Source organism: Lepidochelys kempii, chromosome 25, assembly GCF_965140265.1.
Source record: "Lepidochelys kempii isolate rLepKem1 chromosome 25, rLepKem1.hap2, whole genome shotgun sequence".
Taxonomy (NCBI): Eukaryota; Metazoa; Chordata; order Testudines; family Cheloniidae; genus Lepidochelys; species Lepidochelys kempii.
The window spans coordinates 17,039,105-17,255,809 of record NC_133280.1 but is presented as its reverse complement, the minus strand read 5'-3'; the positions used below and the strand labels follow the sequence as shown (position 1 = coordinate 17,255,809).

The 216,705-nt window shown below is 45.1% G+C and overlaps 10 protein-coding genes and 1 long non-coding RNA gene across 30 annotated transcripts; 5 read left to right on the top strand and 6 right to left on the bottom strand.

Moving 5' to 3' along the window:
• Positions 1–2,360: 2,360 nt before the first annotated feature.
• On the bottom strand, positions 2,361–21,953 carry CALR3 (calreticulin 3). Its single transcript, XM_073324578.1, has 9 exons — positions 21,766–21,953; positions 19,507–19,608; positions 13,558–13,761; positions 11,981–12,075; positions 8,525–8,734; positions 7,419–7,532; positions 7,191–7,334; positions 3,601–3,693; positions 2,361–2,528 (listed from the first exon to the last, which is right to left on the bottom strand). Exons 1-9 carry the CDS (start codon positions 21,854–21,856, stop codon positions 2,361–2,363), a joined length of 1,221 nt encoding a protein of 406 aa, XP_073180679.1. The 5' UTR covers positions 21,857–21,953.
• A 262-nt stretch (positions 21,954–22,215) lies between these two features.
• Positions 22,216–35,213, top strand: C25H19orf44 (chromosome 25 C19orf44 homolog). 6 transcript variants are annotated; one of them, XM_073324577.1, is made up of 9 exons: positions 22,216–22,550; positions 23,653–23,698; positions 24,077–24,753; positions 25,052–25,412; positions 27,415–27,491; positions 27,902–28,397; positions 29,652–29,747; positions 29,865–30,031; positions 32,014–35,213. In XM_073324577.1, the coding sequence occupies exons 1-9, from the start codon at positions 22,497–22,499 to the stop codon at positions 32,089–32,091; spliced, it is 2,052 nt and encodes a 683-aa protein (XP_073180678.1). In that variant the 5' UTR covers positions 22,216–22,496; the 3' UTR covers positions 32,092–35,213. The 6 variants fall into 6 exon arrangements, with proteins under 6 accessions (XP_073180678.1, XP_073180673.1, XP_073180675.1 ...); XM_073324574.1 differs by lacking the exon at positions 22,216–22,550 and adding an exon at positions 22,607–23,021 and having other exon boundaries at positions 23,653–23,737; positions 24,082–24,753; XM_073324572.1 differs by lacking the exon at positions 23,653–23,698 and having other exon boundaries at positions 22,218–22,550; positions 24,082–24,753.
• On the bottom strand, positions 32,728–49,819 carry CHERP (calcium homeostasis endoplasmic reticulum protein). 6 transcript variants are annotated; one of them, XR_012156232.1, is made up of 19 exons: positions 49,675–49,818; positions 49,265–49,438; positions 48,080–48,261; positions 47,226–47,363; positions 46,296–46,447; positions 45,789–45,900; positions 45,532–45,621; positions 44,652–44,886; positions 44,272–44,450; positions 43,323–43,722; positions 41,724–41,962; positions 40,791–40,924; positions 40,432–40,518; positions 39,973–40,122; positions 39,230–39,346; positions 38,622–38,716; positions 35,772–35,957; positions 33,309–33,833; positions 32,728–32,982 (listed from the first exon to the last, which is right to left on the bottom strand). XR_012156232.1 is itself a non-coding variant. In XM_073324567.1 (18 exons), exons 1-18 carry the CDS (start codon positions 49,697–49,699, stop codon positions 33,796–33,798), a joined length of 2,730 nt encoding a protein of 909 aa, XP_073180668.1. In that variant the 5' UTR covers positions 49,700–49,819; the 3' UTR covers positions 32,728–33,795. The 6 variants fall into 6 exon arrangements, 5 of the variants coding, with proteins under 5 accessions (XP_073180668.1, XP_073180667.1, XP_073180670.1 ...); XM_073324567.1 differs by having other exon boundaries at positions 32,728–33,833; positions 43,323–43,719; positions 49,675–49,819; XM_073324566.1 differs by having other exon boundaries at positions 32,728–33,833.
• A 2,959-nt stretch (positions 49,820–52,778) lies between these two features.
• Positions 52,779–63,985, bottom strand: SLC35E1 (solute carrier family 35 member E1). 2 transcript variants are annotated; one of them, XM_073324059.1, is made up of 6 exons: positions 63,207–63,985; positions 62,301–62,371; positions 61,766–61,903; positions 60,899–61,024; positions 60,177–60,422; positions 52,779–59,294 (listed from the first exon to the last, which is right to left on the bottom strand). In XM_073324059.1, the coding sequence occupies exons 1-6, from the start codon at positions 63,589–63,591 to the stop codon at positions 59,061–59,063; spliced, it is 1,200 nt and encodes a 399-aa protein (XP_073180160.1). In that variant the 5' UTR covers positions 63,592–63,985; the 3' UTR covers positions 52,779–59,060. The 2 variants fall into 2 exon arrangements, with proteins under 2 accessions (XP_073180160.1, XP_073180162.1); XM_073324061.1 differs by having other exon boundaries at positions 63,276–63,985.
• LOC140903181 (uncharacterized) lies at positions 63,697–101,058 on the top strand. Of its 5 annotated transcripts, none has more exons than XM_073324063.1 (4): positions 63,704–63,981; positions 64,485–70,718; positions 76,184–80,732; positions 100,700–101,058. In XM_073324063.1, the coding sequence occupies exon 3, from the start codon at positions 76,318–76,320 to the stop codon at positions 77,275–77,277; it is 960 nt and encodes a 319-aa protein (XP_073180164.1). In that variant the 5' UTR covers positions 63,704–63,981; positions 64,485–70,718; positions 76,184–76,317; the 3' UTR covers positions 77,278–80,732; positions 100,700–101,058. The 5 variants fall into 5 exon arrangements, 3 of the variants coding, with proteins under 3 accessions (XP_073180164.1, XP_073180165.1, XP_073180163.1); XM_073324062.1 differs by having other exon boundaries at positions 63,711–63,981; positions 70,305–70,718; XM_073324064.1 differs by lacking the exon at positions 64,485–70,718.
• MED26 (mediator complex subunit 26) lies at positions 64,086–124,780 on the bottom strand. Of its 5 annotated transcripts, XM_073324055.1 has the most exons (4): positions 117,035–117,389; positions 73,351–73,425; positions 69,846–71,445; positions 64,086–65,694 (listed from the first exon to the last, which is right to left on the bottom strand). In XM_073324055.1, the coding sequence occupies exons 1-4, from the start codon at positions 117,107–117,109 to the stop codon at positions 65,645–65,647; spliced, it is 1,800 nt and encodes a 599-aa protein (XP_073180156.1). In that variant the 5' UTR covers positions 117,110–117,389; the 3' UTR covers positions 64,086–65,644. The 5 variants fall into 5 exon arrangements, with proteins under 5 accessions (XP_073180156.1, XP_073180159.1, XP_073180155.1 ...); XM_073324058.1 differs by lacking the exons at positions 64,086–65,694; positions 117,035–117,389 and adding an exon at positions 124,758–124,780 and having other exon boundaries at positions 68,893–71,445; XM_073324054.1 differs by lacking the exon at positions 64,086–65,694 and having other exon boundaries at positions 68,893–71,445.
• SMIM7 (small integral membrane protein 7) lies at positions 119,910–127,082 on the bottom strand. Its single transcript, XM_073324065.1, has 5 exons — positions 126,982–127,082; positions 126,822–126,863; positions 126,322–126,374; positions 124,701–124,791; positions 119,910–124,058 (listed from the first exon to the last, which is right to left on the bottom strand). Exons 1-5 carry the CDS (start codon positions 127,005–127,007, stop codon positions 124,043–124,045), a joined length of 228 nt encoding a protein of 75 aa, XP_073180166.1. The 5' UTR covers positions 127,008–127,082; the 3' UTR covers positions 119,910–124,042.
• A 12,862-nt stretch (positions 127,083–139,944) lies between these two features.
• On the top strand, positions 139,945–159,574 carry TMEM38A (transmembrane protein 38A). Its single transcript, XM_073323994.1, has 6 exons — positions 139,945–140,241; positions 154,469–154,625; positions 155,175–155,359; positions 156,049–156,136; positions 156,252–156,369; positions 157,236–159,574. The coding sequence occupies exons 1-6, from the start codon at positions 140,118–140,120 to the stop codon at positions 157,440–157,442; spliced, it is 879 nt and encodes a 292-aa protein (XP_073180095.1). The 5' UTR covers positions 139,945–140,117; the 3' UTR covers positions 157,443–159,574.
• Positions 159,575–165,274: 5,700 nt separating this feature from the next.
• Positions 165,275–180,998, bottom strand: LOC140903150 (uncharacterized). The gene is made up of 3 exons (XR_012156163.1): positions 180,756–180,998; positions 168,446–168,557; positions 165,275–166,009 (listed from the first exon to the last, which is right to left on the bottom strand). It is a non-coding gene; the product is annotated as an uncharacterized lncRNA (long non-coding RNA).
• On the top strand, positions 166,554–178,551 carry LOC140903149 (tetraspanin-33-like). Its single transcript, XM_073323995.1, has 8 exons — positions 166,554–167,096; positions 167,444–167,501; positions 169,203–169,327; positions 172,811–172,885; positions 173,421–173,516; positions 174,103–174,243; positions 174,910–175,071; positions 175,774–178,551. The coding sequence occupies exons 1-8, from the start codon at positions 167,040–167,042 to the stop codon at positions 175,867–175,869; spliced, it is 810 nt and encodes a 269-aa protein (XP_073180096.1). The 5' UTR covers positions 166,554–167,039; the 3' UTR covers positions 175,870–178,551.
• Positions 180,999–183,264: 2,266 nt separating the features above from the next.
• Positions 183,265–204,087, top strand: NWD1 (NACHT and WD repeat domain containing 1). The gene is made up of 18 exons (XM_073324694.1): positions 183,265–183,348; positions 184,033–184,149; positions 185,898–186,246; positions 186,516–187,794; positions 188,301–188,504; positions 188,745–188,904; positions 189,302–189,419; positions 189,930–190,094; positions 190,653–190,850; positions 193,345–193,467; positions 194,856–195,055; positions 196,382–196,654; positions 197,490–197,580; positions 198,141–198,295; positions 199,131–199,407; positions 199,742–200,298; positions 201,111–201,216; positions 203,313–204,087. Exons 1-18 carry the CDS (start codon positions 183,265–183,267, stop codon positions 203,597–203,599), a joined length of 4,743 nt encoding a protein of 1,580 aa, XP_073180795.1. The 3' UTR covers positions 203,600–204,087.
• Positions 204,088–216,705: the final 12,618 nt, after the last annotated feature.

The following is a 216,705-nucleotide window of genomic DNA, read 5'->3' as shown; positions in this document are numbered from 1 at the left end:
TGTCCATTCCTCAGTCACCTCATCATAGTCCCTTGGCCAGCTAGACCTAGTCCCCTACTCTGCTCTCCTTATCGAAATCAGTCATCCCCCACACCCCGCTTCTCAATCCTAGTCTTCTTGCTCAGCCAGATCATCTTCTATCACTAGGCTCCACATCTGATCTGTCTTCCTGCAACCCACTCTCACTCCCATGCTTCTTTGCTGGTTCCAGGTTCAATCTGTCTGCATTCCTTCCCCATTGGTTCCCAGGTTCATTGCCTCACCAGTCCCCCTTCAAGCTCCTTGTCCAAATCTACCATCCTCTGTTATTTTCTGTACCTCTCATCAGTCCAGTACTGCTCTTGTCACTGCTGTATTAGAACCAGGCAACTTTCTCCTTCATGGTGCTTCGGCACAAGCAGGTGGAGCATTGAGTAAACAGAAGAGAATCTCTCTGTTCCTGTGTCATAGCAGCCTACAACAGTCAGGAGCAGCAATTATAGAAGTCCTGCTCAACCCTGGGCTGGAGCATGCTCAATAGTACTGGAATGTTTGGATAATAAGTCTCTACTGAGTAAGTCTAAGATTTTGCAAAGATTTATAACTTGGCTACGTGTAGCAATTTTTTCCATAGAAACAGCAAAAGACAGATCCTGCTATGTTTGCCTGGTTATTGGGGTGTTTTCAGTAGGACGGTATAGGTTTAACTTGACAGGAGTCTGTCAAGAAAAACAAGCAGAGAGGAAAAGAATGGCTCAAGATACTATTCAGCTCTTATATAGAACTTTTCATCAATAGATTTCAAAGTACTTTATAAAGGTCAGTATTATTATCCCCATTTTACAAATGGGGAAAACTGAGGCACAGAGCAGTGACATGGCTTGCCGAAGGTTACTCAGAGGCTAGTAGCAGAGCCAAGAAGAGAATCCTGCTCTATACATGAAGCAATATTGCCTTTACTTAGTCACTCCTCAGCAAACACTTGAGGGCTGTTAAGAGAATGTCAGAACCACTGGCTCCGAGGACCCTGGCTTGATTGCTAGCTGAGCCTAACATTACTGGTTTTGACCAGAAGAGTCAAAGTCTAGAAATGCAGGAGAATAAAATGCCTATAACTGGGCTTAAAAGGGTCACTCTTCAGGAGAAGGTTGTTCAGGAGAGCTAGGACTGAGACAAAGGAACCACTTTGAAGAAGTTAAACCTGCCTAGGTTACCATCAGGCAATAGTAAGCCTTTAAGTTAGACAGATTTGCATGTAGACTTTTTGCAATTTTAAAATTCTTTTCTCCTAAAAGGTTTGTTCTTTCAACAAAATAAATACATTTTTTTGCTTTAAGAAAGGTGTTTCGTCATTGTATATCACTGGTCACAGACTCCAAAAGGGAAGAGCTGCAGGCTGAACTCAGTTGGACCTCCAGGGGAAGAACAGTACATACACAGGGTTCTATAGCCCAAGGCCTGGTCTAGGAGTAGAAGAATTGTGAAATTCCACACCCAGAAGACATGAGGCCTGGCATGTCCAAAGGTGCACATAGAGATACTACAAAGGGGCCAGGGAAGCAGCTAGCCCTATAACTATGACAAGCATAATTACTACGGAAGTACTTCAAGTCTTCTTTAAGCCTTTGTAAAATGTTATGTAGAAACATACAGCATTCCTGATCTGTGAAATACCTTTGAAAAAAGTAATTTTTGAAAAATCTTTTGTGATGGAGACAAGGTGGGTGCGGTAATATTTTTGATTGGACCAACTTCTGTTGGTGAGAGAGACAAGCTTTCAAGCTCTGTGTAACCTTGAAAGCTTGTCTCTCTCACCAACAGAAGTTGGTCCAATTAAAAATATTGCCTCACCCCCCTTGACTCTCTAATATCCTGGGACCGACATGGCTACAACCCTGGATACAAATTTTGTGATGAAGGGAGAATTTAACAAACACAATTTGCAAATATTTTACATTAATATTAATGAAAGTATCAAAACAGTTTAGCTCCAAAGAGGTTCGTTACAAGACTTTTCACTGCAGAGGAACATACTGTATGCCAACAGCATCAAGAGAAATATAATGGCCCTTCTTTTAGAGGTAATTTACCAAATCCTAACTCAAATACAAAATATGTAATTTAATATATTTTAGTAAGGTTTTTTTATTGAATTATTTCAATTCCATGTTCTATTTACAGAAAACATGTTTTCTTAATGTCTTCCTGTGCTAAAATATATATATTTAAATCTCATAAAAATGAATAGTTCTAGCAAAGTTTTATTAGAGGAAGTTTTAAATATTTTCAGTTAGTTATTAAGAAAACATCTGAACCTCTATACAACAAATTAGAGAAAAGCCAAACTTTAAATATTTCTTTGAAGTCTTTTAAAATAAGAATTAAAGCTCCTCCTTCTTCAGAGTTATCCTGTTTGATTTATCCTTTCCAGATTCTTTTGGCTTTTCTACCTTCTTGTTAAACCTTTCCTTAAAACGCTTTTCTTCTTTTGCCCTTTCCCTTTTCTTTTCTTCTTCAGTCTGTTTTATGTTCATTTTCTTTTCAGGGTCCTGAAGAAATAATGAAAAGGTCAGTTCACAGTAAATATCATTTTGGGTCCAGTTCTGCCAGCTCTCTGTGTACTGAATTTACACTGAAGTCAATAGGAGGGAGTTTGCCAATAGAGGAATTGCAAGGGCCTTTATTTAGAATTGGCATCTAAACTTACTTACAGAATCATCTTTCCAAACTACGCACATAGATTATACTTTAGCAGCAAATGGTTGTTGAACTATTGGTTGACGTCTTAAAATGGAAGATCTGCTACAAGAATACAGGGGGTCAGATTCTGTCCCTGGCCCCTATACAGCCCTCCAGCAGCAACAGGGGCTTCAACAGCCAGAGGGAAAACTGTCCCCAGGGCAGAAGTTGCATAGGGCTGACATGCTCTATGCTGCCACCATAGCGGGCATGCTGGAAGCAGGAATAAATGTGTGGAGGAGTGACTGTAGTGTTCAGCATTATGGCTTTTCTAGGCTGCAGAGCAATCCATTTGCAGCCATAGGGAGGCTGATGTAAGGATGCACTGGCCACGGGAGGTGGCAGAATCTGGACATTTATTCCAGAAATAACAAACCTTAAATTATTAATAACTTAGGGATAAAATCTGACCTCAGTACAACCCTATAAAAGTCAATGGGATTGCAGGAGTTTACATGAATAATCTAATTATTATTTTGTAATTATTGAATCATAGATTACATGCCTGGCACTATTCTAAAAAAAAATATCCAAGTAAGTTCCTTGGGGCTTTAAGCAACCTTTGTGGTCTCTTGACCCTAGGCTGCTCCAAGGGCCAGAGAGGCTCCTAGCAACAAACTATTGGTGTTACTTTATTGCAGCAATGCTGTCTTGATTATCTGCAGCACTATGTGCTCTGTGACCCTTTCCCCAGCATATTCACTTCACCAGGGCTTTTGAGGGGGTCCACAGGAGGCACCCTTATGGCTGTCTTCCACAGTGTCTGCAGCAGGGGAATCCTTGCCTTGACTAGATACAGAGATTTTTAGGACCCCTTTGTACTATTCCAGCCCTTTTACCTGCAAAAAGGGGCCTGGGTGGGAGGAACAGCTCATCCATTACCTTTGTTTCACCCCAGGTGTCGTCTCCAAAGTCTTCTGCATATTGTTCATCATCTGTGATCAAGAAGTTATCAAAAATTGTTCCAGCTCTCACCTGCAATGGAAAACAAAATCACATTTTTATTTATGTTCCCTATTCATAATTTTAATTTCATTCCTTTTTATTGGTTGTTACTTAATCAGGATGATATTACTGAATATTTTCCTGTACTCAGGGCCCCCCATGTATTCCTCAAAGTCGCTGCAGAATTTGCTAAGGAATTCACCCTTGTTACAGAATCCAAAACCTTGTCTTCACTTGTTTAAACAAAATTTGTTGGTTTAGACAGCAATTCTATTTAGAGCTGGCAAGCGATTAAAAAAAATCAATCAAGATTAACAGCGTGATTAGTCGCGATTAAACAACAATAGAATACCATTTATTTTAAATATTTTTGGATGTTTACTACATTTTCAAATATATTAATTTCAATTACAACACAGAATACAAAGTGTATAGTGCTCACTTAATTTTTTTATTACAAATATTTGTACTGTAAAAAACCAAAAAATTAATTTACCTCATACAAGTACTGTAGTGCAATCTCTTTATCATGAAAGTTGAACTTACAAATGTAGAATTATGTACAAAAAAACTGCATTAAAAAGTAACACAATGTAAAACTTTAGAGCCTACAAGTCCATTCAGTCCTACTTCTTGATCAGCCAATCATTCAGACAAACAAGGTTGGTTACAATTTGCAGGACATAATACTGCTTGCTTCTTGTTTATGTCACCTGAAAGTGAGAACAGGCGTTCACATGGCACTGTTGTAGCTGGCGTTGCAAGATATTTACGTGCCAGATCTGCTAAAGATTCATATGTCCCTTCATGCTTCAACCACCTTTCCAGAGGACATGCTTCCATGCTGATGATGGGTTCTGCTTGATAACGATCCAAAGTAGTGCAGACTGACGCATGTTCATTTTCATCAAGTCAGATACCACCAGCAGAAGGTTCATTTTCTTTTTTGGTGGTTTGGGTTCTGTAGTTTCCCCATCAGAGTGTTCTCTTTTAAGACTTCTAAAAGCATACGCCACACCTCGTCCCTCTCAGATTTTGGACTGCACTTCAGATTCTTAAGCCTTGGGTCAAGTACTGTAGCTATTTTTAGAAATCTCACATTGATACCTTCATTGCATTTTGTCAAATCTGCTGTGAAAGTGTTTTTAAAGTGATCATGTGCTGCGTCATCATCCAAGGCTGCTATAACATGAAATATATCCAGGATGTGGGTAAAACAGAGCAGGAGACATACAATTCCTCCCCCAAGGAGTACAGTCACAAATTTAATTTATCCATTTTTTTTAAAACAAACATCATCAGCACGTCCTCTGGAATGGTGGCTGAAGCATGAAGGAGCATACGAATGTTTAGCATATCTGGCATGTAAATACCTTGCAATGCCAGCTACAAAAGTGCCATGCGAATGCCTGTTCTCACTTTCAGGTGACATGGTAAATAAGAAGCTGGCAGCAGTATCTCACATCAATGTAAACAAACTTGTCTGTCTTAGTGATTGACAGAATAAGAAGTAGAACTGAGTGGACTTGTAGGATCTAAAGTTTTACACTGTTTTGTTTTTGAGTGCAGTTATGTAACCAAAAAAAATCTGCATTTGTAAGTTACACTTTCATGATAAAGAGATTGCACTTCAGTACTTGTATGAGGTGAATTGCAAAATAGTTCATTTTGATTATCATTTTTACAGTGCATATATTTGTAATGAAAAATATAAAGTGAGCACTGTGCACTTTGTATTCTGTGTTGTAATTGAAAATAATATTGAAAATGTAGAAAAACATTCAAAAATATTTAATACATTTCAATTGGTATTCTAAGGTTATAAGTGTGATTAATTGTGATTAATTTGAGTTAATTGCATGAGTTAACTGTGATTGACAGCCCTAATTCTATTACTTGACTTGTCCACAATAGCTTAAGCCATGTTCAAGCATAGTTGTTAAAGTGGATTAATTATACCGTCTATGTAGAAGAGGTCCTCCTTGCTCCTGCCCTCCCCCTCTAGACTTTGCTTCTCAAATCTTTTGTATATGAATATCCTAATTTTCAAATGTACATTGCAAATAGAGCACATGCAGCTTCTACTGTGTTCAGCAGGAATTGAGGTTGCTTAATACCTCTGAAAATCAGGGCAATAATTTATACACCTCACCTATCTTTGTTGTTTATCCTTCTCTTCTCCCTGCACTGTTTACATTAACTTTTTTTAAATGAATATAGTAAACAAAAAAAGCCTATATATTGTTTCTGCCTTGACATCTGTATAAAAAAGGTACTATATTCAATCAATTTTTTTTTAAATCAGACAATCTACTTAGAAAAAGTTCTCATATACAAAAATGACTTGGCTGAGACGGTGCAGTCACTGAAATACATAGTATAGCTATATAAATAAACAAACTCAATTATGTTAAAATGCTTCCACTCTGTCTTTCTCTTAATCAGTTTAAAATAACTTGTAGATCTGGTATTATACTTGTATAAAAATTAAATGAAGTGAATAAACAGCTGAGAAACAGAATGCTTAAAGTTAACTCAGACAAAAATGTTTTTAAGCAATGTCATGAACTGATAGCAAACTATCACTTTGATAGAGGTGAAAAAAACACCCAGAAAATCAGAACAAGTACTTTGGATTGTGTAAGGCAAGGGGCTCAGTGATCAGTAGGAATTCCAATGGAAATTATATTTCAGGGGTGGCTGAACTGCAGTTTGCGAGACCTATGTGGCTCTTTTACAGTTAAAGTGCAGCTTGCGGAGATCTACCCCTTCCTCTCCCCCTACCAGACAGGGTGGGGCGGAAGGGCCCTCAGGGCGTCTGTCTTGCTGTGGGGTGGTGGGGCTAGGAGCTTCTTCCCAATGGGGAGGGGCGTCTCAGGGCTTCAGCCCTGTGGGAGATGCCTGCCAGGGCTTAAGACCCCACTCCCCAAAGGGCTAAAGCCCTTAGGCCCACCACCCCACTGCAGGGCAGAAGCCCCGAGTCCTGGTAAACACATCCGATTCTCGAACTTCTGAAGATTATCGTATGCAGCTCAGAGGGTCAGTAAGTTTGGCCACCCCTGTTGTATTTAAAAGAATGGAGCTCTTGAATAAAATATTGAACTGTTTTTAACAAAAATATTCTGATTTCTTTTACCACTATCTATAGGTTTAAAAGATATTTGTGACCAACTATGCTCCCAGGCTAAAACCAAGTTATAAATCCTCAAAATTAGTTTTAATACAAAAAGCTTAATAAAACTTTTGCTTGGTGAATGTGTAAACACATACTTCATAAGTGTTTATAAAATTATAAATTGAGAAGAACAGTTTATGTCCCTCATTTGTTAGTACATCTGGAGATAATTATGATTTAAACAAATGGCTAAAAATACCTATTGAAATGAGGGCATGTTGAAAATATAGGCATGATCTAACTCCCAACTCACTAGATGATGTGTATATGCAAGGGCAGAACATACTGTTGCATAGTTAAGGATAGGAAGCTCTTTCATTTCCAGTTTCTGTAATAATTAAAAACAACTCACCTGCCAAAGGTCTAGTCCAATGATGCTAATGTTTTCATAGCTATAGATATTGAAGTCTGGTGAGTAGTTTGGGTTTTCAATCTGTGGACAGGGCCAAACTCCTTTATAATTTGGGTTATCAATCTTCCTTGGTTTCCATTCACCCTGTAACAAACCACATGTTCTGAATATTATCACCAAAAGAATAGTCAACTGGAACATGTTATGCATAAATAGAATGATTTATACTCTGTATAATGGATTCTTGATCAGAGGAGGTTGCCATTCTCCATTTGTTGCATTATCCCAATCTTCAGGTTTCTCAGCAGTAGTATCCAGAATGTATTCAGGTTCATCCCAATCCTTTAAAAATATCCAGAGGATAAAGGAAGTAAAATTATCTGGGCTTTATATTCGTACCATGAGGCAAGATGCCATATTGGTTCCCCAACCAATTCAGCTGTGAAAGATTTTTTTTATCATATAATTTTAATAAACAGATCTTTTCAGGAAAAGGAAACCCTCACATACTGACCAATTCAGTATGTATCAAGGTGCTCTTTGCATAATCTGGACAAAAAGGGAAAACTAGAAAATGAATATTAAAATTTATATTTAGAACCTTGATTTATTGTTAAAGCTTGGGGTGGCCTAGTGTAGTGTTAGGCAATGCCAAATCAGAGATTTGGATTCAATCTCTTGTCCTGGTCATTTGTGTCCTGAATTGTCAGAAGTTGGGCTTGCTGGAAGGGGCTTTTGATTAAATCCTAACCTCATTATGCATGTTTACCCAATCAGAACCTATGAAGATTGCTCATATAAGCAGGCTAACAGAGGGTTAATTGTTTGGGGCTGTAATTAACATGATAAGGCAACTCACTGTAGGTCTAATCCAAAACACATTAAAGGCAATCTGATCCTCTCCTCATATAAGCAACCCTCATCATCTTGTCATGTAATTTTTCAAATGACAAGAAAATTTCAGTTACTAATATAGTGTATATATCTAAGGAATGGATGGGGCACTTTCTGTTAGCCTTGATAACAGGCCAACTTTGGTACAGAGATGTGCAGCAGTGGAGCTGGGTATCTCCAAATTTAGGGTCCTTGCAAAGCACTTCTGAGTTAAATAATCGTATTTTCATGACATGCAGCTGCTATGCACAGAGAACACCTTGGCCCAGAGAAGTTTCTCCAGGTTCAATTTCACTGTGTACTGGAAGTAGCTCTACCTGATGATATGAATAATAGTAACAAATCTGTGTTCAATTATAATGAAATAATTAGATATTTCTGACATTTATGTGCTTCCTCAAAAATGCAGGACAGAGGAATATTCAGGAAAAAGAAACCACCTCAGGCTTGACATCATTGGGATCAGCAATTTGGGGTACATCATCCCAATCCTTGGGTTTCTTTGCTGTAGGATCATTTATTTTCCTTGGTGGCAAGAAATCCCAATCATCTTCTAAGGTGCCGGATTCAAGTATTTCATTATCAATTTTTACTTCATAAGTCTGATCTGGTCTTAAAATCAGTGTATACAAATGAGTGAATCCATCAACCTATAAATTTTAAAGAAAGGAAGTTAACTGTTTTCTGAGCCATTTAGAAGTATCACTAAAACATGTAGGTTTTAGAACCAGTTTTGCATCAGAATCACACTACTGCAGAAAATCCATTATAAACAGGCTCAAACAAAAAAAATTCGCAAGGACTTTTATACTGGCTAAACATGAAAAGTTATTTATACAAAAAGCAATCTACTTTGCCAGCAATCTTGTATGTTTCCTCTGCTATTTTTGAACATATATATGTTTGAATAACAGCTTTCTCCCTTTTTAGCCATTTTCTCATGCTTAGACTTGCAGTAAAGACATAACACTTTGTGAATGGCATCTTAAATCTTGCCTTTGAAATGCCTGTCGTCATAAATTTGGCATTAAGAGTTGTTTGCAGGATTATGCAAGATAAAAAAGTTTAAGTCAAATATGTCTGATCATTTTGAAAAAGCAGCAAGAGAAAAAGGTAACTGAGTCTACATTTTAAATGTGAAACATCTGAACTTTTTCCCCTTTGTGAAAGTCTCTGTCTTGACTCTAAACTAAATGGCATGAAGGGGCAGGAGGGAAAGCTTTGAACTGTTACTGACTTACTCTTCTGTGTGGCAGTCAGAGCAGCATTGATGGAGTCCAAAGTAAGCACTGTCTATCCCGGCTTGGCCATAGGAAGAGTTATAATATAGAGAGCATAAGGTGGATAGTGATGGAAAGGGTATATAAAACAACCACAATCCAAAAATACCTTACTAATTTATGACAGGTTTCAGAGTAACAGCCGTGTTAGTCTGTATTCGCAAAAGGAAAAGGAGTACTTGTGGCACCTTAGAGACTAGCCAATTTATTTGAGCATGAGCTTTCGTGAGCTACAGTTCACTTCATCGGATGCATACCGTGGAAATTGCAGAAGATATTATATACACACAGAGAATATGAAACAATACCTCCTCCCACCCCACTGTCCTGCTGGTAATAGCTTATCTAAAGTGATCATCAAGTTGGACCATTTCCAGCACAAATCCAGGTTTTCTCACCCTCCGCCCCCCCCCCCCCCCCCAATTCACTCTCCTGCTGGTAATAGCCCATCCAAAGTGACAACTCTCTTCACAATGTGCATTATAATCAAGGTGGGCCATTTCCTGCACAAATCCAGGTTCTCTCACCCCCCCCCCCCTTCCCGGGACACACACACACAAACTCACTCTCCTGCTGGCAATAGCTCATCCAAACTGACCACTCTCCAAGTTTAAATCCAAGTATAACCAGAACGTCTGGGGGGGGGGGGGGGAGGGGGTAGGAAAAAACAAGGGGAAATAGGCTACCTTGCATAATGACTTAGCCACTCCCAGTCTCTATTTAAGCCTAAATTAATAGTATCCAATTTGCAAATGAATTCCAATTTCCACGGTATGCATTCGATGAAGTGAGCTGTAGCTCACAAAAGCTCATGCTCAAATAAATTGGTTAGTCTCTAAGGTGCCACAAGTACTCCTTTTCTTTTTACTAATTTATATCCCAGACAAAAACAAAGATGTACTTTCAACCTTAGCTCTTATCAGTAAGTTAAGGGTGAAAAACATTACAGGGATGTTGTAACTATACCAAAAGAAAGCATTACAAATCCAGGAAATTCAGTTAAGGTTACACTTAGAAATTCAAACGTTAAACTAAGAAATGCACAATATAAGGTTCTAAAGCAACCTGAAGTCTGCCCTGTAGTGATGCCATGTGATAACCATACAACAAGAGTAAATCATTTTAATGTTTGTAGTCCAAAATTAGATTAAATTAATTTTTTTAAGACTTTAGATTTTTTTTTCCCTCCCAATATAAAAGTCAGTGGTTCTCAATCTTTCCAGACTACTGTACCCCTTTCAGGAGTCTGATTTGTCCTGCATACCCCAAGTTTCACCTCACTTAAAAGCTACAGGGGGCCCTGCGAAGCTAAAATACATGCTTCAGCCTCCGCTGGAGCTTGGGTTGAAGAATATAATTTAGCTTTGCAGGGCTGCCTGTGGCATTGCCCTGCTTGCCACCCCCTAATGCCAGCCCTGCACTTGCAACCCCCCTAAGCCCCATCCTATGACCCTGCTGGGGAGGGGGGTCACAATCCCCCAGGTTGCGAAACATTGATCTAGATGAGTTGGTGTACCCCTTGGAAGACCTCTGTGTACTCCCAGGGGTAAGTGCACCTGTCATAAATATAAAGGGAAGGGTAAACACCTTTAAAATCCCTCCTGGCCAGAGGAAAAACCCTTTCGCCTGTAAAGGGTTAAGAAGCTAGGGTAACCTCGCTGGCACCTGACCAAAATGACCAATGAGGAGACAAGATCCTTTCAAAAGCTGGAAGGGGGAAGAAACAAAGGCTCTCTCCGTCTGTGTGATGCTTTTGCAGGTTCAGAACAGGAATGGAGTCTTAGAACTTAGTAAGTAATCTAGCGAGATATGCGTTAGAGAGAACAGGAATCTACATTCCATTCAGCACAGCTTATTTTCTCAGTCATTTAAAGAAAACAGAATCTAACGCATATCTCGCTAGATTACTTGCTAAGTTCTAAGACTCCATTCCTGTTCTGAACCAGCAAAAGCATCACACAGACAGAGAGAGCCTTTGTTTCTCTCCCCTTCCAGCTTTTGAATGGATCTTGTCTCCTCATTGGTCATTGTGGTCAGGTGCCAGCGAGGTTATCCTAGCTTCTTAACCCTTTACAGGCTAAAGGGTTTTTCCTCTGGCCAGGAGGGATTTTAAAGGTGTTTACCCTTCCCTTTATATTCATGACAGCACACCTGGTTGAGACCCACTGATATAAGTGATGTAAGCTTGGAGGAGCATATGCTGTATTTTTCAAACACAAGAATGAGGTTGAAGCCCTGCTTTAAATGCAAAATGGAACTCAAACTTAACTAAAGGAGTACCTGTGGCACCTTAGAGACTAACCAATTAATTTGAGCATAAGCTTTCGTGAGCTACAGCTGTAGCTCACGAAAGCTTATGCTCAAATTAATTGGTTAGTCTCTAAGGTGCCACAAGTACTCCTTTTCTTTTTGCGAATACAGACTAACACGGCTGTTACTCTGAAACTTAACTACTGAGTTGTAACTAGTGCCTCCATAATGTGTTTAATATGACAGATCTTTAAATTATTATTTAGTGAGAGTGCCTCTTTAAAGTTATCTAAATGCAGCTATTAGGTGAATTTTAACATAACTAATTTCAGGAATTTCAACAAACTTTTATATTCTAGCATTTACCTTGCATCGGATTCGTTTCTTCATTGGATAAGGTTTACTCTTATAATTTAAAATAACATGGACTTTCTTTGTTTCAGATCCACAAATATCTGGTCCTACAAAAAATTTCATACTGTCTATTCTTAACTTCTTTATACATACACAGTTTGCTTATCTCATGTCTTTTTTTTTTTTTTTTTAATGCCAGTAGACAGCCCTCAATTCCACATGCCGCTGGATGGATTCCCATTTTTGCTTGCATTGCTTCTCTTCCAATCTCTAGACCTGCCTCAAAATTATATTCTGATTTTACTAACCAAACACTGTTTTAGGGTTTGATTCTCCTGCAGTCCTAATACAGGCAAAAAATCATATAGAAATCCACTACCAACCGCAGTTACCCATGGCCTATATCATAATACATATTTATAGAACTATCTGTGTGACAGACTGGCTATTCATCTGATAAGTCTTTGGACTAAAGCTTACTCTGAGATACACAAGTCCAATTCCCAATTAATGGGAGTTACATGTGAATATATGAGGTGTAGCGGGATGGACACCCGCTCCTGCCCTGAAGGGCTTGAAATCAGCCCTGGGAGAGGGCTTAGGCTGTAAGCTGGCTGCTGCTAGGGAAAGCAGCAACCCTCAGCTGATTGGGGAAACAGCCACAGCTATGGCCATGCCCCAATCAGGGACCAGCCGGCCTTTATAAGAGGGCAGTGGGCCAGGAGGCCACAGTCTGTCTGTCTGTCGAGAGGGAAGGGCCTGACTGCTGGGAGCTGAGCAGGGTACCTAAAGTGGAGCAGGGCTAGGGAAATGCCAGAGGAACTGGAGAGCTCTGGCCCGAGAAACCCCCAGGCTGCAGGCCTTGATGAAGGCTTAGGAAAAGGGTACTGGGGTTTCAGAGGGCAGCCCAAGGGTAGGCCGAAGCAGCAGCTCTAGACCCTCCTTGCCGATGATGAGTGGCAAGTATACTGCAGTCTGCCCCAGGGAGCAGGGGCTAGATGGTGACTGACAGTAGCAAAGACTGAGGTGAGGTGGGGATAGAGAGTGGGGATTCCCTGGGGGGGGGACCCAGATCTGTGGAGGTACTGCCAGGGGGCAGCATCCCGGTGTGGAAGGGGCACCGGGGTCTGGGAGGGACTTGGGGCCTAGTGGCAAGTGGGACACCAACCTGCAGAGGGCACTCCGGAGGCTGGAAACGCTAATTCCCTGGACAACCAGCAGGAGGTGCCGCAGGGGTGAATCCCACCCTGTCACATGAGGGCAAATTTTGGACCATCATTGGGATTACCAAAAGCCCTATGATGAAATAATCTTACTGGACATTTGGTTTAATTCTAAAAACACTCATTTGTGTCCCTTAATCAGTTAAGAATGTTAAATCATTTCTAATTTCAATTTGTATTTTGACAATTTATGCTTAAAAATATCTGAACCACAGAGGTGCTGAATTGCTGACCAGTCACAGGATTTTAATCTTATTAGGGAAGTCTTGTATTAAATCTTTTGCTGTACCAGTTCTAGATCTGTCTTTGAAGAACTGTGCAGCTATTGTGACAATATTTTAGCAATGCACATGTAACTAAACTCACCAAACATAATGTAATACTGTGAATCTCCACTCATATTTTTCTGATCCAAGTTTGAAGAAAAGATCTTAACATATCCACCACCACAATCTATCTTCTGCTCATGTTTTACTGTGTACTGAATGACCAGAGATCTTCCTTTATTGCTAAACGGTTTAAATCGTGATGAAATGGCATAAAATTTAGAATTTTCACTAGTTTGCAGACCTATAAAGACATTAATATTTGCATATGGTAACACAATACTTATGTTTTGTTTTCATCTGCTATTAATAAAATAAGTTTTAATTACATTAGAATAAGAATGCAGGACCTCTCTTAAGGCAAATAAATTAACATTGATTTAAAAAAAACTATCAACTGGATGTTTGCAAAAAACTCATGGATTCAGCTTTCTTCATTTAAATTGAAAGTAGGGAACAAGTCCTCCTGTCATTTACACTGTTATACATTTGGAGTAATTCTGTGGCACTAAACTTACTTTGGCTTTACAACAGTGTAATCAACAGTAGAATTTAGCCTTATCATATTCCTCGCCAAACTAATGCTAGACGTACTAAAATCAGCCAATTTTAAACATTGACAAAACATCACATGCAAAAAAATGACCTAACCAGACAGTTTTAAATGAAATCACAAAAAACAGTTAGCACTTAATATATGTGAATTAATAATTTGTGTAAAAAAAACCAAACAGCAAAACATGTTTTTAATTTGTATCATAAGTGATCCATAAACATGAGAAAATCTTTGAGGGGGGTAAACAAATGGGGGGGAGAAGGGTGATCCAGTGGACATAGTGTACTTGGACTTTCAGAAAGCCATTGACAAGGTCCCTCCCTCACCAAAGGCTCTTAAGCAAACTAAAAAAAGAAAAGGAGGACTTGTGGCACCTTAGAGACTAACAAATTTATTTGAGCATAAGCTTTCGTGAGCTACAGCTCACTTCATCAGATGCATTCAGTGGAAAAAGCAAATTAAGTAGTCATGAGATAAGAGGGAAGGTTCTCTCATTGAAAAGTGGTAAATAGCAGGGTCCCCCCCAGGGATCTGAACTGGGACCACTGCTGTTCAATGTATTCGTAAGTGATCTGGAGAAAGGGGCAAACAGTGAGGTGGCAAAATTTGCAGACGATACAAAATGACTCGAGAGTTAGGTCCAAAGCTGACTGTGAAGAATTAGAGAGGAATCTCACAAAACTGGTTGACTAGGCCACAAAATGGCAGATGAAATTCAATGTTGATAAATGGAAAGTAATGCACATGGAGAAAAAAATAATCCTAACTGTACAGTACATACAAAATGATGGGGTCTAAATTAGCTGTTACCACTGAAGAAAGAGAGATCATGGAGTCATTGTGGATTGTTTGCTGACAACGGCTCAACATGCAGCGGCCGTCGAAAAAGCTAACTGACTATTAGGAACCATTAGAAAAGAGATAGAAAATATCAATCTTATATCTTAACACCACTAATCTAGATATTAAAAAAAATTCATGGTATGCCTACACCTTGAATACTGTATGTGCAGTTTTGGTCACCCAATCTCAAAAAAGATATTTGAATTGGAAAAAGTAAAAGAATAGCAACAAAAATGCTTAGGGGTATGGAACAGCTTCCATATGAGGAGAGATTAAAAAAGACTGGGACTGTTTATCTTAGAAAAGAGATGACAAAGGAGGGATGTGATAGAGGTCTATAAAGTCACAAATGGTATGGAAAAAGTGAATAAGGAAGTGTTTACTCCTTCCCATAACACAAGAACCAGGGGTCACCCTATTAAATTAATAGGCAACAGGTTTAAAACAAACAAGGAAGTACTGCTTCACACAATGCAGAGTCAACCTGTGGAACTCAATGTCCGTGGATGTTGTGAAGGCCAAAACTATAACTGGGTTCAAAAAAGAATTAGGTAAATTCATGGAAGATAGGTACATTAATGGCAATTAGCCAAGATGATCAGGGATACACCACCATATTTTGGTGTTCCTAGGGTGACCAGATGTCCCAATTTTGGGGGGTTGCTTTTTTTTTTTTAAATATAGGCGCCTATTACCCGCCCCACCTCCTGTCCTGATTTTTTTTTACACTGGCTATCTGGTCACCCTAGGTGTTCCTAAACCTGTGAGTGCCAGACAGAGGATGGATCATTCAATAAATTGTCCTGTTCATTCCCTCTGAAGCATCTGGCACCGTCCACGGTCAGAAAACATGATACTGGGCTAGGTGGACCCTTGTTCTGATCCAGTATGGCCATTCTTATGTTTTCCTTCTATGGTACCTATCTTAGATGTTTCTGTCATTCTAGTATGTAAGCACTTTATGGATTTCACGTAAGCCTTATAATGGCTTATATGCAACTCCTCAGTTTTATTTATGAGCTCTCTAAATGTGCTGAGAATGCACGTGGGTTTATATTACTTATTTTTATATATTTATATTACCAGAAGACCTACATACCCTAGTCATGGACCAGGACCCCATTGTGCTAGGTGCTATATAAACACAGAGCAAAAAAGATGGTCCATGCCCCAAAAAGCTTACAATCTAAATCTAAGAGGAGAGACAACAGATGGCCACAAACAGAGGAATACAAGGAGACAATATTCGTCAGCATGATAGGCAGTGGTATCAGCACACCAGCAGCCTAACCATTGTCAAGTTTTTTGTAGGCATCACTGGGTTGAGTTCAGGATCCTGACGCAGGGAAGAAAGGTAAGCAGCAGGATACGGACCCTGGACTTCAGGAAAGCAGACTTCGACTCCTTCAGGGAACGGATGGCCAGGATCCCCTGGGGGACTAATATGAAGGGGAAAGGAGTCCAGGAGAGCTGGCTGTATTTCAAGGAATCCCTGTTGAGGTTACAGGGACAAACCATCCCAATGAGTCGAAAGAATAGTAAATATGGCAGGCGACCAGCTTGGCTTAATGGTGAAATCCTAGCGGATCTTAAACATAAAAAAGAAGCTTACAAGAAGTGGAAGGTTGGACATATGACCAGGGAAGAGTATAAAAATATTGCTCGGGCATGTAGGAATGATATCAGGAGGGCCAAATCGCACCTGGAGCTGCAGCTAGCAAGAGATGTCAAGAGTAACAAGAAGGGTTTCTTCAGGTATGCTGGCAACAAGAAGAAAGCCAAGGAAAGTGTGGGCCCCTTACTGAATGAGGGAGGCAACCTAGTGACAGAGGATGTGGAAAAAGCTAATGTACTCAATGCTTTTTTTGCCTCTGTCTTCACTAACAAGGTCAGCTCCCAGACTGCTGCGCTGGGCATCACAAAATGGGGAAGAGATGGCCAGCCCTCTGTGGAGATAGAGGTGGTTAGGGACTATTTAGAAAAGCTGGACGTGCACAAGTCCATGGGGCTGGACGAGTTGCATCCGAGAGTGCTGAAGGAATTGGCGGCTATGATTGCAGAGCCATTGGCCATTATCTTTGAAAACTCGTGGCGAACGGGGGAAGTCCCGGATGACTGGAAAAAGGCTAATGTAGTGCCAATCTTTAAAAAAGGGAAGAAGGAGGATCCTGGGAACTACAGGCCAGTCAGCCTCACCTCAGTCCCTGGAAAAATCATGGAGCAGGTCCTCAAAGAATCAATCCTGAAGCACTTGCATGAGAGGAAAGTGATCAGGAACAGCCAGCATGGATTCACCAAGGGAAGGTCATGCCTGACTAATCTAATCGCCTTTTATGATGAGATTACTGGTTCTGTGGATGAAGGGAAAGCAGTGGATGTATTGTTTCTTGACTTTAGCAAAGCTTTTGACACGGTCTCCCACAGTATTCTTGTCAGCAAGTTAAGGAAGTATGGGCTGGATGAATGCACTATAAGGTGGGTAGAAAGCTGGCTAGATTGTCGGGCTCAACGGGTAGTGATCAATGGCTCCATGTCTAGTTGGCAGCCGGTATCAAGTGGAGTGCCCCAAGGGTCGGTCCTGGGGCCGGTTTTGTTCAATATCTTCATAAATGATCTGGAGGATGGTGTAGATTGCACTCTTAGCAAATTTGCGGATGATACTAAACTGGGAGGAGTGGTAGATACGCTGGAGGGGAGGGATAGGATACAGAAGGACCTAGACAAATTGGAGGATTGGGCCAAAAGAAATCTGATGAGGTTCAATAAGGATAAGTGCAGGGTCCTGCACTTAGGACGGAAGAATCCAATGCACCGCTACAGATTAGGGGCCGAATGGCTAGGCAGCAGTTCTGCGGAAAAGGACCTAGGGGTGACAGTGGATGAGAAGCTGGATATGAGTCAGCAGTGTGCCCTTGTTGCCAAGAAGGCCAATGGCATTTTGGGATGTATAAGTAGGGGCATAGCGAGCAGATCGAGGGACGTGATCGTCCCCCTCTATTCGACATTGGTGAGGCCTCATCTGGAGTACTGTGTCCAGTTTTGGGCCCCACACTACAAGAAGGATGTGGATAAATTGGAGAGAGTCCAGCGAAGGGCAACAAAAATGATTAGGGGTCTAGAACACATGACTTATGAGGAGAGGCTGAGGGAGCTGGGATTGTTTAGTCTGCAGAAGAGAAGAATGAGGGGGGATTTGATAGCTGCTTTCAACTACCTGAAAGGGGGTTCCAAAGAGGATGGCTCTAGACTGTTCTCAATGGTAGCAGATGACAGAACGAGGAGTAATGGTCTCAAGTTGCAGTGGGGGAGGTTTAGATTGGATATTAGGAAAAACTTTTTCACTATGAGGGTGGTGAAACACTGGAATGCGTTACCTAGGGAGGTGGTAGAATATCTTTCCTTAGAGGTTTTTAAGGTCAGGCTTGAAAAAGCCCTGGCTGGGATGATTTAACTGGGAATTGGTCCTGCTTCGAGCAGGGAGTTGGACTAGATGACCTTCTGGGGTCCCTTCCAACCCTGATATTCTATGATTTGATCACAGCAAAGGAGAGTTTTGAGGAGGGTTTTTAAAGTGGATAATGAGGTGGCTTTGCAGATGTTTATACAAGTACTTCTCAAGCGTGAGGGGGAGCATGGGATAAAACCCCAATGTGCTTATTTAAAAATTTAACAAGTTGGTGATGAAGGTTGCCATCATGGGCCAATCAGAAGTGAGAGTCAACAGCTTGATAGTGAATGAGATGATAGGTAGAGCTGATACAGAATATGCAGGGCCTGAAAAGTTAAAATAAGCAACTTATATTTGATGTGACTGAGATGGGGAGCCAGTGGAGGGTTGACATGATCAAAACAATGGGGTAAATAACATTATCTTTATTGCAGCTTTCTGAATGGAGATGAGCAGGGCAACACTGCATTTGTTAAGGAAATTGCAGTAATCAAGACGCAAGATGAGAGCTTAGACAAGAGTTTTAGCTGTGTGGATGTATCTTAGCTATATTATGCAGAAAAAAATCAGTAAGATTTAGCTTGGATGTGAAGACCTACAGAGACATCCATACAGAAGATGATCTCCAGGCTAGGGGCCCGAGTGAGTGACAGACAGGATATTGTCACCATCCACAGTGATCAAGAAAGGAGATAGAAGGAATGGCATGGATGAAAGATTAGGAGCTTTGCTTTAGCCATGTTGAGCTTGATCTGATATCTAGACATCAACAAGGAAATGTCAGAGAAACAGATTGAGATTTTAGTTTGTACAGGAGATAAAGATGGAGTAGAGAAGTAGATCTGAGAGTCACCAGATGGAGTTGAATTTATGTTTGCAGATAAGATTACTCAAAGATCAGGTGTAGAGGGAGAAGTGAAGGAGACCAAGGGCAGAGCCCTCTGGAAACCCCGCATAAAGTTGGAAGGTGAATGAGGAGAATCATCTGAAGGACACAATGAATAAAGAGATTAGAGAGGTAGGAAGAGAACCAGGAGAAGACAGTCATGGAAGCCAAGGGAGGACAAGATTTCAAGAACAACATGTCAATTATTAACAACGTATGCAGTCCTAATAACACATTTTAAATGAAATGCACAAACCTTTATCTCTGACTGCATCTCCATAAAACTTTCCAGCTGTTAGTCTAAATTTCCCATAATTGGATTTATATTGAGAATTTATCCATCTGTCTTGCCATTTAACTGTTAAATGATATTAAATATTAGTAATCTGATACCAATAGAAACATTTAGGCCACTAAATAAATTAAAACGACACAGACAAGGTCTCTCAAATTTTAAAACTTTTTGAAACATACTTTTATATACAAAAACTCCTCAGAAGTTTGAAAATGAAATCTGTTCCGTTACTCATTATTACCTTTTGTTATAGAGTAAATGAATCAGAATTATAGGCCTGGAAGGGACCTCAGGTGGTCATCTAATCCAGTCCCCTGCACTCGTGGCAGAAGAGTAATGGACTGTTCACACTAACTTTTTTTTAAAGCATTTATTTCAGGGGAAGAAAGGTGAAACTACTTATAAAGAATTGAGTGAAATTTCTAAAGCAAAAAAAGTGGGGGCAAATCTTGATAGGCCCCAACTATCAAGGGATAAAAGTGTCTTCAGCAACTTCTCAAAGGGCCAGAAGTGACAGATCTGGTCTTCCAGTGAAGTGGATCTGAACTGAACAAAGCAGAACACGATGAGGTGTATTCAAGACAGGAGGCTGCTTAATAGGGTGGTGTGGAACACAAGTTTGCTGCCTCTAATCTGCAGCCAGTACATCCTGTACAATAACCGCTTCAGACTCAGTGTGCTGAGAAGGGCTGAACTAAGTTACCTATTTATTCAGGACCTCTCTGAGTCCCAGACTCTTCCCATATTCCCTAGGGATCACTCCTTTCTAAAAACTTCTCCCCAACCTGGGATTCTCCGTTCACCCAGCAGGAATTGCACCCCCAACTCTCATGGCCTTAGAAATTCCTCAACCCTTTAATTAGGGTTGGCAGGTGTCCAGTTTTTGAGCGGAATGCCTGGTCAAAAAGGGACCCTGGCAGCTCTGGTCAGCACTGCTGACCAGGCCGCTAAAAGTCCAGTCAGCAGTGCAGCGGGGCTAAGGCAGGCTCCCTGCCTGCCCTGGCTCCACAGAGTTCCCGGAAGTGGCCGGCATGTCCCTGCGGCCCTTAGGTGAAGGGGCGATCATAGGCGCTGACTCTGTGGGTGCTCTGGGGCTGGAGCACCCACAGGGAAAAATTAGTGGGTGCTCTGCATCCTCCCCTGAGCGTGCTGCATCCCTGCTCCTCCACCTACATCCCAAAGCTTGCTGCGGCCAAACAGCTGTAGCAAGCTCTGGGAGGGAGGGGGGAGGAGCGCAAACATGGCGCGCTCAGGAGAGGAGGCAGGGAAGAGGTTGGGCCGGGGCAGAGATGGAATAGAAGTCAGCACTTATGGGGGCGATCAGGGAAGCTCCGTGCACTGCCCCCACCCTGTGTACTGGCTCCCCACCTCCCATTGGCTGGGAATCCCGGCCAATGGAAGCTGCAGGGGTGGCACCTACAGGCACGGGCAGCACACACCATGCAGAGCCTCCCACTTGCCCCATGCCTAGGAATCAGACATGCCATCCGCTTCTGGGGGCAGCGCAGAGCCAGGGCAGGCAGGGAGCCTGCCTTAGCCCCACTACTCCGCCGACTGGGAGGCACCTGAGGTAAGCACTGTGTGGCTGGAGCCCAAACCCCCACCCCACCCCTGGCCCAGATTGGAACCCCCTCCCCAAGCCCAGCCCTGAGCCCACTCCCACACACCAAACCCCTTGGCCCCAGCCCAGAGACCCCTCCTGCCCCCCTAATCCCTGGCTCCACACCAGAGTCTACACCCCCAGCCAGAGCCCTCATCCTCTCCTGCACCCCAACCCCCTGCCCCAGTCTGAAGCCCCCTCACGCACACCTAACCCCTCATTTCTAGCCCCACACCGGAGCCCTCACTCCCTCCCACACCAGCCCCAGCCCAGTGAAAGTGAGTGAGGATAGGGGAGAGTGGGTGATGGACAGGGGGAATGGAGTGAGGTGGAGGGTGGGGCCTCAGAGGTGAGGCAGGGCAAAGGTGTTCAGTTTTGTGTGATTAGAAAGTTGGCAACCCCACCCTTAATCGCTCTCGGAAATTCCCTTTCCCCTCAGGACTCGCATACCACAGTGAGCTGGGGGGCGTCAATGGGCACTTTCCCACTGCCCCTACCCCACCCAGGTTCATCGCCACCTATCAACCCAACCTCTTGGACACACTCCCCTTTCCTCAGAGAACTCCCCCAGGCTCGCCCCATCCTCTCGCCGATCTCCACCGGACTCCCTCCTGGGTCACCTCCATCCATAAACTGCTCCCGGAAATACACGACGGCGTGGGCAGCGCTGAGCGCTGCCCAGAAGAGCAGGGCGAGGCCCAAGGGCCCCATTTCTCGGCCGATCCCGCTTTCCCCCCCGCAGGGAAGCCGTCTTCGCCCGAGCAGCCCGGGAACCACAGTAACCGAACCAAACGCCGTCGCCAGCTAATCTGCCGGTGCTCGCCCGCCCGCCCGACCTCCCTCGCGCCTCAGGCCGAAGTCACAGTTGATTGGTCCTTGCCCTCGCGCCAGTTTGGCGCTGTTTGATTCGTATTCTCGCGCCTCCTGGTGGAGAGGGCTCTGATTGGTTTAGAGCCATGAAGGAGCGCGGACTGTCCGGCACCACCTGCCGGTCCGGCCCGCCCACTTCCGGCCGTAATGTGTGCCGGGACTGGTAGTCTGCGCTGAGCTGCACCCCGGCGCCCCGGAGAGAAGGCTTTGTGATTGGTTCGCGTTAGGCGATGAAAGGTCGTCGCTACGGTAGCGGCGCCCGTGGGCGGGCTGGCCAATCAGGGGTCGGTGCGCCGCGGGCCGGCGTTGCCGGGAGGCCGAAGGAATACGGGCAAGGCTGGAGTGCGGAGCTGTGGCCCTGGCCGGGCCGCTGGCGGGCGCGGAGCCCACCCCGTCCTCTCTAGGCCAGGGACGCAGGCCGCGGGAGCCGGGAGACTCGGTGCCGCCTCCAGCAGCCTGGGCCCGCGGGGCAGCCGCCGGGATGCGGAGGGAAGCGCTGCGCTCACCCGACCTCAGCCTCTGGGCGGGGCGGCAGGTGGGGTCCGGGCTCCCGTCACGGGCTTTGCTGGGGCATCGGCCCCGGCGCTGGGCGGGGTGCAGGGGAGGGGCTGGGTCGCGGTCGCTTCAGGCTTGGTCGTGCCTGTTGTGTGTACTAGGGAAGCGCCTGGAGGCCCACGAGGGCACGGACCCGTTGCACGAGGCAGTGTCATAGGTCCACGTAGTAAGAGACCAGTCCCTGCCTTGAAAAGATTATAGTTGAAATAGAGAAGACAGGCACAGGGTAGAGGAAGGAAATATTGCTATCCCCATTTTACCATTTTATCCCATGGAGAATGGGAGCTGAGGAAGATTAAATGTCTTGCTAAGATCATGCGGGAAATCAGCAGTAGGTCTCCCATGGTTCAGTAGTGTCCGATCAACAAGGGATCGTAAGAACGGCCACACTGGATCAGACCAAAGGTCCATCCAGCCCAGTGTCCTGTCTGCCGACAGTGGCCAATGCCAGGTAATGATCGAGTGATCTCTCTCCTGCCATCCATCTCCACCCTCTGACAAACAGAGGATAGGGACACCATTCCTTACCCATCCTGGCTAAAAGCCATTAATGGACTTAACCTCCATGAATTTATCCAGTTCTCTTTTAAACCCTGTTACAGTCCTAGTCTTCACAACCTCCTCAGGCAAGGAGTTCCACAGGTTGACTGTGCGTGGTGTGAAGAACTTCCTTTTATTTGTTTTAAACCAGCTGCCCATTAATTTCATTTGGTGGCCCCTAGTTCTTATATTTTGGGAACAAGTAAATAACTTTTCCTTATTCACTTTCTCCACACCACTCATGATTTTATATACCTCTATCATATCCCCCCCTTAGCTTCCTCTTTTCCAAGCTGAAAAGTCTTAGCCTCTTTAATCTCCCCTCATATGGGACCCGTTCCAAACCCCTAATTATTTTAGTTGCCCTTCTCTGAACCTTTTCTCATGCCAGTATATTTTTTTTGAGATGAGGCAACCACATCTCTACACAGTATGCAGGGTGAGGGCATACCATGAATTTATATAAGGGCTATTAGATATTCTCCCTCTTATTCTCTATCCCTTTTTTAATGATCCTAACATCCTGTTTGCTTTTTTGACAGAGCGGCACACTGCATGGATGTCTTCAGAGAACTATCCACGGTCTCTTTCCTGATTAGCTGTAGCTAAATTAGCCCCCATGATATTGTATGTATAGGTGGGGTTATTTTTTCCAATGTGCATTACTTTACATTTATCCACATTAAATTTCATTTGCTATTTTGTTGCCCAATCACTTAATTTTGTGAGATCTTTTTGAAGCTCTTCACAGTCTGCTTTGGTCTTAACTATCTTGAGCAGTTTAGTATTGTCTACAAACTTTGCCACCTCACTGTTTACCCCATTCTCCAGATCATTTATGAATAAGTTGAATAGGATTAGTCCTAGGACTCATCTTTGGGAATCACCACTAGTTACCCCTCTCCATTCTGAAAATTTACCATTTATTCCTACCTTTTGTTCATCCTCCTCCTTTTGTAATTCTTCCACAGGGACACATGGATTCTCACCTTAAAAAACTCACCATGTCCAAACATAGTAGTGCCCCTACTGACTCTAACAGTACCCTTTCTATAGGCAACACAGAAAGGGTGGAAACTGACAAAAACAAAGACCTTAAAAGGGAGAGCCTCGTGGAAACTCAGTTTAGTCACAGCAGATTCCTAAAGAAAAAGCAGCATGCACAAAGAAACCAGCTGAACCAGAATACTTGTGCCATGCAGGAGGGGAACAAGCATGTTGCAGAAAAAACTCTGGATACAGCCTCAAAGGTGAGGTCAAGTGCCGTTCTGAGAAAGCTAGCACAGATAGAAAGCAAGATCATGACCCGAAAGGTGCAGATGGATTTTTCTGATACTGGATTGGACCCGAAGATTTCGGATGAAAAGAACTTATCAGCTAGATCCAGCCTGGAGGAGAGTGCAAGAGGTAGCAGGTATCTGAAGAAAAATGACACAGTCAAGGAAAATGTGACATTGAGTAAATCCCATTTCAAGGGGAAAAGAAGCTGCCAGACAACAAAAAACAAAGTGCCAATTAGAAAACAGCTTGGTCTAGATAGTGATGAAGAGGAAATGAGACAATTACTAGGGAGCTCTTTGGAGTTTTCCAGTGAAAATGAGAACCAGAAGGATGTCACCAATTTTTCTAAACCTGACAGAAAGGTAACAATTTTACTGGGTTAGACATTGTTATTTACATTTTATGAAATTACACTTTAAATAGATCACTTTATAGAAAATTAACACTGTAACAACTTAATTTCTAGTATTTGTAATCTACTTTTATAAGATGAGAGCTAATGGTCAATTGACATACTACTTATTCTATTTAGCATTCTGAATGGTAGATTATTCATTATCAATATAGTGTATTTTTAATTTCGGAGAAAGTAAAAGATGTTAGTAAACCTTTTAGTAAAGGTTGAAAATAGGTAAAGTAATGACAAATCTCTTTTTCAAGTTATTCATGAAGTCCAAGATGAAGAGTCCACCAAGAACATCTTTTCCACCCAAAAAACAGTCTTTGACAAATCTATTTAGTGTTCCTTCACTACTTAGCAGAAGTTCTCAGAAAAGAACCTCTGATAGAATTAATCCACAAACTCCCTCTCCACCAAGTAGAAACTTGCAAAGACCAACTAGTATGTCTTTTCAATTGCCAACTTCAATAAAAGACAGCTTTGCAGAGACCACTTCACCTAGAACGAACCACATCAAACAAAGTCAGGTGTCCTTGTCTGAAAGGAGTGAAATCAAGTCTTTGGATGAGTTGTTTTCAAAAGCAGCAGATACAGAAAATGCAACCAGTGACGGTTCCAATGGTGAGTTTTTCTAAGTTCATTTTACATTTCTGCTTATGTTCTGAACAGACTTGATGTAATCCATGGACACTCAAACTAAATTAGAGCTCATCATATTCAACAAACTTATCCTACAGAACTCTAGATCCTGTCAAAGGGATTGAGATTTGCTCTGAGCAATGTTGTTCTAATGTAATGTAAACCTTCCCCTCCCCCCCCATTTTTGATTGGCTGAAGGAAGCAAGGTCCTACAATCAATCTGATGGCATTTCTCTCTTTGTAACATGATACCTTTTGAATACTGCAGCTGATTAGTTCAGAATTTCAGAGAATGTTCTAGGCACCAATGAGCAGAAATCCTATTGATTTTGGTAAAAATTGGAAAATGGGGGGAACATGTTGTCCCTTTTGTCTGGTTAGGAGACCCAGCAGCTTCAACCACCTCTGTAATTGTCTATAGATCAAAGAACAAGTTGTTGGCAGCCATTGATATCTTCCAGCATAACAATATCCCCCATCTCATCTCTGCCCAATCTTCTAGTTCTCTTTTAAAAGTTGACAACCTGAATGACTTATCTCCCAACAGAAAGAAAAGAAATAAGAATGATCAGGAACAATGGGGTTGCACCCAGAGCCCCTGGCATGGGTGGGGGGAATGAGGAACCCTGGCACTAGGATGAATGGGGATGCACACAGAGACCCTGGCAGGTGTGGAAATGGGGGACAGTGGTATGGGGAGGGGGATGTGGGGGGGCACACAGTGAAATAGGGGGCCTGGGTAGAGGGGGGAAAATAAGGAGCCCACAGAGACCCTGGCATTGGATGTGGAAAGAATGGGAGACAGGAAGGAGGGAACACACAGAGCCTCTGGCATGGTAAGAAAGAGCACACAGCATCCCTGGAATGAGAGGGAGAGGATTGCAGGATGTCCTTGAAACAAAGGGGGATGAGAGAAGCATGGGAAGCTTGTGGGGGAAATGGAGGAATTCAAGAAGTCCCTGGTGTGTGCAACGACCTGTGTCTACAGAAGAAATAAAGTGCGTGACCTCTAGCTTAATGATATGAACAAGTGAGGAAAGCTTGGTTATAACCATGTCAAAATAAATCATAGCTCACAGACACGCCTGTGGAAGCCAGTGGAATCTAGCTTAGGCCTTGTCTGCACTGCAGAATTAAACTGTTACTGAGCACAGTTGTCAGAAATTGGTAAAGATGCAAGTCTAGACAAGCACAGTTTACAGTGCTGAACACAGTTTGTCCATGTCTACATTTGCAGCTTCATGCTTAGCTCTGGTTTGGCTCAAATAATTGTTGACAATTTAAGAAATCAGGATTATGGTTCAAGCTGCACAATCACTATGGACTGGAGTCCTAACAGTGACTTACCTTGAACTTTGTTTTAGTGATGTATTACTGATGGTAATACAGTAAAATTTATATTGCCTTTCATTTCAAGCTACGCAGGCAGGCACTTTACAAACATAAATTAAGTCTTGCAAATTCATCGCCCCATTGAGCAAAAAGGTATTATCTCCATGTTAAATGGAGGAAAATAAGACACAATGAGGTTAAGTGACTTGTCCATACTCTAACAACAATTACAAGGTAGAGCCAGAAATAGAACCTAGGAATTCTGAGATCTAGTCCCGTTCTAAACATCAGACCACAGTACCATTCTGACCAGTCTTATGGAACTTTTAAAAATAGCTTTCTTATATCATCACTAGACAACATTAAACAAGAGAATCTGCGTGCATTATGAATCCAGTTGATTTAACTTAATCAGTGCTTGGATTATCTCTTTTAAAAAAAAAATCCTCCAATTCAAGAAAACTGTAAAGTACAAAAGATCTTAATAGATAGGGCATGGAGGGTCTGAAGTAAATACCACGTAAAACTTTCTTGATCTGTATAAGTGAATATGTAAATCAGGAAAACAGTATTGAATGTATGGCCTTTTCTCCTTTAAAGGAATACGTAAGGTAACTTTCCTGCTGTGATACCATTTGTCATTCAATTGCAGACTTCAGATTAAATATTTTGAGCATTGATGACTTGGATCCAAATGTTTCTGGTGATAGAGAAGCATTAAAACAAATGGTAAGTAGTAAATCCTTACGTTATCTAGGAGAATTTGTATTCATGTGTTAAATGAAGATGGATGTTTTGAAGGGAACAGCTTCCATTTTACCTTCTAATAATCTATCTAGACCTATTATGTAGAAAGCAAATTAACTAGATTTACACTGTCTGAGATTATATTCACTGGGTTTTAAATTTCTTTTAGTAGATTACACATTATCTGTTAGTTAGACTTACCTTTCTTGGTAATATTTCAAGGGAACGTTACTCATTTCCTATTAAGAAAACATAAGTCTGGTCAAAGTATGTAGCAACCAATAAGGCTAATATTTCATAAGTGATCTATACTGTAGTACAACGTTGTAGAAATATAACAAACCTTTCCAACTTGTATTGCTGAGACTCCACTCTTGGAATTTTTTTAACAGGAGACAAACATTCAAATAAAAAAAAAATCAAACAAGGACTCAGAACCAAATGTGTTTCCTGTGAATAATAATGACCAAACCCCCCTTAAAGTGGTGAGTGTCCTAACTAGTACTAATGCTGCTTCTAACAATGATATGGAAGGGGAAATCATGACTGAAGCTGAAATCTCTGAGGTTTTAAGTGGAATTTCTACAGACTATTTTAGCGTTAGACAAGTGTTTCCAGGACCTGAGGAGAGCACTGTTAATTCAGAATATTCTGAAGACTTTGAAAAATCTCTGTCTCTACCAGTATCTGAGACTACAGACAGAAAATCCTTGTCTGAAATGACAGTGGGGCAGTCTAACAGCTCTATGTATTCCAGAAAAGACCTTTCTCCCTCACTCTCATCACCTCAGTCTAACAAAAAATGGCATGAGACAGTAAGCAGAGTGACTGTGAAAGAGATGGCTGTGCAGACAACCGATTCTCCATTCTCCTATCACTGGTCAAAGAGTAAGTTCACATTGATTTAAAGTTTTGGGGTTTCTAGGATTCAAGTGCTAATCCTAAATAGTTGTCTTAACTCTATTAATAGATTCCAAGGCCAGCAGGGACCATTGTGATCATATAGTCTGAGCTGTGGTATAACATAGGGCATAGAATTTCCCCCAAATAATTCCTAGAGCAGATCACTTAGAAAAACATCCCATCTTGATTTAAACGATGCCAGTGATGGAGAATCTACCACAACCTGTGGTAAATTGTTCCAAGGGTTACATACTCTCACTGTTAAAAATTTATGCCTTATTTCCAGTTTGAATTTGCCTAGCTGTAGTTTTTAGTTCAGGTACTATATCCTGAATTAATCAGAAAGATCCCTTTTAATCTGTCACAATATTCATTCAGCCATCTGTACAAAAGATACGCCCATTACCAGATAGTACAGCTCATCACCTCCAACTGTTGTTGCTAAAGGGCAGCAGAGGGATGGAACTGACTTCCTTGAGGGGCACTGGAACCTACACAGGCCTTCGTAAGACAGTGGGGTTTGGAATAATACTCAGATGGTGTCCTCAAATGGGATTTTTTAACTAAGGTATGAAATAAATATGTTGCTCAAGCGACCCTACCACTGTAGAACCCTTTAAACTGAATGTACTTCCTAGTGAAGAGCCAGGCGCTCAGTGACAAAGGTCAAGCAGCTGATTCTTGTACTGCTTCTGCAGGTAGCTGTTTCAACCCAGGACTGTCCCCTTCTTTAAAAGTAAAAAAGCACCAACGGCTTTTGCCATTCAGGCCCTGAACTGAAGGATTCTAGGTCTGATTCTCCTAATATTCGCTGCCTAGCACTGAAGTTCTGCGTGAACTAGACTTTCGGGGGGGGAGGGCACTTGCCTGTAAATGGTTGAGGGTCGCTAGGGCTCTTCAGGAAGCATGAGGAAGTAGAACAAAAACTAGGCAGGTACATCTGAAAACAACTATTCTGCACTGAGGTGCTTGAGCACTTCCCTATGCCATTTCTAGGGTCAGAAGCTTTCTATAAAATGGTGACTTCCCACACCATGGCAAATACTAGGGTGACATCTCCAATAAGACAGTAGCATAACATGAGCAGCGGTCTTCAGCTTCCATGTGGACTGGTACAAGTCTCTGGTTAAAGCTATGCACAAATTCTACACAGACTTCTGAAAAGGGGAATGCTGCATACTTCTAGTTCTGAAATACTCTATCAGAAACATTAATGCTAAGATTCTATCCTATACATAGGGGATGGCACAGCAATCCTTGGCCCAGCTCTAGGATGCAGTTATATTGATCCGGTACCTATTGCCAGTCACGTTGTCACCATGGATGCCATGGAAGGTATTGTAAAAGCAAGAAGCTAATACTCATTCTGTTGTCCTTGTACTTTACTTGTTCAGAATTCACAGTACACATTACAACACTCAAAGCACTTGTTCTCTTCCCTCCTGTTTGTAGCCCTGACAGCATACAGTCCTGCAGTGTTTGCTTTGAATGACTTGTTAAAACAGCACTTGATGCTGACCCAGCACTTCGTGGAGACCATCCACCATCTTCATACATCACTTGTGGAGTCATTGGAGAATGAGACATTTCAATATCACACACTGGCAGAAGCTAAGGAGGTAACTGCAGCAGAGTACTAACTGAGTGTTGTCTAGAGCAGCTGTTCTCAATGGGGGTAGAGGGGATCTGAGGCCCCCGGGAGGTGTGAGCTGGTTTCACGGGATCAACCAAAACAAACCAGAGCTGGCATTAGAGTTTCTGGGCCTAAGGCAGAAAGCTGAAGCCCAAGCAATGTAGCTTCATGAGACCCCTTGTGGCATAGGGTCCTGGGAAATTGCCCTGCTTGTTACCCCTTAACACCAGCCCTGGCTTTTAATCTACTGGATATACAAAAACACAGTTGTGGGACAGGTGGGCTGTGGAGTTTAATAGCATGTCGAAAATGCCAGTCTGGAGCAGAAGACAGGTCATGTGTTATATAAACTGGGTCTAGGCAAGAGAATAAATGTTTATGGAAGAGAGTCTCTCTCTTCCCCTGCAAGAGGGTAGCAAAGAAATAACTGTTTCCAGGACCATTTGTTCCCCCATTAGATTAACAAGTAGAGTTTACTTAACTGTTGTATCTAAATTAGAAAAAGTTTGAGTTTGTAGGAATAGATAGTTACATTGCTTACCAAAAGCTTAAACACTTAAGTGTTATCTAGCAACTCAAAAGCCACTCTTTACCATAGGTCAAGTCCTATAGTATCCATAGCATTCATCTTGGAAGAACCAATTTTCTCCCACTAATTTAAGGCATGGTACTAATCCTTAACTGGAAGGCAGTCTTGACCCACTGGATCCTCCAGAGAACTATTTGTGTCTGGCTCCTTTTACCAGAACCCAAGCAGGTGATCTTATACATGCACATTGCAACTAAAAGTTCCGGTAAGAGACTGTTAAGATTGCAAAGTGAAGCAGTCAGGTTAGGAATGCCAGAATTAAGGCTGCTGTAACTTCAGTTCAGGCCATTTGTGCCTAAGCATTATGCTCTTTAATTACATTTTTTCCATGAGACTCCTGCTTCATTCAGTGCACAGAATAGACAGTACTCACTGAACTTGCTAGTTTTTTTTAATTATTGAATGTGTGATCCCAGACTTTTATTACTCACCATCCAAACCCTACACCTGAATATAAATCTTCCTTCTGATCCTCTCTGCAGTGCTCACTACCCTAGTAGCTGAATACTTTAAAACATTAATTTTTCAAAACAGCTCTGAGAGGCAAGGTGAAATTTCTGTTTTACATAGGGAGAATGGAAACCAAACTTGTGAACGGTCCACTAATTTTGGGTGCCCAATTTATGATACCAAGAGCCTGTTTTGGTTATTTCACGTTCTAGTCACTGCACATCTCCCACTGACATCACTTGTAGCTGTATGTGTTCAGCATTCCTGTAACTTTTATCCCAGCTGTCTCAAGCTGGATAAGGAATACAGTTAAACCAAAACAGGTGGTTTAAGAGATCTGCCAAAAACCACACAAGAACTCTGAAAGATGGGACATCATTTGACTGCCTTAACCCTATGACTACCCTTTCTTTTTTGCAGTCATCTTCCTTGTTCACTACACACCTTCCACATTGTACAATAAATGAGGCACAGGGTCTCAAACAGCTGTATTCACTACAGAGCTCTGCCTAACTCAATGCACAGGGAATGGGAAGGGGAAGCTGTAGAAAGTGTAATTAAGATCTTAATGCATATGCACAATAGGCTACATTAAGGTTGCACAGGCACCCCTGATTTCAGCTCTTCCTAACTGTGGTTGCAAAGTCAAGCACTTTATAGTGTTCTGAGTGTGTTTTTTAATGTGCTAGATGCTATACAGAGAAATAGTTCCTACTCCAAAGAACATACTTACAAACTTCTTTATCACCCCACTGCACCTACCAAACACACAAGAAAGAGGCTTCCTCTGCCACACTCCACCAGCTTGGATAGAGACCACAGCTCCTGTTGCTTGGTATAGAAAGGCACAAGTGTTGTAAGGCAAACTTATCTTATTTTCAGCATTGATTGAGCATTTGCGTATTAACCAATCTTTTGTTACTTTGCAGTACATCAAGAGTCACAAATCCCCACCTCTGACAATTGACAAAGCATTGGAAGAAGTTCAGAAAATGAAAGAGCAGTAGCTGCTTTGAGCGTACCATAATGAATAACCAGATTTACTTTCACAAGTGGGATTTTCAGTTGCAAGTCTCAAACTGAAATAAGATTTTCAACTGTTGTAGAAAAAGCAGATACTGCTACTGAATTGATTTTGCATGTGGTAAGAATTCATACCATCTGTAAACTTTATCCTTATGTACATGCTCTTCAGGAACAAGAAAGTAGCCTATCACTACAGCAAATATTAGTTTTAACTACCTACATGTCTTCAGTGGTAAGTTAGACTTAAAATGTGCTAAGTAAGAAACAGCACATTAAACCTAGCAAGCAAAGAAACAAAGGATTATATGTAGTGTTTGTTGCATTATAAATCAGAACTTGACCTGCATATTTAACATAGTGGTGATATGGTTAAAAAAAAAAGCAAACCTCCATTATTGTTCAGGTGAGGAGTCCGCAAGTGAAAGAATATCAATCATATTAAGTTAGTGCACTGCTTCATTTCAAACTGTGTATGGATATAATTTTGTCTTCAAGTTGTTATAGAAAAAATTTTCAGAACACCTACTCTTAAAAATAAAGATGAATTCCAGACAAGTTAAGAAGATACTTTATCTAGGTAAGGACAACCCACTTACTTTGGAAAAACAAGCTAAAGGCAGTTTTATAAAAGTGTTTATTTGAAGGCAAAACAGTAAAATTCACAAGTTGGTAACATACATGTCTTTTGCTGATTCACAGACAGTTACAGTTTCACAGCTACAATAAATCTAAAACAAGTTGATTTACCATATTGGACTGGATGGTTTTGAAGATTTTTACTGTAAAAATGGCTCTGGAAGAGGCTGCCATCCGGCAGACCTCTGCAGTGGAGGTGCAGTGTAAGGATGTCTAGCATCTGTAGCTGGTGGTCTCTGGAAACAGAATTCAGTTACAAAAAAGGGTATTTTGTAGGCAGGGTGGTTTCCAAGAATGTTTCATATTTAGAAATGTGGGGTGGGGAAAATGAAGTTTTCTCTACTGAATTAGTTTTAGCTTTTTATTCAAGGGTATATACAAAAATATAAAAAGCTTAAAGAATGCCTTTCATTACAAAGCACTGAACATCTTAGAGCACTTGAGTGGCTAAAACAGTTAACACTCTACATTCTGAATAGAATTGTGATTGCAGCAGGTGGTGCATAGGGGCTTTAAGTTGTGTAGTAGGTTCTAATAAGCTCATACAGTGCTCATAGGTCACCTGTATTGGAATTAGGTGCTTCATTCCCCATTTAGACATTAGGATACACTGTTCAGCATCAGTCTGACTTGCTCCCAAGGCAGCAACCCCTCCACTTCAAATAGAATTAACCTTTGAGAGAAAAACATACATTATGGAACAAGAGACATAGAACCATAACAAGTAACAGCTGTATTCCACAGGAATGAGTGGATCACAATCCTGGAGCAGGGATAGCTTGGCAGGGGTTTAGTTCTAGTATAAAATGGGGCAACTAATTTTTAAAAGTTTGCAAAATAAATGGGTATTTTTAAACTCGCTAGACATGTAACAGAAATGACTGGCCTTTTTAAAGCACTAAACAAATGTTGGAATACATGTCATAGCCTTCCATTTTCCATCATAGATTTAAAGTCACTTCCTCCAGACATTAATCCTGATTTATACAAGATTAAGTTTAATCTTTTGCAGAAGATGCAAGACATCTTTCTTCAGATTTCAGGGAGTCTTATTCAGGTGGTGGAGGGTCTTGGGTTTCACGCTTCACTGAAACAATAGGGAAAAAAGTTCTTACACATTCTGCAGTTAGTCTCAGTTCTGTCTGAAGAGTAATGCAGTTTAGGATGAGGGCTCCATTCACAAAATGGGTTCTCCCTCCACATTTTATTGGGGGGGGGGGGGGGTAGAGACTGTTACACAGCCATAGAGCTATGGCCAGAAGTGACTTTGCCTGCCCAAAGCACCTCCCTCTTACTGTTTTCCCCATTGCTATTTGTGAATCTTTACTCAGCAAGGGTACTTGTCACTCAGAACCCCTACAACTCCTGTCCCTCCCTCATTCTCAAAATGAGGCTCTCCATCACACAGAGTGCCACTCACAATGGCAAAGACCATTGTAAGTTAACCTGTGTCATCTTTTCCTAAGCCTCTACTTCAGGTCTGTGCTGTGCCTACCCACTCTGGTTCTGGTCCTTAGGAAAGGAGCAGAACTCAACAGTAAGGGTGAGCAGCTCACAGCTGGATAGACAAAGCCAGGCAGGAATGCCAGCCTGCCTCCCAGTACCCACAAACCCATCCTTTCCTCCTGCCCTACTAGCCATTAGCCATCCTCCCCCGATAGTTTAGGGATAAAATCTAGTTTCCTGAAGGTTAAAAAAACAAACTGCCTAGCAACCACCCCACAGCCAAAACATGGCTTGTAGAGGAGGGAAATAAGTGGAGTTGACTTGGAATGAAAGAAGAGGTTAATTAAAAATGCACATCAAATTGCAAATAACGCTCAACTCAGATTAAATTTAGAAAATGCATAGTTCTTTCCTGCTACAATAGTCTTTTCAGTTTTAACCAAGTATTCCAAAAGAGATAGCAGCTGTATGTAGTACTCCTGGGGGAATGCTGCACAATGCAGAATTTTGCAGAAATTAATGTGCACAGAATTTCCTTTCCCCCCATAAATGGACTGCAGTGCTGTTGGCTGCCACTAGGGGCCACTGGACCTGGCAGAGCCTAGCTCACACATAGAAGACACTACTAGGGAGAGGGAGCTAGAGGGCTCCTAGCAGCTGCAGTTCCCAGCATGCCCTGAGGGAAGGAGACAGCAGCAGGTAGGTACACAGGAAACTCCATGCAAGCCTGGGACCAAGCATCAGGCTGTTTCTCCCTTTAGATCCTGGGGGAAGGGGGGAGTGTCTGGGCTCTGGATGGGGGGTGTGCAGGTATCTGGGCCGGGGGACCCTGCAGCTGGGCTCCGGGAGGGGAGTGGGTGCAGGTATCTGGCCCCCTGGCTGGGCACTGCAGGGCCAGGGGCGGGCGGGAAGAGGGCAGAGAAACAGGAACTGGGTTGTCAAAGGGGTTTCTTTAACTCTGCTCCTTTTCTGTGCATCTCTGTATTGTTACAAAAAGAAAAGGAGTACTTGTGGCACCTTAGAGACTAACCAATTTATTTGAGCATAAGCTTTCGGAAAGCTTATGCTCAAATAAATTGGTTAGTCTCTAAGGTGCCACAAGTACTCCTTTTCTTTTTGTGAATACAGACTAACATGGCTGTTACTCTGAAACCTGTATTGTTACAGACATACTTGCTGACACATATTTTGAAATAAATTACCAGAATAATTGAAATTGGTGTGATTATATAGTGTTATTTTGAAAAAAACTTTGCAGAATTCTAAAATATTGTGTGCATAATTTTTTAATTTTTTGGTGCAGAATGTCCCCAGGAGTAATGTAGTGTGACAACAGCTCTTACCAAGGAAAAAGTGTTGGGGTTATTCAGGGAGCAGCATTTACTTACCCAGAAATGTAAAAATGAATAATAATAAAATAATTATAAAACTGATTTGTGTTCTTAATCTTTTGATTCCCTATGCAACCTCCACTGGATTTTATAGTCTAGGGAAACCCTTGCCAAGTGGGCTAAAGTAGCTATTATATTAACTACAGTGGGTTCACAGGACCTTTTTAGATTGTCCAACATTCACTTACAGTCATCTCTGGCCTTCATGCGTGCAATAAACGAGTAACTTTTATTTCTGCGGTAGTTTTCATATGGGTCATCTAGTGCAACTCCTACTCCTTTATACTGATCCCATTTATCTCTGATATCCCCTCCTTTAATTGGGTCTTGGATTCCTTGTTCCTTGGCTCCCAGTCCTCCAGATCCACTCCATCCTATAAAAAGGACATGGGAGAGCATCTTGTTATTGAATTCAGTAGAGTGTGAATTGTACAGGAAACAAAAGTGAAGAAATCGTGTACAAGAAGCTTGACACAGCCTGAAACAATAGCTCCGAGAAGGGTGAACTGTCCCGTTCATCTCAAGACCTGCGGCTTTGTGGAGAATGGGAGGCACTGACACCACTGTGTGCGCGAGGAGGAGTGCAGTGGGCTCCACCTTCCCACTCAACCATCAGATATATTTTGTCTACTGGAGTAAGTACCTAGTGTGGGGAGTCCCCTTGCTGCCACGCCCATGGCATACCCCCTGCTTCTCTGGAAGGGAATGAGGGCCCCTTCAACTACCACTCAACATGGTAGTGGGACTGGCAGGTGGGGGTGTATAACAAGGTAACTATGGCCCTGTATTACCTTAAGCTGGCCCTGTTATGAAGGTGTGCATAAAACCAGTTTAGAACCTATATGAGTGACTGATGAACAACTGCCTGCTGCAGGACAGTTTGGGGAGGAGGAAAGTAGATAATCATTAGAAGGAGAGGTCTGTATTTCCAACTAAAAAATTATTACACATGAAGCAGTCAAGAGCAGGACTGCAAGATTTGGCATTCTAATATGTTAGAAGGAAGGTTAGTCCCAACAGTTAGAGCATTAGCCTAGGATTCAGGAGTTCTAGATTCAAGCTTGTGCTCTGCCAGGCTTCCTCTGCAACCTTCAGAATGTCACTTACTCTCTCTGTGCCTCACTTCCCCATCTGTAAAATGGGGATTATTAGTAGTACTTCTCTACCTTACAAGGAGTGAGTCAGGATAAATTTGTTAGTATGAGTGGCTCTATCAATTATGACAATAGGGGCCATATAAGTACTTAAAGAGCTGCAATAAAACAGTGTTAATACTGTTTCTGATAAGGCTGTAAAATGAAACAGTTTACAACAGAAGCTCCAAAACAACCTACCCCAGTCTCAGCCTTTTGCAACCAAGGCCAAAAATAAGGTGGACAATGAAATGCATGGCTGGTTTCATTTACTATTAGCAAAGGCAGGGAAGTTACGACCTCTCAATCCCTTCTCTCAGGCACTCACGATTGCAGGGGGTACCAGTTATTTTCAGAGCTCCTTGGGTGCAATAGGCCTACAGTCACACAATTCACCTACACATTAAACAGTCTTCATCTGAAATACATTAAGAGCTGTTATAAAGAGGACAGTGATCAATTGTTCTCCGTGACCACTGAAGATAGGACAAGAAGTAATTTGCAGCAAGAGAGATTTAAGTTAGATATTAGGAAAAACTTCTGAACTATAAGGATAGTTAAGTGCTGGAATAGGTTACGAAGGGAAGTTGTGAAATCCCCACAATTGAAGGTTTTTAAGAATAGGTTAAACAAAACACCTGTCAGGGTTGGTCTAGATATACTTGCTCCTACCTCAGCATGGTGATGGACTAGATGACCTCGAGGCCCTACATGATTCTATATGAAATGCATTTAGTCCTCGGTGCTTTATACAGATATATATGGCAACCATCCCTCTCAAAAGAATGGTGTAAACACCAAAGTAGTTCAGTTAGTGTATGTCATGCTGCAGCATTATGAGTGGCTAAAATGTCTAATCCTTGAAGTCTTTCCATGAACAATGCAGGCGTAAGACAAAGGGCCAGAAGATGAAGACAGCACACTACTAGCATTTCAGATCTGCTGGTCTTTCCTCTTCGCTCTTTGCTTTCCTCTCTCTTAGCTACTTCTCTTCAGCCTCCAACTTCCTGATGCAGCACAGCCCTCCAAGTGTGACCTGTTGCTAGCAGCTTCCCAGCTTGCAGTGTTGATGTTGAAAGTTTTCAAGTCCCTCTTGCAAATGACCTTGAACTTGAGCCTAGGTCAGCCTAGTGGCCTTGGAGCATCCATTGTTCATACGCTGCAGGTGACTAAGCCAATGGAGAGGTCGGTGTTTGAGACTAGCGATTAGACTTGGCAGTTTTGCTTTCTCAAGTACTTTAGTGTCAGGAACTTTGGATTCCCACTTGATATTTAGAATATGGCAAAAGACAGTGGCTGTGGAAAGTTTAGCCTTCTCCGACGCCTGCTGTCACTGGTCCAGGTCTCTCCACCACACAGCAGTCTGCTCAGAACACACATCTAGTAGCCACACAGCAGTCTGCTCAGAACACACATCTATTAGACCCGTGTCTTGGTGTTCAATGATAGTTTCCTGTTATCTCACATTTATCTGTGGGCTGAACGTAGTAGCTGCCTTTCCAATGTGACAATTAAGCTTGTCATCTAGAGAAAAGTTATCCAATATAGTTGATCCTAATCAGCAGAATGCGTGCACAACTTTAACAGGGGGATCAGAACAAGTTTGGCCCACATATTTATGAATGCAGCATGGCTTTATTTCTGAAGTCTACACTCTTTAAGAGCGTGACTTAAATTATCTTTAGGCAGAAGAGTCCAAGCCAAGGGGCACCATAAAAATTACATTATAGCCTCTCACCCATACAGTACATGAAACCCTGGAGAGCAAGGACCTTCCGGAGTAAGGTGTAAAACACTGTGTCCTAAAGTCAGAAGGCTGCTTTTTTTTCCCTCCCTGCTTTGTGAAAGGTTCTATTTGGGGGAGGACCCAGGATGGTTATTTCAATCAAAGACAATAAATCTTACCCATTTTCACTAACATTTGATGCCCTTTATTTTCTTCTCCAAGTCTTGAATCAGGTATAGGAGGCCCAGAGTTAGAGCCTAAACCAGCAGCAGAGCTAAGAGAAAATACAAGTTATAATTTATCATTAGAATTTTAACATTTCACTGTGTTAAAACATATTGCATATAACTTATTTTTTATGCATATGTATTGTTTAAACTTCTATAATCAACATAACTGGCCAGATATAAACCTTTGGAAAGGCAAGACACAAGGAGTCCTGTTGCAGCACATTCTATGCAACTCCCCACCACAGCGGCAGATATCAAGGATATCAGATACCATGGTTTTCTCAAGAGTATGTTATGTAATTAAGGGTTTTTTATGCAGTGTTTTAAAACACAAGTTTTAGTTATCACCAGGAACTACAAAGTCATTTTATCCTCTCTCCATGTATATATGACATGACCGCGCAGTTTGTTCAAGTTATGGTTTGATCAGCTAAGAATACTGCCTTTTTCTACCCAATTCGTTAAGTGTTTAATATACAGAAACTATCATAAAAGTCCTAGCCCAACCTCATCCCGCTCAGAGAGTACATCAAACTCAATCCAATGGAAAGCCTTACGGAGGAGTGGGACTGCGAGATCGGGACCGGTGCCGCCTTCCCGGGGAGTAAGATTTAGATCTTGATCTCGATCTTGACCGTGACCGACTACGAGAAGAGTGGGACCTGCTCCTGCTTCTGGAAAGTAAGAGTGTGTGAAGTCAGTTACCTTTCTCTAATGCACAGGATTATAGCAATATATAGCTTTTTCACTGGTTCCCTAGCTTTTGTAATTCACCTGTGACATTAATGAAATAGTATTTTTAAAAAGGTATCTAAGATCTGGAGAATTTATGGACAGAAATGCGGATATACCATTTCATGTACACAGCTTCCAGTGTGGTGCATTCTATATATTCATCTCCCTGAACAAAACCTTGTGACCTTTGGTGCCTTAAACTAATTAAGATTTCCTGAAGAAAGCAAAAAACCTAGAGCTAAGTTTCAGAATCTTCCATTTTCTGGAGAAAAACCCTGCATTCTCAACCTTTGAGAGATTTTTGAATATGCAAAGTGAGCACAGTCTAAAATAACAGGGTCAGGAGTCAGGAACTTCTGAGTTCAACTAACAGCTCTGTCACTAACTCATTGCATTGCCTTGGACAACTCATTTCACCTCTCTATCATTTTCCTCATCAGTAATATTGGGAATATTTACTGCCCTACCTCCAAAGGTCTGTTGTGAAGGATCATAATGGCACACATCCAGCATTTTAGGAGATTTAGCTAGCCATAATTCCTAATGAGCTCTTGCTTCACCCTACCTGGACTGTGATCGTGAATAGGATCGTGATCGGGAGCAGGATCGTGATCGGGACCTTGAATAGGAGCCAGATGACTTTGAAGATCTTGAATTGGATCGTGAGGAGGAACGACCTCTGCTTTTAGACCTACTGCGAGATCGAGATGGCCCACTGCATAGGGATAACAAAATACCAAGAAACCAGAGTAAGATTCCTGTAAGCTGCATAAAAAGCAAACATGTACTTTCAATTAAACTAAAATTTAAACATCCTGAAATTTTGTTGACAACCCAGTGAAGCCAAAGCCTGCCAGGGTGGCAAGTATGTGGTTTTCTATACGTTAAATAAATCAAGCTCCAGAAAGTTTAGACATAATTATTGCCCCAGCACATTGTCAAAAAGATTTTGACTATATGTCTAATTAAGGCAGCAGTAGCACAGTCTAAATGAATGGCAAAAGGCACTTAAGGGAACTCTTACCTATTTCTCTTCTCCTGACCTTTCCTCCGTCTAGCTCTCATTTTAGCTCTGAAGAACTCGTACAGCCCATTCTGCTCCCAGCCTTCACTGCAAGATATCAACCACACACAGAATCAATATATGGGAAAAGCTCACTTTTGTCAAATAGACGAGTTCAGGATTTTTAGAAAATAGGGAGCCTGGGGAAAGTGGTCTCACATGCGCTCTGTAGGAGACCAGACAGCACACTGGAGTGGATGAAGTTCAAAAGGTAACTTAGAGTACTTATTTCAGCATTAGCAGAACCAAGTTAAAGGCCCTGAGAGCTTCTCAGGGCAGGGCATTTTCCTTACCATATTGTTGGCTATACATATTCTTACCTGTTTCTAGGCCTGTCATGAGATGGTGGACTATAAAATGCTTCAACTGCAGCCAGCAACCTCTCACTTGGGGGCATTGGGGGTGGAAGACGTATATCTTTAGGATCCAAAGGTTTATATTCATGATCTTCAAGCTGTCAGAAACAAAACAGATGGCTTTCAAGTCATGGGGTGACTACCTAGAGAGATAAATATGCCTAGAAAGTTTAACTGCTTAGACATCTTGCACTTCATTACTGAGTTTAAAATGGTCTAAAAATAAGGCTTTGGCCGGTACCATAAACAAGCACTGGGTCTAGTATAAAACAAAAACCTAGTGACATTTGCAGCATTAAAGTTGGCAGCACGTTAGCTGGGATTCCTTGGTGTATAAAACATAGTTGTAGTCTATACAGCCCCATGATATCCAAGCTTCTGGCATGAGACTTGGGAAACAGTGATATGCTCTAGGAATAACAGAATTTAGACACAGAAGAGACCTATTAATTAATCTAGAATACTATATAAATTATACCAATTTAACCCATTCCACAGCAGCCAGTATGTTCCCTACAGTCTATTTTCTGGTGTTTTCTTCACTTGTATTAGATAAGAATTACAAAAGTCTTCACAGAAAAGAGTTTAAGACCAGCTACCAAACATGGCTGGCCAGCAACTGGAACTGATTCCACACTCCTATAAATCACTATGTGCAACTGATTTTAAAATTATGGTAAACTTTAAAATCGATGGGACTTAACATTTTGAGAAGTGTCTTCTTCATAGTCTAGCTAGCTGCTTTTCTGAAATGTCCCCTGTGTCAATCCTGATTGATGCACAAAGCACACTACTTTGAAGTAATAAATAGCGCGTTAATTTTAAACTGTCCCTAAAATTGATCATGGGAGTTTGATCTTTTAACCCTTCTGCCCAGCTTCCATTTCAGCAACTTACTTTCACAAGTGGAGCCATAAGTCCAGCAGGAAGATCAAAGTAGGGAACATTTGGCACCAGGCTGGGATCATCATGGTTTACGTGAGGGGGGCCTTGCCTCCGCATGTGAGGAGGCTGCCCATTAAATCCATGTGGAGGAGGCCCAAAATCGGGGTGCTGTGGCCCACCCCAAGGAGGATGCTCACCAATTCCAGGATGAGGCAATCTATGCCCAGGATGATGATGAGGTGGTCCAATTTCTGCACAGAGAAGGACAAGAGGGGAAGACAGGAAGGAGGACAACTAATTGAGATGCCCCTCACCACATACATTTATTCTAAGAGAAAAAAAATCCTACTACAAGGAGAGCTCAATAACTACTACAGGGAAGAGAAGACACTGGATACAGGTCTGTGCTCACTCATGAAGGACCTACTGTCTCTCTCCCTCCCTAGTATACCAGCCACCCATATTTTCAATAGCAAAATTTCAAAAACTAAGGCCCTGTCGCTTTGTAGTACCTTGAGTTTGGAAAGTGCTAGAATGAAAGTTTCTGTTCTCAAAACCAGGTTACCTTGCATTCAACAAAGGAGGCACTAATGTGTTATACTTCTAAAGGCTCAAAATACAATTGCAGTCCATCTCGAAAGCAATACACTTGTAAGTTTTATCAACGTGCACAGACAAACAGATGGGAGTGGTTTCACAGGAGGACATGACATGCAAGTGCTTTGTTAACAGGGCATTCCAAAAGGAAGGAGAGAAAATGTTCCTGTTAAAATAAGGCAATGAATGATCTCAGCATGACCCACAATGGACAAAAAATACTGGCTGTGTGTACCAGGATTGATACAGCACACAACTGGGCCATTGTGAAATACGCTGACAGTGCTGCATGGGAGATCCAGCCTGGAACAGCCGAGGGTGCTGCAGGGCAAGAATGAGCAGACAGATGCTGGAGGGAAAGCCTGCACTATGACTAACCCAACTCTAGCCAGTGCTGGTAGTCTCTCACTTTCATTAGAAGCAGAATACTATTTGTAAAAAACAAATACTATTTGAAGTAAAAAACATGTCTCTACCATTTCCAGGCTCTCTCCCACCCTGTTTACATTTAATAAGCAAGTCTCTCTCCAATTCCCTGCTAGAATTCAGAAGATGGAGCAACTTGTCTGGATTTAGCTCTCTATTCTCTCCTATTGCTCGGGCTACTCTCCCTACTCACACATGATGTTGGCTCCATCCAATACATTTCAAAGAAATTTTAGCATTGTGGTGGATTCTCAATCACTGGAAGTTTTTAAATCAACAATGAACATTTTTTCTAAAAGATATGCTCTAGTTCAACCACAGCAATTTGACCTGAAGCAAGAGTTAATTCACGGCAGTCCTGAGTTATGTAGGTGGTCAGACTAGATGATCACAGTAGACTCTTCAGGCTTTTGAAATCTACAACTCTAAAACTAAGGTGTATAGCAGCAGGTGGCGAGGGATGCGAGCCCTTGAGGGGTGAGAGCTTTCCAGGAAGGGCTCTCTCATTCCTTTGATGTCAAGCTCTCATCACAAGGAACTAATTAATTTTAAAACAGCAATCGTCAGCATCCTCAGTACCCACTTTACCTTGAGGAAAGTCCCCTTGGGGGTAGTCAAAACGATGAGGATAAGGCGGCCTTTCAAAGGGATGGCGAGGTGGAAAGTCATCCTGCATGAAGCGAGGTGGGAAGCGGTTGAAATTATGTGGATGTGGGGGCTGATTGAACTGGGGATGTTGCTGATGGGGAGGGAACGGGCCTCTGAAGTGGGGTGGCCGCTGCATTCGAAATGGAGGTTCCCTTTGGCCCCCTCCCCATGGGGGCTGCTCGTGTTGGTTGTTCCATGGTGCTTCAAATTGGTTGTTCCAAGAAGGATCTGGCTGGTTATTCCAAGGGGTCTCCCGCTGATTATTCCATCCTGAGTCTCTCTGTTCATTCCACATTCCTTCATGGTTGTTATTCCATGGAGGACAGTGTGGAGGTCCCTGCTGGTGAGGGTAAGAAGGTTGGTCATAAGGCTATAAATATAAAGAATGTAATAAAAACAGTATTTCTAAATTATTAACTAGAGTGTAAGTACTACATGTGCACAGAAGAGGGGGAACAAACATCTGTGTACAGAGTCTGCTTTGCAACTAAAAGTTAGGACAAACTGAAAAGGAGAATTTTGAAGGAAAAGCTAAAGTGTTCTTCTCAATCCTGTCATTAACTGTAAGAAAAGATTTGTCACTGATCAGCATATCTACCACCAGGATTCCTGTTCTTAACACAACATAAGAGTAATGGCCCAAAGAGCTTTGAACCCCAGAGGGAGCACCTGCATGCTCATAAAGGAAAAGCAGTAGAAGGACAACTGTGAAATATGATTAATGATTTGCTACTTAGCTTTCTTTTGACTATGAAAACTCCAGATATTTTAAAATCTGGATTAACATTTCCAGCTTTTCACCAAGCTCCTAATTGTGTGATGATTTTCACAATATGACAATTATTGGACACCCCAGTGTTTACCATAGCTACATTTACAAGTTTGGTACCTGTTGTTGACCCCAAGGTGCAACAGGATGAGGCTGGTCAAACCAGGGTGGTTTATTTGGAGGAATCTGATCATGAGGCCCAGGGCCACGCGGTCCAGCAGCTGCAGGATCTTGCACCCCAGCCCCTGTTGCATCATACTCTGCAGAAGCAGCTAGAGGAAGCTGAGATTTGCCATCATCTGAAATAAATTGGAGACTCTTGTAAAAGCCACCCTTTGTTGCACTGTAAAAACAAAAATAGACAGTATCTGCCCAAACAACTTATACGTGATGGGCAAGTCAGTCTAAATAGCAGCCTATTACCAAGACAAGTGGTAAACTTTCAGGAAAGCTGACAGCCGTTAGCTTGTAACACACAAGTCCGGAGAATGCAATCATACCTGCTTGACTGACTGGAGCAGCAGGCGGTGCTGCAGCAGGTGTTGGAGCCGGAGGCGGGGGTGTCGATTTTACCTCACTCTCCAGTGGTGGTATTTGTATTTGTTGCTGCGGCTGTGGCTGCTGTGTTAAACTATTGACAAACTCTTCATGTTGTGTTTTCAAGGTTTGTATCTGCTGCTGGAAGGCCACCTGCACAGGCTGCACTACTGATGCATATTCTGTGATCAAAGTTGCCTGATGGGATGAGACACAAATTAAGATCAGCATTTTCAAGAAGTTACCGTGCAGCCATAATAGACACCATCCCTGCTCATACAGGCTCCCCCAGTAATGTATCCACCTCTTCCTAGAGGGATTCAGAGATTGAAACTATTCAGATCACAAACCCTCATTACGATTTACTAGATGCTATATGGAAAATCCCTCCTGTATTTCCCTTTACCTTATTTAAAAGCTGGCAGTTAGCAGCATTCATTTTGGGTGACTTAACAAAGGGTTAACCACAGACGCATATGGTACTATAAAAAACTTTAACAGCAGCCAAAGAAAGAAGAGAATGAAGTAAGCAAAGACAACAAACATGCCAAGAGAGCAGAATCAGGGCCAGAGATGAGGAAGCTGATAGGGTGAAGGGATGAAGAAACTAGGCCTAATCAGAACAGTATAATTATATGCTATATTTTAAATGGCCCCACCGTATTTAACTTTAGAACAATGTATTACATTATTTTTGTACTGCGGCAGAATAGAAGTTCATAACAAAGAGACAGCTACTATTTACATCTCACAAAAGAGGAGTTACTGCATTCAGCACTTAAAAATATGTCCGCAATCTATTATGCAATTATAATGAGGGGCCAACTTTCTCTCATGGCTAACCTGGTACTGGCCAAGTCCAAGAGCCGGGCTCTGTAACTGCTGAATAATTGATTCATCAAAGTAGCCATTTTTCTCCCACAGCTGAAGGAGCTGTACAAACCCAGGAAAAAAAAAAAAAATACCGTTAAGCACATGACAGCAGTGACAGAACAACATTAGGGTACAGTAAGCTACATCTTTATAAACTAGTCACAAGGACTTCTCCAGCATTGAAAACAGAAACATAAGGCTCAAGCTAACCTAAAACAACTACTTACTCTGGCAATTTTCTGTTGCTTATCCTCTTCCACAGCTAAAAAGCTAGTACAATATATAGGGACAACCACCTTCTGTAAAGCGGCCAGAAGATCTCGTGCTTGCTTCCGCTGGCTATAAAAGGGAGGGAGGGAAAAAAAGTATCAGCCTTTTACTATATTGTTAAATGAGCAGCAATACCCACCCACAAGTGTCTCATCCAAATACAGACGTATATGGTTAGTAACTCATTTGTATATAAGGAATAGGATACTTTACATTTTTAACCACACAGCATCAGCTGGAAACAATGTACAACAATGACCAAGTTAATTCAGTTCTTACTCTACCACCACTCTGCTTGCACCAATTATAGACATCATTCTACAGTCACTAAACATGATGGGACTATGTAGATAAAAAAAAACTGTGCCAAATCAGGCAAAGTACAAATTTTCTAGCAGAGAGACCCATGACTATCTATTAAACTCATGAGAACAACAAGTTGAAGAATGCATTTTAATCCTTACCAGTGATGCAACACATCATTGATTAGATAGATTAGATGTAACCGAAGCTCAAAGTGTGCCCCTTCTGCGGTTATGCGATTTCGCAGATGTCCAGCCATCAGCTCACAGTGTTGAGGAGACTTTGCATTACTAAACATCCAGTTTTTGCCAGCCTTTGAAAACCAATTTAAAATATTTTAAATTAATCTGACTTGTTCACATTGCATGGATTTCATAAAGCAATAGATCACTAGTCTGCAAGAAACTACAAGGAAGGGAATTCCCATGTAACAGCTGTTATTGAGTATACTATACAACTAAACAAAGAAGCAGTTAACTAAAACTGTATACAATGCAGTTAGAGGTCACAAACCATGTTCAAACTAGTAATGACATTTAACAGCTGTTTGGGTTAAGAAGATGTTGGTCACTGAATTTTGTCCAGCAGACTTAATTCCTCTCATCCATCTTTTGGGGCTTTGTCCATCCCATTTTGCTTTTGCTCACTGCCTCAGACCAAATGATTTGTTGCTCTGGGCTTCTCGCTTCCCCCTGTGGATATCTTTATCAGACTTCCAAACCATCAGAGTTATAAATGAGCTTCCCCAATGGTACTGTGAATTGGGAACTGATCTAGTCTCCCTATGTAGGGTAGTTCAGCCCGCATCTCTTGCCCCAACACCCTAAGCAGAGTCCCACTCGCTCCTGACTGTAAACTGCCTTCCTTACTGAACAGCAGTCAACAAACTCTGATGAGTTGTTCATAAGCAGAACAGGAAACATATGGAATCACTCGTATTAACAGAGAGGATGACATTCACAGCTGGAACACCACCAGTCTGATCTATTTACATGCAATCACACCCTCCTAAAACTGCACGTTACACACACAAGTATATTACCGGCAAAGGCAGGAACAGAACATATGGGTGAGCTTAGACATTTACTTACTGAGATTGCATCTTTTGTACATGTGTCAATTATTGGCTGCAGCAAGTTATCAAATTCATTCATGTCTAGCTGGGTTTCCTCCAAGACTTTCTGCATTTGTTGTTCAACTGCAAGGGCTACCGCTGATGTAACTTGTTCCTAAAAAAGACTGTTTTAGTATTGGCAATATCCTTTTGATACAAAACTCAGCAAATAAATCGGAGGTGCTCCTAGTCATAGGAAGCCCTCTACGGAGACCAAGATTCTCTACTCCTATTGACACAGGTACAGCTACGTTTCAGCTGGCTGTCACTAACCCCTTGTCCACCTGCTTCCCTATGACAAATCCTGAATCTGTCAGTATCTAGCAGAAACCAAGCAAGGACCTCAGCACATAATCCAGGTCCACACCCAGAGAATTCTACAATGTAATACAACACATCTTTAATACTGAGCTGTGGCCCATGAAAACCACTGTTTCCTGCATGCAATGTTTCACCCTGATCCAAGAAACCACCATTCAGATAAAAAATGGATTGCTGCATGCTGAAAGCCTCTGCAAGTCACAGCTGCAACCTTTCAATTTTATGCAAGATGAGTGTAGCCTTCACTTTCTTCGTAAGTTATAAATGTGGTCCTTGGTTGAACAAAGGTTGGGTGTCTCTGCTCTAAACAGGTTATCATTTCTGTTCTGCAGGAGACACCATATGCAAAGTGATGCCGGCTCATGTCTCCTCCCATGCTACCCTAAATTACCACTAGCTAGAAGCAAGATGCTCAAGATTCCCTTCACTCCAAATCTTTGTGCGCACACAGTGGACTGCTGTCACTGGCAGTCCAGTGTATGTAAAGCTAGTACTTGATCTTGAGCCTACCTGTCGCATAGCAAGGAGATGCTGCTCCTGCTGCTGGAGATTCCATTGACTCTGTTGGATAAGTTCCTCCACAGAGGGAGCTCCTTGTGGAGCTGGGATAGCTGCAGCTGGCGGAAGAGAGGGCTGTGACAATGGCTGGATCTGTGCAGTGGCCTCTGTGTCTTGAGTCTGTTTGCACAGCACTACCAGAAAAAAATGTTCATGGTAAGAGTCATAAGTAGTGGTCCGTTTGTTTACACCAATATCCTAAACAACCTATGCACCCTGTTAGCTCCAGAAACCAAACTCAACCTCTTTCTTACATAATTTTATAATATAAAACAAACATCAATCAAACTGATGCACACTCCTGGATACTTAGCCAAAATCTGAAGCTCCAGCATGTTATAGTTCAACATGATTTTTAACATGTATTTATTTAACAATGGGACTCTGGACAACCCAAGTTGGATCTATTGTAAATGCTTAATTCTCATTCACATTTTAATAATACCATTAAAGTATGCCAGATCAGCTTTTCCATAATGACTGGCTTAATTTTTCTACAATTACAGTATAAAGAGTATGAGTGATTGCATGCACAGGACTAAGTCGACTGCTTGAGCACGAACCACAAAAAAGATTAGAAAAAAAACCTTCAAGCTAAGATTTGTCTGCGTCAGGACAAAACATTAGACGAGAGAGTCTGGGCTGAGCTATAAAAAATATAAAGGTTTCAGAGTAGCAGCCGTGTTAGTCTGTATTCGCAAAAAGAAAAGGAGTACTTGTGGCACCTTAGAGACTAACCAATTTATTTGAGCATGAGCTTTCGTGAGCTACAGCTCACTGCATCCAATGAAGCTCACGAAAGCTCATGCTCAAATAAATTGGTTAGTCTCTAAGGTGCCACAAGTCCTCCTTTTTTATAAAATATAAAATTCACATCCCCCCAAAATCAAAAGCTTCCTTTCAGAAGCAGCTTAAAATACACTATTCTTCACTGGAAGTGTGGAGGGTGGGAGTCAGGACTCCTAGATTCTATTCCCAGCTATACAAGGGGAGTGGTTAAATCAGGGGGCTGAAAATCGGGGCTGCTGGGGTCTAGTCCCAGCTCTGTCACAGACTAGCTGTGAAGTCTTTAACAAGCGGATGGTTAATTTACATCTGTTTTTGTCCGCCAAGGGCTTTGGCGACACCAACACTCACACTGCTGCTGCTCCAGCGCCAGTTTGTACTTGTAGTAGCCATAAAACTCGCCCCCAAAAAGGAACGAGAACTTGGGGTTCTCCTTCTGCTTCTCCATCGTCATCTTCTCGAACTCGGGCCCATTCCGCGCCACAAACTGCGCCAACTTGTCAATGACATTCCGCAGCTCCTGGTCTGGGGCGGGGAGAGGGAAACGTCATCGCCCTCCCCGAGGCCACGCGGCCCCCACCCCAATTCCCCGGGCCTCCGCTACCCCCACCCCCCGCGAGGCCGCACACCCTCCCCGAGCTAAGCCCCGCACGCCCCGACCACCCCCTTGGCGAGGCCCAAACCCTGCCCCGCCCCCCGGCGAAGGAACCCCCAGTGCCCCCGGGCCGTGGCGACAAGTCCAGCCCCCTGGCCGGTCTCACCATCGGGCGGTAGCGGCATCTCCATCGTTGCGGGAGGACGAGGTATCGCGCCTTCTCCAGACCCAAAGCCAGGCTAGGCCCGGCCTGCCCTAGGCCCAGCCAGCCGGAAGTGCCGCAATAGAGCCTTTACGGCACTGACGCAGCCGCGCTTTACGGGTCCGTCACCATAGAAACAAGCGGGGGGCGGGTCACTCGCCGTTGCTGCGCCTGCCTACCTCGGGGGCCGCTTGGCGCCGCCTCATGATCCGGCGCGTGAGTCCCTTGCTCCGCGAGCGCCCGCGGCTGAGGCGAGGGAGGCGGCAGCGCTGGGTCGGGGCGGCCTCTCTTTGCCCGCCCCGCCCGATCCACGAACGCCGCTTCTCCCCCCGCCCCGTCTCCTTCAGGCCCCGCGTGTGGCGCGCCCCGGTCCTGGCGGGCGCCGCGTGTGAATTTACCGCCGGAGCGCTGCTCCCTGCCCCGGGGCGCTGGGACGCTTTGTCCTGGGGGCCGGGGGTTCCTGAGAGCCCGTGAATCGAATTGCCAACCCCGTGTGGAACGGAAACCGCTTCGGGCCAGCGCTGCTGTCCCGGAGCGGCCCCCGTGCGCCGCGCCCACGCCCCGGCTGCAACCTTCCAGCCATTGCTGCCGCTGACACAGTTACGTGTTGGTACCGTGAGCATCCCACCGCGGGGAGAGGCCCCAGGGCAGCCGCTTCTTTGAGTACAGGGCAGCGCAATCAGAGCGGCACTTCAGAGGGCACCCTCCCGTGTAAAAGCACAACAGGGACTAGGACTCCTGGAGCCTGAAGGTTAGGGGAATATACCAGCATAATCACTTTTATACCAGCATAATAGTCCACACTGGGGATTTGTCCCACTTTAACTATAATCTGTTTCTGAACAGATATTTATAGTACTACAACACCCCCTATGTTTATACCAGCCTAACTCTTCCTTGTGCTCACTGCATGGTGTCCCGCAAACTCACCTCAGTTTCCATTTTTATAAATTGGGAATAACAGTCCTTGCCTTTCATAGGCAGCAGAAGCAGAATGGGAGACTTAATTCACTAATGATTGTATAAAGTGCTCAGCAAGCATGTGATGGAAACAGTTACAGGCATATAATAATCTCAGTAATTAGGGCTGGTTTTATTGACTCAGAAAATTCTCAAAACAGAGATCGCTTTTAATTGAAAAAAAAAAATCAGTTCCATCACTCCATTTCTTTGGCAAGGCTTCCTGGACTGATCTGTTCCTGGTTCTGGCCCATCCTTCGGCTTCACTACAGTTTCCTTGAAGGGAAGCTGTAACAGCTTCACTAACAGGATACATGGGGCAGGTAGATTCTTCTATCAAGACAGATTAAATTGGGTCTGAATTTCGATTACTGGAGTAGAGTTGTATGGGACAGATCACAAGTCTGTAATGCAGAGGCCGGATCAAGGCCAGGTACAGTTGTCTCTGTGAAGGTTCACAAAAAGAAAAGAAGGACTTGTGGCACCTTAGAGACTAACCAATTTATTTGAGCATAAGCTTTCATGAGCTACGTCCGATGAAGTGAGCTGTAGCTCACGAAAGCTTATGCTCAAATAAATTGGTTAGTCTCTAAGGTGCCACAAGTACCCCTTTTCTTTTTGCAAATACAGACTAACACGGCTCCTACTCTGAAATCTGTGAAGGTTGTACTTGCTGCCCTAAGGAACATTAGAATTGTCCACTTGTCCCTGCAAGAGCAGATTTTTCTATTTTAATCCCAGTTTACCTAGAGATCTGTTCACTGTATACTCAGACTTTTGTGGTTTTTGCTCTATGGAAGAAGTAGAGACAAAAAGCTGTCTCTAGGTTTCCTTGTTCATCCCTGGAAGAGAATGAAAACCACATGAAGCACTGCATCAGCTAGGGAAACCTAGAGAGAGAGAGAGAGCGCTTTTTCATCTCACTACTTTTTCCATGGAGCAAAAACAAAGTCTATACCAGTATACAGTAAACAGATCTCTGGGAGAGGAGACTCAGCAGAAATAATTTTGCATTTGCAGGTTGAACTAATAATAAAGGAAGCTTCCTGTTCCTGTGCATATGATAAACACACAAGTGGACAATTCTAGTGTTCCTTTGGGTGGCAAGTACTGAACAGTGGGGTTTAAGAACCATCTTCCATTAATTTTAGGGAAGGGTGTCTAAGGAGAAGATTTAAGTGGGAGTTAAGTACCTAACCGCGCTTTATGCCTTTGTAAGAGTCCCCTACGCCATTTTGAAAAAGTCACCTATGACTGTTGGAGACTGGAAATGTGAGTCTGCTAGCTGATAGGCTGTATTAAACTATCTAGATGAAAACCATGGGATAATGTAGAACAAGTCACTGGAACCAAACTTACCAAAATGATAAGGGGGTTTTATATTGCCAACATTGTAGTATATTTTATATACCTGCTTAGACCAAACTGCAAAATGAACAGGACCTAATTGGGATAAAAATATTGACACCAGCCCACCCGCCTCATTATGCTGTGTGAGCATCTGGAAGATCTGTAACTAGAACATAGTTACTCTTACTCTTGAGTGCAAGGAAAAAAACCTATGTCCTTGGTTAAACAGGTAATATGTTAGAGAAGCCACTTACTGCAACATGTTACAAGTTTAACAGGCTAAATCCTTTGGTCATTAATAGGGCCCTACCAAATTCACAGTCCATTTTGGTCAATTTCACAGTCATAGGATTTTAAAAATCTGAAATTTCATGATTTCAGATATTTAAATCTGAAATTTCAGTGTTGTAACTGTAGGAGTCCTGACCCAACTCTGAAGGCAGGAGCGCAGAAGTAAGGGTGGCAATACCACAATCCCCCTACAGTAATCTTGCACCCGCCCCCACCCTCTTGGGTTAAGACCCGCAGTTTAAGAAATGCTAGTCTCTCCTGTGAAATCTGAATAATAGAGGGTAAAAGTACACAAAAGACCAGATTTCACGCTCTGTGATGCGTTTTTCACAGCCATGAATTTGGCAGGGCCCTAGTCATTAAATAAATTGTCCCATAGCCCAACTGCAGACTAGCTAATCTTGTTACAGCCCAAGGGTGACAAGAATTAGCCAGCTTCTCCACAATTCTAACCAGTAGGCAGGAACTGATTTTGCAGAATTCATCTTTATTTACATTTTCAATATTTAAAAAGTATAATTACAACACTTTTTTCCACTTTAAAGTTCATAAGCTAAAAATTCATAATTACTGTACATAAAAAATAAAACTTGAAATAAATTCACTTTAGATTTGGAAGAGAGATACATATCACAATTAAATATTCCTTCCCTGGAAATATTCTTTTTACATTCTAAAAAGAGAAGCGTTCAGAGAACAGGAGCGGAATACACCTTTCCATATTAACATAAATGAACCAATTCTGTTGGATGCACAACTAAAAAGTTCACATTTGTGAAGTAACTGGAATATATTTAAGAACTCTACCACAGGATTCAGATTTTAGATACTAAGTTTAACCATTTAGAGAGTGTCCTGAACTCATCTTTCCAAGTTGAGGCCTGCTCCACAGATCAGAAAAACTTCCTATTCCTCTAAGAACAAGCAGTTAATACTTATCTGTGCAATAAGAGCAGGTCTGTTTCCTCTCCCCCTCCTTGTCCCAAAACCTTTGTAAATCTTTTTGGACTATTCCCATTTCAACATCCTCAAAGGAATAAACACCTCATTTGCGTACATATTAGGATAGCGTAACCACAGCATTTGGACCTTGGCTCAACTCTTACAGAAATGTTATAATTTGAACATGGTGGAAGGGAGCAGGGAGAGAGAGCTTTTGTGACTTAACACCAGTCCACGCCAGCAGCACTTAACACTACACAGGAATTTTATTACCCAATGTCAGGATGTCAAGAACCTGGGCATGCAGGAACCTACTACAGAGCTAATTAAACTTAAGTATGAGCATAATTGTTACAGAGAAAGAAAATGCACATTCTTTAAAGGGACACTATCATGCCATAATTAAAAAGCCTTGTGTTACTTTTAATTAAAAAATTTAAAATATAGCTTTTCACCACTTACAGTTCACTTTTTGCATTTCATCTTGTACAATAAAATTAGACTGATGTTTCATTTTATGGTTCTCATATGTTAACACAATCCTTTTGTACTTGAGTTTCCAACTTCTCTTCCAAAACTGAAGTTTAAAAAAATCAAACATTTATATTCAAGTTGATAGTTTTTAAAGGGTTTTGAAAAACCCTTTAAAAACTATCACTGACTTGCCATGTTGCTTCACACTTCAGTTGAGCAGCTTTTCTCCTTTGTCACCAACTCTTACTTCTCTCTTCACTCCCTCTGCTTCACTAAGTAATTCTCAAAACCATTTTGGGATATAGTTTATATGAGAACTACAGAACAAGACCATAAAAATCTAAATGTGGGGCCTAAACTATTAGGAAAGAAAAACTCAACTTATAAAAACAAATGACCAGTTAGAGTTTTAGAAGACCTAATGAGGACTTGATCCAAGGAGGTTTTTTTTACCTCTTTGTCTGGGACATACAGTTGCAGACACCTCCCACAGTTTCAGCAGTATACTTCAGCAGTATATTTCCAGTTACACAAAATACCAGTTCATAGACACTCCCACAAAAGAAAAAAGGTGAACTCCCCCAACACAACTATATCACAAGACCCACCCACCCTCTATCTATTAGACCCCCATCGCCCTAAAAGCTCACAAGAAAATGAGCTTTTGCAGCATGTCTGGATATGATGGTGCACAACTGAAACTGACTTTATACCAAACAATAGGAAGAGTCTGGTCACCATTTCTCCATCACTCTGCATTCTTGGGCGTTCCACAGAACACTGCAGGATCATATTAAGAATTTTAGTTGTAGCTTCACCTAGCAAGAAACTTCTCAATCAAGACTACCACCACCACACGCCTCCACTTGCCAAACTCTACAAGATTCTAGTGCTCCAAGTCTTTACAACCACTGTCAAGTCTACCATATCCGCAGCAACACTACTCAACCTTCTTGGTAATCACAAGGTGCCCAGAGGGCTACAACCACCACCACCAGGTATCTAAGTAAGGAACTCCACGGCAGGTCTAAAAAGTCCATCTAACCTACCCAATTAGATAGCAGATAAATCCCCACAGATTCCCCAACACTCAAAAGCCACCAGAGCAATTTCTCCCTCTCCTTAGTCTTTCACCTGATATGGACCACCAGCACACCACCAATGATGGTATATACAGAGTAGCAGATGGGAATCCGCCGCTAAGGGCAGACAAAACAGTCATACTAAGTTACATACTGAGTGGTACAGAGTAATGCAGTAGAAATAAGAACCACAAACATTTTACAGCAATTCACACTCTTGTCTACAGTTTTAAGTGCCAGATTCCATAAGCATCAGATTTTATCCTGTGAGAGGTAAAAACACTAAACACACAATAAATTCATCCAAAATGTATCAACATGTTAAAAAACACAGAATGGGGAAGGTTTTTATGTGCACCCATACAGCTGCTCTTAAATATTTACATATAAATATTTGTATGTAAATAAGATCACAATTAATCATTTACCTTAAACTGCTCTTAGCAACACCAAGTTAACCTAGGTTTTTTGTTTGTTTTTTTTAAACTCTCAGCTTATAACATGGCTAAGGGCAATACAAACAGCTTTATAGCAGAAAATTCTACTGCTACATTGAAGACAATAGAGAGGTGGGTTAGGACATTACTGAAGGATGGGACCTTTTCTGACCAGCAACTCTCTTAGTGTTGACCTGAAGTTACTAAAGTCATTTTCATTTTCACAAGAGCCTTGCACTCCTAATATATTGAACTGTCTCAGAATATAATTCATCAGTGTTTAGTTATTTCAGGTAACTGCATAAGACACCTGAATGTTTCATTGACTGAAATAAGGACACCGCTAGTCATCATTTGGTCCATAAGGGAAAGGTTTTCACAAGATCTTCGAGCAGCACCAAGTTATTTGATGGACTCTCTCAATGCAAAAACCCACGGAAGGGGTAGCTGAAAGAAGTGCCTGGTTTCTTTGCGCATGCTTATTTTTAGTAATACCCAGTACTTTTGGGTGGATAGGATTCCTCAGTTTTGCGTCAATGTAATGTACACTATAGACAGACTGTGGAACTCTGACAATTTAAAAAAGCTGCAGTAGCTGATGTCTGAATCTTAGACACTAATTACAGAGCCCCAGCTTCCTTTTATTCTATGTAAATATCTGAAACCAACATATTACACACAATAAAATATTGCAAAAAATTAATCTGGTCCCCCAATTGGCTAATATTCTTACTGATTTATGGCACTCCCTCAAAATGTACTGAAAGCAAAAAAAGAGTAACTTATTTAATAGCAGGGTCATTATACATGATTATCTAGATATACCCTTTTTATTCCTGTGTTTTCATATTTTCTACAGACCTATGTACAGTTAAATATGCCATTAATTTACAAACCATGTTAAAACTAGACAAATGTTTCACCTCACGAAACAAAATCTCGCAATGTCTAGTAATATTACAAGTTCCAACAATATCAGAAACTTCCTTTACCTGAATGTAGGCAGTAATTGCATTGGAACTTTGGTTCAGGTATTCAAGGAAATCATTTATTGTAGTATGATTCACCTAAAGATTCTATTGTACAAAGTAATTTCCACTGACTATACAGCTTGAACTAGCAAAGCATGACCACAGGTCACGTAGCCTCTAGGAAAAAAGCCTACAAAGTTATCTTCAGAGCCTTAAGTGGACGATGGCCTAGCTCTCACCCCCTATTGCATTGCACTGCTATGCATTACAGCAGTTGTGTTCATGGGGGACACTGAGGCTGCCACAGTCCAGATCAGAACTTGAGAAACAGGGACAAGGCATTCTCAGAAGGGGCCCTCACTTGTGATTACAACCCTCACAGCTGAGACTGAGCCCAAGTCCTGCTAGTTTAGGAGGGTGCAATACAAGCCTTCTAAGGAAGGAGTTGTGAAACAGACTAGGTTGCAATCACTAGAAAAAAAGGCACCTAAATATGATTAAGCAAGTATCTACTTAGGAAAAAAGGAGAAGGTGGCTGTGTTCCTCTTCCCTGAAGGGATGATTCACATGGTACCAAGATATTATGGTGGTAGGCACACTAGAAAAGCACAGATCAGAGGGATTGTTATGCCTTTTTATGGCCTCCATCACTGCAGTAACCCAGAACAGCACCCCTATGAGGTATGGAAGAATTATCTCCATTTTACGGATAGGGAACTGAGGCACAAAAATCAAGGCTGAGATTTTCAGACAGGTTTATAGGAGTTACACACTCAGCTCCCATTGAAAGTAACTGAATTTGGCATCTAACTCCCTTAACCTCCTCTGAAAATTTCAGGCTAAGTGATTTGTCCAAGTGCACATGCGAAGTTTACAGCAGAACCAGGAACTGAACCAGAGTCCCAGTCCAGAGTATTAAACCACAAGATCATCCTTCCTTCTGCATTTATGCAATGTTACTCAGATATTAAAAAGGGTGCCTTAAAAATACATTATGTCAGTCTTTCCACTGGCTGTATTTTTCCCTTTTGCACGTTAATATGAAATAACAGTTGTAAAGAAATGAAGCCCGGAGTCTATGAAAGCAGTTGTGATTTAACAGTTGTGTGGGAAGGGTCTCCAGAATGATTTCTGAACCATGAGTTTTCCAGACTAAACATCCAAGTGCAAATTTCCTACTAGCATGAACACACTCACCTCCACTGACATCAGTAGAGTTCTGCTCATACACCAGGACTGAATTTGGCCCTTTCAGAGATTCAGGTGCACCATTATCTCCTTTGAGACACATCAACAAAACTATTAAACTGGGAATTTCTACAAGCATCTAGCAAACTGGGAATAGATTTAGCTTTGCACTTACAGAAGAAAAAGGTACGTAAATAATTAATCCAGAAGAAAGCCACAAAATTATCTTGCTTCTAAAAGGCAATCATCTTTCATGAAACGAACACATGGGGACGGAGTATTTTGTATAGTATCCACCACCACTAACGTCAGTCACTAATGTTTGTTTAATGACCCATCAGCAAGAATGCGCCCAGCACTTCTTCTGCCAGAATCTCAGTCCACTATATGATGGGCTCCTCCTCCAAGAGACAAGGCCTGAAGATCATCTTCTTTGCCAAAAATAGTTTTCTATACTCCAAAGCTCATATGGCTTCGCTTTTATCTCACACACACAATTTCTGACATAACTCATTAACAAAACTTCATGTTTTGTCAAAGCACCCTCATTTATGCAAAAAGTGCAAAACAGAAAATTCAATACACATTCTTCACAATTTTACATATTCACTCTTGACTCAAGAACAATTTCTCATAATAATTCATTATTCAAGCCAGGGGCACTACAGGAGGAAAGAAGGGTATAAACGTTAACTTCCACAACTCATCTGAACATACAAGTTAGGCAGAACATACTTAGTGCTACTAGAACTATTGTGGAAGAGAAACATATAAAATATAATTGGGGGCCAAAAAATAAATTTTGTAGACAATCAGAAGGGATGTGATACATCCAAATCCACATTCATGAAACATAAGTCATATGATGGAGTATAATTCTCCCAATTAAAAAAGAAAGAAAAAACAATCCATAAGTGTCTCCCAACTGAGCATGGCAACAAGCTAGGTTTACAAAAACCAGTGCAGAGAAGTCACAGGAAAACACCCTTGTTCCAAATACTAATTTTTATTTGGCAAGGTGTTTTCTGTTGTCAGATAAAGAGTAACTACTGAAACAGTTACACAACTTCATTAATCAAAGAATGTGAAATCTCTCCAAGAGGTACTTAATATCAACATGAAGTTTTAAACCTGTGCAACTGAAATTCAAATCTGCACAACTCTCCTCCAGCTGACAAGCCCTGCTAACACCAATTAGGAGCATACACAGTTTCACTTTCTCCAAAAGTTTCATCAATTTCATTTGGAAAGTAATGAGCTATGTAGCATTAAAAATAAAATTAAAACACAAGTTAAAGGTCAAGTTGTTAGCATGGAAAGGAAATACTGGCTACATTTTTACTGCCAAAACAGCAGTCAGTTGACAGGCTCTGAAAACATATGACAGCAAATATTTACGCTGGAGTTTTACACTTGCGTTTCACCAGAATCTCTGTACAAGAATTATAATGTACACTCCTTTCCAGTGTCTGATCCAATTGCTTCATGTTTAGAGACCTGCTTGGCTGAGAATGAAAGTCTATACCACTTTTGATACACATGCATCTTCCCCTCTGAAGAACCTATACAATCTACAGCTTTACATTCAAGGGCATGCCAGAAGTTTCTGATAATTCTGGGGAAACTGTTACAGTCTATACCTGCTTATCAGAATCCTATATATCATATCTGTTTAAGTTGTATGTCGTTGGATAGTTTTGCCTGTTATACTGGAAGTGATCTGTCAAGACACTGGCTCGGCCATACTGATAATCTCCATGTTGTGCAAATGCCATGAGTCCATTCTGAGACTTTTCAGGAGTGTTCCAGTGATGTTCCATATTCATAAGGTCTCCAGTTGTAACTGGAAGTAGCTGCTTCTTTGCTTCCTGATTTGCATCATATTTTGTCTGTGGAACAAAGAATTAATTAACTAACTACTTCTCTCAGACAACAGTGAGCAAAGAGCAGACACATGTTCCACACAGAAACCAGTCACATTAGACCGCAGTGGTTCTCCACTTGCGGCCCAGTCAGCACAGAGCTGCGGCCCAGGTGACATCCTCAGGGCCATACAGGTAGTATTGGATGCGGCCCACATAACATGTTGTGGGCCATATATGCGGCCCACAATGGTAAACAGGTTGAGAACCACTGCCTTAGAGGCTGTGCTCACTAATGTTTTAAATCCACAATTACTCCTAATGCAAATCTTCTGCCATCATCATTCCTAGTTAACAAGAGTCCTGATTTTGCTCAAAAGCCTTGAGCCACTAGTGAAACACGAAGTCAATCTAGGTTAGAACAGTGATCACAAGAAATCTTTTGTTACATTCACCAGAACCCCCAAACAAACAAGTTATTGGCACACGTATTTGTGTGCTTGTAGAAGCTGAAAAGGAGCAAGAGCAGCACTGTATACATTTGTAAGAATGAATTTAAGTGGTGGTGAAAGATGCTATAATTTACAACTCTGGAGATAAGTTCACTGATGCCACAAATGTCACAGTAAGGAGCAGCAAAGCAAGTCTCCCCTTATGCACTGCTCCCCACTTCCAACGTCAATGTGTCTTAATCCACCCAAGGTCCAGGGGGAGCTCATTAACCAAGGCCCATTCATTTCTTGGTCTCCCGAGCCTGACAACTTGGCCATTTATGATTTTTGTTTGGGATTTTTTTTGTTACACAATTACCTGTTTTGGTCTGCTTATGGACAACTCATTTTACAAAGGCTATTTACAGTCAGTAAAGAGTAACGGCTGACTGGCGTAGGTTTCACAATAGAGACTTACCTTGTTATACAAAAATACCCCTAAGATTGCAGTTAGCATCCCAAGAACGTTGGTGCTGGTGACTGGATTTCGAAGCATTATAAGGGAAACTGTAATGACCATGATCCTTTTTGTGGCATTTGCAACAGAGTAACTTAATGGGCTGATTAAGTTAAGAATACTGAAGGCGATGACATTCTGGGCAAAGTTACAAAATCCACTGATTATGAGCAGCATTAAAGTCCAGGACCAGTGGGACACTGTACTCTATGGAAAAAACAAAGTAAAAAAATGTTAATCTTCAGTTTCAGAGAAGAAATAGAGAACTTCGTAAGGCGAAAAGGATGCAATTCACAATAGCTTCTCAAACAAGTCACTTGTTACTGGCATTTTGGTAGGGAGGGCTGAGTAAAAAGGCAGTGGTACACCACTATCTCCCCTCTCAAATTAACTGTTTTGTCCATTTCAACAGGCAACCTCACAACCTATGTTTTAGGCTCATCACAAGCTGCTCTTCAGTGCTCTTGCCTCATGGTGCTAGTGCCACATACCAGGCAAGTTTTGTTTTGCCTCGTGACTCTGTAGTGAGCCCTTACCATAACCTCAGTGCCTGCTTTTTCACCACTGTTTAGTGGCACATGGTGGCAATTACAATACTTCTTGCCTTAGATATGGGTAAATCTTTAAAAAGCAGGAGAGATGTCCAAGCAATTACCCTACCTTGAAGCTTGCCAAAGACTTACCAAGTCATTTTCTACTAGAAAGGAAGAAAGATCCACCAAAACCCATGTTGGGATCATGAAGAACACAGCATGACATCCGAGTATGTTTAGCAGCCGAAGATGATGTATTCTGGAATCTCTCAACACCTGATAAAGACATCAGAAATCACCCTTTCTCCAAGTACTGACCATCCTCACTCAAAGGATGGGGAATTGTTTCAGCAAGTACAATTCCAAACATTTGACTCATTGATGTAGTGTTTGATCAAACAACTACAATACTTCTCTTTCACAGAACCTACAACTCACTTTGTACCATGTGATTAAAGATAACTAGCAGCCTACCTGAAGGCAGTGATGTACTGCCTAGTTGACTTGAATGCTGGAAGGGTCAACAGCCAAGTCTTTATTCTATATAAGGGCATCAGTCACATACTAATAAGTGCTAAATATTCTGTTTGGTATTAAGAAGTCTGACTTTTGTTCACAAGTTGATTTACATGTTTTAAATTTGGATTGTAGTTCCACTGCAGGACTTGGAGTAATGGCACTTCAGTCTGGAGAGAGGGGCTGGCTCAGTAAAGATGCCATCCTTCAAATATGTTGTTAGACATGAAGTCCTCTCAATCATTGTTGATGGAAGCTAAAGATTCCATGGCATGGAACAAAGCCAAGGATAAACTCTGGGTCATGGCCAACTTTCTTCACTCAACATAACAGCTAACTTCCAAGGCTTTGTGAACTATTGCTGGACATATAACAGATGCACAAAGCACCATATAAGAATACAAACCCAGTTCTAAACTGGGAAATACATTCCTGCCATCCGAAAGGTGATGCCACATATTTAAGAGTTCCATCCAGCAGAACGAACAACAGAACTATTACCTTTTTGGAGAAGATGTTCTGAAGCGAGAAACAGAGTGTAGCAGCAAGAGCACTGATGAGTCCCCACATATCAAAAGAGAGTTCAGTGACTGTAGCCAGCAGTACACCACTGATTATAGGGATCAGTGATAAATACACCTGGAAGAGGAAGCAGATGACAGCAGCATGCATCTTCTAGGAACTTTCAAGTCAACAACATTCATGCACATTTTTAGAGGGACAACAAGATCCTGGGTTTCCGCTTTCACCTTGTTGCAGCTTGAGAAAATTATACTGTGCCAGATACATGGGAGGAGTCTGGCTCCAGATAGCACAGAATAAGCTCGCTCTTCATATTTGGAAGGATTTCTTTACAATTATAAGGACTAGACGCTTATATCTGTAAAATGAATGCTTACTCTCTGAAATCTTACAGTACTCGCTTGGGAAAGATTTTCACTTGCCCCATGTGAGTGAATTTTTCAATCCCTGTCATTAAATTCAGCATGGATTAGCAATGGAAAGGAAGATGAGGAATCACCAGTAATTTCCTTACCTTTGTAGTCTGTTTTTCTTTCATTATAATTCTTGACAGCAGAACCACCCATATTGGCATTGTTGCCTTTACTGAAAGCAGAAGGGAAGTTTAAATAAGGGTACTAAAGTCAAACTATTCCCAACAGAAAAGCATGAATGGGGAAAGTACACAGAAGTCTGGAAAAGGACATATCCAAACCCTAGTACTGAGGAAGAGTTAATGTCACAACTGAGATTATGAAAATAAAACAAAGATTAAGATCATCAACGAAGGTGCCGCAAGTACTCCTTAACTTTTGTCAAGTGGAAGTTTCACAAAACTGTTAGAAACTCAAAGTGTTATGCCTTTCCTTTAAAACATCATTTGTTTAGAATGTGGCTGAGCCTAACATTGATCATACATTTAGAGGAGTGGGGAGTCCATAGCTCAGGCTGACACAAAGAACCAGATTAAGAGTCTACAGAAAATAGTAAATAGGATGGGTAGCTCAAAAAGGGGAGTGGCAGGAATATAATATCAGGGGGCAGCCGTGTTAGTCTGTATCCACAAAAACAACAAGGAGTCCGGTGGCACCTTAAAGACTAACAGATGTATTTGAGCATAAGCTTTCGTGGGTAAAAACCTCTTTAAGGTGCCACCGGACTCCTTGTTTTTGAGGAATATAATAGGCCACAAGGAGCAAACGTTACTAGTACATGAGCTGGGAAAGACTCTACAGGAACCAGGGCAGGGGTAACTCAGTTTCGAGGGAAGGGAAGCAACGAGGCTGAGCCAAGGACAGGTCAGAGAAATGGCACCCCTCCCCACCAAAGGCGCCCCGGCCCGGGCCGGGCCCGGAATAACGCAGGGGGCTCCCTGGGGCCGGCTGAACTAGGCTCTGCGGCGGCTGCACGGAAGGGCTCAGCTCTCCCCGGCGCCCCTCACCTGTGTGCGCGTAGGACACCGGCACCCGCCAGAGCGAGACGTGCGCCGACACGGAGGCGAAGTACTTGCCGAAGGCGAGCGGCAGGATGTAACGCGGGTAGGCGCGGGGCGGCAGCTGCGCGGGCCCGGCCGGAGGGACGCGCCAGGCGCGCAGCAGCGGCGGCAGGAGGCCGCAGAGCCCCAGGATGTGGAAGAGCGAGACGGTGACTGGCCGCGGGAAGCCACCCAGCAGCAGCTTGTTCACCACGTTCCCGCCCGCGCTCAGCCCGTACCAGGCCAGGCAGAGCGCGGACACCCGGGCGCCCTCCCGCAGCGCCGGTCCGCGCGCCGCGCCCGCCGCCGCGGAGCCGGAGCCGCCGCCCGGAGCCGCCAGCGCGGCCGCCATCGCTACCTACGGGTCCCGACAGACCGCGGCGCAACGTCAGCGCCGCCAGCGCGTCGCTTCCTGGGGGGCCCTCCCCGCCATGCCACAGGGCTCGAGCTCGGGGCTTTGCACGTGGCGTCACTTCCGCTCGCCTGGCTCCGCCCCCGCCTCCGCCTCCGCCCGCGCAGCGAGGAGCCGGAACGGGCCCCGGCAGTCCGGGTTTGCGGAGAGCGTCGCGTCCCGGCGGGGCCGAAGCCCGGGGCTGGGGTGGGCCACAGGCCTCTACGCCCGGTGGGGTCCGTGCCCGGGCGGCGGGGCAGAGCGGCCCGGCCCCGCCAGCGTCGTGGGGCGACGCGAGGCTCGAAGAGGAGGCGCGCGGTGCCCTTGGCGGGAGGCAGCACGAACGCCGAGGTAACGGGCGAGGCCCCGGCCCGGGGGGAGGCCCCGGCCCCGGCCCCGGCCGGGGGGGGAGGCCCCGCAGCGTAGGGCTCGCCCCGTCCGAGAGACGAGGAGGGAGGTAATGTCTTGGACGTCCCTCTCCGCCCGAGCGGGTCCCGTGAAAGCCGTTACCTCCCGCTCCTGCCCTCTCTGCGGGCCGGGCTCTGGGTCAGGCCGCTGGACGGAGGCGGGGGAGCTAGGGGGCGGGGCTGCCACACCCCGGGCTTGAAATGCTTTCCGTCAAATACAGGGCTTACAAGGGGGGTTACGGGCTCTCTGCAGCGCCCCCCCCCACACACCCACCCACCCAGCGGCGGTTGGTGCTAAGCGCAGGGGAAACCTGGCTTTGATTTCAGCTCCTGAGCGCCTGCCTCGCCTCTCGGCCGGCAGCCTCTCACACGTAGAAGCGCAAGAGCAGCCCAGGCATGCAGCAACTACCCCTGAAACTCCCTGACCGACCTTTTCCTCTCCAATAGTTCAAACACGGCTAGTGCAACTTAAACACAACGCGGTAGTTCTGGAAGATTCCCCCGAAACCAGCTGTTACGTCACCATGAGCACACACCAGCTGTAAAATAATTAAGGGCGAGGGAGGACGGTGGTACAATGTCAGAAGAGGGAAGTGCCTTAAGAACTAACTGTTGCCAGCTACTCCATAGAATTAACCTAGGTAAAACTTCCACAGACCGAACTTACTCATGAATTGTTACAGGAATATTAAACTCAGAAGCAGTCTACATTAGCATGCGTTTGACGGATTCGTTAGTCAGGGTCAGTGCATTTATAGAGGTTGGCATGGGAGTCTGCTTGCCTGCATTTAATAATGGTGACAGAGCTTTTTTGCATTATTTTTGTGAATAGCCTAAAAAACAAATACTAATAACCATACACGGGAGATGTACTCTCTACTATCTAATGCATATCATTAATAAAGATCAGGAAGGCTTGGAAAAGCATTTAGCCAAGAGGCAGATCTCACCCCCACCAATAAAAATTACCAAATCACACTCTTTACTCTGAACTGCCCCATGTCTGCCACCAATCATGCCTATCCTAACACCATTGTAGTAAGGTACACATATGTATATTTTGCCCCTTGACAATGGTCACATAGAGGGGATGCAGAGATTACAGTCTTTGATGTAGTCTACCAGTGCTGTTTCTCTATACTCCCCTCTGACTCCAGGCAGCTGTTAGTTCTAAACACTTGAGAGGGAAGGTGTGTTTTTGATCTGTGTACAGGACCTAGTATATGACTAGGACTCCTAGATACTAGCACATAAAACCAATAGGGTGAGGGGTAGGGAGCACAAAAGGCACCTTTTCCCCTTAAGATAGCATAGTTACAAAATAAAGTACTTCACGTAGGTAAAAGCACATGAACTTGTTTACGTGAAGTAAAAAGGGTACAGAACGATAAAGCTGACTAGTTTTTTTTTTCAGTTTTGTAATTTTTTTCTCAGGGAATAGATGGACAGGAGCTTTGGGACCTCCTCTGTATCTGAGGTGTTAGCTGTGTGGGACTGAAGGCCTTAGTCCAGGACTCCCAGGGCATCACTTTCTTGGTGACAGAATTTTTCCACTTGCAATCTGTGGTAAACAAATGAGGTATCCCCCTCCTTCAGGCTTCAGCTGCTCACAGAGTGAGGTGAGGGCAGCTCACTGTATACACCACTGTTTCCTTCCCTGCAAATGGAAAAAAATCAAGACCTCATTTCACATCTTGTGATTTCTTGTCAAACTCCTACATTTCCAAATGTGTTTTTTGATGTGACACACCCCCACCTCCCTCTTCCCCTCTCACTAATTTTAAAATTCAGGGGAAAATTGCTAACTGCCCATCCACCTACCCCACATTTAAATGAGCACTGAATTTAGTACTAATGAAAGACATTGCAACCCAGAGTCCTGGAAAATGAACTCCACAAACCACCACAGGAAGCAGTTTCCTCACTTACACAATTCATTCATGAATTGGAGGGGTCATCTGCAGGACAACACAGGTAACTTTCACTATTACTAATTCAGATAATCTGCCTTCCACTTATACTATCAGTAAAGATGCCAACTGGGACACTTGTTTAAAAGTGTGCTAGAATAAGACCAACTAATTTCATAGTTAGCATCGCATGGGTGTTCACTCAAAATTCATGCACACCAGATTTGGACCAGGGAGCAGATTTGGACCAGGGAGCAATTACAGATGTAATTGCTTTGGTACAATGCATAATTATTTTCATGAGGGGCTCCCCTCATAAGTGAAGGGAGAAAGTTTTTTTTAAAAAATTAGATTTGTATTGACAGTGGTAGTCATGGGCAAGATTAACACACCTACTCAGGTGAGATAACATTCCTGAAAAGTTTGAGGTAGTAGCATTAGTAAAACATTGTCTAGCAAGAGTAAGTGTTGTGTCGGGCTTTTTCCCTAAGTGCATTGAACACAAAAGGATAATACTAATAGCCTGCTGGGAACCTCCTCTCTAACACATCGCATAACTTTTACAATGAAGCAACAGATAGCTTGTTAAGGCCACTGTTTCCATACAGTCTTCCTCCTAGGGATGGGAGTTTCTACTCTGTTACCACCAATACTGATAAAACACTTCTTTACGCTTGTTAAAAATCTGCAACCATTTAAGGGAAATTATTGTTGAGTGTTTGAGCAGCATCATGTAAAGTGTTCGCAGTAAACTAAGGCTAACTAAAATATAGAATGCGAGACACATTGAATGGTTCCTGGATAGGTAAATATCAATTGTTTGTACTGCTTATTTCTTCTATGCATCCTTTGAAAAATAAAGGAATTTATATAAAACCATCTCAGCACACCTAATATACAGGCACCCATACTGGAATGGGGCCATATCAGAACCTAGATTCATACATGGGAGCCTTTCAATGCCACAGTGGAAGGAGATGTCTGTTCTACACTTGTTAGATTGTAAGTGTTAGGGCAAGGACAGTGCATTTTGGAAAGCACCTAGGGTACAAGCAACTGGCTAAGAAACAGTCCATGCAAAAATATGAAAATACACAAAGGTAAACATGTACAAGGTAAACTTCATTTGAACTGGTTTACAAAATTAACAAGACCACCTTGTAAACATCTTCAACATTTGCTGGAGCTGATAGAACATCACCGTTTACACTAATAGACCATGCTGAAATATAAATGTCTTTGAACCTATTTCTGACCCTGGATTACTTCCAACTTGGTTGACGACCTAGTTTAGAACCATGAAATCTAGTCACACAAGAGATTTAAAGCACACAGTAATCAGTGGAATGTCTGATCAGTTTGTAGGGCTGTGGACAAGAGCTGGGTCTGATACTTTAGACTCCTCCCCTAAAAAATAGATGAAATTAAGATCATCACAGTGGTTAGTCAGCCTCTGGGCACTGTGGCAAGTTGCTTGCAAATGCCAGTGACAATTTAGAGTATTATATTCCTCTACAGACCCCTGTAGTGCAGCCAGAATTTCAGAAGAAATGGAGTAAACAGGAAATAAAACAGTGGCTAAAATTATGTGGTGGATCAGAGCCCAACCATTCCCTTCTGAGAGTAACCCTAAATTCAAAGGCCCTAAAATGGGCAGGTTAATAACCAAGGTCTTTCAGGGAAAGGGGAAGCGAACAGACTCCCTGGGGTGGGGGGGGGGGGGGGTGTTTTAGTGTGTAAGTTTTCTAAATAAATAAATGTCAAGCATCTTCCCCACCCATTCCACCCTTTCCAAGACACAAGGTGATACTACCTTCCCCAGCTCCAAACAGCTTGGGTAGTCTTTATCACTGCAGAAGGGTAAAAAATGGAAGTAAACTGAAAATATACTTGGAAACATTTTTATGGTGGCTGGTTTTTCCAGCTGAGAAGCCTTTCTAATTCTGAAGTCCTGGAGAAAAGGGAACAACTAGGCACTGAGGAGAGATTTTGAAATACCCATATACAGCAGGTTTCAATATTTCACAAGCCAGGCAAATCACAGAAGCATTCAGTCTGAATGGGAAAGATTAGATTTTAAAAGCTTTTCTCATTGTACTCCATGGAACAAGCCAATGCTAACCTGGTGAATAACATCCATTATAGAAAGTAGATTTTGTTTGAAAATTAAGAGCCTGATCCTGCTCTCACTAAAATCAGTGGGACTTTTACTAGGACCTCAGTGGAAGCAGGATTGTTGATGTATCTAATGTTACTGCAGTGGCAGTAATCCAGATTTTTTTTTAAAGCACCAGCAGGCCAAAAGCCCAATACCAGATGCTGTAAAAGTAAATTATTCCAATTGCTAATATATTAACAGGAGCTGCAAGTATTTTGCCTATATTGAATATAAAAATATTACTGAATCAGACTGTGATCAGAGGTGAAAGACATTTTACAATTATTATTACTACATACAAAAGTGGACTGAAGAGAAAGCTGAACAATTAGCTCAACTTGTGAGGTATAGTAAAAGTAACTTGGAGGACTCTCTCCGAACCAAGCGCATTCTCCCTGGATTTAACCATAGTTAAAATTATCCAGTATATATTAGTAAATATTGCCAGCACACTTGGAAGACTAAGAAAAGCTAGACAGTACATCTTACATGACTAACGACCTTTAACTGGTTTAGAAAGACTAACAGGATGCAGTTTTAATCACACTGCTGGCAATATGTACTTAGCTTCAACTTGGCTTTTCTGAACTGACCAAACTTTGAAAGTAACCAGTTTAAATATAAATAATTCACAAACTTTTTTGTGCAAATTTTTTTATTTCCACATTTATATCACAATGTGTCCACTTAAAGGACCAAATAGCAAAGTTGCTCCCTTCTGCATCCCAAGAACACAGAAGTCTAATTACTGTACATTCACTAAGGCTCTTTGTTTTTGCAAATTGCGTTTATGATGGATATCCATAAGGCAAACAATATCTAAAGGAATGGTAACAAGTATATTTCCAGCATATAAACAGGCTTCCTTTTTCCCCTCACAGTACAGTTACAAACTTGTAGCACCCTCATTCCTTTTGGATTCTAGAAAAGGTGAATTTTTCTAGAGGTTTGCAGGAAGGGAAAAGGAGAAAAATGATTTGGCTGGTGGTGGAAGAAAAAATTTTTTAAAAAAACCTAGTTTTTGCAGCATTTCTGAGAGACTGGATTTTAACTGAAACCAGACTAAAGTATGTGGATGCCTATGGAATGTTGAGCTGAAGCCGGATCGCCAACCTGCAGTGCAACACCTGCTGTTTAAAACCCAATCTTTGCACCACATAATTTGAAAAGAACACAATCATGTTCAAAGATCTGATGCAAATAAAAACTAGATTTTTTGCACATTGTCTCAGACATCTCACTGCCAAATAAACTCAAATCAAGTCAAATAAATAGATGCATATTTTGTTAAGGTAATTTCTACAATTTTATCTGTACCTGCCTGTAATAAGATTCCGGCATTCACAAAGTGCTGGAAATCATCTTCACTTCTTGGGGACTAACACTTTTTTATAGCTGGCTTGCTATAGAGTTTTGAACTCAAATTATCAACCTTCGAATGCCTTCCTTTGCAATTTTGTTAGTAAACTGGTAGCAGCATTTCACAAAAGGAGAATTTAAAGGAAAGAGCTGTAAACAACCAGCTCCTTCAGACCCTCTGCTCGTTGGCCCTGTTTGTCCAGGACAGGAGGCTCTCTCCATGTTAAGTGGCATAGTGTCTGCCATTTTTTCTAACTGCTGATGTGAGAGCATTTTAGCAAAACTGTACTCAGTCTAGGCAGACATAAGGCAGGATGTTCAATCTACCATCATCCCCATGTGGATCTAAAGATATGCACTGCGTCCAATTATACCAGTTACCCTGTGTATCATAACAGCCATTCACGCCTGGCCAGTGATGTTCACGTATTCTGTTGAGGTCATCGCTTGTGACCTCTCTTGTGACCCCAGGCAAGTCTGTGGGTTTGCTGTTAGGAGCTAGAACATGAGTCTTTCTAGCTTCTCTTCTAGTGCTTTCCTCCTGCTTTAAATATTCAGACATGAAGTAGTGAGCTCCTGGGGTTTGTACTCCTGATGAAGACAGCAAGCTACTTTGTCTGTTTAAATACGACTGAATTATTTCATTTCTGGATAACTCTTTCCAGTTCGTTTGTTCAAAAGGACTTTGCAGGTTGGGTTTTTGCTCCTGCTTGTCTGTTTCTGTCCTGTGCTGTTCAGCGACTACAGGGATTTCTGCCTGCAAAGAATCTTTTTGTGTTAAAGGTTTTATCTGTCCGGTCATGGGATCAAACGTGAGTTTTCTTTCTTTTAATCTCACAGGTTTCACACCCCCTTCTACGACCTGCCCATCCAAATTGACTGTATGGTCTCTGGGTCTGTACCTTTTCTTCTTCTTACTATCTGAACCTGAAGCAGCATCATCACTGTCCATTTTTGAAGTGTCCGGTGAAAAGCCAACATGTGGTGTCAGAGATTCCCCAGGATGCAAGTTAGTTTTGCAGCTAGGAGATGTGTGCTGAAGTGTCCCTGCTGTGTGCCTGTGCTGGCTTTCAGAAGATGCCTGCTCCTGCCAATGTTGAGATACCTCAGTTCCTGATTGCTGAGAAACCTCCAGTCTTTTTGCTGGCATTGGAGGTGTTGATGGTTGCATCAAGGAAGGGGGTGGTGGTGATGGCACCTGTGCAGTATCTAAGAACTGGGACCTTTGAGATGGACTAGGTATTGAACCCTTTGGTGAGTATGTGATATGCTGTCGAGCAAATGTGTCATGCCTAATATTCCCAGGATTAAATGAGGAACAGCGGGGACTCTTAGGTTGGTGCTGTCCTGTGGTTTCTTCCAATTTATCATGCTGCTGAAGCACTGCAGTCTTTAATAATGAGGAAGTGCTTGAAGGTTTTACAAGTCCTGGAGAACTGGTGTGAGGTTTTACAGCATTTACTGGGATCTTACTGTGTTTGTCATTTTCACTATGTTCTGTCCTGCTGCTTTCAGGCCCTGGATGCAGGTTTACATCTACAGGACTGGGGAAACTTTCAGGGCTCCCCGCAACCCCATTAGTTGGTGGAGGAGAAGAGTTTTGTAATACTTCATGACTACCTTTGGAAACTTTAGAAGGAGGGGGGCCCTGATGCCCATCCCTATGTTCGCCTTTCCTTTTCCGATTTCCCAGTTTTTCTGTTTTCGGGGAGTTTAGCTTTTGGATATCATTCCTGCTTTTCAATTCATTGATGGGCTTTGATCCAGTTACTACAGCGGGTGGCACTTCTGGTTTACAGTTGTGTGCACCACCGTTTGCTGATCCAGGTGGATTTGGTAATCCTCTTGGAACGGATTCATTCTGGGTTACAGGTTCTATTAGTTTTTGCCAATTCCGTAGCAATTTCTTGGCACGTTTGGCAAGTTCCTCATTGGATGTCTTCTTTCTTACATCATTGATGAGTTTCCCTAATCTTGTTTCCTATAAAAAGTGAGAAGAGTTGTTTTACAAAAATTTAATTCCGAACAGATAGCATGCAAGTCAAATTGTAAGATGCATTTTCACTTGTCAGTGCATACCGTTCTGCCAAATATCAAACCAAAAATTCACAAAGAATGTAGGAGCTAAATAAGATATTATGCCATTAGTCTTTTTGGAAGGGATTGATTCAGCTGACCCCATGCTCCACCATTTAGGAAACCTACTGTAAGTTTGATTATTTATCTCTTCTCTTTCTCCACTGGCTGAAGTGCCATGGGAGCCATCTGGGGAGGGTGGTGGGGAAGGAGTCCCTCACTCAATAGGAACCTCTTGCAGGTGACCAAGGAGCATGCTCAAGTTCTGAGGAAAGGTGTGCACAACCCCCAACCAGACAAGGTGTGTGTTCACCACCACGGGCATGTAGAAAGAGGGACAAGAAATCACAGACCTTAGAGCTGATAATCACTCTTGGCTTATTGTCACATCCTACTCCACCCTCCAGAGTCAAAGATAGAATTTTCCCCAAGTGCTGTGGGAATGATTTATGGGGCCAATTTAAATAAAATTCTTGGGGTGCCTAAACATGACTTCCCTCAGTTTGCAAGGGAAATATCTGGGCCCTTCTTTGTTTTGTGGTTATACCCAAAACATTCATTTGGAAACATTAGGCAACTGCCCCAGAAATCAGATTACAGGTAAGGAATATTGGCATATAACATTAGACCAAAGAAAGTGCAGTCTGTGAAGTGAAGCACTAACTCCTTTTGCATGTTAGAGGGGATGGGACATGATAGGTTTGAAACTGATAACAGTGGATACATTTCAACCTGAGCCAATTGGAAATGAATCATGATTATGACTGGCATTGGCAGAGCAGTGCTGTGCTGTCCTAGAAAGTAAAAGATTCCCAATGAGGAATGTAATTGGATCCCTTTTGAATACAAGTCAGTTATGTTTTTCAGAGGCATGACACTGCCAGTTTAAGTGCATTCATCAACAGCAACTGGTGACCTGAAGAAGAGCTCTGCATAGCTCAAAAGTTGGTCTCTTTCACCAACAGAAGTTTGAATTCCAAAGCTTTAAATTTAAATTAAATATTTTAAACATCTAGGTGCAAAAAAATCCTCTTTAGCTTTATGGATTTAAAAGGGTCCAAAGAGGACCAGCTTGTGCAGTTGCTGTCCCACCAGCAGAGGTACTGGAAGTCATAATCTGGTGGTTCTCTCAGTGATCCCTTTTGTATACCAAATCTCACAGAGGGCATATGGCATAAGAGTGAAAAGTGAATTGAACAATGAATTACTCAATGTTTATGAGTCAGCGTTCTTTAGCTATATAGTATTCTCACAGGGGGAACTAACCTCACAGCCAATCAACGATTGGCACTGAATTGGGCATATTTCAAACTAATTTTATGGCTATATAAAGTGATGTTATTCATGGTAGGTTATCAAAGAGAATTGGGGATTGGTCCTGCTTTGAGCAGGGGGTTGGACTAGATCTCCTGAGGTCCCTTCCAACCCTGATATTCTATGATTCTAAGTGACCAGTCATAAGATACAGAAGTGATACTGGCTGAATAAGACAAGGAATTAACCAGTGACAAGTAGGGATTGCTCTGGTCCCTTATGTGAACAGAAATTGGATTGCCCCATACACCAATGTAGTTACTCTTCTACTGGTATATGATTCCACCAAGACAACTCTTTCGGTCATGTACGGAGGTGCCAGAAGAAGGAGTGGGGACGAATTACTATATCTTTGCCTTAAATTTGTAATCTTTTGTTGTTTATCTGTTTTTGTGGAAGAGCTGGAATACATTAAAGGGGATTCAAAAGATATTGTACAGAGGCGATCTGTTTTCATACATAAGCATATGTGGATTTTACATGTAAGGTGACATACCTCAAGTGCCTCTTTGGTTATGGGATATTTCTCCAAGCTGGAGATCACTTCCAGCACTGCCACCATGTTATGGATCTGCAACAAGGAAGAGAAAGCTATTTAAATTTTTGTGCATACATTTTAGTGCTCAAATAATGCCACATTTAAAACATGTTATATTGTATAATTACAAGAAGAACTGAGCCCAAAATGGCCACCACATCTCCTGGCTTAGGGAGCTGCCTGTGTGCAATAAGAGGGAAAAGGATACTCCTCCAGCCTACCACCTGGAAGTTGAAGGAGCTGTTACAATCTTGCTCTTACATAAAACTAAGTTCAACACACACTCTCAGAGCATGTTGCCAGCTGAAGTGCTTGATTTCAAGTGAACACCCATGATAGTACATACCTATTTTCATACATAAAGATGTGACCAGTTTATGCACAAGGTACATTCACCATACGTTAAAATAAGGTGAGAATGGCAAGCATAAAGACAAAACCACCCAGTTTCCACTCCTCCGGGTAAAATCCTGAATGAGTAGACTTGTACTGTGTCCCAAGTGTCAGACCAACAAGGAAAGCAAATTCCAGAGCACAAGACAGAGAATGCACATCAGTGCCCAGAGTTCAAATCTAGGGTCTGTTAGCTAGGATGGCCACACTGGTCAACTGTAAGCATAGTACTATGGGAAAGAACCTAGGATCCAAACCACAGACAGCTTGATAGTAGGGTTGGATAATATTGTGTATATTCAACAGTGGTGGCATAGATTAAATGTTAAATTAAAATATTTAATCTTGTTCAGTCTATTAATGTACTGTACTTTTGAGAATCACTCAAATTGCTCATATGGTGGCATGTAACAAATACTCACATAACAGACTGAACCAGCCCAATATTTTATGGCATTTTTGAAAAAAGTCTGCTGTAAAGCCAGACTGGTGAAAGCTATGTTCTTGATCGACAAATACAGTACCATCATATGCCACAATAGGGGTTAAACCCTGAAATTCATATCTGTCCTTACATAACGAACTCAATAAAAATGAAATTTTACAATACTTTTTCTCCCCCACAAAGCCATAGCTTTAAGGGTTTCATGAAAACATGGGGCTTAACCGGCAGTTGAGCATTACTACCACTGAAGCATTATACAGTGTGTTTAGTGCTGTATGAGACAGGAAGAGAGAAAAATCCCTGCTCCAGTGAGCTTACAACATAAGCAGAGAGAAAAAAACAAATGCAGGAGATGCCCCAGAGGATTGTTCAGTCTGTGCTCAGATAGGTGGCTTACCATGTAAAGGAACCTGCTCCATCATCATCATAGGCATTCTGCCTACACTTTACCACACTGAGAAAACTAGAAGCTGATAAAGAGTTCCAGTTTGAAATCAGTCTCATGCAAAGAGAACAGAACAACACAGCCAATATAAATGGTTTTCATGGAGCCACAGCATGTGTCTAACCTGAACTGTGGGATTAATGATCAGGGCCAGTCTTAAACACAAAAGTCCTGATCCAGAATCAGCCACAGTTCATGCAGTCTGTTGATTCCAGTGGAGTCTAACTAGGCACAAGCTGTGCAAGCAGCCACTTTGGATCCTCCATCCCATTATACCAGTACATCTCATGGGTGGTCCCATCTACCTCTTCATCAATAGGGCTGTGGGGGAAAGGCTGCTGAGAAGTCTGCTTGATGCTAGACGCCCCCAACAGCATCCTTGACTTAACAGAAGAAAGGAACTCTGCCTTATATTCCCTCCCCCTTCCAGAAACACGGGATTCCATAAATTGTAATGCTGGCCCTGTCAATGATAAACATTTCAGAGAAAGCCAGCCAAATCTAAAGTAGCATTACTTTTCCTATAGTCTAGACAAGAAACTCCCAACCCACAGCCCATTGAGCACATGCTGATATGGAGAGCTGTCTGGTCATGTGGTGCTGCCTCTCCTTGTTTCCAACTGAGAAAGTCATAACAGCTGGGAGGAGAGGTAAAATGAAGAGCAAAAGTAGTCAATCTGATTAACTCTTTCCAAGAACACCACTCAAGACAAGTAATAAATAAATACATACTTTCCTATAACTTTTCCTGTGAGGAATTAATCTTGCTGTCATAGGAATATTATGCAGTTAATTGGGAGTTAAACTGGTACCCAAAAAATCTGAACATTATCTACACTATGAAAGAGCTTGGGAACCAGTTTAGACAGACTTTTCTAACAGCAATGGTGAAAACATAATTTCAGAGTTATTTTTAAGTATCACTTCACTGAATGCATTAGTTATACCAGAGATCGATATCTGTGTAAAACAGTAACTTCTCCATTGTACTTCCTGAATGAATTTTCATCAAACAATACTTTGAGAAAAATCTACATAAGTGACTCATTTTCACAGAGGGGTAGATACTGAGCAAAGTCTAAAAACCTCAACAAACCATAGTAAAGAGTTTAAAACCAGAAAGAGAAACAAGAAACACTATGCCCAGTAGGTGTCCTCCAATTATCACAGCAAGTAACAAATCTCTGCTTTATGAGCTCTAAACTCAGTCTCAAACACTTGGTATTCTCAGCACCAAAAATTCCAAAGCTATGCTACCTTACATATAGGTTAGGAAGGAGTTATTCTATAAATTTATATCACATTAACACACTTGGTGCCATGTTTTCAAATGGGCCTCAATGCAACCTTCATCTGTACATCTGCAGCTTTATGCATACACATCACATGTGCACAAACTTAGCATAAGTGAGATTGAAATGCTCAGGTGACAGTGTTCAAAAACAAATGCACTACAAAACCAATAATATTCTTGAGATACATCAATGATATTTTCATTCTCTGGACAGAAACTTCCTCAGATATCTACCACAACTTCAACAGCCTAAACTGCCCATCCATTTGACTTGCTCTAGAACACACCCACACTAGCATCAACTTCCTGGACACCACGATCAGCTTCAACAATGGAACCTGAGCCACTATGGATGTAGAAGCCCTCTACACCAACATTCCACACAAAGATGGACTACAAGCCATCAGGAACAGTATCCCCGATAATGTCACAGCAAACCTGGTGGCTGAACTTTGTGACTTTGTCCTCACCCATAACTATTTCACATTTGGGGACAATGTATACCTTCAAATCAGCGGCACTGCTATGGGTACCCGCACGGCCCCACAGCATGCCAACATTTTTATGGCTGACTTAGAACAACGCTTCCTCAGCTCTCGTCCCCTAACGTCCCTACTCTACTTGCGCTACACTGATGACCTCTTCATCATCTGGACCCATGGAAAAGAAGCCCTTGAGGAATTCCACCAGGATTTCAACAATTTCCATCCCACCATCAACCTCAGCCTGGTCCAGTCCACACAAGAGATCCACTTCCTGGACACTACGGTGCTAATAAGCGATGGTCACATAAACACCACCCAACACTGGAAACCTACTGACCGCTATGCCTACCTACATGCCTCCAGCTTTCACCCAGATCACACCACACGATCCATTGTCTACAGCCAAGCTCTACGATACAACCGCATTTGCTCCAACCCCTCAGACAGAGACAAACACCTACAAGATCTCTATCAAGCCTTCTTACAACTACAGTACCCACCTGCTGAAGTGAAGAAACAGATTGACAGAGCCAGAAGAGTACCCAGAAGTCACCTACTCCAGGACAGACCCAACAAAGAAAATAACAGAATGCCACTAGCCATCACCTTCAGCCCCCAACTAAAACCTCTCCAACGCATCATCAAGGATCTACAACCTATCCTGAAGGATGACCCATCACTCTCACAGATCTTGGGAGACAGGCCAGTCCTTTCTTACAGACAGCCCCCCAACCTGAAGCAAATACCACCAGCAACCACACACCACACCACAGACCCACTAATCCAGGAACCTATCCTTGCAACAAAGCTCGTTGCCAACTGAGTCCACATATCTATTCAGGGGACACCATAATAGGGCCTAATCACATCAGAGGCTCGTACACCTGCACATCTACCAATGTGATACATGCCATCATGTGCCAGCAATGCCCCTCTGCCATGTACATTGGCCAAACTGGACAGTCTCTACGCAAAAGAATAAATGGACACAAATCAGACGTCAAGAACAACATTCAAAAACCAGTCCGAGAACACTTCAATCTCTTTGGTCACTCAATTACAGACCTAAAAGTTGCAGTTCTTCAACAAAAAAACTTCAAAAAACAGACTCCAAGGAGAGACTGCTGAATTGGAATTAATTTGCAAACTGGATACAATTAACTTAGGCTTGAATAAAGACTGGGAGTGGATGGGTCATTACACAAAGTAAAACTATTTCCCCATGTTTATCTCCCCCCGCCCCATTCCTCGGACCTTCTTGTCAATTGCTGGAAATGGCCCACCTTGATTATCACTACAAAAGGTTTTTTTTCTCTCCTGCTGGGAATAGCTCACCTTAAGTGATCACTCTCATTACAGTGTGTACGGTAACACCCATTGTTTCATGTTCTCTTTGTATATAAATCTCCCCACTGTATTTTCCACTGAATGCATCCGACGAAGTGAGCTGTAGCTCACAAAAGTTTAGGCTCAAATAAATTGGTTAGTCTCTAAAGTGCCACAAGTACTCCTTTTCTTTTTGCAGATACAGACTAACACGGCTGCTACTCTGAAACCGTACACAAGAAACCCACAGATCGCCACACCTATCTTAACTGATCCAGTAACCATCCCAAACACACCAAGAAATCTGCTACACATAGCCAGGCACTCAGACACCATAGAATATGCTCTGAGGAGAAAGTCTGGGATACACACCTTAAACGACTTCTCTGGTGGAGTGTCCTTGTGTGGCGAAGTAGATCACATCATGGAATGGGCTACCCAAATGCCCAAAGAGAACCTGCTTCAATACAGAAATAAAAAACCCTTTGACCGCACAACCCTAATTGTCACCTATCACCCCACATTGGAACTCATACAGGGTATCAAACAAACGAAGAGGTTACTGACATGTAACTGGCGATTCTTTGAGATGTGTGGTCCCTATTCTGTATTCCACTGAGGGTTTACACATGCGCACCATGCTCCCAGAGTCAGAGAATTTGAAAGTAGTGTCTGTTGGTTTGAACATGTGCCTTAGCTGACCTCATGCTTCTGCTCAAGGTGACAAAGGGCAGGACAGACCTACCACATCTCCAGTTCCTTCTCCACTGTGAATCAGACAGATCCCCATAGTAAAGGGGAAGGAGGGCAGGAAATGGAATACACGTGGACTTTGAGAGTTAATGGCAAGACCCGCCACCTTCAAGGATAGAAGGTAGTCCAGGAGAAGGGGGATCCCCATCGATTCCATCAAAACTCCCTTTTGTTGGACCCAGGAAATGAAGCCTTTCCACTTAGCCTGTAAAAGTGTTTAGTGGATTCTTTCCTGCTGCTGGAGAGAATATTTCTCAGCTGTGCAAGACAGGTCCATCCTGAAGTTGATGCCCATCCAAATACCATGCTCTGAGATGGAGCACCTGTATATTGGGATGTCTGATCTCACGGTTGAACTATGTCAGCAGGTTGGAGAAGGTGAGGATAAGAATTGGTGGATGGTTGACATCTGAAGGAGACTGGGAAACCAGAACTGTCTGGGTCATGACCATCACTCTGTCTCATCAGATTTTATGGAGTACCCAAGGTAGGAGCAGCAGAGGAGGAAAGGCATAGTTGATTTGGTCGGACCCGGAGGGTAGTGGCAGAGACCTCCCTGGAGTAGTGTGTAGTGCATTTGAGGTTTATATGGGAGGCAAAGAGGTGTGTGGTTGGAAACCCCCATCAGGTGAAGATGTTTTGAACTACTGAATTGTGGAGTACCCATTTCTGGTAAATCACAAGACGTCTGCTGAGTGAATCCGTGAGCACATTCTGTGTCCCTGCAAGGTAGGGTGCAGACAGGAGGATCTGGTGAGTGACTCACTAATTCCAGAGATTGACTGCTTCTGTGCATAAAGCAGTCAATCTCGTGCCTCCATTTGTTGAGGAAGAAAACAGCAGTGGTGTTCTCTCATGTCGGACAACATGATGAGAATGGTTATGGGAGAAAGGATTGACATGCTTTCATTACAGCTCAGAGTTCCAGGGTATTGATATGCATCCTGGATTCTCAAGGAGACCATGTTCCCTGTGACATGTAATCATCCACATGCTCATCTATGTGCACTCCCCAGCCTATGAGAGATGCATTGATGATCATCATCTTGTCTGAGGACAATGAAGGAAGGAAACCTCTGTGCATATATGATGTGGGTCTGTCCACCACTGAAGGGTGAACAGTACCCTGGTGAGGACTGTCAGCATGAGGTCCATGATGTGACGTTTTGGCAAGTAAACCATCTGGAGCACATCTGGAGGCAATGAAGGTAGAGTCAAGCAAAGGCAGTCACCTATGTACACTAAGCCATGTGGCCAAGGAAGGATAGGCAAGTCCTGGCTGGTACGTGAACGCTCCTTACTGCTGTCAAGATTTCGGCGTAAGGCTTCATGAGCCACAAAAGTAAGGGGTACGCTGGGTCTCCCAGGATCATTGTGGGCATTTCCACACCCCCACTGGAATCTTCTGGTCTGGAAAGGAAATACCCGCTTGCAGCTTTCTATACAGACCTGAGTTCCTGAAGATGTATGCGTCATGAAGCTTCCCTGACCACCCCGCATTGATATCCATGAAATGACCCCATTGATTCACCTGTGCCTGGAGTACCACAGAGAAAAGACGGTTGCCTTTTCCGTAAGTGGTATTCTTCGAGATGTGTTCCTCATGTCCTTGCCACATGCACTAGTGCCGGAAGTTTTTCCTTGCAGCAGTATCCATAGGGGGACCAGCTCTGGCACCCTCTGGAATGGTGCCCACATGGCACGGTATGATGGCGCCCACCTTCAGTTCTTTCTTGCCAGAAATTCCAACAGTGGGGAAGGAGGGCGGGTTGTGGAATGGACATGAGCAACACATCTCAAAAAACACCAGTTATGGAAAAGGTAACTGTATTTTGTTCTTTGAGTGCTTGTTAATGTCCATTCCATATTAGGTGATTCCAAAGCAGTACCCTGGAGGTGGGAAGGAGTTCATGGACTTGTAGATTGCAACATAGCTCTGCCGAACGCAGCATCATCTCTGGCCTGTTGAGTGATGGCATAATGAGCTGTAAACGTATGAACAGAGGACCACATTGCGACTCTACAGATGTCCTGGATAGGGATGTGCACCAGAAGACCACCAAAGATGCCTGCGCTCTGACAATCAGCAGCAGCGGAACCCCCACCAGATCGTAACAGGTGCTTTTGCAGGGACTATTCACAGGGAGTTTCGAGAGGGAGTTCTCCAGGTGAAGGAGGAGCAAATATGGGACCCTTGGGGTAAGTGGCTGTCTGTAGTTTGTGTTTGGGGGTTACTTGCTGTGTGCTGAGCTTGTGTGTCTGTCTAACGGACTGTGTGCTGTGGCCAGCAGTTGGAAGCCATGAGCTTGTAAACAAGGTTTGAAATCTAGAAGCCTGTGTTCATTGGCTGAGCCTTAGTCAGGGGGCGGGGCTATCAAGAAGGCCAGGGCTTTATAAAGCAGTGAGCAAGTGACCAGGGACCGCTAACAGGGAGGTGGGAAGGGGGTGAGGTACACTTGCCATTCTTTAAAACCTTTAAACTAAACTATAATCAAAACTTCTTGATTTAAACAAAAACCTTATCATTAACCTAGGTAGCTGTAGGAGAAATGCAGGCAGAAGCCAAGCAGCAGAGTGGAGACTACCCTGTTTATTGTACTCAGTGTAGCATGATTATCTGCCCTGTGGGCGGGTGGCATGTGTGCATTCAGTGCAAGGAGCTCCTGGCCCTCAGAGACTGTGTATGGGCTTTGGAGGCCAGGGTGGCGGAACTGGAGGAGCTAAGGGAGGCAGAGAGGTATGTTGATGAGGCTTTCTGGGACACTGTAGATTTGTCCCACCTCCGGTCAGACAGCCCGTGTGCTGTTGAGGAGGATGAAAGGCCCAGAGAAGGAGAGCAGTCAACAGGAACCAAGGGAAACCTTCCCATAATTGGGACCCTCCTTCCAGATGATGTTGGGGTATCCTCTCGCACTGAAGTTACCTCTCCAGGGGAGGGAACTCCAGTCATTAGGAAAAGGCAGGTGTTAATGGGAGATTCGATCATTAGAAACATAGTTGGGTTTGTGATGTCCGGGAGAACTGTATGATGACTTGCCTGCTTGGTGCAAAGGTTGCAGATCTCTCGAGGCATCTAGATAAGACTTATGTGTAGTGCTAGGGAGGAGCCAGTGGTCATGGTACATGTAGGTACCAATGACATAGGGAAGGGTAGGAGAGACATCCTGGAGGCCAAATTTAGGCTGCTAGGAAAGAGACTAAAATCCAGGACCTCTATGGTGGCATTCTCGGAAATGCTTCCAGTTCCATGCGCAGGGCCAGGTAGGCAGGCAGAGCTTCAGAGTCTGAATGCGTGGATGAGACGATGGTGTAGAAAGGAGGGGTTTAGATTTATTAGGAACTGGGGAACTTTTGGGATAGGGGGAGCCTATACAAGAAGGATGGGCTCCACCTAAACCAAAGTGGATCCAGGCTGCTGGCACTTCACATTAAAAAGGTTGCAGAGCAGTTTTTAAATTAAGAGATGGGGAAAGCCAATTGCTGCAGAGGCGCATGTGGATCAGACAGAGACTTCTCTTAGAGGAGAGTCTATTGATAGAGATTCTCTAGGTTTTCGTTAGGAGGTAGGTACGGAAGAGGATAAAGTATGGGCCAGATCAGACGAGAAACATTCACAGAAAGAATCTGACCCATCAGAAAAGGTCAGAAAAATAAGCAGTGACAAGTTTTTAAAGTGCTTGTACACAAATGCTAGAAGTCTAAATAATAAGACAGGTGAACTAGAGTGCCTCGTGTTAGAGGACATTGATATAATAGGCATCACAGAAACCTGGTGGAGTGAGGACAAATCAATGGGACACAATCATTCCGCGGTACAAAATATATCGGAAGGACAGGTCGTGCCGGGGGGGAGAGACCAACACTATATGTGAAAAAAAATGTAGAATCAAACTAAATAAAAATCTTAAATGAATCCACATGTTCCATAGAATCTCTATGGATAGTAATTCCATGCTCTAATAAGAATATAACAGTAGGGATCTATTTTCGACCACCTGACCAGGTCAGTGATAGTGACAATGAAATGCTAAGGGAGAGTAAAGAGGCTATCAAAAAAACCCTAAATAATAGTGGGGGATTTCAGTTATCCCCATACTGACTGGGGTACATGTCACCTCAGGACGAAATGCAGATACAAAACTTCGATAGTTTAAAGGACTCCTTGGAGCAGCTGGTACAGGAACCCACAAGGGGAGAGGCAACTCTTGATTTAGTCCTGAGTGGAGTACAGGATCTGGTCCAAGAGGTAACTATAACAGGACCGCTTAGAAACAGTGACCAACATTTAACATTCCTGTGTGGGAAGAACACCTTAACAGCCCAACACTGTGGCATTTAATTTCAGAAAGGGGAACTATGCAAAAATGAGATGGTTAATTAAACAGAAATTAAAAGGTACAGGGACTAGAGTAAAATCCCTGCAAGCTGCATGGACACTTTTCAAAGACACCGTAATAAAGGCTCAACTTAAACATATACCCCAAATTAAAAAACACAGTAAAAACTAGAAAACAGCCACCGTGGCTTAACAACCATGTAAAAGAAGCAGTGAGAGATAAAAAGGCATCTTTTAAAAAGTGGAAGTCAAATCCTAGTGAGGTAAATAGAAAGGAGCATAAACACTGCCAAATTAAATGTAAAAATGTAATAAGAAAAGCCAAAAAGGAGTCTGAAGAACAGCTAGCCAAAAACTCAAAAGGTAATAGCAAAATTTTTTTTAAGTACATCAGAAGCAGGAAGCCTACTAAACAACCACTGGGGCCCCTGGATGATCAAGATACAAAAGGAGAACTTAAAGACAATAAAGTCATTGCAGAGAAACTAAATTAATTCTTTGATTCAGTCTTCACGGCTGAGGATGTTAGGGAGATTCCCAAACCTGAGCAGTCTTTTGTAGGTGACAAATATGAGAAATTGTCACAGATTGAAGTGTCACTAGAGGAGGTTTTGGAATTAACTGAGAAACTTAACAGTAACAAGTCACCAGGACCAGATGGCATTCACCCAAGACTTCTGAAAGAACTCAAATGTGAAATTGCAGAACTATTAACTATGGTTTGTAATCTGCCCTTTAAATCAGCTACTGTACCCAATGACTGGAAAATAGCTAATGTAACGCCAATATTTAAGAAGGGCTCTAGAGGTGATCCTGGCAATTACAGACCGGTAAGTCTAACATCAGAACCAGGCAAATTAGTTGAAACAATAGTAGAGAATAAAATTGTCAGACACATAGAAGAACAAATTGTTGTACAAAAGTCTACATGGTTTCTGTAAAGGGAGATCATGTCTTACTATCAGAGTTCTTTGAGCAGGTCAAACAAACATGTAGACAAGGGGGAATCCAGTGGACATAGTGTACTTAGATTTCCAGAAAGTCTTGACAAGGTCCCTCACCAAAGGCTCTTACGTAAATCAAGATGTCATGAGATAAGAGGGAAGACCTTTTCATGGATTGAGAACTGGTTAAAAGACATGGAACAAAGGGTAGGAATAAATGGTAAATTTTCAGAATGGAGAGGGGTAACTAGTGGTGTTCCCCAAGGGGTCAGTCCTTTCAACTTATTCATAAATGATCTGGAGAAAGGAGTGAACAGTGAGGTGGCAAAGTTTGCAGACAATACTAAACTGCTCAAGATAGTTAAGACCAAAGCAGACTGAAGAACTTCAAACAGATCTCACAAAACTAAGTGATTGGGCAACAAAATGGCAAATGAAATTTAATGTGAATAAATGTAAAGTAATGCACATTGGAAAAAATAATCCCAACTATACATACAATATGATGGGGGCTAATTTAGCTACAACCAATCAGGAGAAAGATCTTAGTCATTGTGGATAGTTCTCTGAAGACATCCACGCAGTGTGCAACGGCAGTCAAAAAAGCAAATGGGATGTTAGGAATCATTAAAAAAGGGATATAGAATTAGATGGAGACTATCTTATTGACCTTATATAAATCCATGGTATGCCCATATCTTGAATACTGTGTACAGATGTGGTCCCCTCATCTCAAAAAAGATATATATACACTGGCATTAAAAAAGGTTCAGAGAAGGGCAACTAAAATGATTAGGGGTTTGGAACGGGTCCCATATGAGGAGAGATTAAAGAGGCTAGGACTTTTCAGCTTAGAAAAGAGGAGACTAAGGGGGGATATGATAGAGGTGTATATAAAATCATGAGTGGTGTGGAGAAAGTGAATAAGGAAAAGTTATTTACTTGTTCCCATAATATAAGAACTAGGGGTTACCAAATGAAATTAATGGGTAGCAGGTTTAAAACAAATTAAAGGAAGTAGTTCTTCACTCAGCGCACAGTCAACCTGTGGAACTCCTTGCTTGAGGAGGTTGTGAAGGCTAGGACTGTAACAGGGTTTAAAAGAGAACTGGATAAATTCATTAATGGCTATTAGTCAGGATGGGTAAGGAATGGTGTCCCTAGCCTCTGTTTGTCAGAGGGTGGAGCTGGATGGCAGGAGAGAGCTCACTAGATCATTACCTAGTAAGTTCACTCCCTCTGGGGCACCTGGCATGGGCCATTGTCAGTAGACAGGATACTGGGCTGGATGGACCTTTGGTCTGACCCAGTATGGCCATTCTTATGTTCATGAGGTAATCCAATTGGAAATCCTCTGTGAGGACACCAGGTGACCCTTCATCCTATCTGCTGCTAGAGTGAGTGTCGATTCCATTAGGAGCGCTCTTAGACAGATATCGAGATCCTTCTTCCTAGGTTTGAAGGACTTGCAGATATGGCATCTTGTCACATCACTTATATGCCCTAAGAGCACTCCTAATGGCGTTGGCACTCACTCCGGCAACAGATAGGATGAAGGAACCCCTGGAGTTGCCAGCTGCCATACAGCAATCGCCACTTGCTTTTCCACCACGGTGGCAGCTCTCATTTTGGTGTCTTTGCTCTGCATACCATTCCAGGAAGATGGCTTTGCACATCCAAATGTTCTGCAGCCACTGCCTGTCATCCATGCATCACGATGCGATCCCACCATTCAATGCTTGTTTTCCGAGCCCAGTACTGACATTCCATGTGCAACTGCTCTGTCAATGCCAACATCAGTCCTGAATTGTTTCTTTCCACAGCACACAGCAGGGCAGGTATCACAGATTCATTATCAGATTCACAGCTCATGAAATAACATGGCTGATCCTGCAATATGTTCATAACGCTCATCACAAAACTGGACAGCATACTTTCAGGCAGAGATGGCGGGCACACAGTTTACAGGGGCTGCTGAAAAATGGAACAAAATGTAGTTGGAAGCCCATGGAATAATGGAACAGTGAGAACTGCATCCTGGGACGGTGAGCCTGCCCCCATGTTGCACTGCAATCCATTCCCAGAACTACAAGCAGCAGAAGGTGACAAGTTGCACAGTGGGATAACTACCCACGATGCGCTGCTCAACGGTGGGTGGACCTGCTCCACCGACACAAGCAGCGTTGTGTAAACATGCTCAAGCAATGTAGTTACAGTGGATTATGATTGTTGACTTAACTCCATCATGTAGACATAGCCTCAGTGTCATTAATCACTGCTCCAGCTCTTCATCAGGTCCCAGCAGTGCCTCAGCAGATATCGTGTGCATATCTAACCCTACTTTCCAATCAGGTCCGGTTTAACTGTGCAGAATTTTGAGTCTGCAGCTTCAGGCACTTTGGCACCCAATTTCCTGCAGTGCCTGCCCTCAGCTGCAGTTTTGGTGTCTGTGTTTCACTTCAATGGGCTGCTGTTTCTTGATGCTCGGGCACCTGGATTGTTCTCAGTGCCCTGGTGCCCAAGATACAGCAGTTCAGCACCACACAATTTTTTAGGCAACCTTAAGGCTACTTGGTGCATTGGCACCTGCTCTACTATTTCAGCACCAGTTTTCTCAAGGTTCTTATAAAATAAGATTAGTGCACTAGCTATTCCAGGTCCCTGTTGACAGAATAATTCTGGGGAATTTCTAGACATCAGAATACACAAAGCATCTTTAGGCTTTGGAAAACTGGGTATCTTCCCTCCTAATAAGTTTTATCTGAAATGAGTCATGTTGAGTAATTATACTCAATGTGCCCTCCAGACCAACAATCTGAGTGACTGTTTTTTACAATTACTGGTAATCCCCAAACATTACAAGATTTAAGTGACTGTCAAACTGATGGAGAGAGAGGCCATACATCTATTAAAAAGTTAATAGAAGGAGTCTGATAATGCAGGTGTGCACATGAAGCTGGCAGAAAAGAGCATTTTGACAGGGAATATCCAGTAGCAACTCTTTTTAATTAGGAAAAAACCCAAAGAAATAAACAGAGGCCACTTCGGGGATTCCACATACACTCTCACCTCCAGCATTCTGACAAAATAAAAGAAACCCTATTACAAAAATCTCCTAGAACCACAAAAATATGTAAAAAAGCACTCTTGGATATGAGGCACCAATGCCACCAGCTCTATGCATGCCTTCCATATACTAAAGGCAGCAGAATGTCTCTCTTCTGAAAGCCCCCGTGGCCAGGTGCAACAGATTTTGTTTTTGTTAAGAACCATGAGAAAATTTCTTTCCATACCTTGTGGAACAACAGTTCACTAAAAACAACCACCATCTTGTGGAATCCTTAATAAAACCATATTCACCTAATTCTAAACTATAATACGGAATGTGCAGGCTCTTAATTGTCAGTGTCAGACCTAATGCCAAATTGCACATGGCAAGGAGACCTGCCAAAGATGAGCAGCCTGCTTAGAAGTACCATCTCTACAACAGGAAGTCCATCCTTTGGAGACAATAGCACATTAACACTGCATGACTTCACAATTAGAACATTGATTTCAAAGGAGTATATCAGGCTAACATATCAGAGCATAAACCTTCAAGAATATAAACATTTATACAATAAGATTTCCCCAGAAAATAAATATTGTAAGCAATAGCTAATAAGCACGTGGAGTAAGTACTAACTTTCACTTATGAGAACTCAGATTTCCTTCAAAATTTCACATGTACAATTAATTCACTCTGAAGTCTCACCATTTGCCAAATTTACTTTAAAGCGAATCGTGTTTCTAGAAGTTGTAAAAACTAAATTAAAAATGTAGAAATCAGAAATTCCAGTTTAAGACTGAGAATTAAATTCTTCTTCCTAACAGGAATTAAATTCCAAGGCTTAGTAAGATGTAAACACAGTTGTTAAACCCCTGAACACAGGGCTCCTACTAGAGACACCAAAACCCCACAGCTACCACCATATTTAAATACTTGCTTGCTTGTTAGATGAAATGGTTTTGCTAACTTCAGCCATATACATTGACATGCCATGAGAAACTGTTCTAGTTTGAAAAACAGCAGCCCAGATAACAGTCTGCTGTTCAGAATGTTGTATTATTGTTTACATACCAGATAAAACAATAAAATGAACTGGCAAGGGACTTTAACAATCTGGGTCTCTGTAGAAACTGCAAGAGTATATAGTTGCATAATTCAGCTGCCTCAATAACTTATAGGTGGTTTTATTGCCTATTTCCCTCAGCCTATGACTGCCACTTTCCCTCCCTGCCAAAACTACTCCCATTTACATAGCCAGTTCTTCTAACTCCTCTTCTGCAAAGCTAAAGAACTTCTACTGCTTGTCCTTATCCTGTGTTTTAAAGCTTGATAGCCACGTGGATCGTGCACACAAAAGTTTATTGGAGGAGGCAAACATCTGTGTTGAGCCACTTTCAACAACCCATTCAATGTCATAGTCCATGGACTATGACAGAATGCAAATCTGATCTATTTATTCCACAATATCAGTCTCTAGCAGTTAAACTCATTAATCACACTTCTGAATTTACAAAAAGGAGTACTTGTGGCACCCTAGAGACGAACCAATTTATTTGAGCGTAAGTTTTCGTGAGCTACAGCTCACTTCATCAGATGCATTCGAAAGCTTATGCTCAAATAAATTGGTTTGTCTCTAAGGTGCCACAAGTACTCCTTTTCCTTTTGCGAATACAGACTAACACAGCTGCTACTTTGAAACAGGTTAGGAGGTTAAACGATGCATACAATGAACATGCAGCGTAAACTAGAATGTTACCTATAGCGCATACCAAATAGGTAAGTTAGCAAGTTGGCAACATGATTTTGACATTGAAATCAGTTGCAAGGGCACTAATCTATTAATTCCCCTTTCCACCCACTATCACGAAGTTGTCTAAAGATAGGATATGCATAAGATACTATTCATGTCAGTAAGATGATCATGTACTACACTACTCTTAATTTATGAAGTTTTACTTCTTACAGTTTGGATTTTTGGGGGAAAGGGTGGGGCCTCAATCTTGTGGTGGAGTTCAAATCTTCATCATTATAGAAAGATGCCCTTAAAAAGCCTGAATCAGCAACTCCAACAACAACAGACGGGTTGTAAAACTAAACAGTCAACTCATTACTAGGGCCCTACCAAATTTACAGTCATAGGATTTTTAAAATCATAAATTTCATATACTTAAATCTGAAATAGTGTTATTGTAGGGGTCCTGACCCAAAAGGGTGTTGGGGGGGTGTGGTTCCGCAAGGTTATTGTAGGGGCGGGTCTTAGTATTGCCACCCTTACTTCTGTGCCTCCGCTGGTAGCCGCAGAGCAGCAGCTGCGAACACCACCGCCAACAGCAGTGCAGAAGTAAGGATGGCACGGTATGGTATTGCCACCCTTAGTTCTGTGCTGCTGCTGGCGGGGCGCTGCCTTCAGAGCTGGGCATCTGGCCAGCACATGCTGCTCTCCAGCCACCTAGCTCTGAAGGCAGCACAGAAGTAAAGCATGACCCCCCTTCCATAACCTTGCACCCCCCGCAACCCTCTTTTGGGTCAGGACCTCCTGTTTGAGAAATGCTGGTTTTCTCCATGAAATCTGTATAGTATAGTGTAAAAGTACACAAAAGACCAGATTTCACGGGGGGGACACGGACAGACACCAGATTTCATGGTCCATGACCAGATTTTCCCGGACATGAATTTGATAGGGTCCTACTTATTACCTTTGAATTGTGAGTTAATTTAAGCACTAAGTTTGAAAGTTATCCATTTGTAGTATCTTCCATGGCTAAGTATTTAATAAGAGGTCAGCGACCTTCCATCCACAGTAGTTTGGTGCACTACATGAAATGCATTCGGGAGCTCAGAGTTTCTAGTGGTGCAGGTGTCCACGGTGCATGACCACAACAAATGACACCTTTGTTGGCTGTGTCAGCAGAGGTTGGAGGAACAAATAGGCACAAAAGCTACTGTACTTATCCCTAGAATTAAACCCTACATGTTAAAGCACATGGAGAAGTTTGTACAGATTGTGCTGCTCTATAGTGAGACATGGTAACATTCCCCAGAGTTGACATATATGGCACTGTAATGGGTTGGCACCTGCCTCTCACAAGCACTTCCTTCCTCTGGCTGATGGTGCCTGCGATCTCTCAGTTCTTCTCAGCAAGGTGGCACCTACCTCTTGCGAGCACCCACCTCCAGCTGATACATGTCTCAGCAGGTATTCAGCGACTCCGTCCTCTGGCTGAGCCACCCATACTATCTCTGTAGCCCTTCGGGCTCAAGTCTTCAAAAGTCTGACCAACAGGGACTCTCTCAGTACACTAGTTGGCCAGCTTACATGTGAAGGTTCCTGCTCTGGGATGGAGAAGCACCCCCAGGGCTTCCTCCCTGGAGGCTCTTCGCCTGCCCTTTAGTCCTCTGACTCAGTCTAGATTAGCCCCCTTCCAAGGGAAGGTGTTAACAGTTCTATGTAGAGTCCCTTCCCTGGGCCTGCCTTAAATGAGTCCTGGCAGCCACACATACGCTATTCCCTCACTTCCCTGGTCCCTGCCAGCAACTACCTGCCTTATGCCTTGCAGCCAACCAGCCAGGAGTACCTGTTGCTCCCCCGGTCCCTGCTAGCAGACTGCACTCACTCTGGCCCTGCAGCTCCTTTTATATGAGCCTGCTGGGCCCTCATTGGCTACTCCCTGTGCCTCTCTGATTGGCTGCTTCCTCTGCAACCACTCTAGCCCATTTGTAGGACCTCTGCACTTCTCCTGTCCTGGGATGGGTATGGCAGGACCCTGAGGTGTCCAGTAGGAGGCCTTTGGGCCTAGTCCACCCCACCACAGGCACCTTTCAAGATCAGCATTGAAAATATACTTCCCAAACAAGGATTTTTTTGGCAAGTAGGAACCCCATGAAAAGACACTAAGTTATTTGTAATAAATTAGATCAGATTCAAGCAAAAAAGACTGCATCATCACTGAAGATGCTTTGGAAATTTCATTAAAGACTATGACAGATTAAATGATTGAAGGGTTAACCTTTCCAATATTTACACAAATTTAGATGTCTTCTGAATAGATACCTCTCTAATCACCAAGCACTAGAAACAAGATTGGCCGTGGCAGTGTATTTCTATCTATTCCCAAGCAGAAAAAAGTCTATTCAGTACAGCAATTCTTGTTCTAAATTAGATCTCGTCAAAGTGATACAGTCTGTCTTGGATAATTGCTTGTATGTAATTATAAAAGGCTGTGGACTATGAAAACTGAGCAAGAAACCTTTCAGCTTGCAATTCATCATCTGATACAAATATTTTGTTCCTAGCACAGAGTTCTGAAGGAGAAAAAAGTTCAAACCCATTCTGGTATTTAAAGTTAAGGCAGTAAAGAGTCTACTAGATGGTGACAAAAGTAGCTTTTTTGAAGGGGGCTGAAAGGGATTGCGGAGATAGGAAATTATTTCAAAATTGTAAGCAGGACTCTCTGATCCTCTTGCTATGAATTGACTACTCATCAGCTGTAAAAATGATGAGAATGTAGGCAAGAGACTAAGGCTGTACTGCACATCTTACAGCGGCACAGCTGTGCTGTTACAGCAGTGCCACTGTAAGGTATGCAGCATATCCGCTCTTTGTTGGCAGGAGAGAGCTCTAGTCAAAAAATAAAACCACCCCCAATGAGGGGTGGTAACTTTGTAGGCAGGACAAAGGGCTGTCCGCACCAGCACTTTTTGTCAGTAACACTTTTGTTGGTCAGGGGTGTGGTTTTTTTTTCCCTCATGCCCCTGACCAACAAAAGTTTTACCGACGAAAGTTCCGTGTAGACATTGCCTAAGGCCTGATCTACCCTAGAAAATTAAAGGAGGACTTGTGGCACCTTAGAGACTAACCAATTTATTAGAGCATAAGCTTTCGTGAGCTACAGCTCACTTCTTCAGAAGCTGTAGCTCACGAAAGCTTATGCTCTAATAAATTGGTTAGTCTCTAAGGTGCCACAAGTCCTCCTTTTCTTTTTGCGAATACAGACTAACACGGCTGTTACTCTGAAACCTAGAAAATTAGGTTGTTATAACTACATCACCACTCAGGGGAGTGAAAAATCCACACCCCTGAGCAACGCAGTTAAACCAACCAAACCTCCTGTGTAGACAACACTAGGTCAACAGGAAAATTCACCTGTGGACCTAGCTACCACCTCTCAGGGAGAAGCCCTCCTGCTGGCATAGACAGTGTCTTCACTGAAGAGCTGAAGTTGCACAGCTGCAGCAGTGGGAGCGGGTGGGTGGGTGGGTGTGTAAACAAGCCCTAATAGTGCAGCAAACTACACTAGTTTTAGTGATAGAATCACAGGACTGGAAGTGACCGAGAGGTCATCTAGTCCAGTCCCTGCACTCAGGGTCAGTATCAGCTAGACCATCCCTGACAGGTGTTTGTTTATTCTAGTGCTTAACCACCCTGACAGGTAGGAAGTTTTTCCTAATGTCCAACCTTAACCTCCCTTGCTGCAATTTAAGCCCATTGCTTCTTGTCCTATCCTCAGAGGCTAGGAACAACAATTTTTCTCCCTCCTCCTTGTAACAATCTTTTATGTGCTTGAAAACTTATGTCCCCTGTCAGTCTTCTCTTTTTCCACACCAAACAAACTCAATTTTTTCAGTTTTCCCTCATAGGTCATGTTTTTTAGATCTTTAATAATTTTTGTTGCTCTTCTCTGGACTTTCTCCAAATTGTCAACATCGTTCCTGAAATGTGGTGCCCAGAACTGGACACAATCCTCCTAATCAGCATGGAGTAGAGCAGAAGAATTACTTCTCAGGTCTTGTTTACAACACTCCTGTGAATACATCCCAGAATCATGTTCACTTTTTTTGCAACAGTGTGTTGACTCTCATTCAGCTTGTGGTCCACTGTGACCCCCAGAACCCTTTACGCAGTACTCCTTCCTAGGCAGTCATTTCCCATTTTGTACGTAACCTATGAAGCGTGCTCACTCTGTTCGACAGCATATGTATAAATAACATCAAAATTCATCAATTAAACCTGAACACAGATGGCTACACATTCTATTAAGTTTACATTCTCAACTCAGTTCAGCTATATCTCATTACTAGTATAGTAACTCCAAGTACTCTAATTCAGAGGTGGGCAAACTATGGGCCGCATCTGCCCCATCAGACCTTTTAATATGATCCTCAAGCTCCCGCCAGGGAGCAGGGTCACGGGCTTGCCCCGTGCCGCACAGCTCCGAGAAGCACCAGCATGTCCCCACTCCGGCTCCTACATGGAGGGGGAGCTAGGAGGTTCCACATGCTGCCCCCCACCACAAGCGCAAACCCTGTAGCTCCCACTGGCCAGGAATCGCGGCCAATGGGAGCTGCGGGGGCAGCGCCTGCAGACAGAGCAGCACGCAGAGCTGCCTAGAGCCTGCACCCCTGACCTCCTCCCACGTCCCAACCCTGCCTCAGCCCTGTTCTCCCTCCCGCCCTCCGAACCACTCGATCCCAGCCCAGAGCCCCCTCCTGCACCCCAAACCCCTCATTCCCAGCCACATGGCAGAGCCCGCACCCCCAGCCAGAGCCCTGACCACCACCACCACCACCACACACACACACGCACCCTGCCCCAGCCCGGAGCCCCCTCCTGCACTCCAAACCCCTCAGTCCCAGCCTGGGGCCCCATCCCCGGCCACACACCGACCTTGTCTCCCAGCCCAGAGCCCCCTCCTACACCCTGAACCTCTCATTTCTAACCCCAGCCTGGAACCCACACCTCCATCCCAGAACCCATACCCCAACCCCCTGCCTCAGCCCAGAGCCCCCTTCCATATTCCGAACCCCTCTGTTACACCTCCAGCCCCCTCCTGCACATGAAGTCCCACCCCAGAGTCCACACATCCAGCTGGAGCCCTCACCCCCTCCCACACCTCAACCCTCAATTTGGTGAGCATTCATGGCCCACCATACTATTTCCATACCCAGATTTGGCCCTCAGACCAAAAAGCTTGCCCACCCGTGATCTAATTAATCCAAATCTCCTTCTGGGAGACCAAAATCCTAGGAAAGACTAGCTTGAAAGGGAGAGTGTCAAATGTATGACTATTGGACTGGATCAGAGTTTTTGGCACATGAATTGTCATCTTTACTGCCAGGACCAGGCAGAGGGATCAGTAGGTAAAACACCATCCAAGCACCAGTTAAACCACCCACAAACTCAGGCTGACTGAACAGCTGCAATTGCACACGGTAAATTTCACATGCTTCTGTTGAATATAATTGGAGTATCTCACAATAAGGAAATGTATTTAAAAGAATAAGAATGACCGCTTGAATTCTGATATATCAAGACTGTAATCCAAACATTATCTGGACATAGTGTTAATTTTTCATCTTTGAGACCTCTATATGAGGTTTATTCTTGGGTAAGTTATTAAATTCACAGGGATGAACAACTCCATTTCACCAACATAATATTTAATTTGGAACACTTTTTTTAATTAAAAGTAAAAGCCCAACTGATCTACAGAAAGACAATTGATTTTAGGTTTCTTGATTTCGATTTGCTATGGTCTCAGTGCTCTTTACAGTAAAAGGAAATTACTTGTCCTGTGTGTGTATTCTATCAGAAGTCTATAGTTAAGTCTCATTATGGGAATCACTACCATGCAATCAGTTTGACTCCCTTCTCCAGCTTCAGCAGTTGATACTCAGCTGACAAGCACTGTTTTCTCTGTTGAGAGCAAAATATCCCAAAGTGACAGCATTCCATTTCATCTGATCAGCAAAGAAATCACTGACAGTTCAGTCATTTTCCGCCACCACTACAACAAAAGCAAAGCTAGACTCTGTTAGCCAGGCTGTGTATGAGAAAGTTAGAAAAACCAACTAGAGAGAATAATTTTGGAATCATTTGCTTAACCCTAATGAACCCTAGGGAGTAATCAGAGATTTAAAATTATGCAAGCTTGCATTTAAGAATCTGATGGCTCCTACAGTTCTCTAAAACTCTCTCAGGAATCTAATTCAGTCCTTTTTTTTTTTTTTTTTTGCAATTCACTGTATTTCTATCAAGTGTTGCCCATTTGAGCTATAACTACTGGAGTTATGTCTTTGAACAAGTATCAAAGAGTCCAACTAATGTCACCTAGATTAGGGATGTAAATATTGCTTTAAAAAGTACTTGTTTCAACTATTAAAATTATATCAGTTAATCGTTTAATCATTAACAAGTTCACAGGGGGGGGGCCCCCCGCGGGCGGACGACGACACCCTGCTGTCTCTCCTCTGAGGTGGAGCAGAGCATGCTGGGGATTGTTTGTATGCGCATGGCTGTGCGCCTTGCTCTGATCCCACCACTCACTCTCCTAGTTACTAGATGCTGCCTAATGCAGCTAGTTTAGCAGATTGCTGCCAGGAAAGATCCAACTGTTCTGGTAGATCCAGTGATTCACGGGCAGATCCGCTGCTGCAGCCAGCAGCCGGGGGGGCGGGGGGGGAGGGAGGGAGGGAGAGAGAGAAGAGGAGGAGCGGGTTTGCCGGGCTGCCCCCAGCAGGGGCCTCTCTGCCAGGCACAGGCTGCTCCAGCAGTGCCCCAAGCTGTGAGAGCATGACAAACTCCAGCACCCCCCAGGTATTATTACAGCGTTTTTAATGCGCACATTAGGTATTACATCGTGAAATGATTTTACCAATGTTTTAAACATTAAACTGTAATATATGAATAGTAAGACTAATACTTATCGGTTAACCATTTAATATTTTACATCCCTAATCTAGATGATGTAGAGTTCTTATTTCTGTCCACAATATCCAATGGTGCAAAATGTGCAAGCAGTCACACAGAGAGCTAACTTGTCCAAGTACACACTTGGCTATTCCAGACTGTCCCTTTTCTCTACTACTCAAGTTCATCCCTCACTAGAGCCACACAATGAAAAAGCTGGTTATTCTGACAGAGCTAGTTATCCATTAGATCTGTCTGCTTTTTGGATATTCTATTTTCAAATTAGTTCCTTAAAAAGAGCAAGACGAGGAATAGTTAAATCTTAAGAGACTGGATGATCAAGTGGGGCTACACTACTGGCTTCAATACATATGACTGGGCAGATAACCTCAAAATATGAAGCATCTCCTGCAATGCCAGCTGTCTGAGTGTGAATGCTGTTCCAGTGACCTGGCAGAGTGCAATGATCACAGGCAATCACATGTGCACAAATGTAGCAGGAAGCAGTATGACGACATGACAAGAACTACAGAAGTTTTGTAATCTCTATGAAAGAGGCATCAAAGTAGCAGGAAAGAAGTTTATGCATACTACTGCTGACACCCTAGCACAGCGTTCTTCATTGCAAGGCCCCTGAGCCAGTGGCGGCGCCCATCTACCTAAAGGGCCATGCAGCAGGGACCTGGAGAGGAGAGAGGTGGGGGGTGGGAGGGAACTGGGGAGGGGAGCAAGTTGGGGCTTGCAGGGCTGCTGTGGGCCTCTCCCCCGGCCCTGGAGCTCCCTGCTGCCAGCAGGGAAAGAGAGGGCCCCTTCCCCCAGAGCCCCGTGCTGCCTGCTGGCAGGGTGAGAGAGAAAGGACCCCTTCCCCAGAGCTAGCTGCTGCCAACAGGGAGAGGGTTGGGGTGAGTCCTCTGGCTGCAGCCAGGGGCAGCCTGCCTACACCCCAAACTCCTAATCCCCAGCCCCACCCCAGAACCCTCACCCCCCGCATCCCAACCCTCTGCCCCAGTAATGAGACCACCCTGAACCCCTCACCCCACCATCTGCCCTACCCTGGGCCACCTTCCACACTCTGAATCCTCTCTGCCCCATCCCACGTGGCTCTCACATTGAAGGATTTTTGCCAAAGTGGCCCCCACTTCAAAAATAGTGAAGAGCACTGCCCTAGCATCTCAAAGAATGATCAGGCCTGTTACCCTTGCTCCTCAGAAACAACTACCCTCTTGTCTGGAGGGAGGGAAGAGATATTTGTTTATAAGTGAGACATGAAAGAGATAAGGTGGGTGAGGTAATATCTTCTATTGGACCAACTTCTGTTGGTGAGAGCATGCCCAAGCACTGAATGACTCCTCCAATACAGATTTGCAATATATGGATCCATCACAAGTCTGACTCTCCTACAGAATCAAAATGTTTGCATGTGAGTATAAATAGTTTGACATTAAAAAAAACCACTCTGGAAACCATGTGCAAGTGCCCTCAACTGGTATTTTGTGGCAATGCAATAAACTGAATGTGACTAATCGATAGTCAACTGGAAACAAAAATAATTTTAAGATAAGAAGTTCTCAGATCTTCAGCATGCCAACTAAGACAGGATACTGAGTAATGGCAATGATAAACAATAGGATTCTGTATCATAAGCCTCAGTGTGTAGCAGGGCAATTTTCAAACTGCCCCATAACATTAAAAACAGGTATCAATAAAGTGTCTACATACGAATGACAGTACTTAGGTATTGCATGGTTAAGAGATTTAACAGTAGTAAGATACTGACTCTCACTGCGAAGTCCCTGGTTTGATTTACTGGTACTAATAGCATCTAATAGCAGTTCAGTGACCTATTGTGCAATAAGTTGGTGATCTCTTAATACAGTTGGTGATGGGCTTGTCTCACTTATGTCCCTCATTCCACTAATGAGCATCAGACAAAGAAAGAGAATGGAAAGTTCCTCTGTTAAATCTAGTGCATTAGAGTAAGAGAGGGGGGTCACTGCTGGAGCATTTGTGGGAAAATGTGTCTCTCAAGGATGGTCCAGTAGTAAGAACACTAGCTTAGGACTTCCAGCAGACTTCCTGTGTGACCCTGGGCAAGTCACTTAGCCTCAGTGCCTCATTTGTAAAATGGGGATAACAGTCCTGCCTCACTGGGGTGTTTTGAGAGGATAAATACATTAAAGATTATGAGACACTCCAATACTATGGTGATGGAGCCATATACAAGTACCTAAAATAGATAAACTAGAAATTTAAAAAGGAAGTAAAACAGGTGGGCTACAGAACTTCAGAATAAAAGTGGCAAGCAGTGAGAAACAGAGCCTTGGAGGCAAGGACAAGACTTTGGATTTAACAGTACTCAGTTACACCTCATCGGTGAGGAAATGGAGATTGAACAACAAGGCCAAGAACAAACCTTAAGTCCACATTATCTTATTGCATACCCATGTTGGTGAATCTGGCCACTTTCTGTAGCAGGTTCTCTTGACACATACTGACTGAATGACAAAGTCATGTTCAGTAGGGGACAACTACAAAATTATAGGGTCAAGATATACACCAGAGTTCTAAAAAAAAAAATGAATTCCACTGCTCTTAATGGGTATATCAAATATATTCCTTCCCAGATATCAATGTTCTTTTAACATTAATCAGAGCATTTATCCTGAAATCTGCCAAAACAACTAAATGTAAGAAAGATCTTCAGAGTTATGGGCATAATTTGGGAGGCAAAGGGAAATAGACCATTGTATACAGCCACTCCGACTTGCTCCACTCCCCTAACCTCAGGTAACCTTCACTCGGCCAAGCTTCTCCCTCAACATCTCCTGACCATGCTGCAGGTACAATCCCTCTCTCCGCTCACCGACCCTCTGCTTGAGCCAGTTGCTGCCTGCCCTGCAGCACAAGGAGCCAAGTCAGAGTGGGAGATGGAACTACAGTGGGAGAATCATAGGACTGGAAGGGACCTGGAGAGGTCTTCTAATCCAGATCCTGCACTCAAGGCAGAGCTAAGTATGTTACAGAGTTAGACCATCCCTGACAGAAGACAGCTTGCACTCTATAGCTTGTATTCTAGCTACAGATTTGCTAAAGTCTTTCTCCCTGCCCCCCACCTTTTTGAGAAGTTACTTTTATCCTCACTGAAGTATGGGTTGTTTCTTCCTCAGCATCCCACCTACTCAAGTACTTTGTTTTCTCAAAATAGTGCCTCATTATTTTAAACTGTTCCATCTGGTTTGGGTTATTTCTCCTTCCCCTACAAGCAAGCACAATTATTCCATGGATAGCCAGCTATTGTCAAGGCCATTCAGTAGCATGGCCATTAACAGGTTCTTGAGAACAAAATGAGCTCTCCCCTCAACCTCTTTGCCAAGAAAAGTATCATTTCTTGGAGGGTTGTAAACCCAACCCTTCCCCTCAGCAGTGTACAGCCACCAAAGTGGTTTATTTTATTTACCAGCAAGTTTCACTACAGCAAAGCTGTCATGCAATACAGTTACAACAGGACAGAGTGCCATAAAGGAGCTCTATATACTGATCTGCATTATGTAAAATAATAAAAAAAATACCTTTCAAAGTTGGGGCTTGGTGTGCACTAAGTTAAAAAAAATCAATTATTTCAAATCAGATTACCTGTTCAGTGTAATCTAATGCCAAACATGAAGTGACAATTCCCACTTTGGAAAGTCCCTGATGTCATAAAATATCAAGAGACTAACACCACCACGTGGCTCTTATATAGCACTTTTCATTATTTTTACAAAGGAGGTCAATATCATCCCCATTTCAAGATGGGGAAACTGAGGTACAGGGAGGTTAAGTGACTTGCCCAAATTCACTCATTAAGACCAGTGGCAGAGTTTGGAACAGATCCCAAGTCTCCTGAAAGCTGCTTTGTCTGTGGACTAAATATTATGCCAATTAAAAAAACAATTATGTCAGAATTTAAAAGACTGAATGTCTTCCACTAGCATTAAGGTGAGAATAGCCTATTTACATGAAGTATGCAGGGATAGCCATACAAAGTATTTTTTTAAAATTAATTTTCTACCCACCTCAATTTCATTTGAAAGAACAAAAAACCCATTTTCTTTTCCACTATCCTCCTCACAAGAGAGAGAGAGTCAAACTGCATTTTCCCTAAGCAAGGGTATTGGGACAAGATATGAATATTACGGGGAGATCTAGCACAGTGACTACAAAGAAAGCCAAATGTGACAAAACCCTTAACATCCAATATATTTTTACATAAACATGTTCCCACCTGACTGGAATTACCCCACAGAATCTTATATTCCCACAATGCCATGCACCTCTCTGCTATGCACCTTGTACAAGATCTCTGGTCAAGCAACTGCTCAGTTATGGAGATTATTTATGGCGGTTGGAGCTGCATGTCGAGTTTGTTCACTGTAGGCAGCTAAATTAACATGATGTTGTGTGTTACCTACCGCAAATGACACAAAAATAAACAATGTTGAGAATGAGATCAGGAGGACTTAAGATACAATAAAATAGGTCACCACTTTAGTAGTAATATTAAAATTTCTCCATTTTACACCTTGCATTCATTAATGGAATGAAATTAGCCCTACAATATAACCATGATGTTCTGCAAGTTTTAATTCTAGATGGATTTCATAATATGCTAAAAGAGTTCCACAAAGGCATTAGCCACAACATATACAGGCAAAAGATTTTACTCACAAGCACCTTCAACGCTACAAAACCTAAAACAAAATACACCAAATGGAACTGAACTTATTGCTGGAAACTATGCAAATAGATTTATACCCCTACTACAGTCCTGGAACAAACCCCTTGTAAATGGAATATAAATAAAGAGAAGAATACAAATCTGCTAGATAGGACATATGTACAACTTACCGGAAGAATAGTGATTCTAAAGGAATACGGTATTTTGTTTTGCAGTTATTTCATAAGAATATGTGAGATACATGCAAAGTGACACCATTTAATCCTGTTTGGTGAAAGTGGCAAAAAAAGTGTGCAGAATCAGAAACACTCAGAGCTGAAACTTTACATTCCTAAACTGTTTTCTGGGTTCAGATATTCAAGTGTCAGATGTGATAATCATACTTCCCAAAAGAATTCATAGCTTAACTTTTTCTTGCTAAACTTTTGTTTCAGTTCACGAAGGCCACTGCTGTGGACTAGACCTTCAATACTAACTCAGTGAGAAGAACCAGCTGGAACAAACTGGTCTTCAACCACTACCTTCTTCAAAGAACAAAATATAAACGCATCAAGTTTTGCATCCACTGGCTCTTCAGTGGAAAATTCTATCACCAGCTGTTTTGTACATGTTAAAATTGAATAATCTGAGACTAAAACCAGTCAAGCAACTCCTCCAGTTTTAAGCACGCATTACTCTCCTATCACAAACATGCCACAGAAACTGATGAAAAACTGTGGCATTAAATAGATTGTACCTCAAATGAGCAATTTTCTAATACAATAAAGGTGTAAGTACACCAGGTTCACTTTAAGTACAATTATGTTTCTTTATTCAATAAGGGTTTTAGTATTTGTATTGTATAGTGCCTATAGATGCTAATTGAGGTTCAGGGCCCTACTGCACCAGATGCTATGCAGACAGAGTAAGAAGACACTCTCTATCCCAAAGAGTTCATCATGTCATAACAGACAAAAAAAAGGTGGATGAAAAGCAAATGGGGGAGGGGAAGAAAGGAGAAGAGAAGGAGAATGACATGACAAGAAAGGGTAACAGGAAAGTGAGTTATAGCACACAAAAAATGAGGCTTCCACTTATCACCTTACTACAATATGCTTAAGCGCCCCATCATTTTCAAATCTGATATTGCTGAATAACTATGCCCTCAAGAAAATGCTTCTGAATTAATGTTAACATTGACAAATAGATAGTATATATAGATATTACATAAAAAATACATTAAAAGAATGGTAAGGTTGCAAAGTAAAGCATTCTTAAGTTTGAAAATGCCAGGATTAAGGTTGCCCAGGCATCCTCAACTCAGCCCCCTCACATTAATATAGTCTTTAATCACATGATCACACACTATTTTTCTACAAAATATGCCAGTAAGTCTTTGAAGTATCCACTAAGATGCATAAGCCTTGCAAAATCATGCAACCTGTCCTCTACAGTTCACTCACTGAGGTCTCCATCATCTGACATTTAGCAAATCTTAAACAATTTAAATGCAGATTTGGGGACAGTTTTAGGAAGGTGTGGTTTGTGTAGCAGGGATTCAGCAATATCTTCCTCTCGATGACCACTACAGACCCCATTGCTGAAAATAGTTTCCAGCTCCTGAGGATGTCCTGGTAAAAGACAGGCAGCGCAGAGATGTATCGGGGAAGACCTCTTGGATGGAGATGACAAGAGCTGCTGGTCATATCACGGCCCTTGGACGTGGTGGAGGAAGGCATGTACTGGCATACTCTATGCCAGACTATGAACACTATATGAGTCTCTGCAAGGCCTGAAGGTGGAACATAAGTACCTGGCTGTGAATCTTTATTGTTTACCAAGTTTGTGTTACTGCAGTTTTTTCCACTTGTTTTTCCAATATTGGCTCTTTCTATAAATGAGCGGAATAGATTTTTATGATCTTGATAAGTGTTCAGTCCCTTATATCATGACTTTCATACAAATGATACTAAGCATTTTACTTTCCAGTTCCCCTGCTTCCTCTGTAAGAATCTGTTTTACACAAAAATCCTCTTCACTATTTTTTCTTTTTATATAGTAGTTTAAGTGTTTTATTCCAGACAGTCTGCATCAAGTTGTTTTTGTTCTAGTGACCCCTCTGGTGATACAAAAAGAAAAGGAGTACTTGTGGCACCTTAGAGACTAAGCAATTTATTTGAGCATAAGCTTTCGTGAGCTACAGCTCACTTAATCACGAAAGCTTATGCTCAAATAAATTGCTTAGTCTCTAAGGTGCCACAAGTACTCCTTTTCTTTTTGCGAATACAGACTAACACGGCTGCTGCTCTGAAATCTGGTGATACAGTGACTATAATGTTTCAGGGTACTTTGATAGCAATTTCCTTCTGTATGCCTCCCTTGTCTTGAGATTCTCAAGAGCAGCCAGGATGCTGATTTCTCACGATGGGTCCTTGTTATGGAGAGTGCTGTTAATTTATTCATTGCTGAATTTTGTTGTTAACCATCTTGCAGAATGGGTGAGAGATGGGCAGTTTAGATTAGGGAATCATTTAAAAACAAAGGGAAACAAATCTCCATGGGGCACTGCAGAGAGCATCAGTGGACATCTTGCCTTCATTGCAAAGTCAACTCAATTTGACACACACACACTAAACAACTGTGATGGTGCTTTTAATTTAAGTTGGTTGGCCCATCAGCGAGCAGAGGCTAAAGCTAGAACTGTCAGCTGCTAACATGAGCATTCTGATCATGGATACAGGCTAGCTCCATTTGACTGATACTAGTTCATTATTTGTATTGCCATCGTGCCTAGAAGCCCTAGTGATAGACCAGGACTTCCCTGTCCTAGGTAAGTTACAAACATTACAAAAAGACAGGCCCTGCCCCAAAGAACTTACAACCTCCAATGCCTTTGCAGAATTCCTCCCATACGCCCAGAACAGACATGTTCTCCCACAATTCACTGGAAAAGAATTAATTGTTTTAGTGCCAGACATGAGTGAGTGCAGCACCAGTGTGGACACAGCATCTTGAGTGCTATTAGCAGTGTGGGCACTCTCACTCAAGCTAGGCTCACTCAAGAAAAACAAGCGTAGAACATTTGAGTTAATTCAGTAGTGAAGACATACCTTGAATAAGTTACCTCCCCTCCGCACTGAACACCAAGGGGGGGGTGGTGGTTAAACGCAAGTGATACCATCACTTGGGGCTGGGGAAAGCAGATGTTGAAGGGGCAGTTGAACCACACCATTGCTTTGGCCTCCAACATACATCTGACTTTTTTTGACAGCACCCAGACTTCCTTCAGCAGCCTCAGCCCCAACCCTAACCTGACTGAAGGATGGCTACTAACCCCAGCCCTGTGAGATGATGTCCTGCCACAAGCGACACGGTCTCTGCACCAATGGACCACCATAAGGCCTCAGTGGGAAAATGGAGGAAGTTCTGTTTTTCCTACCAAAGAACCATAAACATGTACAAGATAGCTGATACCACTGTGCCATTTTTCCAGTCTGAGCTTCATCCAATATGGCCTCAGAAAATGTACTGTATTGGTATATTGGGGGGGGGGGGGGGGAAGGAGAGATAGCTCAGTGGTTTGAGCATTGGCCTGCTAAACCCAGGGTTGTGAGTTCAATCCTTGAGGGGGCCATTTAGTGATCTGGGGCAAAAATTGGGGATTGGTCCTGCTTTGAGCAGGGGGTTGGACTAGATGACCTCCTGAGGTCCCTTCCAACCCTGAGATTCTATGAGCCATAATATGTTTAAGACTATCAAGGAGGATGTTTCTGGATAGTACTAGCTCATATTAGTTACAACCTGGTACCTATGCAAGTATTACTGTACCAGCTACAGGCACCTTTTGGAAACAGTGGAAGCAAGACAACAGAGCTGCAAAAATTCAGAAAGCTATTCTGAACAGAAATGAACAACACTACTGTGGGGCTGAATCCAGCTGACCCACTACACCCTTTCACAGGCATGAAGCCAGTCAACCCACTATGCTAACATTCTCACTTGACCCACGTGACTTAACAGAAAGCACCTCCAATTAGCTTAGTCCAGCTATTAAAGATATTAAAGTATCAAATGCAATCCTCCCCACTTAAAGTGGCTTTGAAAATTAAATGGTTTCAGATGAGACCAACTACAGTGGAACACATATCAGTGCACCAAATCCTCCTCTGCAACCCAGATTTTGATGTGCTGATTCAAACTCTAAAAAGACTACCTTATTATTCCTTCTACTCTGCAGCCCCTCCATAAGCATGCAGTGAGGCAGGTAACAAGAGAGACAAGGCAGGTGACAGGTAAAATCTTGTCAGCTGCTTTTGCATTCAAAGTATAATTTAGAATTTCAAGTTATTTGAAACAGAAAACTAAAGTACAAATTGTAAGTTTAATTCTTTACCATAAGAAGTAAAATACACACTAGCTTTTATATATTCAGGCAGCATCCTTGAACTAAATAAACTTATTAGTTCCTTAAAGGAAAGGATAAAGTCAAAGCAAAGGTCAAGTCTGTTTTACCTTCATCCACACCTGAGACACTTTCCTGCACCTAAAAAAGTCACTAAGAAGGGAAGCGAGGGGGCACTGTCCTCTTTCCCTTCTATTGCTTAGAAAATTAAGGGAGAAAACAATTCTCCCATTATGCTTTTACTACATTTTTTTTAAAAAGTAAAAAGTGAATTTAGGGTGATCTGATGTCCCAATTTTATAGGGACAGTCCCGATATTTGGGGCTTTTTCTTATATAGGCACCTATTACCCCCCACCACTCTCATCCCAATTTTTCACATTTGCTATCTGGTCACCCTAAGTGAATTTCATATTGGTGAGATGCTATAAACCCTGAGCCATGGAAGCTTAGCTGCACAACTCAAAAACCAACTGGAGGGAACTCCCCAGGCCAATACAGGTAGCCTTAATCTTTTACTAATAATTCGGGTCCGTTCTGGGAGTCTAAGCAGTGATGCCAACTATCATATGATCTCCATGGCATCTTGACTTACAACCAAGTCATTTCACATAGTAAGTATTTTATGGGTGTTTACTCACCATCAATCCAGATCAGATTTGAACTAACGACAGAGATGGTAACGGCAACAACACTTAATCCTCCAAGTCAAACTCCCTGTTTTACTAATTCATTTCTAGTGTTTAAACTCAGGGAGGGAATGTTATGAATTTACTCATTTTAGTACTAGGAATCCATCATTTCTCTGTGGTCTCATAAGAGGCCAGCAAAGGGAAATAGTTTAAAAGATAGGCCTTGTGTACACTAGCAAGTTTCTGCGCAGTAACGCAGCTTTCTGCGGTGTACACTGTAAAAGAACCATGCCGACAAGAGCCATACAGCTTTCTGCGTTGGGGCTACAGCGCCGTGGTGCCAGTGTAGACACCCTGGTCGATTACAGCGCTGCAACCAGCCTCTGGGAGGTGTCCCACAATGCCTGTTCTCGCCTCTCCCGTCATCGGTTTGAACTCTACTGCTCTGCCCTCAGGTGACCAACCGTGAGCCCCACCCCTTAAATTCCTTGGGAATTTTGGGAGTCCCCTTCATGTTTGCTCGGTGATGTGTGCTGTGGTCTCAGCACATATTTCCAGGTGACCATGCCTGCTCCATGCACCAGAAGATCTCCCGCTTGCAGAATGCCGAGCTGCTGGGCTTATCAGCATTTGAGGAGAGGAGGCTGTCCAGTCCCAGCTACGCTCCAGTCGTAGGAATGATGATACCTAGGGACAGATTTCACAATGCATGAGAGAAAGGGGTCATGACCGGGACACACTACAGCGTAGGGTCAAAGTGAAGGAGCTGCAGAACGCCTACGACAGGCACGGGAGGCAAAACACCGCTCCAGTGCTGTGCCCACAAGCTGCTGGATCTACAAAGAACTAGATGCGATACTCGGTGGCAACCCCACATCCACTGCAAAGGCCACTGTGGATACTTCGGTGGCTCGTGTGCCAGTCAAGAATGGACTGAGCCAGGAGGAGGAAATCTTGTACAAGGACGTGGAGGGGGACCCAGAGACAGAGGATGACTCAGAGGTCAAAGATCATGCAGACAGGAGCTCTTCTTTACCCTGGAGGAGGCTAGCCAGTCACAGCTGTCGGAGCTTGGCGAAACACAGGATATGACCTTGGGAGCCCAGCCTCCGTCTTTGTTATCACCATCTCAACAGCTGCGCAGAATTAGAAAGCGGCCACAAAGAACTAAAGAGACTCTCTGCAAATGTCATAATGCACTCTGCTGCTGAAAAACAAGAACTGAAGGAGTGGAAGGACAGCGAGAAGATGGACCGAAAGGAGAACGTGGTATGCCAGAATGAAGCCACGGAGCAGCTCTTAAACGTTATGGAGTGCCAAGCGGACATGCTCCAGGCACTACTAGCACTGCAAACCAAGCAGCTCCGCGCCCGCCCTCCTCTGCGGCCGCTGTCGCAAAACTCTTTCCCATGCACCCCACACATGTACCCCCCATACACCAGCCTGTGTTAATGTCCGTGAAACACCCAACGTGATCCGCAAGCATCTGGAGAAGCATAGAGAAATACCCCTTCCGATTAATGTATCTGGTGGGTAGGTGGTCTGGTGCCAGAATTGGAATATGCATGCCATCTATCACCCCTCCGCAGTTAGGGAAGCCCATTTGCGCAAAGCAATCCACAATGTCATGCATGTTGCCCAGAGTCACAGTCTTTCGAAGCAGGATGCAATTAATGGCCCTGCATACTTCCGTCAACACGAGTCCAAAGATAGACTTTCCCACTCCAAACTGGTTAGCGACCAATCAGTAGCAGTATGGAATAGCCAGCTTCCGCAGTGCAATCTCCACGTGCTTCTCCAGTGACAGGGCAGCTCTCATTTTCATGTCCTTGCACTGCAGGGCTGGGGCAAGCTCATCACGCAGTCCCATGAATGTAGCTTTCCTCATCCGAAAGTTCTGCAGCCACTGCTCGTCATCCCAGACGTGCATGACTATGTGATCCCACCACTCAATGCTTGTTTCCCGAGCCCAAAAGTGGCATTCCACTGTGGTCAGCAACTCCATGAATGCCACAAGCAATCTCGTGTCATAGCTACTACACATGGCAAGATCAATGTCCAACTCCTCTTGCCTTTGTAGTTTAAGGAATAACTCCACTGCCATTCAGGACGTGTTAGTGAGAGCGAGCAGCATATTGGTTAACAGTGCGGGATCCATTCCTGCAGTACGCAGTATACAAACTGCTGAAAAATGGCGCCAAATGCAGATGGAAGCACAGGGATTGCTGGGATGTGAAGCAATGCATCACAGGGCATTGGGACAAGACCAAGGATGCCTTGCGACTGCTCTAACTTCCCACAACTCTTAGCGGCAGAAGAGGAAGAGATGCTCTGTGGGATAGCTGCCCAGAGTGCACCGCTCCAAATACCACTGCAAGTGCCGCAAGGGTGAACATGCTATTGCGCAGGCAGCTGACAGTGCGAACGCACAACAGCGGTTTCCCTTCAGCGCTCTCTGAGCGGCGATGTAACTCTGCCAGTATAGACATACCTTTAGATTTTCTTTGATACGGTGAGTCAAACAGGATTAATAAATCTCAACATTACTGGAGTGGGATAACACCACTCCTGAAAAGTTTAAAGTAGCAGCATCAGTCAACACTTTTTATGTTTTGGGGGGGAGGAGGGGGAGACAGGGTGTTATCTGCCTTCTCAATGTACTGAGAGCAAAAGAAAAATACTGTTATGTTAAATACAATGCAGCATGTGCCAGACCTCCTCTCCATAACACTTCACACAACTATTACAATAAAGTGGCAGGTTTCAGAGTAGCAGCCGTGTTAGTCTGTATTCACAAAAAGAAAAGGAGTACTTGTGGCACCTTACAGACTAACCAATTTATTTGAGCATAAGCTTTCGTGAGCTACAGCTCACTTCATCGGATGCATTCAGTGGAAAATACAGGGGGGAGATTTATATACATAGAGAACATGAAACAATGGGTGTTATCATACACAGTGTAGAGAGTGATCAGGTAAGGTGAGCTATTACCAGCAGAAGAGTGGGGCGGGGGCCCTTTTGTAGTGATAATCAAGGTGGGCCATTTCCAGCAGTTGACAAAAACATCCGAGGAACAGTGGGGGGTAGGGAAATAAACATGGGGAAATAGTTTTACTTTCTGTAATGACCCATCCACTCCCAGTCTCTATTCAAGCCTAAGTTAATTGTATCCAGTTTGCAAATTAACACCAATTCAGCAGTCTCTCATGGGAGTCTGTTTTTGAAGATTTTTTGTTGAAGAACTGCAACTTTTAGGTCTGTAATCAAGTGACCAAAGAGACTGAAGTGTTCTCAGACTGGTTTTTGAATGTTATAATTATTGACGTCTGATTTGTGTCCATTTATTCTTTTACATAGAGACTGTCCAGTTTGGCCAATGTACATGGCAGAGGGGCATTGCTGGCACATGATGGCATATATCACATTGGTACATGTGCAGGTGAACGAGCCTCTGATAGTGTGGCTGATATGATTAGGTCCTATAAGGGTGTCCCCTGAATAGATATGTGGACAGTTGGCAACGGGCTTTGTTGCAAGGATAGGTTCCTGGGTTAGCGGCTCTGTGGTGTGGTGTGTGGTTGCTGGTGAGTATTTGCTTCAGGTTGCTGTCTGTAAGCAAGGACCGGCCTATCTCCCAAGATATGTGAGAGCGATGCGTCGTCCTTCAGGATAGGTTGTAAGTCCTTGATGATGCGTTGGAGAGGTTTTAGTTGGGGGCTGAAGGTGATGGCTAGTGGCGTTCTGTTATTTTCTTTGTTGGGCCTGTCCTCGAGTAGGTCACTTCTGGGTACTCTTCTGGCTCTGTCAATCTGTTTCTTCACTTCAGCAGGTGGGTATTGTAGTTGTAAGAAGGCTTGATAGAGATCTTGTAGGTGTTTGTCTCTGTCTGAGGGGTTGGAGCAAATGCAGTTGTATCGTAGAGCTTGGCTGTAGACAGAAAAGGAGTACCTGTGGCACCTTAGAGACTAACCAATTTATTTGAGCATGAGCTCAAATTGGCTGTAGACAATGGATCGTGTGGTGTGATCTGAGTGAAAGCTGGAGGCATGTAGGTAGGCATAGCAGTCAGTAGGTTTCCGGTGTTGGGTGGTGTTTATGTGACCATCGCTTATTAGCACCATAGTGTCCAGGAAGTGGATCTCTTGTGTGGATTGGTCCAGGCTGAGATTGATGGTGGGATGGAAATTGTTGAAATCATGGTGGAATTCCTCAAGGGCTTCTTTTCCATGGGTCCAGATGATGAAGATGTCATCAATATAGCGCAAGTAGAGTAGGGGCGTTAGGGGACGAGAGTTGAGGAAGCGTTGTTCTAAGTCAGCCATAAAAATGTTGACATACTGTGAGGCCATGCGGGTACCCATAGCAGTGCCGCTGATTTGAAGGTATCACATTTGGGGACAATGTAAATAGTTATGGGTCAGGACAAAGTCACGAAGTTCAGCCACCAGGTTTGCCGTGACATTATCGGGGATACTGTTCCTGACGGCTTGTAGTCCATCTTTGTGTGGAATGTTGGTGTAGAGGGCTTCTATATCCATAGCGGCCAGGATGGTGTTTTCAGGAAGGTCAACGATGGATTGTAGTTTCCTCAGGAAGTCAGTGGTTTCTCGAAGATAGCTGGGAGTACTGGTAGCATAGGGCCTGAGGAGGGAGTCTACATAGCCAGACAATCCTGCCGTCAGGGTGCCAATGCCTGAGATGATGGGGCATCCAGGATTTCCAGGTTTATGGATCTTGGCAGACAGTCCTCTTTGGCCACTGTTTTTATTCTCCCAGGGACAGGAATTCCTACATCATGTTATCACCTGAATTGACAAAGCTCCACACCCTACCCCCGCTAAGTCCCGTCACGCTGTTAAAATCTACAAACATTTGAGGAAAATGAATACTGAGGACTAGTGCTTGAGCAGCACCACTTACAGACACGGGATGTCTCCTGAAAGGATCTATATCAAAGTTGTTTACACGACCTATTAATTTTTATATGCATCCTTTGAAAAATAAGGGAATTTATGGAATACTCCACATACCTAGTAGCACTTAAAATATTAGTTTCAGAGAAGCAGCTTTGTTAGTCTGTAGCCGCAGAAAGAAAAGGAGGACTTGTGACACCTTAGAGACTAGCAAATTTATTTGAGCATAAGCTTTCGTGAGTTGCATCCGATGAAGTGAGCTGTAGCTCACGAAAGCTTATGCTCAAATAAATTTGTCTCTAAAATATTAGTGTATTCTCCTGGGTTTGGCGGAAAAGGTTTCAGTTTTAAAAGAGTAAACGTCTATATAAATTTAACAGATTCTGTTCCTGAGTCAATGTGATCTGGTGGTTAAAGCAAAGATTTAAGAGCTGAAAGTCTCCTACACTAATTCTAGATGAGCAACTTGTTCATGAAATTAACTGACCATGTGGGGAGAGCACTTATTTGGCCAATCACACTCAATCGACCTAGGACAAGGTTTGTTTGTTTTAAAGAAGGACCTCAAAGTCAACTCAGGCCTTGTCTACACTAGAAAGAGTTTGCTGGTTTAGCCATACCAGCAAACCCTCCTAGTGGAGATGCAGTTTATACCAGTTGCCTGAACAAAAAAATTACATCAGCAAACTGACTTTTTTGCTAGTATAACTGCATTTAAACTAGGGCTTTTGCCAGCATAGCTACATGAGTTAGGGGTGTGATTTCTATATAAGACTCCCTAGTATAGCTATGCCAGTTAAAATTAAGTATAAGCCTGGTCTTACTCAGACTTCCTTGCTGAACAACTTATTCAGTATGTGATTAATGAAACCCTCATATCAAATTAATCTAACAGGCTATAACCGGGCTCTGAAAGAAAGCACCCAAGATTTTTTTTAATTATGAGTATTGATTCCAATGGTGGAGATAGTGCTGCAGCTCACAGCTTCCTTAGTTTCCAAAGCAATTTCCCTACGTGACTCTAAGCAATTGTTTATAACATACATCAGGACTCAAATCTGTCAGACACATCATCCAGGTTGGTGGTGGGTTTTTTTGTTTTTGTTTGGTGGTGGTGGGGGGGGGGGGGGGAGAGAAATAGTGTTTTCAAAACTCAGAGTTTAAGGCCAAAAGGGACCATCCACTTCAGTAACTCAGACAGAGCTTATGGGTCTATTACAGAAGTCCTCAAATCATGATTTAAAGACTTGAAGTTACAGAGAAGCCACTATTTAACACTAGTTTAAACCTGCAAGTGACCTATGCCTCGTGCTGCAAAGGAAGGTGAAAAAACTCCAAGTCTCTGCCAAGCTGATCTGGGGAGAAATTCCTTCCTGAACCCAAATAAGGTGATCAGTTAGACCCTGAGCATGTGGCCAAGACCCACCACCCAGACACCTGGGAAAGAATTCATTGTAGTAACTCAGAGCCTCCCCATCACCAGCCACTGGATATATCTGAGGCTAGCAGTCGCATCAGCTACAGGCCCCTGAAGTTTTCTGCTTAATTAAAATACCTACCTGCACAGTATCCATGCAGCATTTGACGACTGTCTTACAGACTTTGGAGTCTAGAACATCCAAGGTCTATTAACAGTTTATTGAGTTGATGTCGAGTACATTACCTTTGCTCTTGGTTGAAAAGGTTAAGATGAAAGACACCCCCTTCCTATAGGCACTTTTAAACACTGGGCTTATTTTTCCAATATTATTGGTCAGGATAAGTCTATCAAAATATGCAGAATAAGCAGATTATTAATGTACATTAAATTATGTGGGTAACTAACCTGTCACAAGCTCAGCATCAATGCTGTTAACTGCTAACCTAATTCTCTCTGAAGATATCAGTCTGGTTACTTATATGTAAAGGCTGCGCGTCTGTCACAGAGGTTACGGATTTTGTGACTTTCTGTGACTTCTAGAGTGGCCAGCAGCAGCAGCTTGGGTGTGTGGGAGGGGTCTCAGGGCTGGGGCAGGGAGTTGCAGCACGGGGTGGTGTTTACCAGGGAGGGGGTCCCACCAGCATGTCCCTACAGATCCTAGGTGGAGGGGCCATGGACTCTACACACTACTCGCAGCCCCCACTGTCTGCGGTTCCCAGCCAATGGGAGCTGCAGAGCCAGTGCCTGTGGCAGGAGCACCGCGTGGAGCCCCCCGACCACCCCTCCCACTAGGAGCTGCAGGAACATGCCAGTCAGAACTGGGTAGGGAGCCTGCCAGCCCCACCAACCTTCCCCTCCCCCAGCAGGGGTCCCAGGCCACACCACGACCCAGCTTCCCCTCCCAGCACCAGTGGGGGTCCCCGGGCCACTCCCCAGAGCACCCAGAGCCCCTCAGCCTAAGTTTTATTTAGGGGCATATAGTAAAAGTCATGAACAGGTCACAGGCCATGAATTTTTGTTTACTGCCTGTAACCTGTCCATGGCTTTTACTAAAAATACCTGTGAATAAAACATAGCCTTACTTATATGGCCCCCATCACCATAATATCTGAACACATCACCACAACTGCACTCCAAGCAGCAGTAGTGCTGAAAATACATGCTCTTTTTATGTTCATTTTCATGGGTCTTGGCAAGACTGGTGAGGGAGGGTAAAAAAAATTCACAGAATATTTATTTCTTAATTGCATATTGTTATATGTTACAGAAAGCACTAATTCAACAGGTCTGTCATAAAACTGTGCTAAGTTTACTGTTTTAAAAAGACAAATGAATTCTTTTAAATGGGAAACTAATTAGATGACACATGCTCAAATACAAGTTTAAATAATTCTGAATTCCAAAACATTAGACAGAGCTCTAGAACAAAAGAAGGTTCAGCAGAGCTAGAAACAAGTAACATTAGTGCCAGAAGAAAGCCATTGGTACATAAATATTTTGACTTACCTTTTCCCCCACTAAATGGTTATTTTTGCACCTATTAAAACCTTGAAAGTTGCACTTACATTCTATTACTGAGGCCAGGAAAGATTTGAAGTGACTAATGCAGGGACGACCTGAATTTAACACATTTTCTAAAAAACAGAAGCTGTATTATAGATTGGTATCTCCTTCCTACAAGGTCAAGGTTTTGATCTGTTTAATACTTCGAAGTCCTACGTACATTGATTGACTGATGTATCTGATCTGATGGCAAAAGTAAGAATTAGCCTCCTGACTCAGTTTCCTTATAAACAAGCAACTCTACACATTCTAGACACTGTACTCATCCAAAAATATCAGTATGAAACAAACTGAATAGCAAATGCAGGACAAGAAATCTATCCATCTTCCATCTGCTTGAAGACCTTTACGTGGAAAATGAGGCCAGAACTGTACAGTTTAAACCTCATGAGCAATATACTGCCGTCAGTCAGCAAATCCAAGATTCTGACATATGGTTTGGCAGGCTGTCCAGCAAGCAGTCAGGAACCATATTTCACTTCATATGGTTTTTTCACTTGTTTTCTGAACTGCCAGGCAATAAGATTATAGCCTGGCACCATCGCTCCCTCCTGCCCCCTGAAAACTGCTCTCTCTGAAATACCCTTCAGAGTTCTTAATTAGTAACTGAGATGGAGGTAAAAAGAAAATTTACTATTTAGGGGGCACTTCCTCTCCCAATAATCTACAGCACTCACAGCATGCTATGCCTAGATGTTTTCTATTTAAAACTCTAACAAATGCCTATAGATTAATTTACTCTGTAAAAATCAATTACATGAAGTTTTACAATTCTGATTAACTTCCACATTTTGGGATCAGTAACTGTCAATATCCAGCACTGCTGAGGGTCAGTGTATAGTACATTTTAATGACGTTACCAAAGGTTATAAAGGGTGCATAGGAACAGAAGATTAAAGATAAATTGCTTTAAAATAGTATGTGCTACTCCTGTGGCCTGTTAAACTGAAAGATCCCGATCTCATGAGTTTGCACAGGGCACAGTATGACAGACCTCATTTAAAACAATGCTGTAATAACTGCATTGAGGGACAACTAGGGTCAAGTACTGCATTCTTGGACAGCTTTATCTTTAAAATGCTTCAATAAGTAACATTATTTATTTTATTACAGGATCTTTTAGTCCAAGATCAGATGTTTAGGAAAATAAACATGAAGTGATTGAGCTGATTTTTTTTTTGGTTTTTCAGATTATGTGTATAATTTGTTGTAGCATCCTCAGTCTGCATTCACTTCATATATCCCACTTTATTACTGAGACACATACATCTGCTCCTAATAAAAAGAGAACTTCTCTAAGACACAGGTATGTGTGAACTGATATATCAAATTCCATCTGCCCTACGGCAAGTGGAAAAGAGACCTGCCCACCCTGAGGATGGCATGATGTATTGGTGTATAGCAAAAAGAAAAGGAGGGCACCTTAGAGACTAACCAATTTATTTGAGCATAAGCTTTCGTGAGCTACAGCTCACTGCATCGGATGCATTGTTTTTTTTTTTCCTACTGAATGCATCCGATGCAGTGAGGTGTAGCTCACGAAAGCTCATGCTCAAATAAATTGGTTAGTCTCTAAGGTGCCACTAGTACGCCTTTTCTTTTTGCGAAAACAGACTAACAAGGCTGCTACTCTGAAACCTGGTGTATAGCATTAGACTTTGCGCACACTTAGGCTCCATCATAGCCAACCTCAGATGTTATATGAACTCGAACTCTACTTTGCAACTTGCAGACTTTGATGTAAAAAGAACAGGAGTACCTGTGGCACCTTAGAGACTAACCAATTTATTAGAGCATAAGCTTTCATGGACTTTGATGTGCTGCTGATCCAAACTAACCCTACAGCCCCTATGTACCACTAATTTTGAAACAGAAAATTTTAAGTTTAATTATTTAAAGCACAAGGTAAAATGTACACCAGGTTCTCTGTGCTTATGCTGCATCTTCAAACTAGCTAATAAGCTTATCCTGTAGAAAAGAATAAAGCCAAAGCAAAGGCCAAGAATGTTTTACCCCCAACTGTAAAGTATTCGGGAACTCACAGCCTGCTTCTGCCCTAGCCCCAGAGATGGCCCCAAAAGTTTCAAGGGCCTCACAGTCCTGTAATTCCAGATCAGGATCTTATCTGAGACACTAACCTGCATCAAGTGTGGGAGCTTGTGGGTCAGGGAATAGAAGGAGAAATTACAAGAAGCCCCTTCCAGGGTGTGCTAAGATGCAGTGGAGAGCAGAGGGGTTTGCTGGGAGTGCCCCCCGCGGGGTGTAGATATAGGGGGAGAAAGAGAGGCTGGAACACGAAATAGGGAAAGGGGTGGGAGCCCTCCAGAGAGGGCAGACAGGTCAGGGGTGCCAAAACCACTGGAGGATTACCCCTCCCCAAGGGTCTTTTATGGAGTGAAGAAGGGAGAACCGTTGGGATGCCCCCTCGGGAGTGAATCGCGCACGCAGAGCAGCCTCGGCACGGACACTGGTTTGCTCTGCCGCCGCCTCCTTCCGCGCGGAGGCCGGAAAGCTCCCTGTCCCGCCGCTTTCCCAAAGGAGCCAGAATAGGAAAACCCAGTACAGGACAGCCCAGAGCCCCTGCAGGCCGCGCCAGAGCCGCGGGCTGGAGTACGGAGCGCAGGCCGGCTCCGCACATGGCCGGTTACCATCTGCCCCCGGTCCCCGGCCCCACAGCCCTGCCCGCGGGGGAGCACACGGCACCGGCAAGCCCGGCCCTGTGGCAAGGGGATCAGGCCTCGGGAAACCCCCAGTCCTGGGGGCGCGGGAATCCTGGGCCCTCACACAGGGAGACGAAACGCCTCGGACTCCGGAGCATCCCAAGAAGGGAGCCAGGAAAGCCAGGCTCCCCTTGCGCCACCCGCGGCCGGAGCTTCCGGTCAAGGGCTGCTCCGCGAGGAGGGGACCCCGGGGAACCGGCATGCAGGCTGCCGGCGGGATAGGCGCCTCCGGGAGGCCAGAAACCAGGAGCTCGCAACACACCCACAAGGGTCACCGGTTCGCGGACGGCACGATCTATGGGGGCAGCGCCCCCCGGGGAGGGGGAGGTCGGCGGAGCAGGGGGCGGCAGCGCCCACACCCCCACCCGCCCGGGGGAGGGAGAGGGGAAGGGGAGGTCGGCGGAGCAGGGGGGCAGCGCGCCCCCACCCCCCACCCGCCCGGGGAGGAGGGGGGGAGGTCGGCGGAGCAGGGGGCAGCGCGCCCCCACCCCCACCCGCCCGGGGAGGGGGGAGAGGGGGAAGGGGAGGTCGGCGGAGCAGGGGGGCAGCGCGCCCTCACCCCCCACCCGCCCGGGGAGGGGGGGGAGAAGGGGGAAGGGGAGGTCGGCGGAGCAGGGGGGCAGCGCGCCCCTCACCCCCACCCGCCGGGGAGGGGGAAGGGGAGGTTCGGCGGAGCAGGGGGCAGCGCGCCCCCACCCCCACCCGCCCGGGGGAGGGAGGTCGGCGGAGCAGGGGGGCAGCGCGCCCCCCACCCCCACCCGCCCCGGGGAGGGAGGTCGGCGGAGCAGGGGGCAGCGCGCCCCCACCCCCACCCCGCCCGGGGAGGGAGGGGGGGGTGAGGTCGGCGGAGCAGGGGGCAGCGCGCCCCCACCCCCCACCCGCCCGGGGAGGAGGGGGGGGAGGTCGGCGGAGCAGGGGGCAGCGCGCCCCCACCCCCTCCCGCCCGGGGAGGGGGGAGAGGGGGGAAGGGGAGGTCGGCGGAGCAGGGGGCAGCGCGCCCCCACCCCCACCCGCCCGGGAGGAGGGGGGGGAGAGGGGGAAGGGTGAGGTCGGCGGAGCAGGGGGCAGGCGCGCCCCCCACCCCCACCCGCCCGGGGAGGGGGAGGTCGGCGGGGAAGGGGAAGGGGAGGTCTGTACTCACGTTACTCTGCGGGTCGATGGCCTGCAGCAGCCGGTCCCTGATCTGCTGCGGGGAGGGGGCCGGAGCCGCTGTCATTGCCTGGGCGAAAGCGGGGCGGCTGCGGCCGGGGCGGGCAGGCGGCGGGGGCCGGGCCGGGCCGGGGCAGCGGCTCCTCACTCGCCGGCAGCAGCCTCCTCAGGGCGCCGCAGCCGCATGTTCGCTCCCCGCGCGGCGGGGGGAGCGGCGCTCGGAGCCAGACGCGACCGCGAGGGGGGGGTCGAGGCGGCAGGACTAGGCCGGACCCGTCTGCTCAGCTCGGGGGCCGAACTCAACTGTGGGCAGGACTCGGAGAGCCAGCCCCGCGCAAGGCACCATGGGACCCCACCCGACGCCATTACGCACGGCGCGACTGTGACGTACAAACGCACGCACAGGCACGTTGAGCAAGTGCGCATGCTCGGTTAGAAGCGAAGGCCTCCTCTTCGCAATACGCATGCGCCCAAGGCGGGCCGGCAGCGTATAGCGCCAAGGCGAAGGCAGCGCCCTGACCCCGCACGTTACCGAGCCGGCGGGGGAGGCGGCTCCCAGCGTCCGCTGGGGCTGCCCCGGAGCGACAGCGACGGAGCCCGCTAGTGGCCTTCCCCTTAGCCCCAGCAGCTGCTGCCGGCCCCGGATTGCTCGGCGGGGAGCAACGGGGGGCCCAGCCCAGGACTCGGGGGGCAGCCCCAGAGCTGGGGCAGCGGCGGCGCATAAGGGGGGGCTGCGGCTCAAGGGCTAATGGCCAAGGGGTGCGGCTACAGTAAAGCCCCGCTGAAGCCAGCAAGGGTGATGGGAACAGGCCAAGATTAAACAGAGTATTCACAGGAAAGCCCCGTGGTTTGATCTCCAGCTCTCGCTTAGAGATGGGCACTTGTCCTGGCAGTAACGGGGGGGGGGGGGGGGGGGAATAGCCTCTGCCAAAACCAGGACAGCTAAGATTTTTTCTTTAATGCAAGGTACCCTCAGTAAAGAGAGTGACAACAGTGAGTCTTTCTAGCTGAAAAGCAGATGATATAATTAACACTATTTGAAGAAAAACGGCCATTACTAAAAACAAACATGTCCATAATCTTCCTGCTGGGCAGCAGCCTCAAGAAAGTAATGGTGTTAGTCATAACACACACCATAGTGTCTCCCCTTGCATGCCAATGCAATCTGAAGCAGTGCAAAAAACCCTTAAACAGATTGGACCTCATTACTCTTTGTAGGATAAAACATACACCCAGAATAATTTGAATCAGGTTACTTTCAAGGGCTTTAATGCCCACAGATACATTCCTAAAGGTCCCTATTCTATTTGTGTCAATTTTATGAGCCACTGTCTACATTAAATCTCCCCATCACATAACATTTTTAAACATCTCACCAAACTAAGATGCAATCTATTGGTAGGGCTAAGTATATAAAACTAAAAGCTAGGCATCCCCAACAAGTCAAGCTATAGTTATGCTGCCAAAGAACCAAAGTTCTGGATATGGGAGGAGAAAACCTATTTTCTTCTCCCAGCAGCAGCTGCACTTGTTTAAAACCTCAGGAGAGTCCGTTTATGTTCTGGTGGCCTCTACTGGAAAAGGGAAATCAATAGATGCTAAATAATTCTAGAATATTCACGAAAGAATTATATTTGGCATATAATCACTACCACACCTTGCCCCTATTAATTTGCTTTTTGGCTGCCTTTTGTGTAGTCACATTTGACCTCTCACATCTGAGAGATAGGCATATACCATTGGGCAAATGATGATTTTTATACCCCTTGCATAATCAGGATTTCCACTAATTTTCACTGTAGTGGTTAAAATGATCATTGAAGCAACTGCTAGAGCCTGCATAGTTTAAGCCTTGTGGAAAGGACTGAGTTTACAAAATACAAAGAAAGACACATAAGGCCTTATATCAGAGGCCTGAGCTAAAGTCGTAAAGTTTTCCTAATATAAAGCAAAGTCAGGCTGTGAACTAGACCCTACTCACAGAATCTGGCAACAGGGCTGATATTGCAGAAACACAATTCCTAAGTAGTGTTAGGTACGATAATATACACGCAAACACATTCCAGAAGGGTGGTACTTGAACACCCCGCTACCAACCTATCCTCCAAAGATAACAGGAACATGCTGACCCATCTTAAAGATTAGGTCAGGATGATAGCATGAGGGATACAGAAGTTTTGATCAAACCAACAGGTACAAGGCAATGGGTGGCGGCCAGATACATCGGGGCAATACATAACTTGTTTGTAACGATGTATAAAAAGGCATCTCAGAGGGAGTGTCTTTGGCCAGCGTAAGGGGGAATGGAAAGTCCCGCCATTTATTGAGCTGCATCCATTATCACAGACATACATCTTAGTAGCCTCAGAATCTGCCAAGTGCTATTACCATGCTTCATTGACAATAAACTTGGCCGGGCGCCTTCGTACCTTAACGGATCCTGTGGTCATCGGACAGTTTGACTGAAGTCTGCTGTGCCAACTATCTGGTTGGGACAGCACACAGAGAACACACACATGGAGCCAGATATCTAACAACAGTCATACTTGCACTATCTGCTCAGCTCTGTATAAGGCACAAATAAGAAAACAGGCCCTGCCCTGAGAAATTCACAATCTAAAATTTCATTCCACACAAAAAGTAAAGCTGTGCCATAAATCCCACACTCTGAAAATCAGTGGTCACTAAGTGGTATGCCACACTAATCAAGGATCTAAACTCTTGGGTGCATCGTAAGAATAAGTAGTTCAAAGCAAACAATTTTAATCAGTTTCAGTGCAACAGTGTATAACTGCAATGATAACATGTATAAACATTTAACTATTACACTTATAACATCTGCTAAAGTGACTACTATCAATGCTTCATTGCATTATATCATCCATTTAATCAGAATATGGTTTATTATACATATAGTTACTATACAAGAGCTCTGTGTAACTTGGAAGCTTGTACCTTCCACCAACAGAAGTTGGTCTCATGAAAAACATTACCTCACCTACCTTGTTGCTATAATATAGTTTGCTATATTTGCAGTGTTAGTATAGCTTGAACATTTTCTACCTCCTAAATTAAAACACATTGAAAAGTGTTACTTAGAGAAGAGAATGCTACTTGTTCTACATGGAATTGACCAGAACTTCACATCTACAAAACATTGCTCTGAATAACTGATACAAATCAAAAGAATGGTGGACACAAAATAGAGCTGAGTGCTACTCTGACGATTAAGGGGACCTCTAGTGGCTTATTTATAAACTGTAGGACCATCCTCTTCAATACACTGGCTAAGTATTCACTGAGGAAGGTAGATAAAAATTAGGATGGAAATACTTTGAGAGTCATGGATTCTAAAAACAGTAGATTTTAATGGGATTCCATCCCCTGCATACCGTGGAAAGGACAGCATCTCTCCCCTTTTCAACAGATGTGCATGGGACAACTGAACTTTCAAATATAACCCCATCCTAAAGATTATTCTTTGCAAACTGAAATATCTCAAGATCCTTGCCAATCATGGCTAGGGATGAGCAGGAGGGAGATTTTAATGTGTCTCTTAGTAAAGGGAAAGGTCAGCTGCCCTTAGACAGGCATTAGACCCATTCTCAAGAATGCAACGTTCATTACTGCCAACTTTCTAACCTATGATGTTATAATATTTAACTGTCCACAGGTGTCCACTCCTTTGTAGTGGCATGTTTTTATTACTTGGTTTTGTAGGAGAAAGCAGTGTTGGAAGTAGCCACATCTTCATCCCATGGTTTGGTTTCAGACAGGACTATGACAGACACAGAATTACTCCCAAAATACCTGAATTACTCAACCCGATGACGAAGTGTGATCTTGTCTTCTCTCACCATCCCTTAAACCCTTCCTGTAGTTGTCATCTGCTCTTATCCTTATATTTATTTAAGCCCCCATTTGCTTAAAAACGTTGTGCTCATAACTCAATGGGACTAATATGCATGGAGTTAAACCCATGCATAAATGTTTGCAGGTTCAGAGCCTGAAACTGAAAATTCTTCAGGGATTCTATTTTTATGTGCAGTGCTTTATCAAACATTTACAGTGCCATATAAAAACTTTACTTTTCCCATATTTTCTGAGAAAAGATTAAATACAAACATAAGAGAGTTTTTAAAAAAAAAAAGGCAGTCAGGCATGGTGTTATATACAACAATTGGAAAAGAGTTACAAATTAAAATATGGTCTCGTTCATTTAGAGTTAGCCTGGGGCTGCAAGCTTTCCTTTGTGGTACAGACCTCTCAGCAGAAATCCTTCCCAGTTTATCAATCTTGGTAGATTGCTGCAATTCATTCTGGTTGGGGCTACCCCCAAAAAAGGTACAAAAACTTCAGGTAGAGCGGAATAAAGCTGCTCCTCTTCACTGAGCACCTTCTGGAGCACATAATACAGTACCTATGTACTACCTATTGTACAGTGCAAGGTATTAGTTACAGTCTATAGCCTAGGACCCACTTATCAGAGTCTTCTCTCTCCTTCTCTGAAGTTACAACCCCCTGGATTCCTCTCCATTCTAGGAGTTAATTTTCATGGCTGGTATCAGGCTCTTCAAAGTGGAGAGCCTATGCCTATGGGGCCTGATCATTCCAGAGATGAAGTTTAGGAAGCTTCTGGGCACAGTGTAAAATTTGCTCTCTTAGGCAAGCTTCCTGATTTGACTGGTCAATTGGAACTATGACTAGGAAGGTTCCACTGCTGGGCTTTTTATTATAAACAGCTATTTATTTATCCCTTAATTATTTTAGTTGTAGAGGACACCAAAGCTACTTACCAAGGGAGGCCAATTTCAATTAATAAATAAAAATAAAAAATGCTGGAGAAAAAAAAAAAGAAGTCACAATTACAGGACAAACCAATTAACTCTTAGACCTTCTCGGCAGTTCTACAATGAAACTGACTCTTACTAAAAGAAAAGGAGGACTTGTGGCACCTTAGAGACTAAAATTTATTTGACCATAAAACTTTCGTAAGCTTCCAATGAAGTTAGCTGTAGCTCACAAAAGCTTACTCTGAGAGTGGGGTGGGAGGAGGTATTGTTTCATGGTCTCTGTGTATATAATGTCTTCTGCAGTTTCCACAGTATGCATCCGATGAAGTGAGCTGTAGCTCACGAAAGCTAATGCTCAAATAAATTGGTTAGTCTCTCAGGTGCCACAAGTACTCCTTTTCTTTTTGCGAATACAGACTAACATGGCTGTTACTCTGAAACCTGTACTCTGAAACCTGGCCCTTGCTAGTTGACTCTACTAGGAACTAACAGAGTACCAAGCAGCTTTAACACTCTAAAAATAAAACTACTCTCTTCAAATCCATTTATATATTATCCACCAGAGCTCAACAGGGATGTATAATCTGAGCCATTTTTATTGAAACCTCCAGTACTGGTTTGGAAGATAAACAATTTACACATACGCAATCACCAACATTGATTTAAGAAGTCTGATTACACTAAATTTGGTAACTATCTTAGATGTGTGCTATGAATCTAGAACATGCATATTACATATCAACTGATAAACACAGATCATTTAATTGATATTTAAATTACAGAAGCTATAAAAACCTTAATTACATTTAGCACTTTTGCATGAAAGAAATGTGACTATTGTAACTGCTATTAAGAAGATAGTGCACTAACAGCAAGTACAAAAATATGCTAACGTACAATCACTCCCTTAGGCCTAAATTAAATGTTTACTTAAATGCTGTTTTACCACATAACTTGGAAAGCCTGAAGAGAAAGAAAAAAAGACTGAAGAATTAATTATTCTTAAAATTTTCTTTTCAGCCTGTTCTGATGTGTATATTCTCATAATACTTGGAAGTTAGTTTAAGATCTCAAGACCTGTTACTTCTTTTGATGATGAATGTGTATTTTTTTAACCTACAAGTTCTTTGGAGCTTGTTCCTGAGATTCTGGACCCTCTTTACTGGAATTTAATTGTACAAGTAGCAGTGTCTGTATGCTCAGTTATTTCAACTTCAAGGACATTTATAACCAGCTTGAGAAAGGCATAATTCTGGTGGCCTCTACTCTGCTAACTCCATATCCACAAAATCTACCTGTCTCAGTAGGTAGATTCTCTAGGGCAGTTTGCAGGCAAATACTATCTTTGATATAGTGAACAACATTCTTCTCCGCCTCCCATAAGTTATTTCTTTATTGCGCAGCCCATGACATCCAGATATTTCGAGTGCTACGCAGCTCTCTATAGTTAGATACAAAACTGACAATCATTAAAATTACAGGAATATAACATTGTTTTGCTTAACTTTATAAAAATGCCTTACAAATGGCAAAATTGGTCTCAGACAATAGAGCAGTGGCTCCTCAAATAGCCTATACTATGCCATAACAGACTAAGAGCAAGGAGTGACTGAAAGCAGAGATTCTTGTGACCATCAGATGTTGTTGTAGTTCTACAGTTCACCAAGCATCATGTTGCTGGGCCAGCATCATCATTTAGAAGTTATTTATATATGCTAGAAAAGTTGAACAATTTTGCTTTGAGCATCAAGGTTGGTAGGCCTAAAAGGTGACACTCCCATAGAGGCAAGCTAGAGGAGGGTATACACATGGGTCAACGTGTTTGCTGTTAGTCCAATATTTATTGGGGTCTGTTGAAAAAAAGATATGCAGTAAGTCCCAAGAGTCAGCCCACACTTTTGGTAAATATGGTCCAGGAGGGTCAGTTTGTGTGTCTACCAACCATGAAAGTGCTCCCCACCATTTAACAAGAAGCTACTTTCATTTACATAATAATCACACCATCTATTACAATCCGCCCAAGAATATGAATGTGTTCTATCTCTTTAACATTTAGACCCTTGTATAAAAGAACAGACCAAAATTCTTTGTTCATATTTTGAAAACATTGCAGTCTTTTAGTTTATGGAAAGGTCATGTTTCCAGCCAAAAGCCTCCTCCAAGTTACCAGATAAAGAAAGCTCTCCAAACAGGTTTCTGGATGACTTTCAAGATCCAAATAACCTAGCAGATATAACAGAAAACACAAAAGTAGTTGAGAATTGGGTATAATTGTATACTAGTCATCCAATTAAATGTCACTACTGCCAGAAGAGACATTAATACATATCTGCATCAGTTCTGCTTTCCCACTCATTGGACCATATAGCTACACAGGTGAAACGCTAGCAGATATTTTGCCAGCCTGTCCATTGAGACTGAGCATGAGGCTCAAATCCAGGGTTTTGAGAGGCAGCATGAAGGCATCTGCAAGGCCGTGAAGCTGGCCTAGCCCAAGGGGTTGGTTTTTCTGTGTGAGAGTTTGGTTTTTTCACATCCAAGACACCACTAACGTCATTTGCCCTGGTCTTCCAACATAACTGACATGTTTAAGCAACACATGGTAAGAAGCACTAGATTCAAGGTTGAATCTCTTATTGATGAACAGAGAAACTAAATTCATCATGCATTACGAGTTTCATTATCATTAAGTAACAAGGTCAGTGAACATCTCCTTGCAGATCAAAATTGAAACAAATGAGGCTCAAGAGCAGCCCAAAACAAAGGAAGACAGCAGGATCAGAAGAAGAGGAGTTAGAAACAAAACCAAGATGTCTAACTTAAGAAAAAAATTATAGCAATGAGATCCAATCTGGTTCTACTTACACAATCATGCAAAACATCATGAAGATGTTCCACAAGGCAATGAAGATTCGAAAGTACCTGAGACTCAACAAGAACTCCCTGATATTGTCACCTAGAAAATCAAAGGAAAAACCCTTTATCATATACAGCAAATACAGACACACACATTTACACTTCACATTTTCAATATTAACTGAAACATGTCATAGACTGTTAATTCAAAATAAAAACTGAATGTTACAAAGGACAAAACAAACGAGAAATGGAGATTTGGGAGGGGATGGCCACCACCTAGTTTAGTCTGTCACGAACACCCACAAAAGGTCTAGAAAACAAGGAAAAGAAAGCAGAAGGTAGGTCACATCCCATTCCAAAAAAGGAAAAGGACAGCTGTCATGGCCACATGTTATAGTATGTGGTCTTCCCACCTCAATCATTCATCATAATGAGGATAAATACATAGGGGCAACTTAAAGGCACAAACAGTAATGAGGAAATCAACACATAAAGGCACTGAGTTCTTCTGCAGCATAGACGCTAGTATCCAAAAATGCAGGAGGGAATGTACACTGTAAATCTTAGGACTCCTGCTCCAAGTCACAGTTCTGAGAGGAAGAGCAGTGCCTGCAAAGCCCCTAGGGAAATGTTGTTCAGCAAGTTGTAAGCAGAGATTGGTGAGCCAGTCACTAGCTATAGATGGATCAGTGAACTCATATTTGGGTGTCTCAGAAATGGGTTCATGTTAAGCACTTTTGTCTTAGAGGTTTCCCATGTAGATTTGATTAATCAGAGGGAAGCCACCTGTATGAACAAAGTGCTTCATTCACAACCATCTTTGCAGTGCTCACACTGAGGGAAACTACACACGCGAAGGGCTTGGCTACACTTGCGAGTTACAGAGCAATAAAGGAGCCCCAAGCGCACTAGCTCACTACCCGTCCACACTGGCAAGGCACGTACAACGCTCTGACTCGGTGGCTACAGTGCTGCTGGTACTTCACCGCGCGAGTGGAATAATGTTTGCTGCACCCCCGCAGCGCCAGTGTGGATGAGGTGTTGCATTACTGCACTCTGATCAGCCTCTGGAAACGCCCCATAATCCCCTTAATTCAAGTAGCCACTCTTGTCATTGTTTTTGAATCACCGTAGGAATGCGGACATGCCCTTTGAAAGCTCGGTTTCTGACAGCCAGCTGCTTATCTGCTCCGAGACAAAGCAACCATTAGTGCGCAAGGCTGTGTGTGTGAGAGAGAGAGCAGCAGGCGGGGATGGAGGTCTGCTGCTGTCTGAACTTACAAGACAGAATGCTGACATGCTCTCAGCCCCCCAAGAACCCACTCTCTCTCCACCCACATACTCACAACACACCTCATGTCACACTCCACTCCACCCCCCATTTGAAAAGCTCGTTGCAGCCACTTGCATGCTGGGACAGCTGCCCATAATGCACCGCTCCCAATGCCGCTGCATGTGCCACAAATGTGGCCATGCCAGAGCGCTTGAAGCGGTCAGTGTGGACAGATTGCAGCGCTTTCCCTACTGCGCTCTCCGAAGGCTGGTTTAACCCGAAGCGCTCTACATCTGCAAGTGTAGCCATGCCCTAAGAGTCCCAGACGAAGTGTTCACTCATTGAGCCTATTACCCGTAGTTGGCTCCCTAGACTCTTCACCGAAGCCCTGAGCGTCTTTCTTCTTCCTGCAGGGACACAGGAGTTATTTCCACATTGCTGGGAGCAGACACGCATTGCCAGTACCAGCCCTAGGCGGGAGTCCATAGGGTTTGGGACCAGACAATTAACCTAACAAGAGTTTGACCGTGGTGCGACCCACCAGAGCCCTGGGGGACAGCAGCCTGCCAGGAGTGACTGGGAGGGTGGAGACCCTGGCTGGTGCTGAAGGTGCCACAAGGCAGGGGGGACACGACTCCCCTCTGCAGTCGGCGCAGCCGCGGGCACCCGGGCCGGGGGAGGGCGGCACCGGCCCGGCGAGCGGGGCAGCCGCGGGCACCCGGGCCGGGGGAGGGCGGCACCGGCCCGGCGAGCGGGGCAGCCGCGGGCACCCGGGCCGGGGGCCGAGAGGACCCAGCGGCGGCCCGTTCAGCGGCTGGTTACGGGAGGGCCCGATCCGCCCCCGCCCCACTCACAGCCTGAAGTTTAACACGGCGCCGGCGTTCAGCAGCAGCGTCCTAAGGGGGGAGAGAGAGAGAGAGAGAGAGAGAGCGGGTTAGAGCGGCCGGGGAGCCAGGCGCTCGCCGGGGACTCCCGCCCGCCCCCAGCCCCAGGCCCGGTATCCCGCCCCGGTACCCGCAGAGCAGCAGGTCCCCGATCATCGCGGCGGCTTCCGGACCGGGCCCGGAACCGGAAAGGGCGGCTCCAGCTCAGTCCTTGCGCCGAGACCTCCTGGCTTTGCCGCTAGGGGGCGGTACAGGGGGCGGGGCCCGTCTGCTCGGGGTGGGGACTCTCGGTAGGGTACCCCTGGGAGAGAGTCGGGGTGGAACCCAGGAGTCCTGGGCCCCTCGGCCTTCCCCGGGGCTGGGCATGGAGCCCAGAGTCCTCCTTCCCCCCTCCCATCCCTGGGGATAGAACCCAGGAGTCCTGGGCCCCTCGGCCTTCCCCGGGGCTGGGCATGGAGCCCAGAGTCCTCCTTCCCCCCTCCCATCCCTGGGGATAGAACCCAGGAGTCCTGGTCCCCTCGGCCTTCCCCCGGGCTGGGCATGGAGCCCAGAGTCCTCCTTCCCCCCTCCCATCCCTGGGGATAGAACCCAGGAGTCCTGGTCCCCTCGGCCTTCCCCCGGGCTGGGCATGGAGCCCAGAGTCCTCCTTCCCCCCTCCCATCCCTGGGGATAGAACCCAGGAGTCCTGGGCCCCTCGGCCTTCCCCGGGGCTGGGCATGGAGCCCAGAGTCCTCCTTCCCCCCTCCCATCCCTGGGGATAGAACCCAGGAGTCCTGGTCCCCTCGGCCTTCCCCGGGGCTGGGCATGGAGCCCAGAGTCCTCCTTCCCCCCTCCCATCCCTGGGGATAGAACCCAGGAGTCCTGGGCCCCTCGGCCTTCCCCGGGGCTGGGCATGGAGCCCAGAGTCCTCCTTCCCCCCTCCCATCCCTGGGGATAGAACCCAGGAGTCCTGGTCCCCTCGGCCTTCCCCGGGGCTGGGCATGGAGCCCAGAGTCCTCCTTCCCCCCTCCCATCCCTGGGGATAGAACCCAGGAGTCCTAGTCCCCTCTGCCTTCCCCCGGGCTGGGCATGGAGCCCAGAGTCCTCCTTCCCCCCTCCCATCCCTGGGGACAGAACCCAGGAGTCCTGGTCCCCTCGGCCTTCCCCCGGGCTGGGCATGGAGCCCAGAGTCCTCCTTCCCCCCTTCCATCCCTGGGGATAGAACCCAGGAGTCCTGGTCCCCTCGGCCTTCCCCCGGGCTGGGCATGGAGCCCAGAGTCCTCCTTCCCCCCTCCCATCCCTGGGGATAGAACCCAGGAGTCCTGGTCCCCTCGGCCTTCCCCCGGGCTGGGCATGGAGCCCAGAGTCCTCCTTCCCCCCTTCCATCCCTGGGGATAGAACCCAGGAGTCCTGGTCCCCTTGGACTTCCCCCAGGCTGGGCATGGAGCCCAGAGTCCTCCTTCCCCCCTCCCACTCCTGGGGATAGAACCCAGGAGTCCTAGTCCCCTCGGCCTTCCCCCGGGCTGGGCATGGAGCCCAGAGTCCTCCTTCCCCCCTCCTACCCCTGGGGATAGAACCCAGGAGTCCTGGTCCCCTCGGCCTTCCCCCGGGCTGGGCATGGAGCCCAGAGTCCTCCTTCCCCCCTCCCACCCCTGGGGACAGAACCCAGGAGTCCTGGGCCCCACGGCCTTCCCCCAGGCTGGGCATGGAGCCCAGAGTCCTCCTTCCCCCCTCCCACCCCTGGGGATAGAACCCAGGAGTCCTGGGCCCCACGGCCTTCCCCCGGGCTGGGCATGGAGCCCAGAGTCCTCCTTCCCCCCTCCCATCCCTGGGGATAGAACCCAGGAGTCCTAGTCCCCTCGGCCTTCCCCCGGGCTGGGCATGGAGCCCAGAGTCCTCCTTCCCCCCTCCCATCCCTGGGGATAGAACCCAGGAGTCCTGGGCCCCTTGGACTTCCCCCGGGCTGGGCATGGAGCCCAGAGTCCTCCTTCCCCCCTCCCACCCGTGGGGATAGAACCCAGGAGTCCTGGTCCCCTCGGCCTTCCCCCGGGCTGGGCATGGAGCCCAGAGTCCTCCTTCCCCCCTTCCATCCCTGGGGATAGAACCCAGGAGTCCTGGTCCCCTTGGCCTTCCCCCGGGCTGGGCATGGAGCCCCATCCCTGGGGATAGAACCCAGGAGTCCTGGGCCCCACGGCCTTCCCCCGGGCTGGGCATGGAGCCCAGAGTCATCCTTCCCCCCTCCCATCCCTGGGGATAGAACCCAGGAGTCCTGGTCCCCACGGCCTTCCCCCGGGCTGGGCATAGCATCCTACACCCTTTCCCCTCCCATCCCCGAGGGTGGAACCCAGGAGTCCTGGTCTCCCGCCCAACCCAGGCCCAGTTGCAGAAGGACAGAAGAACCGGGGAAGAATTAGAGGAATGAAGATGCACATGTTGAATGTGAGGAATTAAATCTTACCCCATATTGGCTAACCTGGGTTAATTACAGAGGGAAACATGGACTAATGGTTAAAGCTCAGGAGTGGGAATTAGGACTCATGTTCTATTGCCAGCTCTGCTACCAACATGCCTTGACAGGTTTCAGAGGAGCAGCCGTGTTAGTCTGTGTCCACAAAAAGAAAAGGAGGACTTGTGGCACCTTAGAGACTAACCAATTTATTTGAGCATAGGCTTTCGTAAGCTACAGCTCACTTCATCGCTTATGCTCAAAAAATTTTGTTAGTCTCTAAGGTGCCACAAGTCCTCCTTAACATGCCTTGAGTATCTCACTTCCCCTCCCTGTATTTCAGTTTCCTCTAATTGATTATCAAGGGTTAATATGAGGGCTGTCAAGCTCTTAAAAAAATGAATCACACTGTTAAACAATAATAAAATACCATTTATATAAATTTTTGGATGTTTTCCACATTTTCAAATATATTGATTTCAATTACAACACAGAATATAAAGTGAGCAGTGTTCACTTTATATTTATTTTTTATTATAAACATTTGTACTGTAAAGCCAAAAGAAACAGTATTTTTCAATTCACTTAATACAAATACTGTAGTGCAATCTTTTTATCATGGAAGTTGAACTTACAAGTGTAGAATTTGCACAGAAAATTACTGCATTCAAAAATAAAGCAATGTAAAACTTTAGAGCCTACAACAATGTAAAACTCAGTTCTACTTCTTCTTCAGCCAATCGCTCAAATAAACAAGTCTGTTTACATTTGCAGGAGATAATGCTGTCTGCTTCTTGTCCACAGTGTCACCTGAAAATGAGAAGAGGCGTTCGCACTACTGCAGCCGGCATCGCAAGATATTTACATGCCAGATGCCCTAAAGATTCGTATGTCCCTTCATGCTTCATCCACCATTCCAGAGGCCATGCGTCCATGCTGATGACAGGTTCTGCTCGATAACAGTCCAAAGCAGTGCAGACTGATGCATGTTTATTTTCATCATCTGAGCAGGGCTGGATTAACTTTTTGTGGGCCCCCATGGGGGCAATGGAGCATGGTGCGGGGGGGTTGGGCCGGCTAGGGTCATGGCATGGCAGGGGTGGCCCGCTCTGCCCAGCCCAGTGTGAGGGCACTATTTACGCTGCCAGTGTGCTCCTTCTCCTCAGGGCTGGGTCAATGCTGTACCACACATCCCCCCTACCCAACATCAGAACACCCTCCCGATTCCCTATAGTCAGAGCCCTCCTGGATTTGCTATGCCCAGTGTCTCCCAGACCCTGCCACAAATGCATAGCACCCTGCACACCACCACCCCGTCCAGCGCCCCCCTACCCACAGCCCCACCACAATTGCCTAGCATCCCACACAGAACCCCATTCCCTAGTGCCCCAACACATAGAGATCTTCACAGCCCAGCACTCCCACCCAGGCCCTCCACAGACCCACGCCCAGCTGCACTCACTGGTCCTGCTGGGAGGCGACTGTGTTTTCTGGGCTGCGCCACCAGTGCAGTCGGGGTGGTCCAGGGATGGGGAATCCCTCCGGCCCCTTGGAAGTGGCATGATCAGCCAGGCTAAGGCCTGCCTCAGGCGGGCTCCCTCAGGATCCACTTGCCTGGAGGGGCCCAGCCAAGACCCCAACACTGTCTCTGCCACTGACTGAGACTGGCCAGGCTTCTGCACCAGTCCCAGACAGCTCAGCTCCAGAGAGACAGGTGGGGCCCCACAGGTGGTGGGAAGCAAAGACTGCCTTTAGCTGGAGGTGCCCTGGGATCCCACCAGGAGATAGAGAGAAGCCAGTGGGTGGGGCCAGGAGGTGGAGAGGAGCCCTCTGCCAGCTGGCAGGCAGGCAGAGAAGAGCAAGTGGTGGGCGGGGGAGCCAGTGGGCTGGCGGGGTCTCAGGTCACAGTGCAAGCAGAGCAGGACGGGGCCCGTTCTGAGCATGGGCCTGGCTCCATGGCCCACTGGCAGTCAGATGCCACCAGTAGAAGGCTGATTTTCTTTTTCAGTGGTTCTGTAGTATCTGCATTGGAGTGTTGTTCTTTTAAGACTGCTGAAAGCATGCTCCACACCTCATATCTCTCAGATTTTTTGGAAGGCACTTCAGATTCTTAAACCCTGGGTCGAGGGCTGTACTATCTTTAAAAATCTCACATTGGTACCTTTTTTGCATTTTGTCAAATCTGCAGCAACAGTGTTCTTAAAATGAACAAAATGTGCTGGGTCATCATCTGAGACTAAAAGAAAAGGAGTACTTGTGGCACCTTAGAGACTAACCAATTTATTTGAGCATGAGCTTTCGTGAGCTACAGCTCACTTCATCGGATGCATACCGTGGAAACTGCAGCAGACTTTATATACACACAGAGATCATGAAACAATACCTCCTCCCACCCCACTGTCCTGCTGGTAATAGCTTATGTAAAGTGATCATCAAGTTGGGCCATTTCCAGCACAAATCCAGGTTTTCTCACCCTCCGCCCCCCCACACACAAACTCACTCTCCTGCTGGTAATAGCCCATCCGAAGTGACAACTCTCTACACAATGTGCATGATAATCAAGGTGGGCCATTTCCTGCACAAATCCAGGTTCTCTCACCCCCTCACCCCACTCCAAAAACCACACACACAAACTCACTATCCTACTGGTAATAGCTCATCCAAAGTGACCACTCTCCCTACAATGTGCATGATAATCAAGGTGGGCCATTTCCAGCACAAATCCAGGTTTTCTCACCCCCCCACCCCCATACACATACAAACTCACTCTCCTGCTGGTAATAGCTCATCCAAAGTGACCACTCTCCCTACAATGTGCATGGTAATCAAGGTGGGCCATGTCCAGCACAAATCCAGGCTTTCTCACCCCCCCCCCACTTTTTTTTTTTTTTTTTTTTTTAATAACATGAAATAAATTGCAGAATGCAAGTGAAACAGAGCAGGAGACAGACAATTCTCCCCCAAGGAGTTCAGTCAAATTTAATTTAAGCATTTTTTTTTTTTAACGAGCATCATCAGCATGGAAGCATGTCCTCTGGAATGGTGGCCGAAGCATGAAGGGACATATGAATGTTTAGCATATCTGGCATGGCAAGGCTGGCTAGAAAGTCCTATGGGAATGCCTCTTCTCACTTTCTGGTGACATTGTAAATAAAAATTGGGCAGCATTATCTCCCATAAATGTAAACAAACTTGTTTGTCTTAGCGATTGGCTGAACAAGAAGTAGGACTGAGTGGACTTGTAGGCTCTAAAGTTTTACATTGTTTTATTTTTGAATGCAGTTATTTTTGTACATAATTCTACATTTGTAAGTTCAACATTCATGATAAAGAGATTGCACTACAGTACTTGTATGAGGTGAACTGAAAAATACTATTTCTTTTGTTTATCATTTTTACAGTGCAAATATTTGTAATAAAAAATAATAACATAAAGTGAGGACTGTACACTTTGTATTCTGTGTTGTAATTGAAATCAATATATTTGAAAATGTAGAAAAACATCCAAAAATATTTAATAAATTTCAATTGGTATTCTATTGTTTAATAGCGGCAAAGAGTCCTGTGGCACTTTATAGACTAACAGACGTATTGGAGCATAAGCTTTTGTGTGTGAATACCCACGAATATTGTTTAACGTGCAATTAAAATTGCGATTAATTGCGATTAATTTTTTAATCACAATTAATTTTTTTGAGTTAATCGCATGAGTTGACTGTGGTTAATGGACAGCCCTAGTTAATATTTATTTGCCAGGGGTGTTGAGAGTCTTAATTCACCGTAATCTGCTCCAGTGGAAAGTGCTACAGACACATACAATATAGTTAACAGTATCACAGACCCCCTCAGCAATAGAACAGATAACATTTTAATCCTCTTAGAAATTGGAGGATTTAGAAACAAACTTTTTCACCAAGTCACTTATACTATACAAAACCGACTCTGGACTCTTATTTGAAACACAAAAAATGAAAGCTCATCTTCTTCCTTATGTCTATGTGTCCTTTGATGATTCTTGATGTTACAGTACAGTGCTGATGTTCTCAAAGAGAAAGATTCTTTTTCTTTTACGTTGAATAAGTACATGAAAATATTTCTGTCTTGTAATCTTAGTTAAATGTCATAGGCCCTATCCAGCAAAGACTTACCCACCTGCTTAAATGTATAGTCGTATTAAGTTTAATGGGACTACTCAAAATTACATTAATAGGACTATTTAAAATTAAGCTTGTGCTTAAGCACCTTCGCAGGAACAGAGCTATATAAGTAGGTTTAAAATATGCAGGGCTATATATATACACCTAGGGTTTTAGATATACATGTTAAATATACAGTGCCCTGTGCATATAGGATGCTATATTCAAATGTTAAATATGAATGTTGACGGTAGATTCACTCTCCTTAGGATGCCTCCATTTGACCTTGTGTGTCAGGAAGTGTGAGGAAGGCTTTCTGTCAGGAGAAAGTGCAGAGCCCAACTGAATTATGTAACTAGGAGCTTTAATGAGAGAACAGCTTGTTGATCAGGAACGTGGGTTCTGTGCAAGGCACTAGTATCTTCTCGCACTGAGTACATGTATAATACACAATAGGTTAGGCTGGGAAACCACAGAGCCTAGCTTCAGTAGTTTACTGATTTTAGCCATTCATTTTTAATTGTTTATCTGGGATGAGGTGGGTGGTCTTCTAAAATCCCCCTTATTTTTAATCCTCTTCCCGCTGCTCTTGGGGAAGTAGCTGGATGCAGGGCCCAACACAGTTATTACAGGTGGGGCTAGACCTCCCTATTTCTGGCTCTTTCTGAATCTGCTGTCCCTAAGAAACCTTTTCTCAATAGCGCAGTACAGACTTCACTTTGCCGTTGCAGCCACAAGCAGAGCACTTCCCCTTTTAGACACACATTGAAGCTTTTGATACACATTCAAAGGCAAATCCTGCAGTGAAGGAGCTATACCCACGGTTAAGGAGTCTGGTGGCACCTTAAAGACTAACAGATTTATTTGGGTATAAACTTTCCTGGGTAAAACACCATTTCTTCAGATGCATGGAGTGAAAATTACAGATGCAGGCATTATATAATGACACATGAACAGAAAGGAGTTACCTCACAAGTGAGAACCAGTGTTGACAGGGCCAATTCGATCACGGTGGATGTAGTCCACTCCCAATCATAGATGAGGAGGTGTCAATTCCAGGAGAGGCAAAGCTGCTTTTGTAATGAGCCAGCCAATCCCAGTCCCTATTCAAGCCCAAATTAATTGTGTTAAATTTGCAAATGAATTTTAGTTCTTCTGTTCTCCAGCATATTACCAACGATCTACAACCTATCCTGGAAAATGATCCCTCACTCTCACAGAGCTTGGGAGGCAGGCCAGTCCTTGCTTACAGACAGCCCCCAACCTGAAGCAAATACTCACCAGCAATTACACACCACACCACAGAAACACTAACCCAGGAACCAATCCCTGTAGCAAACCTCATTGCCTACTCTGTCCCCTTACGTACTCTAGCGACACCATCAGAGGACCCAATCACATCAGCCACACCATCAGAGGCTCATTCACCTGCGTGTCTACTAATGTTATATATGTCATCATGTGCCAGTAATGCCCCTCTGCCATGTATATTGGCCAAACCAGGCAGTCCATACGTAAAAGAATAAATGGACACAAATTGGACATCAGGAATGGTAACATATAAAAGCCAGTAGGAGAACACTTCAATCTTCCTGGACATTCTATAACAGATTTAAAAGTAGCTATACTTGAACAAAAAAACTTCAGAAACAGACTTCAAAGAGAAACAGCAGAACTAAAATTAATTTGCAAATTTAACACCATTAGTCTTTAAGGTGCCACCAGACTCCTTGTTGTTTTTGTGGATACAGACTAACATGGCTATCCCCCTGATACTTGATGCCCATGGTTGCCACTTTGCATAACTCAGCAGCAGCAGAAACGTCATTTGCATGAATCACACTTAGGGGCAGCATCAGAGATGGGCTGCATGGGGAGTAGCAGCACTGGAATAGGATGGGGAAGAGCCTGGTAAAATGAGATGGGAGTGTCTGATCGGATAGGAGCAGCAGGCCTAGGATACAGTGGACAGGGCCCAGTGGAAAGGGGAACAGTAGCCTTGGGATGAGATCGGGAGTGTCCAATGGGATGGAGTATTTCTTCACACAATGCACAGTCAACCTGTGGAACTCTGTGCCGGAAGATGTTGTGAAGGCCAAGACTATAACAGGGTTCAAAAAAGAACTAGATACATTCATAAAGGATAGGTTGGTCCATCAATGGCTATTAGCCAGGATAGGCAGGGATGGTGTTCCTAGCCTCTGTTTGCCAGAAGCTAGGAATGAGCGACAGGGGATGGATCACTTGATGATTACCTGTTCTGTTCATTCCCTCTGGGGCACCTGGCATTGGCCACTGTCGGAAGACAGGCTACTGGGCTAGATGGACCTTTGGTCTTACCCAGTATGGCTGTTTTTATGTTCTTATGTAATGGGTAGTGCTTGATGAGGTGGGAGATGTTTCCCAGCAGCTAAATGAGCTCCATCTATCTCCACCCACAGAAACAGGAATTCATCTGTATGGGTCCCTGACACACAGTTGGGAGGGCAGAAGGGTGGGGCTGCCCAGACAGGTGAACGGAAGGCAGGGCGGAGGGTTCTGTGCCCCAGGGGCAGGGAAGTCAGCCAGGGGCTGGGGGCGGGGTGGGGGGTGGTCTGATCACTGGAGGTGGAGAATTTGTTCAGGAGAGGGATCAATGCTGGGGGGATGAGGCACTAGCCGGGGTAGGGGGGGGAGGGTCTGTGCCTGGGAATGGGGTTGTCTGTGCCTGGAGATGGGAGGGCAGTCGTGGGGTGGGGAGAGAGTGTCTGTACCTCGGGGGTGGAATGTGCCTGGGGTACAAGAGGAATTGGCCAGGGGGGTCTGTGCCCAGGGATGGAGGTGTCTGTGCCTGGGGGACATGGAGCTGGTCGAGAGGGTCTGTGGCCAGAGATGGGGGAGTGTACCCTGGGAAGGGTCTGTGCCCAGGGGTACAAGAGGAGCTGGCCGGAGAGGTCTGTGCCCAGGTCTGTGCCCAGGGGCGCGAGGCGCTGGCCGGGGGTGTGTGTGCCCAGGTCTGTGCCCGGGGGCGGGAGGCGCTGGCCGGGGGGGTCTGTGCCCAGGTCCGTGCCCGGGGGCGGGAGGCGCTGGCCGGGGGGGTCTGTGCCCAGGTCTGTGCCCAGGGGTGGGAGGTGCTGGCCGGGGGGGGGGGGTCTGTGCCCAGGTCTGTGCCTGGGGCGGGAGGCGCTGGCCGGGGGGGGTCTGTGCCCAGGTCTCTGCCCGGGGCGGGAGGCGCTGGCTGGGGGGGAGGGTCTGTGCCCAGGTCTGTGCCCGGGGCGGGAGGCACTGGCCGGGGGGGTCTGTGCCCAGGTCTGTGCCCGGGGCAGGAGGTGCTGGCCGGGGGGGGGTCTGTGCCCAGGTCTGTGCCCGGGGCGGGAGGCACTGGCCGGGGGGGTCTGTGCCCAGGTCTGTGCCCGGGGCAGGAGGTGCTGGCCGGGGGGGGTCTGTGCCCAGGTCTGTGCCCGGGGCGGGAGGCGCTGGCTGGGGAGGTCTGTGCCCGGGGACGGGAGGCGCTGGCCGGGGGGGTCTGTGCCCAGGGGCGGGAGGCGCTGGCCGGGGGGGGGGTCTGTGCCCAGGTCTGTGCCCGGGGGCGGGAGGGGCTGGCCGGGGGGGGGGGGTCTGTGCCCGGGGCGGGAGGCGCTGGCCGGGGGGGGGGTCTGTGCCCGGGGGCGGGAGGCGCTGGCCGGGAGGGGGGTCTGTGCCAGGGGCGGGAGGCGCTGGCCGGGGGGGAGGTCTGTGCCCAGGCCTGTGCCCGGGACAGGAGGCGCTGGCCGGGGGGGTCTGTGCCCAGGTCTGTGCCCGGGAGCGGGAGGCGCTGGCCGGGGGGGGGTCTGTGCCCGGGGGCGGGAGGCGCTGGCCGGGGGTGGGGTCTGTGCCCGGGGGTGGGAGGCGCTGGCCGGGGGGGGATCTGTGCCCAGGTCTGTGCCTGGGGCGGGAGGCGCTGGCCAGGGAGGTCTGTGCCCAGGCCTGTGCCCGGGGGCGGGAGGCGCTGGCCCGGGTGGGTCTGTGCCCAGGGGCGGGAGGCGCTGGCCGGGGGGGGGGGGGTCTGTGCCCGGGGCGGGAGGCGCTGGCCGGGGGGGTCTGTGCCCAGGTCTGTGCCCGGGGGCGGGAGGCGCTGGCGGGGGGGGGGTCTGTGTCCGGGGCGGGAGGCGCTGGCCGGGGGGGGTCTGTGCCCGGGGCGGGAGGCGCTGGCGGGGGGGGGGGTCTGTGCCCAGGTCTGTGCCCGGGGCGGGAGGCGCTGGCCGAGGGGGGTCTGTGCCCGGGGCGGGAGGCGCTGGCCGGGGGGGGTCTGTGCCCGGGGGTGGGAGGCGCTGGCCGGGGGGGAGTCTGTGCCCGGGGGCGGGAGGCGCTGGCGGGGGGGAGTCTGTGCCCGGGGGCGGGAGGCGCTGGCCGGGGGGGGTCTGTGCCCAGGTCTGTGCCCGGTGCGGGAGGCGCTGGCCGGGGGGGGGTCTGTGCCCGGGGCGGGAGGCGCTGGCGGGGGGGGGGGTCTGTGCCCGGGGCGGGAGGCGCTGGCCGGGGGGGGTCTGTGCCCAGGTCTGTGCCCGGGGGCGGGAGGCGCTGGCCGGGGGGGGTCTGTGCCCAGGTCTGTGCCCGGGGGGCGGGAGGCGCTGGCGGGGGGGGTCTGTGCCCGGGGCGGGAGGCGCTGACCGGGGGGGTCTGTGCCCAGGTCTGTGTCCGGGGCGGGAGGCGCTGGCCGGGGGGGGGGTCTGTGCCCGGGGGCGGGAGGCGCTGGCCGGGGGGGGGTCTGTGCCCGGGGCGGGAGGCGCTGGCGGGGGGGGGTCTGTGCCCGGGGCGGGAGGCGCTGGCCGGGGGGGGTCTGTGCCCAGGTCTGTGCCCGGTGCGGGAGGCGCTGACCGGGGGGGGTCTGTGCCCAGGTCTGTGCCCGGGGCGGGAGGCGCTGGCAGGGGGGGGGTCTGTGCCCGGGGCGGGAGGCGCTGGGCCGGGGGGGGTCTGTGCCCAGGTCTGTGCCCGGGGGCAGGAGGCGCTGGCCGGGGGGGGGTCTGTGCCCAGGTCTGTGCCCGGGGGCGGGAGGCGCTGGCGGGGGGGTCTGTGCCCAGGTCTGTGCCCGGGGCGGGAGGCGCTGGCCGGGGGGGTCTGTGCCCAGGTCTGTGCCCGGGGGCGGGAGGCGCTGGCCGGGGGGGGGTCTGTGCCCAGGTCTGTGCCCGGGGGCGGGAGGCGCTGGCGGGGGGGGGTCTGTGCCCGGGGCGGGAGGCGCTGGCCGGGGGGGGTCTGTGCCCAGGTCTGTGCCCGGGGGCGGGAGGCGCTGGCGGGGGGGGGTCTGTGCCCGGGGCGGGAGGCGCTGGCCGGGGGGGTCTGTGCCCAGCTCTGTGCCCGGTGCGGGAGGCGCTGGCCGGGGGGGGTCTGTGTCCGGGGCGGGAGGCGCTGGCCGGGGAGGGTCTGTGCCCGGGGGCGGGAGGCGCTGGCGGGGGGGGGTCTGTGCCCGGGGCGGGAGGCGCTGGCCGGGGGGGTCTGTGCCCAGGTCTGTGCCCGGTGCGGGAGGCGCTGGCCGGGGGGTTCTGTGTCCGGGGCGGGAGGCGCTGGCCGGGGGGGGTCTGTGCCCAGGTCTGTGCCCGGGGGGCGGGAGGCGCTGGCGGGGGGGGTCTGTGCCCAGGTCTGTGCCCGGGGGCGGGAGGCGCTGGCGGGGGGGGTCTGTGCCCGGGGCGGGAGGCGCTGGCCGGGGGGGGTCTGTGCCCAGGTCTGTGCCCGGGGGCGGGAGGCGCTGGCGGGGGGGGGGTCTGTGCCCGGGGCGGGAGGCGCTGGCCGGGGGGGGTCTGTGCCCAGGTCTGTGCCCGGTGCGGGAGGCGCTGGCCGGGGGGGTCTGTGTCCGGGGCGGGAGGCGCTGGCCGGGGAGGGTCTGTGCCCAGGTCTGTGCCCGGGGGCGGGAGGCGCTGGCGGGGGGGGTCTGTGCCCGGGGCGGGAGGCGCTGGCCGGGGGGGTCTGTGCCCAGGTCTGTGCCCGGTGCGGGAGGCGCTGGCCGGGGGGTTCTGTGTCCGGGGCGGGAGGCGCTGGCCGGGGGGGGTCTGTGCCCAGGTCTGTGCCCGGTGCGGGAGGCGCTGGCCGGGGGGGTTCTGTGTCCGGGGCGGGAGGCGCTGGCCGGGGGGGGTCTGTGCCCAGGTCTGTGCCCGGGGGCGGGAGGCGCTGGCGGGGGGGGGTCTGTGTCCGGGGGCGGGAGGCGCTGGCCGGGGGCGGTCTGTGTCCGGGGCGGGAGGCGCTGGCCGGGGAGGGTCTGTGCCCAGGTCTGTGCCCGGGGGGCGGGAGGCGCTGGCGGGGGGGGGTCTGTGCCCGGGGCGGGAGGCGCTGGCCGGGGGGGTCTGTGCCCAGGTCTGTGCCCGGTGCGGGAGGCGCTGGCCGGGGGGGTCTGTGTCCGGGGCGGGAGGCGCTGGCCGGGGGGGTCTGTGCCCAGGTCTGTGCCCGGGGGCGGGAGGCGCTGGCGGGGGGGTCTGTGTCCGGGGCGGGAGGCGCTGGCCGGGGGGGGTCTGTGTCCGGGGCGGGAGGCGCTGGCCGGGGAGGGTCTGTGCCCGTGGCGGGAGGCGCTGGCCCTGCAGCCGGGAGCGCGGCGGCTGGACAGGGCAGCGGAGGAGGCGGGCCCGGGGGCGGCCCGACTGGGGTGGGCGCTCCGAGCCGAGGCAGAGCCCGGCGGTGGGTCGGCGCTCCAGGGCCCTGGGCTCCGAGCGCTGCCCGGCTCCGCAGCCGCGCTCTGTGCCCGGGTGGGCGGAGGCTGCGGCCATGGAGCTAGCGGGAGCCCTGCAGCTCGGGGAGCTGGCGGCCGCCTTCGCCCGGGTGCCGGTCTTCCCGCTCTTCGACCTGGGCTACTTCATCGTCTCCATCCTCTGCCTCGCGTACGAGCCAGGTGAGTGCGGGGACGGGGTCTCGGGGGGCACGGGCTGCCTGTGCCCCTGCGCCCGACACCCCGCCTTCGCCGGGGGCCCCGCCGGGGCAGGGCGGCTGCTTGGGGCCCGCTTTCCAGGGAGCGCAGAAAGGGGGGGGTCCCTCTCCCTCTGGCTGCCTCGGGGCTTATGGGGGTCACCCATCCCCAGATCCCCCTCAGGCTGCCCCAGACCCTCCAGCTGGCCCATGGGGCCCCCTGTTCCCCTCCATCAGCCCTGCCACAGCCCTCTACCCACGACTGCCCCATCGTCTCCTCCTCCCCTCCCCGTGCCCCTTGGGATCCCCTCCCCCGGGGGTGCAGCACAGGCCGTGTCTATGTCTATGTACGGGCGGGGACAAGCAGGTCGGGTAAGCGATCGCCGACTTCAGAAAATAGCCCCTGCCACGCAGCGGGCCGGGGGAGGGGTGGCGAGGGACAACACACTGCCCTCGGGAAATCGCAAGCGGAGGAACTGCTCTGTAGAGCCCTGCACGGAAGCGTCTCCCTTGCGCATACCTCGCTCCCCGTGAAATACACAAACTAGGCAGATGCCCACTAAGCTTAGAAACAACAAACTCGAATATAGAGTTAACAGCACTGGGAGAAAGGAAAGAGACGGCCTCATATGTAGTATCCCATCCCTGAAGCAGGTCTGGACAACAATGCCAGATAGGGCTAAAGGACTGTGAATCTCTGTCCTAGAGCGATACGGGTTAGACTCCGATGAGTGGGACACTCAGGGTTCCTATGGTTTAACTTGGGCAAGACCTGTGTAACTTGGCATGCTAAGAAAGATCTTGAACACAGGAGTTGAGGGGCTCCAGCCTGTGGGATGGGTAAGGGTCATAGATGGCAAATGTGCCTGGCCAAAGGAAAGAAATGACAGCCTGTATTCTGCTCTGTCGTAATCTGTCACTTAGTCAGACGCAGTCAATATGAACCAAACATAGATTCAGCTACATAACCCTATGCGAGTAGGCAATCAATGCACTGCAAGAGACCCTGGGCATTACCCTACTCTAACCTATGCCAATGACTGCATAGTTCGTCACACCAATTATGATTTTTTGAATTGCACTGAATTGGCTGGGATATAGAGAGGGAGAAAAAGGTGTGCACGTGAAAACACAAGGAAATAACACTGAGCACTTGGCAGTGCTTTATGGTTCAAAGCACTGTACAGACATTGAGAGGAAACATTTAATTCGAGTACAGAGGCTGCCAAATAATACCTGCCTGGGTTGTCTCTATTAGCTGTTGGTATAAGACCTTATTGCACAGAAATTTTAGATAAAAATGAAATGGTCTCAAGTGTCCCTGGCTTCCTGTCACATAGGACTCCATCTTGGTTTATTTGCTGTATTTGAGTCTTTCCCTTGTCTTCCATTTCCAGTTACTTTGCCTACTTCTCCATGCCTAATTCCTTTCTGAAATTAGAATCAGAAGGATGGCAGCTTCTGAGTGGAAAGTATCTATAAGGGAACACGTTCTCCTTACAGAACGTTTTGCATATAAGTTTTTGATTAGGGCTGTCAAGAGATTAAAAATATTAACCATGATTAAGCATACTGTTAAACAATAATAAAATACCATTTATATAATTTTTTGGGATATTTTCCACATTTTCAAATATATTTGATTTCAATTACAACACAGATTATAAAGTGAGCACTGTTCACTTTATATTTATTTTTATTACAAATATTTGCACTGTAAAAATAGTATTTTTCAGTTCACCTCATACAAGTACTGTAGTGCAATCTCTTTATCATGAAAGTTGAACTTACAAATGTAGAATTATGTACAAAAAATAACTGCATTCAAAAATAAAACAATGTAAAACTTTAGAGCCTACAAGTCCACTCAGTCCTACTTCTTGTTCAGCCAATCACTAAGACAAACAAGTTTGTTTACATTTATGGGAGATATTGTAAATAAAAAGTGGGCAGCATTGTCACCAGAAAGTGAGAACAGACACTCCCATAGGACTTTTGTAGCCAGCCTTGCCATGCCAGATATGCTAAACGTTCGTATGTCCCTTCATGCTTCGGCCACCATTCCAGAGGACATGCTTCCGTGCTGATGATGCTTGTTAAAAAAATAATGATTTAATTAAATTTATGACTGAACTCCTTGAGGGAGAATTCAAAAATAAAACAAAGTCCACTCAGTCCTACTGCTTCTTCAGCCAATCACGCAAACAAACAAAAGGAGTACTTGTGGCACCTTAGAGACTAACCAATTTATTAGAGCATAAGCTTTCGTGAGCTACAGCTCACTTCCTCAGATGCATATCGTGGAAACTGTAGCAGGCTTTATATATACACAGAGAATATGAAACAATACCTCCTCCCACCCCACTGTCCTGCTGGTAATAGCTTATCTAAAGTGATCATCAGGTGGGCCATTTCCAGCACAAATCCAGGTTTTCTCACCCTCCACCCCCCCACACAAATTCACTCTCCTGCTGGTGATAGCCCATCCAAAGTGACAACTCTTTACACAATGTGCATGACAATCAAGTTGGGCTATTTCCTGCACAAATACGTGCCAGATGTGCTAAAAGATTCATATATCCCTTTGTGCTTCAACCACCATTCCAGAGAACATGGGTCCATGCTGATGATGGATTCTGCCCGATAATAATCCAAAGCAGTGCGGACTGATGCATGTTCATTTTCATCATCTGAGTCAGATGCCACCAGCAGAAGGTTGATTTTCTTTTTTGGGTGGTTCGGGTTCTGTAGTTTCTGCATCAGGGTGTTGCTCTTTTAAGACTTCTGAAAGCATGCTCCACACCCCATCCCTATCAGATTTTGGAAGGCATTTCAGATTCGTAAATCTTGGGTCAAGGGCTGTAAACTATCTTTAGAAATCTCACATTGGTACCTTCTTTGCGTTTTGTCAAATCTGTAGTGAAAGCATTTTTTAAAACGAACATGCTAGGTCATCACCCGAGACTGCTATAAAATTAAATATATGGCAGAATGCAGGTAAAACAGAGCAGGAGTCATACAGATCTCCCCCAAGGAGTTCAGTCACAAATTTAATTAACACATTTTCTTTTTTAAAACGAGCATCAGCAGCATGGAAGCATGTTCTCTGGAATGGTGGACCAAGCCTGAAGGGGCATACGAATGTTTAGCATATCTGGCACGTAAATACCTCGCAATGCCAGCTACAGAAGTGCCATGTGAATGTCTGTTTTCACTTTCAAGTGACATAGTAAATAGGAAGCGGGTAACATTATCTCCCATAAATGTAAACAAACTTGTTCAGCCAACTGATAAGACAAACAAGTAGGACTGAGTGGATTTGTAGGCTCTAAAGTTTTTCATTGTTTTGTTTGAGTGTAGTTATGTAACCAAAAAAAAAAAAAATCTACATTTGTAAGTTGCACTTTCACAATAAAGAGATTGCACTACAGTACTTGTATGGGGTGAATTGAAAAAAAATATTATTTTTACAGTGCAAATATCTGTAATAAAAATATAAAGTGAGCACTGTACACTTTGTATTCTGTGTTGTAACTGAAATCAATATATTTGAAAATGTAGAAAAACATCCAAAATATTTCATAAATGTCAATTGTTTAACAGTGTGATTAATCAACAGCCCTATTTTTGAGTAAAAGTAAATCTGAATGAAAAGTTTCATAAAAATTGTACAAACAGAGCCAGAAGGTACCTCAGTAAGTCATCAAGTGCAGCCCTCATTCTGACTCAGAACTTAGACCATCCCTATTGAGAGCAGCAGTTTTTCCAAACAGATGCAGGTATCCTCTGCTGAGCTACTTGATGGATTCCATGTACGTATTGGTCCTGCTTTGAGCAGGGGGTTGGACTAGATGACCTCCTGAGGTCTCTTCCAACCCTGATCTTTTATGAACACTGCAGCGGTTGCCACTGTGCCTCTCCTCACATCTCATCTGCCAATTTTTTTTTCCTTTGACCTACTTTACTGTGGTGGTGAGCCTGAAACAGACACTTTTTTGGTGCAGCCTCAGCCTTGCCAGCGTGACACTGACTGTTCTCCAAAAAATAAATCAATCAATCACATTTTGTGCAACAGGTAGTTTTTAAGGACTTATTAAAAATCTCTCTAAAACCCTTAACAGAAGAAGAGTCTGTTAAGTACTAGGTCTTTGGGGAAGCTCAAGGATTGCTTATTAAAGTGGTTGATGCAAGGAAGATTCCCATTAATAGCATCATTTTTCTCCATCAGCTCATTAAAAAAATGGTTCCTGATTTGACTGGTTTTGAGCTCAGCATGACAACTAGCAGGGACATCTGCTCTTGGAAACGAATTTTTGTTGGTTATAAAACGATAAAAACAGGAATTCTCAGTCACTTCCTGGTAAGATGAGTCTAATCAGAAGGAAGAGTACATGAATCCTTTGAACCACTTAGCAGCAGGTCTACTTAACTGGACTGGGCTAGTGCTGAGAGGAGGGGAGGAGATGGGAGGGGAGTGAATTAGTATGCTTTCCTTTTACTATAAGAGACCTGGGTTCATACTGCAGCTGAAGCCGCATCCTGATGTCCACCAGTGCTGCCACAAAATTTTGCAGCTTCTGCTCAGTAAGAGACCAGAACTGGGATGGCAGATCAGGAATGAGATGGATTAGTAGAGATGTTGAGGTTTACTCTAGGATTGGAGATCAGAATTAATGTGCAGTGGCAGATCTGTGTGTGCGCAGCTCTCATGGCCCCTGCCTGCATTATGCCTGCATGGACTAGCCATGGCTGACATCATTGCTCAAAGAAACCATAAATGAGAGGTCTGTCTCTGCCAGTTGACTATGCCCATCTAAAGGCATTTTGATATTTGTCAGTGTGAAAATCTTCACACTACAGCCACCTAGCAAGTCATTCCTCTAACGAGCATTTAGACCACCACGAACAAAAAAAAGCATTGAAATTAAATCTGTCATTTTTAGACTTCATGTTCTGAATTCTGCTGTTGCTTACCCCTGTGCTACTCACTGAAGTCATGGGAGTACCAAGCTGATGTAGTAGAATGCAGCCCTTCTGGTTTTTGCAGGCATTCCATGTACATGCCTTGTCACCATCCTTATTTGTGCCAAAGAGAGAGGTCAGAGTGCCTGTAAATGGATTGGAATTAAATTAGCTTGTACAGGAATTCCACCACCAAAGGTTTGATTGTAAATTACTTCTGTTATTAGAGCATGCTTTTCAGATAAGAGAGATCTGTATCATCTTTAATGTAATTTGGTTAGTATCCAGTTCTAGAGGGCAGCAAACCTGGGCAGTTTGACTTGGAAATTTACCAGAACCAAGAAGGTCCACCGAACACCCTAAAAATCCTAAACTGAAGGGAGATGTAAACTTCATACATTTTCTTAAAGTTCTCCATGGAGTGCCTTTGAAGCAGCATACTGGGGGTCAGGAATTGTTCAGTTTGAATGGATATTTCATCCCCATCCAGAATCAGTCAGCTTTTAGTCTCTGTTAATAGAGCTTGTTTGATCACTTACAGGCCACTCCCAACAGGAAGCCCGAAGACAAATACTTAAGACATGACTAAAAAAAGTTAAAAAATAATGTAAGTGTGCAGGCCAGGTAAAAACCTGCTTGGGTTGCAGAGCAGCGTGTGCAGCCTCTTGCTATGTTCCTAGGTATCATTCAGTCCACAACTTCTACAGTGGGGATCAGGGCGTGGATAGTAATATACTATTTGATTTTTGGGTGAGATTACATGGTGTTACATGGCAGATGAGATCAGCGATGCTGTATGTAAACTTCAAGGTTCACATTCATTCATAAAGAAACTGCCTAAAAAGCTACCATAGTTATTTTATTTTCACTGATTTTTCAGCTGTCTCAAACATATTTGAGAGAGAGTTCTCTTTATAGCTGAGTAGTGTGGGCTAGGCATAATTTGACTAAGGCAGGCTCCAGTCATTATTATTGAAGTGGGGCTTTGTTGGTAATGGTGCATTATGTTAACTTAGCAGAACAGAATTTTCCCATCCTTTCATTCTATGGCCTGCCAGTGGACTTACTGAACTCAAAGTTCTGTCCCTTGCAGACAGGGGCCCCGTTGGGTAATTATTTGCCAGATGTAATAACTGCTTTCACCTCAAAGGATCCCAACTTGGACAGAGCAGGGAGGGGGCAGCTTTGATGAAGGATGTGTTCTGACAGAATATTTTAAAATAATTTCTCATTGCATTCAAAAGCTTTACTACCCAGAATTTTTTTTCCCGCCTTTTGGCATGCATTTGTGCCTATCGTTTTTGAGGCTCAGCAAAACGTAAAATAAATCATCCAAAACCTGTTTTTTTAAGCAAAGAACGTTAATTGTAGTTAGGCCCTGACAATCTGCTTCTTACTGAGTACTTGGCAATTTGTAGTTGACAACTAGTAAATACTAGTTGAAACACCATACACAGGATGCTGGTATGAGTTCAAGGTGATACAGCATATTGCAGGATTTGTTTTTAAAAGGTTTCCCTGCAGAAACAGGTCTGTGAGGGTAGACTTTGGGGGAAGAGGGAAGTTTTCTGATACACAAGCAGCAGCAGATTGTTCTTAGGAGTAAGGAGTTGATTAGCAGCAAAATCGCAGCTATGCTTAATAGACTGGCCCCATTTTCCACTCTATAGGGCAGTTGAAAGCTAGCACAGGAGAAGCAAAGAATCATATAGCCCCTTTCTCTTATCTTAAAGCTTCAGGGTCGCTGTGTGTTAATTGGTTATTTTGGGATGAATGAGCCGAACAGGTGGCACAGGGGTTCTAGCAGGCCCCTAGGTTGAGGCCAATGCATATTTTTAGACAGTGGCAGAGCTATCAGTTTCAGAAACAAAATATCAGACCATCATTCCCTTCTGGTGTCTACAGAGAGTAACAGCTGCACCAGGGGTTAACTCTTGGCCAGTTCATAGACTTCAATTAAAATAGATCAGGTCAATGTCTGCTGAGGCCCACAAGTTGTGATCATATTTATAGTCATTTCATGCAATTGGTAGAGTTTCAATTCAATCAGTGACAAAGAGAATTGAAGGGATTGAAATAGAAAAAAAAGCTTAGCTATGCCCTTTGGTTCCCTCTCTTTTTGTAATTTACCTTAAGAGACTACCCATACCATGAAGGAAAAATCCAATCTTTGCATCTACATGGGGCACCGTGCAACACATTAAGATGATTACAACATCGTTTTACTAATTCTCTTCTCACACAACTATGGGATAATCCCTGCCTCAGGATCAAGTCCAGTTCCACATGTAAGAAAATTTGCATAGAAAAAGGATAAACAAAAATTAAATATATAATTCAGGATGATACACATGTAATTGAAGGAGGCCAGTGTAACAAATAACTACTGCTGTCTCACAGTTGCTTCTTTCAGCAGCTATGCTCAAGGATTCATGCAAGGATAGGGGACAATTGGTCTGTTTCATCTCTCTCATCTCTAGAAGAGCATGTTAATATGGAAACAAAAGTCACTTTGTAGGAATTACTTATAGGTGGCTTAATGCTTTGCATTACCCTTTCAATTTCAAAGAATACTGGAGGTAGGGGGTGGTAAGGAGGGGGAAAAAAACCCAAACACCAATTTAGCCTTACTCTCACAACAGAAACCTGGGAGAATATCCTGGCTTAATGTGAAAGATATTTTGAGTTCTTTATCCTTGAGATTCTTCCAGAACAAGATATTAAGCAGGTACTACTGGCCTCCAGAACATTTGTTTAAGGTTAGATTGTTGCAATCAACTGTTGTCAAGAAGATGCAAACAGCTATAAACCACCTTTTACACATCTCTATACCTGTTAAAAAATGCACATGTTCTGGAACACCATATTCAGTGCTCTCTCAAAAACCAAGTGTTGCTATCTTTCCTTCTCCAAGCTTGTGTATTTTAGGAGTGCTAGATGAGTTGGTATAACCAGTTATCATTAAGAAATGGACTATTTTAGTAGCCAAAATAATTATTTGGAGGAAATAGAAATCTGCAATTCTGCCCTCAGACACAGACTGGCTTAGTGAGCTTTCTACTTCTTCATTAAATTGGGTGGAGAGTGGAAGAGGAAGGAGAGAGAGAGACTGTCTTATAGAAATGCTTAGAAAAAAATACAAGGATGTCTGGTTACACATGAAAAGTATCCCCTTATACTTTTGCAGTTTAATATATGTTTGTCCCCAATACTCATAGGTTATTGATCTATTTAGTCACTTCAATAATTGATGCGCTGCATAAACTCTGCAGGTTCAGGGTTTATTTGTAAGATGTGGACAAAAAACAATGAATATTGAATTGTTATTAAGGCTGTTGATTAATTGCAGTTAACTCATACGATTAACTCAAAATTAATCGCGATTAATCGCAGTTTAAATTGCACTATTAAACAACAGAACAATTGAAATTTATTAACTATTTTTTGGTGTCTTTCTACATTTTCAAATATATTGATATAAATTACAATACAAAGCATACAGTGCTCCCTTTATATTTTTATTCAAAATATTTGCACTGTAAAAATGATAAAGTGTGTTTTTCAATTCACCTCATACAAGTACCATAATGCAATTGCTTTACTGTGAAAGTGCAACTTACAAATGTAGATTTTTTTCCCCTTACATAACTGCACTCAAAAACAAAACAATGTAAAACTTTAGAGCCTATAAGTCCACTCAGTCCTATTTCTTATTCAGCCAATTGCTAAGACAAACAATTACATTTACTGGAGATAATGCTGCTAGCTTCTTATGTACGTCACCTGAAAGTGAGAACAGGCATTCACATGGCACTTTTGTAGCCGGCATTGCAAGGTCTTTACATGCCAGGTATGCTAAACATTCGTATGCCCCTTCATGCTTTGGCTACCATTCCAGAGGACATGCTTTCATACTGATGAAGCTCATTAAATAATAATGCATTAATTACATTTTGACTGAACTCCTTGGGGGACAATAGTATGTCTCCTGCTCTGTTTTACCCTCAATCTGCCATGTATTTCATATTATAGCAGTCTTGGATGATGACCCAGCACATGTGGTTCATTTTAAGAACATTCTCTCTGCAGATTTGACAAAATGCAAAGAAGGTACAAATGTGAGATTTCTAAAGATAGCTACAGCACTCAACTCAAGGTTTAAGAATCCGAAGTGCCCTCCAAAATCTGAGGGACAAGGTGTGGAGCATGTTTTCAGAAGTCTTAAAAGAGCAACACTCTGATGCGAAACTACAGAAGCTGAACCATCAAAAAAGAAAATCAACCATCTGCTCGTGGCATCTGACTCAGATGATGAAAGTGCACATGCATCAGTTTACACTGATTTGGATCATAATTGAGCAGAACCTGTCATCAGTATGGACGCATGTCCTCTGGAATGGTGGTTGAAGATGAAGGGACATATGAATCTTTAGCGAATCTGGCATGTAAATATCTTGCAATGCCAGCTACAACAGTGCCATGAGAACGCTGGTTCTCACTTTCAGGTGACATTGTAAACAAGAAGCGGGCAGCATTATCTCCTGCAAATGTAAACAGACTTGTTTGTCTGAGTGACTGGATGAACAGGTAGTAGGACGGAGTGGACTTGTAGGCTCTAAGGCTTTACATTGTTTTATTTTTGAGTGCAGTTATTTTTTGTACATAATTCTACATATGTAAGTTCAACTTTCATGATAAAGAGATTGCATTACAGTACTTGTATGAGGTAAATTGAAAAAACTTGTTCTTTTGTTTTTTACAGTACAAATATTTGTAATTAAAAATATAAAGTGAGCACTGTACACTTTGTATTCGGAGTTGTAACGGAAATCCGTACATTTGAAAATGTACAAAACATCAAAAAAATTTAAATAAATGGTATTCTGTTATTGTTTAACAGTGCGATTAATCACACTATTAATTTTTAATCACTTGACAGCCCTAATTGTTATTTATATGGTATTTCCATCTTGTGCATATATTTATAGAGCTTTATTTTTATATATTCACATAGTGAAACAAAAAAAGTTTAAAAAAATTGAAGGGAATTCCACTGTCCCTATCACATTGAAAATGTTACAAAGTTTCAAGATATATAGGGTAGAACTATCAAAACAGAACCAACTTCTGGCCCTACATGGCTGTATAATTATGAAATAAATATGGGCAAAGAAGAAATGGGACATTTCCCTTATTGAGAGTTTAGTGTTAGTGTCCTGAGTAATAGGACATTGATTAATTCAGGGAGAACAAGAGCTCTCTGTGGGCTCATCTACACAATCCTTACCCCTCAGATCTCACACAGATTGCAGAAACCCATAGACTTGTTTGCGTTTCTTATTCCAGTCCCTTCACTTTCACAGGAATTTTGTCTAGTTGAATTGTAACACCTTGTGAAAGGGACCTGCAAATCAAAGTCTCGAAAGCACAGAGAGCACATTAATAAATATAGATTTCAGAGTAACAGCTGTGTTAGTCTGTATTCGCAAAAAGAAAAGGAGTACTTGTGGCACCTTAGAGACTAACCAATTTATTTGAGCATAAGCTTTCGTGAGCTAGCTGTAGCTCACAAAAGCTTATGCTCAAATAAATTGGTTAGTCTCTAAGGTGCCACAAGTACTCCTTTTCTTTTTATTAATAAATATGCTTCTCTGTAATTAATACCTACAACACATCTAGAAGAAAATTTTATAATAAATATAAATCTTAACAAGGCTGCTATCTCTTCTCCTAACCTGGAGCAAGGAAAATAGATACCAGAGGTCTTGTCCTGCTTAAAATCAGGTCTGTCCAAATTTAAGACCACCTCCTTGAAAATCATGTGTTGTGTCTCATTGTCATGGCCAAGGGCTAGCAAGTGATTGGACCTTTGCAGTGTTGAGTCCTAGGACATGAACATTACTATTCCTTGCAATGCCCTAAGCAACACCTTCAGCATTTTTATTTTAATAGATGATTTAATCTGAGCTTGTTGACCCTGTGTCCCCCCCTTTTCCTGAACTAGATGGCCTCTCTTGTTTTGTCCTGTATAAATTCTCAGAGAGCTCTTTGATCAGAATGTTTTTAGTGTGTGTTGTTGCCCAGCAACCCAACCACCTTAGCTGGAGGCTGCTTTAGAAATAAGCTAATAAAGTTCTAGATGGGTTTTTATTAGTATCCTTGATACTTATACTTAGTACTTAAGTATTAACACTAAATAGACTACAGATAGAACAGGTAGGGCAGAATGGCTCAGTGGGGGAATCTGTAGCAGGACACAGAGCTCTTCACCTGTTTGTTTTCAGTTCATCACACCCTAGAGTGGACTGGAAGTGGGAATTTTCTATATTTTTTTATGAATCCTAGGCATGCCTCAGTTTCCCCTGCATGTTGCACTGCTGGAATTAACGTGTCTCCTGCACTGTTCCAGGAGCAAGGAGGTGTGTGTGTCACCTCCCTGTCTGGGTGGAATAAATGGAATCATTGAAGAACTGGTTTAACCTCACTCAAATCAACAGAGGGTCCAGCAAGACAAAAAGATGCCCCAGTGAAACAGCAGGAAACCCCAGAAGCTGGAGGTGGGACTTGTGAACTGAGCTGGAGAACAAAGCGTCAGAAGACTGGAAGAAGGGCTGCTTTTTGGATGGCCTGAGGAGTCCAGACCTGGGGAGAGCCAAAGCTGGAATCCATTAGAGCTTAGCTGGCTCATCATGGCACTGGTTTGGCCAGGATGGACTACAGTGTAACTTCTGCGTCTCTGTACTAACATAAGCACCATAAGATTGTGTAGCCAGGTGATTAATAAATGGTTGCCTTGTTTTTTAAAGGCTGCCTGTGTTGCTGTAAATAGTCCCTGAGATAAATGCACCCTGAAGGGGCACAGTATAAGCCTCTCACAGGACTCTAGCTTGGCTGGATTTACTGCAGGGAGTCATGGAGAAAGACAGCAATTGCTGATGCTGAAGGCCCAGTCTTGGAGGCCCTGGGCATGCCCCTGTGGAATTACAGGGGCCTGGGACACTAAAGGGTCACTCCCAGGAGACTGGTTACCAACTGGGGCCTAGAGCAGACCCTGAGAGTCCATCAGAGTTGGTTGTGAGCAAAAATTGTTTACTGTCTCTTGGCTGTTCAGTGGTCCCTGAATTGAATGAGTTGGTGGGTCAGGTGTCCAAAGCATAGAAACCATGTTCATAAAAGGCACCTTTCTTCTACTGGGCAATGCTCAACATTCACAGAGGCTGAACTATTCCCCTTTTTGGCAGTCTCAGAGGGGCTCTGGTTTGCGGGGGCTCTGGGGTGGGGACAGGGATGAGAGGTTTGGGGTGCAGGAGGGGGCCTCAGGACTGGGGCATGGGCTTACCTCTGGCGGCTCCCAGTCAGTGGTGCAGCAGGGGGCGCTTAGGCAGGCTTCCTGCCTTTCCTGGCACCACAGACCGCACTGTACCCCAGAAGTGGCCAGCAGCAGGTCCAGCTCCTAGGCGGAGGCGTGGCAGCTCTGCGCGTTGCTCTTGCCCTCAGGCACCAGCCCCGCAGCTCCCATTGGCTGCGTTTCCTGGCCAATGGGAGTGTGGAGCTGGTGCTCGGGGCAGGGGCAACACGCAGAGCCCCCTGGCCTCCCCCTCCTATGAGCCAGACCTGTTGTCTGCTTCCAGGGTGCAGTGTGGAGCCAGGACAGATAGAGACTAGCCTGCCTTAGCTCCGCAGCACCACCAACTGGACTTTTAATGGCCCAGTCAGCAATACTGACTGGAACAACCACAGTTCCTTTTCAAGCAGGTGTTCCAGGCGAAAACTGAATACCTGGTCACCCTAGTCTCATGTCAAACTACAAACAAGGTTTTTCTTCTATTAGCTAGATAAAGTGAATCTCTAAGTAGGCCTCAGAACCAAGTTAGTGACTTATCTTTCAGGGTAAACCAAGCCTCTGGTTCCATGGTGATGGCAAATATGGGGGCAAAAGACATCCAAGCAGGCTGGCTTGGGAGCTTGCACTGCACCCTCCACATTCTACTTGCAGCATCTTAAACAGGACACAATTCTGTAAAATTCCATAGAATCCTAGAGGAAGCCCCTCTGCAGTTGGATTTAGTGTGAAAGGATGACTGCTTGTAGCAGGAAAGTCCAGTGACAACAACTAGCTTAATGATCAGGTTCATAGACTTATGGTTTCTGCCAGCCCAGCTGCAGCCTCAATCATGCCTACATGATCCAATTGCTCCCCCAGAGGTTCTGGCACCATAGGGGAGCAAGGGGATGGACAAGGTAGAGACTCAAGCCCATCCATTCCACCAGGTCCCAACCCAGGACCCTACGGGTTTATCAAAGCATCCAGCCTAGTTATTGAGCTAACCCCAAATTGTTTTCCTCCAGTTACTGCCTACCAGTCTGGAACTGCTTCAGTCTGGGGCATGATCATTGGCTTAGCAGACTCTCCTCGGTATTTTAGTGGCCTGTTCAATCAATCTGATTTAGGGTCTTCCACTCCCACAGGGGACTGGAGGGCAGCAGCAAGAATTCGAGCCCCTGCTGGTAGGGCAGCCTTCACAAAAGTTGTTGCTACTTCTGACATAACAACATCAGCCTTGTGTCCTCATGCAACTCCTTCCCCGCACCCTTTTCCTGAGGGACCAGTGGCCTTTTAAATTGTTCCTCCATTGGGAACATGGTCTTCCTCTTGAGAGGGAGGGATTCCCTAGCCCACTACTGCTCTACTCCCAGCCATGGTTCTGCATGGAGCCTATAGGCCTCATCATACTGCTCAGAATAGTTTCCATCCTCCACAAATTGTAAATAAAACTTGGCTCACTTCCTGTGGCACATGCTTATATCACAGCCTGTTGTGTGGTGATTTACTTTTATTGTCAATGGAACACTAGCATTTTTGTGCAAACCAAATTCTTAGAAAACTACCTAGATCTATGCACTGAAATGTGTTGCGTTACAACTGGAGTCTCAGCTGCTGCTATTGAGGATTATCAGAAGTTAGAGGGAAGAGCAGTTAGCCCTTCCACTTTGTAATTTTATTTCACATACACTTGTTTAGTTATTCTCTGCCTAGCTGATCAGTTATGTTTGGGGATAGTCCAATTGCTTCATGATTGTATGCCTAATGGGGGAATCTGTCAATAAAATTAGTTTTTCTTTACATGAATACTGTTCTCTGCCCTTTTTCTGAAGGAGAGCATGCAGGTCAAGTCTCCCGGCAAAACAAAGCCTTGGGGTTGTGATGTGTGTGTAGATTATATTTTCCTCGATTTCAATCTGTTTCACAGGAGCCATTGAGATGTCCCATCGGAGCCCTGTTGCCTCATGGCTTTGTGCTATGCTTCATTGCTTTGGAAGTTATATTCTTGCTGATCTATTACTTGGGGAAGCTCCTATTGATTATTTCAGCAATAACTCTAGTGTGCTCCTGGCCACGGCAGTATGGTGAGTCTTTCACACTTTGGTACAGCCCTAGGAGGGGTACTCACATTGTCCAATTTGCATGAATTAGGAAAAGGAGGGGATTAGGTAGGGAGAAGTATGGAATAGTCTTTTGAATTTCTGGACTAAGTTTCCAATTAATCTGATGACCTAACATTTTGACGAGATGAGCTAAAGTTAACAGAAATAACCCAAATGTAGGTTCACAGATGCCTCAGTTAAACTGTAGCACAGCCTACAGAACCAGCACACACTGCACTGGCCCTGAAAAGACACGGTGTTTGGGGTGACCGCAAGCACTTCAGTGGAATTGTGAACCTTTTTTTGTCAATCATGATGGTAAAGTGTCTGCAGAAGTCAACAGACACTAAAAAGTTGAGTTTCCTAATACCAAAGGAGATTTTGTACTCTGTGCAGGCTGCACCCAGCACTGCCTTCTCCTTGACTCAGTAACTCAGAATGACAGCAGAGACACTATTCTCTCTCCATCTCCTACACAGTCCAATCGGGGCAGATGGGTCATTGCTTGAACTCTTTGTGGTTTTGTTCCAGGTATTTGATTTTCTTCTGCCCCATGAACCTCTTCTACAAGTGTGTCAGCTTCCTGCCTGTGAAGCTCATCTTTGTGGCAATGAAGGAGGTGGTTAGAGTTCGTAAAATTGCTGTTGGGGTCCACCATGCACACCACCATTACCACCACGGGTGGTTCATTATGGTGGTTATTGGATGGGTCAAAGGTAAATCCTGAGCTACCGTAACTCATGAGTGGTACATTCAGCCCCTGAAGAGAGGGAGAGGAAAGTCTTGAAATGCAGCAGAGGCACTTGCATCAGGTCTCTCAATAGTGACCTGGTTAGCTAGGGTTGAAACTAATGGGTTCTTAATAATCATGCTTAGCACAAAGATTCTTTAATCCTTGTAGCAGAGTTATAAATTGGGTCATCATTCCCATTTTATTGATGGGGAAACTGAGACACAGAGAGTTGCCTGAGGCCACACTGGGAGTCAGTAGCAGATCTGGAGATAAGATTCAAGATCTCTTAGTTCCCTGTCCCATGCATGTAACCACTAGATATGGCTCTCACCTATATATTTTTCAGGGAGTTTCTGTCTATGCCAAAAGGTTTAAATCCTTTTTCCTTAGCGTTTTTGCTAACAGAGGGTGTGTAGTCTGTTTCAGCCCTGCTGATTGAGATGGGGACCAGATACCCTTCCCCTACATGACAACACTTTACAGAGCTGTACAGAAGAGTTTAGCTTTGGCTCCAGGGTTGGTTCTAGAATTTTATTTTAATCAGGAATGGGTCTTATGACCCTTTTATTCCTCTTAGGACTAGCCTAGTTCCCATCTGGTTGGAAAAAGTAGTGCTTTTGCAGGGCTCTTCTGGTTTGGTGATTTCACCACTTCACTTCAACTGTTTCCCAGGTTCTGGCATTGCCTTGGTGTCTAATTTTGAGCAGCTGCTGCGCGGAGTCTGGAAGCCAGAAACAAATGAAATTCTTCATATGACCTTGTAAGTATCTAGACTAAATTCTCTCAGACCAAGAACATATCCAAGAACAGTGCCTCCTATTCTGTGCAATTCTACTTGACGTGCTGTATGAAAGGAGACCTCATTTCTTTCCTAGCCCAACAAAAGCCAGTCTGTATGGAGCAATCCTCTTCACCCTGCAGCAGTCTCACTGGGTCCCCATCTCTAAAGCCAACCTCATTTTCTTCTTCACCATGTTTATGATGGTTTGCAAGGTGAGTTTACAACAGGTTTGCTGCTAAAGAGTCTACACAACCAAAGGAAAGAAGCAGTGTGTATTGCCTCAGGAGTACATAACTAAGTTGGGGGGGCCATATCACCACCGGAGTATAGAGTCAGGCTGGGGGAGGCGTATCAGCGCAGGAGTACAAAGACATGTTGGGGGTGGAGGTATCACCGTAGGGGTATGGAGTCAGGTTGGCAGGGGCAGGATTGCTACAGAATTATGGAGACAGCAGCTTGGGGGAGGAGTACCCCACACTGGTGTGGAGCTGGGGTGTGTGTGCGTGCGCGCATATTGCCACAGGGGAAAGAGTCAGATGGGAGGAGTTAATCAGTTTAATGTAAAACCCTCCCTTCTGGGATGCTGCTTTACGTTTTTGTTTAGTTCAGTCAGATTCTATCCAATGTCCCCTCACCTAACACACAAATATTTCCATGTAGGGTGCTGCAGTTCTACCCAGTGGGTGTTGGCAGTAAGAGTTTCTCTTCTATTAAGTTTAAAAAGGAGTTAAAAATGCCATTTTCGGCAAGGACAATTAGCAATGAGTAAGGCAGAGGATAGCCTATGGACTCCATTGACTTGTGTTCAAGAGAAGCCCTAGGACAAGCTCTTGCCCAAGCTCTGCATCACCCTCCTAGGATAGGCTGTTATTGATATCTTCTGGAAGAATTCAACCCCCAGTTTATTCACAGGCTATGGGAGATTAGGGTTCCAGCACTGAAGACCCAAATCACTTAGCTATATTCACTCTCTCTACAAAGGTTCAGGGAGCTGGGGGCAGGAATATTCCTTCCCAGTTAGTATTTAACAGGTGAGGTATGTGATCTGTAACTGCCCATCTCTGATGTTGCATGACAGGTGTTTATGACTGCAACTCACTCACATACCTCGCCGTTTGCTCCAATAGAAGGCTTCATCTGCCCAGTACTCTTTGGCTCTGTTTCTAATGGGTACAACAATCACCATGACCACCATGAGGATTCCCATGATACTTCCCCTCCTGCGAAATCTAAGGAGGAGCTGAACGAAGGCACACGGAAACGGAAAGCAAAAAAGGCTGAATAAGCAAGATCAGGTACATATGGTGAACAAACCAAGGAAGAATCCCTCAGAGCTGCATCAAAATCATCTTCAAGCCACCTGTGACCTCACATACCCTCCAATCCTTCTCCCTGAGACCTCAAAAGAGAGATGGAAACCAGGACACTGTCAGATGGATCCATGAATTTCATCCATGTGCTTCGCCCTGCTGTTAGCTTCATGATCTGTGGGTCTACATTTAATCCCCTATTTTCAGGGGGGGGGTTAAATTTGTGCCAGGCTGAGGTTTGGGTACAAGTTCCCAGCCCACCAGCAATCATGACAGCATTTTGTTACTATACAATTCCTACCGCCCTCCTGTCCCCGCCTGCCCCCCTCCCCCAACACATCATTGAAGGGGCCGTTTTGTGTTCCTACAACTCAAATTCCTTTTGATACCCTTGAAAAGAAAATGAAATACTTAGAAACAACTGAATATGGAAATTGGATTTTTCAGCACAAGAGTAAATTATCTCCTGTGAAGCTGAGCTAATGCATTTCAGTTCCCATACTTGCAAAGTACCCCATGATATAGGGCTTCAAATTATCATGGAATATTTTTTTGCCTGATGGGCCTGGCCAAGTACCACTTCGGTAATTACATTTTTCTCATCTAAATTCCCCCTGCAATTCTTAATTGATACAACTTCTTCACTTCCTTAATTTAATGTTTACACATGCTTTGACGATGTAAAGTGCTATAAGTATTCTATATTCATACAGTTACAATCTTACACTGTTGGGTAGTGTTGTTTGCTGTTTACTCTAACTGCCAACAACTCTCTGCCCCACCCCAAAGCTGACTGCATTTCACTGGGGAGGTGAAATGATCCCTAGAGTTTGGATACTGGTTTGTCCGTAAACTACTTTGTAATCCTGATGGATACAGGCACAATCTAAATGATTATTTACTGCTATTTATTATTGCTAAGGCATCAAATTACTGGGCCCGAAATTGGCTTTTAAAAGAACTTGGAATCTGTATTTACACAGTAGGGCACATTTGAGAAAGGTCTTAGGCCCACAAGTACATTTTAGCCCATAGTGGTTCCAGAACAGGGGGGGGCTTGATTTTCTCACAGATGGGAGGGGCATTTCCTTAAATTAAAGATTTTATAAACCCAGGAAATGGTTTTCAGATAAATCTGATTAAAACACCACTAAACATCTGACTGGAGCGCATCTGCAGAGGAAATATGAACCTCTTTTGTACAGCCCCATTGAGCCAAACTCTTATTAGCTACAGCTGTAGAGCAGTCTCTTTCTCTCTCTCAAATGGGACAGAACACCACACCCAGGAGGCGTGTGGGTTACCATAGCACAAGTGTGGGCTTGAGAGAAGGGCCTTTGCTAGAGGGTGAAGAAGGAAATGGTCAGTCTCCTGAATGTGGAAAGCCATGGCTTATGGAGAATTCAGCCAATTCTTTCACATCCCGCTCTGTGAATATTTGGGGATAAACTTTAGATAGGAAGGGTTTGAAATCTAGGCACTGAATGTGTTTTTAAAAGTGTGACCTTGAATGTTGTTGCCACATGAAGTGTGTTTGGGTTCTGAATTTCATGTGTCAGCAGGAGCTGGGAATGCTGCTGCAGCGGCAGCCCAACTGGTGCTTGGAGCATATGGGTGAGCTTTCAGTGGCATTGCATCCTGCCATCCTCAGCTGATGAATAGTTGCTCTGACTCAGCCTGGATGGGTTAGTGTGTTTGGAGGTGGGGGAATAAGTGAAAAGAATTCAGAGAATCTCTCCCCATCCCTACTCTAAAAACTTTAATTTTTAAAAATTGAAATAAATGGAAATTAGTTGCCTAGTGGGGGTGGTGCATATAACCCTAAACCAAATCCTACGTACAACAGGACTAAAGCCAGTACCGGAGGTCAAATTAACTGTGGTTCTTAGTTTTGAAAGTGCCTTATCCTTGTGACCTTCCCTCACTCTCATTATAAAATACAAGAATAGGCCTGACAGTGGTTTATTTTAATAGATTTTGTTTTATTGACACCTGATGTTACTCTGATGTGTGCCAGAATGTATTTAATGTTCAGTGAGATGCTTGATTCAAGGGGAATTATTGTTTTATAAACAGCCATCAACACCATAAAGAGATTGTGAAGTGACTCAGTGTCCAGTGGTGCTCAGAAGGGACATGTATTTTCCTCTGATTTGCTTCAGCCCCAGAAACACTCCAGTTACAATAGATTCCTGGGATGTGGTTACCACCTTGGCTTGGCCCCCAACCCAGTTATGACAAGGTTCTAAGGTGTAGTGTAGGTTAGACATCACTGTGTTCTGTAACCAGACTAAAGCCTTGAACATGACCAAAGGCATACTTACGATTTGGTCCATGCTCTAAATGAAATGTGTGCACCTACTGCCATTGTTGTTCATAGTTCAGGCTGATCACATGGGCTCAGAAAAGGGGGTGGGGGGGGACTTTTTGAAAACTTGTTAGTTTCCCTGTTAGAGTTTGTGGAAACTTACTCTCTTCATATAGGCAGGGAGATGGAAATGTGGACAAATGTGCATATGCACATACACATCTCTGTGTAATCTGTTTGGATTGATTGAGTCGTTGCATTTAAAGCTGATAAATCCATATGACTCTTACAAGAAGAAGAGTCCTGCATGTTTGCTCTACACGAGCCCTTTTGCTGTTATCTAGGGCTGAGTGCCAAGACTCTTTCCAAGGTGGACAGTTGAGTCAGGCTGATGCTCTTTGATAAGACCTACACTACATGTTCCGTACTCTATAAGAAAGTAGAGTCTTCAGGCCTTCAAAGGACCCTTCTCAGGCCCTGAGCAGGATGGCGAACGCAGCTGCCAGAAGGCGGCGGCTCAATTTCATTTAGTCAGGCCTTTCATGGTGAGAGCCATATGGGCCTTTATTGAATGAGCAGGTTTCAGCTCTGGCAGCCTCTGGTATAATTCCAGCACTGGCCTCCCTGACCCCAGATGGTAGATATGGTTCTACAGAAGGTAGTGCACCTAGACCCTACCACAAAGGAACAAGTGGCCCTTCAGGATTGCCCCCACCTTTTGGTAGCCCACTGGGGCATCCTGTATAAACCATGCCTACTTTAGGACTATAAGAGGAGACGTGTCTGGTTTTGACTCTTGTAACAGTAACAGCCATGAAGTCCTACGGAGAGATTGTTTGATTTACTCACAGTCATGGCACAAGAATGTGAGTGATGAGAATAACTCAGGACAATCCAACTGCCTGCAATGCTTTTAAACAAATGAAGACCTGCATAGGGCCAATCACTTCCAGCCTTGTGAATCCATCTCTCTCTTCCTAAGAGAAGTCCTTAAAAGATTTAATATTTTTGACCTCTGGGTAATCATATCTTTTGCTCAGGGCATCAGTCCTTTGGTCAAGATAAGCTGCAATGATCGGTTAGATCCGAGTTGTTCCTAGGACCTGAGCCAGGAGAGGAAAGGTCAGTGTGAGGAGGGAAGAATGAGGCTTGCTGCATGTGTTGAAACCCACCGTTTAAAAAAAACAAAAACAACATGGTTTTAACAATTGTCCTCTCCCATCACATCCACAGAAAATGCTGAACTTATCAGTAAAATGTGCTCAGAGTGTGGTGCTGGCTGGGACTCGCAGGCAGATGAAGGTGGAAGTTTCAGTTACTTTGTAAAATTCTGAAGTGTTTCAATGTCCATTGCTGTCCTAGCAGTGCTGAACATTCCCAACTCCAAGCCATGCAGCAGTGCTGGGGCAGGAGTGGGCCTGCCAGGGCAAACAGTTTCATAGCACAGATGTCACTGCCTCAAAAGATGTTCTGATCTGATAACTTTGTTGATGCTAACTCTCATGAGAAATATCTAAATGTAATAGATTCAATCTGCAAAGAGGCCCTGGTCTTGTGTAATCATCCTGCCTGCTGGAGATGGCAGAGACTTTCTGGCAATTCATAATCACCCTTCTGAATATTTCCTATTGATAGACAAGTTTCCATTTTCTCTTTAATCAAAAGGGCAGAATAAGGGGTCTTTGGTTTTTGCCCTTAGATTGTTTCCATAGAGGAGATGTAAAAGCTGTAAAAAGCCCTTGTTTTGTGTGAAAGAAAATCCCAGAATTATTTCTATAAGAAGTGGACATGGCTCTTTACAATACAAAAAGGGGAAGTCAAACAAAATACAGAAATTCCTGCACCAAAGACCTTGCAGGGGAAAAGGCAAAAGCCAATACATCGGAGAACAACCCCCGATTGGCAAATGCTCCTGCCCTCTCGATTTCTTTTACTACTGCTGACTGCACGTATGTATATTCTTTCAAACTCTGTCCAGAGAGTAACCCCAATGTGAACTCAACATGAAACGAAACATCCCAGAAGGTAGAGTTGGAGGTTAGATTATCCAGTCCATTTCCCTGGCAATAATGGATATTTCCCTCTTGTACACTTCCCAGTGTTTTGTTCACTGTAGACTGAAGTCCCAAACAAAAAGGATCCTGCCACTTCCTTCTGCTGACTATTTAATGGTTGCATGGTGCTTTGAAGAGGCAAACCACTAGACTGGTACTGAGTATCATTTCAGAGTGTGGCGAGAACTCAGCTCAGAACTAGAGCTACCTATGCCTACTGTACCACCCTCTGATACACCAGGATCTGGCAACTGTCAGAGTCAGGATACTAGACCACAGACTAGCCTGACCCAATATAGTATTTCCTATATTCCTTGCTGCAGTAAGAATTTTCCCTCCCTCAGCAGCCTGTTTTGGCCTTATACCAAAGCAGTAAGAAATTAGGAAATCCTGAAAGAAAAAAAGGTTTTTCCAAGATTCCCACAAAGTGTGTTTGTTTTAATACAAACTTATCTCATCTTTAGGGGAAATACAGAGCAATAACCAAGCAACTAAGGCAATTTGTCCTTAGCAGGCAAAGCAGAGACTGCTGATCTTCACACAGAGTTCAAACTTGCCTCTCTGAGGAGCTACTGACTTGCTCACCATGAGACTGATTTTGTCTCAGGTGTCTGTGGATACATCAGGCTGTAAAGCAGTAGGAATATACCACCAACCACCTGACTAGGATGGTGACAGTGATTGTGAAATGCGCAGGGAGATTAGAGAGGCTACAAAAACAGAAAACCCATTAATAATGGGCAATTTCAACTATCCCCATATTGACTGGTAACTGTCACCCCAGGGTGGCATGCAGAGGCAACATTTCTAGACACCATTAATGACTGCTTCTTGAAGCAGCTAGACCTGGAACCCACAAAGAGAAAGGAAATTCTTGATTTAGTCCAAAGTGGAGCAAAGGATCTGATCCCAAAGGTGAATGTAGATAAACCACACAGCAATAGTGACCAGAATATAATTAAATTTAACATTTGGGGCAGGGGGGAGAAGAGAAATACCAGAGAAACCCACCACAATAGCATTTAATTTAAAAAATTAGAACTACACAAAAGTGAGACAGCTAGTTAAAGGGAAATTAACAGGAACAGTTAGGGTGATATCCCTGCAAGCTCCATGGAAACTATTTTAAAACACCGTAACAGAGGCCCAAACTATATGTATACCTGTAATGTGTTCGCTCACTACTTGCAGTGCCTTTAGCTCTGCCAGGCATACACTCCTCCAGTGGCATCTTCCCTCATATTGTCTCTCTCCACAGCCCTGCTCGCTCCCAGACCTGCCATCTCCTCTTCCGGGCATGACCTTCCAGGCAGGTCACTAAGGTTCTGCCTTTCCAGGGAATTTTTCCAGACCTGCTTGCTAGCATCTCCAATACCCTTGCCACTCCCCAGTGGCTGGTAGGAGAACCCAGACCTGCCTTTGACACTGGGTTCCAGCCCAGGGACCATATAACAAGCAACTACAGCCCCTGTACAGTCCTATGCCTTGCTGCTGTTATTCCTGGGCTTCTTCCTACTTATTTAGCTTCTTCCTGCCCCAGGTTTGCCAGCCTCTAACTCCCTCCACCTAGAGAGTAGCTATTTTCCTGCGGTCTTTCCTAATTGCAGCCCTACCTCTCTGCAGCCAGCTACCTGGCTTTATACAGGGCCTGCCTGCTCCTGCACAGGTAAGCCTGATCCTCTAACCAGGGCATTCAATGTACTAGGTTAATTGGGCCATTCAGCCTCCATTAACCCCTTACATGCCTGTGTGGGGTGTAAACCCCATCACAATACCCCACATTTAAAAAAAAAAAAAAAAGGACCAAAAAACTACCTTGGCTAAATGGAGGCGGTTAGAGACAAAAAGACATCCTTTAAAAATAGGAAGTCAGATCCTACAGAGGAAAACAGAGAGAAGCATAAACTCTGGCAACTCAAATGTAAAAGTGTGATCAGGCAGACCAAAAAAGAATATGAACAGCAAGTAGTAAAATACACAAAAACTAACAGCAAAAACATTTTTTAAGTACATCAGAAGCAGGAAGCCTGCCAAATGGACAATCAAGGTGCTAAAGGAGTACTCAAGGAAGACAAGGCTGTTATGGAGAAGCTAAATGAATTCTCTGTATCAGTCTTCACTGCAGAGGATGTGAAGGAGATTCCCAGACCTCAGCCATTTTTTTTAGGTGACAAATCTGAAGAACTGTCCCAGATTGAGGTGTCAGTAAAGGATGTTGTGGAACAGATTGGCAAATTAAACAGTAGTAAGTCACCAGGACTAGATGGTATTCACCCAAGAGTTCCGAAGGAACTCAAATATGAAATTGCAGAACTACTAACTGTGGTATGTAACCTACTGCTTAAATCAGCCTCTGGACCAGATGACTGGAGGGAAGCTAATGTACTGCCTATTTTTTAAAAAGGCTATAGAGGCAATCCTGGCAATTACAGGCTGGTTAGCCTAACTTCAATACCGGGCAAATTGGTTGAAACTATAGTAAAGAACAGAATTATCAGGCACATAGATGAACACAATAAGTTGGGGGAAGAGTCAACATGAATTTTGTAAAGGGAAATTATGCCTCACCAATCTATTCAAATTTTTTGACAGTGTCACCAAGCATGTGGACATAGACATATCCATGTAAATTACTGGGGTGGAGGTTCGCAAAAAGAAAAGGAGTACTTGTGGCACCTTAGAGACTAACCAATTTATTTGAGCATGAGCTTTCGTAAGGGGTGGAGGTTGTGTTACTGGGTGAGGTGAGCAAGGCCAAGAAATTGTGCCCCGGTTTTCATAATCTTTCTATGGGACTTATCCTATCTCTATGGCTGTACCAAATTCATGTCCATGAAAAATGTGTCACGGACCATGAAATCTGGTCTCCCCCATGAAATCTGGTCTTTTGTGTACTTTTACCCTATACTATAGAGATTTCATGGGGAAAATCAGTGTTTCTCAAACAGAAGGTCCTGACCCAAAAAAGCGGTGCGGGGGGTTGCAAGATTATTGTGGGGGTGGGGGGGCATTGTATTGCCACCTTTATTTTTGTGCTGTCTTCAGAGCTATGTGGCTGGAGAGCAGTGGCTGCTGGCCAGGTGCCCAGCTCTGAAGGTAGCACCCTGCCAGGAGCAGCGCAGAAGTAAGGATGGCAATACCATCCTATGCCACCCTTGCTTCGGTCTTGCTGCCTTCAGAGCTAGGCAGCTAGAGAGTGGCGGCTGCTGGCAGATGGCCCTGCTCTGAAGGCAGCAGCGCAGAACTAAGGGTGGCAATACCATACCGTGCCACCCTTACTTCTGCACTGCTGTTGGCGGTGGTGTTCAGAGCTGGGCTCCCGGCCAGCAGCTGCTGCTCTGTGGCTGCTCAGCTCTGAAGGCAGCGCGGCCACCAGCAGCAGCGCAGAAGTAAGGGTGGCAGTACCGAGACCCGCCCCTACAAAAATCTTACAACACTCCCCACAACACCCTTTTGGGTCAGGACCCCTAAAATTGCAACATCATGACATTTCAGATTTAAATATATGAAATTTATGATTTTTAAAAGTCCATTTTCAAAATGGACCGTGAATTTGGTATGCCCTACCTATCTCCTTGTGAAACCGCTGAGCAGACTCTGCTCGTTCCACCTCACAGCCTCTCTCTCTCACATACACTCTCCCTGGTTCAGACTTCTACAAAACAGCCCAGTTTGGGGTTCTTAAGGAGGACAATTAAGATCAAACAAACTTCACAGCCCTGGAGTGCAGAGACATCTGCTCTGTCAGCCTCTTCTAGAGCTCATCTCCCTGGAACCTTTGAGGCAGGCTTGGGATGCCCAATACATCTGCAAATGGCTTCTCAGGAATACTAAGATTGCCCCCAGCCCTGAGCCTGCTCCAGCACCACGGACGGCTTCAGGCACCAGTGAAGGAAGCAGGTGCCTGGGGCAGTCAACAGAAGGGGCGGCACTCCGTCAGGGCGGCACGTCCGGGTCTTCGGCGGCAATTCAGTAGCGGGCCCTGCAGTCCCTCTCTTCCTCTTCGGTGGCACTTTGGCGGCAGCTCAACCAGGCTTGGTTTGGTTTTTTTTCCTTTGCCACTTGGGGCGGCAAAAAAAGCTGGAGCCGGCCCTGTCCAGCACCTAGCTGCTCTCTTCCCTCCATGAGCCGAGAGCTCAGGAGCCCCTGGATGACCCAATTCAGCAGCAGAATGATGAGCCTAAGGAATGGAGACCAGGAATAAGTGAAGGTTCCAGGAGTGAAAGTAACTTAAAGGATGTACTGGTACGCCAGAGTCCTGAGCAGGGGCGGGGCCTCGCCCAGAAGGGGGCGGGGCCTCGCCCAGAAGGGGGCGGGGCCTTTACATCAAGATTTAAAGAGCCAGGGGCTCCAGCTGCAGTAGAGGCAGCTGGGAGCCCCAGCCCTTTAAATCACCGCCGGAGCTACTAGCTGCTGAGGCAGCTGGGAGCCCCGAGGGCCATTTAAAGGGCCCAGGGCTCTGCTGCAGTAGCGGCGGCTGGGAGCCCTGGGCCCTTTAAATCACTGCCAGTGCCCCGCCACCGCTACCCCAGGGCTCCGGCAGGGATTTAAAGGGCTCAGTGAGAGGAACCCCACTCTGGCACCTTTCACTGTGTTTACTTTAAAGGCTGTTTTTAAAAAAAAATTAATTGTAGGAGTCTCTCTTTTTTCATGTGGGGGTGAAGGGTGAGTTCTCATAGGGTTCCCATTCCAAGTGCCTCTCTCCTCATTCCAGTTGCCAAGCACTCTTCCTTCTCAGTGAGCCCTACCCAAGGAATGAGGGGCTGGGACTCCAGCTCCTAGGAACCTGCCTCTCTGATGCATAGAATCTAGTCTGCGCCTGTTTCTTCCTGTCTCCTCTGACATCTCTCTTCAAATGGCTTCTCTTCCTCCTATTCTCAATAACCTGAATGGAAGAATGCTGCCCCACCTCACTGCTGGGTTTCTCCTTGCCTTGGCCTCCTCTTCTTCCAGTGTTTTCTGAGGTCTTCATTTCAGGAGTTTATTTTGCCTAGTCAGCCTGTCCTACTGCAGCTGCAAGAGAGCTGAAAACAGGCAAGTGACTTACACTAGGAAACACGTGGCAAACCTGACTGTACATGTCAGTCTTTTCCCTTTGTGCCCGTAATGCTCCCTAGAGCACATGACCCAGGCATCAAGAATCAGCAGAGAAACAGACTCCACATCTGGGAGAGTGGTGTGCTGGCATCAGAGACTCCAGGACACGAACCATGAGAACAAAACAGCTCATCAAATACACTTTGTTTGTCTCCTGTTACCTTTTCTGGGTGAGTCTGAGCAGGGATGGGGCTGCCAGGCCCAGGGTGTGGCTGACACTGGATGGGCAGCAAGATCACTGCATGCAGGGAAACCCACTTTCAAAGTCGTCCCAGTGAAGAGTCACTCTGGCCAGTTGTGATATTAGGGCCCTGTGGTGAGGATGTCAGGGTGCAGGTCCCTTGTAAATTGCTAATCTGCCTTTTGGTATCCCTTCATCTGGGCTCCCCTGGGACAGGCTGAGAGACCTGCTTCTCTTCTCTGGCTGGGCAAATATCTCCTGCTCCCAGGCTTAGATGCTGTTGGGGATTTTTCCTCTTGCAAAATGATGAGTTTGTCTCTGATTCTTCCTCCCTAGGTGGCCAGTGGGCTCATGGTGGCAGTTGGTATTTATGCCAAACTCTCTAAGGAAGCAAGTAAGTACCATTTCCTGTCCCTCCCTGAGTTACTGTCACAGGGTGGCTATCCTGCTCCTAAAATAGAAGGGGTTTAAAGCAGTTCTGGAGAGGACTGTGGCTGGGGATGGCTGATTGGGGAAGCAGCCACAGCTGGGCCATGCCCCAATCAGGCCCCCAGCTGGCCTGTATAAAAAGGCTGTGAGCCAAATACCCAAGGAGTCTCTCCCTAGGCTAGGAGAGTGCGCGGCGCGGCGCGCTCCAGGCTGGCAACTCCCCAGGCTGTAGGGCCTGGCTCAAGGCCCATAGAGGTACTGGAAGGCAACAGGTCTGAACCCCCTTGCCTATGATGAGTGGCCTTTACACTGCAGTCTGCCCCAGGGAGTGGGGGCTTGGTGATGACTGGCAGTAGCCCAGACTGAGGCAAGGTGGGGATAGTGGGTTGGGGGTTCCACAGGAAGGGGAGACCCAGAGTAGAGTTTGGGGGTGCTGCCAGGGGGCAGAACCCAGAGAAAGGGGCACTGGGGTCTGTGAGGGACATGGGGGCCAGAGCTGTGTGGATCACTAGCCTGCAGAGGGTGCTCTGTGCTGGATAGAGCTAATTCCCCAATGACCAACAGGAGGCGCTGCAGGGGTGAGTCCACTCCTTTACAGGTTTCAGAGTAGCAGCCATGTTAGTCTGTATTTGCAAAAAGAAAAGGAGGACTTGTGGCACCTTAGACTAACAAATTTATTTGAATATAATCTTTTTGTGAGCTACCGCTCAAATACACTGCATTTTTCACTGAATGCATCTGTGGAAGTGAGCTGTAGCTCACAAAAGATTATACTCAAATAAATTTGTTAATCTCTAAGGTGCCACAAGTACTCCTTTTTGCTCCTTTACAGTTTCCAAACTGGAGTTTAGATAAAGCTAACAAAGTGACTGCAGGGTAATTGTGTAGTCATTGCTCTCTTCCCAGTACCGTGTGGAGATGAGCTCCATGGCCCATTTCTGATTGGCAGTTTTCAAATCACCCTCCACCATGGTTCCTGTATGTCACTCCTGCAGGGTGTTGCCCAATCCTTTTGATGGATCTACAAGGGTGAGAAGGATTATTAATAACCATGTACGTTTGTCATGCCCAAAGACTGCTGAGTGTTCAGCAATAATCACTAAACAAATTAAAAATGGATCAAATAAGGCGGTACAGCCTAATGAATGCCTGAGAACTCTGGAAAGTAAACTCAGGAGGGAGCTCAGCTCCTTCCACCAATGCCATGAACCTAAGGCTTTGTTGCCTTGCCCAGTTTCAAGGCTGGGGAATAAACCTCCAAGCACAAATTCCCCCTCCCTTCAATGTGCCATTTGTATTTGCTGAGCACTAGCTATGTGCTTGGTCCTGTACAGACCATAGAGACACACATGGCATCTGCCTGGAAGGGTTTACAGTCCAAGGTGACAAATGTGTTCATCAATTAAACATGCGGACCCAGGCCACCTTGTAGTGCAGAACTTTGTTTGGTGAGTATTTTGTAATCCCAATTGATGAGTGCGGGAAGGAAATGTGTTTCAAGGGGAGGGTTGGGGATTGCCCTGGAAGGCTAGTATGTGGAACTTGTCCAGCTCCATGTTTTTCTGTGAGCTCTGCATCCATTCTTGATACTCCGAAGGGAAGAGGAAGGAGCATGATTTGGCTTGCACTAAGTTCTTACTTTGCCTTGTTTTTCAATCTCTGCCAGGTGCTGTGGATTCGCTCCTCACTGATCCCTCGCTGATCTTGCTCACAGTGGGGATCCTAATGTTTGGCATCACCTTTGTGGGGTGTACAGGAGCCTTGCGTGACCTGCCTGTGCTGCTGAAAATTGTAAGGCGAGGCTAGTGGGATGATTTCTTCTACCTGAAAGGGATCCCTATGCCTTGGGCTGCCCTTACTAGGCAACTTCCCGCCTAAAGAGACTGCCTCAAAGAGTGGAGTGTGAACCTGCTCCACCTGCATTAGGAGATCAATTTTTGTCAGTCTCTTAAGTGGATGCTGAAGGGGAGCACTGGCAGTACTAGCATGTTACTGAGCTAGTGGGAAAATAGCTCCCCAACTGCCTGAACAGCAAGGAGAGAGAAAAAAAAACAGTGAATTCCTGACCACACTAAAGCCATCTTTCAGAGTAGCAGCCGTGTTAGTCTGTATTCGCAAAAAGAAAAGGAGTACTAGTGGCACCTTAGAGACTAACCAATTTATTTGAGCATAAGCTTTCGTGAGCTACAGTTCACTTCATCGGATGCAGTGAGCTGTAGCTCACGAAAGCTTATGCTCAAATAAATTGGTTAGTCTCTAAGGTGCCACTGGTACTCTGTTTCTTTTTACTAAAGCCATCGTGACTCATAACTTCTGCTCCCCACCTGTCCCTTTGGTTGCACATCCAAGCAAAAAGATCTGGTGGCTTGTGCCAGTTGTCACCTTTTTAATGTGGCCTGTTTTTCACATTTGCACCAACATTTTGCCATTTACACTATTTGTCCCAAGTCGAAGGGTTGTTTATAATATTTGCCCATCAGAATCCACAGTTGTTGCCTTTATGGGAATTTTGCAGAGACTTTGCAAATGTAACATTCCTCCAGGTGTTATGAGGTTATCTTGGGGATAATTTCATTGTGGAGTATCTTGAGGCACAGACATGCTACAGCAGTGCAATGCAAGAAAGTGTGTATGATATGTTTGGAGACTGCATGTTTCTTCTAGCTAATGAAATCCAATGTGGCTGGAAGAGGTTTAGGGTGTGTTCTTTTCATTTGCAAATAACAGAAATTCCCTCTTGACAGGATTTAACATGTCCCAGTAATACAAAAGGAAAGGTTCCTTCTCAGGTGTCAACTAATGTTTATCACTATTGCTGGGTAAATACTGGCCCCCTCCAAACAATGTCTTGGAATATGGGCTTCAATTTTAAAATACACTTGCTTTGATGTCCTTGTGCGTTTCTGAGCTGACCTTCTGAGCCCTCAAGTTGCACTCAGCAACATTTGGGTGAACAAATTTCAGAATGGCCTGTGTAAAAATCTGTGTAGGAAGAGCGCTCCATAGGAGTTATATTTATGCAATTGGAGAACAGAAACAATCCCATCTGCCTTATGTGACCCCCTCAACTGAATTTTGAGTGCTGGGAATCAAATGCGTGGACTCAACATGATAAATCTACGGAGTAAAAAAAAATTTTCACAACTTGTCAAATAAACATGAGGAAATTGCTGACTGCAGCAAAAACTCACCAAAGAAATTGTTTGCTAACTCAAAGAATTCATTTCCCCGTGCTGGTTCCTGTGCCGGAGACTTAACCATGCTAATGAAAAGATGGCATTTAAACTAGACTGGACAAAATACTAGAGACTAGACTGTAGGGAACAACAACCAGCCCCAGCGATGGGCTAACAACACTTGGCAAATACCTAGCACTTTGCAACTTCAAAGCACAGCCAGGAGGTGAGTGTTATTAGCTGACCTCATAGGTCTTTTCCATCCCTAATTGTTGAGATTCCATGACGGACACTCAGACAAGGCTCCTTCCAAGCAGCTAACATGGATTTATGGCTCATTACAACAATCTAACCTAAAAAAACTAATCTTTTGTCCTATGACAGCAAAGGTGTTAACTGCCCACTTCACCTTGAATGACTTCTTTCATGCATCCGATGAAGTGAGCTGTAGCTCACAAAAGCTTATGCTCAAATAAATTGGTTAGTCGCCAAGGTGCCACAAGTACTCCTTTTCTTTTTGTGAATGCAGACTAACACGGCTGCTACTCTGAAACCTCTTACAACATGTAATTCCTTATGCTAAACAACCTGTTCCACCTTGTATTTAGCTGTGACACTCTGAGTACATTTCCCAGTCATGAAGAAGAGCTCTGTGTAAGCTCAAACTCGTCCCTTTCACCAGTAGAAGTTGGTCCAATAAAAGATATTACCTCACCCACCTTGTTGGGACCAACACAGCTACAACATTACAAAAAGCAGCTAATAGGGCAGTCACAATGGCAGCAAGGTCAGGGTATGTCTCCCAGCCTAGGTTGACAGATCTGGGTGAAAAAAGAAAAGGAGGACTTCTGGCACCTTAGAGACTAACCAATTTACTTTTTGCGAATACAGACTAACACGGCTGTTACTCTGAAACCAATTTATTTGAGCATAAGCTTTCGTGAGCTACAGCTGACGAAAGCTTATGCTCAAATAAATTGGTTAGTCTCTAAGGTGCCACAAGTACTCCTTTTCTTTTTGCGGATACAGACTAACATGGCTGCTACTCTGAGATCCGGGTGAGCAGAGCTTGCACTGGAGGCCGAGCAACTTCAAAGTGCTGTCTCTAACACGATCTTTAAAACACGAGTGCAAGCCCCATTAGCCCTAATCTGGGCTGGGAGGCTTGCTCCAAAATGCTGATCTGACTGTGGAGTCAGTGCCTGTCCCATTAGCACAGGCAATCTCAGCTCCATCACCAGAGGCAGTGGGCCATTCTTGTCTGAAACATTCTAATCATTTCCTTCTATCCTCACATGCAAATGAAGCATGGAGGCTTGTGGGAAAACCAGCCAGGGGGAAATTCTGTTCTCGGCCATGCTATATTCCTCAACTGGGACTTGTAGGCAGGGGACTTGACGCTCCAGGACATTCGGGTAGTGATATTTACCAGCAGTACTACTATTAAGCCATGATGGGGAACCCTGCCTTGTAATAACACTGGTACCCAGGTGGTTGCCTGGAAGTTCTCGCATTCAGCCCTCCTGCTGCAAGGAGGGCTGGGACCTGGTACAACAACAGCAGTGTAGTGCAGGGAGGAGACAGCCTTCTATGCATAAATAATCAGGCCTGGTCTCTCCAAGGGGCTGGTCACTTAAATTATTCCCCTGCTCAGCCAGGTCTTGGGCTTGTCCCCTGTGCTCTCTGCAGTGTTTCAGCTGCTGTGTCCTCTTGTAGAATCTGGAACTAGATTTTCCAAGCCTTCCTGTACAGGGTGCATCTCTGGAGTTTCCAGGGATTGTCTTGTGTGTAACAGGTCCTAAGCAGGCCCCAGTGCCTTGGGGGCCCCCAAGATAAGGTATTACTGAATGGGAAATGCTGATTTATTGCACCTGACAGCTGACTTCCTCTGGACTGTTGGAGGTGGAGGCTGGTATCATTGGTGTTCTGGGCATTGGTATTAACACACATACACAGCAGGGTGAATGTACATGACACGTCATAGACACGGCCCCAGCCCCACAGAGCTCTTGCTCTAAGGGCTCTTGCATCGATGCTGGCAGGGGGGAACTGGTTGCTCTAAACTTTGTTCTGATGATCTCACCCCTTCATTTTTCAGTTTGCTTGGATTTTACTGATCAGTCTCATTCTCCAGATCGTGGCTGCTGTCCTGGGATTTCTCTTCTCTGGCATGGTAACTGCACAGTTAACTCCAGAGCTGGCTGACACTTTGCTGAATTAGACAGTTGAATTTGGCAGCATAGTTGCATGAGCACAGATCTAGAAGTCAGCAGCACCCTATGTAGCCTTGGGCAAGTCTCTTCCCCTCCCTGCCTCAGTTTCCCCTCTGGAAGATGGGAACATTAATACTTCCTCTACCTACCTGACTGTGAGGTTGTCAAGATTAATCAGTTAACATCTGAATGCATACTGTAGTGTGCTATATAAATGCAGAGTATTTATACTCTGGCTGCCAACAGAAATGCAGGTCAACCTTCTTCATCTGCATTTTTTGGGAGGTGAACAGGGAAAATGGCAGCCACTTGGGTTTAACTTGCATTTGTCCGTGTGACAGGCTCAGGTCAGGGGTACCTCGGAGTCAGAGGCCAGATGCCACAGAGACAAGTCTTGGGCCCAAAGTGCAGGAAATGGAAAACAAGGGGAGCTTCTGCAAGTCAATGAATCTGCCTGGTAGATGCTGACAACTGCACTGTCTCTGTGTGTTGCAGGTGTTGGAGAAAGCAGCATTTCTGATGGGAAAAGCTATCTCTGGTTATAGGAATGACCTAGATTTACAGAACCTTATTGATTATATACAGAAAAAGGTAATTTAATAACACCTCTCAGATTTGTATCATGCTTTGCTGTTTAACTATTTCAGTGAAGGCAAATGGCTAAACAGACCCTGTCTCAGATCCTCAGTCAGTGCTGGGATCTCAGTGCCAGCCTTAGATCCTCACATACACATGGAGCCTAAAGCCAGGTCCCTGAGAGCCAGCTTCTCATTGTCTTGCCAGTGTTCAAGTCAGTGTTTCCTCCACTCCTCACATCACAGAAAGGAGCATGGTCTCCACTTATTTTTTGTGTCCATGGCAGCAGCTGTGACTTTCACCAGGGCAGATGGGAACAGGGCCAATTTAGGGAAACTCCCCATTTTTGCTCCCTGTTTGCACCACAAAACACAGTTGCTTCTCCCTCCCCAGTTGGATTGCTAAAGTCCCCTGAAAGCCTCAGGGTCTACCTGTGAATACCCATTAGAGAGATAAGAGAGAGATGGTTGTCACCCGTGTTTCAGAGTCACTTATCTCAGAGCTATTCTCAGAAATTCTGTCTGTACAGCCCCATGCACACTTGGGCTCTGTGTAAACAAGCAGCTACCCCAAGGTCCTCCTTTCTGTTTCACTCTCTCAGTTCGAGTGCTGTGGGGTGCATTCCTACAAGGACTGGTCTCAGAATATTTACTTTGAGTGCCAAGACTCTAACCCCAGTCTGGAACGCTGTGCTGTGCCTTTCTCCTGCTGCATCCAGAAGGATAAAAAGGCAGCCATTACTGTAAGTCAAATCTGGCCACATTTTTATGGTTAAAATTTTTTTCTTGAGGTTTCTATTTTAAAAAATCTCCATTGCAGCACGTGGTTGGGAACTAAGGGCACACATTAAAATAAAGCCAAAGAGATCAAGTAGGAAAGTATCAGAGGTACTTTGCATTTATATAACGTTTCATGTCAGGATCTCAATGCAGTTTGCAAGGTCAGGTCAGTATCGTTATCCGCTCTGGGTTAAGGAAACTGAGACACAGAAAGGCAATGTGAATTTACTTAGAATATACAGTGAGTCTATGGAAGAGACGCAAACAGAACCCACATCTCCCAATTCCAAATCCCCTATTCTAACCACTTAACATGGTGCCTGTTTGTAACATAGCTGGCTAGATCACTAAGAACAAAGCAGCGTTCTGTTCTGGTTCTTTGATTGGGCCCATCACTATGTATCAGGATCATAGGACTGGAAGGGACCTCGAGAGGCCATCTAGTCCAGTCCCCTGCACTCATGGCAGGACTAAGTATTAGCTAGACCATCCTTGATAGATGTTTGTATCAGGACACCTGTCCCCTCCTTCTCCTCTCAGGATCAGGCATGCAGTGACTACTTCAGGGGGGAAAGAACAGATCCTGTTCCTCACTCACTAAACTCTTGCTGACTCTTCTCTCCCTGCAGAGTGTTCTCAACAGCATGTGTGGCTATGGGACCCAGAACCTGAGATCATGGAAAGCAGAAAGTCTGATATACACTGAGGGCTGCTTGGAAAAGATTGTTGGCTGGGGGCAGAGAAACCTGCTGCTTGTTGCAGGGCTAGCAATAGGACTGTTTTTCTTGGAGGTAACTGAGGCTGTAACAGCGTTAAGACTATGTCTGTACTAGAAAAGTGCATCAGTTTAATTAAATCCATTAAAAACTAATTGAGTAAACCAGTGCAAACTCTCAAGAGTAATGCACTTAAACTGATTTAAGCTAAATTAACATAAGCAAAGGTTAAGCTGGTAACTTACAAATGCAAGCTAAACTAATATCACGCATGTTGATGCAACCTACCTGTATGTATAGAAGTGCATCTATATTAAGAGTTTGCATTGATTTAAATTGATTTTGAAATAAATGTGGTTAAACCATTGCATTTTTCTAGCATAAACAAAGCCAAGAATCTGCTTGGCTAGCTCTGCTTGGCTAGCCCTGTGAATGATAACCACACCCTTCCGGCCAAAGTTTTCAATCTTGGGTGGCTAATGTTAACACCTAAATCCATAGTCAGATATACAGTACTAATAATATAGTGACATATGAACAATAATGCTTAGGCACCTAAACAAGTAGCCTGATTTTCACAGGTGCTTAACTCCTGCAGCAACCATGAAAGTCAGTGGGGGACACAGTTCTTGGCACCAGAACCTTGGGTTTTGTCTAGAGGGTAAATTACAGGATTTTGTTGTCCCTTCCCTGGCATTTCCCCTGCTTTAAGACCTCAGGGATGTTGCTTTCAGGTGTTAATGAATCCAGCCCTAGTGACTTCCTTTTCCCTTCCAGATTCTCGTGTTTTCCATGGCCGTGATGCTCATTTACCAGATCGACCTGATCATACAGAAACGGAAAAGCACAAGGAGGAGAGGCCCCGAGAAATAAGTCTGTTACTCCCATCAAGAGCCCTGCATGGTCTCTGTTGCCACTGGTGTGGGCTGCGGAGAAGGAACAAACTGAGATCTCAGACAAAACACTGTGAATACCCCAGAGGGTGCCAGGGCCCATGCCCCAGGTGAATAAACAGACAGTGGAAAGCATTTTCTGTGCATATGCTGCTTGGAAAGGGCCCTTGCTGCCTGGTGGGTCTCTCCCTCCTCCCCCCCTGTTTTATTACCATGGACATATTCACAAAACCAGATCTTTTTTTTCTGAGATTCCTGATGCTTATTCTCCATCTGTGGTCAGAGTCCTCTGGTTGCTTTAGCGATCACTTTGGAGGACAGGGTTACAATTGAAAAGAAAATGGACAAATTGGAGAATTGGTCGGAAATCAAGGTGAAAGTCAGTAAAGACAAGTGCAAAGTACTACACTTGGGAAGAAAAATGTCAAATGCATAACTACAAAATGGGGAATAACTGGTTAGGTGTTAGTGCTGCTGAAAAGGATCTGGGGGTTATAGCAAATCACAAATTGAACATGAGCCAACAATGTGATGCAGTTGCAAAAAATGCTAATATCATTTTGGGGTATTGTAATAGAGTCCCCAGAGGGCCAGCTGGGTAGCCCACCCAGTTTCCAGCCTTGCCTCCCTTCAGGAGGGCCTTTCAGTCCAGTTCCTAATCCTTGTATGGATGGGGCTTAGCTTTATCTCAGGCTCTTTAATGTTCTTGCCCTCTCCTTACTAGAGGGGGAGTGGGGTGGAAATGAGCCTTACACCCCTCCTGCAGCAAGGGCAGTTGGAAGGGGAGCCTGGTCCCTCCCATTCCACCAGGCTCTTACCCAGGGTCGTATGAGTGCCAACAATGTCAAGCACCCTGGAATGCCCTCCAATTTGCTCCTGGGTCACTTCCTACCATCCATCTCCCCACATGCCTCCAAGTCCTATATAAGATAACAAAAGAAAATGAAAAGACAACTAAACCTTCAACCCAAACTTGGCTCAGCAGGTAGTCTTATTCCTCACAGGGAGGCTGCTTTGGCACCCTTGTTCAGGAGTCCACAGGGTAGATCTGTCTTCCTCCCCAGCCTCCCTCTTCTGAACTAAGTTGCTCTCAAGTTTTAAGATGCCTCTCCAGTTAGAGCATGCTCTGCAGGTCTGGAGTGGTGGTGCTTCCTTTAACCCCTTCAGACCCAGTGTGGGCTTTGTACACTGCATCACAGGTACATTAACAGGAGTGTTGTTTGTAAGACACAGGAGGTAATTGTCCCATTCTATTCAGCACTGGTGAGGCCTCAGCTGGAGTACTGTGTCCAATTCTGGGTGCCGCACTGTAGGAAAGATGTGGATAAATTGGAGAAAGTCCACAGGAGAGCAACAAAAATAATAAAAGGTTTAATATATCTGACTTATGAGGAAAAGTTTTTAAAAATTGGGTATGTTTAGTCTTGAGAAAGATGGCAGAGGGGGATCTGATGACAGTCTTCTAATGTGTTAAGGGCTGTTATAAAGAGAATGGTGATCAACTGTTCTCCATGTCCACTGAAGGTAGGACAAGAAGAAATGGGCTTAATCTGCAGCCAGGGAGATATTAGGGAAAACTTTCTAACTATAAAGATAGTTAAGCTCTGGAGCAGGCTTCCAAGGGAAGTAGTGGAATCCCCGTCATTGCAGGTTTTTAAGAACAGGTTGGACAAATGCCCATCAGGGATGGGCTAGCTTTACCTGGTCCCCCCTCAGTTCAAGGAGCTGGACTAGAAGACCTCTCAAGGTCCTTTTCAGGTCTACATTTCTATGATTGTGATAGCACACATGGGGGGCTTTGATCACAGTGAGGCGATTAGCAATTGCTGCGGAGAAATTGTGAAGCTGTTTACAAGTACCAGTCTCTTGTAATAACTAATGGGGAATGTGCCAAAGGGATGGAATTGTTTCATAATAAAGATTTCCCCCATTTTCCATGAGGTGCCAGTTCTTTGGAGTTTTAAAGCCACAAAGTCCCTGTCATGGAGGCCACTGGCTAGTACAGTCCCTGGGGGATTTGTATCACAGGCTCTGTGTTCGGCTATATTTGCATGTACTGTAACTATTCAAGTTATTGCCAGGAATGCTTTCTTGAAGAGCTGAACCTTTAGGATTGTTGTGTTTTTTTTGCCATGGTGCTAAAGGGTCCAATCATGTTAAGAGCTGAGCACCCAGCTCCCATTCACTGAGCACTCCTGAGCTTATATGATCACAAACCCAAACTTTTTTTTGGGGGAGGGCGATGGAACCAAACACACTTTTGCACCTGAAAACTACCAGTGTCCTTCAGCAGCAATGGCAACTTTCCAGGCTCAAGAAAATTTGGGAGCCTCTATTGGGTGATGCTGCCACAGACTGAGAACTTTTAGCTGGCAATTGTTGGAAATATGACACATTTGCTTGGAGTGAAGGAGTCTGTTTGCTGCTAACTCCAGCTGGTGAGAATTTATTGGCAGGGCATTTTCCTTCTCACTGTACCTCATGTACTGTAGAAATGTGCAATTCGGAGTGATCCTGTGCAAGGCCAGTTCTCTCACAGTCTGACAAGTATGTGAACAAGCAAATTGCGTTTTGTACAGTGTAATCCAAACTGTAAGAATCATCTTGTGCCACTGGAGTCCAGCTGTCATATCACTTTCCAAAATAAAATCATTATTTTTTTCCTGGTCATTGTTGACACTGCGTGGTCAGTTAGTTCTTGCACAATATTACATTTTTCTTGTCAGCTTCCCCTGTGTGCTGCGTCTGTCCTCCCTGTAGTTTACCTGGAGCCACATCACAGACTTCAGAGGTCACTGTAGTAAATATTGTGTAAATATTGTAAACAGTGTAAATATTGACTGGGAATATTTTTAATTGAGGTGTTTTAGTAGGTCACCCTTTTACACTTTGACAAAAGACTACAGCAGACAGGGCTTGAGTGTATTCCCCCGTGTCGTCAAAACCTGCTCTGAGCAGGTGGAAAGAAGGCCTGTGCCCTGTCTGGATTCATGCTAATACTGTTGCTAGCGATGGTACCGCTGCCCACTGCTGGAATATGGCTACAAGAATTTCTAGCATAAACAAGGCCACTGAGCGAAAGGGTCTCAAGTGTGCATCCCTGACTAAGAGCACACTGGAGTCTGGCACTTTTAGAGCACCCCGGGGATTCGCCCAAGTGACAAACACTGGTTGCTGTAGAGATGGATGCCCTCCTGGGATGCAGCCAAGCCCCTGTGTTGCAAGGAGACAGTGTTTCACAGCTATCAGTGCAGACTCAGAGCTCTAGGTTTTCCTAATTTTTCTATTTGAACAGCTGAGGCTTTTACTGGGTCCTGTTTAAATGTGAAGGAACAAAGCCCCACAATGGTCTGTTCTCTGGGATGATATAGGAAGTCTTGAGGGGGCAGTTTCCAAGTGTGCTTAATTGCTCACTAGTGCCACATGCTGGGTCTCATTCCTGACACTTGTTTGAATAAAGAAAAGGAGGACTTGTGGCACCTCAGAGACTAACAAATTTATTTGAGCGTAAGCTTTCGTGAGCTACAGCTCACTTCATCGGATGCATTCAGCCTTGTTTGAATAGATTATTCTGTAAAGCACAGAGTCCTCCACGGGAGAAGTCAGCAAGTGAAGACACCAGCATGAGTCTCAGCTGCCTCAGCCCGGACACATGCCAGGAACTTCTCCAGGGTAAGATGGTCCCTTTGCCCTTCCAGCCATCCAGTGTCGTCCGAATCTTCATCAGCTCAGCCTCCTCAGGTAAATAAGCTGCGAAGTGCTGAAGATGCCAAATGCTTTTGGAAGTCTGAATGCAGATCTTGTGCTTTACACCAGAAGGGATGAGGGTAGTGGGTTGCACTGTGCTGCAACATGGCCAGGCTGCTTGACTCAGGAGAGAATCATGTCCTCCCTGGGAGTTGCAGCTCCATATCAAAGGGTGAAGGTGGCTGCAGTCTGCTGCATTTTATTCAAAGTAAGGTGCGTGCTGTACTTGTCACCACCATCCCCTCTGCATATAGATATGTCCAAGAGAGCAGGATTCTGGCACTAATGGCATTGCCGGTGCAGAAAGGGTCAGTCTGCAGCACACTGTACTGTGCAAGGGGCCAAGGAGAAGAGATGCTGGCTGGTGCACAAGGCTCCCTTTCAAGTGGCTTTAGGGAGGCTGGGTGCAATGGGTCCCCTGAATTTCGTTCTTCCATTGTAGTGTGGAGAAAAATACATGGAACAGCATGTGTGTGTATGTGCTTGTGTGTGAGAGCATGGATGGGAGTGTGCACGCTTGAGCATGTGAAGAGTGGGGTATGCATGAATGTACATGTCTGTGTGTGTGAGGGGAAGGGCTGTGCACGTGCAGGGCATTGTGTGGGGTAAGGGGTATATATGTGGCTGTGAGTGTTCTTATCTTTCTCCTATTTGCTCTTTGGTTTTCTTTGTCCCAGCCCTGGTAGAGCTCTCTCAGTTAGACCTCATCAGGCTGCTGTGTTTGGATCCCAAGATGCTATACCTGTGTGCTCTTAACCTTCCCTTGGTCAAAGTAGGCTGCAGCACTGTCTCTTTATTTGGCTGCTTGGTACATGTCCTGGGCACAGGCTTTTGTCTGTTACCCCTTCACAAAAATGGGACTTGATGGCCCAGCTGTCCTAGGCCCACAGGACCAGAGCTCACTTCCCAAATTCTCCAGTACCTTCTGCACAACCTTTTCCAGGTTCCAACTTGTAGGCACTCCCCTTTACAGTTCACCTGCCCAGGGACACATGATAGTGGAAACAGAAAGACACCCAGGCTTTGCAAAGGCTTCAAAAACCAATCACTTCTTTTTTAGCTAGCTCAAGAAATACACAGATCTAGACAAAACAATCACACCTGGACACATTTCCTTACCTCATTTCCTCACCACTCTTGAGCATTCTTTGTGCTTAGGTCTGAGGTCTTTAAGGAGTCCAGAGTCTCCTCTCCTGTGCACAGCTTCTCCTCTGACACATGGAATCTCTCTTTCCTCTGCATCCAGTTTCCCCCCTCCTTAGTTGGTCCTGCAGTTAAAAACAACACCTCAGCTATGAAAGCATGCCCCCATGTGCCTCTCTCCTGCCCAAGCTTCCCTTGTTCTGTGAGTCCCCACTCTCAAGATCCCTGGTTTTTAAGACACAGCACTAGTAACTGGCCTTTTTGTTCTCCTGGTTTGGGATTTTCCACTCTCCAGAACCCCTGCAGAGAAGTTGGAGAAAATTGGTTTAACATAGGCCATGGTATTGTCCTAGTGCTCCCCTTTGAATGGGAGCCATCAAGGTTTAACGACCCTACATTGTCCCTGGTTTTGGAGATATGCAGCACAGCCCCTGACAGTAGATGGCTGACTCCACATACATCTATTGTTTGGTCTCTGCCAAATTCAGTCATGATAAATACGTCACGGACAGTGAAATCTGGTCTTTTGTGTGCTTTTACCCTATACTATATAGATTTCATGGGCGAGACCAGCATTTCTTAAATTGGGGGGTTCTGACCCAAAAGGGAATTGCAGGGGGGGTCGCAAGGCTATTTTAGGAGGGGGTGCGGTATTGCCACGCTTACTTCTGTGCTGCCATCAGCGCTGGGTGGCTGGAGAGCAGTGGCTGGTTGCTGGAGAGTGGCAGCGGGTGGGCTGAGTGCCCAGCTCTGAAGGCGGTGCCTCTCCAGCAGCAGCGCAGAAGTAAGGGTGGCAATACTGCACCCATCATTTCTGCGCTCCTGCTGGTGGCCGCGCTGCCTTCAGAGCTGGGCTCCCAGCCAGCAGCCGCTGCTCTCCAGCTGCCCAGCTCAGAAGGCAGCGCGGCCACCAGCAGCAGCACAGAAGTAAGGGTAGCAGTACCGCAACCCCCCTACAATAACCTTGCAACACCCCGCTACACACTCCTTTTTGGGTCAGGATCCCTACAATTACAACACCCTGAAATTTCAGATTTAAATAGCTGAAATCATTAAATTTACAATATTTAAAATCCTATGACTGTGAAATTGACCAAAATGGACAATGAATTTGATAGGGTCCTACCTACTGTATGCAGTATCATCGCAGCCATATCAGCCCAATAAAAGATGTAACCTCACCTACTTTGTCCACATAAACTGAGTAATTCAATGACACAGCAATTTAATTAAATCAACCAGTATTCATAATGACAGGTTTCAGAGTAACAGCCGTGTTAGTCTGTATTCGCAAAAAGAAAAGGAGTACTTGTGGCACCTTAGAGACTAACCAATTTATTTGAGCATGAGCTTTCGTGAGCTACAGCTCACTTCATCGGATGCATGCCATGGAAACTGTAGCAGACTTTATATATACACAGAGAATATGAAAAAATACCTCCTCCCACCCCACTGTCCAGCTGGTAATAGCTTATCTAAAGTGATCATCAGGTGGGCCATTTCCAGCACAAATCCAGGTTTTCTCACCCTCCACCCCCCCCCCCCACAGATTCACTCTCCTGCTGGTGATAGCCCATCCAAAGTGACAACTCTTTACACAATGTGCATGATAATAAAGTTCATGATAATACGAAAGCTTATGCTCAAATAAATTTGTTAGTCTCTAAGGTGCCACAAGTACTCCTTTTCTTTTTGCGAATAGAGACTAACACGGCTGCTACTCTGAAACCTGTCCTGGATCAGTAATAGATCAAAGCTGCTGTGTGGTACTCAACAGCTCGAAGCTATCTCAAAATCCACTGTTGCTCAGCTTGCATTTAAAAAACCATAAAACAAACAAAAAACACATTATGTTTCTACAAAAAGAAAAGGAGGACTTGTGGCACCTTAGAGACTAACAAATTTATTTGAGCATAAGCTTTCGTGAGCTACAGCTCACTTCATCTCAATGCATCCGATGAAGTAAGCTGTAGCTGACGAAAGCTTATGCTCAAATAAATTTGTTAATCTCTAAGGTGCCACAAGTCCTCCTTTTCTTTTTGCGGATACAGAATAACACGACTGCTACTCTAAAACTTGTCATTATGTTTCTAGGCTTTATAAAGAAAATGTTTAAAATATGACTTCACAGCACCAATGCAGTAATGTGTGTCTGAATCTGCATGCAGCAGGAAACAATAGTGCTAACTGTCAGACAGTACTGTGATGAGGAGAGTATGAAACTTAGCTAGATTAGATAAGTATTCATCTGAACAGGGTTTTTAAATCTGAAACCTAAAGGTGATGAGTAGGTTGATGAACAACTAGATAGAAGATTCCTAATGTTTATTTGTGGTGCTGCACAAATCTTTCACCTGATGATTACCTGTTCTGTTCATTCTCTCTTAAGCACCTGGCATGGGCCTCTGTCAGAAGACAGGATACTGGGCTAGATGGACCTTTGGTCTTACCCAGCATGACCATTGTTACGTTCTTCCCTGCAGACATGGCTACAGAGAGAGAGACCCTGCTTAAGGCAGCATACCCCGAGGTCCAAGCCTTCTGTCAGAAGCACAGTTTAATGTTTGAAGTAAGTCATTTGCTGTAGTACAGATTATTGCTGATGCTTTCTGACCTGGCTGCAGACAATCAAAGTGTGTGAGATGCAGGAAAAAAAGTGATCCATGCCCCACAAATGCTCCCTGATTTCTCAGCCTCCCTAAAGGCTCAGGAGTTTTCAGGAAGAGCTATGTTGGCCTCCTAGTTCTTACATTACCTCCTGGCTCCCAGGCTCAACTGGAGAAGTTATTCTATACTTTCTCTACACTGATAAACAACTGTTCTGTGTTCCACCCCAGAGGTAGATGCACTTCAGGAGTATCTGAAATTATCCCAGTCTGTACCATCTGCGCAGAACTTTTGGCATAAAAGAGATCGTTGTAAGGCTGGGGATCATTATTATTATACCCTATAATGCAGTAGCATACAAATATTGTAACAAACATCCCTCAGATTAACAAGTTTCCTTGACTTGAACAAAACTGTATGAGTCACATGCCAGGCTGCCTATGGTTCAAATTCTCAAATTTGTGCCTCCTTACAGATATCCCTGGTAAGAAACTACATGCCTTTCTGCCTCTCCCAAGTTTCTAGTCACTAAGTCACATGGGCCTTGTTGATTTCAGCTTTATCTTTGAAATTAAAGTGATGGGGCAGCTTTGTCCCTCCATATCACTGTCATTTCAAGATGCTGTGCTTTTTTGCTGTTTTGCAGGTAATTGACCTGAGATGGGGTGTTTGCGACATTATAGACACTGATCACATGAGCACACAACTCTGTCTGGAGGAGATTGAATCCTGTCAAAAACTGTCAGTGGGTCCCACTTTTATCGTAAGTACAAAGGGTGCATGCTCAGACCCCACTACCAAGGAAGACATGTGGGGCTGGCCTCACACATCCATAACTTGCTGAGCTCATGTGGCGATTCTGGAGTATTTTAGCAACACACAGAGATGATCAGGGTGCTTGTCATTACTTGGGGGAAGAAGGCTTTAGAAGTATTTCATCAGGCAGCAGAAGAGAGAAGTTTCAGCAATTAGGTGGAGTTGGGTCCCCAAAAGTACACACACGGCACATGTCCAGGCCAGCTCTGAACACATGGGCTCTTAAGGGAACGGGGCTAGAGCACTGGAGACAATGGGCTGTGGGAAAGAGGACTGTGCATACTGGAGAAGCAGCCAGAGTTAGGAGTCAGACAGACAGAATAAGAGGTGAATGGGCAGTGCCATCTATCACTCCAAGAGCTCTACCCCCTGCCCAGCACCCCAGGGCCTGGGTGACGTTCACTGGCAAACTAAACAGCCCAGAAAAAACCTTCTCAGGAAAGAATGTGGCAAAGAACCAGAAATATATTACCATGGCAAGGAGTGAGTGTGTCTGTTCCACTGCTTTTCCCCACACATGGGGAGGAACTGGGGCCCCTCTAACTCCTCCTTCCAGGAGTTGAAGGCTGCATGTTATGGCAACCTCTTTCCTGACCTGCTTGCTGTCCTTCCATCAGGCGACCTAGCACTGTGGTGACAGGCACGGTATTAAAGATCTGATCAGAACACAATACTCAGAGCTGTCAGGTCCTGTTTTCTTCAAAGGAGGTGAGCTGGGGCTACAGTATCAGCCACCTGTTCTGGTGCCAGACCCACCTTGTTGTTTGGGGTTGGTTAGATTTTAGAAAGAGAGAAGAAAAGATGCTGCTGATAGGACAGAACAAACAGGGAGAGGGCCCTGCCCTAGCAAGAGCCCCATCCTGGTAAGGGCCTGGCCCCAGAGAGGGCCCAGCCCCAGAGAGGGCCCTGCTGTGGCCAGAGCTGTGTGCGAGTAAATAAGTCATTAGGCAGTTGTGTGAAATACATCTGATTTCCCCAAGAGTCTTCTCCATTCAAAGCCAGCCAGGTCTCAGAGAGACAGAGTCAATTAGAACCTTAGCACTGAGCTACTGTGCGTGCCCCAGAGGAGCATGCTCTGCTCTGACTATTCAGATGCTCCCATTAGCTGCTCCACGTTGTATTCTGCAAATGCCTCTAGTGTCAGTCAGGTAATTTCATAACCAACCAGCCATGCCCAGACTGCCTCCCACTAGGGGTCTGGCTCCCCAGACCTCAGCCCAAGGCCCAATCTATTTGTCAGGGCCTCAGACACAGCCAAGCTCCCAGGACCTCAGGCCCAGTCCAGCTCTCAGAGCCACAATCACAACCCAATTTCCCCTCTGAGGCCTTGTCCAGCTTGCAGGCACAAGCCCAGTGCAGCTCTCGGAGCCCCAGACCTTCATTTCTACTTATCCAGGAGAAATGAGTTTCCCGCATTTGCCTAAAAGAAAAGGAGTACTTGTGGCACCTTAGAGACTAACCAATTTATTTGAGCATCAGAGGGTAATGGCTTGTAGAAAGTGGTGTTGGAGAGCTGCCGAGCAGCCTCTTGTTCATATTCCGACCTATTCATGATGACAACAGCACCTCCTTTGTCAGCCTTTTTGATTATGATGTCAGAGTTGTTTCTGAGGCTGTGGATGGCATTATGTTCATTTGCCTACAGATGATGATGCTGGTGAGTATTACAGGCTTTTTCTGGTCCCTCTGCTGCAGGGGCTGCTTGGTGATCGCTATGGACACCGGCCCCTCCCCCGACTTATTGAAGAGAAGGAGTTTGAGGCTCTGATTGCACAGCTGACAGGGGACCCCACCGCCACACATCTCCTGACATTTTGGTACTGGAAGGATGAGAACGCCATTCCTTCTGTGTATGTCCTGCAGCCAATTACTGACCACCTGCCCCACTGCCACCCCACTGCCAACCAGGCTCAGCACCAGGAAAATATGGAGGTCTGGAGGAGCGTGGAGAGAGACTTGGCCTCAGCACTGCGCCTGGCAGCCCGGGAAGCAGAGAAACACGGACTCATCAGCCAAGAACAAAGGCATCGCTATGACAAATCAGGTGTGCCCCAACGTGAGACAATGGCCATAGCCAAACAGGGCTCTCCCCCTGCACCCTGGTTTTGTCTTCTTTGTGGCAATCAGGAGAAGATGGGCCTTTAACTCCATTTTGAGTCACCCCCAGGGCAGGTGGCAGTGTGCTGGCTCACTAGCTGCCCTTGAGGTGCAGAGTGGGTGGGTGGGAGTGTGCTGGGCTGATTTAGGCTGTGGCTTCTCCTCTGCTCTTTGTTGGACCTAAATGTTCTTCACATCTCCCCCCTACTTTTGTAGAGACAGAGTGGGAGATTGAACATGCCCTCTTCAGGACCCAAGAGATCGACTTGGCTGTTTCCATATTCCTCAGAGAGGTTGAGGGCCTTGACAAACACCTGCTGGGAGGGACAAGCATGCAACTGCTGGATACAGAGGATAATGGCAGCCTGGACAATGAAGCCCAACAGCTGCTCCACAGCCTCAAGGCAAAAATTGCAAACCATTACCCCCAGCATCTCAAAGTGCACACAGTTCCATGGAATGCACACCCTGGGAACCTGCGATACAAGGGGCAAACCAAGTACCTGAAGGAGCTGTGTGAACAGTTCATCACTGCTACCAATCACCAGGTCCTGAGAAGCCTCCGATACCGAGGGAAGAACAGCGAGGAGCCAGAGGGGCTTTTGCAGGAGCTGAGCCACCACATGATGCGGTGCCTGGAGAATTGCAGAGTGTTCTGTGGGAGGCAAGACTTACTGGATAACATTCTACAAAGCATCAGACAGAATGATGACCACATCCACACACCCCTCATTCTCTATGGGCCTCCAGGCTGTGGAAAGACAGCCCTGATGTGCAAACTGTCTGAGCAGGTGCGAACTCTCCTGGGGCAGGAGACTGTGGTGGTAATTCGCCAGCTGGGGACATCCCAGCTCAGCTCTGCAATCCACAGCCTGCTGAGGGATATTTGTTTCCAGGTGTGTTTAGCATTTGGTTTGCCACCTCTTCCTGTACAGGTAACACAGGCTTGCAGTGATTTAATCCTGTTCTTTCACAACCTCCTCCTCACTGTCTCTCACTTTGGTGTACAGTCACTGGTGTTGTTCTTTGACTCTGTGGACCAGCTAATCTCTGCTGATGGTGCCCACAGACTATACTGGCTGCCAAAAGACTGCCCCTCAAAGGTTCACATTGTTGTCTCCACTTCCACAGCAGAGCATGGGATTCTGGAAACTCTCCAAGAGGCCATGCCTGAGCCCGAGGCCTACTTTGAAGTGGGTCCATTATCCAGAGAGGAAGGTGGGAAGATGTTGGAGGTGCTACTGGCATCAGTGAGACGGAAGCTGAGCCCAGCTCAGCAGACTGTTCTCCTGCACAGCTTCCTTGAGGGTGGGCACCCCCTGCTATTCAAGCTGGCCTTCAATGAGGCCAGGAGATGGGCATCCTACACTCTGCCTTCAGCACTGATGATTGCTACCACAGCCCAAGAAGCCATGCACCATCTATGCGGGAGACTGGAAAAGCTGCATGGCACAGTCCTGGTGACAAACATGCTGGGGTATATTGCCTCCTCACGGTAAGTGCTGCCATATCCCCTTTCGGAGCACCCTGCACCACCTGACTGCTCCTTTTGTCTGGGTGAATTTCAATGGCTAAACACAGCTCCAGGCAACAGCAGCTCTTGGCTTCTGCAGCCTGTGAATGTCTTTACATGAGCATTTGGAAAGCACAAGCTCCTTTCTCTTACCTGCCATACTGCCTAGTCTGATCTATGGGTAATTGATCTCCTGTGCTCCTCCAGGCTTTGAGCTCTTAGCTAAGGCTGCCTAGTGGAGATTGGGGTGGGTGAACATGTTGTGCATCTCTTTCTTGCCCAGAGCTGGAGTCCCTGTGAACAGCAGCTAGGTGGGTTTCCTGGTGGATGGTGGTTTGGGGCCAGCTGGAGAGTGAAGATGAGAGAGAGTGTGTGTGTGTGTGTGTGTGCAAGGAGTAAAGATACTACTCACCCTCCCACTTTGGAGGCTAATGCACACTGTTGGGGGGGAGAAGACTAATCTCCCCCACTCTGTCATTCCCGATCAGGAATGGGCTATCAGATGCAGAGATGAAGGACATCTTGTCCCTTGATGATGAGGTTCTCTCTGAGATTTACCAGCATGGCTCTCCTCCATGTAAAACCATCCTGCGCTTTCCTCCTCTGCTGTGGGCACGACTGCGCCGTGACATTGGAGAGTGCTTGGCAGAGAGGCAGGCAGACGGCTTTGCGCTTCTTGGCCTTGCTCACAGGTACAGCAGGGACACAGGATGAGGAGGGCTGGACAGCAGGGCTGAGCCTAAGCAGGATCCTCACACAGCCAGTACTGGGACATAAACTCCTGTGTGGGGGATGTCCCAGTACTGGCTGTGTGAGGATCCTGCTTAGGCTCAGCCCTGCTGTCCATTCCCATCATTGTTGATTGAGGCTCATGGGAACCCCATCCTCTGGATCCCCATCTCAGTGTCTCTGCTATTTCTTTCCTCTCCCAGACAATTTACTGAAGTGGTGCAGAATCGTTATCTACCAGCCCAAGACAAAACCAAGCGTCACTTGCTCCTGGCAGATTTCTTCAGGGGGACTTGGAGTTGGGGCATGAAGAAGTCCCTGAAACTGCCACTTCTTGGCAAATCGCTGAATGCTGACAGGAAGGTGAGGCACCTCAGCAAGCATTCTTGGTATTTGCAGGCTCTGGACCAAGAGGCCTGGGCCCTCACACTGCAGGGCAGGGAGTGGGATCAGAGGGCATTGGGAATTAGGGCAGATTATTTCTGCGTGGCTTTTGTTTTATCTATATCACTTTGTCCATCGCTGGTAACCCCACTTGACAGGGAATTGGCCTGTATCAACTTGCCTGCTGGCTCTGCTGTGACCAGTTGCAATATTGCTGCAGGTAGCATGTCCCTCAGGCAGTGGTCTGGAAGGGCTAGATATCACACCAGGAGTTGAAATCCAAATACTACAGCACTGGAGGCATTAGTGAAATTAATCCATTACCTGCATCTCACCTGGGTTCTCCTTGGTCACCTCCTGTTTCTCCCTTTACCAGGTAGCACCTCAGCCACTCTGGTTCTCTGATACCGTTGCAAATCGGAGGAAGCTAAGCGAACTGCCTTTTCACTTACTCAACGCTGGGAGAATTGAGGAGCTAAAGCAAGATGTGCTGGGTAAGGGCCAGGGACAACGTTCAACAGGGAATGTGCTTCATTCCTGCAGCTGCATGCAAGGGAGGTGCAGAATCACAATGCATGTAACATTTCTATATTGAAAGCACTGGGAGCTGCCAAACTGAGCATCAACAGCCAAACTGAGAGGGAAACCTGTGAAAGAGAAAAATACACTGTCCTCACAAACTGTTACCCCAGACACTTCAGAGTCCTCATCATCCACACTCCAGTCACTGAGAGAAATAAAAATCCATGCTCCCACTCTTCCCAAGGCTCAGGAGGAGACATTTTAAAACAGTACATTAAAAAACTATTCACCCACTCAAAAAAGGGCTAAAAAAGGAACCACAACAATGACAGCCCCCAGTCTCCCCAGAGAGTGGCCTCAGACCCTCCCCAAGAGTAGCCTCCTCACCATCACCAGAAGCATGACCCCCAGTCCTCTGGGCTGTATGGTTCCTCCTTGTGCCCAATGTTCTCTGCTCTGATGGTCAGTACTCTTTTCTGCAGGGAATATGAACTGGATCACCTGTAAAATCATTGCCACTGGAATTCAGGGCATTGCCAATGACTTTGCCATGTGCAATGAGCATATTAACTGCCCAGAGCTACGTCTTATGCAAGAAACCCTTCTCCTTTTGAAACCAGCACTTGACTATATAGATGGTGGTGTAGGTAAGAGCCACTTCTGGTCCATGTTTGAACTGCAGTTGGGCATGGGCAGATCTGTTATGGGAAAGTTGAAATATTTGCTCCTTAGAAGAAGTTTCTTCCTGGGCAATTACAACTAAAAATGAAATTCTTCCGTAGGTATCTCCGGACCTCTGGGGAGGAACCCGCAATTTTCTTTTTGGAACGTTGTTAGCTTTCATCAACAGACATCTTGTTTATTAGATCAGAGCAGTTCACCCAACCCAGAGGGTCCTTCCCTTCACACTCCCTTCACTATCAGCATCTACTAGCCACCTGAAACACCTGGCAGCATTACCATTAATTAAAGGGATAAATTCACAATTCCCACCCCCTCCCAATGAAAATTCTCCAATACCCAGTTAAATCTATCCAAGTTTTTATACTGCACCCATCCCTGCAGTATCTGAGTACCTAGCCAGGGAAGGGCAAACTCACACCTGTTCATTCTAAACTGGTAGTCTATGCACTGTATTGCATATTGAATGATTGCAATGGCCTCTCACAGCCCTTTTAAAATTATTTTTGTCTTTTCCTTCTTAGGAGTGAGTATTATATACACTGAGGTGCTGGCCAGGCTGCATTTTTTCATGCTTTCCTATCCTGATCTAATTGGAAAGCTGTGCCAGCAGTGTCTGAGCTGGCTCAATGTCTGTCCCCATCCTGTTCTTGTCCCACTGTGTGGATTCCTCCAGCCACCTGGTGGGCCTCTTAAGATGACAATCACTGGATTTCTAAAAGGTAAGGCCTTTTCTCAGGGCATCAAGATTCCTGAGACCAGACGCATAGGAGCTATGTGTGAGGAGATAGCACTATCTCTCAGCTCTCTTTTGTCCCACAGCGTCTCTGACATTTGCTATTTTGTGCTTGGGAAATGCGGAGGGATTTCCATGGGCCTCCTAGGGAATTTCAGATAGTTGGGTTACTTTACTGACTGGTGATTCTCTGTGACCCAACTGGCAGGATGGTGCATATTACTAACACCAGGGCACATGAAGGGAGCCTGGAATGTGCTCCAAGCAACTCTGAGTGGCATTAAAGTTCAGACTAGCTTGTAACAAGAACAATTGATGTTGGGTGTCTGGTCCCTGACCTGTTTCTGAATGTGGGGATCAGCAAGGGCCTCATTCCCCAGGTAGGGGACTAATATTGTTGTAAATATTGGATATTGTGCCTCCCTTTGTAGGCAGAGGTGAGTATTGCACGACATAGGGCACTCATCCAAGATCTCCTTTGCAGGACATTCCAGTATGCTTATGATACTGTGAGGCTTACTCATATTTGGTTTAATTGTTTCTATTTATTAATCTCACTTAGTGATTTCTGAATAATTGGCATAGTGCAGTAATGCACCAGCTCACTACAGTCATGGAGGTGTATTAGCCTAGGCACAAAATCTACTCACTCATCCCTTACCAAGATGAAGATGATAAAGCTCATTATAGTATGGTTGCCTGATTACTCTTGGGGGGAATTCTGAGGGAATTCAAAAAAAGAACTAGATAAGCTCACGGAGGATAGGTCCATCAATGACTCTTAGCCAGGATAGGCAGGGATGGTCCCTAGCCTCTGTTTGCCAGAAGCTGGATATGGGCAACAGGGGACGGATCACTTGATGATTACCAGGTCTGTTCATTCCCTCTGGGGCACCTGACATTGGCCACTGTCAGAAGACAGGATACTGGGCTAGATGGACCTTTGCTCTGACCCAGTATGGCCGTTCTTATGCAGAACTTTGCTTTCCTTTCTCCCTACATAAATGGGCTGCAGTGCTGCTGGCCGCCACTAGGGGCTGCTGGACCCAGCAGAGCCCAGATCACACATAGAGGACATTGGGGCGGGGCAGGGTGGGGCGGAGGTGGGGGCAGGGAGGGAGCTAAAGGGTTCCTGACAGCTGCAGTTCCCAGCATGCCTTGAGGGAAGGAGAGGGCTGCATGCAGGAAACTTCATGCAAGCCTGGGACAGAGCATCAGGCTCTTTCTCCCTCTGGATCCCTGGGCTCCGAGGGAGGCAGGTGTCTTGGCTGGGGGGGGGGGGGCAACGGCTGGGCTCTGGGGGGAAAGGAGGCAGGTATCTGGGCAAGAGGGGGGCCCTGCGGCTGGGCTCTGCGGGGAGGAGGTGCAGGTATCTGGGCTAGGGGGAACCCGTGGCTGGGCTGGGAGTGGAGGGGGTTTGGTTGTATTGGCTGGGGGGGGCCACACAGCTGGGCTCTGGGGGGGGAGGGGTTGTGGGAATCTCTCCCCCTCCCCACCGCTGGGCTCTGCGGGGGGGGGGGGGAGGAAGGGGGCAGAGAAACAGGAACTGGGTTGTCATAGTGGTTTGAGCAGGGGGTTGGACAAGATGACCTCCTGAGGTCTCTTCCAACGCTAATCTTCTATGATCCTATGATTAACTCTCTACTCCTGGTAGAATTCGTGTGTGTGTCTGTATTGTTACAGACATAGTTGCTGACAGGTATTTTGAAATACATTACAAAAATAATTGAAACTGGCATGATTATGTAGTGTTATTTTGACAAACAACATTTGCAGAATTTTGAAATATTATGTGCAGAATTTTTATTTTTTTGGTGCAAAATGCTCCCTGGAGTACCCAATAAAGAAAATGAATGTCCCTGTAGAAGTAGAATTTTGCTAGGCTGCATTAATGTATATATTATGGGATGGGACAGTTTCTGTATTTCTCTGCCTGTAACACAAAGGAATTGTAAGGGTCCATCTGCTGATTTCACCTTTCATGCTGAATTTAGCAACGGTTCTGTTTTTGACTGCTTTTACTGCACCAAGGGAGAGATACCACTCAACGGTATTCACAATATAAACAAACACAGATCCACAAATGTCTGAGGGAATCTAATCTAGCTTGGTTGGTCTCTTGTCACATAACACACACAAGGTCAGTAAGAGATCTGCTGCTATCACAGGTGGGAAAGGATACATAAGAACAGCCATGATGGGTCAGACCAAAGGTCCATCTAGCCCAGTATCCTGTCTTCCAACAATGGCCAATGCCAGGTGCGCCAGAGGGAATGAACAGAACAGGTAGTCATCAAGTGATCCATCCTCTATCTCCCATTCCCAGTTTCTGGCAAACAGAGACTAGGGACACCATCCCTGTCCATCCTGGCTAATAGCCATTGATGGACCTATCCTCCATGAACTTATCTAGTTCTCTAGTTGTATCCTCTCTGCCTACTGTGTCTGCAGACTCTCCTTCCATGTATGTCTAATTACAGGTGTGACAGTGCTGGAGCTCAGTTCTGATCACAGAGTGCTGGTGGCAGGATCTCAGGATGGCACGATGGTTGTGTGGATCATGGAGGATATTGAGGTGATGCACACCTTGACTGGGCACTCTGGTGAGCCTTTTAAAGGGAGCATGGTTGTACTATACCAGGGGTCCTCAAACTTCATTGCACTGCGACTTCCTTCTGACAACAAAAATTATGACATGACCCCAGGAGGCAGGACTGAAGCCTGAGCCCACCCAAGCTCTGCCACTCTGGGTGGGGTAGGGGGTCAAAGCCAAAGCCTGAGCCCCACTGGCCTGGGCAGGGGGGGCCAAAGCCAAAGGTCTTCAGCCCCAGGCAGGGTGCCTGTAACTTGAGCCCCAAACCCCAGGGTGCCTGTAACTTGAGCCCCAAACCCCAGGGTGGAAGCCCTCGGGCTTTGGCCCAGGGCGGTGGAGCTCAGGCTTTGGCCCTGGGCCCCAGCAAATCTAAACCACTTTGGGGTCCCAACCTAAGTTCCCTCTAAGCTGTGCAGCTGTGCACCTGCCTATTAAGCCCCACTCAGGGGCTCAGGACTGCAGTGGAGAGAGCCGCCCCTTCCCACCAGTCCCAGCATGGACCTGCCCTGGACTTGCCGCGGCCGTGGGAGAGGAGCCCCTCGCTTGGCCCAGGCCAATCTCACCAGAGCTGCCGCAGCTAGGGAGAGATGCCTCTCCCCCGGCCCCGAGCTGCTGCTGCTGCTGCGAGAGAGGGCTGGGGGGAGTCCTCTCCTCCCACCGCAGCCCCGGGGCAGCCTGCACCCCAACCCCTCATCCCGGCCCCACCCCAGAGTCCACATCCTCCCACACCCCAACCCTCTGTCCCAGCCCTGAGCCCCCTCCTGCACCCCAAATCCCTCATCCCCAGCCCCACCCCAGAGCCCGCACACCCAGCCAGAGCCCTCATTCCCTCCCCCACCCCTGCCACATGAATTTTGTTATGTGCACCAATATGAAGGTGATGTGTCACACATCAACTTCATATTGGTGCACATAACAAAATTCATTCCGCACATGGAGGTAAAAAATTAGAGGGAACACTGGTCCCGACCCAGAGTTTGAGAACTGCTGTACTATACAGACAGCTTCTGTGTGGTAGCAACACCCAGACCTCGAAGCTGTCAGCTGCACCAACTGTATTTTATGGCCAAACAGTCCTGTTCTATGCACCATCCCTTAAACAGATCAAGGGATTGCCCATAATTAAAGTGATTTTAGAATGTGATAACTGAGAGCCATTTAATGGATTAAAACTGCCCCCTCTAATGTTGCTGTAGAATGCAATTAACTCCCCAGTTGACCCTCACTGGAGAATTTTTCTCACGGCCTTACAAGGGCATTGACTGTTTGCATCCCCTCGTTCCTGAGCTATAAACACAGCAGGTGTTTCACAGCTGATGGTAATCTGGGCACTCTTCCAATTGCTGGAAGTGTGCAAGGTCCCCTGTTTTGCTAATGCTTCTCATTGCTGTTTTGTAGCTGAGGTGAGATGTGTGAAAGTGTTTGGAAAAGGTACTTCCGCTGTCTCAGCTGCCATGGATTACACTCTACGCATCTGGAATTTAGTCTCTGGCAGACAGAAGTTTTCCATTCAAGACACTCACTCTGGAGACCAGCATCTATATCAGCTTCATGTGGATGAAAGGAACAGGATTGTGTATTCAGCATCAGGTGCAAAGGTATGGAACTGGAAGCCATCCCATAATGTGAAGTGCACAGAGAAGACAAGAATCTGAGGAGAAGCCACAAGAAGTTACAATCAGGGAATCATGGAGCATAGAGATGGAAACAGGGGTGCTAGAACTAGGGGTGCCGGAGGTGTAGCAGCACCCCTGGCTTTAAGTGGTTTCCATCATATACAGGGTTTACAGCTTTGTTCAATGATTTTCAGCACCCCCACTATAAAAATTGTTCCAACACCACTGGATGGAAAAGCCTACTGGGTCCTATCCACTCCAAAATCCTGGGGCCAATGCAGAATATCTCAGGTGGACATTTTCTCGTGCTTTGTCCAGTCTACTTTTCAAAGTCCTAAATGATGGGCCTCCCATGCCTTCCCTTCCACTGGCTAGCACAGTGATTCCCGTCTTCAGCAACCATTCAAGGAACTGAAGAAAAAAAATTGGTTGTTTGGAGCTTGGATAAAATGCAAGGCCTGATCTACATTTTAGAATGAGCTCAACCTAGCTATGTCACACAGGGATGTGAAAAATGTCATGCCCTGAGTGTCATGGTTAGGTCGACCTAACCCCTAGTGTAACTGCAGCTAGGTCGACAAAAGGATTCTGATACTGATTCAAACTGGGTTTTGTAGAAACAACAGACAAAGAAAGGGCTTTTGATATAAAAAGGCTGAGTTTAAACTAACTCTGGGCCTTCTATCTAATCCAGCAAGTGGACAAGACCTTCTGTCCAAAGGGCGGGGGGGGGCAACCCTTGCACAAGGATTAGAAGGACTTTTACCTACTAGGGCCCCATAAAACTGATGGGTGACTGCTGGTAAGCTTTTAGCATGCATATAAGAACTTTTATTGTTTTTGTTTTCTCTATAATGCTTTCACCTTAAGAATAAATGCTTAGAAAGAGCCGTGTGGTAACTTGTAACTGCTGGCAATGCACTGTTCATAGCCCTTAGAGAGAATGCAAAGCACAGGGACTGGCCTTTAGGTAGACTGGCTTACTAGGCATATCAAAGTGTAAGGCAGGGAGCTATACACCCTTAAAAAACGCCAGTCCGAAGGCTACGCAGAGACAGGTGATACCAGGAGACCTGGCTGTGACCACAGAGGGGGGACACAGGTGCAGTTACTCCAAGATTGTGATAGGAAGAACCATGTGAAAGTTCTGCCAAGGAATCTTGTTGGTTTTGTAAAATATTTTGAGATCCTTGGAGTGTGAAATTTGGGAAGTTAAGTCAGCATCTAAACTCCAGAATCAATATATGTGCAAATGTTGCACAAAAAGATGTCCAGCAAAGGTCATCTGCCAATCCTTCTTTTTACTAGGTTAATGCCTGGCACCTGGAAACAGCGGAACATATTTTCCAGATTTCTGGTGAGGCCCCAGATGCGTGGCTGTGCACTGAAGTGTTTGAACCAAGGCAGGTGGTTTTGACTGTGTCTGAAGGAGGAATGCTGAGTCTGTGGGACAGCAGCACGGGAGAGCTCCAGTCTAAGCACCAGCTATCAGGGATACAGGAAGAAGCACCAACTTGCAGCATTCTGATCCAGAAGCAAGGAAAGATGATAGTAGGATTTAGCAGGGGTTCCCTCTCCATGGTGCGTCTCTCTGATTAGCTAGCTATAACATTTCAGGGATTTAAATCTATGAAATGCTGGCTTTGTGGGGATTCTGGATTCTCTCGTCTCAGTTTCACTTCGCTCTGTGCTGGTGCCTGCATCTTTGATAGGCTTTTGTCATCATACAGATTCTCTGATAGGTTTTCACACTTCCATGGTTTCTAGGAGTTTCTAAGACAGCCAATTTGACATGCTCTAGCATGATGTTCTTTCTTCACTTGCTCATCCACCAGCAGCAGTGTGATTGCAAGATCCAAGTGCTGTAAAGCTAGGTTCTGTTCCTGACTCTGGCACAAATGTGCTATGTGACTGAGCAAATAATTTCCCCTTTCTGTGCTTCAATTTGGCCATGTGTAATATGAAGAAAATATACCTCACTGGGGTGTTTTCTGTTCATAAAGCGCATTGAGCTCCTTGGATAGAAGGTGCTAGACATGGGTAGAATATTATTAGCAATAAAAGTGTGCAGGGGAGGAGAAAGATTTTGCACCAAGGTCTCCCTAGTAAACTGCCACTAAGGTCCAGTGAAATGAGCCAAAGTACAGTTCCAGGCACCACTCAGCCTTGTGCTGAGCTAGGTAATACGGTGGGTCTCCAAAGGACTTTCTTCTCCTCATGATGAAGAAAACATGCTCCCTATACCTGCAGACCTCATGCTGTGTATACTAGTACACATGGGAGCTGTACAGCACTGAGAGGCCAAACTAAATTCTATTCACCTTAGTTTCTATCCTCCTATTATCTTCCCTCTAACCTGAGAGAGGCAGCTTAACCACCACAGTGCTGTGTCTGACTGTACCTTCTCTTTCTGCAGATCTTCTCTGATGGAAACAGCTTAATGAAGAAACTTCCAGGAAGGGTTCGCTTTCTAGTAGTGTCAGAAGATGAGTCCCTTCTTGCTGCAGGTTTAACTCCAGCCCGATTAACTGGGAAAGATTTCAGCAGATTTATAAAAGATGATGGCAGTAGTCTCTCTAAGTATCATACACCAAGTGTCCCTTAAACAGGGGCCAAGCTGGGGGTCTTTCCCCATTATTAACATGTTCTTATCAATCTAATATGCTCAAAGGGCTGGAAAGCAATGGGGTGAAATTCATCCTGTGCAGAGAGCCCACACATGGTCTATGCACCACATACGTCCTATAATGAGAAAGTAAGTGGGACTTATGTGATGCACAGGACTTGTGTCAGGCCTCTGGCTGGGGAGAATTTCAGTCTTTTGGTTTCTGAGCAGGTCTCAGTGTGCAACTTTAATGGCATGCTGGGACCAACAGATTATGAACATGGATGGAGATATGTAACATTTTAGAGCCCCTGAATGCTTATTGGGTGCATCTGGCCTTGTCTGCACTATATCATCCTGAGTGCTTTCAAGAGCTCCTCCCCAGATCAATAAATCAGAAACTAACATTCCATTCTAAGGTGCCACAAGTACTCCTTTTCTTTTAACATTCCATTGTTTTAGGCTTTGGGGTGTATGTGCGAGTGTTCCTGGCCAACTCAAAGGGATTCCACAGGTTCATGGCAGAAGACCTGGAACATGAGTGTGTGGTGCACTCAGCTGTTTTCTCTCCTGACAACAGCATCATTGTCACATGCTCTCAGGGTGAATCTATCCAGGTAAGAGGGGAAGCTTTCCCATCAGAAATTCCTCCTGCAGACCCAGCTCACACTGTATGCTGGATCTAGTAAGGTGCTGAGCAGGGTCCCTAACCACCTGCCTTGTGGATGCATTTGTGGTGTTTCTGTTGTTGTCCCATCTGAATGTCTTTCTCTTCTCTCTTTTCTAGTTCTAGTAGTGTGTAGCTCTCACTCTGCTCTCCTGTTAATTCTTTTTCTGACATTGAAAAGTGAGTGACAGTGCTATATAAATTCAGAGAGAAAAAGGCCAGGGAGAGCTTATAACCAGAGTATTAAGGGATATTATTTTTAAAATCATTAAAATTCCAAGACCCCAGAAACTGCCCTCTCCTCCAACAGTGAGAGTGAAGCAGCCCAAAGGGAATATTCTGTACCTGAGACAACATTTCTTTCCAAGAGGCTAAGACCTGGTGCCACCCAATTGAGGTCAGCAGGATCTCATGAAGTATCATTCAGAGCAGAGAGATCATATGGGCAGAACACCTCAAGGTGCTTTATAAAAGTTTACTTAAGAGAAGGTTTGTGTGTTTATTAACTGAACAGAAATGCTTCTAAGATATTGTCACTTTTGGAACATTTCCCATCTCTCTCCACTCTGTGTATGACATACTTGATTTCTCTTCTTTGTTTCTTGTTTTATGAGACTGTTTCTTGTATCGTTACTTTGACTTTGTTTTCATAAATTTTTACTTTGATTGTTCTACTCCCCCCTTAGTAGGGTATGGGAAAGAGGAACAGGTAGATTATTTAGTGATTTTATGTTTTCTTACTATTTTGACTGAATGCCACTATGTTTTTTTCTAATTCTTCCCAGGTGTGGAGTTTATCAGAGCAGGGTTTGCTGATAGACACTTTGGATGGCATGGGAACACCAGTGACTCTCTTAGCCCTATGTGGCCACACATTGGTATCTGCCTCCCATATTGCACCATATCTCAAAGTTTGGGACCTCACTTATGATCGTAAGCACAAAACCTTAGCACCAGTCCCAGATCGCACAGGGTGCACTGCAATGTCCCATGATGGGAACTATGTCTACTTCCCTCAAGCCGGACAGAGACATCAAGTCATCATCTGGGACTCCACTAAAGGTGAACGACAATCTATAAAACACTGTAAAGAATTAAAACTTGGCATAGCATGGGAATCAAAATGATTCCAAAAAAATGAATAATCGATCTGACAGAGCCAGGTCTTGTTGGTCTTCCAGGCATGCTGCAAGGACTCTCTGTTCCTTCACACTGCATCAGAAGGAATGGGTTGAGCAGAGAGGGACTGTAAATTTAGGAATTATTTTAATCTCTTTTCTTTAAGAAATTTTCTTTTCTTTTCTTTGGTCTAGATAATTATCATGACATATGGGAAAACCCAAAAGACTAGAGCTGGAGCAGGGAGAACCTCATGGAAACCTCTTCTCTGTTGCAGGTGCAGAGTGTGACACACTGGACACCTCTGCCCAAGTGAGGTGTCTAGAGGTGGCTGAGCAGAGCAAGCTCCTTTTCGCTGGGCTGATGTCTGGAACGGTCCTTGTGTTTCCACTTAATTCCAGGCAGGATGTGGTGTGCATCCCACCCCCGAAGTCACAGAAACCAATCAACCACATGGCACTCAGCAGGCAGGAAGAGCAGCTAGCTATAGCATGTGACGACTTAGTTCTTGTGCTGGATGTTAGCCCTGGAGAGCCATGCCCTGTGATTGACAAGCCCATTTATACCTTTTATACTCAGATCCCTGCTGCTGTGATTTCCAGTGTGGCTGTCCTTGCAAACTACCGGGTCCTCTATGGCATGTCAAGTGGGGACTTGTTCCTTTACGACTGCCCTCATTCCAAAGTGTTTCCTTTGGAAATGCACAGATGCAAAGTCACCTGCTTAGAAACCAGCCATGGAGAGCAATGGGCACTAAGTGGCTCTGAAGATTCTCTGCAGTGTCTCTGGGACTTGGAGCTCTGCCAGTGGGAACATGAAATGTGTTATTATAAGGTACTGCCCTGGTGGGTAGAGATAGGGACATAGCATTGTGAGTCACTTATTTCAATGAGCTAATAATGCATCTGAAAAGCCAATACAGTAGAAAAACTAGTTCACAGGAAACCAAATTTTCATAAAGGAGGACATCTAAATCCTGTGTCTGGCAGCTCAGTTGGCAGCTTGGTACCCATTTTATGCCCTGAAATGCCGATTTGTACATATCCAGGATTTTGATGCCGTATTCAGAGACACTGTCAGTGCACAGTCACGAGCTAATGTGCTTAACATCTCTCTGGTCCAGAGCCTGCTCACCACACTTACTTTCTTGGCATCAGCTGGAGGACTTGCTGTAAAGAGTGCAGGATTTTACTCAATGAATAAGCAAAAGCAACACAGAGTAAACAGGCCAGGAGTAGTGAAGGCAAGTAAAGAAAAAAAAAATGAGGGAAGAGCTTGAGTTGATATTTTTAGCTTTTCGCTTGCGCCTGATAGACCTCAGACTTCACCTGATGATGTACCATGGAGTCAGACTGCGTCCAATCCCTGTCACTTGTAGATTAATTAGGTTCCTGAGAGATCACAGTGGCCCTCCTCCTTTCTGCACAGCTGTAGATTGTTTTACAAGCACAGGAGTTTGTATTGTGGCATTTTGTGCCCCTATCAGGACCACTCTGCCTTATGACGGAAATCCTGGTTTAATTAGATTTTTATCCCAATTCTCACAACTGCTGAGTAGCCACTAAATTGCATATGGCTTCCTAGTCTCAACCTGCATTTAACAAGATACTTATGGTCTAATTCAAACCTTTATCCATTTTTAGCAGACTTCCTTCTTGAAAGGTATTCAGTGCGCTTGCTTCTCGAAAGATGATAAGTACTTGTACACTGGGTCATTCGATCACTCCATTACTGTTTGGGATGTTTTAAGTGGTGAGTAATTCTGGATTTATAGCAAATATAAGGCAGGCTGTACACCTTATTGCCTTTATTAAACAGAGATCCAATGGCCTTGATGTGGTGCAAAGGGAAACAGTTTTCACTTAGCAGTTTGGATGAGAGACTTCCTTGACTGCATGTTTGAACAGAAAACTTGGGATCCATCTCCTGGCTAAAGCAGTTAATTGACAGGCACAGATGGATACAAGGGGTTACAATTATGTGTGGAGGAACAATGACACCTTCCCCCTCACCCCCAAATATCTGTGTTCCACAACGGCCTGACCTGATACCTCTATCTTTTGTGACATCACAACAGGATGTACCATCCCAGAGGCCAAACAGTGGTTCTTTTGGGAGTGACATTATTACATTGACCAGCCACCATTATCTGTGGCTATAGTTTCCTTCTCAGATGTACAGAGGTGATTAGGGTACTATCTCTTTGAAAGAAGAGAAAGACCTTTGACCTCCTCATACAAGGCAGCCACATGAGTCCATTTTTAGAAGTATCCCGAAAGCCTAAGGCCCAGGAGTACAAAAGCACCAGATTCAGCATAAGAAAGAAAGGGGGGGGGTCTTTTTCCTTGCCACATCTCTGTATCAGATGCTATTTTGTGTGATCACACTCAGTTCAGCGCATTTTGCATAATCATTGTGACTGTCCTGTCCTACATGGCTGTATGACTTGTCAGTCTTTCCCAAAGGATGGTGCTAATCTGAGCAGAGGGATTCCAGCAAAAGGGTTGCACAACTGTGTGTTCTGCACCTCTGGTAGCAGATTTACTGCTTTTTGGTATCTAAATTGATTGTAAACTTACACCATGGTAATAAGAAAATGCTTTCTGGGCAGGAGCCCAGTGGGCCTGTCATAAATATAAAGGGAAGGGTAAACACCTTTAAAATCCCTCCTGGCCAGAGGGAAAGCCCTTTCACCTGTAAAGGGTTAAGAAGCTAGGATAACCTCGCTGGCACCTGACCAAAATGACCAATGAGGAGACAAGATACTTTCAAAGCTGGAGGGGGAAGAAACAAAGGGTCTGGGTCTGTCTGTGTGATGCTTTTGCCAGGGACAGAACAGGAATGGAGTCTTAGAATTTAGTAAGTAATCTAGCTAGATATGCGTTAATTATGATTTCTTTAAATGGCTGAGAAAATAAGCTGTGCTGAATGGAATGGATATTCCTGTCTTTGTGTCTTTTTGTAACTTAAGGTTTTGCCTTGAGGGATTCTCTATGTTTTGAATCTAATTACCCTGTAAGGTATTTACCATCCTGATTTTACAGAGGTGATTCTTTTTACTTTTTCTGCTATTACAATTCTTCTTGTAAGAAACTGAATGCTTTTTTCAATGTTCTTAAGATCCAAGGGTTTGGGTCTGTGGTCACCTATGCAAATTGGTGAGGATTTTTATCAAACCTTCCCCAGAAAGGGGGGTGCAAGGTTTTGGTGAGGATTTTTGGGGGAAAGACGTTTCCAAATGACTCTTTCCCAATAGTAAACCCGGTTAGACGTTTGGTGGGTGCAGCAAAAGTCCAAGGGCAAAAGGTAAAATTGTTTGTACCTTGGGGAAGTTTTAACCTAAGCTGGTAAAAGTAAGCTTAGGAGGTTTTCATGCAGGTCCCCACATCTGTATCCTAGAGTTCAGAGTGGGGTAATAAGAAAATGCTTTCTGGGCAGGAGCCCAGTGGGCCTTTGAGAGATTTTCTATCTCCTTACACACTTGAAGTGTACTCTACCTATTCCTCTTGCATACAGTGAAGACAAAGCATTTGGTCCTGATCAGTTGCAAGTTTTATGGCAGTGTGATAAGGCCTTTACAGGCTTCCCTCACTAAAACCATCAATACAGTTCCAACAGGAAGCTAATGACATTACTGATACAAAATTATTATTATTATTACTATTATTAACATTAACATCATTATTAACATTATTTTTTTTGAGTCCAAATTGTCCTTCTAAATGGTTCCCATTTATGGAAAATGACAAGTCCTTTTCCCATGCTTCAGGGGAATATACTAAGCTGCAAGTCCTTTTGTCCATTCTGACCTTTGTTTCTCCCTTTTGCCTTCTGGGGATCTTCTGCAGGTGCCCTGTTGGCTGTTCAATTTGTGTATACAACTGCTAGCAGAATCATGCCAACTGCAGATGGGTTCGTTGCAACAACAAGACTCGGCTACATAATTCGTGAGAGGTTCCACTGCCCACAATCCATAAGCTCACAGTATAATCCACTCCAGAACATCAAGGCAACATGTGTAGTAAAATCCAGAAAGAAAGAGGAGGCAAACCCAAGAGAGAAACATGACAGAGGAAAAATCTCCAGAAACCAGAGTCGAACCAATAAACTCTCTCAAAACTGTATGATCATGTAAAACTGGTGAAGTGGTCGAGCAGTTCCAGAAAGATTCTCAGACTATTTACCTGCTGAATATTTTTCATTTGGTTTGCAGCAACCTGGCTCTGGACTAAGAGTGAGATCTTGCCACTTATCCCAGATCAGCTTGTATTGTTCTCTGAGGTCTTGATCCCATTCCTATTGATTTTCATGATGCAAAATCAAGATTTGATGTTTTTCTAAAAGATATGTTCTAGGAATTATTTTAGGTAAGGTTTATTTACTGTGTTATGCAGGTCAGACCAGATGATCAACATTGTCCCTTCTGGCTTTGGAATCTATAAATCAGGGCCCTAATACTTGTTCATCCTTCTGGTGGTGCCTACCAACTCTTCTGCATAAAAGAACATTTGAGATAACTACTGAGTATGGGTAAGGCCAGGAAAAACTGTCTGGCATGTCTTGACTTGAGAAGCTTTAGATCTATGTATAATAGACTTCCAGAAAAGAGGCATTATCTCTAAAATACCTATGGTATTGGACAAGAACAGAATAAATGATGAAAAGTAAATTTGAATTTTACAACTGTCACTGTTAATTTACAGTTTTATTAGTAACAATGGGAAGGAATATTTTAAGATGCAACTTTACTCCTTAATGTGCACAGCCCACCCATTCCATGTAGATCTGGAAGGGACCTGAAGGGATCATCTAAATCCAGCCCCCCTAAACTGACTTAGGACTAAGCAAACCAAATTCATCCCTGACAGGTGTTTGGAGGATTTTAAGAAAAGGTTAGGCAATGATAGGGATTCCACAACCATTGAAGACTATTCCAGTGCTTTGCTACCGTTACAGTTAGAACGTTTTCCCTAATATCTAGCATAAATTTTCATTGGTGAAGATTAAGCCCATTATTTCTTATCTTACATTCAGTGAATATGGAGAACAATTGATCGCGGTCCTCTTATAACAGCCCTTAACATATTTAAAGACTTATCCAGCCCCTTTTAGCCTTCTTTTCTCAAGACTAAACATGTCTAGTTTTTTTTTTTTACCTTCCATCATAGGTCAGGTTTGCTAAACCTTTTATCATTTTTGTTGCTCTCCTCTGGACTCTCTACAACTTGTCCATATTTTTCTTGAAGTATGGCACCCAGAGGGTGCACAGTACCGCAACTGAAGCCTCACCAGTGTCAAGTACAGTGGGACAATTATTTCCTGTGTCTTAGATATGATACTCCTGTAAATATACCCTGAAATTATATTAGCCATTGCATCACATTACTGACCCATTCTATTTGTGGTTCACTATATCCCCCCAGATCCTTTTCAGCAGTGCTACTGTCTAGTCCGGGGGTTGGTAAACTACAGCCCAGGGGCCACATCTGGCCCTCCAGACATTTTAATCCGGCCCTCGAGCTTCCGCTGAGGAGCAGGGGCCAGGGCTGGCCCCGCTTCAGTTGGGGAGCGGGGTCAGGGGCTTGCCTTGCTCTGCCCAGCTCCCAGAAGCAACAGCATGTCGTCGTCCCCGCCTTCTATGCATAGGGGCAGCCAGGGGGCTCTACACGCTGCCCCAAGAGCCACCGCCGCAACTCCCATTGGCCATGGTTCCCGGCCAATGGGAGCTGCAGCGGTGGCGCCTGCGGACGGGACAGTGCACAGAATTGCCTGGCTGCGCCTCTGCATAAGAGCCGGAGTGGGGACATGCTGCTGCTTCTGGGAGTTGCTTGAGGTAAGCACACCCTAGAGCCTGCACCCCTGAACCTCTCCCATGCCCCAACCCCATGCTCCATCCCAATTCCCCTCCTGCCCTCTGAACCCCTCGGACCCAGCCCGGAGCACTCTCCTGCTCTCCCAACCCCACATCCTCAGCCTGACCCCAGCCTGGAGACCCCTCCCGCATCCCGAACTCCTCATTTCTGGCCACACCCCAGAGCCCACACCCCCAGCCAGAGCCTGCACCCCAACCCCTCATGGCCCGCCATACAATTTCCATACCCAGATATGGCCCTCAGGCCAAAACATTTGCCCACCCCGGTCTAGTCAGTTATTCCCCATTTTGAAGTTGTGCATTTGATTTCTGATTCCTTGATAACTTGAAGGGGAAAGGAGTCCAGGAGAGCTGGCTGTATTTCAGGGAATCCCTGTTGAGGTTACAGGGACAAACCATCCCAATGAGTCGAAAGAATAGTAAATATGGCAGGCGACCAGCTTGGCTTAATGGTGAAATCCTAGCGGATCTTAAACATAAAAAAGAAGCTTACAAGAAGTGGAAGGTTGGACTTATGACCAGGGAAGAGTATAAAAATATTGCTCGGGCATGTAGGAATGATATCAGGAGGGCCAAATCGCACCTGGAGCTGCAGCTAGCCAGAGATGTCAGGAGTAACAAGAAGGGTTTCTTCAGGTATGTTGGCAACAAGAAGAAAGCCAAGGAATGTGTGGGCCCCTTACTGAATGAGGGAGGCAACCTAGTGACAGAGGATGTGGAAAAAGCTAATGTACTCAATGCTTTTTTTGCCTCTGTCTTCACTAACAAGGTCAGCTCCCAGACTGCTGCGCTGGGCATCACAAAATGGGGAAGAGATGGCCAGCCCTCTGTGGAGATAGAGGTGGTTAGGGACTATTTAGAAAAGCTGGACGTGCATAAGTCCATGGGGCCGGACGAGTTGCATCCGAGAGTGCTGAAGGAATTGGCGGCTGTGATTGCAGAGCCATTGGCCATTATCTTTGAAAACTCGTGGCGAACCGGGGAAGTCCCGGATGACTGGAAAAAGGCTAATGTAGTGCCAATCTTTAAAAAAGGGAAGAAGGAGGATCCTGGGAACTACAGGCCAGTCAGCCTCACCTCAGTCCCTGGAAAAATCATGGAGTAGGTCCTCAAAGAATCAATCCTGAAGCACTTGCATGAGAGGAAAGTGATCAGGAACAGCCAGCATGGATTCACCAAGGGAAGGTCATGCCTGACTAATCTAATCGCCTTTTATGATGAGATTACTGGTTCTGTGGATGAAGGGAAAGCAGTGGATGTATTGTTTCTAGACTTTAGGAAAGCTTTTGACACGGTTTCCCACAGTATTCTTGTCAGCAAGTTAAGGAAGTATGGGCTGGATGAATGCACTATAAGGTGGGTAGAAAGCTAGCTAGATTGTCGGGCTCAACGGGTAGCGATCAATGGCTCCATGTCTAGTTGGCAGCCGGTATCAAGTGGAGTGCCCCAAGGGTCGGTCCTGGGGCCGGTTTTGTTCAATATCTTCATAAATGATCTGGAGGATGGTGTGGATTGCACTCTCAGCAAATTTGCGGATGATACTAAACTGGGAGGAGTGGTAGATACGCTGGAGGGGAGGGATAGGATACAGAAGGACCTAGACAAATTGGAGGATTGGGCCAAAAGAAATCTGATGAGGTTCAATAAGGATAAGTGCAGGGTCCTGCACTTAGGATGGAAGAACCCAATGCACAGCTACAGACTAGGGACCGAATGGCTAGGCAGCAGTTCTGCGGAAAAGGACCTAGGGGTGACAGTGGACGAGAAGCTGGATATGAGTCAGCAGTGTGCCCTTGTTGCCAAGAAGGCCAATGGCATTTTGGGATGTATAAGTAGGGGCATAGCGAGCAGATCGAGGGACGTGATCGTTCCCCTCTATTCGACACTGGTGAGGCCTCATCTGGAGTACTGTGTCCAGTTTTGGGCCCCACACTACAAGAAGGATGTGGATAAATTGGAGAGAGTCCAGCGAAGGGCAACAAAAATGATTAGGGGACTGGAACACATGAGTTATGAGGAGAGGCTGAGGGAGCTGGGATTGTTTAGCCTGCAGAAGAGAAGAATGAGGGGGGATTTGATAGCTGCTTTCAACTACCTGAAAGGGGGTTCCAAAGAGGATGGCTCTAGACTGTTCTCAATGGTAGCAGATGACAGAACGAGGAGTAATGGTCTCAAGTTGCAGTGGGGGAGGTTTAGATTGGATATTAGGAAAAACTTTTTCACTATGAGGGTGGTGAAACACTGGAATGCGTTACCTAGGGAGGTGGTAGAATCTCCTTCCTTAGAGGTTTTTAAGGTCAGGCTTGACAAAGCCCTGGCTGGGATGATTTAACTGGGAATTGGTCCTGCTTTGAGCAGGGGGTTGGACTAGATGACCTTCTGGGGTCCCTTCCAACCCTGATATTCTATGATTCTATGATTCCTAAGTGTAGTACTTTCCATTTGTCTTTATTGATTTTCATCTTGTTGATTTCAGGCCAATTCTCCAATTTGTCAGGCTCCTTTTGAATTCTAATCCCATCCTCCAGAGTGCTAGCAACCCCTCCGAGCTTTGTGTCACCTGCAAATTTTATCAGCATACTCTCCACTCCATTATCACGTCATTAATGAAAATATTTAATAGTACCAGATCCAGGACAGACCCCTGTGAGACCCTACTAGATACATCCCCATTTTGACAACAAACCATTGATAACTACTCTTTTGAGTACAACCTTTCAAGCAGTTGTGCACCCACCTTATAGTAATTTCATTTAGAGCACATTTCCCTAGTTACTTATGAGAATCTTATGTGAGACTTTGTCAAAAACCTTACGAAAATCAAGATATATCATGTTTACTGTTTCCCCACACACCCATTAGGGCAAAAAGAAAAGGAGTACCTGTAGCACCTTAGAGACTAACAAATTTATTTGAGCATAAGCTTTCATGTAGGTCACAAAAGCTTATGCCAAGCTTATGCTCAAATAAATTTGTTAGTCTCTAAGGTGCCACAAGTACTCCTTTTCTTTTTGCGGATACAGACTAACACGGCTACTACTCTGAAACCTGCCATTAGGGCAGTATTCCTCTTCAATAAAGTTAGTTTGGCATGATTTGCTCTTGACAAATCTACGTTGGCTATTATTTATTACCCTATTATCCTCTAGGTGCTTACAAACTGATTACTTAATAATTTGTTCCAGTATCTTGCCACGGATCAAAGTTAGGCTGACTGGTTTATAATTTCCTGGGTCCTCTTCTCCCCCACTTTTTAAAGATAGCTACTATGTTTGCCCTTCTCCAAACCTCTGGGACCTCACCCGTCCTCCATGAGCTCTCAGAGATAATCACTAATGGTTCCAAGACTGCTTCAACCAGTTGCTTAAGTACCATAGGGTACATTTTATCAGGTCCTGGAAACTTGAGTACATCTGACTTATCTAAATATTCTTTAACCTGTTGTTTCCCTATTCTGGTTTGCGTTCCTTTCCCATTTTTGTTAGTATTAATTGTGTTAAGTTTCTGGTCAGTTTATCTTTTCAGTGAAGACTGAAGCAAAACAGGCAACACCTTACCTTTCTAGATATCAACTGCTATTAGCTCTTCCTCCCTAAGTGGAGGACCTACATTTTCCTTCAAAAGAACGGCCATACTGGGTCAGAACAATGGTACATCTAGCCCAGTAGCCTGTCTTCTAACAGCAGCCAGCGCTGGGTACTTCTGAGAGAATGAACAGAACAGGGCAATTTTGAGTGATTCAACCCCCATTGTCCAGTCCCAGTTTTTGGCAGTTGGAGGCGTACGGATACCTGGAGCATGGGGTTGCACCTCTGCCCATCTTGGCTAATGGACCTATCCTCCATGAACTGATCTAATTCTTCTTTGAACCCAGTTATACTTTTAACCTTCACAACATCCGCTGGCAATGAGTTCCACAGGTTGACTGTGGGTTGTGTGAAGAAGTACTTCCTTGTGTTTGGTTTAAACCTGCTGTCTATTAATTTAATTGGTGTCCTATAGTTCTTTTGTTATATGAAGGGGTAAATAACACTTCCTTATTCACTTTCTCCATATAATTCATGATTTCATAAACTTCTATCATCTCTTTTCTAAGCTGAACGGTCCCAGTCTTTTTAATCTCTCCTCATACAGAAACTGTTCCATACCCCTAATCATTTTCACTGCCCTTCTCTGCACCTTTTCCAATATATATATATATATGTTTAAGATGAGGGAACTAGAACGTCACAGAATATTCAAGGTATAATCATACTGTGATGTTACACCCCATATTCTTCACAGAAATATTGTGATATGAATATAGCATAACCAAAATATATTTTATGAAAGATGGGTCATGTGAGGTATCATTAAAAAGATTCTGATCTACTGAATGTGTTTACTCAATTTGTATGAATGTATCATTTATGTATCTGACGTTAGGAATACTGACTATGTAACAATTACAACTGTGTGTGTACTTGGGGGAATGCTCACCAGAGAGTAGGGAATCAGCCTGAATGAACCATTTGGAACTTTGGAGATAGTAATCTCCCACCTTCCTGAGCAGCTTCCTGGGATGTTGCTTTGACACTGCAGGATCATCTGACAATGTCACCTGGTATAGAGTACCACCTTGGACACTGTTGGTATTTTTCCACTGGAAACAACAGTTTCCCACCTTATGTAAATTCTATTTAAGGCTGGGGCATAAATCAATCAGCACTCATCTCCATTGCCTCCTGGTCCAAGAAGGAAGATTGCTAAAAACACCTGAAGGGAAAGGCAAGGGCTGAGTCCAGGCTGAGACAGGGATACAGTCTGTAAAGAGAAATAACTGGAAATCTAAGCTATAGAAACTTTGCAGCTGGCCTAAAACAACATTTAGGGTGAGAAATTACATTTTGTAACCTGTTTCTTGAGTGTATTAAGCTTAGTTTGCATGTTTTGTTTTACTTGCTTAGTAATCTGCTTTGTTCTGTTTGCTATCCCTTATAATCACTTACAATTTACTTTGGTAATTAATAAACTTGTTTCTTGTTTATTTCAAAACCCAGTTTGTGCAATTCATATCTGGGAGGGGTGTGCAGGGGGCGGGGAAAGCTGTGCATATCTCTCTCCACATTGAGGGACAGGATGATGCCAAGATCTCTTTCTTGAGTGGTAACAGCTAATTTAGAGTCCATCACTTTGTACACATTTGAAATTATTTTTTCCAATGTGCATTACTTTGCACTAGGGCTGTCGATTAATCACAGTTAACTCACATGATTAACTCAAAATAATTAATCGTGACTAATCGCCGTTTTAATCGCACTGTTATACAATAGATACCAACTGAAATTTATTAAATATTTTGGATGTTTTTCTACATTTTCAAATATCTTGATTTCAGTTACAACATAGACTAAAGTGTACAGAACTCATTTTATATTATTTTATTACAAATATTTTCATTGTAAAAATTATTAAAAAATATTTTTCAATTCACCTCATACAAGTACTGTAGTGCAATCTCTTTATCGTGAAAGTGCAACTTACAAATGTAGATTTTTTTGTTACATAATAGAACTCAAAAACAAAACAATGTAAAACTTTAGAGCCTACAGGTCCACCCAGTCCTACTTCTTGTTCAGCCAATCGCTAAGACATGTTTATTTACATTTACAGGAGATAATGCTGCCATTCTTATTTTCAAGGTCACCTGAAAGCGAGAAGAGGCATTCACATGGCACTTTTGTAGCCAGCATTACAAGATATTTATATGCCGGATATGCTAAACATTCGTGTGCCCCTTAATGGCCACTATTCTGGAAGACATGCTTCCATTCTGATGACGTTAAAAAAATGATGCGTTAATTAAATTTGTGACTGAACTCCTTGGGGGAGAATAGTATGTCTCCTGCTCTGCGTTTTACCTGCATTCTGCCATATATTTCATGTTATAGCAGTCTTGGATGATGACCCAGCACATGTTCGTTTTAACAACATTTTCACTGCAGATTTGACAAAATGCAAAGAAGGTACCAATGAGAATTTTTTAAAGATAGTTAGAGCACTCAACCCAAGGTTTAAGAATCTGAAGTGCCTTCTAAAATCTGAGAGGGATGTGGTGCAGAGCATGCTTTCAGAAGCCTTGAAAGAGCAACACTCCGATGCAGAAACTACAGAACCCGAACCACCAAAAAAGAAAATCAGCCTTCTGCTGGTGGCATCTGATTCAAAGATGATGAAAATGAATATGCGTCAGTCTGCACTGCTTTAGATCGTTACTGAGCAAACCCCGTCATCAGCATGAATGCATGCCCTCTGGAATGGTGGCTGAAGCACGAAGGGACACATGAATCTTTAGCATATCTGGCACGTAAATATCTTGCAACGCTAGCTACAACAGTGCCATGCAAACGCCTGTTCTCACTTTCAGGTGACATTGTAAATAAGAAGCAGGCAACATTATCTCCTGCAAATGTAAACAAACTTATTTGTTTGAGCGATTGGCTGAAGAAGAAGTAGGACTGAGTGGACTTGTAGGCTGTAAAATGTGACATTGTTTTATTTTTGGATGCAGTTATTTTTTATACATAATTGTACATTTGTAAGTTCGACTTTCATGAAAAAGAGAGAGCACTACAGTACTTGTATTAATTGAATTGAAAAATAGTATTTGTTTTATTTTTACAGTGCAAATATTTATAATAAAATATAAAGTGAGCACTCTACACTTTGTATTCTCTGTTGAAATTGAAATCAATATATTTGAAAATACTGAAAACATCCATAAGTATTTAAATGGTATTCTGTTATTGTTTAACAGCACTGTTAATCACACAATTAATTTTTTAAGCAGGCAATTGATATTTTTAATCACACAATTAATAGCAATTATTTTTTTGATTGGTTGACAGCCCTTTTTTGCACTTAACACTGAATTTCATTGGCTATTTTGACAGGTTTCAGAGTAGCAGCCGTGTTAGTCTGTATTTGCAAAAAGAAAAGGAGTACTAGTGGCACCTTAGAGACTAACCAATTTATTTGAGCATAAGCTTTCGTGAGCTACAGCTTATGCTCAAATAAATTGGTTAGTCTCTAAGGTGCCACTAGTACTCCTTTTCTTACTGGCTATTTTGTCATCCTGTCATGCAGTTTTGTGAGATCTCTTTGTAACTCTTCACACTCAGCTTTGAACCTAACTATCTTGAGTAGTTTTGTGTTGTCTGCAAATTTGCCACCTCACTGTTCACCCTTTTTTCAAGACCATTGATAAATATATTGAAAAGCACTGGTCCCAGTACAGATCCTTGTGGGATCCTACTATTTACTTCTCTCTGTTGTGAAAACTGACCATTTATTCCCACCCCGTTTCCTAGCTTTTGAACCAGTTAGTGAGCCATGAGAGGATCTTCCTTATTATCCCATGACTGCTTATTTTGCTTATGAGCCTTTGGTGAAGGAAACTGTTAAAAGCTTTTTGAAAGTCCATGTACACTATATTGACTGGATCACCACATGCTTGGTGACACCCTTAAAGAATTCTAACAGATGGGTGAGGCATGATTTCCCTTTAGGAACACCATGTTGACTCTTCCTCAACATATATTTATATGTGTGATATAATTCTGTTCTTTACTGTCATTTCAACTAATCTCCCTGGTAACTGAAGTTGGGCTTATAAGCCTGTAATTGCCAGGATCACCTCTGGAGCCTTTTTAAAAATCAGCATTACAGGAGCTACACTCCAGTCATCTTGTACAGAGGCTGATTTAAGCAATTGATTACACACCACAGGTAGTAGTTCTGCAATTTCATATTTGACTTATGTCATGTAAAAAGAAAGGCTTAGGTGTAGGAATCCCCCTCACATCTTCTGCAGTAAACACCGATGGAAATTATTAATTTAGCTTCTCCACAATGGCCTTGTCTTCCTTGAGTGCTTTGTTAGTACCTTAATTGTCCAGTAACTCTACTGATTGTTTGGCAGCCTTTCTGCTTCTGATGTACTTAAAATTTGACTTCCAATTTTTAAAGAATTCCTTTTTTGCCTCTGACTCCCTCTTTTATTCTGCTGTTTAGCCATGGCAGCATCCTCTTACTGTTTTTTGATTTTGGGTATACATTTCATTTGAGACTCTATTTTGCTGTTTTTAAATAGTTTCCATGCACTTTGCAGGTATGTCACACTTGTGACTGTTCCTTTTAATTTGCATTTACTAAGCTCCTCATTTTTGTGTAGTTCTATTTGAAGTTAAATGCTCCTGTGGTGGGTTTCCTTGGCATTTTTCCTTCCACAAGGATGTTACATCATGGCGCAATTACTGAGAGGTTCAGCTATATTCACCTCTTGGACCAGATCCTGCATTCTATGTAGGACTAAATCAAGAACTACCTCTCCCAGTGTGGGTTCCAGGACAAGCTGCTCCAAAAAGCAGTCATTTAACAAATCTAGAAATTTTATCTCTGCATCCCTTCCCAGTGTGACATATTGTTGGATCATATTAAAGAAGTTCTGTATTAAAATCACAAATGAGTTTGATTCCCCAGAGTTTAAATTCCAGGGTATTACTAATTAAGAGGTCTCTTGGTTTTTGGTGCTGTTTCTCTCCCTCTCTGTGTGAAACCTGCAAGCTGCTAACTGTGTTAGTACATTCTAAGACAGAGTCTGTTCTCAAAGCAATTCACAAGAGAGAGAGACTCAAAGCAATACTCTAACAACAGAAACAGCACCCAGAGACTCCCCGCCCTTTTGTTGTATTAACAATTGTGATTAAAATAGAGATAGAGGATGTATGTGGATGGATGCTTGGTGTGGATAATAACTGAATGATCAGGGAGGTGCCAGCCTAAGAATCCAGTGTCCATCGGCTGAAGAAGGCGTCCAGTGGAAATAACCAGAGGACCCCCCCCCCAGCCCCGGAGGGCAGACTGGAATCCACCCAACAGCCTCAAGAATGGGAGAACCAAAGAACAAGATAACATCTTGGAGCCGTCAGGAATGTGCTATCTGCTGATTGATTCAGCAACAGCATGATGAAGCAATTCCCATAGACTGGCATAGGAAGAAATTCCTATAAAAATAGACTCTAAAAAGTGAGAACTTTGGGGGTCTGATTCTGCAAACCAACTTCCAGGAGCATCAGATGAGCATCTGACAAGGCCCTGCTCCCTCCTCATGTCCAGGCCACCTGGACAGTGGCTTGGCATGAGCAACTCTAAGGCTGGTAACTATGATAACAACCTTGCAGAACCTGTGTGTGTGTGTGTGTGTGTTTGTATGAATGAATGTGTGACTAAATATGAGATTGAATGGAATGTTATAGCTATAACTAACTAACTGCTTACTATGATTCTTTCTGTATTCACAATAAATGTGGTATTTTGCCTTTTTCCCTTTAATAAGATCCTGCTGGTTTTTATTTTATTGGTACAACAATATACAATATGAGGACAGCTGAAATCCCCCATTATTATTGTGGTTTCTGCCTTTGTAGCCTCTCTAATCTGCCTGAGCAGTTCACAATTGCTGTCACCATCCTAGTTTAGAGATTGGTACTATACACTTATAGTTCAAGCATGGAATTTCTATCTATTCAGATGCTAAGGTACTATTTGATTCATTTAAGATTTTTACTTTATTTGACTCTATGCTTTCTTTCACATATAGTACCACCAGGACAACCTACTCTCTCATTCCTATATATTTTTCCCCATGGCATTACCACGTTCCACTGATTATCCTAATTCCAGCAAGTTTCCATGATGCCTACTATATCAATATCCTCATTTAATGCCAGGCACTCTAGTTCACCCATCTTAATATTTAGACTTCTAGCATTTGTACATAAGGACTTGTACATTTTGTCAATATTCAGATGCTTGCCTTCATCTGTTATATTTCAATAGAACTCTGACTGTTTTTCACTAGCTCCTACCTGTACTTTACCAATTTCTTTCCTATCTTCTTTACTAGGATCTATAGTTCCCCATTTAACAAACTCATCTCTAAGGGATATCTCCACCCAGTGTACTCCCCCCATACCTGTCAGCTTCCCCCCTGCCCTTAGTTTAGAAAAAATCTTCCACAATCTTTTATATTTTATGTGAAAGGGCTTCATCTTTATCCTAATGTATTCAAATAACCTCTTACTGTTGCCTTTTATGTCCCTTGCAAGGTGTAACTTACCCTTTATCCCTACACGCTTTTGCTGTTCTTTTAGGAATGATGCCTTGAACGCAGCCCATCCCTGACCTGTGCTTTCCGTAGTCATTCCACTTTGCAATCTCACGTCCACTTTCACTCCCTTCAACCACTTCTGCTGTACGTCTCTCTCCCGCTCACTCAGCAGCTATATTCCTGCCCCTCGGTCTTCCCTCTCATGCTTCCAGTCTCTGCTGGACACTTGGGAAAACTTCTGTCTACGCTGGCGCTGCCAAGGCTCGCACCTCAGTGTGCTGCACAGCCAACGTTGCCATAGTGACCACTGACATGGCGACTCCAGTGCCCCAGCCCCACCGGCGTCTGCACTGAGCACCGCCTCCCCATGCCGCGTCACGCCTCCACATATCCGCCTCCCGCCCCAGGTGCGGCGCCTCGCTGTACCCTAGCGCAGCCCAGCTCTCTCGCCGAGGCTACCGCCGACCTGAGCGCGGGCGCGGACGAGCGAACGTAACAGGGCTGAATGCCAGCACCGGAAGCTACCTCAGGGGGCCGGAAGTTGGTCCAGCTGAACGAGTCGTCCCGACCCACCCGTGCTCCGTCCCCGATAGCCCTGGCCCCGCCCCTAGGTTCCGCCCCCTTTCGACCGGCCCCGGCGGAGCCGTGCAGCGCGTGGTGACGCAAGGCGCTCGGAACGCGCTGACGACGTGGTTGTGGGCGGGTGCTTCTGCCCGGTGCCCGACTCCCATCATGGCGGCGGGGGGAGGCGGCGGCGGCCGGGGGGCCAGTGGCCCCAGATGGGGCGGGGGCCGGGCCGGCGGGGGCGCAGCGCAGGAGAAACTGCCGGTGCACGTGAGTGCGGGGCCCTCCCCGGCTTCCTTCAGTGACCCTCCCTGCCCGCTCGGGCCCCCATCGCCCCGCGGGCCCCGGGCACTTCACCCGGGATAACCCCCCGGCCCCTCCCACCCGGGATAATTCCCCCCTGCCCGCTCGGGCCCCCATCGCCCCGCGGGCCCCCTGCACTTCACCCGGGATAACCCCCCGGCCCCTCCCACCCGGGATAATTCCCCCCTGCCCGCTCGGGCCCCCATCGCCCCGCGGGCCCCCTGCACTTCACCCGGGATAATTCCCCCCTGCCCGCTCGGGCCCCCCCAACTCCCCGCCCCGCGGGCCCCGGCCACTTCACCCGGGACAAGCCCCCCGGCCCCTCCCACCCGGGATAATTCCCCCCTGCCCG

Bases quoted from the DNA above. Each gene is read 5' to 3' on its own strand.
- SLC35E1 (XM_073324059.1), bottom strand. From the start codon at position 63,591: ATGGCGGCCGCGCTGGCGGCTCCGGGCGGCGGCTCCGGCTCCGCGGCG. The intron at 62,372-63,206 runs GTGAGGGGCGCC...TTCTGCTTTCAG, and splicing joins GGTGTCCTACGCGCACACAG to TAAAGGCAACAATGCCAATA. The intron at 61,025-61,765 runs GTAATAGTTCTG...TGTCTTTATCAG, and splicing joins AGAACATCTTCTCCAAAAAG to GTGTTGAGAGATTCCAGAAT.
- CHERP (XM_073324566.1), bottom strand. From the start codon at position 49,699: ATGGAGATGCCGCTACCGCCCGATG. The intron at 49,439-49,674 runs GTGAGACCGGCC...TCCCCGCCCCAG, and splicing joins GATGCCGCTACCGCCCGATG to ACCAGGAGCTGCGGAATGTC. The intron at 39,347-39,972 runs GTAGGGTGAAGC...CTTACTTTCCAG, and splicing joins TATTCACGATCACAGTCCAG to AAGCAGGAGCAGGTCCCACT.
- LOC140903181 (XM_073324064.1), top strand. From the start codon at position 76,318: ATGGATGTAGAAGCCCTCTACACCAACATTCCACACAAAGATGGACTA.
- C25H19orf44 (XM_073324577.1), top strand. From the start codon at position 22,497: ATGCGGAGGGAAGCGCTGCGCTCACCCGACCTCAGCCTCTGGGCGGGG. The intron at 24,754-25,051 runs GTAACAATTTTA...CTCTTTTTCAAG, and splicing joins TTTCTAAACCTGACAGAAAG to TTATTCATGAAGTCCAAGAT. The intron at 27,492-27,901 runs GTAAGTAGTAAA...TTTTTTTAACAG, and splicing joins GAGAAGCATTAAAACAAATG to GAGACAAACATTCAAATAAA.
- TMEM38A (XM_073323994.1), top strand. From the start codon at position 140,118: ATGGAGCTAGCGGGAGCCCTGCAGCTCGGGGAGCTGGCGGCCGCCTTC. The intron at 154,626-155,174 runs GTGAGTCTTTCA...GTTTTGTTCCAG, and splicing joins CTCCTGGCCACGGCAGTATG to GTATTTGATTTTCTTCTGCC. The intron at 156,137-156,251 runs GTAAGTATCTAG...TTTCTTTCCTAG, and splicing joins GAAATTCTTCATATGACCTT to CCCAACAAAAGCCAGTCTGT.
- MED26 (XM_073324054.1), bottom strand. From the start codon at position 117,109: ATGACAGCGGCTCCGGCCCCCTCCCCGCAGCAGATCAGGGACCGGCTG. The intron at 73,426-117,034 runs GTGAGTACAGAC...TCCTTGTTGCAG, and splicing joins CCATCGACCCGCAGAGTAAC to ATCCATAACATGGTGGCAGT. The intron at 71,446-73,350 runs GTATGTCACCTT...CACTTTTTATAG, and splicing joins TAACCAAAGAGGCACTTGAG to GAAACAAGATTAGGGAAACT.
- SMIM7 (XM_073324065.1), bottom strand. From the start codon at position 127,007: ATGATCGGGGACCTGCTGCTCTGCGG. The intron at 126,375-126,821 runs GTGAGTGGGGCG...GTGTCCCTGCAG, and splicing joins GCCGTGTTAAACTTCAGGCT to GAAGAAGAAAGACGCTCAGG. The intron at 124,792-126,321 runs GTAATAGGCTCA...TTGATTTTCTAG, and splicing joins GTCTAGGGAGCCAACTACGG to GTGACAATATCAGGGAGTTC.
- CALR3 (XM_073324578.1), bottom strand. From the start codon at position 21,856: ATGGGGCCCTTGGGCCTCGCCCTGCTCTTCTGGGCAGCGCTCAGCGCT. The intron at 13,762-19,506 runs GTTTGTGCATTT...ATGTCTTTATAG, and splicing joins AGATGCAGTCAGAGATAAAG to GTCTGCAAACTAGTGAAAAT. The intron at 7,335-7,418 runs GTATAAATCATT...GGTTTGTTACAG, and splicing joins TCAAGAATCCATTATACAGA to GGTGAATGGAAACCAAGGAA.
- LOC140903149 (XM_073323995.1), top strand. From the start codon at position 167,040: ATGAGAACAAAACAGCTCATCAAATACACTTTGTTTGTCTCCTGTTAC. The intron at 173,517-174,102 runs GTAATTTAATAA...TCACTCTCTCAG, and splicing joins TTGATTATATACAGAAAAAG to TTCGAGTGCTGTGGGGTGCA. The intron at 174,244-174,909 runs GTAAGTCAAATC...CTCTCCCTGCAG, and splicing joins ATAAAAAGGCAGCCATTACT to AGTGTTCTCAACAGCATGTG.
- NWD1 (XM_073324694.1), top strand. From the start codon at position 183,265: ATGGCTACAGAGAGAGAGACCCTGCTTAAGGCAGCATACCCCGAGGTC. The intron at 193,468-194,855 runs GTGAGCCTTTTA...GCTGTTTTGTAG, and splicing joins CACCTTGACTGGGCACTCTG to CTGAGGTGAGATGTGTGAAA. The intron at 197,581-198,140 runs GTTTAACTCCAG...CCATTGTTTTAG, and splicing joins TGAGTCCCTTCTTGCTGCAG to GCTTTGGGGTGTATGTGCGA.